Source organism: Dermacentor albipictus, chromosome 5 (genome assembly GCF_038994185.2).
Source record: "Dermacentor albipictus isolate Rhodes 1998 colony chromosome 5, USDA_Dalb.pri_finalv2, whole genome shotgun sequence".
NCBI lineage: Eukaryota > Metazoa > Arthropoda > Arachnida > Ixodida > Ixodidae > Dermacentor > Dermacentor albipictus.
This window is the reverse complement of record NC_091825.1, coordinates 61,760,823-62,049,180: the sequence shown is the minus strand read 5'-3', so window position 1 is coordinate 62,049,180 and position 288,358 is coordinate 61,760,823. Positions and strand designations below refer to the sequence as shown.

Genomic DNA, 288,358 nt, shown 5'->3' with positions numbered 1-288,358 from the left:
TCGTCAAGTCATAACGACAACACTGATTCGCAGAACAAAGCTTTAGCTCACAAAAATCTCAAGCAAATCGCGAAACGAAGTGAAGCGAATTTTACAATGGTAACCGATTTGATTCCTGGCTACTGCAATAGCCCTGAAAATGCTGCACTGCACGAAGCAGCAGGAAAAGCGCATGTGAGCAACGTAACATCGCAACTTCCTCTAACAATAGGCAGATTACATAATATATTAATACATATTTGAGCTCGTGGTTGCAAAGTCAAGTGCTTCGGTCAGAATTAAGATCTTCTGACTTATTTTTCATTGACCCTTCGACTAAATTTTAAATTTCTAGCACACTGAATGCAACCAGATTCTTTGAAACGCTGGGTCATGGTCTACGGCGCTTGCCAAACACTTTTTATAAACTCCAAATTATACCCGCTGATTGTCAACGATGCACTTGGGGACACGTGGAAGAGGAAATTCAACATAATCTACTAGAATGGCCGTGACACTATTCACAAAGGCAACGTTAATTACATGAAATAATGACATTGACCAACGCGTTCCTTAGCCTCAGAAGATCCTATACGTCGACATCCAGCGTTATCATTGCAAGCGCGGGAGTTAAAGGCGCTTCAGAGATTTTTGGAAGTGAGCGATGTGCGTTGATAATATTGAATAGAATATTTATCAGCACTTGTAAGCTCATTGGATGTGTTTTAATTGACCCGACTTCGTTATTATTATTTATTGTGCCTCAAGGGTCCCGCGAGGGTCATTAGATCAGGGGTGGGTTGCATTCTCTGCATGACTTCACGTGGCTTCCCCAACTTATTTCGTGTTTTCTTCTATGCCTTGACTTTCGCTTAGCTATGTGATTAGATTTTAGAAGTTAACGTGTTCTCTCATTTATGAGGCCTAACATTTAGGTTATTGGGGCTTGGCTTATTTATGTGAGCCGACATTAGGTATGAGTGCATTAATATATGATTTCTTTTTCATAACTATGACTTTTATTAGTTTCTCGGTGAATTAAAGAAACCGGTGCCATCTAAAGCCGCCAGCATCAATTTAGACTTCATATATTAAAATGAAAACTTAGGAGTATGTTCTTCATATGACCTATTCTCTAGTTTTCTACATTTTCATATAGGCCACATAACTAGGCGACCATTTTTCGCCTCAGTGCTCCCTTCAGTTGATAGTCGGCGTTCGTGTTGTCCACTTCACTACTCTTGTGTCCTGTCTGCACGCCTCACTTCTATTTTGCATAATAGGCCACATTTTGCACCAGTTCCAATTCCATTGTACGAAGCGCGTTTATGGAATGAGGACACAATCGACGACGTCGCGTCACCGTCTTCATCGTGCAAACTGAAAGCAAGCGTAATGTGTAACTGACAATCACATCACGTCAAAGAAAACAAAAAAAACTTTCATTTAATCAATGCTTCCATCGCACATAACTTGTTGGCCCTCTCAAGCTGCGCAAGTGTTAAGCCCGCGAGGATTGGCCGAGACACAAGCGGGCCTGAAAGAGCCGTTGATGGAAAGTATAGGGCGACGAGGCGAACGGGCTTTCGTCGGCGTTGCGCCCGAAACGGAATTGCAATTAGGTCATCCCATTACGATCCCTAGGCGCGATCAACCGCCGAAGGGTGGAGGGTGGTGGGGCGATAAGCTCCCGCGCAGGCGGCCATAATGTGTTAAACTTGAGATAGCCGATGTACGCACGGCTGCTTACACAAAGCGACCCGAGCCCGGAAGGAACTCGAAGCAACTCCGCGCGCATCGCGAAACCATTTGCTCGAAGCACGGCCCGTCTTTCGCATTCCGCGCATGCCTTGGAACAGAGCACGCGGAGTCCCGCTGCGGATATAGGTATAAGTATACAGCAACGCATGCGAGCTCGGCGCGCTGCGCTGTGCCGAGTGTGCACGAAGCGCCCAGTGTCGTGCCGTCGCGCAGCTCTCCGTATTCGCCGCATCAGACAGGGGTGATCTATGTGTCGAAATGGCGGCACGGGCGAGCGGGCACACACCGCGAATGCCGCCTACGGAAGTGTCCGATCGCGAGTCGCGATAGCCAGGCCTGGGGGACCGGAACAAGTCGCGTATGCGTTAGGCGGCGGCGCCGAAGACCGCACGTGCTCCGCAGGAAACGAGGAGCTCGTTGGATCGTTTTCAGCGCCAGCAGCTTGAAGAACAGCGCGCGCAACACGCCTGTTTTGCAGTTATACGCACGCGCGCGAGCGCTCAGGAGACGCACAACAATGGCTCCTCTTTACGGGTACTCGACGGCCACGATATGGTCTCTCTGGTCTCGTCCCACATCTGGTGTTGCCTCGACGCAACCTCCCTTCCGCCTCCCCTCCCCTCTTTCTCTGCATCGCGCCGCCGCCCTTCTTCTGTAGCGCTGCGGACGTATTGTGAGCGAGCAGCGAGCGAAACGAGCCATGCGGCCGCCGCGGTCACAGACGACGTCAAACGGTGCGACGCTGGGAGCAAACCCGCCTGCGCACAACTTGCCGAATCGTAAGCACCAGGGCGGCGCATAACTGGCAGTCATTAGAAGGACTCGGGTTTCCTATTGTGCGTGCGCCCGCCGCTGGCGACCCTACCGACCGCCCGGTCCAAGAACTGTGGGCCTCTGTCTCACTGATGGCCGTTTATACGACGCCCCCACATATAGACACCGGTCGGGCGTATCGGAGGGTGAGTATGAGTACAGGGGCAGCCATTTCGACGCGCCTCGCGGCGGCTGTTAAAAATAGAACCAAGATTGCGCAGAGCGCCGTCGGGAGAGAATGGGGGGGGGGGGGGGGGGCTCGATACGGATGACGCTGTGCAGCCGGATTGGCTATGTCTGAATGACACGGTCCCGCCAGCTTGAGCGCCAGTTTTGTGATGGAGATCTCTGACCAACGACGAACCCGTGCCAGCGAGACAAACAGTCGCGGAAGGGGCGGGTCTCTCGCGGAGGCGGCGTGTAGCGGGTTCCGAGACGGATGGTTCGGCGGATCCTCTTTGGGTGCGTCGTCGACTGTGAGCTAGGAATGATGCCAGAGCGAAATACCGAGGTATTCCTAGCCGAAAGAAATGTGATAAGAAACTCCGCTCACCAGGCGACATTTGAGTGAGAAAAACGAACACTGCATATAGCTCCAGATTCTCCTGCATTGCAATGAGAAAGGACCCGCGACTTTATATGGCCGGAGCCATAGCCAGCGTAATGAATAATGTCATTCTTGTGACGCTTGGGTAGGACATCTGTTTTCATGTCACAAGCAAAGAGAAGAAAGGCTTGATTGAAGTTCCATCCCTCCTGCTGGTGGAATGTAGCGTATGTGATAGACGGCCTGATGTCGACTAACATAAGCGAAAAGTAACATATGGCGGAGCAAGTTTTCAGCTGCCCACTCCATACAACACACAGCGAGTTGGCAATAGGTATGCTCGAAAAATGTTTCCGCGTTTCGTAAAGGATACGCTCAAGAATAATGTGAAGGGACATTCTATTTTGTGATTTAATGACAGTTCTTATGAAGGAATGCCCCAGGACACATAGTGGGGCGTTTTCGTTTGTGGATGAATGAGAAAAGCAATGTAATTGTTCATTGCGTAGCTACATTACTCGCAAGACCCGATACACTTTGCAGAGGAGTTCAGCTGTATATTTTTCACTCAGATGGTGACAACCATTGCTGCACGAGAGCACACTAATTGTAGCCAAACATTAGGGACTAGGTTTCTGAAGGTGCTCACCTGACCACGCACTAGGAGCCAACCATGCCTAACGCCCCGGCGTCTGGACATACCACAAAAGAACCTGCGAGAGAGGGACGGGCAGAACTTATTTCTGAACATCCGTTATTCTGAGTTTCCTGTCGGAATTAAGGTGGATGACCCTTTTACCGGCGCTGAGTCCATTCGTCTGGACGCATCGATGTGTTTCATGCAGACAACACGCAATGCGAATCTGGCCAGGGTTTCCCGACGAGGAGGCGTCGTTAGAGGAACTCATGGCCTTCGATGAAAATATTGCCGTGATTGAGTCCTTGACGGCATGTTCACCAGCCATACAGTAGGCTGGAACCGCCAGGTCAAGCTCTTGATAAGGATAGAAGTGCAAAAGGTTTTGGACCACACGGAAATAGATTGTTTAGAAAGAACACGGAGGAAGACGCGGAAGGAGATAAAAAGGCCGTTCAATGAAAATGAAGGCTGAAAAGTTTTCCTGCTTTCCTGCTTTCTGATATTGATGAGCAGCATTTGAGCTTAGTGTCCACTTTCATTCCTAAATGTGTTTTATACCGTGCTCAGCGAACTTATTGATATCGCTGCGTGAGAAATTCCTGCGTACGTGGCGAAAGGTCTATATTGCATTTCTATTACCGTGATGAACATGCATGCGCATTCCAGAACAGGTTATTGCTCATGTGAATACAGATTCACTCCTAGAAGATCACGTGATGAATCTCAATTCTGCGAATTTTTCAGTCATTCGTGTAACTGGCTGGAAACCACAACTAGACTTTAGCTTAAGTTACATGAATAAATTTATACGTATCTGCGAAGTCATGACTCGTTTGATAGGGAAAGATATCTGATTGTGTTCATTTGTGTTCGGAGCAACATTGTAGGCACAAAATGCCTGGCGAAATGCATCATTTGGTCATGGACGCAAAATTGTGCTGCTTTGTTGTGACAAGACAGACACATAAAGAAAACACAATCCCGCACCGACGAGGATGCGCACATTTTGCTAAGCACACGCATGCGCGTTACAGTTGACTCGATTCAGCCGAAAAGACGACAATGTGCCCCAAGCAACGAACATCTGCTTGCGCGTCTGCTTAGCTGCTGCGGTTTCACACCTGCTCAAAATTATTTCTCGTAACCGGCTATGAGGTACAAAGTATACCGCGTCTCTCTGCGGCGATAATACTGTCGAAGCGTTGTCGCAGTGCTGCGCTGAACGATACAGCTCTTTATTGTGCGAGTTTATGTCCAGAATGCAAGCCCATTTTGAGTGTCAACATCAAAGAAACGACGAGGATGGTCGACGGTCGTCGATTTGAATTTCAGTGCTCAAGATCATCCACTTGTGTCTCATGTTGGGGGAATGAGACAATTTATTCTTTTTTATGAAATTGCAATGAAATTGCGGATTTCTTGAGGATTGATTTAAAAAGGTAATCCAGTATTTGTGTTCGTACGTTCCAGGCGAGTTAGTGGCACTCGCGTAGCTTTTGGAGCATATAATACATTGTTTTCATCGAGCTTACATTTTTACTACGCATGCATGTGTCTCCTTAACATTGGCAATCAAGAAGTCAACCAACTGTCCCAATTTGCCGCCTTGCTACCAACTCTCATACTTGTACAATGAGAATGTGTTTACTTCAGTTCCCATATATGAGAATTGAAGGAAAATAACTCCAACCCACATACACATTTCTTTCCGAAAGGAACTTCGTAGCCTTCGCAACTTTCAAGGAAAAAAAATATGTCCCTACCTACAAATCAAGGGTCGCAAGAAAACCCGAACGAAAATAAAGTCGATCAGAATAGCGTTGTCATAAAAAGACGCTCCCTGCTCAAAGGAAGCCGCTACGTGTGCGTTTTCGTTTGACGTTCCGCTCTCTGCACATGTGACGCTGCACTTTGTGAGCCCTGCAGCTTGAAGTGATCACCATGAATTCGCCATCGCGGTTCCGGACTGACAAGATATGCCTCCCGTGGCGCTCGTATACTGAGCCATAGAGGTTGAGGTTTGCATGCTTTGTCGTATATAACAGTCTACTGACATGGACATTTCGTTTCCGTCATAATTTATGAAGACCCAACACTTGCAGCGTCTCTATATTCGCTTCGTGTTTTTTTCTTTACATTCACTGTATATTCTAGCATACTGGATGTAAGGAAAACATAAATATTGGAATTTCTTGCATTGCGAGAATAAAGGCGTGCGATTGTAGAAATTATGTCGGCTTATTAACAAGAAAAAGCTGCCCCCAAGGGCGTTATTTTATTTGATCTCCTACTACCGACCGTATAGGCCGTTAGGTATAAACAGCCGATGACACAAGAGAGTGAGACGTCAGACATAAATGTGTAAATTTCGCTTATTCACTCTCGTGTAAGGCGCACAGCGGCGTTGTGAATTTGGGACAAGACCAATGCTTCGCCGATATCTAGGCTTACACTTCGAGTCTCAGACTTGTAACGTTTTGCTCGGCCACTCAAAATGTGCAACATGTCTGACGACGTTTTCGTTCCCCCGCATTGCGTCAAATAGTGCAGAGTGCTCAACTCCTTATTCTATTTTACGATTTAACATTTGTGGTTTCTAAGAGTTTATTATTTCATAGTCACCTACCGATTGGAATTTAAAACTGTTAGCAGCTCTAAACTTTGGTAGCTTCATCGGCCTTCAGCGCACGAAAGCAAAAAGGGTGCTATCGTCAGCGCTGCCAACCTCGGAAGCAAGTTCTTCCCGAACTCGGCTGAAAACTTCCCTAAATTTCCCAGATATCCTGCAAGAAGTTCTTGTTCAGTCGGTTAATATATGGTTTATGCTTATAGTTTTTTGTGTGTGGTAACTTTATAGTTTCTGTGTTTGGTAACTTTATATTTAAAATTGTTTTCTAAACTCGCTTTCAAATATTAAAATAATTAGTTGCTGCACTCAAGTTGAAAGGATGTAGCAGTCTAGCAGTGTGTAGGGGTTAGCCTAACAAGGCAGCCTCGCTGGAATACATATCCACAGAAGGCGACGGCTCGTTTATACTTTGTTTTACATGTAAAAAAAAAAGGTATACATGGGACCATTAAGAAATTGTACGAAAGACGGGCGCCCGACCTTCCTTACAGAATGCACCAGTGTCAAAACAGTGTGTCAGGTACTTCACGACACCAGTGTAAAATATGCAATGGTACATTTTTTTTTCTTGCATGGCCGGGTACTGCTGACGTAATAATACCACGCTTACACGCTTGCACATCATTTGCAGTGAAGCGCGCAGCTACGCGGTCAATATTTTGTGTTTTCCTTCACGTCAAAACTCGCCCAAACATTCCACCTTTGGGACGCTGTTATGGCTCCTTTTCGCGTGCGTGGTTCCCGGCAAATTTTAGCGCGTCCGTATAGTCAGCTTTTCAGCGCCATGACCGCTTGGTCGCGCTCGGCGCTTGGAGCGCATCTGTACGCTTACGGCGACATTTGGCTTGATGTTTAGTTTGGTGTTGCACCCTACGTTTTCTTCGCCAGTTAGCGGCGATTCCGACAGCGCCGTAGCAGCACTTCGTCAGCAGTGCCCAGGGCATCAGTACCCTGTCGCTTACTTGGCGAGATCCATGCACTGCACTGCAGAACGGTCTCATATTTCGCCATATTAATGCCAAAGTCATTTGCGGTTACAGAAGAAAACGCAAGCCTTCTGGGCAGCAGTATCACATCTGGGTCGTCGTGGTGTCGATCGCTGGAGTTGTTCCTCGTGAGGGCTGAATTTCCGTACATTCAGACAAAATTAGCAATTTCCCCGAAACAATAACGCTTACAATTCATAGAACTAGGGAATGTGTTCTACTGTGGGCAGCACAACCTGCCCCCCACCCACAACCTAAAGGTACTGCCAAAACAACCCGCCAAGGAACCTCCTGTACACAAATGCAAGAGCGGTCGCTTGGCGATAAGTTACTCCCCGGCTATACATGCATTGGTCATTTCCAAAGCATGGAACAGTGTGCCAGTGCCGAATGGACTAAAGCATATGCGTGGCAAGTTCTATGCTACAAGGCCAGCAGGCAGGTTTATGGGCATTAGCGGTAGTCGTGTTGTTTTACGCACGCGTGGACATTCACGAGAAATGAATTGAATAACAGAATTTTACGTGGCACAACCACAATATCATTATGAGGCACGCCGCAGCGGGGGACTCCGGAAAATTTTGACCACCAGGGGATCTTTAACATGCCCCCATTACACGGTACACGGGCGTTTTTGCATTTCACCCCCATAGAAAGGCGGCCGCCGCGGCTGGGATTTGATCCCGCGACCTGGCGCTTAGCAGCGCAACACCATGGCCACTAAGCCACCGCGGCGGGTGACAAGCCCGACTTGGATGCAGCTGCGATGTTCTTGGTTAACTCTAACAGAGCCTCCGACTGCACCCCTTCGCGCCGGCGGAGATCGAAGTACGCAAACGCCAGGGAAGACAAGGTGCTGGCTTTTTGGAACGCGAAGCAAGCACGCCGGGAATGCGAAATGCTCGAAACGCGTACAATACACTCTGCATGAAATAGAAAGGCTGCAACGCGTGCGCACAATGGGTGTGTGCGTGTTCCATAGTCTTCGCGGTGTTCCTTCCTGGCAGCCTGCATAGAGGGACTCGGCGCTGGTTTCACTCGGCAGGCACCCGAGTCGTTACAGCGAGCCAGGAATCTTCGCGTGGCATAAATGTTTTTTTGTTCTCGCTTTTTACTCTCAGTTTTGTCGTTCTATACTCAGTCTCCGGGAACGGCCGGGCATTGAGACAGAGCCGTATAGCCACGAAGCACCACCAACAAGAAAACACCGAAACAAACGAAGAAATAGAGTAGAAAGTAGGCGGCAAGGAAAGACGGCAGGCACGAGCGCCACCTAAATTCCTGGCATGCGCCGCGAACCTCCTGTCACCGGTGCTGGAGGCCTTCGCCAGCTGACGCCTTGTCGAAAGAAGAGACACTTTATGCTCGGCGTTCTGGGCGACGTCACGCGCGCCGCCGCTAGTGTTTATGACTCTGTGCGTACCGCGTCTCTAACGGAAGCGATATTCTTTCAAGACTGCGAGTCGTGAGCCGGTAAGGTGAAGGTGAAGAAGTGAAACCCAAAACTCTTCTTCGCACGGTACCCAATGTTCTTTAAGGGCACCTGCTTGTAAAAGGGAAAGTGGGCGCATCTTCTTTTCTTTTCTTTTTTTTAGTGTATTGATAAACTTGCATCGAAACCCCCATTTTAATTTTTTTTAGTCGTCACGTTCTGTTGCTTTAGCCGCAGCTGTTCGAGCAAACACAGGAGAAGGAAGCCTTCAAGGAGCCGTTGTCTAAAGGCAGCTTTAGAGATTGTAATTTAGAGTAATATACTAGCGCAGGACAGCAAGTGGACTGACTGGACATATGCAGCGCAGGATATGGGCTGGCATGGCACTATATACAGTAAAGCCAGGCCAGAATATATCACCGCTGCAGCAGGATTATATCTTAGTACAAGCAGAATTATATCTCAGTAGATTGGTTATGCAGAGGAAACAAGAACAGAGCTAGGCCACTCTTCGTGTTTTCAGCGACGAGCTGCTACTGAGGTGCATAATGTGGCTGCTGTTTGGGAAGGACAAGAGCTTGTTTATAGGCGCGCCAGATCAGGTCGCGTTCACCGCTAGATTGTTCGCTTCCACTAAGACGTTATTAAAGGCCGCACTCCCACTGGCAGCTCGAACCGTGCAACCGCAACAGTGCACGTAAGCCTAGAGCCCCTCAGCGGGACGGTTCTGCGTGGCACATGTTGCGTAAACAGGGACCGCGCTGTTGTCAGCCGTCCCGTCTCGCCTCCTTCTCGTACAAGAGGCGTATAGGGGAGGATGGTGCGGCTGGCGAGCTCCGTCTTGGCTGCCGGAAAGGAACTCATTAGGGCCCGACCGGCGGAACTGAACGTCTCGTTTGGCGCCCGCTGCCTTGTCGCTTCCCTATCGCACCCTCCCTCCCCCCCCCCCCCCCCTCCACCAACTACCGCCACCCCAGCGTCACCTACGCCCGAGTGCTGTCTCCTCTCGTTCCCCAGGAGTGCCAGATTTCTAGTGTCCGTGCCGTTCGAGCACGTGCTCGTCACTGAAGCCTCTGTCGCGCTGGATGGGGGCCATCTATAGCTCGGGGTTACGAGTGCCTCGTGCCCGTCGACAAGGAGCCGCCTTTGATGGGCGCTGTGAGCTGCTCACCCCTCCTGACCTTACACTATACCTCTCCGCACGCTCACGCGGCGGCTCTTTTCAACGTGCTCTTACGTGGAAGGCCGTTTCGAGGAATCATAAAAGAAGGACAAAAACACCTTGTGCCAACGCGGGTAGCTTTACGGCACTTAATCTGCCTGCGACTGCCTTCACGTTGGATATTAGGAACGCCATTTCACTCTCGTGGGTAAGCGGGCACACTGCCCGAAAGATGGTTCTCTAGTGGCCTAGTTCCAAGTGTACGAGTGTTCCATGGCTAAGATGAAATGAAGGGTTCCTGCAGCAAGACAAAGCAAGGACAACTGAAATACTGCGCATGGTCAGAGCAAGAGTTGTGGTTCTGGGTTGTGGACATGTTTTCTTTTCTTTTTTTACTTGCGATTCTCTTCCCTCCGTAATCCGGTTGATTGCTCAGAGGGCACGCACTGCTGGCATGAGTGCCAGTGTGAGAGAAACGTAGAAACGCATCGGACGGAGCCAGTGAATAACAAGCATGCTGACATGGCAGAATAGTCGTTCCTTAGACTTCGTGCGTATCATTGTATGCAAGTAGAGCAGCGGCACCTCTACTCTGCTGTACTGCATTTATGTCAGTGCGGACAAGCATGTGTGATTGTGTGCGTTGCTCTGTTTGCGTGTACTACGTTCCTGCTAATCATTACAATTAAATTGCATACTTGCGTTCTACGCGCCAGAACCGAGACATGATTATGAGGCACACCGACTCCCGATTCTTGTTGACTACTTGGGGTTCTTGGGGCATAATGCAAGGTATACGGCTGCTGTTTTCTTCCTTTTTCTTCTTTTGCTTTTTTTTGCTTTTCTCCCCCCGTCCAAATGCAGCCGCTGCACGTGGTTTTGCTACCGCGCCCACGGGCCTAGCAGCGCAACACCAAAGCAACTACACCACCAGTCGGTGAATACCACCTGAGCCTTACACTGCTGTTGCGGTACATGTGCGCAATAGTACGAAGCCGACGTCACAGCAAAGCGGCAACACCTGCACGTTGACGCGCAATAAAATGCAAAAAATAACATTATGAAAGGTACTAAAACTAACAGGCTGCAGATTCCACGTGACGGACTGGTTGAATGCCGTACATGTCATGAACTGTAATTGTTTATATAAACGACAGAAAGATATTTATAAATATACTTCTTATTTTGAAGGCTATACGTAACTATAAGACAACTTGCCCTAATGTTAAAGACGTATCCGCTTGCACTACCGAGATATAAAACGTTTTCGACACGTATACGCCAACATTGTCCTACTAGAGTGATGCATCTACATGTACTGGGCTGCGTCGCATAATCCGCAATAAAGGAATGGTTACACACGCCACAGGGTGAGGGCGAGGTTTCGCCATAGGTTGAATACGTGCGTAACTACGGAAATCAACAAATAATCTGTTCGTCTCTCTCATACGGCATACGTCAATAATAAAACGTCATATGACCAGAACCACTGAACTGACAAAACTTTCTTGCGGCAAGGTTAAATGAGCTGGATACTCCATATACCGATATGCTTCCTGAAATGTGCATGCTTCGTGCAGCATGTCGATGGCCATGTACAGGCTCCCAAAGGTGGCCATGTGTTTATAGTAGCGATATGGATGACCCCTGAGGATAATTTCTCCTCGCGGAAAATCCCGTAAAGTTGGGTGTTGAGCACCCATTTGGAAGAGGTGCAATGCTGTTTAATGTCCAATTCTACCATGTTGAATTTGCGCTTTATCCTTCCCTGATAGGCTCTAATGTGGCCCATAAGCGATGTCACTGGCTGAAGAAGCAAAGGCATTGGACTTGAACTGCGTCTTACACAGCATTCATCCCCATGTTTCGCATATTTAGTAGAGCGTGGGTACCGGTTGTTGCTGTACATAAGGACACTAAACCGGACGTTATGAAGTACTGAGCTGGAATAGTTATCCCTGGTTTCAAACTACTTAGTTTAGGCGAAGCTTGTGGGTTCGGTTCCCACCTGCAGCAAGTTGTTTTGTCATCCACTTTAATTTCCATTAATTTATTGTTTCTTTATTTCATTTATTAAGCACAAGTAATTTCCCTTATGTTGGCCTTGGTGTCAGTGTTTGTTGGCTTCTTATGACTAATAAAAATGGGGCCCCTTGGTTTACCCCCTTTCTTCTCGTTTATGGTTTAGACAAGGAGTTTTATTTCACGTCCCTTCGTATCTTTACGGTGTAAGCTACTCTGTGGTCTTCAAAGAATGGGAAAAATGTTATCGACGTTGGGCGTTGTAACCCATCTTCGAACAGGCTGCTTACCAAGAAAGCAGTATTACAGTTGCTGTCAGCACCAAAGACCCAAGTGAAGCGTAAAGGTACCGAGCTGAGATCTTCGTCACTCTCATTATCTTAGTCAGTCTTAAACCTATAACTAAGCTTTCGTAGGCTGAACCGAAACGTTTCCTTTAGCGTCCTTTTGCAACAGAAGGGACAGAAGGGCGATTTCTCGCTTGTTCTTGCGTTCGTATATAAGAACTTGACAGAAAGTTCTTCGTTCAAAGTACAATGCCTCCGCTGGATACACTGAATGCAGTGCCAGCAATCATTGAGTACAAGGTAGTTCCGCAACGAACCACCAGCAAACGGAACTATCACTACCTCACCAATGGTCACAACAGAGGATTGCACAAGGTAGGTGCGCAGCGAACCAGCAGCAAACGGAACTATCACTGCCTCACCAATGGTCTAAACAGAGGATTGCACAAAATAGGTCCTCAACGCACCACCAGCAAACGGAACTATCACTATTTCACCAATGGTCAAAACAGAGGATTGCACAAGGTAGATTCGCAACTAACCACCAGAAAATGGTACTTTCACTACCTCACCAATGGTCAAAACAGAGGATTGCACAAGTTAGGTCCGCAACGTACCACCAGAAAACGGAACTATCACTACCTCACCAATGGTAAAAACAGAAGATTGCACAAGGTAGGTCCGCAACGAACCATCAGCAAACAGAACTATCACTACCTCGCCAATGGTCAAAATAAAGGATTGCACAAGATAGGTCCGCCACGAACCACCAGAAAACGGAACTATCACTACCTCACCAATGGTCAAAACAGAGGATTGTACAAGATAGGTCCTCAACGCACCACCAGCAAACGGAACTATCAGTACCTCACCAATGGTCAAAACAGAGGATTTTACTTTGCCATCGAACAGCTGATCCATGTGAACGTCTGAAACCGTTCAGCGTGTTTCCATTCTTCTGCGTGCGCTGTGTTTGCCCTATGAAGGAAAGGTATACCCTTTTCGTATTATGCCTTCATCCCCCGCTTCTCCAATCTGCGAGTGCCTTGTTGCAAGCATAAAATTCATATCTGATTAAAATGCCTGTCTTTCTGTTTGTGTGTATCTTACATGAAAATATAAATTCACTTCTTTAGATTCGGTTGTCTCATTTCGTGCTTCCAAAGTTCCAGTATGTCCGCGACAATTTAAAGGGAAGCTTTCCTTGCCTAACATCTGAAGGTTTGGCCATGGATCGGTCGGTGGTCGGTCTGTCGGTCGGTCTCTGGACGGGTTCTCGCCAAGTAGATTAAACCTCACTAAAAAAATGCACGTCCATCACCAGGATTCGACCTGCCAGACTAACAGCCATTAGGGTACAAACTTTCGTTTTGTATTTTTATGACATGGGATCGGAATATTCAGGAAAACAAAGTGGTACATAAATTTAACTACACCCAGGTAATAGAATTCAAAATAAGGTGCACGATAAAGTGTGACGGGAGCAATGTGTCATAGAGTGCAGCAGAAATTTCTTAACAGGAAGCAGTGAAGATATAATCGGGCCTTCAGAATGTAAAGAAAGATGTAAAGAGCCGTTGGTACATGTATGACAGCTGACGGTACAGGTATTTCTGCGAGGTAATTGAGTTAGCGAAGTTGTACCATCTCTCCTAGAAATGGATTCTTTACATCGTGAAAGAAAAATAACTGAGAGTGAAGTTGCCAAACGTAGAGGAGAACCAGGCTAAGACTTCTCTAACTGGAGAAATCTCATCTTCCAGCTTCTGCTGCATGAACTCTCCTGCCAGTCGCTTCAATCCTACAAATGCAGATGCAGTATATCATGACATGGAACGAATCTAGAGGAAGGCAACTACTGTCGTGTTGCTTTAATGCGAGCAGTGCGTGATAGCATGGACCAATGAACCCGACCAGGCTAGGCCAAGTAGAAAAACTTGAACTGCGTGACAACTTGTTTAGTTATTGCAATTTCCTTCACTGATACGAAGTATGGTGTATCAAAATCACACGTGAAGAATATGCCGTCACATTATTATATACCCCGCACCTAGCAAGCCATCCGGACGTCTAGCTAGACCAAACTGTTCTTGCTTCATTTGTCTCTGGTAATAACGGTTGTACGCGTCTCTTCTCCGTCTTTATTTCCCCGTGATCAACGGATGTCATCATATGATGACAGTTGCTTGAATTTCAATGTAATGTGAAGAATAGCACAAAATGGCATTACTCGTCGTCTAGAATAGTCCAAATTAAGTAGCTTCTAGTTTTGGCTGCCAGAACCGATAGCAAGTCTCTCAGTGTAGGCAGGGCGTACGTCCTTCTGCCGCGGCGGTGCGAATATTAGATCCTCAAAATTTGGCTCCGTGCCCTTTCAACATCTATTTTCGCCGCCTCCCATCGCTTTCGGCTCGGCGCACTTATTCTAGAGCCCCCGCTCTCACGTCCACGTCACATGTGGGAGGAAGTGCGGCCGACAACGGCAACCGCAAAACACGTTTCTTTTCGCCTCTTCCGAGTGCAGGGGGACTGTCACAGCGGAAACGGCTCGACAAGACATCGGGCCCCGCTCGGAGCGTCTCTGGTCGCACTCCGGTGCCGGTTTGGCAGTTAGGGCGGAGGGGATCGCCGTGCTCGCCGAGACCGTCGTGCGAGGCGAGACTCTACTTGACGCGTCCGCTGTCAGCCGCTAGCAGTGAGCAAACGGGAGGAAAACACACGTTGCGGCGGGCGGGCGTGTCGCTTTCCAATCTCGCCGTCTTCGTTCCCTGTCAGACGAGCGCTAGCTCCTGATCTGAACCCTCGCATCGGCTTGTTTCTCTTTCCGACTCCTTGGAACCGCCCCAATGCGTCGGCTATACCTCGCTTCGCGGGGACCTAAGAATGCTATGCATCGCTGGCCTTGAGAAAATGATACCCATGAATCTGCTTCAATGATCCGGATTGCATTCTAATTGCTATCACGCGAACGTTAACTGTTCATATTGCGAGGAAAAAAATTCTGCGTCAGTGTCTATCAGTGTCTAAGATCACTGCCTATGAAACCGAATAGCCCAACGCTTTTAGAAAGACATTCGCCTTATTGAGGTGACTTTTCTAGTCTTCGTACATGTTACCTACTTGCGATTTCGAGCACACCCGTGTACGAGATAAACGCCTCGATTTTTCTGTTGGGTACCTCTAGTGGGCGAACACCACGCCACAATCACGATCGGTGTTCGGGAGCGTCATATCATATAATTGAAATTTTAGAAGATCTCCACAAGATAAATAAAATGGTTTCGTGAACTATCAATTGCGAAAAAAGCCCATAGGCCATTGCTGCGCCCAATCCAAAGCGTCAGCCCCATAGCTGTGGACCTAGAACTTTATCGTATTACCTACAACTTTATCATCCTAATATACCTATCCAATTGAGTAGAGGAACACTGCAGTCCAACCTGTTCCTTCCCAGCTGTACCCGTGTCGTATGCACAGTATCTTGACTTCATCTGTACGACTGACGCCCTGAAGTCCACAGTGCTTCATTTCTTCTAAATTCTTGCATCCATACAATGGCTGAAATGCGCCAATCCCACAAGTGAATATATGAATGTGTTCGCCTAAATGTTGAGCTAGGGCAGTATCCTTGAATAACTACTCTTTCTTTTTAATTTTGAAGGCTTATCAACTTTCTCACTGCATGGAAAATGATATCGTAAATATTTCACTAAATGTTGGCGTACTCGCTGGTACCGTTCTAAACAAACAACTAGGTCAATCAAGCACCAAAAAAGCTACACCATCAAATCGACCGTTTGACTTGGAATAGCAGGTATCCAGGCAATACCGCATATATGCGGTATGAGCACTCGTTCCCGGGATCCACACTTATTAGCACACGTCCGAAACAGGTATTCAGCTAAACAATTGAGGCTTCGAAAGAAAGCCCAGTGCTCGACTATGATAGAGAAGTCTAGTAACAGTGTTGGTGACGATGACAAGAAGTGAGATATTAGACTGATGTGTGCTACACATTTATGAAAGAATGCAGACACCTCTAAATACTCAGTAGAAGTGCCGAAGGAAAGCCTTATACATGTTGAATATGAGAGGGCTTTAACAAAGTGCTATATGCGTGGTGGGTTTAATTAGGATTCACGAACAATCTATTCAGCTCTTCAGCTTTTAAAACTAGCATATTTAAGTTGCCTCGGTTATTTGTGGCAGCGCTTTGATTTTCACAGTCCACGGATTTTACCACATATATATGTACATATATATGTACCTGAGCTATCTTAAAGCTTAAGGCTGCACACTGACTTGAGAGCGTTTAAATAGCCTCTCTTAAGCTTCGCTGCGCGTACAAACTTATACTTATTCAAGCTCTGAATGTGGATCACTTAACGAACCGGTAATCATTAGTTTAGGCATTGTCATATGCCAGAAGAATATTCTCATATAGAAAAGAAGACTAGCACCTTTGGTAGCTGTAATGCAAGAATTGATGTGGGAGACGGAAGCCCGGGTGTGGCGAGGAGTTGGGGGTGTGGGTGCGTCGGGCGCGTTTTACTTTTGCACGCAGGGCTGCATCGCACCGCGCGGTCAATATGCGCGTCGACTTGAAAGTATGCACCTTCACCACGCTACATGACAAACATTCCTACATGACAAACACAAAGAATGCATCCACGTTTACACGGATGGTTCTGACTCCTCTAATAGTTCAGCTGGAGCAGTGGTAATTCCCGCAGAGTCGGTCACATTCAAGTTCAAGACGTCTCACTTTACATCATCGACGGTTGCAGAACTCGCAGCTATCCGTGCTGCTCTAGAGTTTATTTGTCACAAATCGTCACAGTCATGGTCCCTCTTATGTGAATCGAAGGCAGCTCTCCAGTGTCTGATGTCCCCTTTCAACCACGGACCAAATATGCAACTAGTGGCAGACATACGACTACTTCACCATCACGCAATCAACAAGGGGCGCAGCATCATCTACCAATGGATACCGGGTCACTGCGGAATTTCTGGCAATCGCAGTGCGGATGATGCTGCCCGATCGGGACACGATGGTGCCCACGTTATACCAATACCACTGTCATGAACAGACGCAGCCACAAGTCTTCGCTCCCTCGCCCGCGAGCTTACGCAGAATCTGTGGAACACCAATGGGTTCAGGAACGCACGTCTCCACAGATTGGATCCATGTCTGCAACTCCGTCTACCACCAGGGTTACCACGAGCCGAAGCAACACTTCTGTGCCGCCTGTGGCTCGGCGTGGCATTCACGAACTCCTCCTATTCATTCCGCATTGCAATGGCCGACAGCCCTACTTGCGACACCTGTGGCTGCGAGGAGACGATTGAGCACCTCCTGTGTGACTGTCCCAGCTACAAAGTGCCAAGAACAGTGCTCGTGACCACGCTCGAAAAACTTAACAATAGCCCCTTTACAGAGGAAAAAGCTCTAGGACACTGGTCCAGACGGGCTTCGGCACTCAAGGCCTTAAGGGCTTTGCTGAAGTTTTTAAGGACATGCTAATTGTGCGATCGCCTTTCAGTGTTGTATCGCGTACTACCGCGTTACTGCGTGAATTTTCCGATTTACTTTTTTTTTCTCCTCTTCTTCTTTCTCCTTTTATTCCCTTTACCCCATTCCCCAGCACAGAGTAGCAAGCCGGTACTTACACTGGCTAACCTCCCTGTCTTTCCTCCTCTTTGTCTCTCCCCCTTCACCACACTCCCCCCTCTTTCCCTCCTGCCTCTCTCTCTCCACACGCAGGAAGGTTCAAGAACGATGCGTGGAACTTTCTCTCACAACCAGAAAGCATTTAACATTTCCGTAAAATGGGCCTGCGCGTATGAATGTTACAGAAGATCGGCTCTCAGAGGTTTCGCATATTGCTAGATCGCGGCATATACAGTTCGCGAAAGCGCGTAGAAATAAGCAAAAAACGTTATGGCAGTACGTTCAGGACCGTATTGGGAACAAGGACTATACGTTAATAATATTTATCTCCCTCTGTCTCGTGTAGGTATGGATGGCCTAGAGACGGTTGGGATGGGCCAACGTTACTAGACTAGCTTCAGTTTTAAAACTCGGCGCCGTTGCGCGGAACCGCCACCCGCCCGCGCCTTCGTGGCGCTGCAGTCGCGCCCGGCTTCACTTCCTCACTAACCGGCTACGCGGGCGGGCCGGACTAAGCGCGCGGTGCAGCGTATTGTGTGGTTCGTTGTTGAAGGCGAATTTTAGCAAGCATGTAATCCGCGAAACTGTAGCTTTCGCCGAGTTTGTTGAGAATATAAGCAGACGATGCCGTGGTGCTGCGCACCTGGCTGCATAGGCGGCTATCGGAATGATGTCGACAGTTCGGCGCGCTGCTTTTTCTGTGCCGCCAGCAATGCGACGCTTCGCTCGGCGTGGAACAGAGCGATTCTGTTGTTGTTGTTGTTGTTGTCCTGAGTGGCCGTGGCACATACCCACAGTGGGGGATTGGCCAAGAATCGGGCGGTTTAATTAGCTGCCTAAAATAATAATGATAACAAGGGAGTTAACAATTTGGGCGTGTGAGTTTAAAAGTAAACGTTTTGTGTTTGGAGAAAAAAGAAATAATCAGATGAAAACCGGGTATAAGATAACAATAATAATAATAATAATAATAATTAATTAAAGATAAGAAATAAAAGAAAGCTATGGTTGGAAGGGAGAACGATCAATCTAACATGGAAATCGATTGGTTTCAATGAGGTAATTTTGGATCGCCAAGCAAACATTTCTGTTGCTGAACCCAACAATGGAGGCTCCAAAAGATAGGATCACAGGCACTGATAAAGTCAGACCAATAGAGCGAAGCGGGATTTCGAGTAGTCGTTTTCTTATAATAGAAAAACGTCTGCAAGACAACAAGAAATGGTCGATTGTCTCCGCTTCGCCACAGAATGAGCATAGTGGTGAGGGGACCAGACCAGACCTGTGGAGGTAGAAGTTCAATGCAGGTATACGGCAGCGCAGCTTCGTGATGGACACTTCAATTTTCCGTGTTCGGCAAAAATCTCTGTTCCAAGGGTGCAGGAGATGTCCGTACTCCACAGAGTTAGTAATTTCGGAGCCTGATACTGACTGTATAATGATACTCCTGCGAAATCTAGCTGCAATTACATAAGTAGTCAAAGGGCAGCAAGGAAGAATCGGGCCACTTATCGATGCCTTGGCTAGAGAGTCTGCAATTTCATTAATGATTAGTCTTTTATGGCCGGGCACCCAAATCAAACGCACGCTTCTCAAGTAACCAGGTACCAATGATTGAAATGTCCTCATCACGCGAGAATCACTAGAAGCAGTAAGGGATGAGCACAATGATAAAGAATCACTAACTATCATCGCTGACGTAATTGATGGTCCTAATTTGCGTAATGCTAGCACCACGGCCATGAATTCGGCTATTCCTTGTGCCGACCGGCACACGCGCTCGTGCCACTGCTCCTACGTTCATCGTCGTCTTCCACAGCTGGCTGCGTTGCCGTTCATCATTCCAGCGTAGAATTTCACTTCTGTCATCGTAATGGGGAGGCCGCGTTTACGGTGGGAGGGGCCATTGCTTAAGGCAGTATGAGCCACTCATTGTCTTACGTAACGGATAGATTTAATTTCTGAAGAAACTTAATTTTGAGTAATCGCAAATCGGGCGAAAGCAGCTAATCACGCCTCCGAGCAAACTCGAGACATCGAACGCAAGCGACAACGGCGGACTACGGGCATATCGTCAATGACGTCGTTCTCTCAATCGCAGCCGATTGTGTGTGTTACCGCATAATTCAGAAATACTTTAATGAATCCTCTAGATTAACCCAGTGATAAACACGGGCCGCACGTTTCAGCTTCGCTGGTTAACCATCTTCACGGAGTGGAAGAGCAGATGATATTTTTGTGTGTGTGTGTGTGGCTTGTGTGTTCAATGACTGACCTCATCTTTCTTTTTGTTGCGCTTCTTTGGTGTGGCGAGAAGCCTCGGTGGGGATGAAGATCATCCTAATCATACACTTTGGCCAAATGTTCAGGCTTCTGAGCCTAAACTGCGCGAAACGTTAAGACGGCAGGAAAAAACACAGCTTCCGCGCTTCGCTCTATGCGTTTCTTTCTTTCGTGCAGTTTACCCTTATTACAGTATGAACCAACTGGCCCGATAAATCTTATTGCTGTAGGTGGATACCGCTTTCTCATGGTATCACTAATTCGGACAAGGGAGAACGCCAGCGAGCGTGAAACACGCGCAAACTGCCCGTCCGCACGGGCTGAAGGCTGCGGCGAGGCGTCTGCAGTGGAGCCCGATGGAACGGCGCTGCCACCTGGCGGCTGTCACAGAAGTGGCGACACCGGCTGTAAGCGCGCGGGCGGAGAGTTTTACAACTGAAGCTAGTCTAGTAACGTTGGGATGGGCTACGATTCCGCAAAGCTTGAACGGAATTAAGGCGCTGACCGTATACACCGAACGCGCGCTCCCACATGCATAGCAAAAGGTATAGTGCGGGCGCACAAGCTCCAGCAAACGTTTGCGAACTCGGCGTTTTGGCGTTCCTTGTGTCATGTCGAGCCGCGCGGCCCGCAAGAGCGTCGAGAAGCGGTGGCCAGGAGAAAAAAAGAGAACTACCGGGCGGACTGTTCCCGTCGACGGCACGCGACGGCGACGAGTATACGACCGCGTCGGCGGCCCGGCCGTGGAGCCCGCGTAGGCCCTCCCCAAGAAGCTTCTGCGGCCGGCGTGCCTCGCATTCCGGGAGTCGCTGAGGTTTTCGGAGAGCGGCCAAGTTCTCTTCGCGCGCCCTCCCGCCGTCTGCGCTTCGCCCTACCGGTTGCTTGGTGTGCAGCGTTCTCGAAGCCGAAGCAGTTGAAATGCTTGGCCGATAGTTAGGTACAGCTGGCGTTGTCCTGCGCGCGCATCTACTGACGTCTCGAACTCGCAGATTTTTCGTGCAGAGCCAATGGTGAAACGCGAAACTCCTTTCCCCGCAGTTTACTCTAGCACGTCGTCCCTCTTGACGCTTTACGCACCTTCGTCGTTTCTTTTTCTTCGAAACTCACGGGCTCTACTAAAACATACTCATTAGCATAATCTGTGGCATCATGCACGAATGTTGTTGCGTGGCGGTGTCTGTCTGGTGTGCTCGGCATGTCCCCTCGGGTGTGCGGCTTACCAAATGAAACATGATGTTGAAGGCTTCTGCAGACCACAGGTGTAGAAGCATTTCGGTTCTATTCGAACCAAGCCTTTGTGTGAGTGGTCTTATCCTCATCAGTGCAACCCTCGCTGTCGTGAGGACTGACACCGGCAAGTTCCTTTGCGAAAACGTTTGTCCCGCGTCAACAGAGAACCTTGTGTGCTTCTTTTGTTCAATTTGTTGCCAGAAAAGTATACACTCCTCACAAATGTTTCACATATTATCACTCCAGAGCGGAGCAACTGTAACAACGAGTAAAACAATATATCTTCAGGTATAGTCCGCACGTGCCGATACACGAGACACGAAGTGCGGAGACAAAAATGTCACTTGCGTGCTTCAATGCGGAACGGTGCAATATTAGTAGCCCTCGAGGTGCAGTGCACACAACTTTCGAGGCGGCTCTGTTCTGAGCTCTTTACACTTTCTTCACCCTATTTCCCCTCCCCACCCTCCTTCATTCCACTCTCTCGTGTTCTTTGTCGGCTGGAGCACAGTTTCGTCTCTCGTTTCTCGGTTAGACGTGGCTAGCGGCCGTGTGTATGGAGAATGCACATTCCGGCCAGCGCGCACACACATACGCCTTGGCGGCTGCCTGGAGCGCGCCTATGCCGTGGCCGCCGCCAGAGACAAAGATATTCTTTCTTTGGTTCATCAACGAAGGGAGCTTCCACGCTGTGTAATCGCGCTCTTGCGAGTCTGGGATGCTCTTCTTGGAGCACCGAGCGTAAACGTGAGCGTATAATTAGACGGCGCTGTGGGGCCCGCCGTGAAGTCTGAAGCGCAGATCGAAAGTGACAAGGAACACATTTCTGCGCTTGGGCATGCCGAATGCCCGAGTCTTGGAATTCGCTCCCGTTATAAGCGGCCAGGTTGGCACGTAACGCTGCCACTCGGTGAAAAGCTTTGCAGTCTACGCTGTAGCCTTGCGGCGCGCTTGATTTAGTACGTAATTCGACTCGATTCATGGCAGAGTCTCGCAAGAGCCAAGCTCATACAAAACAACAACAACAACATGTAAGGGTGTTGACATTTCAGCGTGGAGCTGCTTTCCGTGTTGCATTGATGAAAAAAACTAGGCCGCCGATGCTAATATTGCAGCTTTTCAAAAGAGAGAGGAGTAGCTAACGCTTTGAAGAAACGGCGGAGACGTGGGCAAGAGGTTGGCTCCTCTAGCTGGCTACTTTGCGCAAGGCGAAAGCATTGCAGCGGGAACAAATGCTTTGAATTTGACATCAAACATCGCCACGAGTTTATCTTTTACGGCCACGGGCGTGGTACAACGGGTCTGATGAGGCGAAGTTTGTACGGTTGGAGCATTCCAAAATGAATATTGCACGTGGATCATTGCACCTATATGCTGCTTGTCCTTCTGTCCTCCGTATAATGATCGAGAAGAAAGAGGGTTAACCAAGTAGCCTGATCTTATTAATAGTAGCATAAAAAGCCAACAAACAAACACACCAAGGACAACACAGGGAAAATTACTCGTACTTACTAACTGAAATAGCGAAATTATAAATCAATGGAATTGAGAATGCATGAAAAAACAACTTGCCGTAGGTAGGGAACGATCCCACGTCTTTCCCAATACGCGTGCGATCCTCTACCAATTGAGCTACAGCGGCGCCGTTTCCCTGTCCGCTATCCTGGGTATTTATGTGTAGCTACTATAACTAACCCTAGGAGTGTTAGCCAGCGCCACCACTCACAAACCTTGGCGGCGAATGTGGAACATCATTTCTGCCGCAAGCGTCACGAGTACGTAATCTTTTGGGTAAAGCCAACTGGTCACTAAGCCCACACGTGCTACCTGAAGGCATCAATGTTGCCGAATTCGAGACCCTGGTTATGTAATGAACGAGAAGAATGGGGTTTAACCAAGGGGCCCGATTTTTATTAATCATATCATAAGAAGGCGACAAACAAATAGACCAAGGACAACACAGGGGAAATTACTTGTGCTTACTAACTGAAATAGAGAAATTATAAATTAATTAAATGGAAAGTGGATGAAAGAAAACAACTTGCCTCAGGTGGAGTACGATCCCACGTCTCGCATTACGGGTGCGACGCTCTACCCCTGCATTGTCCTTGGTGTGTTTGTTTGTTCGCTTCTTATGATATGTAGCCCGCGTAGGGTTTCATACACGTTGTATTATCATCGGAGCGAAGACAGATAAACAAATAATAACAAAGAAAGGCTCTGATCTCCTTCCTTTAATGCCAGGTCGTCAGAGGTGAAGCGTCACCGCTAATGCAAGCGTGAAATATTTAAATCACCCCATAATACCGTTTTTTCCCTGCTATTATTATCGACTTGTGATAGGATAGCAAATAGGTCATTGGCTATCATGATACGGTTGGGAGTATAGTGGTTGTTGTGAAGTGGGAGACGACCAGGAACAACATAGTGCGTTATGATTTGATACAGTGCGTTGGTGATTATGATACCGGAAAGATACTGTATAGCCCCGATAACGCTCCCAGGGTTGTTCTACCAACGAAAATGAAGGGCGGAAAAGGCAGCCTGGTCTTTTTTTAATCTTTTGCTTGTCTGTGTAACCCTCACATTCCTCTATAGGTTTTTTTAGGCCCAGCCCAATATAGATGTGCTGAAGAAGGCTTTGTCGCTTTTCTTTGCTGAATAATATCACTGTAATTTTGTTTCTAAGAACATTTCTCGTCAAAGCTAAGAGCAATTTTTTTAACACATGCATGGAGCGTTCTCATTAAAACACAGAACCAATTGTTCTTATAGGGCTATGTCGATACGCAATGAAGACACAGTGAAGACAAGGAAAGGGCTGCCAAAGTTAGCCCGTCTTTCCCTAATCGACGACTGATTACGGAACCAGGGTAAAGTTTTACTGTAAACTTATCATTATTAGGAAACGAAAAGTGCCTTAAGAGTACAACTGGAAATACAACTGGCCCCCGTGGGGAGCTCTATACGCATATACGCCATGCATAGAGAAGTGTAACCTGCTTCCACAGTTAATTTCTTATTAAATGAAAAAGAAAGGAACTTCCTCTACGCTTTCGCTGCGTTCATTGTCAATTTGATTCATGTAGCTTTTACTAAAAAGAAGCTGTTCAGTTTCCTTCATTTGTGTTGCTTAGAGAACCATTCCTGTGAGTTATACACGAGAGAAATTGGAATACTACACCTCGTGATCTTGGAAGCCGTAGGGAGTGCTCTCAATTTCGCATATAAAACTTTTATGAGCATGTCGTGATAAACGGATTTAGCAGCAGTGTGCGCGATGTGATGTTTCGGCACTGAACGAAATCTGCAGCATAAGGGCCGATACCACATCAGCTGTTCTTGTGCCCAGGAGACATCGACATCGCGTGACCTCTGACGCCGTAAAAACTTTTATTTATGAGTCTAAGCGATCGGCGATCGGAACCCGGATTTGCAGCCGCTGGGTCAGGTCCTCTTGGAAAGTGGCGAGCTCGACTTGAAACCGTATCCTAATTTGCCCCGACATGCAGAGTCGACGACAGGAAAACTTGCGGTAGGCAGGCAACTCTGTGGCACGACGTAGCAACAGAGAAAGCGCAAAATCCGAAGCTAGCGTCACAACTAAAACAGTCAATGCTGTAGCAAGTGTGCTCCTATTTAACGACGCGTTTTAGCACGCTTCGCAGATTCCACTACCGAGGAATCTTTTTTTACGGCCGCATCATGTTCGATACCGTGACGTCTTTGGAAGTAGTAGCCTGTCCAGATTATTTACCGTTTTTTTTCGTATATTTTTCTTTACGTGTACGCTTCGTGTGCGGGTCGCACTAAACGCGCACTTTCCAATACAGCGTGCTGAAATGAGGCCACACTGTAGATAAGCACAAGCAGTGAAGACGCTTTTGTGCTTTCTGAGAACGTCTGGCTTGTGCCAGCGCCTTTGACTCCGTGGTGTTGTCCGTGCACCTCTCTTTAACCCTCCCCCTTTCGCCATCTTTCTATTTCCCTGCTCCCAGCGCAGGATAGCCAACCGTATTTTGGACTGGTTAACATCCCTGCCTTCCTTAGTATATATATATATATATATATATATATATATATATATATATATATATATATATATATATATATATATATAAACGAGAAGAAAGGGGGTTAACCGAGGGACCCGATAATTATTAGTCATATAATGAGAAGCCAACAAACACTGGCACCAAGTACAACATAGGGGAAATTGCATGTGCTTAATAAAGGAAATAAAGTAATGATAAATTATTGGGAATTAAAGTGGATGAAAAAACAATTTGCCGCAGGTGGGAACCGAACCCACAACCTTCGCATGTCGCGTGCGATGCTCTACCAATTGAGCTACCGCGGCGGCGTTTCCCCATCCACTTTTTGGGGTATTTATGTGTACTAGAAGAACCCTGGGAGTGTTAGCCAGCGCCCCCACTCACAGACCTTGGCGGCGGGCGTGGAAGGTCTTTTTTGCCGCAGGCGTCACGAGAACGTGAACTTTTCGGGTGAAGGAAACTGGTAAATAAACCCACATATGCTACCTGAAGGCATCAATGTTGCCGGATTCGAGACCCTCGGAATGTAATAAACGAGAAGAAAGGGGGTTAACCGAGGGACCCGATAATTATTAGTCATATAATGAGAAGCCAACAAACACTGACACCAAGTACAACATAGGGGAAATTGCATGTGCTTAATAAAGGAAATAAAGTAATGATAAATTAATGGGAATTAAAGTGGATGAAAAAACAACTTGCCGCAGGTGGGAACCGAACCCACAACCTTCGCATGTCGCGTGCGATGCTCTACCAATTGAGCTACCGCGGCGGCGTTTCCCCATCCACTTTTTGGGGTATTTATGTGTACTAGTAGAACCCTGGGAGTGTTAGCCAGCGCCCCCACTCACAGACCTTGGCGGCGGACGTGGAACGTCTTTTTTGCCGCAGGCGTCACGAGAACGTGAACTTTTCGGTGAAGGCAACTGGTAAATAAACCCACATATGCTACCTGAAGGCATCAATGTTGCCGGATTCGAGACCCTCGGAATGTAATAAACGAGAAGAAAGGGGGTTAACCGAGGGACCCGATAATTATTAGTCATATAATGAGAAGCCAACAAACACTGACACCAAGTACAACATAGGGGAAATTGCATGTGCTTAATAAATGAAATAAAGTAATGATAAATTAATGGGAATTAAAGTGGATGAAAAAACAACTTGCCGCAGGTGGGAACCGAACCCACAACCTTCGCATGTCGCGTGCGATGCTCTACCAATTGAGCTACCGCGGCGGCGTTTCCCCATCCACTTTTTGGGGTATTTATGTGTACTAGTAGAACCCTGGGAGTGTTAGCCAGCGCCCCCACTCACAGACCTTGGCGGCGGACGTGGAACGTCTTTTTTGCCGCAGGCGTCACGAGAACGTGACGTCACGTTCTCGTGACGTCACGTTCGTGACGTTCGTGACGTTCCCGTCGACCCTTGGCGGGTCGACGGGAACGCTGTCGCGTTCCACTCTTGAAGGCGAAGAAGTAATGCATGAGTTGTTTCTTCGTCTAGCCGAACCAAATATAGCCAAGCAACAGCAGTTCACCAGGCTAAACAGTGGTTCAACAACTAAAATAAAGGCTAGTATGCTTCGCATCCTGGGCTTAACCTTACCTAAGCCACAGCCATTTTTTCTCCAAGAAACTCACTCCAAGCCATGCTAGCTACGGCAATTTCGGTCGAGAGTTGCTTGGAATTTACTTCGCCATCCGTACATTTCGCCATATCGTCGAGGGTCGACCCTTTACCACCTTCACGGATCGCTAGCCCTTGACACATGCGCTTTTCATAGAGTGGTCGACACCTACACCTCGAGAAATTCGCCATCTCTTGTTTATATCGGAATTCTCCACCGACATCCGACACGTCAGCCGCGACCAGAATGTATCTGCTGACACCCTGAGTCGTGTGAACGCCATGACACTACCTGCACATCCTGCGTCACTCGATGTTCAGACACTCGCCGCACACCAGGTAACTGACCCTGAGCTCCTTCCAGTGCGCTAGTCCGAAACAGCACGGCCGTTGGGCGATATCTTCCATCGCACTCGTCGGCGACACTTCTATACGCACACCGACACCATTTGTCCCCAGCACGTCACGCAAGCCGCTTTTCGAAACACTGCACCAGCTCGACCGCCCCGGCGTTCGTGTCACACCACGTTTTAACTCATTGCGCTACGTATGGTCCCGGATGAACGACGGTGTACACAACTGAGCTCGTGCATACGCACCCTGCCGACGTGCAAAAGTTCACAGGTACCCCGTTTCCCCAGCACGCCAGTTTCTTCAATCTGATCATCGTTTTGACGTTGTTCACATTGACATTGTTGGACCGCTACCACTGTGTTTGGGATTTCGCTACCTGCTCACCTCTATCGACAGGTTTATACCGTTGGCCTGGAGCAACTCCCCACTTTAAGACAGCTCTTCTGCAATGGTCACGGCAGCTTTTGTCACAAGATGGGTTGCCCGTTTCGGATGCCCTACCAAAATTGTTACTGACAGAGGGCAGCAATCCGAGTCGGCTCTTTCCAGAGCTCCTGCTTTTGCTTGGTGCGAATCGTCTGCGCACGGCCGCTTACCATCCCCAAACCAACAGCTTCGTGGAACACTTTCAACGATAGCTGATGTCAGCGCTGATTGCTCATGACACGCCGTCGCCATGGGTTCAACGTCTGCCCCTCTTGCTTCTGGTATCCGGTGCTCCTTGAAGTCGAACATCAAGTGCTCGAACTCTGAGCTCGTCTATCGTATTCCGCTACGTCTGCCCAGGGACTTCTTCTCACCACAACCACCTGTGGCTGCTCTGGCTACTCACGAATACGTTCAACTTCTTCGTGACCTATTCCGGGATCTAAAACCTTATCCGACAGGTGGAATTCCAGCACGCACACCTTCCATTTCAACTGACGTTACCAATGCAACCCTTGTCTTCGTATGCTCTGGACCTGTTCAGCCTGCTCTCCATCCACAGTACCTCGGCCCCCTTCCCGTACTGGTGAGATGCAAGTCCACTTGCATCGTGGGCATTGATGGCAAAACTGACACCATCACACTCGACCGGCTGAAGGCAGCTTACTGCTAGGTGACTTCCACAGTCGCATCCCTCAAATCATCCCCGGGCGTCTCCTTTCCGGTGAGTGATTACACTAATTCAGACCGCCGAGTTTCGTGGAGCTGCTGATATCGTTCGCAGACAGAGGAGGAGCTACATAGTGCCAGCAGCATGGACGCGATCGCCCTTAGCAAATAGGGCGAGGCCAGGCGATGCCACGGAGGGCGCAGGGAGCTTGGCTGGTGCCGAAGGAATAAAAGTATATATAAGTCGAGATTGAGCTTCTCTCGTTGTCTCATTGAGCAATATCTCGTTGTCTCTCTCTCTCTCTCTCTCTCTCATGTGCTCTAGAAATCACTGAAATGCTGTACCGTGCCAAAAAAGAGGCGATCATTTGAGCCGCGAGCACAGGGTCGATATCGTGCAGTGCAGTGGCCAGGCCTGGAAATTCCTGTCAAAATGTCTGGCTAAATTATACCGGTACCTGCTACGTACTGAAATCGTCTTTAAAAAGGCGTTGATAGGATTTGTGTTGCTATCGCCAGCTGACAAACTTCTCTGTCAGTAAGCCGACGGTCTATCGTCATCGTGGTTCGCACTTTATGACGAATATCATCATTATTACTTGTTCAAGTTCTGCCATGTAGCTCGGTTCACGTCCAGGGGCCTTTATAGAAGCAGTGGTACGCCACTTTCACCCGCTTCATAACCATCCCAATTGCTTCTCCTTGGCTATCACTCAGCTTTGCACATGCATCTACGAAGTATGTTGGTTAAATTTGCGCCGTAAATAATGCTCGTTCAAAATCGCGCCAAGGTGACACCACACCTCGAAACAACAGCTTCTACGGTACCGCACACACCAATAAAAGACAGGCCAGCTGCAAGCTAAAGACACCACGTATGCTCTGCCCTCATTGCACAGTGGGGGCAGCCTGCACCCTGCAGTTCTCTCTCTAGTAAATAAGCAGTACAATAATAGAAAAGTGGGCGCATTGCAACAAATACATTTCAGTTACTTTTTAGAGAGGCCTTTCAGAATGTTCACTGTCACGATAATCTAGGGCCTTGCTGTTGAGAAGCGCTTCGACGCATGAATTCATTTGTGATTACGTGCATACAGTTGCTGCAAGTCTGCTACTGAGGCTACTAAATAACTTCTCGTGAGACGTGTTTTATTTGGCAGTGTCTCAATCTACGCCGACGACATCTGTATCTGGTTATCAGAGGTGACTCGCCTGCATGTTCGTGCAAGGCTACAGAATGCAGCAACGAAGTCATCTGGCTATCTTTGCACACAAGGTCTAACCATCTTGCCAGAAGAATGTGCGTTAGTCGCTTTTACGCGAGAAGCGACGTCTGGTTATTCAGTATGCATCAATGGCCAGCCTAGCTTCTTTAAGAGAAATCGTCGGTTTTTTTGGTTGTCATTGTAGGCCGGGACCTTTCCTGGAGCCCTCAGGTTGGCCACTTGAAGAAGCTCAGATCTATTGTTCTGCTTTTCAAATACATCGCTGGCGAAAAAAAAAATGAAGACCATCAGTGAGCTCCATGTTACACTTGTATCCAATAATTTTTATAGTATTCCTACGCTATAGCTCTCCGGTGCTTGCCAAAACATGCAAGTCAAACCATCGAGCACTTCAGAGTGTCGAAGCACTAAGCATTTCCTTCGGCCTTCCGCGGAGTGTCTCAACAGCAGGAATAGTTCCGGAATAGTTATGTTCGCCAGGGATATTCGACACGCGCAATCAGACTCTCTTACCTGCTTGCCAGAACGACGACCACAGGCTTCATTCTCGAAGGTGGTCAGCATTCATCGTGCCTGCTTATCATCCGGCACAAGAAAACACAACTGGCACTCATCTCGTGGGCCCAAGACGTCGCCCCCACCTTGGAGCCACACTGAGCCTACCTGGCCTAACGTCCAACCCTGCAGTGGCAAATAAAGTTGTTTCTCTCTCTCTCAACCTTGTAGTGTTTAAAGCAACCTCAAGTGCGCCTTTCCATTCCAGGAATAAGAAACAAAACTGACCTGCCTACCTTGGCCTTGAAGCAAGCAGCTCTGGATTGTTTGCATACTTTCTACTTTGACCGAGTCCACATGAATACGGATGGTTCTTCCACTCAGATCAGCTCCACTGGTGCCGTGGTTATACCATCACGATCGATAAGCATCAGATACCAAATTTCCCACGTCACAACATGGAACGGTTCGGAGCTCTTTGCCCTTCGCGGTGCCGTTTATTATATTAACAACCAACCAGCTAATCGGCGGGAAATATTCTGCGACTCAAAGGGGGGCCCTACAGTGTCTTTTATCAGCTCTTCGTCCTGGGTCCTGTGTACAACTCGTGTCTGAGATACGAAAAATGCACTATCACATGATTGCGAAAGGACACGACGTCGTGTTTCAGTGGCTGCCATGTGATCGCGGTATCTCCGGTAACGGCCTCGCCGACGAAGCTGCTAGGAAAGCACACGAAGGAGCAAGCTTTGTTTTTGTGTTTTTATTGAGGACTGACGCTGCCCAGCACTTAAGCAAACTAGCGCACCGTAAGAAATAATTTTCACATATCGCCGACAGAAGACATCGCAGCTGAAGGCGACAAAGGGACTACTTCGGTTTTTGGAAGAGACGGGCTTGGGCAAGCGGCTGTGGTAGTGATGTCACGTAGGGCGCAAGAGTGACGGACTAACTGACGATGTGTGTGCTATGTTATCTGCTCTCTCTCTCTGTCCTCCCCATCTTTCACCCCCCATCCCGCTCCCACGTGTAGGGTAGCAAACCGGTTAAGCTAAACTAGTTAGCCTCCCTGCCTTTTCTTCATCATTTTTTCCTTCCTTCCTTCCTTGAGAGCTGGCACAGACCTGGGGGAATTCACCCAGCATCGATTGCATTTTCTCGACCCGCCAATGCAACTGCGGCTGTTACCTGGGCTTCCGCGAAGTGAGGAAACAATGCTGTGCCGATTACGTTTGGGTGTAGCATTCACCAATCCACATATGTGCTTGATTGGAATGGTTGATAGCGCCGAGTACTATGTCTGATGTATCGACTATCGAACACCTACTGTGCAACTGTCCATCTTTTGAAAATGAAAGACATCACCTCTGCACAGCTTTAACTAAATCAGTTAGAGAGCAAACCGTTCATTTTGAACGTGATCTTGGGGCCATGGCCTCGCGTATCGCAGCTACAAGAGGTCGCAAAGGTGCTGTTGACATTTTTTTTTTGAAAGCTACTGGATTGCCTTCACACCACCCGCCGTGGTTGCTCAGTGGCTATGGTGTTAGGCTGCTGAGCACCAGGTCGCGGGATCGAATCCCGGCCGCGGCGGCCGCATTTCGATGGGGGCGAAATGCGAAAACACCCGTGTACTTAGATTTAGGTGCACGTTAAAGAACCCCAGGTGGTCGAAATTTCCGGAGTCCCCCACTACGGCGTGCCTCATAATCAAAAAGTGGTTTTGGCACGTAAAACCCCATAATTTAATTTTTTTGCCTTCACACTCTTGCCTTCTCTTCAAGTGTCTCGTTGTTAAGAGGAAGCTTTAGCTCGGGCCCAACTCCAACGTGGCCTATTCAAATACATGTAAAACGCAAAAACGTTTTTCTGAGATAACCCATGGGCCGATTTTAATGAAATTTATTGCATGTCAGAGAGAAAGTAAATTCTAGTGACTGTTGAAAGCAGAATTTCATTTATGTCTTGTATTGTGTTAAAAAGATTTTCAAAAATTCAAAAGCTTGAAAGAAAATAGAAGCACGAAGTTTACAAATTCATAGCTATGCATGAAGAACAGATAGCGCGGTTCTGTAAACGGCACCCATTAGATCATTGAAAGTGGACAAATTCGGTATGTGATTTTATATCTTACGTTAATTTGTAACGTCGTGTACAAGGGTTCTGCAAACGCTGTATTTCCATATTACAGAATTCTTTTAGATTCATGTGTAACATATAAATTTTGTCCGCTGAATAAGTACTATTAGATGCAATTCACAATATTGTATTATCATTTTTCGTTGCTGTGTTACAGAGCTGTAAGCTTGATAGTGTAGCCTTTTGAAAATTTTCGCTTCTTGACAATCTTTAATAAAAACTTGACGACCTAAATAAAAAAATTCGAAACCAGCAGTCGCTAGAATTTAGATTTTTCTTTTAAATGCAGCAAACCTCGTCAAATTTGGTGCAGTGGTTCCCGAGAAAAGCGGATTCTCCTTTTACGTGTATTTAGATAGGAATGCCCGAGCTAAAGCTTCCTCTTAAGTTGCAAGCAGCTTTAGCCGAAAGTATACTTTGTATGCGTACGTGGGTTTCAATGACGTGCCTCCCAGTGCATAGAGGACCTAATGAATAATGAGCCCGACATGAAGGGCGCCATCGGGAGCACGGATGTAGACGTTCCACAAGAAGCGATCCACGAAGCACGAACTCGAGGTTCGGCGCACTGCCATCCTCTTCTCCTTTTCGTTTGCGGTTTCCTTGTACATTTCTGTTTCAGGGTGCAGTCAGTCCCGTCAAGAGGCTCCTTGTCTTTTAGCTGCTGGCACTGGCAGAACAGCGCGCAGGGACCAGAGGCGACGCAAAAGATCCCGGTCCAAGCAGCACGTCTAGTCATCCATCACGCTCTCCCCCGCGTCCTCCTGAAGTCAAACCGCGCAGGAGGAGCCAGGAATCGAGGAACGCTGTGCTTCCTTCTTCCTTCCTTCTTTTTTTTTTTCACTCTTCGTTTTCTGAACGTCGCGAGCTGATGCCAGTGTCACTTACATCGTGCTTTTATTAAATGTTCAAATACCTTCCACTGGGCTACGAAAAGTGGTCGACGTTGTGAAATGTGATCCTGCGTTCTCGTACACCACATCGTACGCCCGGGACATGCTGCTAATATGCAGTATATGCGTGACTCTGTGAAGGTTTTTGATGCGGAACGGGAATTTCTTACATTTGCGACGGCATTGGTGCTATACGCGTAGGCATATTGGTCGACGTTGGGCACGTACAACTGTGCAAAAATTATTTTATTTGCTTAATGTTCTATTTAACTCATAAAAACACGTCTACAGAATGGCTGTGTACTGTGCACCATTCTCAGGCGTTCAGTTTAAATGTAAATGTCCTTAAGCTTTTTATACAAACGTGGCATATAAGATGTGAGCGCGTCTTTAGCTTTCTATAGAATCTTAATGTAAAATTTAAATTCTAAAGGATGTACTAGAAAAGTACGGAATTAACATTCAACCGGCAACTAACCGAACCTTGTAACAATTCCCAGTCAAAAAAACCGTCAAGACGTTTTTGACGGAACGACAGCATCTCTGTGTGCAACGACACGATTCTTGTTTGCAACGATAGAATTCCTGTTTGCTGCTTTCCGTCACCGACAGAAATGCTGTTTGCAACGATAGAATTACTGTATGCAGCCTTCCGACACCGATAGCAATGCTGTTTGCAACGATAGAATTCCTGTTCGCACCCTTCCGACACCGATAGCAATGCTGTTTGCAACGATAGAATTGCTGTTCGCACCCTTCCGACACCGATAGCAATGCTGTTTGCAACGATAGAATTGCTGTTCGCACCCTTCCGACACCGATAGCAATGCTGTTTGCAACGACAGCATTCGTGTTTGCTGCCTTCCGTCACCGACAGCAAGGCTATTTGCAACGATAGAATTCCTCTTTGCATCCTTCCGACACCGTCAGTGCTGCTGTTTGCACGGCCGTCTATAGCTGATGCCACTGACGGAGCGTCAATATGGCGGCCGCGACTAGATGGGCACTGTAACATACGCGTCGCCGAAGCAACGCATGTTAGGTTATGCGCGCGTTTATAAAGGCATGATGTGACACCAAACCCCAAGTATTCGATTAATTGTATCCTCATGAGGGATCGATGCTAGCGGATTTGTGTTGCAAGTCAGCAATTACGAAGGAAAGATGTCGCGATTGGTTGCCGAGGCGTCGTGCTCTTTCACAATTTCACAATTTCCGGCCTTGATTGTAAACGCTTAAAACAGTCGTACACGCGTGTCTTGCTTTATGGCAATAACGAGTCTACGCGTGTATGCACGTATCAGAAAAGTTGCTTCGTCAGTTTGCTTGCATGCGGGTGCACTTCGGAAGATTGAAGCTGTGCGGCAACTAATGCGATCGAGCACCGGTCGAGACTACATCATACGCACGTACAGTCCATGTTATCGGAAGCGTATCAATGTTTCGTTCCGTGGAAATCAATCACCGTAGTGATATTGTATTATGTTTGTCTTTGACTGCGTACGGAGCTGTCGCGCCAAGCCTGCGTGTGCGGCGGCAGCACATCGAAGCTATCTTGCAGATAGCGTTTTGCCTGCGGCCCTTTCCCTTCTTTAAGAAATCAATACAAATTTCACTTCAATTTGTGAAGAAGCATGTTTTATTTTTCTGAGGAAAAACCAAACATTACATATGCGATTCAAATTCAAGAGACCCCACTGAACTGTGTAGTTGTGAATGCTACAAATGCAAAAATGCTGTGAACAAGAACAGCGTACACACAACCTGTCACTTGGAAAATGCTCACATACTACTAATGCCTAAACGAGCTGCCAGAGCAGAAAAACTAGTATATTTAAATTACAACCAGCGTTATATGTAATACACTCAGTGTAACTTTAGGCACAGGGCAACACATGTAACAAACACAGAAACTAGTCAATTTTCAAATGGCCATTTAATATATAGGCTGCACTAATGAACCACATCAGGATGTTAAAAATGATGGGTAATCAGATCCCATGTACAACACTTTGTGCAAAAAATTACATAAAGCTTTGGAGGCTACGGAGAGAACAATACAGAACAGATTGAGCAAAAAGAACTAAGAAGAAATGGAAGTACAGTAATAAAGAGCAGATCAATATCTTATAGCGACCATATAATAATTGATACTTGCAGCCAGAGGAGCACGACAGTTCACATGATACAACATAGGTGCAGCTCACCCGTCCTAAGTAACAGGACAGACAAAATAAGTCCAGCATATACAGAATGGGAGTAACACAAATGCAACCATACAGAAAAGTTTACATTGCACAAAGACAGGGAATTTGTGGGTGCAGACTTAGCTTGGTTTATGTAAAGCATGAGTGAATGGAGACCTCAGAAAAGTCTGCGTCCCATACGCTTTATGATGGTCGAACAATCGCACCTTTGCAATTGAGCAGAGAATCAACTTTCTTCTCATTCAGCTTGCTGTTATGGTCATGTCTTCCTAGGACACTTGTACACCAGTGCTGTCGAATGCTAGCAAAACTAACAGGTCCTACAGAGCATTCAAGGCCAAGCCCTTCGGACATGTCTGGGGCTACCTCGAAATGCTTCAACCATAACAACAATTGCCACCGCGAGAGACCACCCAACAATGACCCATGTAGCCATCGACACACTCCAGGCACATGTTCGCCATATATCTAGAGTCCCTGACCACCATCTCGCTGGCTTCCCTGAGAAAAAACCCAAGACAGTGTTTTCCAGATCAGTTGCAGCTAACCAGCACTCTTTGTCATTGAGGCACTCGCCCGCAACAAGAACGCCATCCCCTCTGTGGTGCTTGAAAAAGCCTCCCGTGTACCTTGCCGTTCCAGAAATAGTGACGAAAGCTGGCATGACCACCACGGCTCTCAAGCAAATCACATTGGAACTTTTGCATTGTTCGTACGCTAACCGAATCCATGTTTACATGGACAGTTCCGTCTCGGAAAATTCGACAGGCGCCATTGTTATACCGTCTCAGTTAGTTGTAACCAAGTTTAAGGCTTCACACGTAATCATATCTACAGGTTCCAAACTGGCCGCTCTTCGCGCTGCTGTTAAAAACATTGAAAAAGAACCACCTAACAAACGGGCAATATTTTGTTAATCGAAAGCAGCTCTCCAGAGCTTGCGAGGTTTACGACGTGGCAATTATGAACACCTGGTGTCTAAAATCAACGAAACTTGCCATTGTGGTTCTGAACGAGGACATGATATCATCTTTCAGTGGCTGCCAGGACATTGTGGCATCGTTGGTAATCACCTCGCCGATGACGCTGCCGGACGTGCGCAGGCTGGCGCACCATCACTCCTTATACCTTTATCGAGAGTAGACGCTGCAAGAGAGCTTGGCTGTATCGCTCGTACCATCATGTTAAGTTACTGGTATACACCACAGAACTTTGAGTGTCATTTATGCAGCCTCGGCCCATCACTGAAACTTAAATTACCAGCAAACCTTTCACGATGTGACGCAACACTGCTGTGTCGGCTGTGGGTAGGAGTAGCATTCACTAACTCCTACAGCTATCACATTGGAATGGCGAACTCACCTATGTGCACTAAGTGCAAGTGTGAAGAGACCATCAGTCATCTTCTGTGCCACTGTTCTTGCTTTGATAAACAGTGTCAGACTCTCCAGTGTGCCTTGAATAGATTGGACAACAGGCCATTTACAGAAGCAAAGATCTTGGGAGCCTGGCCTCACAGTTCATTAGCCCAGAAAGCAGTTCGAGCGCTTCTTCACTACCTGAAGCCAACAGACTTGAATGCCCGATCATAGACATCCTGCACCTAACTTAGTGGGTGTGAAAGTGCAGTGTAGACTCATGTTCTCTCTCACTCCTCATTCCCCACCCCATGTGTAGTAGCAAACTGAACTCAGTCTGGTCAACCTCCCTGCTCTTTTTCCCTTCTCTTTCTCTCTACTATGGTCATGCACATTTCTATAAGTTGTAGAACAGTTGCAGAGTGCAACATTCATGTCACTATGCAAATTATGGTTCACTGCCAATCTGTACACTTGGCAGGTACTGGAGCCAAAGCACTGCAGTGATCTTGCCTATGCAGCAAGCACGCGTATATACACTAGCCACTCTGGACAAGTATTTTCTTAAGACAACCACTACACTGAAACATTGCACCCTTAGCACCTGGTCTACCTTTGTTTCTTGAAAATGTTAAACACTAGCTGTTGACCTGTGTTCATTAACAAAGCTAGCAAAGGTACCAAATTTCTCTGTTGTGCCCGTTGTAAAGCCAGTGTGGAGATTACCGTGACTGGATTTATAAACTGCTGCAAAACCAATGCACTCGACAGCATCAAGGACATCGTTTGGGGTGCCAACGATGCTTGCAAAGCATCTGACTAAGCTGACTAAGGCAACATCTCTGGAAGCTCCACCGGGAATGTTGCTGTGGGTAGACCAGAGAGATTTCGTAGCCGAGCTTAGGTTTAATAAAGGTGTGTGATGTTCAAAAACTTGTTTTCAAAAAGATACGACGAATCAACCTAAATTTGAATTATAATTTTTTATTTCTCGGTGAGTTCAATATACAGGGGTCGAACTATACTTGTGTTCAACATATTTTCAAGTAAATACGGTATATAGAAATATAATATGCACACAAGCTCTGTAACCACTTTTCACACACAGTTTTATTCAGTAAAGGACATCATAAACTCTTTCCCTAACAGTTCTAATAATATGCAACATTTACTACAGCGTCCAGACTCAAATCTGCAGTTGAGGCTAGATGCACTAACAAGTTCAGCTTCGTCAGACACACTAATGTACACATTGGCTAGAACAATGGTACACACAGATAGCAGCTGTAGACTGGAGAAGCAGCTGTAGAAGGCATCAACAACAGTGCGGAAGTGTTCATAGCTGGCACATACAAGCACTGCAGCTAGAACAGCATATGTTTATGCCATACATGTTCCTCATTCATTACAGACGTGAAAAAGTTTTACCACATTGTGCACAAGTCAATGCATACGAAAAAAGTGCTTGTAAAAATGACAATGCCACTGTCTAGTACTGTGCACAATAGCCACCAAGTGAAGCACATTGCTAAGAATCACATAACTTAGTATTGCAACCATACACAGTTGCAGTAAAACTTCCCCTTGCGCTAGTTGTGAAGACATAATTGAAGGTACCATGAAAAAACAAACAAAAGGAAAAATATGAGGTACACAGGTAGCAAACAGCATGTGCAAAACATAGCTATCATAAGTCATTACAAGCTAGTGCACATTAAAAAGGACCACTAAAGTGAAACAATAAATCAGTTTAGACTAATAAAGCATTGTTTGAGAACCCTGAAGGCAGTCATTTCAAAATAATATTTTATTAGATGAGAAAATGAAGGTCGAAGCATCAGTATTTGAATTTCATGCCGAAACCTCGACGCCAATACGTCAGTGTGACATCAGGGATTCCAAAGTATATGTTTTCACATCTAGGCTGCGTTGGCTGAGTAAAGGTTCCCGAAACTTGCCATGTTTAATATTTGGTTCATTTAGAACACAATGTAGTCAATCTGTACTGCTATATAATTAAGTAGGCTCTAGAAGATGCCATCAAAATTTATGTCACAGTGACCAGTTGCGGGAACTCCAAGGAGGCGTTGCCACCCATCTTTCATTCTTGCGCTTTTCTGGCTTACCAGGCGTGTTATCATGGTAAGAGTGGTGTTTTCAGTGTCGTAGAAAGGTAGTTTACTGATGCAGAAGAAATCATTTTTTCTCTTTAGTGTCCCTTTAAAAGTAGACAAATAAAAGTGAATTTGGATCGCTGCTACGAACAATCCACTTTTTTACAGTAAAAATGGCTCCAATAGGAGTCATCCATCTTGGTTTACTGCCAAGCATCTGTATCCTAGCAAGTCGAGGCTCACAAATGTATGCTACAAAAATGCAGCAATACTTAACTTTTCTTTTTTAATATTTATTTTAACACGCTCCCTCATTGTCATTTATACCCCTGTTACACTAGATGTTTTAATGTCACTCAAAGTGAACAGCATTAGCATCGAATGACATTATTTGGCTTCTACACAGCAACACTTAATGCGATTAGAATCAAATTACTTTCGCAATCGAATGAGTTTGAGAAACTCAGTGCCTTTTGCTCGGCATCTCCACCATAAGGGGCAAATTTGGAATTTGGGAGCCTTAGTTTACATTTCCAAGTTACATGGTCGTATTTGGAAGTGTTATGCGCTTGTCTGCATGTGATGCCAGTCTCTGGCCTGTTCCCCTACAGGGTCGGGTTGTGGGCGGCTGTATTGAAGCGAAGCTTTCTCTGACTTTCCCACTGCTGTTGCTGTGGCTACTGCTGTCTGCCACACCATGGCGTTAGGGCGTGGTTCAGAGCGTGTGTATACATGACAGTGGCGAGTCAGAGAGAAGAGGGAAAGAGAAAACTCGTTTGGACCCCACCATGTTGGATGTGCACAATGCCCTCTGGAGCTCTCTGGGCATTGCCACACCAGTCCCTTGACAGCTGTAATTATCCGTGGTCCCCCTCAAAAGCAGTGCAACTAACATGCAAGTCCAGAGGGGACATAGAACTGTAGAGAGCAAGGAGAAGAGGCAGTTCCCATACAAGGGGATGGGGGGAAGGCGACGTGAGAAGGCAAGGAAACCCTACTACTATACGACAGTGGTTGCAGGGAAACTGAATAAGCTTAAGTTCAAGCTATGGTACACGTATCTGCTATTTCTGAAAAATAAACACCGTGGAAATATCTCAAGTGGACAAATTACACAGGGCGTGCCAGAAGCAGAGCTGCTCTAATTAAACTGCACCACAGGGCCCAAGCAACACTATGGAAGTAGTTGACCGTGAAATCGGCACTTCTGTGCCCACCACGGTAGCTTTGCAGTTATGGCATTGCTAGAGGTCGTGGATTTAATTTTGACCGCGGCAGCCGCATTTTGATGGGGGTGAAATAGAAAACGCACATGCGCTTAGATTTTGGGACACATTAAAGAACATCATGGTGTCAAAATTAATCCGGTGTCCGCCACTACAGTGTGCCTAATAATCCCATTGTGGTTTTGGCATGTATAGGCCCATAATCCAATTCAAGTTTAATACTTCTGCCATGATGCAATGTGCCATGTGAGGCAATGACAATGCTCAGCCCTCTCAGAGGTTATGAAATATGGTGCACAACAATGCCTCAAGCAAACACCTCTCCCTGTGTGTTCTGTGTACTACATACATATGCAGACAAACAGCAGTGATGAATGCAAGGTAATGTTTAACATCAACTCACAACTCTCGTGTTAGACTAAGCGTTGAAGAAATTAAGGTTTCGCTGCCAACATCACCAGTAGTTGTCGTCAATCAAAGCAACCAGCAGAGAAAGCTTCACTTATGTCGATTCCCACAGTGCATGGGATCTGCATATTTTTTGTTTCTCTTTGGTTTTTGATGATGTCATGTGGGTTGATTAGGCGTTACTTGAAAGGACCAACTGGTACACAAATGCAAGTCATCGTTCAGCGGTGCCATGTCACTCATATCATTTTTGTTCAATTTATTGGCTCACTGCTAAGCTGGCTAAGCCTTGTCTTGGCTGTGGCGAGATTCTGAAATAGAAGTTTTATGTTCGTGTCATTTCAGTGAAGCGATGCTCCATATTTATCTTAAAATAGATAGACTCTTCAGACGCTCACATACACCTTGTTCTATTCTTGCAAAGTATTTTTGGAATGAGTGCTGCCGATATCACGACTGAATGACACTTAATCTTTCTTGTGTAGCACCACCATGGGTTGAATGGCATTTGTTGCACTGAATGACATTAAAATCTAATGACAATAAAATGACCACTGTGACAAAGGTATTAAGACAGCATCCAGTCATTGCCTATTAAAACTTTCATGCAAGTGGCATTGTATACCGCAACAGCAGCAAAGCTGACAAAGGGCATTTTGAATTTAGTTTCGAGCAGCTGCTTTTGTCTGCTGATGCAGGAAAGATATGCTGGCTTTGCCGAGGCTGAGAGCACGAGTGACATGTGGTTAGAAACCTTCTCCAAAGAGTAGAACACCCAGTGGACATAAAGCAATACCTAAGGCCACTCACACCTGCAATCAAGTGTTGTCTTTTGCTCCTTTCACACCCTTTCGCAGCATTGATTCATAATGGCCATGGTCACTGGACGAGGGAAGTCACCTTCAATCAACCTGCCAGTTTGAGCCCTAAAGCTATTGTGCATTTTGTGAACAGATGCTTCTTAAGCGCAGTCAACATATGTTGCGTACATTAATCGTGATGAAATAAATCTACTTCAGAAATTCCTTCGTAGAAAATGTTTACTGCATAAAAAAAAATAAGGACTGAATAAGCATGAACACACAGTACACGTGGTTGCAGTAATCTTATAAGCCTCCTAGTACACAAATTGACAAACAAAAAAGAAATTTAAAAGTGATTTTAACATTGCAGCAGCCATTCATATATCTTTTTTATACAGTCAATATTAAGGCAAGTTTGAATGTATTAATAATTAATAAAAACATGCAATTTTTAGGGGGAAGTCACCCGATTTCTTAGCAAAGTACATTTGTCTTATTTCTAGCCATACAGTCCCAAACAAAAGCATATGCACTTCAATACACTGTAAATGTTTTGGGAACATCTGATGCTGGGGCTATTGCACAGTCCACTGCCACTATACAGTTATTCACGTTACTGTGTCAGCTACAGATTTGTCTCCAAGCTTCCAGGCATCTAGATAGTTTTCAATTCCATCCAGCAACCTGCCAGTCTTCAGCCAGTATAATAATGTGCCAAGTACAATGAACATGCACCAATGTAACTCCAACGACTGTGTATCGAAGTCGAATTATCAGAACATTTCGAATTATTGAAATTAGATAACATATGTGGCAATTGCTCAAGTCAAACCTGCATTTCTCATTATATGAACACACAAATACACATCAGCACCATATGTCTGCTGTGACGCTTTGAATTTGCTGGCTATCACCATGGTGCACTATAGTAACTTCACATTTCATTTTATTTCCTGCTGCATTCAAAGAGCAGTGGACCTCAGGAAAAAGGCCGTAGCTTGACTAGCTCCCGAGGCCCACAAGGTTCGTTCACAATGACACCATCGAGCATGTGGCACAAAGACGGGTTGCAGGAACATGAAAATTGACTCCAGTAAAAAACAGAGCACTTTTGTATTACTAAACAAAAAAACACCAAGAAAGACAGCAGCATAAGATATACACACAAAACAACAAATAAAATACAAAATTAAGGGTTTGAAGAACGCAACTTTAGAAGAATATATACAGGGATAACAAAACTAATTTCATTGTAGCAAATACTGGCTGTAAGGTTAGGTAAAAAGAAAGAAAGCGATGACAAGGTTTTATATACACAAGTGCAAAAAATGGAGACAATATACAAAAGCATAACAAGATGCTCCCAACTCAGCCTGAGTTGTAAGCACACATGATCAAGTTAGGATGCTTACTTACAACACAGTTTAACTACCTATTTCCGCAAGCTACATATTTCGCTTTTAACCGTGAATTCCGCAAGGATGAGCCAAACCATACAAAAAATGAGAAAAACACTTATTGAAAGAACGCTCGGAGGTCAACATTGCAGCACCTGTTAATATCAAGGGATGCATCATAGGGGCAGTTCAATAATGCTGGAAGATAATATTTAAGCATCTGTTGTCCATAGTTTGTCCGTGGTGTGTTAAGAGTGTAGTGCCTTGGATTCATGGCGTAACGGGTATGCCGCCGATAACAGTTCTAGATTAGCCAATTCTGACAGAGTTGAAACATTGCCCAGAATTTCCTGTCTGTAGTATAAGCACAGACATATATCGAAAAGACTGAATATTCACAGTATATTGCTGTCTTTGAAGAGGTCTGCGGAGGGGTGATCATAAGGTTGGTTGACGGCAATTCTTAAAGCCGTAGTATACGGAGAAGTTCCCCAAACTAGGTTACAGCAATGCAGATGCCACAAGAAAAGGGTTGTGTACAAGTGACACACCACCACTCTTCAGCTGGAGGAAGCACCAGTGCAGCAGAAACCGGAAGCAGTCCCACCGTGAGTCAAGTTCCAAGAATCTTCCGTCGCGCCAGCATCTCGGCCACCGGACAGGGACCAAACAAGGGTCGCGGGTTTGCCCCCTCGAACACATATGGTGCTTGCCTGCGTCTTTTGTAGAAAATAAACCCTGTCTTCTGCCACCAACCGTTGAGCATTCCTTTCACAGACGGGGCTCGACCCCACATGAAACCTGCTGACAAGGCAGGAGTTGAGTTACGAAGCGGAAAAGTTTTTGAAGTTAAGGCCATGGCTATAGGTGGAATTCACTATGCCATCGAGCTTTTCTCTGGCAAAATCATGGGCATCATGGATCCAGCATCTCGACTTTTTCTTCATGGCAAATGACATCAGCAACGAAGCAAAGCAAAGAAATGGGCACTTCTCCTCTGGCTTTGAGGGGCCGACAATTTCGAGACTGTGTACACACAGGTCACAGCGAAGACCCCGGAAGAAGTGAACCAATAACTTAGCCACACTTCGCTGGCTGCACATGGACCTCAGGCCCTCCGAGCTTTACAGCCAATATGTGTTTCAAAGATGTGACCAAAGGCCGGATGAGTCGATCAGCAGCTACATTGCAGCTCTCATAAACTTGACAGCCAACTGCAACACTGGAGTGCTGCCAATGGCTGCAACATTGACGTCACCTGACAGCCAAACGAGCACTTCAGCACCAAACCCAACCATGCTACCACAACATGTGATGCTCTGTGAGATTTGTTTGCGGCATCCGGGACAAACATCTTCAGCAGAGACTGTTCGTGGAAAAAGTGTTGACACTTCAATGCACTCTAGACTTAGCCTCATCAGCGGAAAGTGTGTCGTGGCGAACTCGGGGGAAATTACCAGCATGTCGCAAACCAAGCAAGGAAGCGAGAATTCATCAGACCTAAATTGCCATCGATGCGATGATTCACACTGCCCTGAAACATGCAAATTCAAGACAGCCGAGTGCCGCTTCTGCTACAAGAAAGGTCACATCAAGAATGCCTGCATTTCAAAAGAAAAGAAAAACAAGTGCCAACCCACTACCTGGCAGTGAGTCCTGCTATGAGCTACAATCAGCGAGTGGATGAATACACTCCTCCAAGTTCCTCACGGACTTGAGGATGGAGGCGAAGCTGCTCCAGTTTAAGGTAGATGCAGGTGCAGCTTGCTCCCTGATAACTGACGACAAATACCCCGAAACGCTGAATAAAAATGCTCTCCGGCTTTCAAGCAAGCTGCTGGACTTTCACACATGGTCAGGTGAAAAGATATGCATCCTGGGCTCTGCGCAAATTCAGATCAAGTTCAAATAAAAGAACTATGTGCTGCTGTTGCTGGTTATGAAAGGTACCAAGTGCGACCTTCCAGGAAAAACCTGGTTTTCGGCACTTCATAATCAGGTGAAAGGGATCAGCTACATAGGAGAGCCATGTCGGAGATTACAGAGGTTCTCTGACGGCCCCCAGATGTATCCGAGAAAAACATCTGGAGCTACACAGCTCCCTTGGTTCACCTGGGAACCAAAAATGGCGTGACTGTGAACCTTTGCAAGTGTCCAGTTCTGCCGGCACTGCAAGGGCCAATGGAAAAGGAGCTTGATCATCTACAGCAACACGGCATCCTAAAACTAAAGCAGCATACCAAATTGGCAACCACACTGGTTCATTCAGAACGACGACAGGACACTATGTGTCTGCGGTGACTACAGGAGTATTGTTAAGGGGGTATAGTAGGGCAAATCGACCAAAAAACTGATTTTTTTGATTTCATCAATAAAAAATAATACACACTGTGGGGAGCAAAACAGTGCAGCGGCGAGCGCGTAGGAGCGCTCTAAGCCATTTAAAAATGGCGCCAAAAAGCGCGCCGCCTGGTATTTAAACGTGACAGACGCGAGGGTTTGTTTACATGTTATTTTCCGTCATTTTTTCAGTGTTTACGTAATTATGTTTACTTCATGTTTACGTTTACGTAAACATGAAGAAAGGCTTTGGGGAAGACACCAAAAAAGCCAGAAAATTTCTGTACTCTGCTGGTGCATGCTGAACAGTTGTAGTGAAGGCGCAAACATAAAAATGCGTTTTTCTCAAAATAACATTTTTCAAAATTTTCGGAACTTGATGTACCTTTTCTGAAAAACTACTCAGCCCATTATGCTGAAATTTTCCCAGAATATACTCGCATCCCTTGCAAGTAATCTTAACCTAAATGTGTGAAAAAATCACTGGGTTATGACTAAAAAAAAAGAAAACATTATTAGAAAGACCCTCCACAGTACGAGACGTGTGACGGCAATATTTTTTTTCTTGTGACGTAAATGTAGCAAAGCATTTTTTAAAGGTTCCAGTTAAACCCACTATTATACAGAATTATTGTGCGAAATTTCACGGTCATGCTATTTTTTGTTTCTGAGAAAAGGTACATTTTATTTTCCATCATAGCTTAAAGTTTGGTTCTCAACTACACAAAAAATAAAAAAGGCCTTCAGTAAAAAATTACACCAATTAAGGCCAACACAATTGCTATTGAGCGTGCAGAATTTCACGCTAATATATAAAACAGTTGTTGAGATATGAAGCTGAAACCAAGATAGTTCATGCACCCTACCATACCCCCTTAACGCAGCAGTGAAGAAGGCATCATACCCGCTAGCAACTACGGATGAAGTGTCCACAAACCCACATGGTGAAACCCCCTTCTCAACACTGGATATATATCAAGCATATCAACAACTGAAAGTCGAACAGCAGCACTGCTCACAGTCAACACAATAAAAGGACTGTTCAAAGTGAAATGCCTCCCATTCGGAATTTCCACCACACCAGCTACCTTTCAGCACCTGATGGAAACAATGTTGGCTGGAATTCCAGGGGCGAGTGTTTAGCTTGATGACATCATTGTTAAGGGGAAGGGTGCAATGTGCATGCACAGCGTCTGAATCAGGTTCTGTTGAGGCGAAGTGAGACAGGCCTTCGCCTCAAGAAAGAAAAGTGCCACTTTGGAATCGCGTCAGTTGAGTATCTGTGACATCAAATTGATGCCACTGGTGTTCACACCACTGAGAAAACGCTTGAGGATATGCTTCAAGCACCCAAACCATCTGACAAAACATTGCTAAGAACTTTTCTGGATCTTATTTCATTTTACGAATGACCTCACTTTAGAGGACAGAGCAACAGCTGCTGAATTGTATAGGCTTCTAGAAAATAACACACTCTGGAAGTGAGACAGCAAGCATCAAGCCGCTTTCGAGGCGCTTAAAGAGGTGATCCACACATCTACAGTACTCGTTCACTACAAGATGAAGCCCCCCCTTTTTTTTCGTGGATGCATCGCCATATGGTGTCGGCACTGTCCTCGCTCAGGAAGATTCTCTTGGCTGAGAGGCATCCATTGTATTCTACTGCGAACACGGCGACGCATTGAAAAGTACTCCCAGCTCGATAACGGTTTGGCAGCAACCTATGGCATGTCATTTTCATAAGTACATCGCTAGCCAGCACATGACCATAATAACAGGTCACCAGGCACTGACTGAAATCATAGGTGAAACAAAGCAAGTACCCTGGGTCCTTTCGCAAGGATTAACATCGCAAGGATTATGCGATGGTGCCTGAAACTAGCAACATACCATTACAAGTTGGTGTACAGGCCTGGCTGACAGCACCAAAACACCGACGCTCTCAGCAGACTTCCAATACTGGCACAGGCTGACGAGCTTTGTTGCCCGGGAGGAGTGCTCATGTTAAATACCATGCCCAGCTTGGAGCTTTCACCACATAAACTCTTGCAACTGACCCAAGAGGACTTGGTTTTTGTCCTCGGTGCTGGAGGCCACAAACTGGCAAAGGAAAGGTGTTCATCATACAGGAAACTTGAGACAGAGCTTTCAGTGCAAAAGGGGATGCCTTGTTAAGAGGCTCCAGGGTGGTAATTTCAACAAAGGCGAGAAATGACCTTCTTGAACTTGCGCATGAAAACCACTGTGGAATTGTGGCCCTGTAGCCATGCACATGCAGTCAATTTTGGTGACAAGGCTTTGACACAGACATCTAAAGGCTTGCTAAAAGTTGTGCAACTTGTCAACACTTAAGGGCACCAACTAGGGCACCGGTCTCCGAATGGGAATATGCATTACCGTCTTGGGACACAGTTCACGCAAACTTTGCTGGCCCCGTAAAAGGCTGAATGCTGTTTATTGTCGAAGCATACAGCAAATCGTTCGAAATGTGCTCTATGCCCAACATACAGTCTTCCACATTGATTGAAGAAATCCTGAACTGTCTCGCAATATTTGGGCTCCCAAAAAGCTTGCGAGGATAATAGACCTTCCTTCACTTCAGTAGAAGTTGAGAGTTTCCTAAAGAAGAATGGGGTGACATATGCAACAAGCGCACCGTGTCACCCTCTAATGAATGGTCAAGCAGAAAGTATGGCTTTTGAAACGAAACGAGCACTAGCCAAAAACAAGGACAGAACATTCCTGTGTAGGCTGGCCCAGTTCTTGCTAAAGCAACACACCACTGTCTCCACATCAATGGGCAAACAACCGCTGCAGTTATGCTCGGGCACGAGCTGTATACAGCACCCATGCATTCAGCCCCAAGCAAAAGCGAACAAAACCCATACCAACTGCATATGCAACACAGTTTCGAGAGCACTTGTTGCAGGACAAGCATTTTTCTTTCGAAACTTCGAAGGGAACCCGACCTGGACGAAGGGAGCAGTTTTGGAAAAGCTAAGGCACCATTCAGGGCACGTTAAAAGCCTTAATGGTTTAGTACAACGACAATGGGATCACATAAAGCGCAGTGTTTTGAGACACAGCACAGAAGGTTCGTCAATACAGGATAACAGCTGTACACTATCCGCAATCAGCATGCTGCTCCCACAAGCCTATATATTGGAGAAAGTACACACGGTTAAATTGGAGTAGCCTACTACAGTTCGACAGCGACACAATTTGGAATTGATAAATACAACTACTCGACCTTAATAATGACTCTACAACTATCTTTCCAGAGTTTAAATTAATCAGTCACCTGTACCTGCAATCTTGAATCATGGAATGAACCTTCAAATTTCGATTTAGTTCTTTTCTACCTTATTAGGTAACTCAGATAAATATGAGATGTTACCAACACTTAAGAAGACACACTGCAATGTTATGTCTTCAACGCAATACAAGAAGTGGTTCTCAGTTGGAGGTGGATGACGGCACTGCAAAATGTGTGGCACATCGAATGCACTGGGTGTAGTGAGCAGCTGCTGGCAGTGAAAGTACATAGTGCCTGAAACAACATAAATGGCCAAGATATAACAGTACATGCCATCGGACATTTTGACATAGGAAGAGCAGGTTTTTCTTGGCACAGAGTACTCGGAACTGTGAATGACAATCGGGCCAACCTGGCACCTCAAATACTTGCACAGTTGTGGGAGGGTACCAAATCGTGAAATGAAAAGCCTTTTCAGATTTTCTGGAACATCATCAATTGGTCGTGCCTGCCCAAGAGCACATGTCTGAAAGCATCTCTTATATGTGTGCTCCAGCTCCTTCTTTGCAGACAAAAGATAAGACGAAAGTTCTACTTGTGCTGAAGCAGTCCGGTAGGCCTGGTGCATGATGCACCGTTCAGCAATTTGAACAGGCACATGCTTAGCAGCTGTTACAAGCTGGAGTGCCTTACCAATGCCATCTTCAAATGGAAATGTCGAGGTACCCCAAAGAGGCCCAAACATCCGTGCTGACTTTGAAAGATGCAACAACTGATGCATGTTAAATGTCATTGCACTTTCTCCGTATAGCTTTGCAGTCTGCTGAACAAATGCTAACAGTAACTTTTCAGCAGTACAGATTTCAGCTTCTATGACAATGTCTTTCAACAAAAGAAAGACTGCTTGTGTAAGAAGTGCAAAATGCGTCACATAGGCTCGTGGAAGTATGCTGGACACACATGGCAGACAATAAAACAAAAGCCAAGAGCGCCATTCAGCCGCCTTCCAATATGCCCGGTCTGATAAGGGCCGTCCTGACCTTGAGAAAATTATAGGTGGCCTTAGTGAACGTAGTCTTGCATCTACAAGCTTCAAGTGCCTGCCTATATACCACGAGGAACCAGTACACGACAGCCACAATTCAGTGATCTGCTTGGTAACGCCTTCCAAAACACAATGCATATAGTCAGGTGGAAGCCCCCAAACAAGATCAAGGCCTTGCAACTTGACCAGAGTTGATGGTCCCTTGATACCACAGACAGGTTCCTTACGCTGTGCTGCTTCAACCATTCCTTTGAGCACACCACTGTGAGTCCTGTCAGGGGCGTTCTGGCTGTTGAAAGGGTACTTCATTGTGCCTGCAGGCAAAGCATCATTTGTACTAAGCATCAGAATGATATCTGCATTTAGAATGTTCAGTTGGACACTGCAGTGAACATATGAAAGATTTTAAAACACTTCCGAGTAAAACATTTCACAGATAGCCCTTATGCAAAATTGATGGCATCTCTCAGCAGCACAGAAGAAGTGGTGAAAAGTTGCGACGTTGCAATACTGCACCCACCACTAAGTGGGGGAACCTGCCTAGGACAGTACAAGACTTGTGGTTTGCATGAGTCATGCAAGATAGCTCTAACATTTTCCGGGTTCATTTTTGACTTTGACTAAAGAGGTAATGAAATAGAATTTTTGGGTACCAGCTAGAAACAAAGGATGCAAGTATTCTTTCTTGCACATATATATCGCGAAACAAAAGCAACCAGCATGAGCAGCACTTTATCCAGAACCTATTTTGCGAGATTTTCCATCAGTATGCAGTTACTGTTAAAGTCAGATATGATTGATCCAACTACACTATGCATTTTTATGCACAGAAACAAACGCTTACCATTTTTTGCCGTTTATGATCGTGACAAGTTTCTTTGAAACAACTTACAGTTGCACAACGTCCTGAACTACACATAATTAAGGCATGAATTAACACTGTCAACGACAGTGCACTGTAATGTTTGGAGTGGCCCATGAGCATTGCCGATTAAAATTTAAATTTTGACAATACACAATCACTCCAGTGCAAGTGGTCTTGTTAGGGCTATTTGGCATGGCTCACAATTACTGCAAGTCTTGGATGGTCCTAGGTGGGTTCTTTCAGCTTTGTGATGGGTACATTCCTACAATATGGTGTGCCAATTTTGTGTAAGGTCTATAGCGCCATTGCCCTGCAGTTTCTGTTCGAAGAGAAATTTACAGGTAAGCTTCTGTGGCCTGGACCACAGCTGTGAACAGAAGCATAGCTGTGCAGGCACAAAAAAGAAGCCTGCGCACAGATTTTACAGAAGCAGATGGCAGCAAATCATGTTACTACCCATGCCACAGTGCAAGGAGTGTCAAATACTATTTAGAAAAATGCATGTCTGAATGGCAAAAAAATGCAAAAGCTGTCAAAGGCCAAGAAAAACGGCACTACGCACCGCTGCTGTGTGTAATGCATAATGAATTTGTGCTTGCCTTTTATGCTACTGACCTTGAATGAGAAACAACACTCGCCCTATGGCAACACTAAAGTCAGTGTCTCCTTACTTTTTTTTTTCTTTCCACCATACAGCAGAATTTTTTGCCAGTTTTTCAAAGATAGAAAAAAAATTGCACTGAAAAGTGATGCATGTGAGCTGACTGCCATAATTTAGTCCAAGCTTCAAATAGTTTCGCTGTTTTCTAGATTTATAAGTACAGCAGTCAGCCTAATTGGAAAAGCTTTCTGTACTTCTTTTGCAGTATCCTGCTAAGGACACCTTCTGCACAAACTTGTCATCACATGCAGGCACACCCCTTAGCTGCTGTCTGCCAACGACAAACGCGACATCATTAAGGTATTAAAATTGTCGGATTTGCAACAAAAGTTAAAAATAATTAGTGGGAAAATGACTGAAGGTTAGTGACCGCATAATTGCATTATAGAATAGTATAAAAAGTATGCAGTCAATATAAGGTACATCAGGCATAGTCAGCCAAGGCTGCTAATGCACCAAGCAAAACAAAAAGCAGTATGGTACGGGGTTAGCTTTGTTAATTACTACAAACCTTGCTGTGAATGTTAAATACAGTAAGGAGATTTGACAAGAGCTATTTGGTATTCTTCAAATGTGCAGCACATGCACTAAAACAAAGATCAGATAAACATGCAAACCACAAAGCTTTCTTGGCAGCCTGTTTTCAGTTGTGCACAATACATTCGAAGCATACTAGTATGCATAAGCAAAGAGCACACACTGTTTTTCTCATAGACTTGACAATAGCTGTTTGCTGTTTAAGTGATTTCACTTACCATCTATAGTGATGCCTTGCTCCAAGCACCAGCTGCACCCAAAATACCCATTGTACTGCTTCCTGTTCAGGATAGCGGCTCTTGCTGGGGAGTCCACACAACACACAATAACGTGCACTGCTGACTCAGTAGTTCTTCCAGCGTGTGACCACACCAGCTTTCCGATGCTGTTGACTTCTTCAACAAACTGCTTCATGAAGAGGTGCATAGGTGGGTGAACATGCGAATACCAGACACCTGAAATTAGCACATTTTGCCACCGAGTTAAAACTGGCAGTTCATTAACCATCACTTGGATTGGCCATATAGAGTTTTTACTAGCATCGAACACAGGTGCCCCATCAGTGTTCATGGTCAAAGTGATGTCGCTCCATGTCATGTTCTTCTGCTTTCTAACACTGCGGTAAAGAATGCCATCCGTGATGTCACAATAGACACCCGACACATGAGCAACAGATGCAATCTTCTGCAAATTGGAAAGCAAGGTACTGCCAACCTGTTTCAATAGCACCAGAAGCTGCTGCTTAATGTTAAACATTAGGAAAAAACTTGCAGAATTCATTAAATGTTGCAGCTTCTTCTCACTGCTGCAAGAAGCACAAGTGATGGTGTCTTCATCTTTGACATCGCTGTACTTTCCCAGATATTGATGGCAGTTCTGGCAGTATAGGTGGATTCTTAATGCTTCTTTTCTGTTCTTCCACAGCCTCCTCACAGAATATGTAGAGCATGGCACAACTTGCACCCCAAACAGAGCATTTATTAAAGTAAGAAGCCCTTGTAGTTGTGTCCATGTAAGGCCAGAAGTAACAACATATGCCAGCACAAGGAGAAGAGCCTGTGCTTTTGTTGTTGTCTGGTTTGGAAGGTACTCCTCTGAAAGCTTTGTGAAGTACATGTCAAACTCATCATCTTCAAGGGCTTCATGCTCGCTTCCTTCAGCAGCATTCTCTGGTTGACTATCTGCATCATCATCATTGTTCAACTCGAAGGCAGAACTGCATTCATCCCTACTGCCTGTTTCGCTTGCAGATTCGTTAGTGCCTTCTACGTTGCTGACATAGGCACTTGTGCTTTCACGAGCATAACTTTCAGAAGCAAGATCAGTCTGCCCAAGATGATCTGCTTCATTGTCGTTGGAATCAATGTCAGTGACATCCGCGGAAGGGCTGCTCAGGTTTGCCAGATTCGTCTGAAAGAGCAAACAAATAAATTTTATCTTCTAGGGATAACACTGACAAAACAAGTGTCGCATTCACAAGACACATACATAGGGCATAGTGGTAACAGTGCGATTACCTCTGCTGTGTAAAGCCAGTTCACTGATTAAAATTCAGCGCAAACAAGAACCGTGTTGTTCTACATACATATTTAATTGAATTATGGGTGCGACAGTGTACGTCCCAAGGAGCAGCAAGGTGTAGGGGTCTTTCCATTCGAGAATGTTTCTCTTTACAAATAGCAATGTTTGCAGAATTTTACCTCAGTTTACCAACCCTACCTCAGTTAACGAAACCCTGTGAAAATGTGCTCCCTAGGAGTTCGCCTATTCTGTCATCAGCCACCTCTGGCCAAGTCCTTTTTGCAAGCACCCTGCCTTGTATTTACAAATAGTGTTGGCACGGCATAGCAGGTCAGCTTAGGTCTAAGCACAAGGGTCAGAAGTAATTATGACAGCCAATTATGTGCCGAGAAGTAATGCCAATGTAACCAAGTATTGTGTTTTTGTAGCATCTCCCGTTGCTGTCCAAGTCACTTTGTTTCATGAGCATCATCACACCCTTCCTGCACTTTATAGCAACAAATGTGGACGTCAAGAGGAAATCCGCTAAACATGGCTGGCTATATGTAGCGAGCTATTGTTCCATGTTTAAAAGTTAAACCATCCAGATGCAATATCCATGGATCCAAGTGTTCAACTCTGCACATAGTTTGTCGTACTCACAGTAATGCTCACAGTAATGCCTACCACAACAATGCTCCTTAAAGAACCAATATTTCACTGGGTTATTGAAATAGAAGTGTTGCAATCTGTCTACATGCTCAATCTCACAAAAATCCATTTCAATTAGTATAGATGCCTAATACTACATAGAAAAAAAAAGGAAAGAAGTTATCCTGCCAGCAGTTGCAGAAAACATTCACCACATGCACCACATCGCATTAAAGTATGTCTCCCTCTAAGCCACTGAATTAACAAGTCAGTAAAATTGCATAATTCAATGTCAGTAATAAGTGATACTGAAATTTGGAAACAATACAGTAGCTACACGATTAGGATACCTCGTGAACTTCGTTCTGAGAGAAAACTGATCGCTAAAGTTATGTGCGGCGGCAACCGTGACTCGATCGGGGCACGTTGTAACGTCCTTGGCTTTAAGCGCACTCAGAAGAAACGTGCGCATCCCGATCGAGTACCAGCACGAAACAATTCTCGCTTTCCTCGCGTCGAGACTGATCGATATGCGGGGCAGCACTCAAGACAAGCGTTTTTTGGACAAATGGCTCGGGAAGGAGACCGACGTCTCTGACGCGTTATAGTTTGCCCCTCTTGCAGTAAAACTCATTACTGCTTTTTGTTAATCGTAGATTGGAATATTGAAAGTTACAACGACACGTACCTGACTTGCAGCAGTGGACGACTTGGCTCTTTTCAGCACGTACTCTCGAGTTTGCCGTGGCACTTGAACGTTCGAGTCCGGCTGCAGGTACTGCCTGTAGCGTTTCCGCTGATTTTGGGACATTGCTAAAAGTTCGAAAGCCCAAACTTTCCGCTGTGGCGAACACCGCGATGCAGTCTAATGTGACAATGTAAGCGTAAGCAATGGCGGAACACTGAATTCACACACGATCACACCATAGAGAAAGAAATTATCACACGATGCACGATGTCAACTGTTAGCTTGGCTATAGCTTGGCTTCGTGTGAGTGGTCAGAATCACGTTCTGCTGGCGAAAGCACGTAATGCCAAGCCAATGTCAAATTATATATTGTAAAGTACACTATGTCACTAAATATGCAAAAAAAAGTTTCAATTTATTTGCTGGCCGTAATTACAGCCAAACAACTCGTAAGCAAAAATGTTACTGCTTGAAATGCGACTCGGAGCCTGCACATCGGCCGCTGTGAAAATTTGTAACTGCTTATCCCATAGAGTTTCCTACAATTTTTGTAGGAAACTCTATGGCTTATCCATACCTGAAACGTTGGTTAAAGCTAGAAACACTAGACATGGCTAGAGTGACCTAGTGAAAGCATTGTTCAAGAAAAATGACGAACAATTAGTTGATTGTTTATTGTGAATCACTTTATAAATGAAGGGTTCGGAAAACCGCCTTGAAGGGTTGCGGCATACACATACACGTAAAAAAAAAACATGGAACGCACGCATGCGTATACGAATGATTGACTGATTGAATAAATGTTTTACTGATGGGATAGCGAATGGGTAAACGCCCTTTGTTGTCCTTCTGTTTCTTCTTATAAGGTTGGTTATGCTAGCACAAGATTCGCTCTGACCAAGATAGTGCAAAACGACAAAGGATCCGGAAGAGAGATTCTGAATATCGCAGCCGAGAAGATACTATATCTTAATTTTACTCGTGCTTGCTCGAAAATTATCAAGCACATGCACGTATCTCAGACAAGCAAGTGGCTAGATTAACTTTATTTTGTGCTTTGTCAACTGATCCAAGCATAATCGACGTCCCTGCATATTTTGCGCGCAGTGCTACCACATCTTGGTGTTGCAGTACATTTGTAAAAGCGGCGTGCACAGCCTACCCCTTCAGTAAACCACAGCCAATTAGCCGTCAAAACTCTGATACGTGTTGCAGAAGCTGCAGGCGGCTATATTCTCCTCTCGACGATATATTTCATTGTTTACAAGTAACAGGAAGGCACATGTAACCGGCAAACGGAGGCCTTTATAGAGCACCTGAGATTATGTAAAGCGGGAGGATCGATGCTAGAAGCAGGGCGGCCCGTGGGCCTTGGCGAGCCCCAACCCATGGACCATGTCCGGGTTCTAGCTTCGGTGCCCCATTATCCACTTTGGCGTCATAGAGGCGCTGCCATACGCAATAATGAAACATTACACACACACACACACACACACACATGTACACGCAAATATATATATGTGTATCTATATTAGCCACCAACTTGTGACGCTGAGATGCTGAGTCCTGCGGCGCTGGTTCTGCGCTCACACACCCAGCGACTTCTGCAACCCCAATCAGAACAAGTTATTTTTGTATGATTGTGGTTGTTGAGCATTTATGATCTTTATTTCAGTGCCCGTTTTTTTCTAAGCTTTGGTGCATAGAAGCTGTCTTCAGTTTTCCTCGAGCAGAAATGCCAATGCGTTGTTAATTAAATTGCATGCACGATTACCCGTTTCTGAACAGAATCAAGCTGTTTCAAATTTCCTTGTTTCGGCGGTGTCGTTTTGCAAGATCTGATAAATATATGCCCAAGCTTGGACCATCATATATGTAGCGTCATGGCGATATCAGCATTCCTAATAGTTTGCGGCAGAAATTGCTACATATCGTCTCGAATACAGCCTTTCTGTGGACGCACATGCATGCTTATCTATGTGTTTGATCAGCTGTGTTCGCTATACCTGTGTTGCATTACTGCAACATTAAAAGGAAATGTTTTTTTTCCCCTGAAATCAGCACTGACCGTGCGCTGTTGACCCTACGTATGTCTTTTCCGCAGAATATCGCTCCCAATGCTCTAGATATAACACACCCTTTTGGAGTATCTAATTCATGTGACGTTGTTGATGTCTTGCTGAAATATAACCCATGTTTTTGTAACGCAGTTACACTTATTCTCATATGAGTTACGACGTCATTTTATTAATGCTTACGCCTAATGAAGTTATGAAAATTCCCATTAAGCTTCTGTACAACTTTGAGCCCGCTGCTGTTTTGCAGCATTATTCTTATTTTGGTTCTGCTGTGGTCCTTATTATATTTCGCAGAATATCGCTCCCAATGCTCTAGATATAACTTTAGAGTATCTAATTCATGTGACGCGTTGTTGATTTCTTGCTTAAGTATAACCCATGTTTTTGTAACGCAGTTACAGTTACTCTCATATGAGTTGCGTGGTCATTTTATGAATGCTTACGCCTAATGAAATTATGAAAATTGTTATCATTAAGCTTCTGTACAACTTTGACCTCGCTGCTGTTTTACATCATTACTCTTATTTTCTTATTTTGATTCTGCTATGGTCCTGGCGAAGTCGCATGCGAATCCATAGCCATAGACTGCACAGCTGTCATCTTGAAGGATACGACTGTGTCGGTTCTGTTGCTCGATATCAAGCAAATTGTGCATATCCTCCTTGGTCGGGATGCGCGTATTAGTAGAGTATGAGGTGGACATGACCACTGCGGTTCTGGAGCACACCGCAGTGCAAAACTTTCATCCTGCAAACATTGCGGATTTCGATCCCACCGTCCGCTACGACGTGTGGTGGAATGGGGACGAGACCACGTCGGGAGGATACTATAAGGCCAGAGTGCTGCACATGGCTGGTAAGTACCACTCATTCCTCATTAAGCATACCTTAAGCTTATACGACGCGCCTTTCGAACGATATAATCTTAACCAGCGTGTGCTTTGTCCCACTCATTGTGCAGTAGTTAAGCAAACGGCCGACGGAATCTCGTAACGAGGCTTAGGGGTTTCCATGCGGCTGCACACAGGTCCGCCCGAGACGTATCACTGGGTATGGCTTTGATTAGAGTCTTGGGCTGTCTGCAAAATGCCTGAAAGGGTTGGCATTAAGAAATGGAGAGTGAGTGCAGCACGTCCTGCCTCGGGCGCTCAATGCGGACACCGCTTCGCAGGAGCCATCAGCGCAAATGTGTGCTTTTGTCAGTTACCAGTATACTTTTTGTTTCGACACTAAATTTTGGGCTTAAATAGTGTTCATTGACTCCATATTTAGTGGGATGTGATGACACCTGTCCACTGCTTGAACAGATAACTGTCATGCAGTGGACGTGGGAGCCACACTTGCAAATGCTTTGCAATTATGAAAAAATGAAACGAGAGTAATGCCAGAGGAACTAGTATACTGGCCAGATTTCTCATTACAACCCGTTCATGTTTCTCGCCTAACATTGCTGTCTGTCAGCAGTGTCAGCTTTGTAATACTTTGTTAAATGCAATGCAGAAACTGAAGAAGATATGACAACGCATATGTCCAAAAGGCTCAGAAAGCCTGTAGTATCCTTGGAGAAAGGCAAGAAGAGGGCCAAAGGAAAGGTATGGCAACTTATAGTTAACAGGATTTTAGTTTTATATGTTACTACTGATTTGGGTCATGTGGCTATGTTTTATGAGCGAAAGAATGTTGGTATACTTGCTAGCATTTTCTAAACAAGTTAGGCTTGTTGAAGGCCTTACAAGAACATTGCGCCTTTGTTCTAGGGAAATGACCTCTGCAGAAGACATCATGTAGAGCATATATTACATCCTCCCACGCACTGTTTCTTGTGATTTTCAGCATAGATAACTAAACACCCAACACCTGTTTCCTTGTGCTTTGTTCATTTTCATAAAAATTCCTCAATATGCTGTCATTTAAACATTGTACAGTTGTTATGTCGTGCATATTACTCAGTACGACAGTAATGGAGGCATTACTCATTCTCTACCTTTATTCCATCCTCTTTTTCCTCCCCCTTGGGCGACTCCAACCACGCGCCTTCTCATGACGCTGCGGTAGGCAGCGACACCTTATATAACAACAGTGTTATCTTAATTTATGAATGCTCTTGTTCACTAACAGCACCATTTCCAAAAGCTTTCCTCTGTTGATGAAACTTGCCTCAAGTGACAAATAGGATTGTGTAAGAGTATGGTCTCTATAAATTAAGCTAGTCTGCTGTTTAACACCTCTTTGTTCTTTTTACAGTACACATATTTCTATTTATGCATGCAGCATTAATACGACTTAGTTTGCTAGCCTCAGCACAAGGGAGTGTTGATCAGGCTCTTGGCATGGTTATCCGAAGGGATTCACCCAATGAGAGTCGTAGGTAAGGTCCACCTTCCAGAAGCGCTGGTACTTGGAGTGGACGGGAGCATCAACTGGTTAGCAGTTGAGATAAGCAAAAGACGGTGGAAAAAAGGCAGGAAAGAGATTGATATGAACGGATCCATTACAGGCATAGATAACGGTGCAAGGCAGATGGAGAAGTTTTGAGGAAGGAGAAAAAATATAGCACACCTGATTAACTCAAGCCAGCTAGGCTGTCACCGCCTCGTTTCAGGTGGGATGGCAATAAATCATCATCATCGTGCGAGTGTTGTGGCGCTTATTCGAATAAGACTGGGAACAAGATGACACACAAAAAGGCACATGCGGCAATTCGTGTAGCACTGTGTGTGTAGTGTGTGTGTACTGTGCGTGTTCTTGTGTCCACTGTCCAGTCTTATCCACGCTAAAACACTCCCGCCAAGATGCCATACCAACAAGCCCACATTGCTACTATAGTTGTTGATCCAGCTCACTGACTACACTTCAGTGATATACGGTTGATATGTTTTATTTTGTATTAACTCATGTCATCGGCCATTGAACAGCTGACGATGGTCTGCGCTTTGCAGGTTTCTATCATCCAAATAGAAATCATGATTAGACATTATGCTAAGATATACAAACAATAATCTGACGAATCATAACTGAAACTGACGTCATTCACATGAGGTCACAGCTACTAGATGCCTGCCATCTTCATGAGCACAGGGTCTACTCTGCTCAGGGTACAGCAGTAAACAAAAAGATATATTTTGCGTTTGTGTCCTGTGAGCCAAACTGCTAGGAATGTTGGTGCTGCATTATGCCAGACTGCTAGCTCAGGGCAATAGGTCTCTTGAACACACACTTCTGTCATACTTTATTCACACCGCATGGCTGTGTACGTAATTTGTGTAGTCCAAGAATTTATCTCAAGGAAACCATAATATCAACCGGTAGTGAAAATGTGTCTCTGCTGGTGAGATAAATTTCAATGATGGATGGAAAGATTAGGCGAACAAAAGGTGTGGAATGATGCTACAGGTTCAATACATTGCCACAAAGTTAACAAGCGAGGCCTTGGCAAAACATTCTTTTAATAATGGTTTATACTCTGAGAGCGCGCATACCGCTACGCACTTTGTTGTTCTTGTTCAAAGTGGCCAGCAGGTGCACCCGCCGTGGTTGCTCAGTGGCTTTGGTGTTGGGCTGCTGAGCACGAGGTTGCGGGATCAAATCCTGGCCAAGGCAGCCGTATTTCGATGGGGGCGAAATGCGAAAACACCCGTGTACTTAGATTTAGGTGCACGTTAAAGAACCCCAGGTGGTCAAAATTTCTGGAGTCCTCCACAACGGCATGCCTCATAATCAAAAAGTGGTTTTGGCATGTAAAACCCCATATTTCTTTTTGGCCGGCAGGTTCAGGATCCAGCCTATCTTGTGTGAATAAAGAAAAATATGCACATGCATCTACTCTTGTAGGAACTCTGAAACGGGTAGCAATGAGCATCATTAAATGAACATGGAAATAGGGGAGCTTTATGGCACCCAAAATAAACGAAATGTTATTGATATCGGTCCATTTGGCTGCACCACAAGAATGGATAACATTTTGGTTATTGGTGATGCTATAAGCTCCACTTTCCACTTGGTTGACATCAAGGGGCTCACTGCTGCTCCCTTCAGAGTTTGTGCGAGTGAATGCGTGTGCATTTTTCTTTTCTCGCATTCTTTCATCTCATTACATATTAAACGTGTAGTAGCATACTAAGCCTTTTGTGTGGCTAACCTCTCACCTATCATTAATGTTTCTCTCACCAGTGCACACATATCTTGACTACTGTTTGATATTTTCTTGCAGTACATTATTGGAATACACAAATTATTGAGTGGGCTGGCTGTGCTGTGGGAGTAAAGTACAATGGCAGTACGTGTTCAAGAGACCGTTCCTCTATGCTAGCGGTCCGGCATAGCACAGCACCAACATTCTGAGCAGTTTACCCCATAGAACCCAAATGCAAAATATATCTTTCTGTTCAGTACTGCATATGGTGCATATACGTCTGTGTGCTTAATATTGTTTCCACATGGCAATAAACTTACAGAAAATGATAAAATGCTTAGGAAATTGAATAGTACGATACTTGACTATGCTCACCCGTCGTGGTTGCTCAGTGGCTATGGTGTTGGGCTGCTGAGCACGAGGTCGAGGGATCGAATCCTGGCCACGGCGGCCGCATTTCGGTGGAGGCGAAATGCGAATAACACCCGTGTACTTGGATTTAGGTGCAATTTCTGGAGTCCTCCACTACGGCGTGCCTCATAATCAGAAAGTGGTTTTGACACGTAAAACCCAATAATTTAATTTTTTTCTTGACTATGCTGGATGGTGTTATAAGTCTGCAATTTTTAAAGATGCCTTGAGTGTGAATAGATAAACCACAGTTATATTGTTTCCTATGGGAAACTGTGGTTCAATCCGTGATCAGTTCAGATGCTACCTGAGTTATGGAATTAGACTTATAAACTGAGGTACCACTGTATTCGCTGCATTGCGTTTTCAGGGAAGCTTGGCATGCGGTAAATTTCTTCTAATAAGATTTAAGCATGCTTGAGTTTCAGTAGATCGTTTTATTTGGGATGTATGAAAGTGAATTTCTGTGCTGTCATGCATTCTGTAGATTCAAATAAGGCTTCACAGGCGAAGAAAATTAGTCCTTGCCCAGGGTTAAACAAACAACCACTGCTTTTCCGGGGTGATTGCTCAACCGAGCTAACCAGGTGGCTAGCATGCGGAAGCTCAAGAGCAAATTCAATGACAGCTTGAAGGAAGCCATGCTTTGCTCATGTGTGAATGATCTTAAAACACCCCTCAGTGCAGAAACCGCCGACAGGAACACAGACAGAAGGCTTCATTGTTCTTAAATTATAATTTAAAACGATAATTTGCAGCTGAAGAAAATTGAACAATTGCGATGCTCCCTAAGGTGAAATTTGAGCACAACTCTGTACGTGTTTTCATTTTGGAATATATTGGCTGACACAGACAATCTGTCTCGTGTGACATGTTGCAAATGGGGCAAAGTGTGGCACGACTTCGCCAATCTTCAGATCATGAGAGCCAGCGCGTGGGCGCGATTCACAGCCGCCACCGCCATACCTCCCAGATGACGCATGCTACTGTGGCACCATTTTGTAGCTATCGTCGCCAAACTGCGCTTCTCATGCTTTCACCATACCCCCCTCCGCTTTCTGCCTCATGGTTCTGCTGCACCCTCCTCTCTGCTTTGCTCCTCGCTTCTTTCATGCCCTGCGGCGTTCTGCATTCCCTCTTTCATTCTTTGCTGTGCTTGTTCGCCTGGTTACAAGTGACAGTGCTGACGCTTGCTGCAGGAACAGGCACCTAAGAGCTGTGCCCTAAAGATTTGTCGTGGTTTGGGATTCGAACCTGTGAGCGGGACAAATTTTTGTTCAACTGCAAAATTTTGCCTAAAATTATCATATAAGCATGTTTTGCGCATGTACTGTGTGTTTTACATTTGCGAGATTGCACTGAAGGGATTTTAAGATGAGTTCTGTTGTGTTCTTGCCATGTTCTTAAAGCTGATTTTGTTTACAACAGCAGGTCACACAGGCAACAAAAAGTATGAGAGTGGAAGTTCAGCAAACTGTAGAAAGGGAACTTCTCGCAGAAATCCAAGATGCATGCCCGCAACAGCATGTGCAGTGCACATGCTGTGAGCAAGGATGCGTTGTTCTAGAAGAACTCGCGAAATGCAAAAAAGAAACTGCGGAGCAAAGCCAGCAGCTTGAGGAACGAAGGAAGCAGTTTGAAGACGTCGCTGAGGAGCTAAGAACTCTAAAGGAAAAGATGCTCATCTTGGAGAGCAGAAATGCACATCTGCAAGATGCTTTGGCTTCCAAAGTCTTAGCAAGTGGTGAGTAAGCGTTCGTTTGCTGAAGGTGGAATTAAATATACTCGAGTGCAAGTAGAATTGGCAGAGAATTGATGCATTCAGCAGCAATACTCAATTAGTGATCTGTTGGCGCGATCGCACACTTCTGCATGGAAATCGTGCTCTGCAGGTATACCTTAATGCAACATAACGAAGCACTCTCGCTAAAGCACTGCAACTAAACTAAACTAAACTCTGTCACACAATTTGTTGCCAAGTATCGGTCCTCAACCAGTCTCTGCCATGGATACTCCCTGGCAGCAGCTGCCATTAGCTTAGATAGGGTAGCTTGTCTAAAATGTACATGGAAAGCTGTAACTGAACTGAAGCAATGCTCTGGAAGACAGCCCATGCATTTATACGCTTGGCAAGGCAAGTGCTAACTTGACTCGGGTTGCCACGTTGCAGCATGACAATGTGTGACATGGCCCTCACATGGACATGTGTTTGCTGTAACCCATCTTCTGGGTCCAAGAATGTTCATTAAATGTGTAACGTGGTGCCATTGCAGTAATGCATATTTTGACGATTGTGCTGGCTTCGTTTCCACCTAGCAGAAGTTCGGCCCAAGTGAGCCCGTAAGTTGGCTCGTACTGCTCGCATCAGTGGCCCTTTCGTTTTAGTATCCTAAACATCTTAAATATGTCTGGTTGTTAGTTCATCTAGGCCTGGAATTTTCACTCGTCTACTGATGGGAATTAGTCATATCTTTAAAAGGCCTTGGCAACATTCACATTTACCTGTTTCTCATGCCATTAGTTCGTAATTTTTCAGTCTTGAAATAACTGCTAGGGCATCATAGTATATAAAGTAAAATTTGTGGGCTTGTTTCAGCAGATGATTGAAGTTTATTCTGATTGATTAATGGAAGGAGACGGACCTGTATTGTGCAGTATTAGCCAAAAGCAACAGTGGAGTTTGTATCACATGAAGTATGATTGAGTGCCTATGCAAAAAAACATCAGAGAAGAATAACAAAAACATTTGTGAAGCTGAGGTGGACTTTTTGAACCCCTTTGTTTTTTCTAATATTGCAATACTCGAAATATTTCAGACTCGTGAAAGCTAATGTAGATAGTGGAGAAACCTCAGTCAACGAGCAATTTTATTTGCTTTCTAGTGTGTCTGCAGGTGTACGTTCCATTCCTAAATAAAATTTTGTTCTTGCATACTCATTAGAGTGCTTGTGAAGCTGTATTAGCAAATTGGTAGCTACATGTGCGTGTCTACCATAGGTCACAGCCAACTGTACCAAATTACATTCTATTCTGTGGAAGCAATCCAGTCATCTGTAGCATGATGTATTGCAAAAATTTCAGAGAGCAGGATTATCTACGCCACGTCGTTGGGAGTTTCGGTGGTGGCAGGTCCTCCAGGACCAACAGGAGCACAAGGAGCCAATGGTAAGTTGTAAAGTGTGTAATTGTGTCATTTTTGTTAGCTTAATATTTATATCATTGTACAAAAGTCTTGACTTGGCTTTTGTTTATAAAGTTTTGGAAAAATTATAATTGAAATTATGAGCGTGTTCTGTTTCAATATGCAAGAACGTTTAAAAAATACAAATTTACAGCCCGTCAGCTGGCAAAAAATGTTTTTTATTACGGCTGCTCACTCTTAGGAAACACTCCATAATGTGACTTTCTAGGGTCTGTAAAATGCACCGTGACTGCTGAGAAGTGGAATACATTAAGAGGCTATTTTTAATGACCACAGCCATTTGAAGGATGACGACATATCTTTACGGGTGTCTGTCAATTGGGCTTTCTCCAAAAATCACAACCACATAAGAGCTCTCCGTTTATTCATAATGGCAATTTTTAAATAATGCTAGAAGTCTTCATAAAAACACCCTCTATGCCTTCCCTGTTTTGTGTGCTATTCATGCAAATAGCACATAGAAGGCATGTGGTGTACTGGGGGCGAGGGGAAAAAGAAAGCATAACAGAAAATGATTATCCTGAGTCATGCTTTATCACCATGATATGCGCTCCTGTCTTTGATGGCAACTGGCAGAGGGCATGAACTGCTTGTTTGGCCACAAGTTTGACTTCACATGTTTATTTGATGCAACTAGTACAAAGGGCCACTGTTGTTAGCCATGGGCACTTTTATATATTTTTACAATCTGGTGGATGACTTGTTCTCTCATATCTGTCACCTAAATTTGGATATTTTTGTTTTATCTCTTGGAACCACAGATCCCGTACCTCTGGTTCAGCCGCGCCAGGCAACTTTTTCTGCAAAGCCCAGTAAGGATACATTTTCTTTGTGGTCGTGTTGTTGAACCTTTGAGAATATCACATATGTGAGTGGTCATTAAGTTTTACCTTCAGGAACCACTGCTGCCCCGGCTACCATTGTACAGCCACTATCAGCTGGCTACTTGTCGGAGCCCAGTAAGAATAATTTTTCTCTGTGGCAGTTCAGTGAATCTTTCAGAAGATAATGTGTGTGGTAATTGCACTTTTGTCATCAGGAACCGCTGTTGCCCAAGCTCCAAGCCATCCAAATGCAGCTGACTGCATGTCAGAGCCTAGTAAGGATCATTTTTCTCTGTGGCAGTTCATTACATCTTTCAGGGCATATTTTCTGCAGTCTTGGCAGTTCTGTCACCAAACAAATTTCCTGCTGCAGGTACAAGCTGCACACAAGTGCAGAGCACTGCAAGGGCTTCGACTCCAGAGCCAGGTAATGAGACATTCTTTTGTGGTTGCATCTTCAAGTTGCACTTTCATGTCTGCATTCATTTTATTGTGCAATTTTTAAAGAAATTATAACTGCAGCTTTGCACAATAGCATGGTAAGACTGTATTTCTTTATACAGCACTGTTCAGTTCCAAGTACAAATTTTTTTAGTTGTGCAGTACTTCACACATGTTAAATTCAATGGTAGATCCAAATCAAGTTTTTCTGCTCTGCATGGAGCAATCCTATTCCAATGGCAGAATGAGAGCGTGAGTTGTGTGTTCCAGTGGCAGATTGGGATCAGCCACCGATTCCGGATCAGTCTGTGGAGCAGAAATATTTTCTCCACCAGAATTGGCAGATTTGACCGGAAGTCCATGTGACATATTTCCTTCACCCACCTCTGCTTCCTGTCATGGTCGCTTGTTTTCGGTCGCGGGTGGCTATGGACGTTAAAAATATGGATGCTACGTCGCGCCGTGCGTTTTTGTTCCTGATAGTGACAGCTCAGACTCGGACACTATAAATTCCTAAGTGCAGTGATGATTCTTTTGATGCGGAAGAAAAACAAACGCACGGAATGCCCGGTGGTCATGGTGATGAGGCCTACCCAATCCACCTCTAGGTTAGCGCCCTCTCACTTGATTTCCTTGTACTAAGTACCCCATGGGAACGCACACATTCCATTTGCAAATTTGACTAGAGCTATCTCAGTCCGAACGACTTGCTCCGTTCGTGATCTGGCCAAGCGCTCGCGATCTGCCATTGGAATTCAACATCATTGATATTCACTCTGGCTCAGCAGTGCTTACTCACTGCAACTACCTTACAAATTCATTTGTGCCTACAGGCGCTCGTCATGCATTTGCACTTTTTCACATTTGCTTTTATGATGTCACTAATGCCTACTCGTGCTAACATTATGCCCAGTCATGTCCAAAATTTCACGGAATAGAAGTGGTTTATATATTTTTCTTTTTTTCTTTTCTTGACTAAATTAGTTATGGTGGGCACACAAAACTGAACTCTGCTTTTGACAGAACCTAGCAGTTTACCTGAAAAACACTACCACCGACCACCTGGTAAAAGTTAATTTTCATGCGGAGTGTTTTTTTTCCAAATTGAGAGGTATCTGTGAAGCAGCAGAAACAGAACATGACAAGCAACTGTTATTATATTATTATTATTATTATTATTATTATGTACTGTATATAGTGTAAAGAAAATGGGTTGCATGGTTTGGCATTTTAAGAGAAAGATGGCATGTAAAGTTCGAGAAATGCTAGGTTTTACGATATTGTAAAAGTGATTTCAACATTAATTTTTCAGCGCCAGAAGATGGCTTCATCAGTGAGATGCCAGGCATGGTGCCAAATGACTTCGGTAGGAAAATATTTTGTTTCACACTAATTGTAGTTAGGGGTGTGCGAATATTCACACCTTTCAAATAATGAATAGTGTCCCTTCGATTCGGTCTTCGAACCAAATAGTCACTATTTAAGATGCGAATTTCTTTCTAATACTTTTTGAATAAATTAAAACGCCAACTATGCCCAACTGAACATAGAATTGGAGCCAAGGTATTGTAAATTTTCGCCCCCATATTTCATAGTGGAGCAGGCTGCGTTGCTCAGGTTGCCAAACTTTACAGGCTATACAGTGATCATTTGCTCACTCTGAAGAGCCCTGTGCATGCGAAGACAGTACTTTCTTGCTTCTAATGGTCCACTTGTGCATTTAATAAACACTTCATAATGTACCATGTAATGACGGAAACCTTGTTCTACATCAATTGTGATAACTGTTCATTATTCGCAAACTATTTAAAAACTGTTTGGTTCGATTCAGTTCGCTATGGCAGTATTTGGGTTGTATTTGACTCGGGTGTCAAAAATCAGTATTTGCACGTCCCTAATTTTGGTGTGTGTCCATGTAATGTTTCTCACTACACTGCATGTGATGATGTACACAGAACTGACAGTACAATGCCGCTGTGCTTTCCTGTCACGCTTACAGTCAGGCTATTAATGTTGAGGGTACTTAGCTAGTTGAAACTGTTGAATCTGTGAGTACGATGTGAGCCTAGCAAGAATATTACAGGGTGGTGAGGGTTCAAAGTGGTGAAGAGTCCCTCTGACAGAAGCCGCCCTTTGAGATCTTTGAGCCGTCAACTTCTGCTTTAAGTACATTTGCTTTTGGACATACTAACATTGCAGCTTTGATTGCTCAAAGCATGCTTAATTCCATGGAAATAATTCAGTCATCCATACAAACACTGCCTTGCACATAATGGTTTACGAGCCACATAATCTTTTCTGCTTAGCGGGATCAGGAGCTATGTTTGAATTATTGAATGCTCTTTTGAGAACAATACTTCCGTCACATGCTGAAGCCAGAAAGCTTTCCTTGAGTGTGCAATACATCGAAGTACGTGTGGCCAGTAGCAATACATATACAATGCGAATGACCTTCTCTGCTCCTAAAATTAATGGATTGCCTTACTGAGGGCCCACATGCCATGTTCATAGTTGATAACCACAACAGCTCAGACACTGTGTCGACACTTCTGTGATATTATAGATAATTACATAAATAGGGTTGTGCAAAGCAGAGCCACAGTATTCCTTGATTTCTTTTACATGTTATTCTGCTTTGCTGCCGGTATGGCAGTTTAAACATTGTACAGTTGCTGACCGATGTTCTGGGCCTCGCGGGGACCGAAAAATAGTCCGAAAAATTCGTTCACTCCCCCCAAAATAAAATTTATTACATTTTAGATTTTTGAATAAATTCTTAAATAAGCTTAGGGCAGCTTAAGAAATCTCTAATAATGCCCTGCCTCATACAACGCTTGGAGGCAATCAGATGTGCTTGGATTTGTGCAAGAGTGACATCATCTCCATACACGAGCTGATTAGAGCGTCACTGTATTGGTGATTTCCGTTGCCAGGGTCGCCATGGAGATTGAAGAAATGAGCCATGTTTCTTCGCACCACTTGGCTCTCGCGAAGGCACATGAGGTGGTGCACACAAATGCGAGGCCACACAAATACATACAAAGATGCGACATTGTCTCTGTGACACACCTGCTCTGTAGAGACTGCTTGCAGAAAGCAACCGAAACTTATACTGGTGTCACGTGGCCACTTTCAATTGAGACTGACCGCGATTTGGATTGAAATTCTCGACAGCGATTGGTTTTCTTCCACAGATTGAGCAAAAAAGCCTATCGCGACTGGGAAATTAGATTTGGATTGGGCTTGATTGCAATCAAAAGAGTGCCGCATACAACAGCTGTATTAAATGCGATGACGTCTCCGATACACACCTGCTCTGTAGACACCCCACAGAAAGCCTATATGTGCACACCACATGCACAAATCAACTGAAACTTTAGAACTATCTATCCTGCATTGAGTGATTATAATGATAGTGCTGACTGAAAAAAGAAAGAATAACACTGTCCCTGGGAGCGTTTTGTCGGCCAAGAAATAGTGGGAACCTGTGAGACCAGAGAATTTGACGCGCTTTCTGTCGACAGCATGGGTCCCCCTATTTTGGAGGCTATAGAGCCTACAATACCAGTGTGTGGCATGTCCCACACAGCATTCTTAGCAACTGATATTTTTGGTTTCTATTCCTTGGTAATGTGTAATGGTTACATTGTACTCTTTCCTTAGCATGGAACTCCTCTATATTGCTTTTGAAGTATCAAACCTGGCAGTTCAAGGGAAAAGTTGTACATTTTTCTTTGCAGCTGACAGTGACCTGTTCGCTGAAGAAGAGGTCATGGATGTGGTAATTGGATCTTCAAGAGATGATGGAAAGGTAATTTTTAAGTCACAGAATTGTTCTTTAAGGCTCCGTGTTACACTTAGGTGCTAAAAGTGCTCATACATTTCAGAATGTTGAAGAAGTTTACTGAGTTATGCACCTTTTGTTTTTTCTTTCCGAATGTAAGTAACTGTGTATGATCCATTAACTATATTTATGGCTGAGTACCGTATTTATGCATCTAGACCAGTCCTGCTCCTAAATTAACACCTGAAGGTCTAAAGTCAAAGCAAAAAAACCGCTTTTCTTGAATGTAAGCTGGACAAAAGAAAGGATGACAGACACAAAATGCAAACAGCATTTCTTAACTGCGAACCTGCCCCAGATCATGTGATGTCATCATTGCTGCTAGCTTTGTCGCTTACCGTATCACTGTCAGCACATAGAGCACACCATATTTGGTGTCATCTAGGGCACTTTAGGTGCTGCGCTCCTTGAAGACATGCAATCAAGCTTCGTGGCATGTCGTCTCATGCTGCATTGACCCAGCTCGCCACTTGCTCTAGTGATCTGCATTTGATACAACCTTTGCTGTTAGCTTACACGCTTCATCAGTCAGCCACATCGCAAAGTATTTCCGCAGGCAGTCCTCGAAACACTTGTTGATGCAGACGTCAAGTGACTCAGGCTGGCCCATCATGCCATTTGGAATGATAGCGATGTACGTTCAAGTATGGATCAAGGACAAGGAGACAGTTCTTCAACGGTGTTGCCACTTGATTCTTATCCACTAGCCAAACATGTCACTTTTCAACTGGGTATCAGCATCTCTGGGGAAGGCTTCCTTAGCAGGCAGTGTCTTCCTCTTATAAATTATGTAGATAGGCACCTGTGGAAAAGAGTGGTCGTACAGATATTACATGGAATATATTTGAAATTCGGCTACCCAATGTCTAGGTAGATTTCAGTGATTTCATCAAGCTGTAGCAGTGAATATTCTCGCAGATAATTGTCAGTTTTCCAAGTTTAGAGCTTGCTACTGATGCCTAGGAGATTTTTATGTAGGAGGGTCTAAAAGATGTATAAAAATATTACTGAATAATTTAGTTCCGCTCATGCAGGTATCGGCCCAAATGACACAAATAAATGTGCCAAAATGCCAGCAAACTGCAGAATTGAGAAAATACAGTGTATATCGTCCAGTATAAAACCTGTTAGCTACTAGCTCTGTATGTATGATATATTGCAGATGTATGCTGGATCCGGGAAGTGGATTGATAAGGCAGCCTGGGGGACACTGTTCCGGGCGTCGGGCGACTCCATGTTTTGTCGCATGGCTTCCACTATTTATTGGACGCCCGATGAACTCCGGAACAGAAGTGTCACCGGAACCTTATCCAACAAGTCGCGGTCCATGGGAAGGACGGAGGCCAGACAAGCTGTTACACCAGAGAAGCTGTCATCCTTGAAAAGTATGCACAATTGAACATACTGTTCAAATGAAAAGAATGTAGCAGCAGTATTTTTTGATACAGCCACTGACGGTGGTCCTGTGCTTTGCAAAACAGTGCGCTTAATCTGCATTGATGTGCCATCCTGTAATAAACAAACTGAAATCCTTAATAATTCCTCATAGCAGTGAGCTTGCTATTGAAAATGATATTGATACAGAAAACATACTATCTAGTAACTCATTTCAATTAATATTTCACATAACGGAGACATTAAAAAACGTCTACTATTATTCCACATTCAGTTGTGGTAGTTGTCTGTTTAATTCTGAATAAATTAGAATTTTATGGTGTCTGGATGTAGTGCTGAGGTCAAACATAGCGGCACTATCCAGTGTGCTTGATATCGACAGCTTTATAATATCAGGGAAATTACATCAGCAAAAAACAATGCATATGTATAGGAGTGCTACTTTTGTGTAATTTCGCTACTTTCTGGAAGACGATAAACCAACAAGCCTACGTGATCGCAATTGAGAGCTGCAATGCTGATCAGAATGCTTTAGCCTATCATTAACCTTTAGCCTTACTGACTCTGACGGGTGCCAGCTGTGTGCATTAGCTAATTCTTCTGCTCATCTATAGATGGCAAACGCGAAAGGCCACAGTAACAGCGAAGCTGTTGTGCTGAAGCACCACGTTGTGATAACCTGCTACTCAAATATTTCATGTTGAAGCTCTAAAAAGAATTTGAGGCATGCAAATGAATAGGCAAGAAGTAGCCTGTAATTTTGTTGCCATAATAAACACGTAGCTATGATAAAATATTTCGTTTAACCTTCGGTATATTGTTGGGAACATGCAGTCTCATGCTGGAAATATTTGTTTAGCTGCTTTCATTACTTTATAGCTGTGATTGCTTTTCTTGTGCAGGCCTCCTCCGGATCTTCATGGGCAGCGATGTGACGCCAGAAGACGAGGAAAAAAGAATGAAGAGTGTACGCCGGCACCTGGCGCAAAAACTTGCTGATGCACAAAGGAAGTAGTGCCGCTGATACAGCTACAAAGCCTGTCCCAAAAGTTTGTGCAGTTCATGCCACCACACCCTCTGCTGCATTTTTGCTGACTCACTGCACAAGTGAGTCAGCAAAAATGCAGCAGAGGATGTGGTGGCATGAACTGCACAAACGTTTGGGGCAGTCCTTGTACAGTCATCATCAGCCTATTTTATGTCAACTGCAGGGGACGTATTCTGAAACGTTCGCCTCGGCGAAGTTTCGCACTGGCCACGCCTCCGCCGTTGCGGCGCGCCCTGAATGGCTGCTTTGACAAAACTGGAAAATCGGGTGGCGCAAGTGCATTTCCAGTTTTGTCAAAGCAGCCATTCAGCACGCGCCGCAACGGCGGAGGTGTGGCCAGTGCGAAACTTCGCCGCGGCGAACGTTTCAGAATACGTCCCCAGGACAAAGGCTTCTCTCCATGATCTCTAATTATCCCTGTCCTGGACCAACTGATTCCAACTAGCACCCGCAAATTTCCTCATTTTGTCGCACCACCTAGTCTTTTGCCGTCCTCTACTGCACTTCCCTTTTCTTGGTACCCATTCTGTCACCTTCACGGTTATCTACTCTATGCATTACATGACCTGCCCAGCGCTATTTTTTTCTCTTCATTTCAATTAGAATGTCGTTTATACCCGTTTGCTCTCTGATCCAAACCACTCTCTTTCTGTCTCTTAAAGTTATGCCTAGCATTCTTCGTTCCATTGCTTTTAGCGCAGTTCCTAAATTGTTCTCAAGCTTCTTTGTCAGTTTCCAAGTCTCTTCCCCATATGTCATCGCTGATAAAATGCACTGATTGTATACCTTCTTTTTCAATGATAATGGTATGCCTCGTTAATTCGATGTCATTGGGACCGCAGAAAATCTTCAAATTCGGTTTGCCACATCCTGTCATGTTCAGGCTCCAAGGGCTCCAAGGCTCCAAGGGTCATGTTATTTCTAGTTGACCAACTACATGCAGCATTTGAGAATTTCCACAGTAGCACTCAACAAAACTGCGGATAACATTCAGCGATCCGATAACTTCCCCGAGAGCGGGTGCTCGGAACGGCTCGTTAGCGCCGCCATTGTCGCTGTGATCGCACATTGGCCGCATCAGCGGTAGGTTCACACTCCAAATCTGAGTAGCATGTTTGTTGATCTTTTTCAAAGTTCAGATACAGTTGAGCCCGCTTATAACGAACCCGAGCGTCACGCGGAATTCGTTCGTTCTATCCAGAAGTTCGTGGTATGTGGGCCACACACAAAAATTGACATCAATCAAAACAAAAATTTATTGAGAAAGAAAATCGGTGATCGTTGTCTGCTTCGTCAGAGCACACCCAATGACGGCAGTTTCAAGCTTGTTCAAAGCTGCGATGTGTTCGTCACCCAAGGCCTTAAAATACACAAGATTTCTAAGTGCCTCAATATGGCTCACTGCTGTGGTCGCGCTTACGGGTGCTGTCTCCGACGGATTGCTGTCGTCGTCCGATGCTTCGGCGTCGCTTGATGCCCGCACTTCCCGGACGGCGGTCTCGTCGCAGAACGACTCCGCAACTTCAGCAGCGTCGTCCACATCAACAAAATCTTGCCAATCAAGATCGCAGCCTGCCAGGTTAGCGTCAACAACGCGTCGCCACAAGTCGTCGTCAGGCTGGCTTTGTTCAGTGTCTTCAATGCCTGCTTCAGGTGCGTCAGCGAAGCCGGCCTTGCGAAAACAATTCCGGATGCATTCGGGTGTCACTTCGATCCACGCCGCTTTAATCATTTCTATTGCCGAGTACAGTGAGACCTGCAGAGGCACATTGGCAGCGGGGCGATCAACTGCAATCAGCATCCGCAGCACAACACGGCGCCTGTAGGCCGCTTTAAACGACCGTATTACACCCATGTCCAGCGGTTGCGCTTTTGAAGTGACATTTGGTGGCAGAAAAAGCAACTCAACTGCCGATAAGACAGCTTGGACATGGTGGGCGGTACAGTTGTCGAGAATCAGAAGAACTTTGCACCCTTTCTTCGCCATGCTGCTGTCAAAGTCGATAAGCCATTCCGCGAACAACTCGCATGTCATCCACGACTTCGAGTTATGCCTGTAACGCACTGGTACATATGTGCGGAAGCAACGTGGCCTCTTTGATTTACCGATGACAAATGGCAAGCATCGATCGCTTCCATCCATGTTGGTGCACAAAAGCACAGTTATGCGAACTTTGCTGTGCTTGCCGCCAGCACATTTGTCACCCTTCATAGCGTGCGTTTTGCCAGGCAGCATTTGATAGAACAGCGCCGTTTCATCCGCGTTATACACATCCCTTTCAGCATAACTTGATACACGGGCCAAGTTTTTAGACATCCACATGTTGATGTCTTCGTCGCTTACCGATGCCGATTCGCCGTTGATGGTCTTGAAAATAATTCCGTGGCGGAGCTTGAAGCGATGGAGCCAGCCATTGCCAGGAGAAAAATCTGGGAAGTCCAGGAGGAACGCTAAGTCCTTTGCTTTGGACAACATCAGCGGCCCGCTGATGGGAACATTGCGTGCTCGAGTATCAAGGAACCACTTTAGAAGCGCGTCTTCAACGTCTGCATATGTGGCTTTCCGTAGGCGCTTCCTCGTCGCAGAGTCCGTGGCGGCACTCTTGTAGATTTTGTCCTTCTCTTTTAGTATCGTGGATATTGTCGATTTCGACAAACTATACTTTTTCACCAGTTCGTGGTTTTTCGCGCCTTGGGAAAGGTCTTTCAAGATCAACAGTTTCGTGGCCAAGTTTAAAGCTTTTCGCTTCACTGTCGAAGTAAACGCCGGCGAATCGGCCATCTCGGATAGGCACGGGACCACACCAGTACGAAACAACGCCGACAACGCTAGCACAACCACACAACACCGCACAACCACAAGCAAGACAGTCCCGCAGTCATGTGAGGTGTGACGCGCGGTGTTAAGGGGGGGGAGGAGGGAAAGAGGGGGTACAAAAGCACGTGATCACGTGCTACGTTGTCAATTGGTGGAAAACTTCGCCGCTGCCCCGACGTCGACGATGGCGAGTGCAGTCCCGTGGCCAATGAGCTGTCACTTTCAGGCTTCCCTTCGACTTGCGTGTTCACGTTGTTCATGCGTTGCTCATGCGTGCTGGGCCGGCTTTTTTTTTTTTTTCTCGTTATCGCGGCGATCCCCTCGCCGCTCCTCCGTGCCTCCGGCGAGACGCCGCGGGAAAGCCAATTCTCGGAGCGTGCACAGCACAGGGTCGGCGGTTCTCGCCACGTGGAAAGTGGTCCGCGACACCAAGGCTTTCGCTGTAGCCGATCGGCTAGGCTCGCGGGCGTTCGTTGTAGCTGAGACCGAGCGCCATAGCCTAAACGTATATTTTGACGGTCACGCCGGACTTGTTCGTGATAAGCGAGCGTTCGTCTTAAGTGGGGCCGTTATAAGTGGGCTCGACTGTACTCGGCGAAGCGAACTGCACTGGATTCGCTATCTCTGCGCAGAGTGCACTGATGCGGTCACAATCCTCGGCTCCTTCTTCATCAAGTGCACGTGAATAGTCAGCATCGACGGTGCTTTCCTTCGAGAAGCCATCGTGTTCAAAACACCGCATGACCAAAGTGGGTTCCACTTGCCTCCATGCATACACAATAACACACATGGCCCCGAGGAGGTCGATGGAGTACTCCTTGCCGTTGTCGAAGCAAAGGAGCATGCGCTCGACCAGGTGGTGGCGGTAAATCTTCCTTGTGTGTTGAATGACGCCTTGGTCCATTGGCCGCGAGATCGACGTGGTGTTCGGAGGAAGAAATACCATCCGGATAACTTTCAGGTGTGGGATGACGCCATGCGCTGGGCAATTATCAACAAAGAGTACATTCCTGCCTGTGGCCGCGAACTTGCGGCCAACCTGCCGAACATAATCTTCAAATATTGCGCCTGTGACCCAAGCTTTCTTGCTGTGCCGGTATGATAAGCTCATCTCTTGGCGGCAGCCGTGCATTTTTAAAGCAGCGAGGCTTCCCACTCTTTCCAACTACAAGTAGCGGCAGCTTGTGTTTGCCACACATGTTCGCACCGAACAGAACAATGATTGTTTCCTTTCCCTGCTTTTTACCCTTGACCGCGGTGTCCTTCACTGCAAACGTTTGCAGCATCTTGTAAAAAAAGGACTGCCTTGTCAACGTTGTACACATCGTCTGTACCGTACTCGCTAAGCAATGGAGCCAACATGTGTTCCTTCCAGGCGTCAATGACCCTCTTTTTGCGCTGCCGCTCTCGCCACAGACTGCTACGAAGGTCAAATTATTGCGCTCTTTAAAACTGCTGAACCATCCATTGCTACACTTGAACTCTGCATGCCGAAGTTGTAGAGCCAAGTTGCTGGCCATCTCCCGCAGTATCGTCCCATTGACGGGAAGGTGGGCTGCGTTTGCTTTCTACATCCAGCGAAGTAAAGCTGATTTCACATCTTGGTACGTGGGAGCCCGTACTTGCGACCGCTTCAAAAAGAAAGGGGGGACTTTATATGCAGTTGAATCCCGCTACAATGAAATTTACGGTGCCCGAAAAAAAATTAGTTCTTCGTTATCACAGAAATTTGATACGAAGCGCAGAAATAATTGCTCAAGCAGAAGCAAAAACTTTTAATGCCAAAAATCTGTAAGCTTGGCTTATTTGCGCTTCACGGTGAGCACTGCTGTCACGTGATTTTCACATTCAGTCTGCAGACCCATCGCGACATCGTCTTCACGGACATCAACAAAATTCCTCATTACATCGAAAGCGTCCATCACCTGTGAGGCAGTTGCCTCAGCAGGCACATCCTGTACGTCATCTTCGACATCAGAAGAGTCTTCATCATTGCAGGCGGCTTTGATAATCTGCTCATCATTCACCTCTTCATGAACTATAGCACAATCGTCAGCACCGATGTATTCATCAAGCTCGAGATTGGGCAACACATTTCCCATTTTTTCCAGTGTTTTCCAGGCGGCCGTGATCCCCAGTGCCGCTGACGCCTCTTCGTCTAAGGATAATGAATAAAGGGAAAATGAGACACCCACCTGTTCGTAGCAATTGCTGCAAAGGAAGCCCATGCGGGTTCCTCAAAAGAAAAGCCTCATAGTTAAAGAAAAATTCGTCCTGGTCAGGGACTTTTTCTTCAACTATGAGGCTTTTCTTTCTAGGAACCCGTATGGGTTTCCTTTGTAGCAATTGCTACGAACAGGTGGATGTCTCATTTTCCCTTTATTCATTACTTCTCTCCACCTTGCGGGTTTCCGCAGAACTACTACATCAGAGTCTAAGGATAGATCTTCGGCAAATCCGGGTGCCTAAAACAGTTTGCAATTATTGAGTGACCCAGTGTGTTCCTGGCAGCAGACATAATTTGCAGTGCCACGTACATGTCCACCTTCGTGTCTTGGCTGGTTTTACTGTTGAAGAGCAGCCGCTGAATTAACCTCCCGCGGTAAGCGTGCTTCAGGCTCAGAATCGCACCCTGTTCGAGAGGGTGTAGGACAGATGTGCAATTTGTAGGGGAAAACATCAGCTCCGTGTTAGTGAGCTTGCCTTCTTCGGAGTGATGGGCTGAACAATTGTCCAGAAGCAAGCAAACTTTATGGTCCTGCCGCTTCATGTTGCAGTCGAATGCCACCACCCACTCTGTGAAAATAGCACGGGTCGTCCATGACTTGTTGTTCGCCTTGTACTGCACAGGTAGGCTACGGGATCCCTTGAAACAGTGCGGCTTGGCACTTTTCCAATGAGTAATGGAGGACGCTTGTCAGAGCCATCCATGTTTGTGCAAAGCAGCACCGTCACACATTTTTTGCTGTTTGCCGCTGTGACAGTGCTGCTCCTTAATGTCGAGCATCCTGGCCGGCAACATCTCGTAGAATAGCCCGGTCTCATTGGCATTGTAGATGTCTGCCGGCGTGAAGTTGCTTAAAATGCCGGCCACATTGCTCACCTTCCAAGCTCCGTCAACGTCTGCGGACATCGATTTGCTGCACAACACTTTTCCGATGATGTTATGGAGGACCTTGAAACAGTTCAGCCAGCCAACGCTGGCTTTAAAATCGTCAATGCCGAGTAGGCAGGCGTGGTTCAAGGCTTTTTGCTGGACGATGCTTCCATTGAGGACGTTCTTGCCGTGTACTTCAACAAACCACGCATGCACCGCCTTGTCCAGCTCTTCATGGAGGGGCCGCGTCACCTTTTTGTGCTTGGAAGATGTGCCTGAAGCAAGTGCCTTTTTTACGCTGTCCTTATTTCCTAGAATCGTACACAGCGAACTGGCCGGAATCCCAAAGTCTTCAGCGATTGCCACTTCCTTCCTTCCACTCACAGCTTGGGTGATGATTTCAGCTTTCTGCTTGAGGGAAAGGGTTTTGTGTTGACATCTCGTCCCACGCATGGATGAAAGCTCGTCGTCGAAGAGACACGCTGCGAGTGACGCGACCACGAAAAAAAAAAAACCAGAATGGCGAAACTGCAATCACATGATTTCGTGCTTACTACGGCTTTGGATTTAACTTAAACTTTTACCTATAACACTTTTTCTGGTTTTGATTTTGACTTCGAAAATTTCGTTGAAGCGGAAACGCTCACCAAAAATGGCTCGTGCAGAGATACTTGGGGCTCTAATTTCTATGGGATACTGACGGGGAATGAAGAATTATTCGTTGTCCTGGAAATTTTGTTGTAGCGGTATTCAGTGTGGCGGAATTCAACTGTATTAGATATATATATGAATATGCTAGTTCTATTAAGGCCGGGTGTATTATTACTGTGTAATAAAACTTTGAAATGATCAATCAAAGGTGTATTTTCTATACAGCAACTATCAGCGTAGTCAAGCATGCTTGGTACGCAGACCACTATAGGGATGTATTCTCAGAAGATCACTTTCAGAGGTAGTTTCACTTTTGCGAGGATCAACAATGGACAGCTGCACACAAGCATCGGGTGAATGCAAGAATCTTGACCGCTGAATCGTGAAATCTCGTGAAAGTGAAGCTATCGCTCAATGTGATCGTCGGAGAATGTTGCCTCAGGCGGCGGCAGCCAATAGTACGTACCAGCAGAATTTCAGGCCGCCAGGCTGACAGGCTGACAGGCTGACAGGCTGACAGGCTGACAGGCTGACAGGCTGACAGGCTGACAGACTGACAGGCTGACAGACTGACAGGCTGACAGATTTACAGGCTGACAGACTTACAGGCTGACAGACTTACAAGCCAAAATAACGTATAGCTGACAAGCTGACAGGCCGACAGCCTGTTGGGTTTCTTGACTGGGAAAGCTGTGCGATAGGCATCTATTGAATGAACATTTGCTGAACTTCATTGAAAAAACCGCAGCACTTGCAAATATCACCAAAGAGCACTGTCTATTCCCAGTCAACAATATTAAGCCACATATATGATTGTTTGGGGAACATGCTCTGCAAATACAGGTGTACCACCTTTTTCTGAAATCAGTCAGTGTTCTTCCCCTTAAGCCCTTGCTCATTGAAGCTATCTATACGTAACAAAGTCAACGCAAGCAAATGTGTCGCTTAAGCAGGTACGTGCAACCGTGCCCCCATTTGTCTCTGAGCTGGCGTAAGACGCCCTCCTTCGATGAACGTTGCAGTTCCTTTTGCCTCGTCCATCAGCGCTGCGCTCTCTCCACCTTATCTTTTTCGCTTGCCGGTGAAAGACTCGTTCATCCCCGCCCTTCTGACGCGGCTTCCTCCACGCGCGTTCTCCTTGCCTGCTTTCACCAGGTGCCAACTCTGCATTTCCTAGAAGAGGTGTCTCGCGAGCTTGCGCAGCCAAAGGAATGCGACGACAAGCGTCCGTAAGGATCGCTCAGCGGCGCGTTGCTTGTTCGCGTGACACTCTGCGGAGCTTTTTAGCGCAGTTGCTAAATAGGGCGTCAAGCGATCGACTAAAAGTGAAATATTGACAGAGGTCGTCGCAGCTCATGTCCATGTGCGATTCCATCATGGCTTAACTTGCTTCGCTTTCTCTAAATTCTCTGCAATTTACCATAATTCCAGGCTCCTGCCTTACGTATACTCCAACGTCGTTGGTGCAGTGTGAGACTCCGGCTGCAAAAATAATGAGGTACAGGAAGAACACAAATATCAGTCCATTCATGCACGTGTCTCTCCTTTATGTCATTCCGAGGCTGCCGTAAAAATGTTTACCAGTCACCACCATCCCTGAATTTCGTGTTCACAACCGCTTCAGACTTCTGACCTCGCGGGTGCCATCTTGGATCCCTATTCAAGTGCTCCACAGCATCTCTCAAGAAGAAACGAATGTACGCGCATCAGCAAAGTCGCGGCATTCCACAGGGTTAAAGGCTGCACCGGCGTATCTCTTTGTTATTATGTGGGTGCGACTCATCCAATAGCTCTCAAGTCAGCACACTCTGACATACATGTAACTGATGTCTAACTCGTCGTTTTTTTTGTGTGGGATGGAGTTTAAATTTACCGTTCCTCTCCGGTGTTGTGGCCGGTCACCGTGACTCACTATCAGCATGGCTTCGAGCTTGTGAAGCGCCTGCGATCTGCATTGTAGTGTCTCCGGCGACCTCACGTGCGCCTCTCATTTCGTGTGACTGCCAAGAAGGCTGTCATGTCAGCATGTGTCTTGAAGCGGCTGTCACTTTTTCTCATAAATTAGTCCCTCTTTATTACTGTGCACATATATCCACATGGACGGTTCTATCAGCTCCAACTGTCCTACCTGAGCTTGATTGACCGATTGAGCTGTGGTTTTATACAACATTAGTTTTAGCATGGTACGCCATCCACAGCAGAAGAATCTGCAGTTTTCTATGGTGCCATCTCTATTTTGATTCAACAACCGCCTAATCGATGGACAATATTTTGCGATCCCAAGGTCACCCTACAAACGCTTCAGCTTGTCTTGCATAATGGTTCTCGTGAACAGACGGTATATGAAATTAGACATACTTCGAGAACAGCTACGACATTATATTTGAGTGGCTACCGTGCCACTGCTGAATTGCCGGCAGCGACAGGCCAAATGAAACAGTAGGCTTGGCTCACCAAGATCAGCGTTTACCAATACCACTGTCAGGAACCGATGCAGCGCGGTATCCTTACTCGCTTGCACGTAGCAGTACACTTCGACATTGCCATTCACCCAGTTTTGTAAGCTCGCGATTAAGTTCTCTGAACTCTGACATGCGATTTCGCCTCTCACCCGGGCACTCGTGAAACAACTGTTACTGTGCCGCCCGTGGTCGGGTATCAAATTCACGAAAGATTATTCATTCCTCATCAGAATGGAAAGAAACAGTACCACATGCAACGCCTGTGCACGTGATGAGACTATAGAAGACATTTTGTGCCAACGCACAAACTACGGCTCCCGATGACATGTTCGGCCTTAGCCGCTTACACGACAGACCGTTCCAGGAACCTAAAAACCTATGAGTATGGCGGCAGACATTTATAATATGCACAATGCCAACGAAGCACTAATGAGCTTCTTGAGTACTAGACGTCTAATGAGTACTAGACGAGCGCTTGTGAGTCCTTTTGCTTCCCCGAGAATGCAATGATCTCGAAGCTAGGGCGAGATAAGGTATAGTGCTGTCATTTGATAGCAATATCAATTAAATAAAATATAACGGATGCACTAAGAGTACACATCAGGGTCTCCCGGCAAAGCGTACGTTTGTATCAAAAGCTTCCCACATTTATACAGCATGACTGTCGAATCGAGGCACCAAAGCTTTCTTAAGGAAAGGAAACCGTTCGAGGGAGCATGAGTGTTTAGCAATTCCGTTTTTTTTTTTAGGGAACTAGAAAAAATCAGCCGCAGACAACATGAAGTGCTCACAGAACTCATTATATTTCTTCCTTTGTACAGGCTTCGTAGACACAGTGACCCGGACACGAAATCTGGAGAATAAAATTATGCACAAAAGACAGGCATGCTCAGTGCGCGCTGACGCAGGTAGTCTTTCCTCATTTATTCATAGGTATATCTGTGCGCATACGACGCCGACAGCGCCTCGAGTAGGTCTATAATCTACACAACTCATAAATAACCTCAACACACCGGTCCACAGGGTTCAAGCTCGTAATGCGCACGCCGACTAATTGGCTTCGCAGGGCAGCCGAAACTGTTTATGCACGACGGCGGCGTGTGCAGCTACAAGCGATTACTGGAATAAATTAACGCGAGAAGAAGGAATTAAACACGGGGCTCCATTTTGTCCAGATACCATCCGGTCTGGTTTCACGCACACATGCACACACAGACACACACACACACGCACACATGGGCGATGGAAAGACACAACCACCTGTACATTGCGCCTCATTAAACATGAGCATTCACAAAACCTGGCTCACTCGAATCTCTCGTAAAACTGAAAGTATTCCTCAGACTTGTGTCAAGAAACACGCGCCAAACACAATGCTTATAGCACTTCTGCGTGAAAGCTTTAACGACAACATTGCGCGTGTCCCGTTTATCGTACAGCGCCATGATGTGCCTCAACTGTCATTGAAGAAGAAAAGTTGCATGAACTTTTCTTTAAAATGGCGCGGTATACTCTTGACTCGTAAATAAATGCATTTGACTTGTAGCGCTTACGTCGTCATGAGATGCTACGACTCGACCGTTACGCACAGGAAGATCTCCGCCTCATAGGCGCATCGGATGAGTGCGAACGATGCGCTAAGAGTCACGAAGAAATTCGAACGTTAGTCACTGAGCAGGGCAGGCCGGTAAGGTATACTTGCGGGCTTGAGAACGCTCCAATGTAGAATGACCGACAGCTTTCGAAAGAGGTTAGGTTAACCATGTTGATCGATATACCACGCCCGCAAAATACAAGGTGTCACGCTCACTCACAAGGTGGTACACGTACACACACATGCACAACAAGAAAAAAAATGCGGACACACAAAGTTTGCTCGCGGCGTCCTTCTGGGTCGCAGAATGTTCACTGACTGAAGCGCCCGGTCACGTGGTGAATAACTGTCGGCGCACTCTTCACTCGCTTGCACATGTGCAGTTCGTTACGAATCACACTCCTTCCGAACGTCTGCGGTTTCTTCTTTACTGCGAGTCACTTGGCGTCGCTGAGGGAGGTATATGACGAACAGGGCCGCTTCAAAACCAGTAGAGGTCCTTGCCGGTCTCTTGAACTTGACTATCGAGCCCTGCGTTTGATTGCATAAGATGGCACAAATGAAAAAAAGAGATAATTAGGGGTGACAAAAGCAACGTCCGCTGTTACACGTCGGACTTAGCTGAATAAGGTCTTTCGAGAGCGCGTTCAGTGTATAAATATCAAGTCACGGCGCTGACGGAAAAACGTGCATTTTTCCGCATTGTACGCCGTGGGGATTCGTGTTTGCTATTAGCAACGACTTTCGTAGACCATTTTTCAGACACTAAATATATCTTCCTAATCATTTTTAAATCGAATCAAAACCACAAGTGCTCCTTGTACAGAAAGGCTGTTTTGTCATTGTGTTAATTTTTGCTACTTTAATCGGTCCAGCAAATATGGCTGTCTTCGTAAGTGGATTCTCTCTCACCCTTTCTCTCTCTGCGTGTCTCTCTCTCTCTTTTTTTCGCCCTTTCGCGTTTCTACAAGACCAGCTACACCATGCTTTATGGTTCAACACGTTTTAGTTCTGAATAAATGTTCAGCTTTCTCTGCAACGGTCATCACAGTGGTTCACCGAGGCGTTAGTCTTGGAAATCTGCAGCGCGGCTCTTGTCGTAATGCGCGAGCTACCACTCACATAGATATCAAGACCCAACGTTGATTGTACCGACATTTTCACTCTCTCTCTCGCTTTTCACCACCGCGTTACTCAAACTGTATACCAGCAGCAACAGGAAAGTTACGCTTTACGCGCTGTGTCATATTAATACGATCTATATGTGACAATCCTCGTTAGGCGCAAGATGTGGACGCTATTTGAAACTCAGCCGCAGAGCCCACTTCACATGGAATAGGATCGTCAATAAGAAGTAAGTCAGAAGTAAGTCGACATGGCCATGCTGAGAAGATGCCACTGTTACTAGAGTAGTGAAACTGGCATTCCATAGTGGTACAGGGAGGGCAGCTGATCAAGATGCACTCGAAATGATAATTTCTTTTTCCTTGCTTGCATATAGGTGCATTCAACTTGAATCATGAGTTCGGTGATCTTTGTGGTGGGACCTATAACCTGAAGAACCAGCCACTGAAATTCCCAGTTTCTTTGCCTCCGAAAGTAAGAGTTTGTTTCATCATGCGGATTACACAGAGAATTGCAATGTGCCGCGCTCGGTCACTGATTACACGCTTGAGTTGCGCCAACTACATTCTAAAAATATTCTTAAGACATCAATAATATGATGTCAGTATATTTACAGGGGCTAAGGAATTTCGTTCGCTGGGCAAATAAAAAAGTTTTATAGCGAACTGACATACAGGTAGCGGGCTGGAGTAAAAAACCCTCTTTTCCGGCAAACAGCATTTCATGAGTACACGCAAAAAATAAGTATGTTATCAGATTAGTATTGTTTACAGTACGCAGAATTACAAAGCTTTTCATGCAGTCTTTCGCAGATACTTGAGGACTCGAATGATTTTAACTGGAACACGTGTACTATTAGCTTTTTAATCTCAGTTTTCCAAAAGCCCAGCAGCATTATTCACAAGCTTTCAGAATCTTTCTTAGCAAGAAACCCGAAACCTTTCAAACAGGAACTGCGTTTTTGAAACTGTACGCTCCAGAGGGATACGTCTCGAGTATTTACTTATGCAGACATTCCGGCGCCCTATGCGGGTGCCTTGCACGCTAGCCTGAGCAAGACCTCAGTTCATAACTTTCATTGACGCCTCATACTCCAACTTAATATTGATCACTGAGTAGCTAGTTTACAAGGATATGCGTGAACCATCAAACAAATTTTCGTGCAACTTTTAGCTTTGCCAGTATAGTGCCAGCCTTCCTTAATTCGGAATCCGTCCTATGCAATAGTCATCACAGATTTATGGGAGCATTTTATTCACGGTATTGCATCTTTCGCTGTCATTCGACGCCTTTCGAGATGTGAATTTAGGGCATACGACAAGCACAAATAGAGAAAGAAAAAAATATCACACTAATTTCACATCATTAGGCGCCTTACCAGTCGTTCATAAGAACTCTAGAAACATACTAGTTACCATCCTCTTGACAATATTCTCCCTCCTTTCCCGGAATAACTAAGCGACGGCCTCTGTTTGAGATCTTTTAAATAAAGGCTTAGCGAGAAGCTACAGGCCGAAACTACGGTCTCCAGTGCTGCTCCACCAAGTCACCCGCGAAGCACTCATTCAAAATAGTTTCAGTTTAGGGTACACAAGCGGCTTGCGTACCCTAAACTAAAACTCTCTATCAACGCCAGCTACGCATAGTGCTAGCCGCTCTTGCAGTTTTATGGAGTTTAACGGGTACGTCTGCCGCAACCCCGCCTAAATGCGGCACACTCCGACAACACAGAACCGACACCAAGTCCGCCAAAACAAGAGCTCGGGGGAAACCCCCGCGCGTTTGTGAGTATACGTGTGATTCTGCGGGGAGAAACAAACCCGGGAGACAGTCGGCAAATTGAAAATGGAGGGGACCGCGCCTCGACAAAAAAAGTCATGGTCGCCTCTTCACAGACCTTCGCCTGCGACCGAAAAGTTACGGCGTGAGTCACGCTTTTCCTGGCCTGGTGGGTCTGCCTCGACGGCTCTTTCTCCCTGTCGCGCTTCGCGAGCCGCGTTACCTCAACGCCCGGCTTTCGCTTTCAGCACCCTCGCATAACGCCGACTCCCGTTTTCCCACTATTCCCCTTTTTCCCCTCCCACGCCGCCTCTCTCTCCCGAGAACCCCCTACCCACCCGCTCCAGACCTGGAGAGCCCGCTCGCTTTCCGGCCAATCAGGAACGAGGAATGCGGCAATTCCTCCGGGCCGGCAAAACATTATTTACTTGCGCCAATGGCCGCGCGCGCCGCCATCATTCCAGCGCCGAACTACACCAGCCGAACGCCACTCGCTCTCCGCCTCGATGCTCCACTTGTGTGCGCGCGCCGCAACGAGGCTTCCCTTCCGAGCGCGGGAAGCGGCGGGATGAAACGCCGGCAGGGTGCGCTGCGAGCGCTCGGACCTCGGTGGCGCCGCCAGGCGAGCGCGAGGCGAACTCGTTTTAATTGAGGCCGTCGCGCACCCCAGTTCCCCGCGCTTCTCTGGCGCGATCGTGATTCCGCGGCTCGCAAAATAGACGGGGGTGCGCAGAGTGCTAGGCAGGCTGGACTAACGGTTTCGCTAGCCTTGTTTCGTAGCCATCACTCGGTGAATTAGGGAGTCCGGGTTCTGCAAGGCACCCCGGCACGGCTTTGCGGCTGTGATGAAAGGCTGAGAACGAGGCAGTGATGCCGGACAGTTGCTTTAGCGCTGCCGCTACAGAAGTACTTTATTGGTGAGCGCAAAAAAGAGAAAAATAGAATAACCTTTGTGACACAGGTGTGCGTCATGGTGCTCTCTTTATACAAGAGTGATGCAGGATAGCACCTAACTCATTTACCTGTAATATGTGGGGAAAAAAGGCACTTCGTAATGCTTGCTTATAAGTTAACATCTTTTAGCTTTATAGACTAGAACGCCAATATTGTTCGCAAGACGACCGTACGAACGCTGTCGGTATGTTTACTTCTCACCAAAGAGAAAGAGCCTGGCTATCTTGCTGTTCTTTAAGCCGGTATGTGTTAAGCGTTCAATAAAATTGTTTTACGTTACGCACAAATTAATATTGAAGCCGGCAATGAAGAGTAAATGAGTGATTATAATAGTAAACCTGCTGTGGCTTAGTTCAATTTAAAAAAAGACTACCACTATACAACTTTCGCCACTTGAACCATTCAAGTCACGGTGCTTGTAAGCTGCGTCATCGTAAGATTTTGTACGTAAGTTAAAGAGGGGGAAAAACGAACACACGACAACCTAAACATAACAAGAAACTAAGGGTACCAACAAAGGTAATATTTTAGAGAAAGGAAAAGAGAAGTTGATGTATTTTTAGCACTTCGGGAGAAACAGAATACTATGAGAGAATAAGAGAGAACAGAACGGGGATGATGCTTACATTCAACTTTCTTAAAACAAATTTTTTAAAACTGACTATAGAACAGGAAGCTAGAGATCATGGTATCATGGATCAGGCGCCTACATATTTACCACATTGTTTGTTTTCTGGGGAAAAAAATGGCTGCGCATTGTTTTGATATCGGCCAGTTGTGAAAGTACAGAGTATTTCGTATCACTGATCTTACAAATGCTGTGATTTCCGAGTTTTGTTACAAAACAAACGTTTTACGTTAACAGTTTGATATACCGAAAATCTACCTTAGTGCAATCAAATCTATTACATATTAGCAGGCGCCTAAATATCAGCAATAAAATATCTTCAGCAAGTATATGATGAATAACGCTAAACTTAACGTTCCTGTAAAGGTATGCGATTTTGTAAACGCTAGCATTTGGAAGAATGCAAATATGACACCTGTCACTGTGTTGACAGTCCATTCGAAACAATTAGAAAAAATAGCATCATGCAGCAGTAACGTTTGAGAATTCATAGATCAGTCCACAGTGAGACACGGTCAGAGCATAGAAGGTTTACGTTCAGAAAAGCCCATGTTTACCGAGGGACGAAAGCATAAAAAGTGGTAGGCTTCAAAAATGACACATTTATACAAGTTGCATTGAAAACTCGTAAGTCGTTTCAAGATGCTGTGAAAGGCAATGATGAATAGCTTAGTTCACTAATCTACAAAGTTGGTATAGGACAAACGGGACAAGAATGTTACATATTCCTAAACAAGGTATCTATAGCGTTCAGTCCTTATGTCTTCAATGCAGGTCAAATGACGACTACGAGATTATCACATAGCTTCACTTCTGTACTCATTGAGACTAAGGCTTCACGTAAAAGTTCATTTATTTCCGCTAGGAGGCCTAATCGAACTTCGACTTTCGGACGCACGCCAAACTTTGACTGCACATACATGCAAGGATACCCAACCTTTCATAGCTGCACACATTACTACATTTATACTTGTAAGACTATTGATTTACTATATATGTTCCGGTGCAGACTAGAATATAACCCCAGTGCTCTCTTTCTTGCATAAAAATAAAAGCTTGTTCCACTTGAACGCGATCATTTAAAGTTTTCGCTGTCTTAAGGACATTGTGTAAGTGCATCGCCCAAACGCCTGCTTTTGGCGACATATTACTTAAATCACAGACATTAGAAGCACTTGGTGTACGCAGTAAATGGTTGTCGAAACGATAAGTTGCTCGACACTGAAGCGCCTGGTGGAATATCAACAGTGCCAGTCATGCGAGAAATGTGGGGTTTGAGGGAGATAAAATAGCCCTATTTAATCCACCTTTTGTTTTAGCGTCTGTTGGTTTTATTAAAACCTCTTTTTTTCCATTTTTCTTCTTTCACTGCAAGGTGTTCGCACACGTGGACACATTACCCGCATTCTCTCTCTCTCTCTCTCCATTCTTTCAATTCCTCTTTTCTCTTCCCAAATGTATGGTTAGCCAACTAAACGCATTTCTGCTTAACACGCCTGCCTTCTTTCTTCCTTCTCTGTGTGTCTTTTTCTCATAGCAGTGAGTTCACTATAAAACCATCTACGCCGACACGCATCGTCAACTGAAGCCTGCAAAACAATTGATAGATACAAAATCCTGCGACCGAGGTTTTCCAGCTTTCTAAATATTCTGCGTAATTTCTACACAATTACTGGACTAATGTTTGTGAATTCAGTTTTCATTCTGCGTTCTTCAGGCATAACATTATAAAGATATTGTTGGAAAATTCATAATATTAAGAACATATTTTTTTTCGAACAACACACTGCATGCTACAACACAAACTGTCATTAAATTACGTGCCGGCCAGCCATTGCAACAATGAAACGATAATAAACTGCTCTTAAAGGGAACGTGCGGCGTTTTCCAACCTGGCTTTGTATAAGAGTAGGCTGCGAAGTGAACTAGACAGGCAAAAGCTGCACAATAGGAAAGCGACATTCCATGCGCAAATAATGACAACAATCTTACGCGTTCCTTTGTCAATTCCCGCTCGAGTACAACCCCGTGACGTTGTGCGGGCCTTATTTTGAGTGTTTGCTGCGCCACGCCAGGTTTTCTTTTTCGCGCCGTCACATTCGTGTGGCCTCATTAGTTCAATGCTTTCGGGGCATATTTTTTTAGGTATAGCCGCCGAAAAGCCCGTGTGGAGCCTGGAGCCACATGCGACGTCACATTATTCGGTATTTCCTAATGCGTGGCCGCCATTGCAACCAAGATAAATGAAACTTTCTATTTTAATATAATGGCCGGTAATTGGCGTATAACAGAGCCGATAATAATTCAGGAAACGGAATGCAACCTCCTTGAGATCGCAGAATGATTAATTGTGCGGTTGGATGACCGCTCTAGAACATAAATATTCATTCCTCTTGAGGCACACTATATGTGTGATAAAATGTTCGTCATCGCGACTATCATGACAACATTCCCAATACTTCTTACGATAGCATGGACTAACATTCGAAGCCTTTACCATCGTTCTATCAAGAAACTCGCTCAAATAAATGTACACATATCTTTCTGCGAAATGAAGAGTATGGCGCAATCCCGCACCAGAAAAGAAGACAGCACATCGACCACAAAAGGTCCTATTTGTGAAAAAGGTTCCCCCGTGGGAGACGCAACGTTAACTCGATTGAACATTTTATGGTCGGCGTTCTGCGTTCATTTTGTCATGTACGTAGTTTGCCTATGCCATAGCTTAGTAGCGGAGAGAAAACTTTGAAAAAAAGAACCAGCCACCAGAGGACGAAGGGTTAGAGTAAGGGGGATGCGAAACATCACACCGCAACCAAACCCACCACCACCGTTACGGCAAGCAAACGAAGCCCAGGTTAATGCACGCCCGCGTCGGAGAGTTGGTTAAGCTAAAGGCACCAGCGTGCACAGAAACAAGTGTTTGTTTTTATTTAGTTTCAAGGGATGCCAAGCGAGGAGCGCAGAGCTTCCAGGGAAGTCCAGCAGAAGCGGTGAAAAAAAAAAACGTACTCTTGTTTTGTCGTCTTCACGTCACCCGCTGTAGACCCCCACCGGTGGTGGTTGGTTCGGTTTTTTTTTTCTTTCGTTTTCGTTTTTTTCACCGGTACGCGTGCATCGCCTGGAACTTGTACAACTCCAGCATGTAGCCGCCGCTGTTGGGATCTGGAGACAGTGGTGCAGAGTACGATGCAGACAACCGCCAGTTCACTATTCCTGGTAAGCAAATAACTTTCCGGTTTCGCAAGCATGGTTCAGAGATTTATAGTCTAGGCACTGTGCACCGCAGACACCGGGCTTCTATAACGGCATTGTGCGCCCTGTACGTTTTGTTAAGGTCGAACTCATCCTACTAGCAGATTTCGTGATAGTTCTCGTGGTCGAATGGCAAACTTATTAAAGCATCGCTTTTTAGGCTAATGAATTTGGGAAACGTGAATTGCATACAGCTTGTTTGTTCGCTCAAAATGTCTCACTACACGCTACTCTTGTGCTGCACACATGGCAACAGGCCTCGGTGCAACGCTCGGTGAGCAAGTGATTAATTCTTACACAACCGCGGTGGTCACATGTGCGTAGAGCCCGTAAATGAACACGTTAAACGATAACGGTGGCAATGACGCGGAATTATAAGCAATGCAGGTGCTATTTGGCGCACCCGAATAAGATGCAAGTAAGTGTTGCTCACAGCAAGAGCTGTGAGACGATGAGATTGCCTGACTCCTCCAAAGCTACGTACAATGGAGTATTTTAACTTATAAATATGATGCGAGGTCAAAACATGTCTAGATGCATGCAGCTAACGACCATTGCTGGCCGAGCACACGGTATACGCACTATCACACGTTGGTTGGTTCAGCGGATGCTGCTAGTCTGATAAAGCTGGCTGCGGATGCAGGTATACTAAAACATGGCGGTGATCAGGGGACCCACTCGTTCGAAGTACGATCTGTAGTTTCGGTTTCTCACCGGCCCCCCAGAGCGCCCGTAGGTCAGTCCGCCTATATATTTATTAGTACTGAAGCCTTTTCTGACTGAAGCATCAGCACGTAGCGCTGTTTTTCTTTGAATTTGCTTACATATCTTGCTGGGGTAAGCGGGCAAATAGCAATTGCTGTACAAGCCTACGGCGATGCCATAGCGCTCTTTATGAATAGTGGCCGGGTTAAATGAGCACGTCAGTGTGCGTCGATGAATAAACACTTGCGCAAAATGTCAGAGTCTTTTAGATGACAGTATATGAATATTTTTTTTATTTATTTACTATTATTTGTTGTCAACCATGCCATGAAGATCCGTTGCAAGCAAGGATTCCTTAAAGAAAATCTGGCACTTCTGTTTATTGGAGTCGTCAACGCTGCCATTAAGCAAGACATAATTGACTTCCGTCTTTGTGTCCTCTCAATAATTGGGTCTACAAATACCTCTAGAAATCATACCCCAAAACAATAGCAACTTCGTTTACTGTCACGTTCTACCCTTCGCCTTGGGAAGCAAAGTAAAACATTCTAAACATTACAAATAAATGTATTCACAGTAGATGTTAATGTAGAAATGCCACTCACAATTGCAACCAAGCATAAACAATGGGATTGAAATTCATTCTATATTGCTAAAACCCTGATCAACAGGGAACATTCAGTGGAGTTCAAGATTTAGCTACACTCGCGTGACGAAAAAGTGAGCATCGAATTGATAACTTAAATCGAAGTTACGCGTGGCGTTTGGCACGCAAGTTCCGACTAGCTAGGGCTTCTAATTGGAATGTCTATACGTGCCAATCGAAGAACAGAGTACAAAATCTTCCTTCGACACACGGAATGCAAACTTCTCAAAATATGGGTTTTATGCTTCTCTTGACGTTCGTTCAATTAGCTGCGCTACAAACTCAATGTGCCTATGAAAGATCACAAGCCAAAGCTGCGATCCCCTTCTAGCTTGCTGTAATTAGAAGGCCCAATTCATTTAAATCCCCCCTCCATCAATATTACTACTTTTACTTCCGTCATTTCGTTGCAGTTATTCGGCTAATAATACGGAGCTTTAATTCATCTGGCTGCCAGATTTCCCTGTAGTACGCTTGACTTAAGAAACGTGGACGTCCATATTTCAGTATCCTTGAATTCTGAAATAGCTATCTTATGTTTATACTTTTATTTTATGGAGGATCTACTGCACTCTGAGGACCGAGCAGGTCGGCGTACAAGGAAATACAAAAAGAAAAATAACATGGCGCATTGAAAAAGAAACGGCAACGTAGTTCATTCACGGAGGGAAAGGTATTCTGCCCACCGGTCATGGCGGCCGCAGCGGCCGCGGCTCCCATGGACCCGTAGTGGTGGTGCGCTGCCGCCTGGTAGCCGGACGCGTCCACCACGTGGTGCCCGGTCAGCTGGTCGTGGTGGTAGCGGGCGGCGGGGGAAGCCCACGCGTCGCCCTTGTCCAGCGCGGTGCAGGTGGCCGGCGCCAGTCGCGAGGAGCGCGGCTGCAGCAGCAGGGAGCCGTACTGCTGGGCGCCGAAGCGGTGCGCCGCGCCGCCCGCGGAGTAGGCCAGCTCGTGCATCGCCGAGGACCTGCGAGGAAACGCGGGGGCGCTGCAAGCGGAGGGTGACGATGACGACGACGATCGGTTGTTTTCACGTGACAGCTGCAGTGTGATATGGGGTGGCCACAGACAGCCTTGCTTGAGCTAACCAGTTCCCATTTCAGTTTCAGCTTATTTCTTTAATAAGTGGATATACGTGCTTACATAAGTATACAGAAGGAGGTCCCAGAGCATGGGGCTGAAAGGCGAGACTTTGTTCATGCTTATACTGCAGTAACTCTCCCCCCAAATGGTGGTGGTGTGGGTGGGGGGGGGGGAGGGGGCTATGCATGCCCCATTGAGCAAACCAGTGCGTCACCTTAGGAAAACAATCATTTGCGAGGTAATAAAACTAGAGAATTTTTTTTAATAAGTACATTTTGATACGCCCAATATGACCGGATAAGGGCAGCCACAAGCAGAAAGAGCATCACTTGAAAGCTGAGTTTTTCTTTTTTTTTGGTGGTGAACTGTGACCCAAACATCTACGGCTTTGTTAATATATACAAGCAGTTTAACATTCCAGATGTCCATAGCCTTGTTCCTAGTGGATTTTCAGGCATGGCACAATCTTCAACGCAGTCTTCGCCTTTGCAGTTTTGAATCGATAGTTTTCCTAAATGTGCGAGTTGTGTAAAAAAAGTGCGAACTGGGACAAATCAATTCAAAAATTTCAAAACACGCCATAACACGTGCCATTGCACCGTAAAGAAAAAATCAATCGCTTCTCTTCTACCCGGGAGCTAATAATCCAATTCGACGAGGAGCTTCCTTATACATTAGAATTCTAAAACGAACAAAATGAGTTGAAGCTTTTGGCGCGCAGCAAGCCGAGAACGAGAAGCAGAGACAAAACACATGGGCGCTGTCTTTCTCGCGCATGTGTTTCGTGTCTATTTTTCGTCCTCGTCCTATCGTGCGCTAACAACATCCATCATGTCATATCGACATGCCCAAACAGCCATATTAGTGAACAAAACTAGAAAATGCGTATTTAAGACAAAAATCATGATTTTATCCCCTGGTTCCCACCTTAATCAGCGTTAAACCAGAACTACTCTGAATGGCGAATATTTCCTACGAATATGGTCCGGTCATTATCTTGGCAGTCAATTACGATGTGCTCAGTCATACCCTATTTTTTTTCCGGTAGCAGACACGTACCTAAGCCTCAGCAAACACAAATGACCGAGACTAAATGCGCAGACGCATTTCCAGCGGCTAATATTGATATTGCCACATTGTCCCGGGTAGATGGTTTCCTAATTGTGCTCAGCAGGAAGAAGTACTATGTTAAAGAGTCATGTGGTTACGGGAAAGCGATAACCCAGGACTATAAGAACAATGAACCGGTGTTAGGTGGAAGGATAAAGCTCACAGAAGCCGAGAGTCAGATCAAGTCATGAGACTGCGAAATTTCCGTATAGATTGCCTTCTGCCACGCTTCTAAGGACGGCCGACCTACCGCTATAGCACTCTTGAACCAGAGAAGCACATTCTGAAGCCTTAAATAACGCGAGAAACTCAGGGTGCAAGAAAGTGACTTCTGTCGCACTCTGACACTTCGCAGGTGACTCTAGCCTGCCATCTGCCATCTTGGTTAATTCAGACACGATATGCGGGGAAGTGCACTTTAGAATTTGCCATATCCTCCGTCAACGCCCACAGCTGTGCTTCAAAGTGCTAGCTGCGTAGAGTTCGGTCCCACTGTGATTTTGTGGTCCTGGCCCCCTTTCCGGTCCTCGGCTGTCCATCAGGCCCGCGACGCGGCGTAGGGGCATGGCCTCTCTGTCCCGACGTGGGAGCGGCCCGCGCGCGTTCCGAGAGACCTCACCAATAAAGTTGTTCATCCACCCATCCATCCATTCATCAACGTGCCGTGGTGTGAACATCCATACCTGTACGGCCCAGCCTGGGGCGCCGTGAGCGCGTAGTGCCACGGGTCACTCTGCAAACTGGCGTGAAGGGCAGCGGCGTTGGCTGCCGACGCGGCGTGGTGGTGCGCGTGGTGGTACGGGTGCGCCTCGCTGCCCGCGTACAGGTCCACGGGGCTCGACATCGCGGTGCCCGCCGCGGACATGCCGTGGTTGGGCGAGCCACCCGACTGGTGGCAGTCCCAGAACGAGGCCGGGAAGTTGCGCTGCGACATGGGCGGTGCGTCTGCAAACACGCGGAGAGGAAGATAACACACGGAGTCAGGTTGTCGTACTTACTGCGGGCGATGTCACGCAATACATTCTGCAAGTTTAGTCGCCTAGGAGACCGAGGATACGCTGGAGATCAAGAAACATATACGAAACTCTGAAGGTGGTGCATGTAGGGGGGAAGATGCATTACGCTGCCATGCAGACAAGAAGAGAAAGGGCGCTTTGTAACAAATAACTGCAGTGTTTGATGACAGAAGCAGACTTGGGGCAGACTTGTGTAGCAGTAATAAAATGGAGAGAAGTCAAGGGACTCTGTGCGGGGCACTTGTCCTCCATTGAAGATAAACTGTTTAAGTTTGCGACAGAAAATAATGCGTTAATATTTGGCATCCACCGTGGTTTACCTATTGGTTGTTGTTTTGTTTAAACTAATGATGATGGTGTAAATTTGAGAAAACTGCATGCTAAAATACGTTACTTATAGCTACAAAGTTACTTCGGCGGCAGAAACCAGGCATTTGAAACGCCTTCAAATTTCGCTGTTTTAGCGACAGTCGCAGGGACAGAAAGGATCTCAAACACGAAGACATGCGCGTCTCTTTTTAGTCACTGAAACATTTTGACAAGAGTGGCTTCGTAAGACAGGACAGCAATAGAGCATGCAACGGAATATCTAAAGCAAAATCGTAATGTAACTTATAGCATGTGGCAGTCTAATGTTCTATCCAGCTCCCTTTCTTAGAAAAGTCTGTTTACTGTTTGTTTGTTTTTTTGTTTTTTGCATTTATTCTGACGCCAAGAGGCGGCGCTCTAAATTTTGGTTTAACTCACGTGGAACCATGATGCCACATCGCGGACCAAGACGACAAAGGAAAAACGAACTTTACAGCAAGAGAAGTTTGTTGTTCTAAGGAGTAGCTCTACCTGCTTCAGAAAACTCCGAGGAAGCGCAATAACATTTCTCAAGGTTGGCCCACAGCTTTGCCTACATTTGCTTTCTGCTCTTCTTTTGAGCAGCTTGGCTTGGTCGCAAGATTGGAGAGCCAGCCATCAGGCGACAAGTATACACGGCGCTAACTTGCTTCTAGTGAGCCGCCTGGCCATCAGTGTTTAGGCACCGCGAGCTCGACGTGGCGGAAGCCCCCAAGGCTAGCCCGCCGTCGGTGGTCCGGGTGCGAGTAACAAGCGACGTAGTACGCGAAGAGCTTTTTCTTAGAGAGCGCTCGTAAAGCCCTGGGCATGTGGAAGCAGGCCCGTGCTCATCCTCGCAGTGTGGTCGAGAAAGGCGTGCCATAAATCAGGAGCCGAGAGCGGTTCGTGAAGGGGAAGGCTCACACCCGGAAGGTGGGGAAGGGAGGTGCCTTGGCTTCAAGCCCAAATGTGTCGTTAGAAGCGAGGCGCTTACGACTCGGAACGGTGGACGCATGGAGGCCACCTCTCTCAGCGGCGAGCCTTCGCGAAAGTGCAAGTTCTGGGAGGGTTCCTTTCATGGTGAAGAGTCCATTTTATTTACCTAACCCACATAAAGGTATCGTTTATTCAAAACCATAATCGACTGCAATGAAAAAATTTATGGTTTCACCATGTGTCTACTGAGACTTTCTTCCAAGGGTGTGAGCCGGATGATCGGCTTCAATTCGACTATATGAATTTCTACGGAGTGAACCTATGAACCACAGGTTCATGAAATTAGTTCAGTTGCGTTGGCCTTGCATCCAAAGTTTCTTGCGCTTGAACGTTCATTCCTCTTACTTGTTGCTCCGCTATAGTTAGTTCTTACGTCTTACGGTTGAAACACTGCGCAGTGCATGTAATGAAATGACTGGACAGTTACGAGTGGCGCCGTTCCCTGTCCGGTCGCTTCTTCACAGTGTTTTGTAGAATTTTTGCCGTAAGATGTTCGTTCCCAACAAGCTGTCAGCGAGATGCAGGAAGGTAAACCGTTCCCGCTGTAATCACACTCTTATTTTGACGCTTCGTGTGTCCTGTGTAGTGCGTTGTTTGTGAGAAAAACGTGCTAATCGTTCTGGTGTCACAGGAGTTAGTGCTTTAATGAATAGATATTATTTTTGTTTAGTTGACGAACTATTCTCTCAACATATACGCTAAAGTTATCAAGAACAGTGTCACGATTACGATTGTTCGACCTCATGTAACGAAGGCTGCGCAGGAACGTTTTCATTTATAAATACTGTATGGTAACACCTTCTCCTCCGCATAATTAAAGGCTACATATATACCCAGTTCATACCGACAGTGCTACAGCCGTAGATTGGTGGTACAGCACCTTGAAAAAAGAAACGAGGAAGCAGAAACAAAAGCTAATAATTTCTTACGACTCGTTTCTCCACAGACGCCTCTGTCAAAATGTATAGAGCTGTACCATAAATAACTGCGCCGTGGTTTAGAGTTTCCAGTCCACAGCTAGATTGAAATTATTACAATCGTAAAATGGCATTCCGTTCCGTTTGCAGTTTCCATGCATATGCAAGGTCCTTCATAGTTAAAGTTCCCGTAATTTTAATCAAAACGCCATATATGCTAGCTAAATAAAATGTGGTTGCACAGGAAGTTTATGTATACTGTGGCAGACAGAATTTTGGAGGTAAATTAGAGCCACCAAACCTATTATTAACAATATACTTGCTTACTAATTTTCTCACTATCGCGGCTGCGATATATATATATATATATATATATATATATATATATATATATATATATATATATATGTATATATATATATATATATATATATATATATATATATATATATATATATATATATATATATATATATATATATATATATATATATATATACACACACATTATATATACAAAAGTTTATATCCGAATCTTGACGACAAACTTATTTTAGGACAACCTCACTTTCGTCGATTCTCCTCGAGTGCTTCTGTTCCGAGATATTAATCGTCAACTTTGAAATTCCTTCCGTTTATTTTGCATTCATAGACGAGAACCTCGGCACAACGTCAAGGGCCCCTATTCTGACGTATATAGCTCATGGCATATGGTATATCATGCGCAAGCTCGACGAAGCTGTTCACAGCCGCGCTCTTGCTTTCGTCTTGCGAAAACTAGCAATGACCGATTTTTTTCTATAAGACACGATGGTGTTCCCCTGTGGCTTGACATTTGGTGGAAATTTATGCCCCTGAATGCGAAATTAACTGAATGAGTGTAACTGTCGATTATAAATATCTACAAACAGATGCGCTCAATAGGAATCATAGAAAGGGAAGTTGCCTCCAAATGCGATTATGTCGGCGTTTCAAATATAAGAATATAGCACATTAGTGACAGAAAAAAAAAGTTAATTAGGAAGTTTATTTTCATTACACTTTTGATGACTCTCACTTCATCGCCTTCAACCAAACGTTAGCTAACATTGTATGTATATTTGTACGACCCACTGTATATTGCTTACTACTTTGTTCCTTACTTTGTCATTTGCCGATTATATTTTTATATGTTTTCATAGCATATATTTTTCGTGATGATTACTTAGATAGCATTGTATTAGCAGCCAAGCCTTTTTGTGTAGCTTAACATACTACGCATTTTATTGTTTCTTATTGACTGGAAGCCACTTCCCTCTGTAATGCCTTCGGCTCTGGGGTTATTATAAATAAAAATATAAGTAAGTAAAATTGGTAAAGGAATCAGTTCTTCACGAACATTGTGTCTGCCAAAGCGCACAAAACACCTGCGCAAGCATATTTTGCACAGCTAGCATCCCATATTTATTGAAGCTAGTGTTGGTGTAGCTTCGAAGGCGCTTACACATTGGTCCAAGAAGTCGCGCATTGAAATTCAGATATTGCGGTTTATATACATATCTCTTTTTTTTTATTATACCTGTGAAAAGACATAGCGGAACATTCGACAGCGCAATCAAAAGTAAAATATTTAATGACCATTGTAACGTGGTTCACCTTTTTTCACTGGCAGGTGAAATGCTCACTATTGATCTGAAAAAGAAAACCTTCACACCACCTCTCTCGCTTCGCATTCTTACAGTGCATAACACTATTGCTTCACTGAGTGGCACATAAGCTTCGCTTATTGCAGGCAATTTCTAAATGATTGGCGTGAAGGTGGGACACCTGTGCTCAGCGCGAACTGAATTGCACAAAAAGTTATCTTCAGGCAGCGATGCGCTCCTAAACGCCGCAGACACCGATGGCCAATCCTGGGGCGCTGCATTGTACTCGCTACACTGCGCGCACACATAACTGCACTGATGAAGACGAACATATATCAGTACTCAAACCCCTTCACTCGTCGTGACTAACTACAGTTTGGAACTTTAGAGGTTTGCTTCCAAGAACATTGCGCTGTGCGTGCTTCTTAAATTCACCGAAGTTCTTGTTCACGCATGCTTAGGAATAACGAGCGTGCGAGTATAGGAAATTTCAGTTACGAAAATCGATTCTGAACTTCAGTATTCGAACTTGTGGGATATTCGCTGTCGTTCGAATGTGCTGGATGACAACCGTTATAGAAGTCTCGGGGAAGAGATACCGGTGCAAATCGAGACTTTTGAAGATTCTGCTGCAGTTGGAAGACGGTTGTTGCTCAGAGGCGCCACTCAATCAGAATGCCTTGCTTTGCCCAGCTACGAATCTCTTGACTCAAATTAGGCAAGTACTTTCTTTCTTTATTATTTTTTATTTTGGCGGTCTTACAAGATGCCATCCTCTCAAAACAATATGTGGCGATACAGCATGACACTTCGCTGTTTTAAGGAGCACAAAGAACACCCTACGTATATCCGTTGACGTGACATTCTCTTCATCGCTGCCATTGTAGTGGTGCACCAGATAAAGCAAGTATCATTTACTCCGTTTGACCAGACGTGCAGTTGATAACTCCACTACATGCGTGCATCGAATAACGCAAATGAACATCTTGTTTAAATGGCCTCTATGCAATCTTCCATGGTTTCGTTTTGTTTAAAAGGGCGAAACTATTAGGGATTTAATTCCATATTGCAAGACCGTCCTTATAAAATATCCATGCTCGATTGGATTCGGCAATTTCTCTATTGGCACCCGGACCATCTTTCTGCGCACGCCATTCATCGGGTTCAAGCTCTGCTCTTGTGAACTCATCGGCATTTCGACGCCGTTTAGTGCTCTCCGATAGAGACAAATGTGATATGGCCTCCTGGAAAGAAGCAAGCAAGATGAGGGAAGAAGCCATTTTATCTGGCCTAATCTGTCGGCAGCTTAACGGGACATTTCCGCGTTTTAAGGCATTAAGCTTGCACTGTTTTTTCTTCTTCTTTCTCTTACAAACTATTTCGTGGGCGACCGAACGGTGAGGAATGACATCAGAGACGCTGGGAAGCACCACAGACGGGAAAGAGAGGAGAGTGTGAGAAAGCGAGAGGGGCGCTTGATGACGCAATATCTCGTCTCCCGCCAACAACGCGCGGCGCGCGTGCCTCAGACGTTTACTGCTCTCTCTCTCTCTTTTTTTTTTCGTTCTCTCGTTTACCGCCGCTCTGGAATGCTCGTTTCACGTTCTCCATGAGTAAGCCGCCGGCATTCCCGTCAGGCGTGCGGCGGTCCGCACTTTCACCGACAGGAACGCTGAAACGACAGCGCAGAAGTGAGAGAGAGAGAGAAAAACGAAAACGTCATTGAAAGAAGAACCTTGAGCGTAAACGGATTACCGTCTGCTAGTAACTAGGTGAAAAGAAGAGTGCGCGCACGAGCAGACGTCGCTTCGGCACGCGCGGTAGTCGATGGTGCTGTCACCACTTTCTTAAGTACCCAAGCGTCACTGTGAAGAAATTATCCCCGTTACGGCCCTGTTTTTCACGCGACTATGAAACGGCTGGTGCGGTCACCCACAACTGCAGCAAATAGGCAGTTCTGTCCGACTAGAAACCTTCTCTAACCGGAATGGTCTCGGAACCGCAGCGCTCTCTATAGCACCAACTTTCAAGGCATTCAACGTGCTTGCATCGGCGTTTGGTAGCACTCCCGGTGACGTGTCGATATTGCCGATGTGCCACATATTTCACAGGATACAATTCTAGCTATACAAAGCACGCGGTGTCATTGATTCACGAGCTTTATTTGAATAAAAACACTTTGGGATTAGGCCAGCAGATGTGCTGTAGTGACGCCATTGTCACAAGAAATGGACCAATAAGCGCGAGAAATGTGGCAGAGAAAACCTATCGTTACGGGGCGCTTGTAGCATGAACGCTATCTGTATGGTGCAGCAGCGCCTTGTGTGTGAAGACGAGGTCGTGCTTTTGTTTTAGGATAGTAATTATGCGGCGCTGACTGTGCATGGAATCGCACCTCTGCTGTCGAGCCCAGCAGCCTGATGCTCTAACCATAAGGTCCCGATCGGCCTTTTATTTCTTTATTTCACTTCACACCGAAACACATTATAGGTACACACCAGCCCAGCAAGGGCTCAGGAGAGCAACAGTCAAAACTCTGCCATCAGCTCTCCTAACCTAGGAAGCCAGACTGGTTCCGGTTCTTGCAGTTCATACACTGGAACCATTATGCGTGAGGATCCGCTAAAGTATCCCCTTATTAACCTCACGCCCCCATCCGCATGACGATAGCCCATTCTTGACAACCAAACAGCATGTACACCTAGACGCATTACTACGTCAAATGGGATGCATTCGTCGTTATCCAACAATAGAATATCTAATGCCGTAGCTACATAGAGGTAAGCCATTTTTTTATGTTCTTTGAAGAATATCACAAAAAAGTAACCGCCCCGACAGTCTAGAAGTGCGTGTTCAGTTGTTTCAGATTACATACAAATAAAACAGTGGCTATCCCATGGTACGAACGAACGTACACATACTTCTCTCGTTCCAAAGCCAGACAGGTAATTGAAATGATGTAAGTGCACGCACACCACACCGCTTGTTCTTCTTCGTTTCTTCTAACAGTTGGCCGCTCAGAGGCGCTGTGTTAGACTGAAATATCTCAAGCACCGGCCCTATTTGCTCGCTCCTTCCCTCGTAGCACGCCACGTAAAAATTGTGCGATGTTCTAGCGACTTAACAATTGCCCAACATAGTCATGCTTTAACATTTCTTCGTTGAACTATAAATGCCTCCGTCGTTATGTGGTGTGGTGTGTTACACCAGACGACATAGCCATAGATACGTAGGATTGCATAACACACAGTCACTAATATCATGTCACCATCTCTGTTTCTCTCGTTTACGCTCGTCCACTACCTGTGCAGAGAAAAACGATTGTCACGACGCAAGCTAGCGAAGAATGGCCGCCGTAGAAATCATATCGTTGCCACCGTACAATCGTCTTGCTGCCTGCGTCACAGACACGTGTACGCTCGCAACATCCCCCCCCCCCCCACACACACACAAATACTCAATTTACACAAGCAGATTGGTCTACATGGTGTCGCTTTGAAGAACCCCAAGGAATGCTACATAGCCATGGGCCTGAAAAATGCTTCGCATAACACCAATCCCAACAGTGCATGTAACCTCCAGATATTTCTTTAATCCATCGGCCGTGCCCTTGTAAACGTCGTGTATATGCACTGTTCCTTCCTTTGTCACTGATATTTGGAGGACGCTTAAGCTTCGCCTTTAAGAGTGCAACGCGATAGCATTCAAAGATCCCTGACTGCTTCTCACGCTTCCCGGCAACTGCAGCGTACGTAACCGTATTGTTTACCGGGAAACGCCCGCGGCGACCGCTATGCACGAAGACGGGCTTTCCGGTAGAAACGCGGCCTCTTGTGTGGGCCGCGATGCGGCGAAAGTGAGGGCCATCTGGAAGTGTTTCAAGGAAGCAGGCACGCCGTTCCGTGGACTCCGAGATATTCACGCGCCGGCGCGTGCAAATGGCGCACGCCGGCGCCAGTCTACGATTGGTAGAAACGCTGGAAAAGGGGTTTGTATGAGTTTTAGCGCAACAGCAGCCATGGAGGCATTACGGAATTAGGGTACTGCTGAAATTATTAGGGTAATGCTGAAAGATATCTATAGCGGCTCCACAGCAACCGTAGTCCTCCATAAGGAGGAGGAGGAGAAACATTTATTTTAAAAAATAAAAGAAAGGACAAGCAGATGTCTTTCTGCTTGTGCGGGAGGCGCCCTTAGTCCAGGGCTCCTGCGGCTCTTGCTGTCTCCCGGGCCCGCCGCACCAGTTGCTGCTGGTTACGAGGGTCCGAACTAGTCAGCACGGCCTCCCACTGCTAGGGTGTGGGGTTGGGTATTTGCGGGGCCGCCTTCACGTTGGGGCACGCCCATGTGGTGTGATATAGGGAGGCGTAATCATTACAAAAAGGACATTTGTATGAGTATGGTGTAGGGTGGATTGCGTGTAGTCTGCTTAAATGTTGGTATGTATTGGTTTGTAGTTGTCTCCATGTTACGGCGTCTTCACGTGAGAGGGTCTTGTGTGGAGGTGGGTATTGTAGTCTGTTCAATCTGTGGTGTTGTAGTATGGCGTTGTATTGTAAAGGTACGGGCTCCATGGATGCGTCCGTATCCCTCTCTTGTGGCGCCCGGGTGGCATGAGCTCGGGCTACAGCGTGCGCACGCTGATTTCCACGGAGGGACTCGTGTCCTGGAGTCCACACTATTTCAACGTCCGGGAATGCGGAGGCCTGTTTGAGGAGTCGGTGGGCGATTGAAGATATTCGACCTCTCGCGTAGCTACGGCAAGCTGCCTGGGAGTCGGTAATAATTGTGATGTACTCGTTGGTCAGACTAGAGGTGATGGCCAAGGCGATGGCTGTCTCCTCCGCTACGAGGGCGCTGGCAGTGCGGACAGTCATCGACACCACCTCTTGTAGGTTATAGTCGACAACGCTGGCCGTCGTGGCTGCTTTTTGGGGGTACTGCGCGGCATCTGTGTATAGTGTGGTGGGGAGACTGCCATATCTTGTCTGTAGAGCTTTTGCGCGAGCTTGGCGACGATCGGCATGATGTTCCGGGTGCATGCTTCTGGGGATAGGGGCTACCTTGATGTGCTCTCGCAAGTTGGGGGCCAGATGGATTGCTTGTTCGTGGCCTTTGCTGTGTGTGGGGTAGCCTAGGCGCGCTAGGACTGTTCTTCCTGTTGGTGTGAGGGCTAGTCGTTCTCGTTGGCTTGTGAGGTGGGCGTCTATAATTTCTCTTATAGTATTATGCACTCCTAAGGCTTCAAGCTTGAGTGTCGCTGTTCCCGGGGGTAGGCCGAGCGCTTGCTTGTAGGCTTTCCGAAGAAGTACGTCTAATTGATCTATCTCCTTGGGAGTGAGGGGCAAGTACGGGGCAGCGTAGGCAATGCGGCTGATTATCAGGGCCTGGACGAGCTGTATTATGTCGTCTTCTTTCAGTCCGTATTGTTTGGTGGTGATACGGCTGACCATTCGCATGATCTGGAAGGTGGTCTGCTTGAGACGTTGGATGGTGTATGCGCCTCTGCCGTCCTGTTGTATGTGGAGTCCGAGAATGCGGACGCGGTTTACTGTGGGTATTTCTTTGTCGTCGAGGATGAGTGTGATGTTTGGTAGTTCATTGACTTTTCTTCGGGATTTCTGTCGAACGACTAATAGTTCTGACTTCTCGGGGGAGCATCGGAGACCACTTGATTTTGCATATTGCTGGACGACGTCGGTCGCTTGTTGAAGGGCGTCTTGTTTCTCTCCTTCGGAACCAGCGGTGGTCCAGATAGTGATGTCATCGGCGTATATTGCATGCCTGATTCCTGGTATTGCGTTGAGTTTGTCAGGTAATTTCATCATAGCAATATTGAAAAGGGTGGGTGATAGAACAGCACCTTGTGGGGTTCCTGTATTGCGGGTAGGTAACGTCGGGGTTCTGAGTGAGCCAATGCCTATTGTGGCTGTGCGGTTGCTTAGAAAGGCGCGTATATAATTGTAAGTATTACGACCACAGTTCGTGAGGCTTAGGTTTGTAAGGATGGTATGGTGAGCCACATTGTCAAAAGCGCCTTTGAGATCGAGTGCTAAAATCGCTCCGGTGTTGTGCGGTGAGACGTGTTCAAGGACTTGTTCCTTCAGCTGAAGAAGTATGTCGTGGGTAGAAAGGTGGGGCCGGAATCCGAACATTGTTTCGGGAAAGAGGTCGCTGGATTCTAGGTAAGGTTGAAGCCGATTGAGAATGACATGTTCCAGAAGCTTGCCTAGGCATGAAGTCAGTGAAATTGGTCTCATATTTTCTAAGCTGGAGAGTTTGCCTGGCTTCGGGATGAGTATGATGTCCGCGTGCTTCCAGTCTGCTGGTAGTGTACCCGCTTCCCAGTGATGATTAAAGAGGTCTGTAAGAGATTGAATGGTGCCATCATCCAGATTGCGCAGGAGCTTGTTATTTATTTTATCCTTTCCTGGGGTGGTGTTTCGTGTGAGTGCATGGAGTGCTTGTTGCACCTCAGTGATAGTGATCGGCTTGTCGAGGTCGTAATTGTCGCTCCCGCTGTAGGTTGGAGGTAGTCCTTGTATGGGTTCGAAATCGCCTATGTACCGCGCCCGCAACTCCTCCAGGATTTCGTCATCAGAACCCGGATGGTTGTGGAGGATACGTTGGATTGTTTGCTGGCTAATTGCCTTGCTTTGTGTGGGGTCAAGAAGATGGCGTAGCAGCGACCATGTTTTGGCCGTGCTAAGATTACCCTGCAACTTGTTGCATAGTTGTCGCCAGTTGTGACGGGTGAGCTCCCCAGCATAAAATTCCGCGGTTGCCGTGAGTTTCGCTATACGTAGTTTCAATTTACGATTATGTTTTTGGCGCTTCCATCTCCTAACAAGGCCTCGACGTGCTTCCCAGAGGTGAAGAAGGTGTGGGTCTACGGCCGGTATGTCTGTGGTCAGTGTGATCTGTTTTGAATGTCTGGCTACGTCTTGATGGAGCTCTCGTACCCACTGCTCGAGATCCGTAATACCCGTTGAGGAGTCATCCGCTCGCTCTTTGCGAAAAGCTGTCCAATCTGTGAGTGTTGTCTTTTTTATCGGGTGGCGTGCATGCGTAAAGTTCAATGTGGTGGCAAGTATGCAGTGGTCACTGCCCAGAGTTTCCTCCGTGTTGTGCCAGGCTGCTTGCTGTATCCCTTTAGTGAGGGTGAGGTCAGGGCATGTATCTCTGGAGACGCTGTTTCCTAGACGTGTGGGGTATGCGGGGTCTGTGAGGATGGTGAGACGATGCTGCTGTATCGTGCACTGGAGTGCAGTGCCTTTTGATGTGGCTGTCGTGTAGCCCCATGCCTGGTGAGCAGCGTTGAAGTCGCCTACAATCAGCAGACTATTATTTTTGGCTATGCCAATCGCTTTAGTGATCAAGTAGTCGAACTTGGCCTGCTTCTGCTTGGGTGGGCTGTATATATTCAGTATGAAAAGGCTCTTTCGGCCTCGTTGGAGCGGCAGGATCTCAATTAGGTTATGGTCGACGTCACTGCCGTCTATTGTGTGTTGTGTGGTTGTGAGCGTTTTAGCTGTAAGTGTGGCCACGCGGCTTTCAGGCGTGGTGGTATGTGTGTTGTAGCCAGATTGAGTTGGGTGTGTGCCTGTTTCCTGTAGTGCGATTACGCTTGGTGTCGTTTTGGCGTTACAGATGTACTGTCTTAGTGACCCTTGCTTGCGTTTGTAGCTGCGGCAATTCCATTGCCAGATTATGAGTGGGTTTTCGTTCCTGTGGTTGGTTTTGCTATTCGTCCTGGCTGACGGGTGGATCGGCAGGGTGTCCCTGCTCTGCTTCCTGTTGTACTAGTGTTCTGACTTTCTTGCGTCGCTGATCTTTTGCGAGCCGCGTTTCTTCAACAACACTTGCCAGTTGCTGGATGCTTTGTTGCATTGCTAGAAGCTGCCGTTGCAGTTCATCAACTTTCTCCTCGACTTGTGCGATTTCTGTCGATTTTGCTGATTCCGCGAGAATCATGGGTTCAGAATGCTCCGAAGATGATGGCATTGAGGGTGCGGTTACTGGTGTGGAATGCTGATTGTCAGTACGAGTCGCGTATAGTTCTGCAATCTGCGTGCGAAGTTTGTTATTTTCTTCATGAAGGCGTTGTTTTCTTCTCTGATTGCCTTTAGTTCAGCTAGAATTTGCAGTTGAACATCAGTATTGTGTATGGATGAAGAATTATGTGGTGCTGTGTGTAGACGTGATGAGAGGGTGTTGTCTTGGTGGACTGTGTGAGAGGGGAAAAGCCGTGCTGACCAGCTCACCGCTTGTGATCCCGGTACAACAGGTCCGCTGAGGTTCCGGGTCGCTTCTTGTTGGTTCCGCGAGCAGGAGCGAGACCTGGAGCGGGAACGCTTCCGTTGCTGGTCTGTGCGTGACCGAGACTTCGACCGAGAGTAGTCCCGGCGGCTGGTCCTTTGCGATGCCGAAGATGCCTTCTTCAGTCGATCAGGGCACTCCTTGGAAGCCGTAGGATGAGACCCCTGGCATAAGGCGCACCGGGGGTGACAGGGATGGTCCTGAGTGGGGTTCCGTGTACCACACTGGGGGCATAGGTTTGCTTCTGGAGTTGGGCATACATCGGTCCGGTGGCCGACTTGGTGGCAGATGCGGCAGAAATGCGTGGTTGTTCGGTATGGTTTGCATCGTACTTCACCGCTGTAGTATCGCACGTAGAAGGGTACAGCCTTGCCAGTGAATGTGATCACTGCCACAGTGGTTTGTCCGAGCATGCGGGCATGTAAGATTTCTCGGCCAGGTGCATAGAGCCCGTTAAGGAGGACTTCTGTGGGAGTTCCTGCGGGAATGCTGTGAATGACCCCTTTGACGGAGCTGTCGGGTGCCGCCACGTATGCCGTTACTGCAAATTCTCGACCGCCCAGGTGAATTGTAGTGATGTGACGGATGCTCATAGCTAGCTCTTCGTTTGGTGTGCTAGCAATAGCGATGTTTTGTACTGGGTCAATTCTTACAGTAAGGGTCCGTACGTGCTCAGTAGTGGGGTGCTGACATGCCAGCTTGATGCCTTCAGCGACCTGTGGCGTGGTCCAGGTGGCAAGATTGAGTCCCTCTCGGGGACGGATGATTACCTTGAGGTCGTTTCGAGGCAGCGGTGGGAGTCGGGGTTATCGGTGAAACGATGGGTGTCGGGGTTGGAGGGGTGGATTGGTGGGAGTCGATGTTTTCTTCCGACCGTACTTAACAGTGAGCCAGTCTCCGCCGGCAGGTTCATCAGGAAGTGGGATTTGCGCGTGCTCGAGATGCATCTCGGTGCCATCACTGGTGGCCATTGGTGCACCGAACTGGGTGAAGGTCTTCGGCTAGACCGTGCCCGTCGTTAGGCTTAGCTGGGCGGGCGCCTCTTGCAATGTTCAGAGTCCGGTAATTCGTGGAGCAAGCGACTCACAGTATAGCCTTGGGTGTCCACGTGTTCCGCTCGACGTAAGGAGTCGATTAAGGCTGGTTGTGGCGGCGCTGACGTCAATTATCCAGGGTTTAGCGATGTAAAGGCGGAACCCATGTGCGGTGCAACCGTGCGCAACCTCTTCTTCCTAGTCCTCCATAAAGAAAGCAACAAAATCCCAATAAAGAAAGGCTTCAGGCAGGGAGATACCACCTCTCCAATGCTAGTCACAGCGTGTTTACAGGAGCTATTCAGAGACTTGAATTGGGAAGAATTGGGGATAAGTGTTAATGGAGAATACCTTAGTAACTTGCGATTCGCTGATGATATTGCCTTGCTTAGTAACTCAGGGGGACCAATTGCCATGCATGCTCACTGACCTGGAGAGGCAAAGCAGAAGGGTGGGTCTAAAAATTATTCTGCAGAAAACTAAAGTAAGGTTTAACAGTCTCGGAAGAGAACAGCAGTTTACGATAGGTAGCGAGGCACTGGAAGTGGTAAGGGAATACATCTACTTAGGACAGGTAGTGACCGCGGATCCGGATTATGCGTTTGAAATAATCAGTCGAATAAGGATGGCTGGGGTGCGTTTGGCAGGCATTCTCAGATCATGAACAGCAGGTTGCCATTATCCCTCAAGAGAAAAGTATATAATAGCTGTGTCTTACCAGTACTCACATACAGGGCAGAAACCTGGAGGCTTACGAAAAAGGTTCTACTCAAATTGTGGACGACGCAACGAGCTATGGAAAGAAGAATGATAGGTGTAACATTACGGGATAAGAAAAGTGCACATTGGGTGAGGGAACAAACGCTAGTTAATGATATCTTAGTTGAAATCAAGAAACAGAAATGGGCATGGACAGGACATGTAATGAGGATGTAAGATAACCGATGGTCATTAAGAGTTACGGACTGGATTCCAGGGGAAGGGAAGCGTAGCAGGGGGCGGCAGAAAGTTAGGTGGGCGGGTGAGATTAAGACGTTTGCAGTTACAACATGGCCACAATTAAAACATGACCGGGGTAGTTAGAGAAGTATCGGGGAGACCTTTGCCCTGCAGTGGGGGTAACCAGGCTGATGATGATGTAACAGAATTACGTTTTCTCGTATATTCAAATTACAATACGAGAGTTTTCATGTGTGTAGGTTAAACTTTTTTTAAAAACAGGGTTGAAGTGCCTCAGACAGGCTGGCCAACGTTTCGATAGGTGGACCTATCTTCGTCAAAGGCGGCCTCGTCATCCTCGGCGTGTTAGTTTTAAAGGGTTAGTGCAGTGACGTCACGTGCGGGTGTTGTCGCTGGCGGCTGGTTTTAAAGAGAGAGATTACAAGAGGGAACAGGCGTTGTCGTCCGACGTCTGTGAGCCTCATTCTCAAGACGAAGGGACAAGAGCGTGAGAGTGGGCACGCGGGGAGGAAAGAAAAGAAATAGAAGCAGAAAAAAGGGGGGAAAAAGGAAAAAAAAGCAGGGGGGAGCCAGGGCCGTACCAAGACACAACAAAGGGGGGGGGTGAAAGAAAAAGAAAGAGAAAAATGAAATCTTTTAAGAAATACGGGGGCTTGGGAGCGTGTTGGGGATGTGAAAGGTTAGGAGGTATTCAGGGGAGTCGTTGGCGGCATGTTTTTGAGGCATTAGAACGGTCGGTCAAGCAATAGGTCGAGTAATTTTGAAATTGTTAAGGTGGCGGCGAGGAGTCTGCGGTGCAATGTGTGGGGTGACTGAAAGGCAGCGGCATGGTCTTTCAAGGGGCACTGCCCCACGCGCTGAACGTATGTGTCGTTACGGCGGCATCCAGAAGGCGATACTCCGGGTTGAGGCGCCGAAAAAGGCATATTGACTTCGGAATGTGTTGTCGAGGGGGTTTCAAAAAAAAAGGGACTAAAAAAGGGGGCAGGGGGAAGGGGGGGGCGAAATCGGTATAGCAAACAGGAGGGTGACGCGTGCAGAAGCGGGCGCGGGCAAGTGTACATGGAAGAAGGGGATCGTACACTTGGTGTAGACGTAAAATCCTGAAAGAGTACATTAAATTGAGTAGTAAGCAGGAAATTTTTTTCCCTTTCTCCCCCTCTCCCTTTCGTTTCCCCCTTTCCTCCGAAATGAAAGAGTAGGTGAGGTTAAGAATTAAAGTTGGCTGGTGGCCTAATGTGTTTTGTGTATTGGTTGATGATATGAGAGTTTCAGATTTAAGTTACAGCTTTTAAAGATTCTAAGTTGCCGCGTGCCAAATTAATTCCTGTCGGGTGTAGGCAATTAAACTTGTGTATGAGGTATGATTCCGTGTACTTCCTTTCGCGAGGGGAACGGAAATTTGTTTGTAGTATATAGAGCCTTGCTTTGTCAAACACATGTCCATGTTCATTAAAGTGGCTGGCTACTGCTTTGGGTAAATTGTGTTTTGTGTCCGCGCGGTGACCATTCAGTCTTGTATTGATTTGTTGTCCGGTCTCACCTATGTATTGTTTGCTACAAGCGGCGCATTCTAGACAGTAGACTACATTGCTTGATGTGCAGGTAAAAGCCGAAGTTACCTTGTGTGTGTAATTCGACGCTGTACTTTTTACTGTAGTAGTGGATTGAATGTGTTTGCATGTAGAGCACCTGGGGCGACCACAGGGATTGGTTCCCAACTTCTTCTTTTTCTGTAGTTTGGCGTGCACAAGAACATCTTTAAAATTAGTGTTGCGTCTGTAGGCTACTCTGGGAGGGTCGGGAAAAATCTTCTTAAGTTTCCGGTTGCTGGTGAGAATCGGGTAGTATTTACTTAGGATGTTATTCACGTTTGGGAGTGCGTTTGAGAATTTAGTAGTAAGAAGAGGCGTTGTTGTTCTTGTGATCTTAGGGCGGGGCTTGAGGACCTCGGCTCGATCAAATTTGGTTGCAGCGATGTAAGCTGTTTGAAGGTCACTGTTTGGGTGGTTCCTGTTTGATAGCGTTTCTTTAAGGTGATCGAGTCTATCTATGTAGTCTTGGTTTTCAACGCAAATGCGACGTAGTCGTGTGGCTTGGCCTTTAAAGATGCCTTGTTTGCAATGTCTGGGATGGTGGCTGGTATATTCTAGGTACTGTTGTTTGTCGAAAGGTTTCCTATACAGCGTTGTCTTTAGTTCACCATTGTCAATGTATATTGTTGTGTCCAGAAAGTTTATGCGCTCAGTTGAGGATTCTGATGTGAATTTTATTGTTGGGTGAACAGAATTTATAAAGGATACATATTTATCTAGACTGTCTTGGCCATGTCCCCAGATTATGAGTATGTCGTCTATGTATCGTAGGTATGTGTGGGGCTTGGTAGTGCAGCGCGATAGGAAATCTGTTTCTAGAATCCCCATAAATATGTTCGCGTAGGTTGGTGCAAAAGGCGTACCCATGCTTGTACCATGTATCTGTAGGTAGTAACTCTCTTCAAATTCGAAGTAGTTATGTGTGAGAACTAATTCAAGGAGAGACAGGTAAACTTCAGTAGAGTGTTGTGCACTGTGTTTAGACAGCGTTTGTTTTATCGAAGATAAACCATCAGGGATTGGAATGTTGGTGTACAGCGCCGTGACGTCTAGTGTTGCGAGAATTGTGTTGTGGGGTAGTGTGCCTTTAGTATTAATGTCTTCTATAATTCTCAGCAGGTGGGGCGTATCTTGTACAAATGACGGAAGTGTTTTCGGCAAGTTACCAAGGTAGTGGTTAAGGAATGTGGAGATGCTCTCTGTCGGGGTGTTGTTGTTTGATACTATCGGACGGCCTGGGATAATAGCAGTGGATAGTTCAGCGGATGGAATTTTATGAATTTTCGGAAGGAGGTAAAAACGTCCGGCAGTTTTGTTGCTTGGTTTAAGAAATTTGTATTCTGATGGTGTTATCAATTCATCAGCCAAAAGTGATTTCAGCCTGTTGGTAATTGTCACTGTATAGGACAATGTCGGATCGTTATCTAGTTTGCGGTAATGTTCTGGGTTGTTTAGTTGTCTGTAAGCCTCGTGCTTGTATTTTTCTATTGGCCAAATAACTATACTTCCACCCTTATCTGCTTCCTTAATAACAATGTCATTCCGGCAGCTCAGATTTGAAATGATATGACTCTCCGACGCAGTTAGGTTTTTAGGTCGCTTAGATGTCTTGGATTGGCTTATAATTTCTTTAGTGATAGTTTTAAGGTATATGTCAAGTTCTATGGCTTGTTCTGGTTCGGGCGGGAGTCCAAGTGGATTGGGCTCTAAGTGGTGTCGTCCCGGTGTCTGGTGTGTCTGCAAAAAAGTGTCGGATACGCATTCGTCGGGAGAATTCTGAGAGGTCCTTGTGAAGCTCGAACTCGTTTATTGTGTTGTTCGTGGGGCAAAAGTTTAAGCCCTTGCTGAGTACGGCTATTTCTTTTTGACTTAATGTTTTAGAAATGTCTATAACATTGGAGCGGTTTAGTTCTGTGGAAATTTCCTTACTGTCTGGTCCTTCTAAGCTCGAGGTCCCTCTTGTCTGGGTGTGGTGGCTGTTTGGCTGGAAGGTTGTTTTTTGATTAAAATTTGCTTTTTTCCTTTGTTTTTGAACCAATTTTCTGGATTGTTTTTCGCCGTAATGTTCTAAATCTCTCTTCTCATCTGGTGTCAGGGTTATGTTCCTAAGTCTGTGGTTAAAAGTTTCGATTTGCTCTTCGCAGTGTTCTTTGAGGATATTCAAAAGTGAAAGTGAGGCATTAAGTAATGTTGTTTGCCAGTTTGCGCGATGGTGTGGTGGGAGTGTTCCTAGAGCTGGTACAGCCTTGAGTGTTAGGCCTTTAGGAATTATATTTTTCTCGGTGCAGCTTGTGTAGGTTTTCAGATGGGAAGTGTAGCTCACATGTTTTTTGGTAAGTTTTCTTACTTACTTACCAAAAAAACATGTGAGCTACACTTCCCATCTGAAAACCTACACAAGCTGCACCGAGAAAAATATAATTCCTAAAGGCCTAACACTCAAGGCTGTACCAGCTCTAGGAACACTCCCACCACACCATCGCGCAAACTGGCAAACAACATTACATAATGCCTCACTTTCACTTTTGAATATCCTCAAAGAACACTGCGAAGAGCAAATCGAAACTTTTAACCACAGACTTAGGAACATAACCCTGACACCAGATGAGAAGAGAGATTTAGAACATTACGGCGAAAAACAATCCAGAAAATTGGTTCAAAAACAAAGGAAAAAAGCAAATTTTAATCAAAAAACAGCCTTCCAGCCAAACAGCCACCACACCCAGACAAGAGGGACCTCGAGCTTAGAAGGACCAGACAGTAAGGAAATTTCCACAGAACTAAACCGCTCCAATGTTATAGACATTTCTAAAACATTAAGTCAAAAAGAAATAGCCGTACTCAGCAAGGGCTTAAACTTTTGCCCCACGAACAACACAATAAACGAGTTCGAGCTTCACAAGGACCTCTCAGAATTCTCCCGACGAATGCGTATCCGACACTTTTTTGCAGACACACCAGACACCGGGACGACACCACTTAGAGCCCAATCCACTTGGACTCCCGAACCAGAACAAGCCATAGAACTTGACATATACCTTAAAACTATCACTAAAGAAATTATAAGCCAATCCAAGACATCTAAGCGACCTAAAAACATAACTGCGTCAGAGAGTCATATCATTTCAAATCTGAGCTGCCGGAATGACATTGTTATTAAGGAAGCAGATAAGGGTGGAAGTATAGTTATTTGGCCAATAGAAAAATACAAGCACGAGGCTTACAGACAACTAAACAACCCAGAACATTACCGCAAACTAGATAACGATCCGACATTGTCCTATACAGTGACAATTACCAACAGGCTGAAATCACTTTTGGCTGATGAATTGATAACACCATCAGAATACAAATTTCTTAAACCAAGCAACAAAACTGCCGGACGTTTTTACCTCCTTCCGAAAATTCATAAAATTCCATCCGCTGAACTATACACTGCTATTATCCCAGGCCGTCCGATAGTATCAAACAACAACACCCCGACAGAGAGCATCTCCACGTTCCTTAACCACTACCTTGGTAACTTGCCGAAAACACTTCCGTCATTTGTACAAGATACGCCCCACCTGCTGAGAATTATAGAAGACATTAATACTAAAGGCACACTACCCCACAACACAATTCTCGCAACACTAGACGTCACGGCGCTGTACACTAACATTCCAATCCCTGATGGTTTATCTTCGATAAAACAAACGCTGTCTAAACACAGTGCACAACACTCTACTGAAGTTTACCTGTCTCTCCTTGAATTAGTTCTCACACATAACTACTTCGAATTTGAAGAGAGTTACTACCTACAGATACATGGTACAAGCATGGGTACGCCTTTTGCACCAACCTACGCGAACATATTTATGGGGATTCTAGAAACAGATTTCCTATCGCGCTGCACTACCAAGCCCCACACATACCTACGATACATAGACGACATACTCATAATCTGGGGACATGGCCAAGACAGTCTAGATAAATATGTATCCTTTCTAAATTCTGTTCACCCAACAATAAAATTCACATCAGAATCCTCAACTGAGCGCATAAACTTTCTGGACACAACAATATACATTGACAATGGTGAACTAAAGACAACGCTGTATAGGAAACCTTTCGACAAACAACAGTACCTAGAATATACCAGCCACCATCCCAGACATTGCAAACAAGGCATCTTTAAAGGCCAAGCCACACGACTACGTCGCATTTGCGTTGAAAACCAAGACTACATAGATAGACTCGATCACCTTAAAGAAACGCTATCAAACAGGAACCACCCAAACAGTGACCTTCAAACAGCTTACATCGCTGCAACCAAATTTGATCGAGCCAAAGGTCCTCAAGCCCCGCCCGAAGATCACAAGAACAACAACGCCTCTTCTTACTACTAAATTCTCAAACGCACTCCCAAACGTGAATAACATCCTAAGTAAATACTACCCGATTCTCACCAGCAACCAGAAACTTAAGAAGATTTTTCCCGACCCTCCCAGAGTAGCCTACAGACGCAACACTAATTTTAAAGATGTTCTTGTGCACGCCAAACTACAGAAAAAGAAGAAGTTGGGAACCAATCCCTGTGGTCGCCCCAGGTGCTCTACATGCAAACACATTCAATCCACTACTACAGTAAAAAGTACAGCGTCGAATTACACACACAAGGTAACTTCGGCTTTTACCTGCACATCAAGCAATGTAGTCTACTGTCTAGAATGCGCCGCTTGTAGCAAACAATACATAGGTGAGACCGGACAACAAATCAATACAAGACTGAATGGTCACCGCGCGGACACAAAACACAATTTACCCAAAGCAGTAGCCAGCCACTTTAATGAACATGGATATGTGTTTGACAAAGCAAGGCTCTATATACTACAAACAAATTTCCGTTCCCCTCGCGAAAGGAAGTACACGGAATCATACCTCATACACAAGTTTATTTGCCTACACCCGACAGGAATTAATTTGGCACGCGGCAACTTAGAATCTTTAAAAGCTGTAACTTAAATCTGAAACTCTCATATCATCAACCAATACACAAAACACATTAGGCCACCAGCCAACTTTAATTCTTAACCTCACCTACTCTTTCATTTCGGAGGAAAGGGGGAAACGAAAGGGAGAGGGGGAGAAAGGGAAAAAAAATTTCCTGCTTACTACTCAATTTAATGTACTCTTTCAGGATTTTACGTCTACACCAAGTGTACGATCCCCTTCTTCCATGTACACTTGCCCGCGCCCGCTTCTGCACGCGTCACCCTCCTGTTTGCTATACCGATTTCGCCCCCCCCTTCCCCCTGCCCCCTTTTTTAGTCCCTTTTTTTTTGAAACCCCCTCGACAACACATTCCGAAGTCAATATGCCTTTTTCGGCGCCTCAACCCGGAGTATCGCCTTCTGGATGCCGCCGTAACGACACCTACGTTAAGCGCGTGGGGCAGTGCCCCTTGAAAGACCATGCCGCTGCCTTTCAGTCACCCCACACATTGCACCGCAGACTCCTCGCCGCCACCTTAACTATTTCAAAATTACTCGACCTATTGCTTGACCGACCGTTCTAATGCCTCAAAAACATGCCGCCAACGACTCCCCTGAATACCTCCTAACCTTTCACATCCCCAACACGCTCCCAAGCCCCCGTATTTCTTAAAAGATTTCATTTTTCTCTTTCTTTTTCTTTCACCCCCCCCCCCTTTGTTGTGTCTTGGTATGGCCCTGGCTCCCCCCTGCTTTTTTTTCCTTTTTTTTCCCCCTTTTTTCTGCTTCTATTTCTTTTCTTTCCTCCCCGCGTGCCCACTCTCACGCTCTTGTCCCTTCGTCTTGAGAATGAGGCTCACAGACGTCGGACGACAACGCCTGTTCCCTCTTGTAATCTCTCTCTTTAAAACCAGCCGCCAGCGACAACACCCGCACGTGACGTCACTGCACTAACCCTTTAAAACTAACACGCCGAGGATGACGAGGCCGCCTTTGACGAAGATAGGTCCCCCTATCGAAACGTTGGCCAGCCTGTCTGAGGCACTTCAACCCTGTTTTAAAAAAAGTTTATACCACAGTGTGCCATTCCATCTGCCAGCCCCTTTCTTGTTTTTGGACATGTGTGTAGGTTGTGTGAAAGTTGTGCTTTACGATTTTTTAACGTATTTTTGCTTGAGAAATACATGTAGTTCAGTAACTTCCTTGCGCAACATGCCGGACGCTGGACGCCGACGCCGGATCTACTCTGACACGGAACCCCTAAAACTATCGCGTTAAAATGCCTAGCTTACCACCGAAGTACCTTGCGGGGAGAACTCAGGTTGAGACGCTGAAGTTGAAGATGTGCATAATAATGTGACGGTTGCGACAGTGGGTGGCACGGCCTTATTTGGAGCGGCCAGAACGCCAACACGCAGAAAAGCAATGTTGTCACAACCATGAATGACAAAGTAACCCAAGAGGCGGATTCTTTTTGCAACCACACACAAACGTAGTCCAGCGTTACAGCTCGAATATCATAAAGACGAGAAAGCTCAAGATTAAATACGCTGGTCGCGCGGTCTATCAGAGCAGAATGAGTCGACAAAAGCTCCGAATAAACAATAACGTCGTCGCGGCATTCCTCGAGAACGGCGACTATAACAGAAGTGTCGCCGGCGATGGTGATCACAAGAATGCCGGACTTATTCCCTGAGTGACACGAATAAAACTAAAAGTAGCCGGTATCAATGCCTTATTTAGATGGCTACGAAGGAAAACACTCCTTACGCAAATGTATGTACTAATCTCGACGAGGGCAGATATATGCAGATAAGCTACCAGCGTCAATCAAGCTTCGTCTTATCGGCAGTACAAAGAGAGGAACTGAAGAGGAATTCGATGACCCAGCAAAATTTAAGGGAAACAGACGTTAAAAGTATGGGCCAAATTAGAAGCAGGCTATGAATTCACCTTAGGATAAAATCTCAGCTCCTTTCCTGCTTGTCTTGTGGATGAAAGAAAGTTTGACATTTACCTCGAAGGTAAATCTGAAGGTCTAAATAAATGTTGCTGCAGAGTGTACGTATCAGTGAGACGGAAACAGCGCCAACATTGATTAATGACGGTAAAAGGGCTAACCTGTAGCATTTACATGCAAGGTTGTGTATACCATGACGCAATTCATCCTGGAAGCATTACATCGTTACGATGCCGAGGACGACGCTCACCTGTTGCTGGACTTCCTCATTTGTATGCAGCAAACAGCAGGTGTGCTACAAACCGAGGTCATGCATTGTGCCTTTTTCGTTTGGCACGATAACTCGCCCTCGGCGACCGTCAAATAAAAACGTTCACCGCTGTGAAACGTTATGAAGGACCAGTTCCGGTTGCTGTGCAAGAATGCGTTGTGCATTGCTTTGGGAGGTGGTATGAGGTGGTATGAGGCACTATGTGTTACGGGCGCTTCTCCCCTTACCAAGGTGCCTGATCCGTAAGCGAGAGACAACCCGTACTTCGAGTGGCACTTTCTCTAGGACCATGTTCAGGACCCTGTGCGCGGCCGCAGACGTTGAAACCAAAGGAGCAGTGCCTCAAATCATCTCACCTGCGTTTTAGACCAGGGGCGCAGTGTCTACAGAGCGGCCTCTCAAAACACTAGCTGACACAGGAAAGAATGAGAAAACGCTCCCCATACAAGCGGCGATACCAGCGTGTTGTTCTTTCACAAATTTAATAGACTAGCCTGTTTTCGGAATCGTACGACGTAACCGGCTAGACATAAAACATAGCGGTTAGCTCCTGAAGAAACTTAAATGTTTAAAAAACTGCTGTTTAAACGTATGTTTAAGGTGGCGTATAACTGTAGATATGTTATGTTACTGTCAATATATCTTATTGATTCGTTTTTTTTTTCTTCGATAGCTTTTTTTTATTCTCAATACTTCAGCACGCAAAAGCGTTCACGAGTGATAAAGTGTCCTATTTGTCGACGTTGCTGCAGTTTTCATAAATAGCGAAATTTCCCACTGCCAAAATGATACAATTGGAAGCACACCACTTCTCACTTCTCTGGGCTCGGACTGACGCTACCTGCGTTGGCTTAATTCATGAATTTTAATCCAACGAGTCCAAAGGCTACGAATGGATGGCATTCTATCTTTTTGGTGTTCTTTTTTGCGTGAGACCTTCAAGTCACTGGGACTTCAATCTCTGTGATCATGTAAAGCTGGTTTCAGTATATCGAAAACTCTCTCTCTCTCTCTTTTTCGTGATCTATTTGTGATATGCTAAATCGTTTTACTGCAGGCAGGTAATAATAATAATTCATAACTTGGGCAAAATATTGAGTTTCTAATCACATCACCTAAAACCACGTGAAATAAAAGTGAAGTTGGTGTTGAAGATAGAATAGGACGAGGGCCGCGTCGCACACACGCGTGTGTAATCATCATTAGAATCAGGTGGCAATAAAGGAACAAGATCGGGGTGGCCTTGGCATCGCCCTCTGTTATTTGTTCACATGGGGATTCGAGATATCCCGAGGAAAAGCCATCAACTTCTCTTGGACAGGCGGCAGAAAATTGGCCGGCTTAAAAAAAAAAGAATGCTTGCTTCTAGAATGAAAATGTAAACCATGGAAACTGTAGGCAGACGAACACATTACTTGATAGAAATAGACGAAATAGAGACTGATGATGACTTCGAACTATAAATCTGCCTCACAGTAGCCAAGCACCAAGTCGCGATTGAAGAATTATAAAACGAGCCAGAGAACAACCCTAAAGTTTCAGCAACCGACTGAGCCCGCGGTAGTCCTGAATCACAATGCGTGGGAATCAAGTTGAGTGTACAAGTACAGAGATAAGTACAGAGACAAGTCATCATAAAAAAAAAATGGAGTGCTCGGGCTAGGTCTCGTGTCTTTATTACGCGACATTTCTTTGTTGCTGCATATATTTGGATACATCTGCGAGCAAAAGAAACGCGTTATACATGGCAGAAAATGAAATATCTCCAGAGAAATCTTTAAGGATGCAGCGCGTAACTGCTGGATGAGTATGAAAATTGGGCCTTGCGTTGTGCCTATCCAGTTAATTTCTGTTGATACTGCGGCCTTCATTCCCATAGGTTCAAAATCTAGCGTTCATGGTCTCCAAATGCTTCCAGAACTGTAACCCTACAGTATTTTCGTTGAAAACAAAACCTGTGTAGAAGTGATAATGATACACAGATGCGATCAGACATGGTCTGGATGTACAAGTTATTCACCACATAGATGAAAAACTTCCAATGACAAGCGCCCTACACAGGATCGCTGCTGCTGATGAAACCACTCTATCAAGCGAGAGATTCGGGACGAGATCGTAATATTGTTTCCCTTCGCTCGTGACCGCCACATCCTCAGAGGAATAGCATGAGTGCAGTTTTCAGTAGCTCAGAAAAAACGTTTACCAGGTGCTTATCTTAGCAACGATACACTGAACGACCTTAGTTTGAGTTTTAAACATCGGAAAGAATGATTGCATGGCTGCCACTATCATTCGTAGGGCCGTATTTATGGTGCGTCCATTTCCCCGGGTAAATGCCTTCATGAATCCTGTTATAGGGAAAGAGAATGTGTGAAAAGAAATGAAAGAATGAAGTACCCCACAACATTTTTCCTCTTCTATTGTTGCGTAGTGTATAAGTTTACGTGAAAACAGTGGCCACCTTATTCCAGAAGACGACAGGGAAAGGATAAATAAGGGATAAGAACGTGAAATGGTATCAAATCACAATATGTCTGTCATCTGTTCACCTCACGTGTTCAGCTGCTTTCTTTTGAAGGCTGTAACAAGATACAAGATTGTCAAAAGAGTATGTTGTGTTAGTACCAAGTGCTGAATAAAGAGAGAAACATAAACCAAGGACAAATGCGCCAAGCACGAAAGCAATATTTATTTGTCTATATTAACCGCGGCACCTTTCCAAAGCGCCTTCCGTCATAGACAAAGTGTTGATACTGCGGACGTTGAATGCAATCAGTCATTATTACTGGCGCCGTATGCAGAACGCCTAATAAACACATGGTGGCTGCAAAATTTCTGCTGCTTTTCCATACCTCTGCTCTGCAGAATCATGCCGCGCTGCACGTCTAAGGAATGAATAAGCCACCGTCGCAGTGCTTTTAGCCGCTATGCGTACTTCGCCCTTGGCATCTGCAGGTAATCCCCAGATCATATCGCTCGCCGAAAGGGCGTTGCATGGTTGACCAGCACGGGCAGTTCGTGGTTCGCGCAACACACTTTGTTCCACAGAAGAACGCGTGCAAACGGCTCTGCGGGCTTCGGGATTCGATACGTCGAATAAGATCGCGATCATGCAGACTGCGACAATATTATAACGCGCGGCAAGAGACTCCCAACAAAGCGAGAGGGGAAGCCCCCGTAGGAATAGTCGCAACGACAGAAAAGTCCTGGCGTGACAAACGGTGTCCGCCCCGACTGGAAAGAAACGGATTAGGTAATACCTCCAGCCTCCGAAAAAAAAAAGAAAGGAGGCGCCGGCTTTGCCTGCCAGTGCACGCTCCCACTGGTGCTTGCTTGCTTTTCGGCAGATGGCCATCTGCAAAGGACGAATTAACGAGTCGGAGAGGGAGAGATCGAGTAAGAAGAACCACGCGAAGTCTTGCCACCGAAGCCGCGGCGTGCGGCATGTCTTTGCATCGGCGCTACCAGACTTTTCGCGTACACTACACCCTCGCCCCCTGGCGGTCGCTCTGCTGCGCCGCACGACAAGGGCGCCTGCTCTTGGCTCTTTTTTTTTTTTTCGCGTCGAGGCTTCACGACGCCATGCCCGCTACGTGTCACCACCATCGTTTCTTTGCATTCTTTCATTTTCTTCGATTTCAGGGTGCGCACTCTTCACGGGCTATGAGCAAAGTCGCCTTACCTTGTTTTCTTTCTTTTTGACCGCTTCTTCCGAACTCCTCTCCTTCCTGAAGATCTTCGCGGTCGATTTCTACTCAAGACCGGTGGACCCTTGTTTTCTGAGGTGTATGTAGTGGGATCGCGCGGCTGGCGATGACGATGTCTTAGCAAGCGCTCGGCGTTCGCCTAACCGTGCCTCGCCCGAGAGCGCGCTAAAGATAGAGAAACAAATGTGTTCTCTCGTGAGCAACAAATACAAAATTAAATTAAAAGGAGCGAAGTTTCTTTCTGGCTAGCATGTTTTCAACTCTGTCGCGCTCTCTATACGTCCACTATATTTTTTCTTATATTGCGCAGATTGCCTTTCTTTCTTTTTTTTTCTTTTTGCTGAACCTTCTACTAGCTCGGCCATCACATTCTGGCGTTCAAAAAGAAAGAAGGCTGCGTAAGTCGGCTTTTCAGTCGAGAGACAAGTGCTTCGTTCTCTTGAAAGCATTGGTTCTGTGGAGCTCCTACGAAATGGGTCACGAACGCAGCGCCACGTCGGGGGAAGGAAGAACGCTAACAGCTTTCCTGGTTCCAGGAAAGAATGAAAGAAACCGCCAGAGTGCTTATTTTCCGTCTTACGTGCACTTCTTCCAGTGAACACCAAAATGCGCCAAAAGCAAATCTGTTTTCGTTGCGCCTTTTGTATCTTGTATCCTGCATCTATATGTTGTATCTCTTGAACGAGCAAAATATTCGACATGATATTTCGGTAACCCCTAGCCGGCTTGTGAAATTTAAAGGTTTACTGAGTGCAAAGCATTGCTTCGCGGTGGTTCATCGTCTAGCGGTAACCAGGTACTTCTTTGTTCCAAAAGTGACAACGACGTGGACGCTCACAAATCGGATTACTCCTTCACGCTGATCCATTCTTGTTGTTGCCATCCTGATTGCTGCCATAGACAGGCGAAACAATTGCACCAGACAACAATGCTACATTTACCCCTTGCAATGACGGGGAGCACCTGGTTCACTGTTTTGTCGACTGCACTAAGAAAGTTCATCCTGTTACCTTCGACGGTTCCATTTGTTGGTCTTGTTTTTGGCTGTAGACTGCGTAATGACGTATAGACGTGAGTAACGAGGTGCGTGGCATGATCTTGAAGACAAGCCATTCTGTTTCCCTGCACGAGGTGAGTGCTCGCGGCATGCGCACTGCAGCAGGTTCGGTTACTTTTCGTCAGAGAGAATTTATTCATTTTCTGGTAATCTCAAGACCAGTGGCATTACAGAGGGAAGTGGATAAAAACGTGCTATAGAAATGCTGTCAGAAGTTATATTTCGTGGTGTTTAAGTAAACTTACACAAAGTTTCGTTGAGTCTTGCCTAGAGATCAGAATGCTTCCTTTCCTTTTTTTTTTGCGAACAGTCCGTGTGACGTCGACACCTGCGCAAACGCCCCGCTTGCCGGAAGAGTTTTAGTATGTTCATGAAATGATGTTTTCAGGTCCTAAGCGTGAACAATTAGATCACGTTGCTCGTTGTCAGAAAGCAACATATTTTGCATATATACCTACAAACTTATGTTCTCGTAGACTTCGCATACTATCGTTCGTTTGTGACCCGTAATAGAAGACAACACGGTGCCCAATGTTGTGGCAACGACGGCCTGTCACTTGCAAGGATAGCACCACGGATACGAACAAGCGCGCACACTCGATCACTCGAAGCTTGGAGATTGTCCAGCGGAACTTTCTAAGGTTTACTTGCCGTTTTACTTTGGTGTAGGCGCCTCAAGGCGTTCTCAGCATGAGTAAGGGTTCCTTTCACTGAGAAAGATATAGAAAGGGCAATATGTGCCCGCCAACAATTTTGTTTTGTTGTCTCTACGCTCGTATTTCCGTGACTTCAGCTCATGCTCCGCGCAGCAAAAGCGCAGAGTTGCAAACGTCCGGAGAGCGCATTTCTAAAAAAGACATGTGTTAGACCACCAGACGCCAGGTCACCTGACAACCCTGACCGGGTGGGTTGGGATGACAGAGAAGGGGCAATTAAGCAACTCTCGTCGCGCAAACGCCGTCAGTGCGCTCCAATCAATAACGTGACGATGGAGCACGCCAAGGGCGAAAACAGACGGGTCCTACCCCTGCCTTCCCCACCTATTGCACGCCTCCCGACCCCCCCCCCCCCCCCCACTTCTGGTCTCCTGCCACCACTCAACGACAGGAGCAGTTGTCTCGTCGCCAGCTACACAAACAGCGCAGCTCTGGCGCGACAGTCAGGCGACTTCGGGTGGCAGAAAAAGGCGGGGGAGGGGGAGAATTCACACACGCGGAGGCATGCGTTAGCGACACTCTGCCGACCGCGCACATATAGCATCTCGAGGAACGCGCCATCATGTTCGCGTGTAGCGCGCCGCACCACGTGCTAAAAGTAGAGCACGTGGTGCGCACTGCCGAAACGAAACGGAGAGCTGGCCGCAAGCATCCCGTAGCCGCGCGCTCCGGAAGACAGGCGAGCACTTCGCCCCGGCATCCACGTAGAGTAGCCTGCTGGCGCCGCACGACGCACGTGTCCAAACTCTGAGCCAACGCATCGCTGGTAAAAGCCATCAACAGTTCCATTCAGCACCTCCGACGAGGAGACGCTGGAATGAAATTTGCGGTGGCGCGTGCCGTACGTCTCGAAGGAATTCAGCTCGGCAACCAGAAGCCCGGGATACGCTCGCTGCACCATTTCTTCTGCCACGGTTGTCACTTTAGGAAGCACGCAGGTGTGCCGTGTTGCTTTTTGGGGCTAATTCTTTCCCCAAGTGGACTCTAAGAAGTCAAAAAAGAAGCACTAAAAAAAAAGGGGGGGGGGGAGGGGACTGCGGGTCATTCATTCCTGGATCAAAATGGGACAACGCCGACTCCGAGCGTCCTACTTTGGCTCTTGACTCGATTACAGAGCAGTCGACTCCACGCAGGTTTTGCGAGGCTCGCAGATGTGTGCCGCTTACGATGCCAAATGCATTACGCACGCGCACATGTGCTTGCCCGAGGAGCCGCACTCTCTCCGTCCCTACTCATTCCGTGACGTCCTCGGAAGCCGGGTGAAGAAGCTCGCGGCGTCTCCGACCGCGGTGCCCCGGTCCAAGACGCAGCCGTCGCACGCGCAGAAGCTCTCGGAAAGACACGGCAACAGCAAGTAAGCAAAGCGCGCATCAAGCAGCCCCCGTTCCGCTCGGCTGTGCGAGAAAGTCCCGGGGCGGGCCCAGACACAGCGGGACGCGGCGTTCCATCATCGTCATCAGGTGCGCCGCGGCTCGAGTCCGGGGCGAGCCGCCAAGGGTCCGAAGTAAAAGCTCAAAGCTCGGCCTCAGTCGCGGCTCGAAACCTGGCTCGACGCGGCACTTGCTGCCACGGCGCCCGCGCCCGTTGACAAATGGACCGAGAGCAGGAGCGAGAGAGCGGCTGCTTGGCCCCGGCGAGCGGCCATCTTTCTTCCACGCCGTGGCAGCGTGGCACAGAGCGAGCGCCGAGCCGAGCCCGAGGCGTCGCGCACGCGCACGCGCGCGCGCGAGGGTGCAGCTGACGCGTGGCGCTGGGACATCGCTGGGATTGCAGCGAGCTCCCGCCTTGCCGATAGAGCTGACTTGCGTGCGTCTTCGCCAGCAATAGTGGCCACTAAATCTAGGCAACGGGGATTGTCTCTACGAGTCGAGACATAGATTCACTTATGTTCTCTTTGTTGGATGTCTTTTGAGAGGCATGGCTACCTAAGATCCACTTGAAAGTCCTGCGAGAAAGTCAGCGCTGGATGGTGTTTTAATACCATTGCTTCTGGTAATAACATATGTAATAATTGTCTCAAATAAGATCGGCGGCACTGAGTTAAGAGCGCTTTAAATTAGTTCACTTGGAGGTCACTTTGGTTGAAGGTAATTTTTAAAGTTTTGCAATGCTCTACTTAAAAGAGGAGTTCAAAATAACTTTTCTTTAATAAGAAATTTATTATCTACAAATGTACAATCAAGGTCTAATTAACCAATGCCTATAACAGCAGTGCCACAACGCATTTCTTTCATCACCATCACGAACCTCAACGCGTCTTTGACATTTTATGCCTATACTCAATGTAAAGTATGAAGTGGTGCATCAGATTTTATTTACGATTGCTGGATAAAGATGCACATTCCCGCCTGTAGCATGGTTCAGGCTAAGTTTACACGGCTTGGTCTGTCACTAATGACACTCTACTCTTCAATGTTGGCGCCATTGTTAACCTACACTTTTATACCGGTTTTGGCAGCTGGTCAGTTCCAAAGAACGCCTTGGTTACCTGTTCTAAGCACGGTGTATCTGTGCACATTGGCGTGGACGCACACATATCAAAGCACTTCTTCAATTGTTGTAAACTATTAGAAAGCGTTGACGCACTTGATGATTGCCTTTGACCTTGCCGTTAGCGCTACTAATGTATTAATCCGTGATAGGTTCTTTTAAACGGATGAGTAATTCTGCATTTGAAATTCAAAGTGACACATTTTTTTTATTTTTTAACCGAAGGGCGAAGCACTAATGCTGAGGTAAAGAGTATGCTGAGGTAAAGTAAAATATTTTCCACATAATTAGTCGGAACCTAAAACAAAAAGTAGGCATCAAATACCAAGTGTGCGCATTAGCGTCTCTTTCGAGACGGTTCTAATAATAAAGCAAAATTGACAGACGGTGACAGCCCACTGTCTAATGAACTAGGACAGGTGACAATGCTTTGTCCTGAACACTAACCATGGGAACTAATCCCAAGATTTCTCCTACCTTGGAAATACGATAGCGTGGCTACGCCATGGAACGTTCATATCGGCAATTCCTGGCCAGTCAACTCAAAAGGAATCGGAGTCAGTGAGAGCAGTTTGAAGAGGCGGAGAAAAGGAAAGACCTGTTGGACTTTGATGATTCCAGACGGTAGCTTTATGATGAACTTGGGTTAAGTATTCAGTTTTTGAACTCGTATAACACGCTTTAATTCGCGGAACCTCACAGCATTTGTGCGTTATTCGTCCTCCGCCGTGCGTGATTCACCGCAATGGGAACAATGCAGCACAGGAGAAGCAAATACACAGAACCCAGAATGGCTGCACACCTGACGTTCGTAGCCTTGTGTTCCCCAACCCCTCTTCCCTTCTGCGTGACGTAAACTTCACCAATGTTCATACGAAAGCAGCCCATACCATCGGTTCATTACCGAACCGCGATGTTTTACTGCAGCCTATAGCACTCTCTGGTTTTGTAAGGGTCAACGAGACAATTGATACAAGTGATGAACGTGGTTAGACAATGTTGCCCCGCCCCTTCTCTGCGAGCAGTGACCACTCCCGCACAACTCTCGCAAATAAAGCAGTGCTTCTGGAGGCTCCCAAAGGTCGACATCCTCGTTTACTACGGCAGCGCAAAATAGTGACAGCGAATGACGCTGCGCCCGGTAGAGAATCCTAACTACCCACAGCCATTCAATAAAAATAACGGTATACGGTGCAAAACAAAACGAAAGTGCAGCTATAGCTTCTCCCTCAGCTTCAGCGGCTCAACAGGATAGATATTGCTCAAGAGGAGAACATCACGAAGGAGAACAGCAGTGAGCCTGGTCGTTACGCAAGGGAGACGAAGCGAGTTGGGGAGAAGATGGAGGAGGGAGTAAAACGCGGGATGCTGACGGTGGCTGGAAAGGGCGGCGCTTCAGCGTACAGGAAGAAATAGGGAGCGAGGAAGGGCGAGACGACCGCCGCTCACGTCGAAGCCAGATCGATGGGGACGTTCTAGACGGCGAGCGCAGGAGAAAGAGGAGAAGTCCAAGGAGGGATCCGCCACCAGGGGATATCAGACCGCCACCCACACAACGCGAGGAAGTCCGGGGGACACGTCTCTTACTCTCTGCTCGCCGGCGTGCTACTGGCCTCCGCCTCCGTTTCATTTTTCGATTCTCTATTCTGTGTTTTGCGTTTCCTTCGTTCCCTTAACCGCTTCCCCTTCTTTCTCTGACGGCTGCAGGGAGAAAGCAGCAAGAGCGCCGGAGCGTCATTGAAGTACACACGTTCGTCTCGCTCTCCCCGCCTCCTTTTATCCATGGCAGGAGGGAAAGGAGAGAACCACGCCAGACTAGCCTTATACATATACGTATATGGCAGTATACGCCGCACTGCTGTGCCGCTTGGGCTGTTTTCGCGGCCGGCGCTATTGATTTCTCATCGATCCAGCCCGAGCTTTCTTCCTTTCCTCTTTCCCTCAGAGCTTCGCTCGGAGTATGGTCGGTTCTCTGCGCTGCTCGCCGTATGGGTCCGCCCTGTTTTATACGTATTTGCGCGCTTCCGAACCTCTCTGTACCATCCTCTTGTCACCTAACTCCCTTCTGTATTTGACAAGTCTCTGTCTCTCTCACTCTTTTTCGGTACTTTGTTATTGTTCGTCGCGAGAAGAGCTCCAGCGTTCACGACTTTTTCTTGCGGTGGAACCTTGCTGCCGAATAGCACATGTGGGCGCCTCCTTGTGTGTATCTGTTAGGAAAGAGCTTGAGGCGCCTGCCGAACGGGGCGTCGCGTGTTCTCTGCTGACGCTGCCCGTTCCGACTGCCCTTCGCTGCGACCGAGCGGGCGCTCGATGCCAAGCTGACGGAACCGGGGCGCGGAGGGAGGACGTTGTGCGGGACACCGGTCAACGGAGGATGCAGACCGGCCACGCGGCATTGGGATCGCCGAGTGATCGATACGGAGCCGCTAGAACTACTGACTCTGCTGACGTCTGTGCGAGCGAGCGATGGTCGCGCCCAGAGGCCGTTATGGGCGTTAGTGATCGGTAATGGATGCTGGTAACATTTGTTGCATTAACTGCTGGTACTGGGCACAAGGTGTGGGCTCCTTCAGGGAACACGTGGTATCTTAATGTGTCCATAGAACAAACTGCACTTCTTGTCCACCCCGCCCTGTGGCAGTTGCCTTCCCCAATACCACAGTGCGTTGGGCTGTGGTACCTGAAGTAAAAGCCATCAATAGTGCCAATTATATGGTTCAGTAATGAAGCGCGAGCATTATGAGTAACGCTTGTTCGCCCACTGACAAACACGCTGCGGAGCTTTGCGCTTCAAAGTGCATTTGTTGGACTTTACCCAAATGTTTCTGACTATTGAAAACATCGAATATAGAACAAAACTAAACGTGTAGTCTTACACTTTCTGGTTGGGAACGGGCGTTCCCGGCAAGGCCTATAGATCTTAGACATGTTCATTATTCGAGACGTACGAGCAACATCCACGTCAACTGCTCCTACGTATCTTGTTTCTACAGAAAGCACTCCACAACGTCTCATGGCTATTACGTTTTGCCTCTGAGTATGAGGTCAGAGGTTCAGTTGCAGGCTAGGGTAGTCGCATTTCAGTAGTGCAAGAATGACAAATTACGCATAGGGTACACGTTACAGATCTTACGGTGGTCAAAATGGAATCGCATTAACCTACTGAGGCGCCTCCTACACCCACGAGGTTGATTTGGTACACGCATCTACGACTATTACGCAGTCATATTTTCCCGCTTTCTTACCTCCGATAGGAAACGGGCAGGAACTTGGCAAGAAACGTGCAGTGCAGGTGGTGAGTAGCAAAGGCAGCATTGCTTACACCGTAGCGGTAAACGTTACCGACAGATGGTCAAGTGGCGACGGGTTGAAGAAGATTTCAGTAGAAATCAATTCCGGCTATGACCAAAGTCAGTGAGAGCATTGTGAAAATTCCCTGCGTTGCCGTGATAACATAAAGTGTCATCGTATCTCACCAGTATTCCGTACATATCCAGCTTTTCTGGACACGTACCAACTAGCGCCCCAAGCGGGCCCGGCACGAAGCTAGCGCGTTTTCAATGGAACGAGCGGGTTTTTCGCGAATAACAAAAGCTGCAGGCCGATTATTGAAAAACGCAGGTGACAAACGTGTTCTGGAAGACAGTCCACACGAGCCAAATGCAGTGATCACTCTATGGCACGTAAAAATTTTGTTCCCACAGCAGTTAAAGTTTTAGCAATGGAAGCCTATGGAAACGACGAAAATTTGTGCTCGATTATTGAGGCAAGAATGATGACTGTAATAAAACTATCCAGTCTATCGTAATACGCAGTGGAGCGTAAGTAGTCCGGAGACTCAGCTTTCGATTGATGCCTCTCTCGACTCTCCACATATGGCGTAAGACTGTTCCCGAAAGCGATTTTTGTAACACTGTCATGAAAATTGCCTTGGTATCTATAACAACATGAGCGTACCCCTCAGCGAAGCCTCGGTAGCCGTGGCCGAGTGGTAGAATACCGAGCACCTTTCGTCCCGCATCACGGCGGCCGCGGTTCGATTCCCCCTTCACAGCGGTTTTCCTTTTTTTTTTTAAGCAGCATACGACCTAGTTTTGTAGTCTCTCACTAGATGGCAGAATCACACAACCCAAGATTTGCTTTCGGTTTCGGTTTTGGTTTCTCAGCAGCGCATTTTTTGAAAGCCGCATAGGGATTATAGTCTCCTACCAAATGGCATAAACACAAATCTCAAGAATTGCTTTCGGTTCTGGTTTTCCAGTGGTGCTCTTGAAATATTATGCTTTCTGTTTTCCCTTCATAAAACGTAGCAGTATCGTGTTCATTTGTTAAGTCATCGCTTTTATGAAGGTTTTATTCATTGGACAACATAACTAGAAGCTTGCGCATGGCTTTGTGTTACGAAAAAAAAAACTTTCGTGCTCTGTAGCGTGGAACCTGCAAGAACAAGATGGCTATTCTTATTGCGTTCTTCTGGAAGGTCCGTTTTCTTCGACTTTCGGCTGTCCTTAATGGCACACACTCCGAGCGAATGACGTCCAGCTGTGCCACAATGTTACCCGGTCGCCAGTGCCATTCCTATGCAACATTCCTGTGGAACAAAGGGTCTGCTAGGCTGAGTCGCTGCCCGAACGTTAATTATTTCTAAATATTCATCCAAATAAGAAATGTTCCAACTAGGAGATGTGCAGCGTCTGGATTAGTAGCTACTGTTAATGTGTTCCCTACAGCCAAGTGGTATCAATCCGTAGGTGTGACCGTAAAAAACCATTTGAGTAAATATCCTTCGTTCGGTGCATTTGCTTTTAATGGGCAGCATTCTTCGTCGAGTACCCCTGCAATTTGGTAGCAAAATCGTGCAATATCGTGCCTGTAACGCCAAAAGCTTGACGCATTTCCCATATAAATATATAGGTTGTCATAAAAAGTATTGGGGTGACCAACTTGAAATTGGAAGTGGCATCAGCATAAATTTGGGCCAAGGTGAATTTAGCAGTGATATGGGAGTGGCCCTACCTAAATTTGGGGTGAAATGGTAGTAAGCGAAGCTGAATTTGAGGCTGATATGGGGGTGGCCCAACCTAAGTTTGAGGTGATATAGGGGTGGGTAAGCCTAAGTTTGGGGGAATATGGAGGTGGGTCAGCCTGGATTTGGGAATGATATGGGGGTGGGAGAACCTAAATTTGGGGGTGATATGGGGGGTGGGCCACCGTAACCATGGGCGTGATACCGGGCTGGGCCAAGCTGAATGGAGGGGGGGGGGTAAGGGGGCTAAACTAAATTTGGGAGTGATTTGCGGTGGGCCATCCTAAATTTGAGGTGATAGACGGGTGGGCCAGGCTAAGTTTGGGGCTGATAGGGGGGTGAGCCAACCTGGATTTGAGGATGATATGGGGGTTGGGGAACCTAAATTTAAAGGTAACATGGGGACGCGCTAACCTAACCATGGGGGTGCTGTTTGGCTGGGCCAAGCTGAATTGGGGGGGGGGGGGGGTAGGTGATGGGTGGACTAACTTATATTGGGGTATGATTTGCGGTGGGCCATCCTAAATTTGAGGTGATCGAGGGGTGGGCCAGCATTAGTTTGGGGCTCATATGGGGGTGGGTCAACCTCGATTTGCAGGTGGTATTGGAGTGGGCCAATATAAATTTGGCGGTGTTGTGGAGGCGGGCCAATCTGTATTTGGGGGTGATATGGGGTTGGTCCTACCTAAATCTGGGGGCAATCTCGGGGTCGGTCAATCTGAACTTGGGGGCGATATGGGGGTGGGCCAACCTAAATTTTGGGGTGCGTCGACTGGAATTTTGGGGAACGATTTATGAAAATTCGTGGATGGACCAACTTGAAAATTAGGGGTGGCCCAGTTGAAATTGGGATGGGCCAACTCCAAGTTTAAGGCTGGGCGAAAAAAAATCGGGCGTGGCCGACTTAAAATCGGGGGGTGGGCCAATTTTAATTCGAGGGTGTGCCAACTTGAAATTTGGGGGTGGGCCTATCTAATGTTTGGGGGTGGGCCAATTGAAATTTGGGGGCCTGTTTATGAATAGTTAGACAACACCAGTGGTGTTTCTGCATCTTTTTCATCATCGCAAAGTATGTATATTAATAATTGTTACCTAATACTCCTCAAGGTGAGCTACCATCGAGCCTTCCCAGCCCACTGGGCTGATAATGTCACAGAAGTACTCTCATCGTGACAACTGCGACGTTCAATGCGGAGATCACATGAACAAATCGCAGACTGAGCTGACCATTTTCGCACCAATGTCATTGCTAACACTACTCGCTCGTGCTAGAGGCAAGTATGTACACTTGTCGATTATTCGACAAGTGTACATACTTTTATATGAGTGTCTATATATAGGTGTGTATCTATGTGTGCGTGTGTGTATACATTTATTACTGTGTAGCCACGTTTCATTATTTTTCTCAATTTATGTTGATAGATTATCAGTCGTTTGTAAATTAATTTTGTTGCACTGTTGGATTGCCCACTTTTGTTCATAATCATTATACTTCTATTCAATTACTGTGATGATAGTACCTTCAAGTGTATTTCAATATGGAATTATTCTCGCTAATTTTTGTATAATCTTCAACTACCCGATGTTTCAGTAATTACTTCTAATATGTTGATTGTATTTTCACGCTGTTCTGACCCTCGTTGCTAATCCTATATTACATATTTTGTGCATGTTGTAACAGGAGGTCCCCCTGACAGTTTTTACTTTGGGACCTCCTTCTGTATTACATTTTCTTTGTAATTGTATTGTGTAATAATAATAAATTCATTGATTGATAAAAAAATATTCTTTGAAAAACAAAAAAACAAGCTGACAACTATCATAACTCAACTTTCACTCGCACGCTAGTCGACACGCTCTCAGCGCACTATTTCGCCAATCATTGGATAGAGCCTTGCTGGATGTTTTACTGTCATGTTGCGTCGTTTTTCGCGAAGGCCGTCTCCCGAAAAGAGAATAGATTTTTGAGATTGACGAGGCAAGCTAGAATATAACTCAAACGAAGCAAATGTATAAACGGTTATAGTGATTTTTCAAAAATGAATATAAGTAAATAAGATTTCAGATGGTATTGTTTCGACCGGGCATGACAACGAGTTTCTCGCGCCTGTCACAGTGCTTTGACCGAAAACCTAATCATTTAGCTCAAACGTGTTGCCCAATACTACATGTGCTAAATGCAGAAAAGTGCGGTGCGTGGTCACAGCTTCAAAGCCAGTCTATTTTGTGTACGGTTGTTGATATTGTAGTAATGTGGAGTTTTCTTCTTTATAAGAGCACAAAAAGAAAAATATAACAGATGGGTGCTAAGCGCAAAGTAAATTGGAAGATCTGAAACCAGCAATTATTTTTATATTGTGGATTGGTCTTCTCCGCCGGTAGATCGCTGTCGCATTACTTCAAAGAATTTCGTTTGTGTGCAACTGCAGCAAAAACGAAAATACTACCATTTCATTGCCAGGACCTTTATGCCCTCCACACACACAAGAAGGACACCAGATAATTGGCAATATCAGTTTATAAACTGACATTGTTTTGCTAATTTCAGTGTAGCGTGGTGCCTGCGGACGGAGTATTTTCTTAGTATCAGTCCAGTGTTAGCAGTGAGAAGCAGTTCGGTCTACCATTCCCATGAGGGCATACTAGCCATTGTAGCGCTTTACTGTAGGACAAATTAAGTGCTAAAAACTTGGTGTGCCTTGTCCTTTCCGCAGGTAGTCCATCCATTCTGTTATGGTGACGATCAACGTTGTGTCCGTCAGGCCTCCTCCTCATTTTTAGCTTCACCATCACGAGAGTGGACAGAGAAAGGAAGCTTTCTTCACAATCAGCCCCAGCGGGATTCCACCACTCGTAACTGCTGCAATTAGCATTCAGTGACTGGGCATGCTAAGCACATCCTTAGTTTCACAATGACTAGAGTGCGCAGAAAAAGTAGAGCTTTGGTCGCTATCACTACCACGAACCCATGTCAATGCAGATATAAGTACGTGCAGGGGCTGAGTATGCTAACCTCTCCGTTACCACCTGCTTCCACCACCTTAGATTTTCCAGGCATATCTGCTTCTTGTTTTCATCGCAGACGCATGCAGGATAAACGCGGATAACTAAAAAATCTCAGTGCCCTTCCACTCTGTGAAGAAACATGACCTGCAAAGCTGTGTATGTGGGTCCCTTAATGATGAACTGCACCTCCACCGTATGTCGGCCCCGCATTGCACTGTCTTCGAGATCGGCCCACATATGGGGAGTGCTTAACGCCTGCTTCATCTCCGCCGCGGGTCTCCCCGGCATGGCATTACATTCGGGATCAGCCCACATATGGGGAGCGCTGAACGCATGCTTCACCACCGCTGCGGGTCGGGCCGGTATTACGCTACCTTCAGGGTTTGGCTCTACACGCGGACGCGATAGTGGAGAAAGTAGCCCTTAACAGGAAGCTTTAGCTCTGGTGGTCCTATCTAAATAAATGTAAAAGGACAATTCGTTTTTCTCGACAGCCACTGCATCTAATTTGACAAGGTTTGTTGCATTTAAAACAAGAACTCAAAATCTAGTGTCTGTTGGTTTCGAATTCTTCAATTAGGTCATCATTTGTTTATTCAAAATTGTTCAAAATTGCAAATTTTAAAAAAACGAAACCATCAAGTTTACAACTCTCTTTCGGCAAAGAAAACTGATATCAAAATTATGTACGTTGCATCTAACAGCACATCTAAAGCAGACAAAATTGATATATTACGCATGAATCTTAAAAAATTTAGTAATACGGAAATACAGCTTTTCTACAACCCTTGTTCACAACGTAACGACTTCACGTAAGATATAAATCGGCATATTGGAATTGTCTAATGGATGCTGTTTACAGAACCGCGATATCAGTTCTTGATCTGGAGTTATTAATTTGTAAACTTCGTGCTTGTGTACTTTTCGCACTTTCGAATTGTTTAATATCTTTTACCAAAATTCAGGCCCTAAATAGACATTCCGCTTCCAATAGTCACTAGAATTTACCTTTCTCTCCCGAATCCAACAAATTTCGTTAAAATCGGTCCAGGGGTTATCTAAGAAAAGCGGTTCGGCGTTTTACATCTATTTGAATAGGCCGAGTCGGAGTAGGGCCCGTGTTAAAGCTTCCTCTTAACGACTTCGCTGTAAAAAAAAAAGAAAAAAAGAAGAATTAAAGAAAACAAAAACTCTGCATCTATCAATATCGCCGGCTCAGATTTCGTCAGGATGGCACCGTCCCCATCGGCACGGCTCTATGAGCAGCTACCAAGCTGTTCACTTTCGTTATCTTCCTTCCCTTGGCGGCCGCGCATTGTCTTGATGCCAGCGGCGCGCTAAATCTGCACCATCATTTCATCATGCATCGCTTCTGCGACCAAGCAAGCTTTCGGCGGCACATGTACACTGCCGCGTTGACACCAAAACTTTAAACTGCTTGCTTTCGAGAAAACAGCATGAATAAAAATGGAAGGCGACTATAAGGCCACGGGGAATATGTTCGCGGGGCCATACTATTGATGACAGCATACCGAAAGGCTAAATGTGGTCAGGTTGACTTTACAGGTTTGGAAGGAACGACTGACGGTCTAGCTGCTTCATTATCACATAAACAGCGCTTGAAGTTGTTAGCGCAGTTTGTGTGTTGTTCCTCCTTTGTGTCCCGTCGTGAACTGCTGTTCTTTCTGTGGCTTTACAGACGTTCCTTTTCTGCGTCAGTTACGCCTTCCAAGAGTGTTTACTTGGAAAATGTTTGTTTGCATGGCTCTTACAGAAGTATGTTTAGTCGAAAGTTTTTCGATTGGCTGCATAATCTCGAGGACGGGCTCCAAACTGCTCATTTTCTTTAGCCACGTAAGAACCATTATTGAAAATTCAATTAACGTAGCTTTGTTGATTACGCAAACAACTTCTCAACTTACTCCGCATCTAGAGATTACCAATCTGAACACTCGAATGATAAAATGATGTTAACATTGTTTGTATCATTTCAATAGTTTTGTTTCGTGCAGTTAAAAGCAGCCGGCATATTGATGGTGTTGTAGACTTCTTATAAAGTAAGTGTGAAAGCTTGGACAGGTTATCTTGGCGCAAATCAACTTCATGAGCTTAAGCACATGTGCCCAAACTTGCACGACTGCCTTTACAACCGATTCTGATATATTATACAAGAAGCACCTCAGCGCTACGGTACATCCCACAAGGTGTGCGAGAACATTGTGTGCGCTCCCGATTAAGTGTCTGAGCGTTGGTGGCATCAGGCTCGGTTTCCTGGCATCATAAGGAATAAAAACTGCTGCCTGGAGGAAAGCATTGGGTACATTTTCAGTACTTTGTAACATATGGATCATCACGGATGTGCACGTTAGAACGAAAAGTACTGAAATATTAAGATGAGGCTTTCACTGGATGTATTTTAGCTGTCTAATGATAAGATCTAAAGAATAAATACTGTGATTTTGTGACAAATAATGCTGACATGAAATACGAGCTCCGACACAGTAGCCGTGGTGGAATTGGCCCCTGGACTATTGGGATACATTGAACCACGATACGCTGGTTTGATAGTTCGCGCTTGAATTTCCTGTATGTCGGCGCCGCTGTGCAGTGTTGGAGGCCCTTTTTAAACGACAAGCACTATTTTTCAGCTAATATTGAAAGCAACTGTATTCCTTTTTTAGGGGGGGGGGTGCTTTTTTTTTAGCGTCTAACCACAGTTCCAAAGTTATCAGTTAGCTCAAGATGCGCCTGCATGTGTTTCTAATATCCAGTATGTTGTCACGGATTCAATAGCGAAAGAGCGTTATCTTATCAGATTGCGCGCGTGAAGCGAATACTGGCCTACATTCGCCGTCACATTTGAGGACCCGAGATTGCGCTGCAATGTACGACCATTTCAGTATGACGAACTAACGCCTTGATCCGTAGATCGGAATCAGAGGAAGCACTTTGCACGCAGCCATCGTTGCGCTTTGAGCGTTTTCTTTTCCAGAGCAAGCTCACTTTATAATGAGTTATATTCATGACTCACTCTTTGGAAGTGTTTTGTTCTTGACATTCCTACAATGTGAGAGTATAGAGGCGCTCCATCTTCATTGAGTGAACACTTGCAAACGGACTAGGCCTTTTCTTGCGTCTGCGTTTACACACTTACGGCATCAATTTATTTTTTATAACCTAATTTAGGAGGCTGTAAAGCACAGCAACCTTTTATTAACAGGACGTTTTAATAACACAGAAAATACAAATGCTTGTTAGTCGGCTTTCACCTCATGGTAAGGAATTTCAATAAAGATATCTTTATGATAATTAAAAGCCTATCCTCTTGGCAACGTTTAATCTGAGTTCCTCTTTGCAAGCTGATACAGACTTGCAGGTGGTTCGTATCGGGGGCCCTCAACATATGTCTAACCGTCCAAAAAAGAGTTATTCCGAATGTTTAATTTCAGGAAGCCGTGTTACCCTCCTGTCTTTCATTCCCGTTCGCAAACACGCATAAGACGAAAGTGCTGCATGAAGAGCATCGTTAGTCAAAACCAACGTGCTAGCGTTGCTCACCTCGCTTATATCGCTGTCATTTAGGCTTATATACGAAATATATATATTTTATATCGACGCATCACGAATCCAAAAAGACCTGTCCGTGACCAGCCCAGCTAGGTTTCTTTCATTTCGTACTTCGTAGTAGCGGCTAATAGTAGCTCACGAAGCAGAGCACTGAGTGGGGATATTGCAGAGAAGGTGTTCTATATACTGTCTCGTCACCCACCAAAAATTGCCCGCCGTGCTACTGGCCATTCCTAGAAAATTGTATATGTGATGCCCAGTCATTTGCAACACCGCAACTTTGTTCTGCGATTGGAGAGTCCAGGTGAGAGACAGGGTGGTTATGTAGATAAAGACACGCTATTTTCTGCAGTAACATAGGAAAACATGAATGAATGCCTTCATTTATTGAGAAAAAAGAAGACCAAGCATCAGTGGAAGCACGTCTCAGCAGATTGGGAAAGAAGCGGGGGACAAAGAGGAAAAGCTGGAGGCCTGGTGGCAGGCGAGGGCGCAGTTTAAGGGCGAGAGAATATAAGCAAGAGTTGGTGAAACCAGTTGAATTCAAGTGTAGATCTGTGATGTGGCGAGTAAATGATTGGAGTCACCGCCAAGCATCCGTCATTTTCGGTAGTATGAGCACCCGCCGTTATTGGTAACAAACGTTTACTGAAAACCAATCTTCGCAATTAATTATTCATCAGCTATACCTGGGCACGTATTTCTTAGTGGCAGGGTCAGTGGATTTCAACTACGCTGTCGCGACAAGTTACGACTATAACGTGGCGCTTGCGGTTACGGTTGCCATACTCGTGACTCTTACTATTGCGCGAATACTATAAACATGGGCTTACTGCACAAGTTAGTGAACAGACATTTTAGAACCGCGTTTCTCACCTTACATACGCGCAACGCAATCACCATTGCAGCATGTTACGGTGCGCGTCCTTTCAAGACAGAGACGAAAACAAAAGAACGCGTTAGAAGATACGGTACCGACTTGGGCCTCGTGCCAAACATATCCAAGCCAACAATATTTATTTTATTTCAATACCCTAAAGGCCCAATGCGCGCCTTACGTAGGGGGGGATTCATCAAAGAAAACTTAACAATATACAACACAGAATATAAACGGCTGAAGACAGGAATAAACAAGTTAATAAGCCAGGTACAAGTTGACAGGGGAAGAAATGCTAGGAACAGGTACTAAAAAAATGCACATGTAGCAAATCCCACAAAACAAAAATCGCACTTTCAGAAGTTACAAAACATGTCATCTAACATTCCACAGAACGTTACGGCCCACACGCACACACTGAAAAAAAACGAAAAAAAAACGCACATCATTCTAGTGGAATTTTCTAAGTATGGGGGGGGGGGACCAAAGAGCTGTTTGAAATGATGATGTTCCAGCGATAGCCGCAATGCTAGAAGGAAGCGAATCCCACTCTTCAATAGCCAGGACCAGAGGTGAGTATTTGTATCGTTCTGTCCGAGCGAAAATGGGTTTAGTCTTCTTCATGTGATCTACACGAGCCGGTGTGTGCGGCACCGGGAGAAGATGTGAACTTGCGAATGGTGTGTTGCTGTGGTAGAGAGTATGGAAAAAAGATAAACGGCTGAGTTTTCTGCGCATGACCAGAGGCGGGAGACGGAGCGATATTTTCAGTACTGTTACACATTGATACCGAGAGTAACGGAAAAGGATGAATAGAGCAGCCTTGTTTTGGATACATTCCAACATGTTAACAAGATAGGTATAATGAGGGTTTCAGATCACGGGTGCGTATTCTATCACAGGCTTGATTAGCGTGTTGAATGCGTGTAGTTTTGTATCCTGGTTGGCTTGGCATAGTCGGCGTTTAAGAAGACTAAGTTTTTTTAAGTCTTTGGTAGTAATCAGTTCAATATGAGTGCTCCAGGATAAAGAAGAGCTAAAATTTACACCGAGGTATTTTACCGACGCTGAAGTTTGAATGATAGCATTATTAACTGTGTGGGCATTAGGAATCGTCTTAGCAGCGGAAGTAAACTTGAGATGTATAGTTGCGTCTACGTTAATTACCATTTGCCCTACCGCACCAATGAGTTAGCTCATCAAGATCAGTCTGGAGAGCAACGATGTTAACAATCATGCCGTCGTTTCTATGCAAAGAGGTTATGTATTTAAACTTCTCGAGTGACAGTCCAATCCGCCACCTACGGGAGCGCTTGAAGCCGCCGGCGGCCATATTGTTAGAGGAAAAGGAGCACGGCTACAGTATGTGGCTGCAAGCACGCGCGACGCAACTGTGCTTGCGGTTCTGCGATGAAAAATCAAATGAGACCCCTTTAGGAAGTATATCAGTCCGGCATTGTGTGTCGCTGTTGTAAAAAAATGTCTGTGGCTTAGCTAAGGTTAAGCCCAGGATGGGAAGCATACCAGCCTTTATTTTAACGCGACAGCGTTAAGGAGCTCGTGTCGCAGAAAAGCCGGTGTCGTCGGCGTCGGCTCAGGCGTGCGGCGCTTGCTCAGGCGCACATTTCGTTGTCGCGCCGAACGCTGCGTTGCTCGACGCTCACCGCGTCCGATGCGGGGGGAGACGCCGCGAGCGACGGCGCGAGTTGGAGCCCCGTTTCTCCTCTGTCGTGACGTCACGGTGTCACGTGGTATTGAAGGCGACACCGCCGCGCCTGAGGAGCTGGGTTGAGCTCTCGTAATATGCTTCGCATAAAAAAAAAGAATGTCATGGTGGTGGGTGCCTTGTGTTCTGTGTACAATATGTTGCGAGAACTGAAAAACAGTCGTTTCCTGTTTTCTTCATTCAGTAACCTGCCGCGTGCATCGGCACTGTGATGCCCTTTCGTCGATACGTGGTGCCGAGCCGTATTGACAAAACATCACCTTGAAATATAGTATCCTTATGCCATTTCTTAAAAAAAATCACTATTAGTGTTAATAAGCATTTTTGCTTTAAACCTATAAAACAAGAAAAATATTCAACGGTAGGTCTCATTTTTGTCGTTTCAGTTCTAGCTGAAAAGAGTTGGTGAAAGCAAATTTACAATAAAGCTAAGGCGACCCACCCTCTGCACGAAGCCGCAAGCCTACATGCGCTCCAATGAGGGTAACCTGCCAAAGTTAAAGTCATGCGTCACTGGCGGCTCAAGCAACCTTTACTTTTTTTTTCGTTTCTGCATCCGTTCTTCCTGCGTCTGCGGCAAAAACGAGAAGTGGGAAGGCAGATAAACGGAAATTGGTGGAGGCAGGTGGTAGCGTAATGGTTAGAGTGCCCATCTCCCAAATGCAAGATGCTGCATTTGGGAGATGGGCTCGAATCCCGGTGGTTTGTTTGGGAAGACAGCTTTCTGTGCACTCTGGTGACTGCGACGCTCAGAATTAGGCGGCAGCCTGACGACAACGGTCGCCGTCAACGTCACAGAATAAGCGGGCGTGCAAGGTCCCACTTAAAGCCGAAAGTACATTCAGAGGAGATACGCTATACTCTTGTCGGCAAAAAAAAAAAGAAAAACTGATGAGTAACGAGCGGTGCTGTTGAGCGAAGCTGTAGACCGATAATGTCACCATAGACACGACCACCCTCCAATCCCGGTGCTCAGCGGAAATATACGTCGACAGCATGTCAACTAGCGTGTTTTATAGATACTTCATTAAGGTCGTTGCGTGTTTGTGTTGTGTCTAGCAGGAGCGAGTAGTATAGGAGATTTCATTGGAGAGAAGGCGGTGAGCGAAGTCCGCGAAAAGTAATTGAGGATAGCCATATTGAACGTCGAAGCCGTGTTGAAGAAAGCCTGCAACTTCAGTTGCTCAGCCGACAGAAGGCTTGAGTAGTAGCATACCGCTGGGCGTATTTGGTAACCACAGCGATAGACACACACTTTGCGGAAGTAAACAGAGGAAAGGGACGTAGTGAGTTGGCCGCCCTTTTCAAGCTCTGCTTGAAAAATGCATGTGGCGAAGTATGACGCGCCAAATAGTATATGCCAACCCAAATGAATCAGCGCGGTCATACTTGCGCGACATGCCATGGTGGCCTGCCACCAGGACATCATGAAGTTGCAGCGATTACAGTTTGCATTGGGTACTTGAGAATTAGAACGAGCACATCAGAGACGCCCGAGGGATGTTTCTACGGTATAAGAAGACATCGCTCTCGCCCTCCACCCCCCCCCCCCCCCCGAATAACTAAATCATGAATATAAGCTTACGAATAGGGGCATCATAAGATCGAGCACTAGGGCGCTTGTTGATCTTGTTCAGGATGACGTCAGCGTTTCGTTCAGCGTTTATTTCTGAGAAAATGACTTGGAGTTACGTTTATTTGTATCACAATGGTGGGCGTAATCCGGCAAACATTGACAGCATTTCATTAGAGGGTGCCTGACTACTCCGTGGAGATTACGTTTAACAATGACAACAAACACAGAAAGCTTTGCTTACATCGATTCGCACATACGTGGGATCCGCATAATTTTGTGACTATCAATTTAGATGCTTCAGAATGGCGCTCATTAGCGCAACATTTCCATCCACAGTGCGCATAAGCGGCTGTCGTATCCACAGTAGAATTGATTTAAATGGCTTTAATCCCATGGACATATCGTCGCCAACTTCCGTGGGAATGCAGTTGTCAAAATGGAATACAGGTGACAGGGAAATCAGGAGGTTGATGAACGGCAAGAAGGTGGAAACTTGCGCATGACCTCAGGGATATAAAATGACTTTTTGAGCAGCTTGGTCAGGGGGCCATGCAATGGTTTCCACGTGTATTAAAAATCCTCCAAAATATTAACAGAGGCCGACAAAAATGCGGGCATTTTGGGAAAAGTGAAACCGCTGGAAATTTCACGACAGCCTTAGCCTAAATATAAAAGATGACTTAAAAATAAGAAACCATAACGTTGACAGGGTGGCCAAATTCTGGCACAAATAAATCGGCTGTTGAATCAGTTCAGCTGAAACGCAATGATGCGAAGTAAGGCGAGAATGTCGGCAAGTATTGAACAAAGGTCAAGTAGGTCCTGTGGCCGACGCCAGCGCTCGGCAGCTGTCAAACGACTGCACGTATTAGCGAGATGCCTGGTCGTCAGTAATTACAGTATGATTCGGGTCTGAAATATTGGACGCGGACTCCATCACATTGAATACAGTGCATTCTTGGACAGATGGTACCCATTCTCTCGCAATGAGGATGGGAACAAATAGTCTCACGTGCCAGCTGTCACCTTCCTCCTACTGCCAACATTCCTTTCCCGCCGTAGTTGCTTAGCTTTTATTGAGTTCGGCTGCTAATCACGAGGTCTCAGGATCGAATCCCAACCACGGCAGCCGTATTTCAATGGGTGTGAAATGCGAAAACCCGCATACCTAGGGTTAGGCGCACGTTAAAAATCCCAAGTGGTCTAAATTATTCCCGAATCGTCCACTACGGCGTGCCTCATAATGAAATCGTGGTTTTGGCAAGTAAATCCTCATAATGCGTTATGTAACATTCGTTAAGGATGTCCTGGGCAGTCGCACAACTCTTGAATACAATTAAGTGTCAAGAGTTGCGCGTGAGGTCTTTGAATATGTCACCACCACCACCACCACCACCACCACCACCACCACCATCATCATCATCATCATCATCATCATCATCATCATCAGCCTGGTTACGCCCACTGCAGGGCAAAGACCTCTCCCATACTCCTCCAACAACCCCGGTCATCTACTAATTGTGGCCCTGTCGTCCCTGCAAACTTCTTAATCTCATCCACCCACCTAACTTTCTGCCGCCCCCTGCTACGCTTCCCTTCCCTTGGAATCCAGTCCGTGTATAATAGCTGTGTCTTACCAGTACTCACCTACGGGGCAGAAACTTGGAGGCTTACGAAAAAGATTCTACTTAAATTATGGACGAGGCAACGAGCTATTGGAAGAAGAATGATGGGTGTAACGTTAAGGGATAAGAAAAGAGCAGATTGGGTGAGGGAACAAACGCGAGTTAATCACATCTTAGTTGAAATCAAGAAAAAGAAATTGGCATGGGCAGGACATGTAATGAGGAGGGAAGATAACCGATGGTCATTAAGGGTTGAATATGTGGATAGCCTTTATGGCGTTCGATAGCTGCTAGTCTACATTGCGGCTATATAATAAAGGCGGAACGGCAACATGGTAGAGAATGTGAAGAACATACAAATCCCGCCTATATTACTGCACAATAATTTTAAATAGCGTTCTTGCTTCACGCACGTGGATAGCCGCCAAAGGAGACTACTTTGGAAACTAACTGCAAGTACTGTATATGTCGTACCCAAGGGTGTACCTGGCCTGGTGGCCAGTAAATGTGACGTAATATTGCGAGCAGCTTCGGCCATAGCATGCTAACGGATGACGACACAGACTGAAGTGACTAGCGCAAGAATGGACAAGAGAGAGACGCTAGAAGGACAAGCGCCCAGTTGGAAGTTTGCGCTTATCCTTGTCGCCTCTTTAGTGTCTTGCGCTAGTCACTTTAGCATGGAATACCAACTAGCCCCCTCTCACACCCTGCGACGACACAGGGACAGTTTGCTCAACTCTTGTTTCGTGACTTTTGGGTCAAGATGAAAAACCGACATATCCATGTATATGTCTTAATACTTAAGCACATCTAGATTTGCAGCTGCGGCGATAGCCCATGAGTGCGCATTGCAAAGTCGCTAGTGAAATAATTGTGTGCACCTTAACAAATTCGATAAGGGAAAATCAAAATCCATCCACGACGGCGTCTCTAGTAGGTGCGGTGCGATGTTCGGACGTTAACAATGTATGCCGATTGATGAAAGGCTGCCCCGAAGTGCTTCTGACGGTTAGGCTAGCTTCTTTACTCCGTAGAATGAAAAAAAAAGAAAAAGAAAAGGAAAAGAGAAGAAAAAAAAAGGAACCGAATCAAAAGCCCAGAATCAACAATTGCTCGTCGCGAGTAAACGCTGGATGACGAGCATTTTCCAGGCGACGAGCGAATACGCTTGATCAAGAACACTGATAACGCTGGCGGGACAAGCATTGTGGCGAAGTTCAATGCACAGGGATAGCTTTAACTTTTTTTATTTTTGTTTGGTTGACGTCATCACGCGTCACCGCGGGAAGTTTGAAAAGTTTAAGGTCAGTACGCCACGTGGTGGCATTCACGCGAACTAAACCCTTGTGTCCAGAAAAGCTGGATACGGAGCTATCGCTGAGTCTAATAGTTATTGGGCAATATTTTTATCGATACATTTTTATTATTATTTCCAGCTTGCTTTTATTGCAAACTGTCACATTGTTTCATCAGTGGATGCAGCTGATTTTAGTTTCAACAAATGCCTCTGACCTGCTGGCGTAAGAATCGCTGCCTATGCTGTGCAAAAAGAAGCCCGACTCAGTGCATGAAGACGCATCAACGAGCCATATACCTCTGTACGTACGCCCAGAAGCGAACGCCGCTGCTCGATGAGCGGGACTGTCCCAAAATAGCGTCTGAGGGTTTGCTTGTCAGGCTCCATGTCACGTTCCACAGGGACATCGTCTTCGAAGTTCCAAGTAGAGGCCTGGTTAAAGAATATGCGGGGCGAGGAACTGCTGGTTTCCTGTCCGACTGTACATGCGTGTGGTACGACGTCTGATACTTTGTTTACTTCATTTAGTTCTTGCTGTTTGTTTGTTAAGAGACGTTGGCATCTCGGAGAGTGCGACAGAGGAAGTTGCTCAGGAGGGTTCATGTGATGCCATAATAAACTTTTTTATACTGAGTTATGGCGTACACGTAGCTGTCGCATTGGAATGCAAGATCACCCAGCGTGGCAGAAGAAAAAATAGCATAGAAGTTCATTACACATAGTGAAGCAGCGTTGTTGAGTCCACAGAGAAAGTGTGAGGCTGATAATTTGATTCAAAATTGTTTTTAAGAAAACAGAGGGACCGTGAGATTGTGAAGCGACTTCAGGGGAAAAATAAGAAAGGAAGAAAGAAAACGCTACTGCATGTTAATTATCATTTATGGAGAGGCACGGCGTGGGGTATTATTCAAGGCTATATTACAGAAAAAATAAAGCAATTTATTGTCTCATTTTGAAGTATATAAAGGTGACCAGAAGAAAATGTTCAGGCCATGGGATTCTAGGGGAAGCTAACACACCTTAGCTTAAATATGGGTAGAAAATACTGCCGAGAACTGCATGGAAGATGAGGACACTGCAAGTAATACCTGATGGCACTCAATGTTCAAAGGATTATCTTTAACCTCAAAGTGCTTAACTATCGGTAACAATCCAGCTCCCTATATGAAACTAACCTGCAAACATTTCACCAGCAGCAGAACCCCGTTTTCAATGAGCAAGAGTGTCCGATGACGCCGAAATCAGCATATAAGTAACAGGAGTTACATTGCTGAACTAAGGATCCCAAAAAGAACTTAATCTTCATTTTGTGCTGAGTAAACAATGAGAAGCAGTAGAAGTACACAGTAAAATATCCAGTGGCAACTTCGAAACTTCGAAGAAAAACTCAATATGTATGCTGTGACAGTAAAGTAAGGCAACGCCATCAGCAATTTTGTCGATATACACCCCATATATCGACCAAATTGCTGATGGCGTTCCCTTACTTTACTTTCACAGCATACATCTTGAGTTTTTCTTCGAAGTTAGTTGGGGTGTCCCAGCTAAATTTAGCCATAGGTTAAAAATATGAGAATAATGCCACGTAGCTGGACAGAGCCAAGGTAATATTGTTTGCAGTCGCTTGGAGATACTCAGATAATTCTTTTCATTCTGCCTCATTACATAATTAGCCCGAAATAATTATACAACTTATCAAATATTATAATTAGATGAAACGTGTCAACCAGAAAATTGTACAGCAACATGAAAAGCTCCCGATACAGCAATTTGTTGCACAATACGTGCTACATAAAAGTGCTTTTCCGAGCGTGAAAGAAGCCCATCGAGAGGCCCGTCGCGCGGCAATTTTACGTGCAGTTCTATACTCCATTGTGAAAGATTTATGAATTGCACTGTATTATTTCAGACACCACGATGCTGTACTTCCTTTATTTACAGTGGGCCTTTATTGGAGCAAAATCATATTTGGGTCCTCAAAGGTATGTTATAGATTGGGGCTTCTGCAAACAAAATTGCATACAGGGAATGGTCAACTGAAACTATAAATGCCTGCTTAGATTTGTGATGGCAAAACTAGCATTTCAGTGTCAATTATTCTTTGTTTGCGAGGTGTTCTTATTATTCAAGTGTGTAACACATAAGACTGGCGGATAATGGGACAGGACCTTGCCAGGCGCACGCAGTGCTAATACAATAATTGATATACACGTATACATTACATTTGACGGTTTATGTAGGCGTACAAGAATAAGGCTTTCAGCATTTGGTTCAAGGTTGCTTGAAACACTCAAGAGAATGGTGGGCTTTCTTGCGATGACAGTAAATTTCTTCCAATGATGATAATCATCTTGCATAGTTTGCTTGGCGGCATTTTTGTCAGAAGCTTGTGACCTGTTATAATATGATGCCCGGCTTCGGCTCCCGAATGCGGTTGGCCTTATTCTTATGCCATAGCTCATTTCGTTTACAATAGGAATATACAATGTATTTGTGTTGTCTGTTTTCTACCCGTTACCTTGCAATCTATATAAAACAGCACAAAAATAACTGTTATTAGTGAAAAGAACTTCGTAAAATATCTAAGCAATGGTTTTATATGTCTAAACTTACTGCAGCAATGGTCGCTCTTTATTGAAAGTTAAGACAAGAGCGTTGTCGTTTTTGTGGGCGGCAAGACATGAATAAACAGAGAGAAAACATTGCAATTACAGTGCAATACGAGTAATAAAACCGAGAAATAACGCGCAGTGCGAACGCACAATGCGCAGTATCGGCGCTACGCAAAGGCCACGCACGCCGAACCCGACAACCCAGAGGCCCACGTGGGCGAGGTTATTGCTATTCTTTAGTTATATCTGCAAATGTGTATAAAAACTTTGTACGCAGCAAAAATATTTTGCGAAAATACAGGTCCATCATATGAGTTTTGAAAGCAAGCAGACACATCTAGCCTACAAATACGCCCAGTCCACTTCCTAAGGTACACCTGCATGCACTTTCTTGTGACACTATAAAAAGAAATTCTGTGTGCTATGGTCATGCGTCGTCTTTTACGGCATTCCTTTTTCAAACTTACACAAAAAATTGAGCTTCGAGAAGCGAATAGTAAGCATGATAAAAAAGAAATTGCACGCACAACAGTACTTACTACTCTCAGCATCTCTTCAACTTTCGGGATAAGTAGATCAAAGACATGGAACTGGGAAAAACTGCAATGCGGTCTTCTTGGCAAGTCTCTCCCTTACAAAATAGCACACTGAGGAGAACAGTATGCTTCTTCTTAATTTATTTAAAAATTAAAATGGTGCTTTACTTTCAACATTAGACTTGGCACTAATGGGTTCCTTGCAATGAAAAATTATAATGCAAACGTACACGAATACTGTCAGACTGTACTGCTAAGTTTTCCTCGCTTGTAAGGTTAGCATAGTGGAATCTACGATTTTCTATGGAATCGTTATATACCTACGAAAAGCAGAATATCAGACACTTAAAAACTTTGATTTGAAGTAAAAAAAACTGCCCTTTCTTACGTGTTAACGAACGTGTGAATGCGACAAGAAATACGGTTACCACAGATAGGATTCCAAAATATCGTATAACTACGGTAACTTGGTGCTTTAGGCTGAAGAGACGATGCAGCAGGCGAGTGTGAGCAGATTTCAAATGCGCGCGGTTAAGCCAACTCCTGAAGCTCAAACCAACGCAAAGACGGACGTAAAATTCCGTTTCCGAGTCGTTTTTCTGTACGGAGAATTGTTGCAACTCACAGGACCGGTGACTAAGTTAAACCACAATGTACCTAGCTTTGTTTATGTATGTTACTCTGTAGCGGGCATGCCTTGCTTTCACCGTTACTGAGTGAAAAATATGGGTCAGCGATCCCGTTCAAGATCGAGCTTTAATTGGTTTCTAATGCCATCGGCTCGTGTCCGCTGGACACCTATTATTTCGTACAGAACACCTGCACAATATATGCCTGGTCGCTGCATTCATAAAAAAAAAAACACTTCTACTTTGTCCACCATTGATATTGGATGACATCTGTCATGACGATAACTTAACGGCGATGCTGAAACACCACAGAGTAAAAACGCAATACCAGTAACAAAACAGATAAACAACCCGCAGTGGGAAAACGCAATCCGCAGTGCCGGCCTCACACAAAAGCTCTTGGCCCGAACTCGGCAGCGCTGAGCCCCATGTGTATACGAGGCACTGCTTTCCGCCGTCACAACCATCGCGAATGGGTGACAACCGCCAGAGAAAGCGTGGCACACATTGGGCGAGGGAGAAAACGATGCCGCAGCAAGCATCCGCCGCACGTGTTTTTCTGGCCGCCTTAATGACGGCGCACTCCGCCGGAGCGGCCCTCTTATCTCAAAGAGAACCTGGAGATCCGAGTTTCGCTCCCGTTTGACGATCCCTCTTCCTCCCCCTCCCCTCTGCGCTGACGACTCTAAGCAGGCTTCAGGGCTCCTCTGTTCCCTCTCCAGCTGGGGCACAACGCGGGGGCTTCTAGATCGCGCCGACCGCGGGGGCTCAAAATAAAAGGCCCTCGAGGCCAGAGCGTAGTTGGTCGCTTCGTTGGCCGCGGCCGTCCGCTGCAGGGCCCGTGTTCCGCGGGCACGGTTCGTCAGCGAGAAAACGGCGCGCGGCGCTACAGCTTCGCGGCGGTGTGGGAGGAACAGTGTGCGCGCTGCAGCCGCGGCTGACAAATGACATGGCGACGCGCGACCGTTTTGCGGCGGTGCGCCCTTTGATTTGCGTCGGGGCGCCTGGGAAGCAGAAGCAGCGGCGCTCGCCGCCGACCGGCTAATAGGGACTGTCGTTATACGGCCGCACTTCGTTAAGGGCGCCGGCTCGGAGTGCGCATGTGTCACCGCTTGAGCTCGCTCGGGCGGCGGCATTCGTCCTCGACGCCGTGCATCGCTTCGTGGCACGGCACATTTCGCGGCGGCGAAGTAGTACGTTATGCCAGTAATGTGCCGTGCCGTATCGTCACACCGCTAATCTATACTTTGCACGACGCTATGCGCTTCAGACCTTAGAACGTCTAACTGTATAGGCATCACGAGACTCATCCATGTGCAGTTTTTCACGCGCGTAATCACAGAAAAGGGTAGTATAACTCTATTAATTATAGTAATTTTACATAGCGAATAATAGCACTCTGTTCCCGTCATTGTCTTACAAATATAGAATATATAGCCCGTGCATACAGAAATTTAGGTATTCAAATAAGCATTCAACTGAAGATGCGTCGCAGAGGCACCATGCATGGCGCCGAAAAGAACTGTCAATAGGTCACCTCCTCTGCAGGCATAAAATGGAAACGGGCATGCATATACACATCACACAAAATAACTAATGAACAAGTGGACGGCAGCCCACCGCAGGCTCTCTTGTAGATTATTGTCGCAAGTGCTGCCGAACATGTGACTGTTAAAAGCAACCACCTTCTTTCGCAGTCCAACCTAACCACCATCTCCTAGTGTTATTTTGGGCGTTTAAACTGCCTCCTCATGTTTTACTAAAAGGCAAGCCACGTTTCACTAAAATCTTTTTCTGCATGACAACGAAAGCGCTCACATGGAATGAAATCCGCATCGCGATTCAAAGCGGCCCTCTCGCACAACCATGTCGCACAAAAACAGGTGATCGGATCCTGGTGCAACCGGAGAGCGAGCGAGTGCTCTCGTGTCTAATAAGTGCCTCCTCACAACCGACTCGACTGCACAGCCACACGACGATGCTCGAAGCAGGTTTCTGTCGCATCTCGCCTCTAAACGAGGCATCGCCGTATGCCGGGCGACGGAGGCGCTGCCCGAGAAGCGGCGATGCTAATCACAAGAGAAGCGGGGCTCCCGGCTCCGCGTCGGAGAACACGTGCGCACTGTCGTGTCTGCTGAAACGAACTGTCAAGCGCTGCCGCGAGCTTCGTCAGCGTGCGGACAGACGGAGACGTGGATTCTCCCGCGAACCAGGTTCGGCCTCGTTAGGCCTAGCTAGGTCTCGTCGGCAAATGATTGTGGGCAGCAGACGCTTATCTTAAGCGGCGCACTAATCCGTAGGGGGGGGGGGGGGGGGGGGAAACACTCGCCTACTGCAGCTATACAGGTAATATATAGGGCGCTGTCGTGAGCGATAAAGTGTATAGTTGCTTTTTCGGTGACTCCCGGAATAGACGGACGGTCGGGGCAGGATAGAAAAACGATTACTGTTGGGAGAAGCACAATGTTGTGCGGTGCTGTTGTGCGCTTGCTCTAAAATCAGAGTACTCCTAATGCACCTAATGCTTTGAAAATTAGAACATTCAGACCACAAAGAAAAAATGAAAGTCTTGCCCGTCCATTTTGCATTCGGAGTAGGCTTCAATAGTTATTAGAGCCTAATACAACAGGAAAGGCTCCTGTGGTAAAAAAAAAGCAAAGTTTTCTAATAATCTAAGGAAATCTATTTTATGCGTAAATGCGCAGATTGCGCAAATGTCAAATTATTTCATCGATATGATGTCTGAATAAAAACAAACGTTTCATATTAAACTCAATGTGCATACGACAAGCCCAGACAACACCTAATGACAAGCCGGAATAAAGTATTACGAACGCATCTCTCAACAAGCAAAATGGGTCAACAAAGCATGCAACAATAATGACACAAGAAAAAACGAGGAGAGGCGTGTGCCTCCAAAGACGCGAGGGAAATGGCTCAGAAACCTGCGCCTGCCACCCGTTAACCTTACTGCACGAACTGTGTTGTATGCGCAGGCCATACGCAAAACCCATTATCGCGCTTCCTTGTCGTTTCACCCAGCGGGGTTGACCGCACCGTTTTTTGCCCAAGCAGCCTCGGACTGGTTTGCGGTCGACAGTAAAAAAAGGGGCCACCAGACGCCACACAGAAAGATTTAATGCCTTCTAAGTGTACCGGCCAGAGGCGCGCACCATAAATCACGAGAACATTCGCCTCTTGCCTCCAGCAAAGTCGTACTAGGACAAGACAACCAAGCTTCTCGATGCGCTTGCGGTATTTAAAAGGCAGCAAGAAAAAGCAAGTGGCACAAGGAGGGATGTGAAATAGAATGAAGGACAAGCGTATATAAAACGAAGTGTGTGCGAGGAACGAATTAAGACTGTGCCACGCATTTCTGGCCCGGCCTTGCCTTGGGGGAGTGATGAGATGGTTAACTGCACGATGTGAATTTAGCACCGAGAGGGCGAACTCTGCAACTTTTTGGTATGAATAGTTTTTTTTTCTTTGTTTCTTGATGTACCCCCCCCCCCGTCCCTGACGCCACTCTGGTGTCCTTTGCGTATAGGAACACGCACGTCAAAGCTATAGTTTATACACAAAAGACGAAATGTGCTACGGACGCAAATATACGGTGTTCCTTTGAACAAGAAACTTCAGGGTGTGAAAAAAAGAAGAAAAGAAAGCACTTAAATGAGCGAAGTGCCTTAGGCGCCGACTCTAGCTTTCTTTCTCTCACTCTCCCTCTTAGGAGAGAAGGCATAGAGATTAACGAGCTGGCAAGGAATGTCGACCACTCCAGCGACGCCACAAAAGAAGCTGGGGTCCCCTGTAGAGGACACCATTACCGCTTACTTCGCAAGAGCGAGTATACGAGCTGAAGAAATTACAAAGGGTGCCAAGAAATAAAATCGCACACAGGATTGCCCCCTCAGCATGCCTCGAAGTCCTTCGACAAAAAAAAGAAACTTCACTTTGTTCGCTTAGGCTTTGTTTTGCACTTTTATGACAATGCAGTTGACAGCAGGTGTTTCACTCTTGTGTTGAACTTCGCTCTTAGTCTATCCTAAGGCTTCAGCGTCTGTAAGATGCAGTGCTAGACCTGCGCATCTCGCACACGTACTTGAAGGTGTGAGGTTTCGGCACAGGGTGTTGCAAGGCTGTAACGTTGCCCTTCCTATACTACCCAACGATAGCTTATGATGCAAGAAATAAACACGGCACAAGTGCTACGCGGATGCCGTAAGCCATGCCTGATTGAATGGTGCTTAGAGTCGCGTTTCATTCTCTTGGCCACAATCTGTAACAAGTTATCTGGCCTCTTCATGGGCCACCTGGAATATGTATATAGCGCCAATAGTGTGGTCTGCCCTACTGCAACGTGTTCTGCTGGTCTAAACTGGAATATTATTGATTCGAGTTTTACTCGTTCGTAAAACACATTGCGGTGTGTAGACGACACACCCGCAATGTTTGATTGGATCCTTTATTCCTGTCTCAATAGGTCCATTCAAATCTTTTTTTACATTTGCTCACCATGCAGTTGACGGAGGATGATAACTATGCAGAGTGGTTTCTCCCAGAAATTCGTTGCAATAGGGTCCGTCAAATCGACAATTACACTGCTCCCCTTAGCATAACATAATAATGTTTTAAACATTATTTGTCTGAAGTAAAACTCTGCAGCAATGTTTCAGTGAAAACGACAACCACGAACTTCTGGCTCACTCCATCACTCGTATGTGCACTGCTCGCCCATCGAGGTTTAAAGCGTCACATTTTTCGAGAGACCTTCTGTCATCGCAGTGCAAGCTTAAAGTTGACGAAGGACTACAGGCAGCGCCAAGAGAAATGGTTCTCGCAATTTCTCACCACCGCGAGAGTTAGACAGGAGCTACTCAGCCACGTGAACGGCGGAGACAATATGCGCCGTGACAAAAGTCGCCGGTTAGCCGGAGTGGAGGTGTTGCTTGACTAATGAACTGTCCGGCTATACTCGAACAGACTGCGGGCGTGCTTGCGTCTAGCGCCAGTCAGTTATTGCGGGAGAGCTATTTTCTCCTCTCGTTCACTTCGACGCAACGTGTGCTTGCGTATACGTCTTTCGCAAGTGCTCCGCGGGACTGTCGCACGTGCGAGCGTTATGAACCTGTTTACTTGCACCGCGCTCTCCGGAAGCGAGTTGACCTGACCCTGCTCGAAGGAGAAAGCGCCGTCTCCCCCCATCCCCTTCGACCGCCCGCTACTCGGAAACACGTGGATCACGGAACCGCTTCGTTCGCTCTTGTTTCGTATCCACCTCCTCGCCCTGCTCGCCGTTCCAATAGTTCCGCGCAGCATGCAGTATAGGGGAACTGTGCCGGCTTGTTGGCGTTTGTGAAGCTAGCAATTCCTATACGGAACGGCATCCAAAACTGAACTGCCCACAGCGTAAACTTGTGGGTGCCGCCGTAGGAAGTCACGCTGAAGCAAGGAGTCTAGAGCGGTGAGACATAACGAGCAAACGCCACACAGGAGGAAATACGTTTGCGTGGGCTTACCTGCAGATACTTCGCGCCTGTATGCATTTGCTTTAAAAAAAATACCTTAGTGTACGCTCGAAAAGAGAAATATGATTGCTTTGAGAAAACAGTGAGTGACTTAGTGTAAAAAGCAAATGAATTTCAAAGACGTTATGCAACACACTGAATTGAAAAATGTGTTCATTAGACTGCAGGTCCCTTCGCACGTACATTCTCAAGGGCAACTAACTGTAACCCTCCAAAACAGGATCGTCCCAGCATCATAAGTGCTTGTTGTGTGCCAACAAAAAGTTGTCAGATGACGTCACTGCAATGGAGCGGGTGCAGTAAGGATCGCGTGGGCGCCCTCGCCCTCTTTGTCGGCATTCAGGCCCGGCACATGCTCAGCATCCGCGCAGTCTCTCACTCTTTACGAAGCTTTGCACTTATGCGCCTAGACTCCTTTACATAGTGCAGCAGTCGCAACGCCCCCCTTCCCCCCCCCCCCTCTGCAGCGTCCCTCTAAGCCTATCACTCTAAATACTTTGTACACCTTTCGCGGTGCGGGTTCCTCACATGCACGACTGATACCTTCAATGCTGTATAATTTTGTACTGTACATGACAGCAAGCTGCGCTATATGTGTAAAAAGAGAAGCCGTAGTTGAAGACTGTAATAATTCTGGCCATCAGGCGTACGTCGAATAAACATGACTGCAACAGTTATTAAAGTTTATTTCACGCAGTGTTCGCGTGGTCTGTCGCAGCCCCATCATATTTATTTATTGACCCGAAGGAGTCGCCTAAAGAAGTCTTCATTTCTCCCCATCAGTCGTTGGGTGATGGTGTTAGCTACAGGACAGACAAAGCACCCTTTATGCATCCATATAATGATGTTCTGATGTCCGTGTTCAATGCGCAGTTTTCAGGAGGTTAAAACCAAGGCTTCAGTTCTTTATACACATTATTTGGGACACAGGCGCTATTGTTCGCGATCTGTCCCTTTACCAAAGTGGTCTGCTATACTTCCCAGAGGAAAAGTCACAGCTTGAGATTCCTCGTCTCCTTCTTTGTATAGCTTCGCACCCCCCGCCCCTCCTCCACTTCCCACCACTGATTTCCTCCACGCGTGTTCTCTTGTTTCCTTTAGTTTCGGAGATCGAGCGAGAGAAGCGATCACGGAAAACAACTGCTTTCCTTGCGTACATCCGTCCCGTTCGCCCAGGCGCCAGCAGGTCCCAACTGTGCTCCTGATTGGCCTCGAGATCGAACAGAGTCGGCTCCTAGCGGCGGGGTGACGAAGCTCCCAAGTGTGGATGCCGGTGGCCCGTCGCCGCTCCAGCCGCAGTGTGCAGCGATCGTAGTTCGCGAAATCACGATGGATGTTGACGAGGACGGTTTGTTCGATGGTTAGTAACCTCTCAACCTGTTATTCTTTCATTTTTGTAACGGAAATTCGTAAAGTAAATCGCTGTACGTTTTTAGTGTACTGATGCGAAAAGCATTTGCTTAACGCGACCACACCATGTGCGCTCGTCTCCTTTCAACGTGTTGTGAGGTTAACATGCGTTCTTTTCCCGTTTCACAGCACCCTTGCCTCTAAGCACAATTCTCAACCATGTTAGGGACGGTGTCTGGTGTCTCGTCGAAGGCGACCAAGTCGTTGCGGCGGGCCACATCATTGAGTGTAGTGCCGTCGCTTCCGCCTGCTGCTCTGATGGTCCTGTGCACGTTATCGCATTCGTGCTGCAGTCGTCCGCGCTTAGTAAAGACCCACACCGAGGCGACCTGAGTTTGACCGACGAGACAAAAATAGCAGAATTGAACTGCACATGCCCTGCAGGGTAAAGTATTGCCTCAAGTTGTTCGGATGTAGTTGGTCGCGGCGCGTATCGCGATTTGTTTACATTACATCGCACTAAGCTGACTCGCTGATTTGCGATGTGTTTACGTTATGCGATAAATTTAGAGAACTTATGTTGCTTTGTCGATTTTTGTTTTTAGCCAGACCTACGAAATCGTGAGTTGGTTTCAGAGTGTTACTACCATTGTAAAATGTTTTCGAGTCGCTTTATAACCAGTTGCAACCGTTACACGAAGCTCAAATAAAGCATGCAACGTATAATTTATGTTGTATCATAATCATTAGATCCCTTTAATTACTTTCGCATGCAGGCACTTGAATTTGCAGTGGTGCTTGAATGCAGTGCATCGGGCTTCAATTTTTTACGCCCCCCTATAAAAGACAGAAAAAATATATCAATATGAGCAGTAGCAATAAATTCGCTCGCGCATGTTCGTTCATCGCTTAATGGACCATCCGCTGTTGGCTCGCGAAACGACACTGTTTAATCTGTACGAGATCATGCGTACACACTTGCCGTGTTTCGGTGCTCGTATTTACACTTCTGAACACAGAGAACAGTTCCAGTGGCTGAGGAAAGACAACGAAAAACGTGACAACTAGTCACGCTCGGTGACGGTCGTTTAAACGGACTCGCAGCTGAGCGCGACCCTTGAATTCACTGCGCAGGCGGCGTATGAAGTTTATAAAATAAATTGCATGCGTGGACACACGGTTAATTTACTTGCGGAAGTATATAAAAGCACAGGCAACTCATTATTGGCATCCCAGGCCACGCCGACACGAACTTTCGCGGACTGCAACGATCTTCACACGCACAGCAACCACACAGCAACTACGCATGCAGCAAACATTAATGCCCAGATTGCCGATTAGGATTCCCAAACGTGATATCATATTGGACTACTCGCCATCCTTTTTCGTCAGCGAACGCTTGAACGCACCATCGTCGAAGTGCTTACTGCACACCATCGCATACTTGGAAGGCGCCTTGCCGTTCCGAAGCCTGACGAGCCCTTCTCGGCGACGTGCCGCGTCAACGAGATAGCAGTGAAAGCTTATCCCTGGCTCTGTGCAATATGTGCTACATTGCGGAACCGAACAAAATCTCACGATGGTAAATGAAGCGTTTTCTGCGGGCACAGAGCACAGAATCGCGAAATGAAAACAGTAGCTCCCTACACTTCCACACACCGCACGGGCGACGCATCCACACTAACGGGGCGGCGGTGCTGCCACCTATAGGTCGATCTCGCGGCCAGAAGTGAGTTGCCGTTTTGCGGAAGCAGCTCCTCCTATGCGGAGTGCTTGCTACACGCACATGTCTGTGGTTGCGTGACGCTCAGTCTACGCGGAGGGGGCTCGCTGTGACAGCGAGATCCGTTGGGTACCGCAGACAATGGGGTAACTTTCTTTGAAAAGGCTGCTCGCGCGTCTATACCTACAGCTTGCCGTCCGGCCTTACAGCGTGTGTGTATATATATATATATATATATATATATATATATATATATTAATAGAAGTGCAGGCGCTTGTTGCAGACAGGGTCCAGCCTTCATCAAGAGTGACTCTAGATGAAGGGCGGACCCCAGGTGGGAAGTAGAATTTAAATGTTTCTTTACCTTTCTTTTGCGTTCGGCTGCACTTCTTTCGATTTAGTAAGCACCAGATACGAAGAACTACTTCATTCACACACACACACACACACACACACACACACACACACACACACACACACACACACACACACACACACACATATATATATATATATATATATATATATATATATATATATATATCCATACACGGTGTTTCACCGAAGACTTTTACAATTTTTTGAAGGTTGCCTGTGGCCTATAGCTCAATTCTAGTTTACGAGGCGCTCTAGTCGAAGCAGCGGACACTACTCGCACAATAAATTGGAATGCAAATCGACTAATTAATAGGAATTCACTAAATAACCTTGTAGTTAGTTATCTTATGACCCATATTGCAATTTACAAATTCTAGCAGTGAACTTCGCAAGTGTTGTGGCATTACCACAAGCCCGGATTCCGAATCTGCAAGATGCAGAATCTATCCTGCGAGCTCCCTCCCTTCTCCCACAATTCTCCCTTCACAAGTCAAGATGCTGAGCCGTCAGGCAGCGGTGTCCTGCGGGAGAAGCATCGGCAGGCGACGTGTTTAGACGTGTCCGCGTGTGCCAGACAGCCCGGCGCCGCACCTCCTTTTGCATGGAGGTCTCCGCGCGCGCGAACTTTGAACCGGGCGGCCAACGCGGTCGCTGGTTGGACCCCTCGGACGACCGTCGTGTGCTGACTTTGTATTGGGCCGTTTGAGTGACAATGGTTCCTCGGGGATTATAAAAGCAGCGACGCGCTGCCTGAAAAACAGGATCCGCCGACCCACCGGGAGACAGTGTCGCTCCCGACTGGGGTGAGATGTGTCACGCGTTTTCGCCGGACGTCGTCGTGCGGGAACAGTCGCGTTTGTGTGAGCTCTCGGCCCCAGTGCCGATCCGATCTTGTCCTGTACAATGACCTGTATATAATGTATAAAATCCCTTTCGTTATTCTCATCGACGCCTGGCTCGGAGTCTTCGCTACCAACGCTCTGTCACGAAACGGGTGACGAGCGCTACGGGACCACAAAGTCGTAATAGTGGTGCAGCGGTGCAAAGTTCGTAACACTGGATGGCAGCTACAGGATTGACCGGCATCAGCTACCTCGGCGCGGTGAGTGCCTGAAGTTTACCTCAAACACCAGACTTTCTCTGACACAGGTTATAGTAGCTTAGGGAAGGATTTGGTGTTGCGTTGTGATAACCTTGTGTGTTTCAAGCCTAGTAAGAGTGTTTTGAAAACCAGGGTATGCTGAGGGGGTAAAACAGGGCAGTGTGTGAAATACTTGCATATGTCTTACTAGTAGTGTTATAGTAGCGTACGGCAGGTATATTCAAAAAGGGTAAACAGCAGGAGGACAGTGTGAACGATGGAGAAGTACAAGGTGAAGGAACTTCTCGAAATTTGTGAGGAGTTGGGCATTGAGTTGGGCTCAACCAAAAGAAAGAATGCGATCCTTGAGGTCATGAGGACTGGGGACGTAACGGCTGAGGAAGCCGCTGAGGCCTGGGCGGATATCAATGAACGTCGGGAAAGGGAGGAGAAGGAACGTTGTGAGCAGGAAAGGAAAGAAAATGAACGTCGGGAAAGGGAGGAAAGGAGAGAAAAGGAACTTCGCGAGGAGGAAAAGGAGGAAAGGAGAGAGAGGGAGCGACGTGAGCACGAGCTTAAAATGAAAGAGTTGGAGATGCGAAATAACTCGCCGGCGCCTAGTCTTACTTCTAATGTTCCAAGAATACGAGATCAGCTTCCACCCTTTGTCGTCGGAGAGGATATGGCCAAATACCTCGTGAAATTTGAGCACGTGTGTGAACGGAATAGCATTGAGCGATCCCTTTGGGCACAGAATCTGTTAGCCTTGCTTCCTGGGGAGGCATCAGACGTAATAACTTGCTTATCGAAAGAGGCGTTTGAGAGCTACAGTGATGTGAAGGAAGCGCTACTGCGGAAGTACAAATTGTCGCCCGAAGCTTTCCGGCAGAGGTTCCGGTATGCAAAAAAGGGTAAGGAGTCGAATGTTGACTTCGCGTTTCGTCTAAAAGCCGACTTGGTGGAATGGCTGAAGGGCGAAGAGGTTTACGACGACCGCGACAAAATTGTCGAATGCATCGCGTTGGAGCAGTTCTACCGTTGCATTGATGAGGATGTCCGGCTCTGGCTGCAAGATAAACTAAAGGATGTTAAGCTAAACAAGGCAGCAGAGTTAGCGGAAGAGTATTACACACGCCGCAGCTTGCACAGCAAGGCAGTGCGCGTAGAAAAAGCAGATAGGATAGATGGGTTTTCCGGGAGGTCCGACGAACGGAAGCAAATCACGCGTCGCGAGTTTCGGGACGACGAATCCCTTACCAAAGAAACTGTAAGGGAAGGACAGAATGCATCTCAGAATGATGACGATGGTCCGAAACAGCGAAACGAAATGACGCGTTCTTTTGAAAAACGGAAACCGTTAACCTGCTACAATTGCAAAAAGCAAGGGCACATCGCTGCAAGCTGCCCAGAGAGAATTGCTTTTGCAACGATACAGGAAACTCACAAAAACATACGTCTATTGGAGCCCTATGTGCAGGAAATTAAGGTAAACGGCAAGAAGTGCCGAGCACTGCGGGACTCTGCAGCAACTATGGACGTTGTTCACCCGTCTTTCGTCTCCTCGAGTGATTTTACGGGAGAGTGCGTTAGGATACGGCAAGTGGCCGAGAAGGAGAGTGTCTGTTTACCGATCGCAACGGTTATCATTGAAGGAGAATTTGGGAAACTTAACACCGAAGCCGCTGTGTCAGCCGCCCTCCCGGAGCAATTTTCCTACCTCTTCTCAAATAGCTCGGAGCAGCTGCTGAGGGATCACGGCAAATCATTCTTTGCCGACGTGGCGTACATGGCCCCCACGCGATCCAAAGCGCGCCCGCTGTCGAGGGAACTTGACTTAGCGTCGGTGAGCGAACAGCGGTGCGGTACAGGGACCGATCAGGGTAACTTGAGTGGCGAGCAGTCACGGGAGAGGCAGAGCTCGGAGGCTGGCCTAGGCGAGCGGGTCCTGGAGGTGAGTGGGAGTGACGCGTGCAGTGCTAGCCGCGATAGAGACGCGACGCCGCAATTAGGCGACGCGGGCTCCACACTCGCTACGGTTTCCGCCAGCTGGCAGGAGCAGGCTGCAGTTGAAAGGGAAACTCGGATTCGCGAGCAACAGGAAGATTGTTCACTAGCCGATCTGAGGAAGAGCGTCAAACGGGGAGTGAAAAAAAGGAGGGTTTCATTTGGCAAGGAATCTGGCTTATTGTACCGCCGCTACACGGATAAGCAGGGTCGCAAATATAAGCAGCTTCGGATTCCGCGAAAATATCGCCGGGAAAAATGAATGACCTCATTTGCTTCCTCAGAAGTATGTTTTCGGTCCAAGTGATTTCAAGGGGACCATTCTATTTGTAATTATTATTGCTGATTAATAATTGTTTCTATTTTGTTGCGTTGTTAATTTGAAAACTGGTTGTTTGAGCCTTGTGTACTAGATCGTACACCTGCCTCCTGTTGCAGCGGGAGCAAAAGGGGGATAGCTATTTAGTTAGGTTGATTTGGATTATGGCCTTGTCTGGTGTTTGACGGGAGACAGAGGGCACTTGTTCGTGTTGGGTGTTGCCTTTTGCCGGTCGGTTTTGCAAGCTGCAGAACGACCAAGCGGGACCAGTGGCGAGAAGCAAGGTCTTAGGAACGACCCGAGCGGAGCTGGTCAAGGTGCCTTGGCGACGACGCGGTGAGCAGAGCTCCTGTCCTGGCGAGTCGGACCTGGGCACGTGAAGTTACCTGGCGTCCCGACACTGGACGTGAACTTGGACGAGCCTGACGAACGTGCGCGCCCGGCATCCGAGCCACGTGGAGGCAGCTCGTCTTCCCGGCGCCTTATCTGAGCGCGGGGATGCTGTTGTGCCATTACCACAAGCCCGGATTCCGAATCTGCAAGATGCAGAATCTATCCTGCGAGCGCCCTCCCTTCTCCCACAATTCTCCCTTCACAAGTCAAGATGCTGAGCCGTCAGGCAGCGGTGCCCTGCGGGAGAAGCATCGGCAGGCGACGTGTTTAGACGTGTCCGCGTGTGCCAGACAGCCCGGCGCCGCACCTCCTTTTGCATGGAGGTCTCCGCGCGCGCGAACTTTGAACCGGGTGGCCAACGCGGTCGCTGGTTGGACCCCTCGGACGACCGTCGTGTGCTGACTTTGTATTGGGCCGTTTGAGTGACAATGGTTCCTCGGGGATTATAAAAGCAGCGACGCGCTGCCTGAAAAACAGGATCCGCCGACCCACCGGGAGACAGTGTCGCTCCCGACTGGGGTGAGATGTGTCACGCGTTTTCGCCGGACGTCGTCGTGCGGGAACAGTCGCGTTTGTGTGAGCTCTCGGCCCCAGTGCCGATCCGATCTTCTCCTGTACAATGACCTGTATATAATGTATAAAATCCCTTTCGTTATTCTCATCGACGCCTGGCTCGGAGTCTTCGCTACCAACGCTCTGTCACGAAACGGGTGACGAGCGCTACGGGACCACAAAGTCGTAATAGTGGTGCAGCGGTGCAAAGTTCGTAACACAAGGCAAATCCACTTGGAACGACTTCTCAGGACGACACCACTTTCGAGATATAAATTCCCGAACTTCGCGGAGAAATGCATTGGCGTTCATGCTGTCATTTTGGCGTATCCGGGAGACTTCCGAAGAACGTGCCAGGCTGCTTGCGACAATGCGCATGTATTAGGCAAGATGCAGTAGCTCAGAAACTCGACAGCGTGAAGCCCGTTTGGAAGCCCAGCGCAGTCTCTTGCGCGAAGACCGGAAGCGCAACACAGAGCAGGATGTATCGAATGCGATACCAGAATTGTATAGACAGCTATACCAAGTAAGGATAGCAGATTTAATGGCCGCATAAGCTTCCAAACATTCGCTTACTAACAAACTTAACAAGCACGGTGCCAGCGCGCCCAGGCAAATATGAACACACAACACTCGACGACCGCGGACACTCGCTGTCAAAAGGCTGCCGTGTGGCAAGCGCAGCCATGAGCCGTCGGCGCCGTCGGCACATTTTCGCCCTGCAGATTGCTTTCAAGACATTGCGCTCGCGGCCGCAGAATACGCCTTTGCTGGCGGAGTACAACGCCGCCCCACCCCCTCCCTCCCCTTCACCCATGCACGCGGCGGAAGACAGCGCGCTGGCACCCCGCATTCCCCCTTTGCGCCCGCGAGATTCAGCCGCGATCGTCGGCTCACCGTCACAGCTTTCCTCGCACATGCAGCATATAGGCCGCGCGGGGACGATGTTATCGCCCTAGAACTTTGTACAGAATATCGTGGCGACGACGACGGCAAAAATGTGCCTGCAACATATTTGCTATCGGAAATATATAGCAATGCCACCTACACCCTTGCGGGTAACCCACGTTCACGAAGTGAAACGTCATTGTAATATTTTCCTTCGTCCCGTCTGATCACTGTGTGTACCTTCTTCTGTCTTCGTGCTTTACGCGAGTCATGCCAGATAATGATGACGACGTCGTTGCCACTGTGATCGTAATCATGTTGGTGTGCTCCGTTCTGTTACGGTGTCGCCGCATTCAAAAGACGAGGAGAATGAGGTATACAAGATGCCACCTCCACATCCTTGTATTCAGGGACCGTCGTGTCGAGCAGAAGCGGGTATGGGGCACTGTCTCGAAAAATATTTCGATCAACGCGTCTTGATGCTGACTCATCATTGTAATATGAATCGCAAACCACTACCACCAAAACAAGCCTGAATGAAAGCTGGTGCGAGCCGGTGATAACGCAGTTATCGAACCAAATAAAGCTTAATTTCACCTTAAAGAAAGACCTTAACGGCATGTTTTAATGTGCCGTCATCCTAAAGATCAAATAGGCCAAATGTATCAAGTGAAAAGTGTTGTGAGACTAATCATGCAAGGTCGCGTTTTCATGAAAGCTGACTCTGGCATTTCAATCCAATGGCGCATTCATCTTGATATGGCAATATATCCTGCACTATATCGTGACAAAACTTCCCTAAATATCGTTCATATTGTCAGTGAGATGTCCAGTGGCATCATATAAACTAATCATAAATATATAACGACGTGCACAAAATGAAGCAATAACTGAGCTTAAGAATAAATAAAAGCTTACAGAATGCCACTGTGTTGACCCCTGCTATCCTCCTACACTGTCCCTGAATCGACTATCATCCATAATCTCTCTTTTGTTCATCTTTTCGTTTTCACAGTGCAAAGCAACAGGTCACGGCGCACGAGCTCGTGTCGATCTGTGTCTTTCTCCGAATAAGTTTACTTTTCTTTCTCACAGTACGCCCTTGGGAACCATCCGAGCCGAAAACACCGCACTCCTGGGCTCTTCGGGTCACCAGCGCCTGGTGCACACCGCCATAGTGCGTCTAATTCTAATCGAAGCTAAGTCGCTGGCACGAACTTTCCTACACGGATATTCCTGTTGGTCCTAGATCGTCATGCTCTGTGTCCTGCAGTGCGAGGCGTACGCAATGAATCTGCTACCTTACTCCTCGTTGGTGTTCGGTCCTGCACGAATGGCTTCGAGCTTCCCCAGGTTTATGCGTGGACGTCGCCCTCTAGCTGATTCACCGTCTCTTTTTTTCTACGTGTCCTTGCCTCCTTGAATTGTCATGGTGCACTAGAACTCAACAAAGTCTGGCTAACCTCCTCACCCGGAAGCTGACTAACACGACGCATGTGTGCTTACCGGTCAGTTCCCCGATTACGTAATAGCCGTTACTCTGCAACGCATTCGTGCTCCTTTGTAATAATAAGCAATTAAATAGATTTGCGACGCCTTGTTTGCCCCTGTCACGATGTTTTTCTTTTTTTCTCGATGTGGCCGGCTGAGTCTGTGCCTCGATAAAAGAAATAATATGCACATTCCAGCTGCCGCGTTCACCCCACTTGTCGAGGAATTTTTTTGTTTTACACTTAGTATTGTTTGTAACTGTGGTTACCTGAAAATACTTGGACAGCTTACGCACGACAATAAGCAATCCTACATGAGAAAATTTTGCTGACAAATTACTTCCAAGAAGTCTAAGAAACCACGAGCTCATTGATGTTCTTAAAACAGAATTTCACACGGATATGCTACTCAATATCACAACCGTTGCGGCGCACACAAATAAGAATGTCAAATACAACCCTTGTAATCAATACTGGCCGGAAAGTGGTTGATGTGTATTGCCACGTGTGCAATCTTGTTCATCGCGATTTCGTTTTTCGCGTGCCGTCAGCGTTATCAAGTTGCCGTTGCTTTCTCAAAGCATTGTTGCAGCAGGAATGCTGTAGCCCGCTTTCATATGAGCATGCCTGTCTTGCCAGATTGTTCGCGATGCATGACTTCAGTACCATGGTTATCTTCAAGACCACTGGTGAAGATTAAATTTTGGTGGCCCACTCTGAATGCAGGCTGGCATATAGGCGTGTCGTCCCGATTGATGACCCACGACCCTTCCAGCCAAAATTGCCTCCAATAGCGTGATTGCTTTTTTAGGGGACAAAAGTTCGCAAACAATTTCCGTTTTCAAATAGTCATCTTCAGGAAGACGTGGCGTCTGGCCACGTCTGGCTTGAGGATATTTTCGTAAATGAGCCAGGGGCGCTCTCAACAGTACGTGTCTCACAATGATCACAGCTCTTGAGATCTACCTCTATAGAGATTAGGCTGTAGCTGTTAAGGTTTCTTCCAGCTATCGTCACGTGTGCACGCATATTAACAGCTATAGCGTTATGGAACAGGCTTTATAGCACAACATCGTCACAGTTCATTAGGATTGCATGGCTCTCGCCTAGGTGTTTTCTTGACACCCGTAATATCCATACGCGCAGTAGCCATGAACTTTTGTAATTCTATTTATTTTAACGCAATAATACCATTACCCTAAAGGTCTTTACCCAAGAGACTATTATTGTTCAAATAATGTAGGTGGTATAAGCACATAGTCATTAAGGTGATTCGAAAAGGGGGGTCGAGAGGCAACTTTAAGGCGGCAGGACGCAAAGCGGATATTGAAGGTAGCTAACATACGCGTTCGTGCAAGAAACAATGCAGGTGCACTTAAATGAAGTGAAAAGACCGACTAGCTGCCCAGCGTATGCCATGGTGTGAGACCGGGATAGTAGGTGTTCCACGATGATAAAACGAGCGCGAGAGCAGGCACGGAACACGAAAAGAAGCGCCAAGGACAAGTGCTGAACGCAAGAAGTCACAAGGACAAGCGACAATACCATGGACTTGTCAAAGCAGTTTCGGAAAAAGGTAATTATTAAGGGCCATTGACACCAAGAAGCCGTTACGGTAGGAACAAGGTAATCATAGTGGCAGCTCATACAACAGAGACGCTGATAGACTATGGAAGCGTTAGTTTAGTTGATCGCTTGGCAGGCTACTCAAGTATTTGGAAATAAACTTGATATAACTCACATTTAGTATATCGGCAAGAAGCCATTATAGTGACCCATTGCAAAATCAAAGTTGGAGAAAGGCCATTGCTTTTAAGCATCACGTCGATATTCTGTCACCGTTTCTCACAAGCTACTTTCTTTTGAATATCTTTTCTTTTTCTTTTTTAGTAAGTGTTCCTAATGTCCACATAGTAGTCATCCACTCTTGCAGAAAGCAACAAGTACATCCCTTTCCCACGTGTTCTGTGCCGACGTAGACCAACAATATAATGATTTTGTTGGATACGGTGCTTTTTCGGAGGTCAGTGTCCTGGGTTACTGAGTATTTCTCGTGACAGTCCTTATCTGTGATGAAACAGGTGCCGTCACAGATTACGAAATGCTTGCTATAACGGCGACGAACGTACATGCAGTGTTCATTCCACAAGCTACGTGGTTTCGACATAAACCCGATTGCTCAACAATAATGATCTTAAAAGTCCAAACAGAGAGCGGATTAACGCTGTGACGCCTAGAAGCCAAATTGTTTGGTTTGTTAAAGTTTATGAGCGTAATGGGGCGATATTGAAAGACGGACAGCATTGGTGACCACAATGAAGTTCTTACTGAAGTGGCCGGAACGCGTGACTGCTGACACATCGCTAATAAATCGTAACGACGATTACTTCCTCTGAAAACAGTGACTAAATAAACCATGGATTCACTTCATTTTCGCAACTTTTGGCCCGCCGCGTTTACTCGTGCACCATCCACGTAGACATCCGAAACATGTGAATTGATTGAGATACTATGGCCAAAGGGCATAAAGCACACTCTCATGGAGTTATTCACCCTGTATTCAGTGATAATGATTGCCACAATTACGCAGGACCATTCGTGCACCGTAGCTACTGCTGGATGATAATTGTGCACTCATGCGTCGCTTAACTATACCCAGAGATAAGAAAAAGGGGTGGAGGGAAAAAAGTTAACCAGGTGAGCGTTCCTTTGGCTATACCCTGCCGCGGAGAGGCGGTAAGATAAAGCGAAGGTGTGAGGGAAAACAGACAATTCACGTGCACTATACAAACTGGTGAGCGAAATTTGTGAGAGGCATTACGAGACACATATCGGCAAACATGCTGTGTAACTTAGTGAACCATTATGGCGCCACGAATAGAAAGAAACAGGAAGGACACGCAATGGTCCGAACGAGCACCGACCTTTGAGTTGGGACGCGCCGGACTTGCAGGAGGATCCCGCGGTGCCGTCGTACGCGCCCGACTCGCTCAGGGCTCGCGAGAAGTGCTCGTCCACCACGGACGAGATGTCGCCGCTATAGTACGTGAACACCACACAGTTGGCCGACACGTAATGCGCGTCGCCGGGCACAGCCGACGTCCCACCGCTCACCGCCGCCGAAGAAGGGGACGAGCCGCCTCCTCCCGTCGCCTGAGCCGCTGCGGTGTGTCCTCCGGGCAGCGACGAAGACGACGCCGCCTTGCTCGCCTGGATGGAGGACTCCTCCCGGTCGGGGCTCCTGGCCGCCAGGGGCGTCGAGGGCGATGACGACGCGGCCACGGCGCATGCCGACGAGGAAGATGAAGAACGACCACTGGAACCGTGGTGGCCGGAGGAGTTGTTGCCGCTGCCCACGCTGTTGTTGGCGGCGGTGCCGCCGCTGCCGCTGTGGTGGTTGTGGTGGTGGTTCCGCGAGTGGTGCGACGAAGAGGAAGAGCCCGCGGACGACGTCGAACGCGGCGGACCTAGGGACTGCAGCGACGAAGGCGGCGTCGCGGGAGAGGACGCGGCCATGGCGGCGCTGCCGGCCAACAGGTCGTGCATCTTGGGGCTCACGAACCGCTGCGCAGAAAAAACAGAATCGAGAGAGATACGACATGATGCACAAGGGTAAGGGGCGGATCAGCATTGCCACATGGAAAAAGTATGCACACAACGAATGAACGATCAAAATTTCAACATGTGGCTAATATGTGCAGGGAGGCATTATACGTCGAGCATTTCTGGAACAGCCACATGCGGAGGAACACAAGAATAGATAGATGTTTTTTTTTCTGTCCTAATTGGCCGATCTACCACTGTGCCGGCATTCAGCGGGAACGCTAATCTATAATTCCTAGATTCTAGACAAAATTATCCGCCTTGACTGCAGGCGGAAGTCCGCTTTTGGGGCATGGTAATTAAAGACTTCGCTGATACTAGCGTGGTCCACTCATAAAGGAACCCAGGAAGTTCCTATAGCATTGTGGACAACGAAGGCTGCGAAGGATGGTCATTTGCTTGCTCACACCAAGGTGTAAGCTGCAGTGGTTATCCGACACTGGGCGTCTCGAACTGTCGTTTTAACACACGTGACCCATCGTTAAAGCGTCAAATGGCACTGAGTATTTCTCCGGTTCGATGCAATTTTACTGTCCAGCCATATGGCTATAGAAGTGGCTTTTACGAAATCTTACTTGTATGCTTTTTCAATGGCCGACGGCCCCATGTGTGACTTATGCATATCTGAAGACACACTGAGCACGAGTTGAGTTTCTATCGTCGATATGACATTAACCGTTACGCTCCTCGGCATTGTAGGGCCTCTTTAAGTGAGCTCTACAGTATATAAAAAAGTTCATTACAGCGTTATGATCGCGAGCAGAAGATATGCGAAGAGGAAGATCGGCACTGAGCTTGTGTAAACACGCTTGCAAGGAGCAAAATTTAATGAAAAAGCAGTTCCAGCCTGATTGGTCTCCGTGGTGTGGAGACCAATCAGGCTGACCAATCGAGTGGAGTCACCGCCTGGGGGACACTGGCTGAACCATGCGTAGAACGGACGGAGCACCGCGTCATCTCCTTCTTATTCAATAATATATAATCTTCCTCTTCCTCCCCCTCCTCCGTGTTTATTTGTGCGCATATGGTTTGCATATTTCTCTAAATACTTTTCGTTCCCTGGTTGTAGCGCACTCACAAGTGCTAGTATGCACTTGGCCTTCCACTGTAGTTGCGCTGTGATAAGATAGGTAACTGCATGGGTCGAGCGCACAGTATGTGATCGTCACCCTCTACGTTTGCCAAAATCATTTCAATTTTGTCTCCGCTTTGCGTTTCACGTACACCACAAAAGGCATTTTGCGTCCTTCCAAGCGAAGGAAACGGTCGCAGTAAGGCGTGAGTGCTGTGGTTTAGCGACTTTCTGTTGTTCTGTGCTGGCTATTCTGGAATCTTTGTGATACCACGAAACGTGAACTAAGTGGCGTGAAGATTACCCAGGAAATAGAAAAATAAAAGGTGTCCTAATATATGTAAATACTCAAGTTTTATCTCTGGGTGCATTTCATCTTAGGCGAATAATTACGTGACTGTCACTTCTATAAAGTGGTTTCATCAACAACCTTATTGCATCTAAGGCCCCTTTTTATTAGGTGGTTCTGAACACACTACAAAGAAGTCATTTTGCCTTGCAAGTGAACTGTGGCACTTTGCTAGTTCTATTTTCTATTGCAGAAGGAAAGCGAAATTAGAGTAATACGTTAGGATCATTTGTGACATGCCGCCGCTAGACGAACGATTCTATAACACTGATTTGTCAGCGGCTGTTACTGTACGCCTTTTAGTGAGGCGTCGTTAGATTGACGGAATGGAGCGGCAATTTGTTTACCTAAATAAAGGAAACAAAATTGTACCTTGGTCCTAAAAATACTTCGAACTTAGTCCTATACCACTGCCATGTACGTGACCATCGCCAGACAGCTTCGTGCTTAAATGCAATGTTTTGACGGTTACTGCGACAGAACTAAGAGCGTGTGAAGCAATGCGGCGATCGTACTAATGCCCTGCCAGACACAGTGACATCGATTATTTGCTGATCATAGTACCGATTTAGGACTTCATAAGAAAAAAGAAAGGAAAAAGAAACGATCTGCTCAAACGATGAAGTAAAGTGTGCAGTAAAGCTTTACACGTTATCGGGCTTTTTCAAATAAGAGAAATGGAAAATTAACAGGAAGCCCTGCATCAGTGCAGTTGCGCAGTAGGAATATCAGAATCGTAGGTTTAACGGAAGCAGAAAACTCAAAGAAAAGCACCACAGAAGTGGGGTATCAGACTGCGTGCCCAAGAGTCCGCCCTCCGTCGAATGGCAGTTTGCGCTTCTTTCACGCGTAAATAAGAATACTCTGCGCGTGTCGTGGAAAAAAAATGAAATAAAAGATTTTAAAAAAACGTGGAACTGAAGGGCAATCTACATCTAGCTCATTACATCCAGCGCGTTTTGTTAGCCCACGCTCAGCTGAAGTCGCCCCCAACAGCGAAGTACCACAGCGAGTTTTCGAACGTGCCCACTGCATATCCGCACTAACGCGGCTAGGTGCTGCCACCTATACAGCTCGATATCGCGGCGAATAGCTTATTTTAAGCAATAAAGATAACTGCATCACGGTCTCAAGCATCGCAAGCTCACAAAGCGGGGACATTGTCAGTGTCAGAAATGACCTGCTCTCAGTGGCCGTTTGTGAGAGTTCTAGGCAGCCCCAGATGCTCACATTCACTTGGTATCTCATGTCGCGAAAGTAAGTGGCCAGCCGGGGTGCAAGAGCACAGAGATTCGAGTCGTAGAAACAGGGCACCGCAGTCCTTGTATACGCTACAGTAAATCGAGCAACCGCGACCGCAGTGTGCTCTGACCAGCCTTTCCGGTGCAAATTTATTGAGCATTGCCTCGCGGCTGTTGGGAAAGATGGGTTATTGTAGCGCTGCTGTGGGGAACGTTTTGCCAGTCACGACGTAAATGCTACGAGCACTTACGGTGGCATTCGGGAGGGAAGCCAACCGGGAAGTGGGCTTGAGTTTTCAAGCCTATTAGGACCATAGGTTAGGCAGAATGGAGAATGTATTTCACACAAACACCGGCACGAGAAGGTCAACTAGTTTTGTAGGTCTCACCCAACGGCTGAAAGTGGCGGTGTCAAGCGCTGCCTTGATAGTTATCAGTGGCTTCCTGGCATTTCAGCGTTTTCTTATACGTGTTGAACATGATTTTAGCCATGCATGATTCGAGAGACAAGAAGCAAAAGGCAAGATGGAATTAGAGGGGCCTGGCGGTCCACTTCACGCCGATGTGCGCATAGATTCGCAAAGGCTGCGGAGCACCGAGCGATACCGGATTTGCGAGGCACGGTACCCTGGCCACGTACTCGCTGGCGCGTGAAGCGTCGCCGAAGCTCAACCTCGGCTTGTCGGTCTTGACCTTCAAGCGATGCGCGGCGCGTTGCAAGGTCACGGCATTGTTCGCCGCGGCGGTCGCGGGTAAAAACGCGCGGCTTCTTCTTCTTCTTCTTCAAAGGCTACGCCGCGCCTCTCCACGCCGCCAGATGACCGGTCGCGATAGACTGCGAGCGGTGGCGCCGGGGGCTCGGCGCGGCGTACATCATCGCGCGCTAACTGATCGAGCGGGTCGGATCATCGAAGCAACTTCTGTGCGCATGTATAGCTGTGGCGTTTCTTGCTTCTTTGCTTCAGCTGTGGCAGGTTTGTGGCGTGCAAAGTATTAGAAAGTATAAGTTGCCGGCCTCTCCCTGCGTAGCAGGCATTTGATGATTACGATCGCCTCGCCACTGCACTGCGGCCTGTGTTACGCGGCGGTTGAGCGGTATGCGTGGCACGGGCATTAAGACGCCAGCGCATGCAGTTTGCAAAGTGTTGCGATGCCGGACTTGTTTGCAAAACAAAGTCCGCGTGAAGGCTATACTGAAGGCGGGAGCAATCTGTTTGTGTGTCACTGTGTGTCCGTGCACGTATGCGCCGAATGAGATTCCTGGCATGAATGTAATCGTATGTGGCTGCCATAAAGTACTGCGGGCCTTTGCTCTGGCTGAAAGCCTTTCAGCACTGGTATACCTAAATATTCACGTTAACATAGTCTATGCGTCAGTGGTAAATAAACAGCAGAACATTGTGATTAACATCTTTGCCATTGTAATGGTTAGTCGGTAGAGGCACAAATACGATGTAAATGTATCCGTTATAAAAAACCAACATTGTGCGAATTTTCATTATCACTGCGCGAGAAACGCTATACGTGCGGCTTCGACAATCCCTGGAGTATTTGCAGTGACTTTATGTAATACGGAGCGAAAGACCGCTTTCAGAGGTATGTTTTATTAAGAGCGATTAGTGTCGACTGCTCTTTTTTTCCCCTCTTTTATAGTTATAACCATTCTATTGCACATTAGTTTGTTTTAAGGGTTCTGTACTGCGAGACGTCAGGAAGACGAATGCGCATGTTAATTTCGCGCATGAATACAGATACGCAATCACACGTATGAATAAAGATTCCTAGAAATTCATTTTTCATTGGGAAAATCTCCGGGCTAATGTTTACGTTTCACATTTGAAAATATGAAAAAGTAAACTCTATTAGGTAGAAGTTAGAATGTTGGCAGATACTGAGCTTGATTCGATACATTACGGAGAAGTAGGTTCTTGAGTACTTAGTGAATGAACTTTTTCTGGAGAAATATAGTAAACATATTTGTTAACCTGCGTGCGTTCCACACTGAGCACAGCCCTCCCTGTCATCTGACTACCATCGTGAGCTCTCAATAATGACGTAAATATAAGACGGTGGAATGATTAAAATAGTTGATTTCTAATGCTGCCAAAGCTTTGGATAAGGTTACCTATAAAAGAAGGTATCACGGAAAGTAACGTGTTATACATAAGCATTGCAGGCCGGAAGGCCGCATTGTCTGTTGCACAAAGCACTGATTGAAGAAAAGAGCTTGGCAAAGAAGACCAAATTTAAACAGTTCTTCGTTCGTAAGTTTTCTTTGCTAGTGGCCTGTCACTCTCGCTGCTGATGTGCCCAGAATCACAATTGGTGCAGCTTGTTTTTACGAACAATTCGAGCAAAATATCTTTCGTAAGCGCAGACCAAAGGGCGGAATTCACGAGCCCGTTGTTCTTAAGGGCTGCTTGTTATTCACCGGCTGTCTTCTCTATTCGCATGTCTAAAATCAATATTTGCTCGTATCTTTTCTTACGAACTGTTGCAACGTTTCTTTCTTAATTTTTTTTTTGAATAAGGGCCCTATATTTTAACATGGACATTGAGTGACATCTTTAGGTGACGCCTTCCCTTAGAGAAGCCTCGCTGGTGTTTTATACGAGTACTTACATATATATTCAGCTGTTGTTCCAGCTATTGTGTTTCAGCATTTTCGGTATTTTGGGTGCACTTATATATATAGTGGGGCAATTATGCTGATGTCGTGATGCTTATGAAGCTGCCATATAGTGCAGACTATGCAGAGAAAACTGAGGATTAAAAAAAACAGCCACGCATTGTTTTAAAGGTACCCCGAAATGCTTGCATAGAAGACATTTAAATCTAGCATTAGCGGAAAGACACATGAATAGTTCGTACGGATGTTCAGGAACGTTCACTTGACTTAACGCCAGAAATAAAAAAAAATGATTTGATTCCCGTCCTTATCACTGCTGCCATTTAACTATAGCCTATCATACATGATAGAAGTCAACGACTGTGTAATATTACTGTACTCATTAATTTGTCAGAATATTGTTCAGCAAGATAGCTGTCTGATACCTGCTTTATTTATTTAACATCCCTGCCTCTTTCTATTCCCCTTTCTCCCACCCCCAGTGTAGGGTGGCAAACCGGATGCTGTTCTGGTTGACCTCCCTGCCTGCCCTACCCTTGCTTTCTCTCTCTCTCTCTCTCTCCCCCTGCCTGCACGAGCCCATTCTTGCTCTTCTACAAATCACTTCAATATACGTGAGCCTTCACATAGAAACAAATTTTAGAAGTTATATACATCTGCATGAATGTTATTTCGTTTTATTTTTTACTTCAACGCGAAACGCTCCATAGATGCATGCTGCTCATGCGGCGTCCCACATGACTGTTGAAGGCTCAACGACTGGCGAGTACTACAGATGGTCACCGCAAGAAAACTTACAGGGCGATAGGCGATGTAACGATAGAACTTCTTTTTTATTCTCTTTCTCTCTATCGTCGTCTCTTCACGACAACCATATCCCCGTAACACGTTTTCTCGTCGCTCTTTATGTGCCCGGAAAAAAAGAAAAGGAAGAACAGGTAACCGCGTGACCGGCACTGTACTATCCGGCGCCTCCTCCGCCTACCGCGACGCACGCTTTCTTAGGGTCTTTTCATCAGCGCGCTTTATACCGAACGGCTCGCAATAAACCTCGCAATAAAGTTTCCGCGGATGCGCGCAAAGGACGGCACCGTCTCTTCTCCCCGTCCGCGTCTCTGTCCTTTCCGTTTCGCTCCTAGAGAAGCCGTCTGTCGTGGTAAGAGGGGGGGGGGGGGATGTTCGCCAGCTCTTCCTCTCATGACTCCGCGCACGGCCGCCTGAAAGCCCACGCATCGCGCGGAGCAACGGATCGGGTCAGTGCCGCTTATTGCGAGCGTTGGCGGCGGGATCGAGGCAGAGGATTGGTCGGAGTGGCGTTAGGCCGGCCACCCTGTCGGCCGTGCTGGCCGTGCGCCCGCGTGCTATTACTTTCGCGGGAGCCGCGCAGCCTCTCCGGGTCTCTCTGCATGGACGGTACACAACGAACTGGACCGAGGCTGCACGCTCACGTATATTGGTCTGTCTCTCTGAATGCGACGTATATAAGTGAGCGCGCGTCTCTGCCTGTTATGAGCGTCGCGGCTGCCACGTATGAAGAGAATCCGGGGTGAAAGGTAGTATATCGTTTCTCGTCACGGTCGCTGCGGCGCCGGAAGAATATATGAGCTTGAACCCCCTCCCCCCAACCCCTCTCCCCTGCCCGCCTATCAGCAATGTACTCTACAGAAATTGCGTATAGCGATTTGTCCTGGATCTCTCGCGTTTATGGACTCGCGTCCATTGTATAGCCGCAAGATTGCTGGGGGTCTCTTTATGGGAGTCGCGAGGGAATTCTGACTATCATAACTCGCTATTGTGATACGACTACGCGCGTCCTCCACAGCGCGGTGTTGTTCTTCAAGCACCTTCTGCACTAAGAAGGTATAAATGTTCTTCGCTTTGAAATTACACATTTGGCTGCTGTGTATATCCCTTCCTTATAGCTTTGACCTTGTGTTGCCGGCACTTTGAGTAGTTATCGTAGACTGGCCAAATCTTTGCGATTCTAAATCGCATTCCCTTTTCTAACCAAAGGTCCATTATATAGTAAACCAATCCCTTGCAAAGAATGTTCGGCTATATTTGAAACGAGAGTGATTACATTTTGGCGATGCAAGAAAAACACTCAATGCTGCGCTATACGATAAGCGCCGCAGCGTACCAAAGTTGAAGCGACTATTTTAACTTGCATTTCACATCGTGCAAACATTTGCTAGAGCAACGCGACATTCGGACTAAGATACTGAGTCACATATTGAACCGCCTTCCTGCGTGCACATAGGACGAATAACTGGCATTTGTCAAGCGAAATGGAATTGGTCCTTTTCTTGCTTCACAAGGGAAAAAGGTTCCTGTCAGAAATTTAGAGTAAAGTCTTGAGTCCCCGCTGACACGTTCATTAATCACTCAAACGCTTGCAGGCGTAATTATAACACTTGGAAGTCTATTGTGGCAGGTACAATCATTGTTGATGCATTCTTAAGCGCTATTCACAAATTTTGTATTCTTCTCCTTAAAACCAAAAGCGGGTCGAAAGAACCGGCGCATTTGTGCTGTGTAGTTTCTCAGTCTTAGTGTAGTGCGTCTCCAGTGCGCATCCGCATATTGGACAACGTGTATATAGTATCTCATTGTACCATATCATAATCATGCGCCACCTACCTTTCCCTGTATTTCCCACTTCCCCATTCCCCAGTGAGGAGTAGCAGGCTAGAGACACGCTCTCCAGGCCGACCTCTCCTCCTTTCTCTTCATTAAAATCGACTCCTTCTCCTCAGTCTTTGTTTACAGTACCTAATAAGACGTTGTTTCAGTTCGCTAAGGAAATCAGTGAGGTTCATCTCAGTGGTTATCAATAGATATCGATGAAATTCACATCGGAGGTTTAGGAAACTATCGGACGCGTTTCTACAAACCCAACTCATGTCATCGGTATAGCCACCCACAAATATATATCCTTGGCTCGCTTGTGCACCGTAGGCGTACACGTTAGCACTCGGATCAGCCAGTCGTGAGCAGTGGATGACAATAAAGGGATATAATCAAACTAAAGGAATCCCTAAATCATACCGATTAATGTACAATAACTAGGACTAGGTACACTAAACCATCCGGTCAGTACAAAGAAACGTCATCTCAGCCTCCAGAAACGGTGTCGTGGAGGGATTCATAACACCCACTGCCAACGTTCGGCCCCTCGTAAAAAAATAGCAGCCATCATCAAGGAAGGAAGAAAAACAGGTAATCGAGCGCTAGCATGATGAGATCTAAGTAAGGCAGACATTCATAGGAAGGGAGACCTGAAGAGATCAATAGTGTATGGCGGAACAAGGGTACATCCCCAGAAGCATCAGAAAAGGTGTTGTCGAGCAAACACCAACAAGACATTCTCTGGAAATTTGCTCTTCCAGCTGACGCTGTCGGTGTAAAGCTACCAAGAAACACCCTGAGAGTATTATAAAATACGTGTGGTTCCAGCGCTTTTTTCGGCCCGGAGCTCATTTTCTGCAAAAGCAACATTCTCCCTCAGTGAGGACGGCATCCATGCTTTTACTTTACTGCTTTCTCCTCATATATTTGCGCTCAACCTCTACGGGGTAATTGACAACAGTACAGCGGCTTCAGAATTGTTGGTTGGGTTGGAGGGGGGGGGGGGGGGGGTGCGGAGGGCTGGGTGGCTGTGCGGTTAGAGAATAATTTATTATGGCACCAATGTTGAAAATAACAATGACGATTGCAACCTAGCTAATATTAGAAAAAAATTGGTGTTGTTGGGATAAATATAAGCTCACGACTTATGTTCTGGCTGATGTACGCAATTTTTATTCCTTTGTATGTTATCTTTGTGAAGTGGTCAGTGTAATAAGTTTCGAGAAGTTGGGTGCAACTTTGATGTTTTCTTTTTCCATGCATCAGGAGGACAGCGTCTAAGCATCTACCTGTTTGAAATGTAGGAAGCCTGACACTGGAAATGGCATTTATATATTAGTTTTCTTACACATTTTTGAAATTCACTGTTTCTGTAAATCAACGTTTAAGCTGCCGAGTGTTGAAGGCTCCTTGCTTTCCCGGCTTGATGGGCCGTTGTGAAGGTCGCGTCTAGGGATTAATCGACCCTAAGGCGAAAACTGCTACAACTGATGTTGTGAGCGAAATGACGCTCCTGACATCAGACGCATTTTCCTCAAACAGTCACACGCATTTTTGCTGTGCATGTTCAGTGCCGACATATTCGACACTTGGTGACTGTGGATGTTGTGAGCAACTCTTTAAGAAAAAAACTACGCGGCTCTTTCTTGACTTTAGCGCAACTCAAAATGAGTGGAGGAAGGAATGTCTCACATGAAGAAATGGGAGACAGTGAAGCGCTTACCTTCCGATTGTTTATTTGTGGCACGTGTGAAATGCTTTTATACGTGGTGAACACACCCAAAAATAACACAAAGATTACGTGACAGGTGCCGACAGTCGACCCAAAAAATGCCCAATAATTTTACGTTAAAAAAACATACGGGCAAAATCATACGCTCCTCTACAAATAACGGTATGGCTTCTGCTTCTGAAATTGATGGGACCGAGTCGTCCACATTTTGTGCATGAGTGCTTCGAAGAATTCTGTGAACTGACAACAGTGCTATGTGCGTAAAATAGCCGAGAACTCGATATTTCGAGGATCGTTTGATCTTCGAAATATCTCGTTCACGGATAGCTTTGAGTTTTAGCTACTATACCAATATTCTAACTATTGAGTTCTCACTATAAACTATCGGAAGCTTTCAACCGAAACAATCGACTGACATGTTCAATTTCTGTTACATCTTGCACACTAGCACACCACGGCATTACGGCGGCTACAACGCATGCCGGTGTTACAGCGCATGCGCAGCATTTAAGCACACAATATTAGGGTAACGACGAGAAGTGTTTGTAATAAATGAGAGGATGAGCCGATGATTACGGAATTAAGGCCTAGGCAAGGGGCCGTTAAAAGTCCAGGCCAACATCGCACGCTTCTGTTAACCGTCGCCCCGTGTAACGCATAACAACTTCATCGATGCAGACGACGGCCCATCGGGCAAGTCAGTCGGAATTCGGAGGGTGGGAACGTTTCATACGGGCGACGTGAATGACGTCAGCCTTACAAGAGCTGAGACCAGTCGATGTGAGGCGGAATATGACGTAAGTGGCGTCACTGCGGCGTGCCACAACGACGACGGTGCGAACAGAGCGGGCCGGAAATCCGCGCCATATCTCCCTTGATGTGTGAGGGACATGCCGCTTACCGTAGCGAGCCCAATTGAGCGTCCTTGTGATGCAAAGCTACAGCTTTGCATGCATCTCGCCTTGTAGAGTCAGCGTAACAGCGTGTCTCGGAAAACGGAAACAGTGTCAAGAGCACTTACGGGGTCGGTGTGGGTAAAGAAAGAGGCTGAAACCGCTGGTCTCAGTGTGGCAGTCGGGGCACATTCGGTGCTGTGTGTGACTTGGATTAATATATACGTGTTCTAATTAGGTTTCTTAAAAATATATTAGATGTTGCTTTTATATGTTCGACCAACTTATAAGCATGCGTGGACGCTTTCCGATTCAATCAGGCTTTATTTCGTCTCCCCATATATCTCTCTCTTTAGAAATAGAGAGTTATAAAAGCTTCAATGAAATGCTAACTAATGTTGTGTTAGCAGTGAGCGTTGTTTCCCAAAGAATTGCTCTGTCGTTATATCTATGAATTTTTTCACTATTCACTGTTGAACATTTGAATTGCGGTAATTTAGCTGCAACTCATTAGTAAGTGATTTGTGTATTGTGTTCTGCGTTTTATATACATTATTTGCCCTCTAATGTTTATGTGCTGCTTCCTTCCTCCACTGCCTCTTGAACAGCCATTTACTGCGTGAATAAATAAATACATAACTTGGCTACTGGCGTGTCTGCAAAAATATCCAGGGAGTATAGCAATATGAGCATTATTTTTTCATTATCTGTTTTACAGCTTCTTGAAGGTGCAGCCCACTCGTTGAAAGTGCGGGCACTATTATGCGGGGTGCATTTTAAGACCATATATACAACCTTTATAAATTTCATGTGGCAGACAGCGTAATAACAGTCGTTGAGCTGCAGTATACCCTACGCGGTGGACGTTAGTGCAACCATAAATTGAAATGCACATTCGAGTAATTAACAAATCTTACCTAAATATTTCTTACTTAATTGCTTCACGGCACATATTTCAATGTACAAGTAGCAACAGGTACGTTTGCAAGGCATATCCACTTGGAGCGAAAACTGATGACAGCACCCGTTTCGTGATATATATGCACCGTCAAACTTTCGGTAAGCATGCACTGCAGTTCCACTGACTTTGTATTCAAAACGTAATTTTAGGCATACGAGCACAAAAGCAACTGGGACACCGATAAAGTTAGTTGCCGGTTTCGGGAATTTGTACCTCGAAACTGGTGTCAGCCTGAAAATTCGATCAAAGTTGACAATTCGGTCTTGCGAACTCCTCGGCTTCAATTTGTAAGTTGCAATATGTGTCGTACAATAAATAATTGAAAAGTTAATTGGCGAAGTTCAACAAAATTAGTGACATTAGTGAAATTCATACACGGTTAGGAATTACTATTGCAAGGAATTACTACTCGAATATTCAACAAAGAGACAGCATACAAGAGGGTACGCAATATATTAGAATATAATATAATTTATTGATAGGAACGACAGAGAGGTCGACCTGAGCTAGTGCGCTCTAGTCTGCTACTCTGCACTGGGGAAGAGGGAAGGGGAGGCGAGTGTAGTGGAATTGGTCATGATGATAAAAGAAGTGGTGAGTGCTTATGTATATGAGACAGTTGCCTTCTAGGGCCGCTCCTCAAGCTTGGTGTCCTGCATAAACTTCGACAACACTTTCGTTGCACGCGTTGAAATTGCAGTGTCAGGCCAATTGGCCGAGGATAGCTTCCTATAACAGTGGTTGCCTGCCAACGCTGGCTAGGAAACTTTCTAATGCCCTTCGCTCTAGAATACATGCTGGGCAATCGCACGATATGTGGTCCAGTGTTTCAGGCATATGGCAGTGTTCACAAGAGGTACACAAAGATAGGGCATATAGCTACTTGAAATGTTTCAGTGTGTCCTCTTGCGTGCAGTATGCTTCTCTGGATTCGCTCAGTAATTCCTCGTACTCTAGTCATGAATTAATTAGCTAACCGGCACCTCAGCCGCTGCTCTGAACTACGTGGAGGAGTAAAATGTCTTGTTTTCCGTTGTGGAAGCGATACTCGCAATGCACATCTGGTGAAACTTGGGGTTTGATTTTGCCGCCTCTTTGCTCGAAATTATTTCCTGGGGCCATGAGAGTAACCAGTGCCGGGATAATGAAACGACTGAATTCCAATGTCATTTCTTGTAGGGCTTTGTCAGTAGTCAGAGTGGCATTCCACGCGCCTGTGTCGTGAAGGTGATCAGCCGTGCGTGAGCGGCGCATGCCAAGAGTGGCACATATAATCCAGCGGAAGGAATTGCTACAATGTACAAGCCGTGAATTTTCTTTTTACATCGGTCGACACGGCCAAATAATTTGTACACTCACCAAAAGAGAGGCAAGTTATAGCTTGTCAGTGTTTCGTGACTCAGGTCGAACGTGAAGAAGGCGATAGGGCTTTGTGCGTCTAAGCTCCCGTTCTTTGGCATGGTCTTCTTCACGCTGTGCCTGTATAGTAGGCTCGTGAAAATAAAAGAAACAAAACAAAAGATGTAAAGTGAGGGTCAAGTAGAGCTTGAGGAATTTCCCTACAAGTCAACACAAGGTGTGTGATGTTTGCCAGGTCGAAAAAGCGCCATTGTTGCACACATTTTCACATCTCATAACGGATCCTTATGCATGCACTTTGGGCAGCTGCTTATGCATACACGTGCTCTCCATGTTCTGATCTTCATGACTGCGTAGTCACGTTTTATTCTTGTCTGATAACTACGTCGAATATGAATTACGAACTTGTGCGTGCTCATCAGGGTCACATGCCTCATTTTTTATTCGCTTATATGAACAACCATACGAATTTCTCTGACTGGTCTTTGCCGCCAGAAGTAAGCGCACTTCGACGAAGAACTTTCAAAAATGCCCTCCGTCTATCGATTGAATATTGAAAAGCAAAAGACAGAATGTCATCCCATATACGTATGCCAAGTTATGAGCCGTGTCTCACACTTTAGGGATACATCGCATTCAGTATGCAACTAATTTGCTCTGTAATCTCTGCTATTAGCGGTAATAAGCGTTCGAAGCTTATTTCTTCAGCTGCTCTCCCTAACCATCTTCCTAACTGTAAAGTGCTTGGGATTACCTCGTCGATGCGCGTACGTCGCTTAAGCGAACAAGAAAGTTACACACGCTGAGTATAGTGCCATGCACAGCGCCACCAGGAAATCTCACCTGCAGTGTGACGCGTGAAAGCAGACGTCGATAATGCACGCCTGTGCGACCGGCAGAGCGCTGTCCGAATGCAGCATGTCCGAATAATTTCTTTGCCTAAAGATGCACGTAATGATACCTCAACCATTTCAATGGGACCCGCAGAGAAACATAATATCTCTTTAGGCAGGTATACTGAATTCTTTCAAAAGACCACTGTTGCTAATTTCTCCTAAGAGCTTGAATATCGTAAAAGAAAAGTGAAGGTCCAAGTGCGATGCTTTTAAACCTGCAGTGCCAGTACGTCCGTTTGATGTCATAGCTATAAAATATATTTCTGTACTCGGGCCGTTGAGGGGCTTAGAAAAACTTCTTGTATTCAGCTGAGTTGGATTTTTGCTGTTTTAGGATAGTATGTAATCTATCTTTACCGATACAAATTTAACTAAGCCAGAACGGGTGTCGCCAAAATTCACGACAACACTGAGAGACGGTGTGGGAACTTGAATGCGGCGTTGCAATCTATTCAATTTGTTTTATTTCTTACACTTGCTTATTTTCTTCCCTTACCTATGTTTAGCTTTTGCGTTTCTTTTCTGGCTTACCATACTTCTTCTTATAGTGAGAGTGTCCTTCTTGAATACCAAAATAGCGATTTACCAGTACAATTCTAATGATCTTTCTCTTTATTGCCACTTCTGGAATGTTGAATTATTTCAACCCTATTGATGTGCTTCGGCATATCTTTCCATTTCTGCCGTCGCCTTACTTTTTACCTTCTTCAACACGATGACTCGAGAGACGTTTCTTTAAAGCCTGAAAGTAACGTCAGGTACACGTGATTGCGTATGGAGCATGTGCGTCACAACGTGTACACGTGACTTCTGCAACATAACGAACCGACAAGCACGAAACTTGTGAGCGCTCAAGTTATGCACGCCTGTCGGCAGAATATATAACAGCAGCGGCTGCGGATCCCGACGTCCGCTTGGAATTACACTGGCGTCCCAAGAAAACTTTCAAAGATAAGCAACCTCGGCTGTGTATAACTGACATTCGCCATTAGAGCGAAGGTCATTATGCTTCCGTTCTCACCAGGATCAACCACTTGGCGTGACGAATGCTACGATTAAAAAATAAATGAAACAGTGCCAGTACATACAGTGAGTTATTACGACAATTTTTCTTTCGCGAGAACGCGCTGTCAGCCACTTCGTCATTTTGGATGTAATACTAGTGATAGTGGCCGGCCAGTAGCAAAACGGTACTGCACGATCGACAAGCGTTGCGAATTTGGCCCCCGATTTACAAAATATCCAGGCTATACGCCGTTACCTCGAACTGAATAGTTTGATCGAGAAAGCAAGAAGTGCAGACTTCGAGGAATCCTTCTGCTCGGAACTCAATGCGACAACAGCATTCTCTTATTGCGAAAATCACCACATGATTTCGTTTGTTGGGTGCACTTAAAATATTTTGGCTCAACCGCTACGCATACGAACAGCTAAACAGCCAGCAGTTATAGGGATGTTGTGGAAGCCGGGTTTCGTTCAAGGTACCAAAATAAAAGAAAATATTTGCGAAAAATAAAATGTTTGAAATATTTGTAAAGGTATATCAAACAAAGAAAACTGTTCTTTAGAGAAATCATGCTGCGAATTATTCCGTATGGTGCACACAAATTAATTTGTGGGAGACACACATTACGTAGGAATGAACTATGCATATGAGAATATAATATGTGGTAACACCCATAATTGTGATGCATCATAATAATCTGTATGATGTACTTTTCAACTACGACGAGTCGTTTCGATTGCCCCGGTTGGGAATTATGTGCCGCGGAGGCAAAAATATTTAGAATAGCTGTCCCGAGCGTAAGAATGCCGTGCCACTTACGAGAAAAAAAAAATCCAATGCATTTCCTGCGCTCAATTGAAGGACACTTTCCTCCGTGAATCGTGGGGGCTACTCTGCAAAGAACTTTGTGCTGCTGTCATTGTGAAGTTGTTGTTGGCACTGACGCCTTTGATCTTTCGACACTGCTGTCCACGAACCTACTGATCTGGGTATGCGTCATAACACGGGTATTTGTCATAATTCTGTATATGAGTTACGCTTGAGGCTGATCATCCATTTCCACTGCAATGTGCACCTCTTTGTGCAACCAGGCTGATTTCACTACAGCGAGTTATACTCGCCAATACGCTGATATATTTCTAAGGACAACTGCTACGCAGTGTGCTCAATGTCATCCTCGTCCTCGGACTGTTGTGTTCTCCGAAATGCACGTACCGACTGCGACTCTTTGAGATTCCATGGGAACCGGGAAACATTGCCGAAATACGGAGAAGATAGTTCTGTCACGCGAGTTCTCTGCATGTTTAGCGCGTCCGATTACCAAGTGCCCACCGATGCAATGACGTGAGTTCGATTCCCAGTCTGTGTGTTGTGAGCATCGAGCAAGCAGACCGACTCCCCGTCTGCTTGCATGAGTTCGAATCCCAGAAATGGCGGTGGTATACGTCAATGTTTTCTTCTAAGCGTTTCTTCGGCTATATATACCATACACCGCGTTTTGCCTGAATGTGCACGTAAAATCTGACGCAGTGCAATAACTTGGAGGTGCTTCATCACTGCTGTGCAATCATTGATTGGGTCCGTCTGCTTCAGTGACACCCATTATTAGCCTAATGCGCACGTATAATGCAGGTATTGTGTCGGGGTAAGAGTTGCACGCAGAATCAACTCGAGGACACCGCTACGAATTCGCGGTCTACTCATCGTCCGCGTAACGGGATGGATGAAGGCTGACGGAGCAAACCCATTACAGAGCTATATATTGGCTGCTTTAGCCGTAAAAATAAAGATTTCGTCTGAACAATATACATGCCTGCACCGCACGCACGAATTGCTCCGTTTTTCCACACTGCCCGCCTGCGGAAACCAACCGGTTCCGTGATGCGACCGCAATCTCTGGTGCAACTTACTTGGCACAAAACGCACCGGACGGGGTACGAAGAGGACAAAACGACGCGTTATCTGGCTGTAAGGAATTCAAGATCAGCGTCTGTCCGTGCCCTCTATCTTTGGTCTCGCGCGTTCCACACTAAATTTACCAGTACAGGTATAGTTCAGCGGCTATAGCGTTGCGTATACTGCAGCCCAAGGTCACTGGTTCGAATCGGCGGTGGGGGCGGAATGCACAAATGCTCGCGTACTTAGGTTTAGACATCCATTGAGGAAACCCAGGCATGTGGTCAAAATTAATCCGGAGACGCCCGCTAAATCAAGTCGTGGATATGGGGCACGAAACACGTAGAGATTATTTTAATTTCCGCATTGAGTCGCCACATGCAAGCTTATACCAGTCAGCGCCGCTTTCAATTCTTATTCACAAAGGAAGCCTATATGCCGATTCGTTCGTAATGCACGAATGTACGTCGCAGCACATGAGAACTTGAAGCGAACAATTAAAACTTATGACGTTTACTATAAAGGCACAAGCAAACTTGCACTCTATAGGAGAAAACATGGATGACGGAAGAAAATAAGATAAAGTAACTACACATTCCAAGAAAACGATACTCTAAGCACTTTAATGTTAAAAGATTACTTATTGGTTTTTTAGATTTTGTCATCTCATTCATCACCAATTTGCAAGATTAAGTCATAACTGGCTCAAAGTTGAATGCTGAACTACTAAAGTCACAAAAAGTACATTTTTCAGATCCACTGGCAGTCTCAGAAGCGTTACACTGGAATACTGAGTAATGCGCTCAATTCTATCGAACAACCTGCTGTTTACTTCGCCTCCCATTATGAAAGAGGCGTTCGGACACATTTCAAAAAAGTACATTCGTCTTGCCTATGGCTACTGCACTACTTCATTTCTAATGATCACTTTAACTCAATGGAACCCAAATTTTCTCGTCATTGTAATAAATGCCAGGGAACGGACAGAGGCTCGCGTCAATCGAATCCTTCCCTCGGTGCTATAGCCACCAGAGAACCGAGCAATTAATGCGAACTCCTTTCAACTTGATTACGTACCTTGTTTAAACAACCTGTATACGAACATCGAACAAAGCGTTAAGATATATGTAATCATATATCAAGGCTACCGGCCTGCTAGCACATCGTTCTGAAGTTCCATCTTGCCCGCTTTACAATCCAATCTCCCCATCAAGTACACTCAGTGCCTACACCTGTATGTGTATATACATGCCGTTCTGCCAGGGCGCTCGCTCACCTTGTAGTCGAGGCAGGCGGCCTGGGCAGCCGCGATGCCGGACGCGGCTCCAGCGCCGGGGCACGAGGCGGCGGCGGCGGCCGCCCGCTGGTGGTAGGGAAAGTAGGGCGAGTAAGGCTGGTACATGACCTCGGTGCAGCTCATCCTGGCTGCCGCCGCCGCCGTCGCATCAGACTCCCACCAACCCACGCTGCCGCTGGGACCCGTGGGGTACGACGACAGTGACGACCACGACCACGGGAGGCTGCAGCGAGGCTGCGGTCAGCCTCCCTCGCGGTCCTGCGGGGCGCGGTCGTCGGCGAAGTGCGCGACACGACGCCGGCCTTATCGGCAGTTCGCCGCACGCGGTCGGTCGCGTACGTCGATTCTCCTACGTTCGAGCCGGCTGATGCCTAGGAGATAGATGTTCGGTTCGTCTTCTTATCAGACTCGGATGCTGGTCAAACAGGTCCCGATGACGCGCTTCAAATGTTGTCCTGCAAGTGTCCTGCGGCCCTGTTTACTCAAGACCGAGCTTCGAGTTTTTAGCGAGTCAGGCACCGGCTTGGCGCTGACTACAGTTGGCTCTGCTTCATCTGCTGCGAGGGCAAGAGAAGCCGCGATTGTTTTGCATACCGCGCCGTCACTGGTAACACTGGAGGCAACAAAACCAAGGTCGAAGGTCAACTTCCATTCAGCTCCTGCACTGCACTAGACGGAAGGCCAGAGAGGCGCAAGTGCTGCTTCCTCAAACCTGCGAAAATGCGAGGCTTCTCGGACGACACAGGACTAAATGAGAGCGAGCACTCGGCGGCTGTCCAGGGCACGACACACCAACACACACTCACAAATCCACGTTCAGGTCTCGTTCGGACCACAAACTTGCATCGTCCACGCTACGACCGAACAGCGTGCTCCCTTTGCTACAAGCGACCTCTCGCCATTTGCACCCCGCCGGCAGCCGGCCAGGTTTTGTCGTCTGCTCCGAGCCTGTTCGACGGGTCCGCGAGCGAAACGCCTCCGCCACGGGACGGCGCGATTCGGTGAGAGATCGGGAGGAAAGGGCGGAGCGAGTGGAGGCGGGGACTGGCTAATCTGCGTTGACGTCAAGCTTTCGCCTATCCAATGGGACGCCGCTGCTAGCAGGAGAGAGAAAGAGGGCTAGAGAACAAACAGGATCCCGGAGGCGGAAGATGCTGGGGCGTTCATCTTCTCCATTGCCTCCGTGGACAGAGCGCCGGGAACCCGTCGCTTGAGGGCGGTGCGCGCGGTAAGGCAGGGGCGCGCACGCACTCAGGAGAAACACGCTTTACAGTGCGCGTGGTTACAGAGAAAAAGAGCAGTACTGACAGGGCGCTGAGAATGTCTCCGAGTCATGGCATTCAAACAACGGTCATCGTGGGGCCACCTCTGGCTTCTTATGCAGAATTAAAAGGTAAAAGTTAACTCTGTATGAGGACCACTGTGTCTGAAGCGTATAACTACAGAACTACACCAGTTATCTGAACTACGACTGCTTCTTAAGAATGCTATAAAAAAGTGATGAATATTATAAAGTTTACGTTTAAAAGATTTTGTTGTTGCGTCGCCAGCAAAATTTTGGCGTCACTTGTCGCCAAAGAAGCAATCAGTTTGGAACCTTTTGATAAATGGCACTGCCGTAACGGATCGGAAAGACGTAGCGGATGCCTTAAAAACTTTATTTCTGTTCCGTGTTCACCAGGGATATGATGTAACTTCACAATTCAATGCTTTTGACGAAATTCCTCCAATAAATAATCTATCTATTAGTGAAGATAGTGCACTGTCACTCCTGCTCAATTTAGATATCAGAAAGTCGCCAGGAAGTGACGGCATTCCTGCTTCCTTTCTCTTCCGTTACGCCGTATGGTGCGCCAAGTACTTATGTTTGATATTCGATAAAACATTGTCGAGTGCAGAACTTCCGAACGATTGGAGACATGCTGAAATCAGACTGATACCGAAAACCGGTGACCGATCTCTTGCCTCTTCCTAGAGGACTATCTCCTTATCATCTACATGTGAGAAGACACCCGAGCACATTATATTCGCACATATTTCCACTTTTGCTGAGGAAAACTGCATTATTGATAGCCGACAGCATGGTTTCCGTCGCATACATTTCACGGTAACGCAACTATTAGAAATTGTCCATGACCTCGCTGCAGCATTAGATAGGTGTAATCAAATAGACATTATATTTCTGGATTACGTGAAAGCTTTTGATAGAGTGTGCCACCAAAAACTGCTTTTGAAACTTGAACCTATCCTTAAAACCGATGCATTGCTCGCATGGCTAGCGGCATACCTATCATTCAGGCATCAAACAGTACATATTAAATGAATCGGTTCTGACTCTGCCCCTGTAGAGTCCGGTGTTCCTCAGGGCTCCGTCCTGGGACCATTGCTTTACTTGGTTTTTATAAATGATATTGCTGCCAATATATCAAGTAAATTACTCCTGTTTACCGATGATTGTATACTTTACCATGAGACTTTGAGCCACGACAATCAGGAATTACTAAATATGCCTCTATGTAAAATTCAGGCCTGCTGCTTAAGATGGCAAATGAGCATCAATTATAAAAAAAAACAGTATCTATGACTGTGCCACGCAAAGTCAATCTTTGAAGTTCTACTACACATTAAAAAACAACACCTTATCTCAGGTTACAAAATACAAATACTTAGGAGTTATAATTACGTCAGCTCTGAAATGGAATGACCACATTGCGTGCACTGTAAATAAGGCAATGAAGCCAATTGGATATTTAAGAAGAACCGTTAGTAAATCCCCAACATAAATTAGACTACTCACATACAAAACATTCATCAGATCAGTTATAGAATATGCAGCAGTTGGCTGGGACCCACACACAAACAGCAAGATTACCAAACTTGAGAATGTCCAACGCAAATGTGTCAGGTTCATATATAATTATTATAGTTGGAAAATATCCCCATCAGCCCTTTTGCAAACAGCCAATTTAGTGACCCTACAGGTAAGACGACACCAAGAAAGAATAAAACTGTTCTACTTAGTTTACCATAACCAACTTGTAATAAACAAAAATGCATATTTTCTTCCAATTAGCCAGTGACAAACCCGTTCTTTGAATTGAAAGAAGGTGAGCGACTTCTTGTGCAGAACAAATGTGTTCAAAGCCTCATTTTTCCCGAGCGAAATTCGCACATGGAACAACCTACCTACAAATGTGGTTGAGTGTTCGATGGTGTGCGATGCTTCACATTTTCGTAGCATTGTGTTTGTACTTCGGTTTGTACGTCTTGTGTAAGTTCTTCTATTGCCGTATTTGTTCGACCAAACGTACATCGTATTCTTAGATACTTTGTTGCTATGTACCCCCACTCCTGCCTAAAGCCTGACATCCAGGCTGGCAGTATGCAATAAATAAATTATAAATATATAATAAATAAATATATAAATATCTGCAGACGTGTGTAACTCACAGCTAGTAAAAGCATAGAGAACTTACTTAGATGTCCAGTGCACCTCTGCTCATGGAGCCCTATTACGTGCTGTACTCATTGCATACAACACCTCTGCAGAATAATTACGAAATATGTTACACTGACTATTCTGCACACGTCAGGTGTTAGGTGTTGCTCACTGTTTTTCTAAATTCGACTGAGTGATTAATAAGGGGCTCCAAGTGTTTCATCTTCCGGAAGAAATACGAATGCTACGGATCAAAATCAGATGAAACATGAATGAGGCTTTGAAGTACTTCGGTAGAAATAAATGCATTGAAAAAAGTTTACTCTTTTTTTTTTGAGAGACAGAGAGAGCGCTTGTGTGCATGTGGATGTGCGTATCCACGGCAAAAGCATTTCGGTGCGTCAAACTAGTTCTTTTTTTGGAGGGGGGGGGAGGGGGGGGGGTAAGGAGAGGAATAAATATGAAACTAAAAATCTCAACATAAAAACAATAGATATCGTATTGAACTCTTCCTGATACTATGACATCTAAACTTGCGCCTTGTGTCGTTATTCTTATCTCGCTTTGATGACTTCCGCTATAAATACATTTCCTCGCCTCGCACAATACCCGCACCTGCGTGACCGCTCACTGCTTTAAGCTGTTAGTAATACATGGCTTTCACGTGACGTCACGCTCACCGGCGCGCGCTGTGGCGGCCATGCTGGTGCAGTCCAAGCGGAGTCAGCGCAGTGCACCAGCCGGGGCGCGCGCGTTCCTTCACAGTCGCTGACGGTGTGTTTTTTACGTGTGATATGCCGCCGCTTCTCAGTCAGCAGCCTTTGGACGCGAACTACCACCTGGATCTCACGGGGTGTGAGCGCGTGCGGTATGCGGAAAAAGTACGCATGTGTGACAACATCGACCCCTTCACGCTGCGACCGGGAACGGACACGGCTAGTGATGTCGGCATATTCCCAGAGATTTGTTATGGTGACATCGTCAATTACCTTGTTTTCTCTGCAAACTTTCTGACCCTTGAGGAGATGAAGGCGTTTAAGTCGACCGAAGCGCATAATTATTTTACTAGCGGCTGGGTGAAGGGTCTGTCTGCAAAGCAGCTGCAAGGTGAAAAGGCGCTTCTGCTTGGAGAGGTAAGTAGCAAAGTTTCGTAAGCTGTTTTTTAACGAGAGAAAAGGATAAATAACGTTCATTCATTCTGCAAGTCTTTAAGTGTGAGGATTCACGTAAACAAAAGAATTATTTACAAACTCAAGCTAGACTCGGTTTCTTCACATGTACCTTGGCGATTTCAGATGACGCCTCGTTTCTTTTTTGTTTTTTTTTACGCGCATATGATAGGAACTTTTGATGCTTTGTTCAGATTGGAAGCCAAACGAGTTAATGAACGAATAATAAAGTCACGCGGGAAGAAATTGATATGGATCGCCCCCATCCAATCTAAGTACCGGCTACTGCGTCACGCGATTTTTTATGGCCTGCCTTAACTGATTCGGCTTGTTGCTGTTGCCGGTGCTTAGTGCGCGACAAGTTCAACAGTGACGCAAGTTCATGCAGAGATGTGCCCAACGTTAATTTGTACCCTGATATTTCCTTCCCAGGTGAACCATTCACAAAGGATGCGAGACCAGCCGCTACATGTATGGATATTATGCAAAAAAAGTGGGGTTGTGCTCACAGCCCACTGCACCTGTATGGCCGGATTAGGAGAGGCATGCTCTCATGTCGGAGCCTGCTTGTATGCCACTGAGACTGGCGTGAGAATGAAGAATGCTATCAGCTGCACCTCAAACAACAACATCTGGCTTCCTGCATACGTGGAGAAAGTACAGTTCAGGAGGCTCAAAGATATAGATTTCACTTCGTCCAGAATGAAAAAGCGAAAGCTGGATGATGAAAACAGCAGCACAACAGAGGTTGAACCGAAGAAACGCTTGGACATCCCACCGCCCACAGAAGAGGAACTTGGAGGCCTTTATAGAGCTTTCAAAACCACCAACGTTGTACCCGCGCTATTTTCAGTGCTGCCAGAATATTGCGAGAGCTTCCAGGAGCCCGTACGATCCCAGCCTGCTCACTTAAGAAAGTTGTACAGCGAGCAGAACTTGGCTGATGATCTTGACATGCTTCTGAAGAAGGCGAAGAACTTTCTGTCTGAATTTTCAGTCGGAGAGGGCACGATAAAGTCAGTTGAGGCTGCCACAAGACAGCAGAGCAACTCATCGGACTGGTTTCTTTATCGGGCTGGCAGAGTAACAGCTTCGGTAATGAAGAGGGTTTGTCACACAAATATCGAAAGCCCCAGCATATCACTGTTGAAGTCGGTATGCTACCCTGAAAAAAATTCCGTCAGAGTCCCTGCCGTCATGTGGGGTTTGGACCATGAACAAGATGCTTTGCGAGCTTACACAGATAAGGAAGCCACCAAACATCATGACTTCCAGTGCCGCGGGTCTGGTTTGCACCTCAGCACTGCTTACCCTTTTATCGGTGCGTCACCAGATGCCATCGTCTCGTGCAGCTGCTGTGGGAAAGGTGTCGTGGAGTTAAAGTGCCCTTTTTTGCTGAAAGGTGCCGAGGAGATCACCACTCAGAATTCATGCTTGCGTGATACTGGTGGAACATTTAAGCTGAAGACAGATCACGCTTACTATTATCAAATCCAGACCCAGATGACTGTGTGCCAGGTTCAATTCTGCGACTTTGTGGTGTGGGGACCAAATGTGTTACACATTGAAAGAGTAAGACGTGACGAACAGTTTTGCATCAAGATATTTGCTCAGGCAAAGCAGTTTTTCGAGAGGGTAATTTTACCCGAGCTATTTAGTCGCTACTACACGAGGCAGCAAAGCAATCTTGAAGACAAGCTGTCCGACGATGTCGAATACTGTTTCTGCCGTGGACCAGACACTGGAAAAATGGTTGCTTGTGACAGTGCATCATGCCAGTACAAGTGGTTCCACTTCTCCTGTCTTGGACTCAAGCAAAAGCCAAGAGCAAAGAAGTGGTTTTGTCCTCAATGTAAAGACAAGACGGATTAGTGTGTTTTCTTTTTTTTTAAAGCACACTTCAGGCTTCAACCCACGTTGCCAATCTGAGCCTGCCAGTGTGAAGAAAGTTGGTGCAAGGACCATGGAACATATGTCATGTCAGGAATAAGCAGAGCTTTCAGGATTTCTAAAAAGATACACTTTATTCTTCAACCCTTCTAGGTCATGGTGTTTCGTATGTAAACACTCCACACATTACCAGCATCAGTGAGAGCCATAAACACATGCAACTGGTAATCACCAGAATACAAATACGTATTCAAGATTCAACTTGTAAAAACATTTTAATTGGTTTTCATCCACAACACTCACTAAATTGAAATGTTCGCATCTTAAAATTTTGCATTATACACAGTGATGCAGATTAGTACCTGCAGAAGGTGTATAACCAATACAGGGCACAAAGCATGGTACATGTAAGGCACAGAGAGACAAAATATTTAAAAAAGGAACAATGTGAATCTTGCAACTTTACTGTCTCGGGTTAACCATTTCATCTTTGCCATGCGAAGAGTGCAATTTTACAGAGGAACAATGCAATTTTAAGAACAACCACAGTGAAACAATGTTCTGCATAACTTTGGAGCTATTTTAATGGCTAGCACAACACACTTATTCGAATCCACTCTTTAAGGCAACATATTCAAGTAAAGAAAAGTTTCTCAGAGGGATTCGGACCCATAACTTTCATCATCTTTGCGCAACCGAGAGACAGACCTAGTCACCATTACACTCTCTTAGTGATGCAACTATTGAAGGGCATAGATTGGAAAGGGCGCAACAAACCGTAACAATCTTGTCAAGAGGTGTCAAATTGTCTCCAGGTCTGCCAACAACATAGTCAATGGGCAGCGTGGCCTTCAGGATAACATACTTATTTCTGATTAGCCCGATCACCCTCTCAACGTGTATCCTTACATTTGCTAGTTTCCTAGTGCTCAGAACGTCTGCTGCGGAAAGTTGCTTCTTCCCCTTAGTGTACGCTGGTACATGAAGTTTAGCGCAGTAAAACCCAACACTTTCAGACACATTGAACCCTCGGTCTGCAAGCACTACGTCACCTGGAAGTAAGTTGTCTAAAAGACCACAGTGCTCAGTTATGTGCCTGTCGCTAGTGCGTCCTCCCCAGCCTTCAGAAATGAAGTTGACAATACCTTGTGGTGCAATGCCAATTAAATATTTTGCCGTGTTACTACCTTTGTACTGGGACCATGTTTCACTTCTGGGCAGAAACGAAGATGGTCTCTCTATCTTTATCTCAAAACAGTCAACTATGACTGCAACATTTTCTCCAAAAGAATCGTAAAATGCTTGTGGCATTGTGCGTTGCAGAGCACTGCGTTGTGGCCACACAATTTGAGACTTTAGACGGCAGTACGCAGCATGCAGCCATTTGTCAAATATGCGTGACACTGTGGCATCTGACACATTAAACCTGAAAGCGAGGTCAGTAATCTGCAAATTTAGCTTCAACTTCATGATGAAGAGCAGGAATTCCTGGAACTTTGGCAAACTGTTTTTCGCATTGTGTGACACAAATCTCTCGATGACACCAAACAGTGCATAAAGGATTGTGAAATTTGCCATGCCAGTGTAATATGCAACCTTTCTGTCGCTACATTTGAGGGCGTCTTCTCTCAGTTCCAGAAGCTTGTTTTCATTCCTTGCAGCGTAGAGACGCTCATTGAGTGACACACACTCCTTCTCCAATGCTTCGAGGTCGCCCATTGTCATGTCCGTCTGGACTACAATCCCTGCAACATACAAAATTCATTTTATTATGCAGTTCATCATGTGCTGCAAACAAAAATGAACATGGAGTGTGAATGGGGGAGGGGGGAGTTGCAGGAGGGCACACGATATGGGCTGGCAAAAAAAAAAACACACAGGAGAGTAACATCTGGGCTACCCCACTTTACTGAAAAAAAAGCGTCAAAAGCGTCAGCCCCCCCTCCCCCCTCTCTATCATTTTTTGTCTCTGCTCCAAACGCGCAACAAAGACGCTCACCTTTTTCACCGTCTTCTACGCCGACTTCGTCGTCCGTACGCGGCGCGGGCAACTGAGAAGCGGTAAGGTCGTCCGGGTTCGTCGCCTCCGCTGCCTCGGCTGCATGCCGTGCTTGGGCTGCACGCGCCTGGTTCCTCCGTTTTGCCGCGCGAGCGTGGCGTCTGGGATCTCCACGTTTTGCGCTGTAGCCGAGCAAAAGCGTAGGGGCCCAGTCCGGGTCCGCCTCCTGCCACAGTTTTGATGGTCTGCCTACGACAACAACAAAAATTTTCGTTAAAAAATCAGCCATTCCTCTGTGCTTGTATGTACACCCTGCAGCTAAAGTAGCATTGTGCATATGCGGCGGGCTTACCTTTTACGAAGTGCGCGCCACAAACACGTATGCCGGTCCTTTCAGTGTTGAGGTCGGCGCGTTTTATCCGAGCCAGCCACAGACCCCGTCGCTTCGCGGATAACTCTCTCGTACGGTCACCTTGATGTCCGATGATCTTTGGAAGACGAAAAAAGTTTGTATTCGTTGATTTCGCCCAACAAGTGCGGTTGGAGCATCCAACAACTGCGCAGATAACCATTGCGACGCATCGACGAACTACCGCACACGCATCAACCGCATCAACTGCGCTGCGACTGCACCAGCATGGCGGAATAGTATCCCAGGGTTCCTAGCCGTGACGTCAATGCAAGCCATGTATAACTTGCACTACAATAGGCTAGTTTTTAAACAGTACTTAAGAGAGGCAACGGAAAGATGAAGCGGGACATTTTTTTTGCGGATATTTTCTTTGTTACGAGACATCGAAAATATGAGGGACCTAGGAAAAGAAATAATAAGATATGAATTGGAAGCGTGGTAACCAGCATAAAAAATAGGTTCGTCAGCTTACGTTGGTGAAGGGGAGCAGGAAAGTATGAATATGAACTGAGCAAAAAAAAAGGGGGGGGGGACTTCTTCGATACGTCCACGGTACAGAACAGTGCCCGACACTGAAAAGCGCTCGCACGCGCCATTTTGGTGACTGTTCCCAGAATTAGACTGAGTGGCTTGTAGGCCGAAAAGGGGCGAGGTAAGTGGCAGTATTTGCTATACTAACTGTCGCTATGCGTTTGATGAACTTCCCCTGTGAAGGTCTGGGAACTGCGGTTCGGTGAATGGTCGGCGACAGTTACACCAGAAGCATAGCACCGGAAGGACGATCGACAGACTATTATTTCAAATATACATCCTTAGGAACACAATTCCTTTAATAGAGAAGTCTTGTTATGCCTACTTTCTTAGGCTGAGTGGTTTGGCTCATTAGCTTGATCAGTGTTTAGCCGAGTAACGTGCAGTTTATTGAAGCACTATTTCCACGATCCGCCCGCTTCATTCGCACCGGTCCGCTGACCCGGAATACAGTGTCATTATAGAGGGACCAAGTACCAAAGGGATTAGGATGCGCATTCCCGTGTGTTACGTGGTGGCAGTCTCTGCGTCTGCCCTCTTCACTGGGAGGCAGATAATCGCTGTGACGGTAAACGCTGTGCGGAATATAATCAGTTTCATTTCATTGCTTTAACCGCTACTCGGAGGCTTCGCCTCTCAGATTCCAGCATGGTAGTTTTACCTCCATATATTTTTTTCCCCTCTTCAACTGTAGATTTTCTGAGAAACCAGTGTAGACTTCTTTCGTAGCTTTGTGCTCTCGGACGGATAACAATTTCACCCTTTCATGAAACTGCTCCCCCAATTCCAGACATCCTCATTACTCTTTTGCCACTAAAGAAGTTGTCCCAGCAAACTTTAGCGAAGGTTTACAGATATACCCCAGCATTCTAGGAGGACGCAAGGAAATGCATGTTGTTGGGTATGCATGAACAAATTGTCTCTTTCTTTTGTATGCTGCCTAATTGCATAAGTAGTCAAGATTTAGGAACTTCGCAGCTGTCACTTTAGCCCGCAACTTCAATGAGAAAGTTATAAAGCCTTCTAGGAAACGCCTAATTCAGTAGCTTCTAAGTTCCTGGTTATTAGTAATTCATATCCAGGAATTTCGGATATCTCCACTTCAGTCATTGGTTGAACTTCACCGCAATGCACAAGCGTAACTCGATGGGCACAATTAAAAAAAAGAAAAGATATTTGTAGAGGTCGACCCCGAATCTCCACAACTTTCGGTTAGCAACGTCGCGAGGGTGCTTAATTCTAAGAACATAGGCATCGATGGCACAATCCCGAAATTTGGGTGCTGCGTTATAACAACGTTTTAGTCCCAATTAAAATGGTTGTATAACGCAGCGAGGAAGTTACGATGAAATGTTATAAAAAGGGACTACCTTCTCAGTGTTCCTAACTAACACTTCTTGAATTTAAGCCGACGTTTAGAAATATCCTCTTTTTTTTTTTTCAAGAATGCTGCCGATTTATTTACATGGATGCCTTGCGGTGAAGTTGGACAGATGGCTGAAGGGGCAACGTCGAAAATTTCTGGATACACATTTTTTTTTTCAGCCTTCTAAAGAAAGCTCGCAAAATATATGCATAAAGAGCACGCCACGTGCCCGCTTAAGCTTCGCGATTGCAGTGCCTCTCAAGTGCGTCACGTATGCACGAACGGCGCATTTAGCCTCACGCACTGCCGCTTAGAACATGACAGCGCAACGGCGTAGGTTCAGGGAATCGATAAGCAGAGCATGGTGGCACGCGAAAGTGAATGCACGGATCGTTTGCACGTGGAACGCATGAAAGCTGTGCAATCGCGGCGCGCAACTGGCCATGTCACAAGCTTCTTTTATGCGTTGCATATTGCAATCACTCAGTTCAGCCCTTGGGCGCGGCCGGGCAGCCACCATTGAGGGTATGAGCCATTGTTCATTGCTGCGCGTCTCATATGTGGGTCTATTCTCTTTTGAGTTTGCTATGTTTGTTATTAAGTTGCTTGTATTTTTATGCGTTGCATATTGCAATCACTCAGTTCAGCCCATGGGCGCGGCCGGGCAGCCACCATTGACCTTTACCGCAACCACGTGACGTGACGTCACGACAGCCGGAGGAAAAGCTGGGCCCCAACTCGCGCAATATGCAACGCATTCTTGTCTTAACCAAGCTAAGCCTGGCCATTTTTTCGCAGGATTCTTTTTATTTTTTTTCATATTTCGCGGACATCGTTTAGGATACAGAAAAAATAATTGCGTTAGAAGTTGCCAAATTAGATCTTTGCTTGAAAGTTCTATACAACTTTTGCATTACAAGCTCTGCCCTAAAGTTGGTACTTGAGAAGTTGGTTATTAATTCTTCACTATTATGGTGCAATTGCGCAGGATGTAGAAAAATGATGTCGCTCGTTCCATACAATAGTCCACAGCAAGTATTTGGTTGCGTCCTCCAAAAGTGCTTCCGCGTAATTTTAAACCTTGGTGAATGTCTCCTGGATCATCCTACATATACTAGTTATCTAGTAACCGATCATCATCATCATCATCATCATCATCATCATCATCATCCCTTTCCATGCCTTTCGCATAATACTATCGATAACATTTCTATTATTCTAAGATAAGAAGCAACGCGATAGGGTTCCGAATTCCGGACTAAACAGTCCTAAACACACGTGCACGAACATATAGAGATAAAAGGCGAGGACACGTTGAACTACACTGCAAGGTTCCAGACACATACGTGAGGCCGCTATGCAGTCTGAGATGAGCAGGTGCACATACAAGGTGCACATACAAGGTGCATATTTGAAATAATGCACCCACAGAAATACGACAGTCAAAATGAAGCTTCACAGAATACGAAAAAAAATATAGAGATCGTGTGACACGCATAATATGTAGAGCACTTAAACAGGAATAACGCAAGTAATTTGCGGTTAACCTGTGGTTACTGTAAAGTGCGGTACCTGCAGTACACGTTTCTTGTATACGGAGTGATCCTTTTTAAGCTTTCCGTAATTAAAAAAAAAATCGCCAGTTGCAGTTAACATAATTTTAGTCCTCCAGCTCTGCATCTGAATTGTTCAGATAGGTAGACATTGCCTTCACGAGAAATAGAAACACATAATAAACTAAATAAAGAATAATCACCAATTTACTGTTAAGTTAGTTACTTCACGGCACATATTAAAATCTAAGAATTGTTGTCGGTGAGTTTGGAAGCCGTATCCACTTGGATTGACCTTCCAGAATAACACCAGTTTGGAAATATTCTCCATCAAACCCTCCGTAAAAATGCACAGTTGTTCCACTTACCATTTAAATAAAATGCTCTTTTATCCATTGAAGCACAATAGTAATCGCAACTACTATGTATTCTGTCCCACACTTTGGGAAATAATATTTTGATACTGGTCTCATCCTGGAGATTCATTTCAAGCGGACACGTCTTGTAAGCTCCCCTGCTGCAATTTGTAAATTGCAATATGTGCCATAAGATAATGAACTGAGATAACAAACAAGGCTTCACGTTAACTACTTGAATATGTGTTTATATTTCTTGTGATAGTAATGTCCGCCTCTTCGAACTATCCAGCTCAAGGAAAACAATTATGCTATCTGCGGCTTGCTGATTTAAAAATTCTGGAAAGTTTAAAAACGATCACCTTGTTAGAAATTTTCGGGAGTGTTCGATATGCTTTAGGCTATGTTGTTTAGGATTGCCTAGGGCCAAACAATTTTGGGAGTGAGAATGGTCGGTGAGCATCAATCGAGTGTAGGTCTTCTTCTATAGCTTCCGCCTGTGGATAGCACGTCTTGAGCAGTCGTTCGCACGAACCCGACACGGGCTCATCAAGTGAGTTTATCTCTATGTATCTTGGGTCATTTGCCTATTTTTGAGCTCCTGCCATATGATCGACTTTCATGCGTTGATATTTGTTATCGCCTTTTTTTTTGCTCATTCTAAGGTGCAATTACTTTCATTTTGACTCCACTAGGCTTTCACTGAGAACTTGGGTTCCTTCTTTTTCTTTTTTTCCCCTTTGCTATAATGAATTGCACCACTGTACCGCATGTTGGCTATTACTTCGTTGCTCACCACACCTGCCTTGGCTGCCAGAGGGCAGCTGGTAGTACTGAACAAATAAATAAATCGGGCTCACAGAGCCCGACGTGTGCCGCGTTTCCATGAAATCTGACGGTTCTCGACAGTGGCGGCACGCAGCTTCGAGACGATGTGTCAACGCGTTCAAACAGGACTTCGAGTTCCCACAGCCATCAGCCACATCTCTACTTCGCGACTCTTATCGCCACATGAAAGAGGTTGCACCACACAGTGCCCCCTTTGCTTTGTCCATGACACCATTCCTGCTGGCAGCAAGAAAGAAGGATCACGTCCAACTGCTCTCAGGCAAGTCTCTTTGCTGGTCCGACACGTCCGTGTTTGCACAGGCTTTTCAGGTGGGTCGAGTTGGGCCAATCTATTCGATGCAGTCGGGCTCTCTCAGCCCGACTCGACAAGCGCCCAAAGCTACAGGATGGTGTTCACACGAAATCGAGAGGCCGATTCCAGCCCGAGAGGCCAACTCGACCAGCTTTTGTCGCGTTCATGTTATAAACGCCCAGCCTGTCGTGTTCGTAATGTTTTGTTTTCGTTGCTATTCACCTCAACGGGAAAGAACGCCGTGAAAGAAAACACATCACACCACTGTGACGTTGGCTTTACTGCCGAGACACCGAGGCGCAACTGGATTGAAGGTGAGTCAGCGCGCAGGTGAAGCGGTGTTTCCTTAAGGATATATAACACGGCACTCGGCAGCTGGAGCAACGCATGTAACTAAGACCATACGTTGCTTACTTATTTCTTCATCATATATATACAGTACATTATGACCACATGTTTAAAATGACACTTCAGCATCCAAAACATTGTTCGCATTACTAATATCATACATTTACCACGATAACAAAGTAATCACAGGTAATTACAAGGTTCCATTGTGTGGGATCTTATCGTGCGTATAGGAATTTGCCGATCGCATGGATGCTGCAGCAGCTATGTTCCCACTGTTAGAAGAAAATGAAGATATATATCGGAAAAAGGAACGCCATATGCAATATTTATATATATACATATATAACACTTGTTCAAGTCCCCTCCACCTAATGTAATCACCACTGCCGACCAAGAACGCTTCACAAAAAAGAGAGAGAAAGATAGAGAGAAAAGCTTTGACTGCCAGCACTGTCGCGTCGCCTTTGTTTCTAAGCGACCGCTGCATGCTGTTCGTTTGGAGCTTCGATTCGTACCACCGAGCTACGAGGTAAAAACAAACCAAAGCGTGGTATTCACAGAGAGCAATGTAAGCGGATACATCGCTGCTACTTTTCCCGCGCTTATTTTATCCCGGTCTCAGTTATGACGATGGCTCGACGGCCGCGTGTCGCCACTGTCATCTTTCGCGCGCCGGGCCGCGTCGTTCGCGCCAGAAGAATCTCGCGCGCGCAAAAAAGGTGTACGTGCAGGAGCTATACAGCGGACAGCATATAGCAGGGCTGCGGCCTCATCTAGCGTAATAGAGTCCGTGCGGCGCGTGTACTGCGGCTCGGAAGAGCGGCAGTTATCTTTTTTCTCTTTTCTATCTCTCTCTTTCTGCTTTGGTTTCTGCGGATTAATATGCGGAGGCTGGGTGTACGGAACGACTCTTGAGAGGTGGCGGGACACCGCGCAATATGGAAAGGAAGAGACCAGAGCTTCGCCGCTGCTCGCGCTAATGATAATTACCGCCGCAGGCGTTCCATTCTTTCTACGCGCGCGAGCCGCACGAGACGCGTTAATAACCGCACCGATGTCGGGTATGTGCTTTTCACTGTGCGCGTTACGCTGTTACGGAGCCAGAGTCTGGGAACGACGTGGAATGTTAGGATCGCCGGAGGGAATTCTGAAAGCGCCCCGCTTGGTGTCTGTGAAACGTTTGTCGCGTGTTCTTTCTCTTGTGTGTACATATATATATATATATATATATATATATATATATATAACGAGCAGCGAAAACAATTACCAGCTACATGCCGAAACCTTCCGGTGGCCCCCGATGAAACCGAAATTTTCACTTATCTGGGCTGCCTTGCCCGATGTCTCTCGATAATGAATATAGTAACTTCAGAACGACGGTGCCCTTTGTGATAATCACCTTGACATCGTTGACTACTAACCTCTCAATGTGCTGAATAATATGCACGGGTGAAAAGCTGTATACTTATTAAGCTGCTGACTTTGACTACAGATCTAAACGAAATTTAGATCTGTAGTCAAATGGGCACTTGCATGGGATAGGCTAAGGTGGAACAGATCGTCACAGGCGACAAGAGAACACTGCGTGCCATCTTGCGTAGGCACGGTAGCAGGGGTATTCAGAATGTCCCCCGTACAGGGTGGCAAACAAAAATACATCTAGTTAAACTCCCTGCGTTTCTATTCATCCTTTCTCTCTCTCTCTTTCTTGCGTAGGCACAACTTCAAATCAATTTAGGGCGTATACAGGTATGCTTCTTCGTTTAATATTGCTTTGGCTACGTAAAACCATGTTCATTAGAATTTCGCTTCCACTGCACTCACTGAATAGGGTACAGTCCACATATTTCGTGAATGCAGGACCATTTAGCTTTCATAAAGGATGTGCAGTTCTGGAGCACCATCTTTCAAGTAGAAATCAAGCCACTTTGCAGCCTTGGTACCGTTTCTCCAGGTCTAACAGCGTAAAAACCAACAAGTGAACTCTTTAATAGCGACAAATCCGCGCTGATATTGCTTACATGTCATCCTGGAAAATGGCACATTTTATAATTTGTTTCTTGATGTTACGACGGAATGCAAGTAACATAGTTGAATCAGGATCGAAACTGGCATCCTTGCCAATGCCATGTTATTTACGTAGTCACGGCAGTCTACGGGAGCCCCGATAAGCCTGCACATGCGTAGCCCTGGACACGAGTATGGGGAACGGTAATGGTAACACGGTAACGCTATGCTATATTTGTCTAGTGATTAAGTGGATATATCAAGGCCGCCGAGAAAGCTCACCAAATAGGTCGCTCACATAAAGCGCTCCGAATGGAAATCGTGGTGGATGCTGTCCCCTGGTCTAACTACACCTTTCCCTATTGGTGAACGAGTGAAAGGGCAATACAAACGAAGGGTGAATATTGTTACGGGGATGTTGGGAGTATAAGATTCTATTTACAATGTATATACAAGCAGAGCCAATGGGGTTAAAAATGGCTGACTAGTAACAACGCGCTGAAGCCAGTGTCTCGCGAACTTCTTACTCTCTCCTTTCTTTAAACCTTCCGTAACAGGGCCCCCGGGTGGGGAAGCGCCGTCTCGGCGCATGGAAGGCGAAGTAGTGCGAGCAAAGTATGGCTTCAGCCGCGAAACGTGCACGACGCCAACAGGCGGCGGACATGAGTATGGATGAAACTGTAACGGCGCAATCTCGTAATTGACGTCGTCAACTTGACGTAGTACTTCATAAGGCCCTGTGTAGCGAGAGAGAAGCTTCTGGGAGAAGGCCGACCCGACGACATGGGGACCAAAGCAGCACCCAAGCACCTGGGGTGAACTGAACATCGCGATGGCACCGGTCGTAACGCTCTTTTTGCAGATGCTGCGAGGCTAATAAGCGAGATCGGGCGACTTGACGCGCCACGTGAGCGCGATCGACGACTTCACGAGCGTACTCAGAGGCAAGGCTGCGCACAGAAGGTAGGATGGTGTCAAAGGGGAAAGTGGGATCGCCACCACAGAAAAGTTAAAGGGTGAATGTCCTGCGGTGTCATGTCGGGGCGAGTTATAAGCGAATGTCACGTACGCCAGCGTGGCGTCCCAGTAGCGGTGATCGTTGGAAACGTACATCGGCAGCATCTCTGTGAGTGTTCGGTCGAGACGTTCCGTAAGACCGTTCGTTTGTCGGTGGTAGGCGGCGGCCAGCTTGTTCTTAGTGGCACAAGAGCGGAGGAGTTCGCCCACAAATCGAGACAAGAACGAGTGGCCGCGGTCTGTAAGTAACTGTTGAGGGGCACCGTGCTCCATCCCCGCACCTCCATCAATATGTTACGCGGATGTTGGGAGTATAAAACTGTATTTAAGATGTAAATACGAGCAGGGGTTAAAATGGCCGACTAGTAACAACACGCAGCAGCCAGTGTCTCGCGATCTTCTTCCTCTCTCTCTTCTTTCATCCTTCCGTAACAATATCACTAGCGATGGAGCTTACTTATAGAAGAAAACTTGACGTGTAAAGTGTTATTCAAAAGAATATCGAAGAACGGTCCCCTTCACTAGCGTGCGAGCAAACCGCACATTTGATTCGAGGATTCAGCAAAAAAAAAAAGAACAATGAAGGTAAAAATACGCCGCCCCTTGAAAAACACGAATGTGCCTTTAAAAACCTGTACGTGCGAGTCAACCGTGTGTTCTGAGCGAGCCCATTCTTGATTTAAATACGCTCCTGGCTTTAACGCTGTATTGATTTTTTTGTGTCAGGGATCGATGCTGATTTGCGAGATCATTATCCCTGACTACCGCTGCCTTGCTAACGATCGCAGAGTAGCCATGAAATTTTCCCCCAACTGGACTCCTCTCACGGAAGCCGCCAAAATCGAACTAACGACTTTCTTATTCACGTTTTGTTTCTGTCCGGATCACTTGATCTAAAAGTACCAACAGCACTCATTACTGCATTCCCTAGTTCGCGATCGATAATTGTGAAAGCAGTAAAATCAATACCTTAAATAGAAAGTTGGAAGAAGGTGCCCCAGTTTAAATCTCACCATCGAACCTTTGCAGAAAGAGAGAAAACAAGATTTATAGGTAGAAAAACGTGGAGGACGCTTAAGCTTCGCCTTTAAGAGTGGAACCCGATGTCATCCAAGGATCCCTGACTGATTCTTACGCTTTCCGGAAACTGCACTTTGTGTAACCGTAATGCTTACCGGAAAACGTTGGCGGCGAGCGCTATGCAGAAGACGAGCTTTCTGGTGGAAACGCGGCCTCTTGCGTGCGCTGATGCCAGGGGTAGCGCACAGCCGCGCTAAAAAATTACATCGTATCGAGGTTTCCGTTATTTTTTCGCACTTTTAATATATAAACGTCAGAAGATTTAACATAAAAAGCATGCGCCCTCGGTGTTTCGTTTCACGAAATTTGTTTGTGGGCTGTCATCCTGAAAACTCCAATGAATAACTTTGTTAAGAATGTAAGACAACGTGAGCAACCTTAGTGATAGAATGGCGTGGTAACATAACCTGCATATATCGCATGTCATATAGCAAGGCGCGGCGTGTGCATATATCTAAATATATACCGAAATTTTCGCTCACAGACAACTCCACCCACACCGGCGCCGACACCGACACCGAATTTTCTGCGACAGGGGACACTCAAAGGGCCACTCCGGCGTTTTTTTAGCCATATTAGGGCATTGTCATATTCAAATGGCATTGACAGACCTATCACCGGTAGCGTGATTCAATTTCCTTAGAAATTCATGAATGCATGACCATGATGGTGTAACGACGTCCTCATGATGAGAATCGGATGACAAACCTGGAATGACAAGAACGCAGCAGCTACGATGGCATCACGATCATGATCACATATCGAGGGGCCCAAACTCTTAGACAAGTTGGGTGACTGTGTCGGCGCAGATCACGTGACGACTATTGCACGTGGAGAATCACAAGATGAAGCTTTAATGACGACAATGAAACGAGCACGACGTCCTCGCGACGAAGGTGCGACGAAGAATGCATGACGACGTAGGCCGACGATGGCGGGACGAGAGTTGGAAGACAAACCTGGAATGACGACAACGCAATGACCACGACACCATCCCGGCCACAAGTGCATAACCCATGGCGGCCCAAGGTATTAGAAAACTTGCACCAATGGATCGGCGTAGAAAGCGCGACCACGACTGCATGACTACACTTAGGTGACTAAGGTTAAATGGCGATAATGGAACGACCACGACTGCATCACGGCCACAGAACAATACTTTGTGGGACTAGCTAGTAGACAACTCCCTGCCTTTCCTACCCTTGTTTCTCTCTCTCTCTCTCTCGGTACACGTGAGATTACAGACAGACAGACAGATGGATAGACAGACATATAGATAGATAGATAGATAGATAGACAGACATATAGATAGATAGATAGATAGATAGATAGATAGATAGATAGATAGATAGATAGATAGATAGATAGATGGATAGATAGATAGATAGATAGATAGATAGATAGATAGATAGATAGATAGATAGATAGATAGATAGATAGATAGATAGATAGATGGATGGATGGTTGGATGGATGGATGAATGGATGGATGGATGGATGGATGGATGGATGGATAGATAGATAGATAGATAGATGGATAGATAGATAGATAGATAGATAGATAGATAGATAGATAGATAGATAGATAGATAGATAGATAGATAGATAGATAGATAGATAGATAGATAGATAGATAGATAGATAGATAGATAGATAGATAGATAGATAGATAGATAGATAGACGGACGGACGGACGGACGGACGGACGGATGGACGGACGGATGGATGGATGGATGGATGGATGGATAAAAGGTTGTTCGAACTGGCAACGCGGCACGGTACGCTTCCGCGCATTTGCATAAGACTGGGCAGGTACAGTATACATCCAGACAAGATTTGGTTCTTAAAATTTTATGGAAGAAATGTAAACACCAGAAGAAGGGAATGGGAAGTAGGCTATCAACTGCCTGCTGCAACGGTATTGGTAAGGCCTCCTACATCTTGAACAGAGGCAAGAAGCCAAGCTGAAAGCTCAACTCAAGACACAAAGACAAAGGAGAAGCTCTACAAACCATAGTTGAGTACCCAAGCTCAATATTCTAGCGCGCAACTCTGTTTATAAAAAATGCGTACGTTAGAATGCGCATGCGCATTACAATCGCAACTATTTCTACTGAAAATAACAAACAAAACCAATACTTATTAACAAAAAGCTGATAACAAAGTGGCTGGCTACACTGCCATCGAACGGACGCTCTTGTTTTACGCAATCGCCATTTGGCAGTTCGCTGTGGGCCTGTCATCGTGCTTCTGCTCAACCGCCTTTTGTGGCGGTAGTGAAATGGCAGGATGGGGAAAAAAAGACGTTATGATTAGGAGGCGTCCTTCAAGCGTAAGGTGGTCCTTCTGGCAAAAGAACAGGTCAGCTGGGCTGGGCAGCGGGTGTTACGGATTCCCGAGATTTGCGTCCGTAACTTCCGGAGATGAAGGACTTGGTTTTTCCTGGAACTGGACAGCTCGCAGTCGTCCACAAACGTGAGGCTGCAAAGAAAGCACTGGCTTGCTGCGAGTGGGTTACAAGAAAAGAACTGTGCTCCTTTATGCATCATAGCGAGGATTTTACACTTCCTTACAGCTGCGATGATAAAAATAGGCTCATTGGTAATATTTCACTGCGATAGCAATTATCGTAGAGTATAGCAATTATAGGCGAATTCCAGCCACCACTGCCGTTGCTATCGTGCCACTCAACGGTCACTGGCGAAGCCGCGGATCGCAGGCATGCGTCATCGCGAGTTAGAGGGTTTTCGAGACGCGCACTGAGTTCGGCTGCAAAAATTATCTAGCGAAGTGGACACACCTTCAACGCACTGCGGGGTTAGCTCGGTGTGAAAAAAAACTTTATTTTTATTTTCAGGGTATATCTAAAATTGTCGCTGGTTTCTCAACACAATTGAATACACCGTTTCTTTTTCTGTGACGTTTTTATGCTTCAAGTCAGGAATTTTCCAAACAAGTTTGTTGCTTGACACGCCCACTTTTTTCAGTGACTATACTGATATTATTCCACAGCGATGAAAAAAGAAGATTATGAAGAAGACACAATCTTGGACAAGCCCTTGTGCGAGAATGTTTAGTAGGTATTCACTATTGTTTTGATAAATCTGTTAACGCCCTGTGGTGCCCCTGGGAATAGAGTAAGGTGGATTTACTCATTTCTAGGTGAAAGAGGATTCTATTGCTGTAAAAGCGGCTTGTATTCTTCTGGACATAAGCAAACGAGAAGAGTTACACAAGCGTCAGTCCTTTCCCCGGTGCTTTTTAATGTTCTTATATGAGCCAAACTTTCTGTGTTGAAGAAGCCACTACTTATGTTTATGCATATGATATTGCGTTTGTCGCATCTGCGAACGACATCCACAGGCTATATCAACGATTACAAACTTATCTTTGGTGCCCTGGAGATATGGTTGGATATTGCCTAGTTTTTTACTCGATGCCAGGAACGCAGTCGTAACTGACTCACTCACGATCATCACTGTTCACTACTGCACCTTCCACAATCCCGCTCGTGCAACGACATCGGTCTCTGAACAAGGCTGTATTACTGTCAAGATTGCGGAATCTGCAGTAACGAATGATGATAATTATGACTTCGCCAGCTCACCGTTTCCTTTCTTATCTGCAAAAGAAATAAGCTTTCTTGGGGGCAGCTGGTAACAAGCGTTTCGTAACACACGCACATGTTGGCAAGATCACGTCATTAGCCATGTGCTTACTTTTCTTTTTGTATTTTTTGCCGTCACTGATACTACGCAAACTACATTCGTCCAATAATTACGTGGCCCTTTGAACATGCGTACCTGCGATGTACTTCCGATTCCCGACAGCTCTGTTATTATTCATATTTATTTATATTTATTTCGTACTTCATATCATATCATATAAATTCATTTTTATATTTATATTTTTATTATAATAATATTAATAATAATATTTATTATTAATATTTTTATATTTATATTTATATTTATGAATATAAATATGATTTATATCATATTTATATTCATACGGCAAGCGGTGGCGTAGAGGTAGAACACCCGCCTAGCGTGCAAGAGGTCCGTGGTTCGAATCCTGGTGCCGGCAATTTCCCACCGGATTAAAAAAATAATAAAAAATCCGCGTGTTGATAAAATTGCACAAATAGGCCTGGAGTGTGGCCTGATCCCGGAACCGGTAACGCACTCCCTCACCAGAGCAGGATTGGCCACCCTGGTGCAGTACTTGGCCACAACCTCCTATATGAACACAACAATCATATTTATTGCGATAACATTTTTCCTAATAATACCAAATTGCTTAAGTTCCACATCGTATTCTAAACAGCATATTACAAGGTCGTCTGTAGAGCCTTGAAAAAGAAAACATAGTTATTGCGAGAGATGCTTTGCAGTGCCAAGAAAAGTCAGGTGTAGGTATATTTTTGTCCAGTTCTTGACTGCACGTTTCCTGTTCGGCTGCCGGATTTTATGAATGAATTCTTGGGTTCTACGTGCCGAAACCATGATATGATTATTTGAGGCACTGCCATAGTGGGGGACCGCAGATTAACTTTGACCGACTGGGGAATTTTAGAGTGGCCCTAATGCACGGGACATGAGCGTTTTTGCGTTTAGCCCCAATCGGGATTTGATCCCGCTGCCGTCTGCTTTGCAGCGCGACACCATAGCCGCTGAACCATTATAATGGGTTGCCAGATGTTATACGCATCTTTTGGCCGAATCCATGGTAATGGCGCTGACTCTACACAAATTAAGTCCATCAATTATATCAACCGTGATTGTCAGTGATACGTTATCGTTGCGCTCATCCCTTACTCCTGCTGCGGATCTCGTGTACTGACGAGATTTCATTCATTGGTACCAATATACTTGATGAGCGGGCGTTTAATTTGGGTGCCTAGCCACAAACCGCTATATATAAATGAAGCTGCACATTATTTATATTCAAGGCATCAATAAGTGGCCCTATGCTCCCGCATTGTTCTTTGACTGCTTATCTCACTGCTGTTGATTTCGGAAGAGCGTCAGTATGCAGGCAGTGTCCGGCTCCACAATAACTAACTCTGCGAATTACCGATACCTTCTATGCATACACCTGGGAAACAGATGTTTGTCAAACGGGAAAACTTGAAGTGTCTATCCCGAAGTTGTGCTTACCGTATACCTACGTTAAACTTCTATTTGCACAAGCCCGGACTTGTCACCTCGCCATTATGCTCAATCTTTTACGAATTGGAGACAACTGACCATTATTTGTAGTGTTGTAGCCGTTTTACTTCAACAAGATAACGGATTGCTGGAAAGTCTGATTCGTAATATTGTCCTAGATTTATCGGCGCCTATGATCCTATCTCTGAGATTAGGGTTGAGCCCGAGAAATGTTTGCTTAACAGTCCAAAATTACCTCACTGAATCGAATTGATTACCAGGCTGGATTGGTCGTCTCACCTCACCGCCATAGTTTTTCTTTGATTGATTCATTTATTATCTACATATTTTTCGTTTTCAGAGTACTGTAAATAAAGCGGCGTGCATTTGGTTTTAGGAGCGCCCAATGAAGCATTAGATAATTTTCGAGCACGATACGCGCTCGACAGTCATCTAACATCTCGCTGGGCGGTGGCTCAAGCCAGTGGAACCATCGACATGCGACGACTTCAAATCCACTGGCAGCGCTCCTCGTATACACAGAGCCAACGTTCTGAGACGCCTGCCAGGGCACTGTTCCTTCGGCCCAACAGGAGTTGGCTTGCATGCCGCGTCAGGCCAATGTGTCGCATCTGTGTTTAGATTACTTATTTATTTATTTATTTTACAAATTTTTTTAGTTACAAAAACACCGTCCGAAGAGTCCAAATTAAAAATTAAATTATGGGGTTTTACGTGCCAAAATCACTTTCTAATTATGAGGGACGCCGTAGTGGAGGACTACGGAAATTTAGACCACCTGGGGTTCTTTAACGTGCACCTAAATCTAAGTAAACGGGTGTTTTCGCATTCCGCCCCCATCGAAATGCGGCCGCCATGGCCGGGATTCGATCCCGCGACCTCGTGCTTAGCAGCCCAACACCATAGCCACTGAGCAACCACGGCCGGTCGAAGAGTCCAAGCGCATTGCTAAAACTTACCATCGCTTTCTAACGCTTGGCCCTTCGACTGAATGAGTGAGTGAGAAAACTTTATTTCGAATCAGAGCGATTCACGTCCGGCGAGTTAGTGGGCTGGGGCACCCGCCGAAGTTACGGCCAAGAGTTCTTGCCTCTCAGCGGCTTCTGTGGCCCGCTGGACTGCCCAGAGTTGGTCTTCCAGGTTCGAGCTGAGCAGCGCGGCTTGCAATCGCGCGCGTGGCTGTCGATGGAGGCTTAGCTCACATTGTCCTGTATTAGTTCATCGCATTTCCATAGCATGTGTTCTAGCGCGGCTCTGATGCCACACACTTTGCATCTATCTGTTGGGTATATTGGATTAATAGAGTGCACTGGTTTCGGGTTCTTGTACGATTTGGTTTGTAATTGTCGCCACTGGACAGCTTGAGAACTAGTGAGTTTTGGTGGGGTGGTGGATAAGTGGATCTTTGCATCTTGTAATGGCTGGTGATATCCTTGAACCTGGTCATTCTGTCTTCCCATTCGCATATCTCGGAAGGCCCTGTCGTGGGGTCCACGTTCGTCGCAGCTCGGACAGTCAGTCCTCGAGCTACGTTGTGTGCCGCCGCGTTAGGGTTGTCCTCTCCCGTTGAGTCGGTGGTGTGGGCTGGGATTGCCAAATGTTTTTCGGCGTGCTCATTGCGTAGAAAGTAATTCGGAGAACAAACGCACACCAAAAAGGAAATGGTAATCTGCAGTGCTGAAAGATAGAGAACAACCATGTGGATTTTAAGTAGTTCTTCCAACCTGATTGAACTTCTGAGGCGTAAATTTTCGACACTCAAGCATGACAGTGCACTAATACTTTCTTTTTCAATTATTTGCATTGTTACGATGGCATTAACATAGATGAAACATTGATTTGGTGACTTTGCTCTTGAATCCTGCTTCGTTAATGTTTGTGCATGCTGTAATTCCTGTGCACTGACAACAAGCACTACTAAGCTCAATCGATGAGAGCGTCACGTTGAATCTTTCACAATACGCCTTGCATTCACTTAACTAACAATGTTCGTTTGATTAACTTTAGGCTCAATAACATCTCTATGTTAGCATATCTGATAGCTTTTTGATAAGCTTCTTTCGTCTACATTGCCGGCAATGCAAGCCGTAGACTTGGGAATTTGCGGAGCAACTTCTTAATACCGCTATTTTGAACCTGTTGTCAACAAACCATTACTAACATATATTTCTTTGTGTATGTTTCTGTAGTTTTCACGTAACGATGCTTCTTTATTCTTAACACATCTTAAAATGTCCGCACCTGAACATAATGCTTCTTCTCGGAGACTATGCATAAATAAAAAGCTCAACAAATAAATTTACATATTAATAAGAACTGCCTCCTCTGAACCTATACTTGTTTAGAATCCATCCATTTCCCATGCGAGAACGGGAAATGCGTACCTCTACTAACTATTACGCTAGCAAGGTACTAAGTGCGCTAAAGTCTACTTGCAAAGCGATACTCACAAATGCAGCGCAAGTCTGTTGTTTTTGACAGCTTTCCCTCCTCGTCATAACTGAGGTGCTTGAACTCATGCTTTTCGGGAAACACGCAGAAGCACTAAAACCTCTGTGCCGGAAATATCTGCCAGCAGATCGGAAAGAGTTTGCGACCCTCTTTTCTCATGCTGGGTTCGTTCCCCCGGCTCCTCGCAATACGTCATCAGCGGTTTTCGCGGACTCCCACGTTCAAGACAGCGAATTTCTCATCCGTTTGGGCTCGTAACCGGATGCTCCAAAACGGCATTCAGCTAGAGAGTACACTGCTCATCTACGGCACACATACATTATTATAGTCTATAAAGCGCAACGAATCAAGTCATCCACACGCACCCCATGTGAGAACGGTTGCGCGGCGAGTCCCCCGATGCGGTCGTAAAGGGGGACTCGAAAGAGCCGTCTTGCGACAGCTTTTACGACGAAGATCAGAATCCCGACCCAACTGCGGCTCGAGCAAAAGAGCCCAGCGGACATTGCGGGGGGCAACGCACGGAAGTGCGGGAGCTCTCTCTGATTGCGCCTAGCGCTTCAGAATAATTTCGTGTGTGCGAAATTCACATCAAGGGACGGGTGACGGATGGGAGACACGTGCCTGTCATCAGGCATTGAACTACACACGTAGGTACGAAACCACTGAGCTTAAGTATTACTACAGATGCACTGAGTTTACTGCTCAAGCGAAGATTTCTGCTCCTCAAGGAAGTTTTCGCCATAGCTGACAAGGAAAGAACAAATGGAAACAAGGGCAGCGCTGTTGTATCTACTAGCTTACGAAATCGACGCAGTCTGCGAGACTCTGTTGACTGCTAGAATTAGGCGTCTCGTTTTTTTTCTTAATTATTGCGTCTTTCCCCGTTATTACTATTCCCAGTGCCATCCGTTAAGACGCCAAGGAAGGAAGGAAGGAAGGAAAGCAAGAGGTGAATGGCAGAGAGGTTAACCAGATTAAGTGTCCGGTTGGCTACTCTGCACAGGGGGTTGGAGTAAGGGGCAGAAAAGATAATAAAACAAGAGAAGATCAAAAGAAAATAAAAGCATCGATTTGCGCACTCTATAGGTTTTCAATGAGTCCAGTTTCCTTTAAAAAGCACACTAGTGCTTTTAAAGCAGTTCGTGCCGACGTCGGCTGGGATGAGGGTCCAAGAATCCTGCCTTGCGTAAGGGGACGCTTGTCAATCCTGTCGAGCGTGGTGCCGAGGACTTGTCTTTGTGCACTGAAACGACGACAGTCACGCAGAAGGTGCACCTATCGTCTCCCTGAACCCGCAAACTTCACAATGTGGGCTTGTGGCCATTCCGGTGCAGTAAGAGTGTGACGCAAAGCATTGCCAGAGAAGACAGCGACACGAATGTTAAGTCCAGTCGAGTAACTCTGCTTCACTCAGGTGCTTCGCAGCTACTCGAGTGGTGATGGAAACAAATTAGAAGAGATCTCCTCTTCCTACAGACACCTTTCAATCGGCGCAGGAACATTTCCGTTCATGCAATTTGTATTTCCCGCCAAGAGGGAAAAGAACGCAAGATGCACACTGCAATACTCGTACGTGGGACCACTTCAAATATTTTCTTCTCGCTTAAAGCGCACCAGTTTCCGTAAGTGTTTCCTAATTTAGAAAACAAAACAAAGCGTTATCCCAGGCGCTATTCAGCATACTTTGCTCGGGCCATCTCAACATTCAGTTGTGGGCTGAACACAAAACAAAAGCTAAGTTTTTTCGTTCCCTTTTCTTAAAATTAATTGTCGTCTGCGTGCACTGTTGCGGGCTATATTACTCTGAAGTATTTTTTTTAGTCCACTACTGCACCCGCGAACTTAGATGATATAATGTTCACGCCCCATTTGCCACTTTTTATTCAAGTCATTTTTGCATGAAAGAGAATATTCGAACTTTTTTATTCGGCTTATGAACATATAGAACTCTAAAACAATAAATTAATGCTATCTTAAGATAAAGGGCTCCGTTCATCCTATTGAGAGAAAAATGAAGCTTCCCTTCACTACAAGAGAAAGAGCTTTTGAGAAGCGCCTTTCATGATGCTTACAGTTCCGCGCCTTACGACAAAGTCCAGGTAGTACTTGTGCGTACTATTTCTTTTTTCTCGTAATCTTGAAAACATTTTCTGTGCTTCACTGAAAAGAAATAATTTCAACCAAAGTAGCAAACGCTGGAGAGCCGAGCTTAGAACCGTTGGCATGGAATAATTTATATTCAACCTTACTTCGGAGCACCCTAAAATGCGAATATTAGACAGCGGCTAGCGAAGAAGAGTCGTCTAACTAACATAATATTATAGTAAAATTAGGTCATATATAAGACGTAGAAACTTAGATGACCTCGAAACAAAAGAAAGAAAGCATGGTTCCGCAAGCATTCAATACCAAGGATCAGCAGCGATAACAAAACGGCATATGAGAGTTCAATAGAGAATGAAAAGTGACGGAATAGATAGAGGGTGTCCGCGCTGTAGGTGCGCAGCAGAAATGATGGCCTTAAAATTTGAGGTTTACTTACGGCAGTGGCAGAGCGACCACTACAGAAGATGCTGGAAATGTTCACCACCGGCTTAAAGACATGTGCGCACACGACACTGCCTATTGTTAAACAATCGGTGAAGGGCTACTGGAGTTACACGTGCAGTGTGCTGGGTAATGGCTGTCCAGAGCTCCTGAACTGTGTCACGATTGTTTTCTGACACCCGTCCTATGATTGCCCCCAAAGATACTATCAGACAAAATATATCTTTTGCGCTATCATATCGCACCTGAAACAGCGATGTCATTTATAATTATTATCACATTTTTGTGTCTTTTCTCCCTGCACAGTTACTTTTCGGATAGCCTGTGTCGAAGTACGAGTTCATCCGCTAACCAAAGACAACTCAAAAAACGCTATGTGGGATCACTTTGCTAAAGCTATTTTTACGTCCCGAACGGACGATTAAGTCTTCCTCTAGCAATGATGTTAATAATGCCTCTATCCCAGTCGACAGGCAACCCTGTGGTCTATGACAAACACTATTGAATGAATACTGCTTAACGTAGCTGATTGTACTGTTCACAATACCAGTGCGGAGCAAGTTGGGGGTTGAAACGTTAAAAACATCTGGAGGCAGCACCTGTAAGAATGTCAGAAGCAGTTTGAGCTATTGTCAGAAAAAGTTTACTTAGAAGTCCTCAGTGTTTTAGAACGCCGGCTTCTTATACCGACTATCTTAGGAGTTAACAAAGAACTACAGAATCTATTTAATATAAAAACGGCGTAAGCACGTTCAACCCGTAGCGCCTCAGTAACTCTAAGGGGTTGACCACTATAAGAGCATAAAAGTCTTATAGATGCAAGTTCCAGGTTAACTAGCTGTATTTATCACTAACTGTTAGTTATAGTCTGGGGCCAACTTCACGAAGCTCTCAATTCCTACGGGCTATTGGCCATTGTGTGGCCGCCTTGGCTAACGAAATGTCCAGCATTCAGGTAAGCTGAAATTTGATCTTGCGAACAGTTCAAGCGTAGGTCTTCGTTTTTTTTTGTAAATACGGGCCGTGGTTACTTAATACGAGGAAATTACACAAAATGCGCCGAACAGCCAGAATGCGATGCCCCTATGACGCAACTGCGGCGTGGTTCATCTCTGGTGCTTTCTTTGTGCGGAAGGAAATGGAATTGGGTCGAACACGACAATAATGAAATGGTGAGCGCACCCTTTTGAATGGGCAAACGCGGGCAATGAGTGACACACTTTAAGCGAATAAAGATATGTCAAGCAACTACCCACCGTGACTGCTTAGTGGCTATGGTGTTGGGCTGCTAAGTACGAGGTCGCAGGATCGAATCCCGGCCACGGCCGCCGCATTTAGATAGGGGCGAAATGCGAAAACACCCGTGTTCTTAGATTTAGGTGTACCTTAAAGAACCCCAGGTGGTCCGAAGTCCCACACTACAGCGTGCCTCATAATCAGATCGTGGTTTTGCCACCTAAAGCCTCATAATTTAATTAGTTTTTAAATGTCAACCAACCAAGAACAGAATCATGGGTTTTTTGTTGCTTATTGGCCGAGGATGCTATTATCCTATTTGTTTTAACGCCGTTAGCGTGCAACTCAATTATTTACAAGCGCCCCGGTAAAATGCCCAATTTTACAAACGCTTTACTGTCACTGCAAAACGTGTTAAGAATAAGTACTCGCTTATATATATATGCATTCGTGCGGTCCCCTCGCACTCCATCCGCAACCGTCTATAGATTGGTTCGATAATTTTACAGACCGTATCAGTGTCCGTTCCCCCTGCCAAGCTCGTTAAAACCTACCCTGGACGAGCGCGCGCGAAGTCCGAGGTCGGAAATAGCGACCAAGTGTATAGCCTTCCGCTCCGTAGCCGCATCCAGAGTACACAAACACAGGCATATGTAGAAAAAAAAATAGAGAACTTGCACGACAAACGGTGACGCAGACAGATCGCCACCACATCACTCGTTGCACGCATTTGCAGGCACAAGCGGGCTGTCGCGAGTATTGCGTTTGGACAGCTCGGCGGGGTAAGGGAGCTAGAAACGTTCTGTCTTGTAAGGCCTAATGCTTTACGGCACTCAGCAGCAAATCACATTTTCACGCTCGGTCTCTTCATCATCGTCACGTTGACGCTCCCAGTTTGTATCCCAGAACGTTCGCACCCTCTCAAAGCGAGGCAGCAGAAAGAGCAGAACAGGCCATGCAAGCCAAACAGAATGCTTTAGCTCCTGCTGGTTTCGTTTAACACGCAAGGAATGGGCACTATGGTAGAGTTACATGACATTTGTTCCGGAGCACACAAGTGGCAATGCTGAGTGTCAGATACTTAGTATTATTAACTCGTTGAAACGTATAGAGTGATCGTGTGTGAACGACTACGATTGAGGATATTTCCCGCCCGCGTGGGCAACGTCCTCGCCTCGTCCTACATTGCCTATACTTGCATCGATTTGTTTCGCTCGTAGTTACGTTGAGCATTACTTGACCAACGTCACCAGCCAAGCGATGTTGTAGGACTGCTTTATTAGCGCCGGGTCGGACAAGGTGCAGTGGATACACCTGCTTCATCTAGCCGCTTTGACTATCCCCTTTGATTGCGCTAGCGACGTCCAAGCACGTGCTGCCCGACCGCGACGAACCAAGGGGAAAGCGGCAGCGAAAAACCATCAAAATGAAACAGTAATAGATATAATAACATAACGGATATAACGAAGCAGTGTCCGTTTCCCTTTCAACTTCATTGTGACTAGGTTCAAGTGTATTTCCTCTAATTATCTCCTCTAAAGGATAGCAAATGTTCTTGGACCTTTGCCTAACAATTCATCTGACAATAACTCCATACAAGGTTTTCTACAGTACCTGAAAGTGACAGATTTAGTTGTCGGCTGTAGACACGTTGTGCCTTGTAATCGCAAGTCATGTCTTTCCCTCTCTTTCACTCTACTCTCACAGGGTAGTAGATTGAACAGCCTAGCTAACACTTATGTATTTCCCCTATAAAAACAAAACGCTGCTATGTCCGCAATTTTCTTGCCAATAGCCCGATGGGAACAGTATCTGCTTTCTCTCACATAATTCTGACACATGCTCAATACTAACACGTTATTTTAATGAGATTTGCATTCTTAGAACACTTCACCCGCCTAACTTTGTCTGTCTAGATCTGAACCTAATCTCTTTTACGCGAACGTGGGTCCCTTGGAAATAGGAGGCGTATGTGTCCTCGTTGACCGTGGGTGAAGGACTCGATTCCTAGCACGCATCCTAGCACTGGGCATGGGCCCCTGGCTGTGTGCCCGTCTTAAATGAGCCTCTTTGACTCCAACTTGGGGTACTGGGCCTGGGGCGCTAGAAATGTGCCTCTCTTCATTTAACTTCGTGAACGCTAAACTGGGTTTTCGGGTATGTTAAGGTATGTATGTAAGGTAAACTGGGTCTTCGGGTATGTATGTTATGTTGGGCTCGTTAACTAACCTCTTCGAAGCCAACTTTGGTGAGTTGGAACTCGGACGCGTGCGACTTCTCGTTGCCTGGGGTGAAGGGCTCACTTTCTAGCAATGGGTGTGTGGCACTGGGGTATGTGCCAGTGGGTATATGTCACTCAAATATAAACCATAGCATCCCTAATCACTTTCCCATCACTATATGGACTGATAATAGAATTAACGTCGCCAATCATCTCCAAGGGAGGGATGCGCCGCCACGTTCAATATTTCCTTGAATGAATATATATAAAAGTCCAAGGCGTGGCGGGATACCAGGTAACTATAACTCATAACACGCTATAAACTATAACTCATAACACAGTACACCACCATCTTCGCATTCTGTTTACATAAAACTGAGTCATAAAAATTATATCATTGTTATTCTCTCATCGGAATGCCGACGTTATCATACCATCGTCATCAGGTCACCGTGACCAGGCTGTCGTGATTCCATCATCATCATGCGATTGTCGTCATGCCATCGTTGCCATCGTCGTCATGCAGCGATGCCGTCATGGTTGCCCCATCGTCATTCTACCTCAGTCGTGGCGGCGTCATCGTCATTCCAGCGCCGTCAATGCATCGTCGTCATACGGTCATCATCATTCAAGCATGGTCATTGAATTGCTGTCATGCTGTATTCGTCATTTCATTCTTATTATCTCACCACCATTTCGTCATCCTCATGCAGTAGTCGTCATGCTGTTGCGAGTACGCTGCCGTCGTCATGCCTTCAGGGTAGTTCGACTTTTGTCCTTCTGTCATCGCAAATTTTCCAGCAGTCTTATTTGGGGTTCGGATTAGCATAGCTTGCGAGCGGTGTACACAATGCATAAATAAAAACAATTTCACTGTATTAACTCTTGAAATGTCAGGATTTTTTTTGAAGCGATACGCCCCAATTGGTGGGGTTTTTTCCCTCGGATATCATAGAACGTATACAACGGTTTATTTTTTTAGTGTCCAGAAATTAATAACAAACACGGATAATTTAAAATGGTGTCTCGCTGTGGTCCTCAGATTTCTATCTCACAAAAGGAATGTGAAAATGGATATAGCGCTAAAGAAACGCTGAAACATAGGGGTACATCTCTGACGCGGATACGATTAAACCTGTGAGTACACTGTGAATAAACATATATGTCGCATGGAGATCACACATTGCAAGGAATGAATTATACGCATTGTCATTAGTTGCATAGAAGTTAACTAACTGCTTCACAAAATTTTCAACTGTCAGGGTGTCAGAATTATCACACACCACATTTAAAGATAACATAAATGCCAGGTAGCTGAACAGAACCAAGGTAATGTTGTTTACCGGCCCTTGGAGATACTCAAATTATTTTTTGCATTCCACCAAATTTTATAAGTAGTCTTAATTAATGAAAAGTGTCAATGATAAAATTGTAGAGCAACATGAAAAAGTCCAGATACAGCTTTCAGTTGCTCGATACGTGCTGCATAAGAGTATTTTTCCGAGCATGAAAAAAGTCCACGAATGCACGCGAAATTGCCGCACCACTGACCGCTCGAGGCACTTTGTGTGCATTTGCAGGCTACTTTCACGCTCGAAAAAAAAAGAACGCTTTTGGTGCATTAAAAATCTTCGTGCGTGATAGCTGGGGCACCCAGCACATTCGAGCATCTGCGTAGGCTCTTCGTAATTTTTCTTATGTAAAGCGTGTAAATATTTGAACAGCCTTATCCACGCACGTAACGAGTCGTAGACGGTATGTAAAGCACATTGGCCGCAGTATGCAACAGAACGCTGAAGTTACCTCGGATATGAAAGAAAAGTCTTAATAACTACCTACAGTCTACAGACAGAACGAAAATTTTTTACAAATACTAACGTATAGATATATACCAGTGGTCTCAAACTTATATTTGACACCAGGCCGCATCCAGTCAACATAGGTCTTCGAGGGCCACACCAGTAGGCCTACTACGCTCTGTCTTCGTCCTTTTTTTATAACCTAACCGATCCGGTAACCAAAACTGGTCTTAATATGGGCACAATGCTAAAAAAAAATAGAGAAGATTGCTGCACAGGAAAATTAACGCCCTCGTCCAAAGCGGACGATCCTTCGTTTATACGGACGTTTATACGTGACGTGAACAGAACTATTAACAAGAAAAAATGAGTGGTTGGAAAAGCTTTAAATGTTAAATGCCGATTTGGACTGGGAAAATTACAAAAGGCTGTCAAAATTCCCAGAAACCTGAATCACTTAACCTAATAATAAACACTTTGAGTGTACTCTACCCAACATGATGATAACCGGCCCTGGAAAATTATGGCGGGTAATAAACGCCTATGAAAAGCTGACTCAAAAGTCACATTGACCTACGGTGAGAAGAATCCGCTGAAAATTTTGATAAGTATTTTGCTTCGGTTTTCTTGGACGAGTTGCCCCTGCAAACAACGATGCTTCAATGCAAGCAACTTCGCGCGAGTTTGCAGCTATATCAATAACGGAAAAAGGAGTAGCACGAGCAATAGAGAGACTACTATCTTCCAAGACTTGCTCAGAACCGCATGGTGTCAGCGAAAAGTTTTGAAGCTAAGGTGAGGTAATTAATCTTACCTTTTATCATTATTATTCTAACAGTCTCTGGACAGTGGGTTTCTTTCAGGTGACTGGAAGATTTCGCATGTAATTTCTTGCTTTAAATCTGGAGACAAGCACTTCGCTAAAAATAAACGTCCCATTTCTCTTACGTCTATTTAGTGCAAAACTACGCGAACACATCAGACACAGTGACATAATGTCTCACAGTGAAAAGAATTAAAAACTGTTTTTAAAACCAACACGGCTTTCAGAAAAAACGATCCTCTAACACGCAGTTGTTTCAGCTAGTAATCCGTTTACACAAGAACACGTCCCGAAGGAACGTCTACTAACGAAACGACGTAGCCTATGGCTAGGTGAAGAAACATTATTGTGGAATAAGGGCATCTTATGCGATGGACTCATACTGCTAAAACTGACCACTACGCATCTCGCCACGCGCGACTGAAGTCGGTAGTTGCACAGGGACCAGTTTTGGGGCCGATGTTTTTTCACAGCCAGGCTGTTAGTCTCTAGTTGGTCGAGGGCTTTCATGTCCATCAGCAAAAAAAAAAAAAGAAACGAAAGAAGAAAAAATAAAAGGAAAGAAAGAAAAAAATTGAACCGAAAAAAAAGTGCATGTCTCTTTTGGAATCAGGCATACTACACACAGCTCAGTAATAGTTTCAATAAAGAAAAGCACAAAAGAAGCGTCAAAACCGCATGATGGACGATAAGGCACCGTGAACAATGCGAGGCACGTTCGTTTTCTCCGCGTTTGTTTTCCGGTAAAGATTACGGTAGCATAAGCTGCTCCGGTGGGAAAGGGGGACAGCAGCATGCGAATAAGTGAGTGGCGTCATCAAACTTCATATATAAAAGTGAGACTTGCCTAGCAACTCATTCAGTTCCTTGCAAGACCGCTATGGGTAGACCACGCAAAGTAAAGTCTCCCGATGAGCAACGTGAATACGATGAGCGCCGAGGACTGCAAAATCGTGATGCTCAACGACGGTGAACTGCTAAGGCTAGGCAGAATAATGAAACATTTCATATCCCCGTCGACGGCATTCGAGTGGTTTTCCAACAGCTTCGCTGGAAATCCACTTCCGGAGGGTGGGGATGGCGAGTAAATTTTTAAATTCTATATAAAAGTTATAATAATTGAGATGGAGTCTTCCATGCGTCTTTCTGCATATGATTAAGTAATACATAACGAAATAACAAACTAGAACCACGCCTTGACCTTGCAATCCGACTTGGAGAGAGTTTCAGAATGGTGCCGCAAATGGCAGATGAAACTTACCATAGAGAAAAGTGAACACCTTAAATTTCTCCTGGTCTCAATTTATTGTCTAACAAATAGATAATTACCGATTCTACTGTTGAAATAGTTTCGTCGCTTAATACATCAGCGTTCGACTCAATTTCAATTTAAAACGCAATGAACATGTAGAATTAACCACTAGCGAGGCATTTCGAAAGCTTGGCGTTCTAAAACATTGCATACGCCTTGCTAATTGAGAAACTAACCTTTTGGCATTTACCTCACTAAATAAATCCTCATTAGAGCACGCTTATAACATATCGCATCCCCATCAAGCTTACCGTACTGGCATGCTGGAATCAATTCAAAGTAAAGCCGCTAGATTAATCTCGTCCTCATATTCTCGTTATCACAGTATGCCATGTATAAAAAGAACGCTTCGCATTTTAGCTCTCGCATTACGTAGCAAATATTCGTGATTAGCATTTTTCCACAGTATTTTTTTCATCGACAGACCCTTTTCACGCAAAGTCATGCATCCAGCTCCACACATCTCCGTATCGACCACTAACACAAGATATACCCACTATTCGCTCGGAATATAAGATACTTCCACTCACATTTAGCCTCATCGATAAATGAGTGGAATGCCCTGGCGCATTTTAGTGCCAACGTCAAGGATTTTTCTTCTTTCCAATTGGCTCTATGAACCTACCTTATTGAACAAACCGGAACATAGCGGCTAACGTTTTCAAGAAACATTTGCCTGTTTTTTCTTTCACTTAGTTATCCAGTGTGCGCCTTACTACCTTTGAAGTCCGTCATGTATTTGCTGTATTACAGCAATTGCCTTGTAGCCACCAATCTTGCATTATTACATTAAATAATCATTACTTCATGGTACAATTATATGCATTCTATCTCCTCAAATTTGAAAAACTGTCTTATTTTTTTGTGTATTGCTTTTCATGCTTATAATTACTTTTGAAGATCTCTGTTGTTTAAACAAATGTACTGTTGTTATTCCGCCTATGTAATTTCTGATTCCGAGCCCTTAGCGTAAGAAACAATTGAAGGGACACTTAGTTATCCCTGCGTGGATGAATGCGAAAGCATTGCGACCACTGCGTGATAACTATGCTCTTTCAGTCGTCTTAATGTAACTTCGGCGTAATTAACACGAAAAGTCGTTAGTTCGACTCCTACCAAAGTCCGTGGGCTCAACTCCCACCAAAGGTCGGGGGTTCATAGCCCTTTTGGACCATTGTATACGGCCGTATAATGCTTTCGCCCATCTCTGTGATTTTCTGGACTTCTCATAGCACTTGTGGGTTCTAGCGCCCTCTACATCGCGGTGACGGATGAACGACACCTCGAGGACCCTCCCGGTTTCCGTTCACCCGCGGACATCGATTCGAGGAAGCGAGGAAATACGTCGAGTGATAGCGAGGACACAGAGCTGTGCTCCGCATCAGGTGACGAGTCCTCAGAAGACAGCTTCGATTTGTCCAGCACCGCAAGGCCAAACGAAGAATTCTGAACCCATCTTCGGCGTCCAGCTCCAACACCGTGAAAACAGCGCCTCAACGATGGCCTCACTCCATCCTGTTTGTGCCACAGAACTCTACTGACAACCTGCGTGTCTTCAACCGGCAAGTACCCTTCGTGTATCCTTCGTGTACCCTTCGGTAAGTACCCTTCGTGTACCCTTCGTGCCGAACAAAATCAAGGATGTCAGGATAAACAGTAGGCAAAACAGCCTGGCAATCGATGTGATGAATCCGAGTGCGCGGAACATAACACAACATGTAACGCAGCTGGATAACGTCAAGGTCCGCTCCATCGTGCGATCGAATGGTGCCACAATAGCAGGAGTCATCTATGACATTGACAATGAAATACCTAACGCAGACCTCCCAGTTCTCATAAAACCAGCAAGTGAACACAACGTCATTGTGTATGTTGGTCGCCTCGGCAACGCACTTTGTGTGAGGGTAACGTTCAAATGTGACTCACTTCCGTCCTCCGTATAGGTTGGCCGCTTTCGCCACCAGGTTCCACCATTTATTATGCGAAGCATATTAACGTAGGTTTGGGGCCTTCGGGCGACGCCGGGCGGTGGCCACCATTGACCCTGAAGTGGGGTCACGTGACATGACGTCACGTGATTACGTCACACAGGCTGCAGATGGGGCCTCATATCGTGCCGTCGGTCGCCTCCCGGCGGTGGCCACCATTGACCTTCAAGTGACCTTCAAGTAGGTCACGTGACATGACGTCACGTGATGACGTCACACCGGCTGCAGATGGGGCCTCATATTGCGCCGTCGGTCGCCTCCCGGTGGTGGCCACCATTGACCCTGAAGTGAGATCACATGATGTGACGTCACGTGATGACGTCACACCGGCTGCAGATGGGGCCTCATATCGCGCCGTCGGACGTCGCCCGGCGGAGGCCTCCACGCTTCGGTTCGCGCCGTCGCGCGCGACGCGGCGGCGGCGCCACCATCGCTGCATCACGTGATATGTGACGTCACGCCAGGGATGAAGCGGCGCGCGCGCGCCGTCGCGTCAGTCTCTGTGCCCGCAACCGCGCCAGCGTCTTTGCGCCGGGCGTGTATGCGGTCAAGATGCCTCCAAACGCTAAGGATACGCTAAGGTTAAGCCCAGTGGATGCTTCGCATCCACTGGGCCTAACCTTGATAAGTTTCCAATTTTTCCAAGACCAATGCAATGCTTCAATTGTGAGAAGATTGGCCATGTGAAGGGTGATTGCAGAAATTCCGCCATGTGCCCTCGATTCGCCGAACCCCACTCAGAAGGCAACTGCAGTGCGGTCTCTTTGAAGTGTCCTAATTGTAAGCGTGACCACTGCGCCTCTTCCAAAGACTGTCCCTAGATCAAGAAAGAGATCACCATTCTTAAACAAATGGTGAGAGACAACTCTACCCACAAAGAGGCCACTGTGAAAGTGTGGCGAACACGACGTCCCTATCGAAGGACTTCATCACAGAAAATATCAACTTTTCAAGAAAAGTCAACTCATCAAGCAACAGCATCAGCGGAAGCTTCCAGCACTCCAAACACTGATGTAGGAAGGGAGAAAACTGCCAGATCTCTCTCTACAAAGGAATGGCCGTGACTTCCGCGTACACGACCGGTAGAAGAGCCGCAGAAGAAGGCTCCCGTAGTACAACAAGGTGCTGTATCCGAAGAGTCGCGGAAAACAGATGAGCAAATGAGAGCTCTTATTAGGCCTTCAATGAATGCTATTCGCGTGTTGCTAAACAACATGCACACACCGTCTGCCAGAAGTGCGCTTCAGTTACTAGACGCTCTGAGCCAGTGCTGGCAACCCTTGAGTAGATCATGGCTCCCCAGCCACTGTCTTTTAGGGATGAGGTTCGACAAGCAGCTATATTTCAGTGGAATGCAGGCGGACTGAGTGCGTATCTCGGATTTCAGTTGCTTCGTGTATGCCAATATGTTTCCCATTATCGACACTTGCGAGCCGAACTTATCGAACACGATCAGGCTCTCTGGATATTAATCGTTTATGTCGTCAACTTTTGGTGAAAACAGTAAGGTTTTGGTGTTTATTCGTCGTGACCTCACTTACATTCACCAGTCTGTCCCACCTAATGACGATAATCAATATATATGCCTAAATGTAAGGAAAAAGAATTTGACCTTTACTTTTGTGGGCGCTTACCTATCTCCGTCAAGTCGACGTGATGACAAAGGATTACGAGACATCCTTTCCTCAACTCCCAATCCGTGGGTCATCTTTGGAGATTTAAAACGTCCATAATACACTCTGTGGAAGTTCGAATATCAACGCGAGAGGCAGAGCTCTGGTATCTTTCGCCTCCAGTAATGAACTTTGGCTGCTGAAAGATGGAAGCCCTACGTTTCAACGTGGCTTCACATATAACTGCTGTCTTGTCTTGGCTTTCGTCTCGCGAATACTTGTCAGGTGTGCTGGGTGGTTTGCGGGCATAGAGACGCACGGAAGCGACCATATCCCCACGTACGTCAAGATCAGAGGATTGTCCCCTTCCAAAATACTGGATACGATCCAACGAGAGAACTGGTCTAAATTGCAGTCTATCATGGAAGAACACTGTGATGTCAATCCATCTTTCGACTTGGAAGAGGCAATCAAGAGCGCGGTGCAAGACAGTATGCGTACTCCCACATGCTCTTCAAAACTGACGGAATTTAATGTGGAACTAGAACGACTTCGAGCCGTCCGACGACGTGCTGCACGAAGATGCCGACGTACGAAGACAACCGACGAGTTACGGACCACCAGACGCGCGCCAAAGAAGATCCAGCGCCGGTTAGACAAGCTCAAATCGCAACATTGGACTGCCTTCTGTGAGTCGCTAGATCCACGCAAGCCTTTATCGCAACTATGGAGAGTGGTGCGCGGTCTCCGGACACTCCCCGTACAGCGATTCCCATTCAAGGCGCTTGCCCTCTTTCAAAAGAGATCGGAGATTGACGTGGCAGAGGATTTCTGCTCCAGATTATCCGACGAACTCACAGCTACCAACATTCCATCGCCTTCGAGTAGTTGTCCGTCACCACGTGATCACCGCATGGATCTACAATTCTGAATCCACGAACTTAAGGCAGCATTAACTTTGTCTGGCCGTACATCAGCGCCAGGATCTGATGGAATTTCCTACCTAGCTCTGTGTCACCTGGTGGAGCGAGCGAGAGGTGTTCTCCTTGAGTTGTACAATGAATCTTGGAGAGATGGCACGCTACCAACAAGCTGGAAGACAAGTCGCCTTGTTCCATTGCTGAAGCCTGGCAAGTCGACGTTGGAACTCTCATAATATCGCCCGATCGCTTTGGGAAGCTGTGTGGGCAAAGTAATGGAGAGGATGGCCCTAGGACGCTTGGAGTGGTACTTGGAGTACCACAATGCTAACCCGGATGCCATGGCAGGCTTTCGACGTGGTCGATCATAGATTGATAACGTCGTCAACCTGGTCACCTACATTCATCATGAGAAATGCCTTGAGCGTCTCTGCGCTTCTTTATTCCTCGACGTCAAAGGGGCGTATGACAAGGTTACGCATGAAGCCATCCTCTCTGCTCTCGCAGAGGTATGACTGGGTGGTCGGATGTTTCAATGGATACGGAGCTATCTGCCCATGCGATCCTTTTTTTTGTAAGCACCGAGGAAGGCCATACCTCTCTACAATATAGCTACCGCGGCGTCCTCCAGGGCGGTGTACTTAGCCCTGTGTTATTTAATGTAACCCTAATTGCTCTCCTTGAGCACGTGCCGACGACAGTCAGGCTATCAATGTACGCGGATGACATCTGCATATGGACGTCTGCAGTAACACGCCTAGAGTAGCGAGCGAGAACTCAGAGAGCCGCCAAACTACTATCTACCTCCTTAATCGAGGCCTGGAAATTTCCTACGAGAAATGCGCACTAGTGCCATTTACGAGCAAACCCATGGCAAACTACAGCGTAATGATAAATGGCCAAATAATACCACGGGTTCGATCGTACACGTTTCTAGGGGTCTTAATCGACAGGGACTTGTCGTGGAGCCCTCACGTATCATATGCGAAAAAAAAAAATGGTTGACAGGCATCTGCCACCTGTTTTTCACTGGGAAGATATGGGGAATGTCGACTAGTGCCATGTTACAACTTTACAGGGTGCTTTTTCTAGGCTTTCTGCGATACAGCTTGCCAGAAATTACCAACACAGGTAAAACGAATCTACGCTCAATACAAATTCTTCAGGCTCAAGCACTCCGGATCTGTCAAGGCCTACCTCAAAGTGCTTCAACAGTGGCTACGATAGCAATCGCTAGAGACCATCTTGTCAAGACCAACATTGAAATTGAAGTGCTCAGGACCAATATAAGGCATCTAGCCAGTACTCCTCGCCACTACTTTGCCTCTCTACCAGTGGACAGACCACGCACATCTTTCAGCCGAAGGATAACTGCATATGATGAATCATCGCCAGCTTGTTTCTTTCCGGCTGCGAGACTTCCGCGTCCTGCATGGTCCCTTCCTCAGCCCAAAATCAACCTCACAATCCCTGGCATCGCGAAAAAAGCTGATCTATCATCACCAGCCCTTAAACAGCTCACGCTACTATTTTTGTACGAGAACTACCGCGACTCTACGCATATCTACACTGATGGATCCGCCCTGCCAAACAGCTCCGCGGCGGCATCGTGATACCAACGAAAGTTACAACAATCAAATTTAAGATGACTGATGCGACAACATCGAGTGCAACAGAGCTCGCAGTGCTCTTTACCGCCCTTCATTACATTGGTGATGAACCGCCACACAAGTGGAGGGTATTCAGCGATTCGAAGGCGGCACTGCAGTCTCTAATGTCACCTTTACGACGCGCACCGCACGATCAGCTAATATTTCACATTACAGAGACGTTACACCATATACGTGATGCAGGCCAGGAAATAACCTTGCAGTGGCACCCAAGTAATCGGCAATGAACGGGCCGATCAAGCTGCCTGCTTAGCCCATACTGAGGAGCACCACGTACCAATTTCACTTTCTAGAACTGACTCAGCACGGAAGCTCCACCTGCTTGCTCTGCAGTGCACCTCGTCACAATGGAATGCACCACATTTAAGAAATACGTGACTGTACTCCCTTGATCCCGCATTAAGTATCCGAACGCCATCACATCTTCGCCGTGGACACGCCCCGCTTTTGTATCGACTGTGGTTGGGCGTTGCCTTTGCCAAAACCTATGCATTCCGCATAAGGATGACCGACACCGCAACCTGTGACCATTGCGGCCACGAAGAATCGACTGACCACATTTTGTGCGCCTGCCCGCAGAACAGTGCACAGAGGGAATGCCTTCGCCACGAACTTGACCAGCTGGACGATCAACAGCTATTGAAAACAAGAACTTTGCACCATCGAAAGGACCTAACCTAACAGAAGACCCTGCAAGCACTATTGCGCTTTTTGCGATCTGCCGGCCTTTTTGAACGTCTTTAACTGGAACGCCTTTTGTGTGTGTGTGTCTCCGTGTGTGGGTATTTTTTTCTAACGCTTTCTTCTCTGTCCTCTTTCTAGCCCCTATCTACCAACCCCAGTGTAGGGTAGCACGCCGGGGACTCATATCTGGTTAACCTCCCTGACATTCGTCTTCATCTCTCTCTCTCTCTCTCACACACACACACACACACACACACACACACACACACACACACACACACACACACACACACACACACACACACACACACACGCACACGCACACGCACACACAAACACACACACATATTTATAAATGAAATGACATGGAATGAAAAAATAACGCTGCATGTAGGAGTGGAAGGCACGGTTGATATTACATGATCATAGGTCGGTGCATGTGTAATGCGATTCTAAGAAACTGCGGTTTGCAAAACTTGCTGATATGTAAGGGACGGGAAGGTTGCGCCTTCCGCGCAAGCTTTCTTTGGCATCTGCCTCTCCCACTCATTTCATTATACGTTGTAGGGACAAAGTCATGTAACTCCCGCACCTACTTTCAAGCGGAAGGATGCCGATGCTCACGTTTAGTGAGGCGCAGTATTGCTTGCGTGTTCTTATCGCTTTGAAAGGTCTGTCTTCGTTGGCTGCTCAATCGGCGATTATTGTATTTTTTTCTGGCGCGACAACTGCTACGTTCACGGAAAGGAGCATTGAGCGTTGAGCCAAACAGGAAACGGGGAACAGCACACTGGCACCAAATGGCGGGGGTGCATTATTCAATTGAGCAACGCGGGGCGCACCCGAAAATTCCGCGTGTTTGAAACCCCTGATCTATGCCATCAGGAATGCACCTTTTAACCCCGTGTCCCCTGGAGGGCCTCGCTATCCTACTCGCCCTCCCCTATGTACGGAGCCACGGGCGAGGAGGACAGTGAGGCACCCTGCTTGTCCCCCCTTTTCCTTAGTCATAATTTATAGTGGCTGGCAGATTGGATCAAACGAATAACAAAACGTTTATTTCTTCAGTGGCCAGTAAATAGGCATTGCAAGCAACCGTTTAAGCAAAGCTATACAAGCGCTCTCTTTCCCTTCGATAGAAGCATAACACCACCTGTGACGTCATGAGGGGCCTCAGGTATTGAGAGAAAGTGAAACGCATGAAGAAGCGAGAAGGAAGGTTGCGGATCTCATTACGTAGAGATTTATTTGAATTCTTGCATTGCCCGGAGGTAGCTGCAGTAGACTTCTTCGCAGTTGCAGTTCCTTTACTAAAGAAAAAGTCATTCCTTATCAAAATATTTGAAGTCAACGCACGCATAACAGTGTTCTACGTCATTAGTCACGTGCGCCATGATTTTCCCGCGGAAGCTTGCAGAGTTTCCATATGCACGTATATCTCCTACAAGTGACCGCACCACGAAAAACAAAATATGTGACATCTTTTTTTGAGCGCACCCACGCGCTGCTCTGATCCCTATTTTGCAGGGATACGCTATCTCTGGGGACAGAGCTATCGAGGTGACCTATCTAGAGCTCCGTGCTGGCTACGTTTATCCGCATTCCGCGCACTGCCCGGCAGGTTCGGTTGCGAATTTCGTTTTCGGCAATACCGAGAACAAGAGTCGGCCCACCGTTTTCGGTTCACCGTATCAGTGCGCCATATCACCCCGGGAGACGTCTCAATATATACTGACGTCGTAATCGCGGGCCACATGCCGGCTTCCTTCTGCAGGAAGGCTTTGTACTACATACACAAAAAGCCGCTGCGGCGCCGTGCCGTCTGCTTGACAGCGCTACAACTACCAGCGACACGAGTCGATATATCGAGGTGTAGAAGCAGCGATAGCGGCGGCTTACCGGCGGCTTGCAGCAATTGCAGCAATGCCGGTATTTTGAGCACGTCGAGAGGCGTCGGCGCTGCGTCGCCGTTTGATATTAGGAAACGCGCGGAGGGATAAAAGTATGTCCTATATGCCACGCCACGCGAATTCAGAAATAAAGAGCACCCACTTCGAGAAAACATAGTGGGTTGTGCGTTTTCGACTTGATGTTTGGATGCGGGGTTGTAAATGTTATCACTTATTTCTTCTTTTTTTGGTTCTGGTTCATTATCAGGCTGAGCCCACCTTCAAGACCTCCAAGTGCTTTGTTCTTAAACAGAGGCTGTGGATAGCACATTCTTTAAAATATGCGAGCTTTTCAATGATAATTTGACGTTGCTTACCGTCGTTTTCAATGGTTGAATCAAAGAAAGACAGCTGAACGCGGATAAATGTAAGGGAGCTCATAACCACCACTCATCTCGGCAATAATAGCTAAAGAAAAAAACGCATGTTTATGTCCATCGAGGCCGAGCCGTATCGTTGCCTGAAGTTTAGTTCAGCGACATGTAATCCAATTGCACTATTTTAACAGACAATCCCGCGGTAACCGCTCCACTTTTTTTCGCTCCATTTCCTCAGAAAGACACGTTTTTTGCCCACCCTGTTTCACAAAAGACTTGCCGCTACATCAAAAAATGAGAACCATCGTTGAAAGCGCACCTGACCATACGTAAAGCGAGGTGGTCCGGCAACATGTACCGATTTCGCCACCTTTGGACATCTCAATGTCTGGACTAATCAGTCAATCTATGGCAATGGGTTGCTTTAATTATTGAGGCCAAAAAAAGCATTCGGTTTTGCGACAACTGCAAAAAAAAAAACCTGCAGTCGTAAATCTAACACTTCGTTTAACATTGTTGGAATAAAAGCGCTGTGCCCTTATTTTCTTATCGGCGTAATGGCACCCGGTAACTGAACCCGTGTCATGATGACTCTCAACGGTAATGAGACGAGCATTGAAGCAAAGTAGTCATACACGCTAATTGCTTCAGTCGCGTTTATTCGGAATTATGTAGTGGTCATTCTGAGACTTCCGTTGCCTAGGTTGCATGCGCATACACTGTCTCTGGTGTCAGCCCCCTTTGCTGTGGCACTAGCTTGCGAAAGTCGCCCATGCATATGACGGCACGACGGCGACTGTATGACGACGATGCAGTGCCGATGTTGAAATGACCAAGAAAGAGTTATGTCGAGGGAATGATAAAGCCAGTATGACGAACACAGCATGGTGACAGTCGGAAGACTATTCTGAAATGATGATGATGTGAAACAACAACGACAGCATGAGGAAGACGGCATGCGTACAATGAATGGGATGACAAGTGTACGACGATGATAGCGCGATGACCACGGTATGGCGACAACTGGGTGAAGTAGCTGGAATGATGACCACAGCACGACGACGACCGCATGACGAGAGTGGTGTCGCAAGAAATGCATGACAGCTAGGGACTGTCTGAGGAGGACAAGCTGACAACGGTGGTATAATCAAGATTCAATGACCACAGCCTTGGTTACGATAGATTGACGAAGAAGCAGTGACGTTAATGAAACGACGAAGGTGGTATGGAGACGTTGGCATGAGGTCAATGAGTTGGCATTACTAAATTGATGACGATAGTAAAACGACATCGCCACAACGATGGGATGACAGCAGTACGGCGACGACCTTGTGACGACAATGGCATGACAAGAGTTGGATGATGTAGTTAGAAGGATGAAGATGCAACAACCACCATGGCCTCCCAACGACAGTACGACAACGAATGTATGAAGACGACAGTATGATGACGACGAATTGATGGCAATCGCATCACAGAGGTATGAGGACAGTGGGTTGACACCGACTGTATGACAGTAAGATGACGAGTTGAGCTGGTTGGTGACGTTCATATTTCAGTTAAACTGGAGCCCACAGAAGACGCGTCGACACAGAAAGCAAGTAGACAGGACAGCGCTTGGCTCTAAGCTGATTTCTTATTGGATAGAGAGACATTTATAAAGTAGGTACAGTCTTTTTCGCGCATGTGCAGCAAAGCAAGATGCGACACTCATGATAGGAGCGCCAAGACTTGAACTCTCTAGAGTCTATCGCAAATTGCTGCCTGTCTAGATAAGCATCTTCCCTATCATGCAGCGTAATGGTTATTGACTGACGCACTCACTCCTCCTTTTTCTAACATGATACGCTTCGGCTATTTCACGGTTTACTTGGTCTCTGTGTCGAAAAGTAATCTGCGCGTCGCTAAAATCTGGCTTACACCCACCGTTTCAGCAGTTTCGGCACTGCATGGCTAGATGAGTACAGCTTGTAGATTTTAACGATGCGTTGTGTTTCCTAAGTCGATCGTCTGCACATCTGCCGGATTGCCCCACATATACTTTGGCGCAGGGGAAGGGGATCAAGCAAACCCCTTCCTGTTTACATTTAACAAACTTGTTTTGATGACTGACAAAACAATGGCTTGTTTCCATTGCGTTGTTAACGCGCGGGCAGATACACCGCCGCTTGTTTCTTGCAGCGAGTTTCACGTTAATGTTATATCTACACGCAATATTTCTTAAAATCTTGCGCCAACATGTTAACTTAAAAGGCTAAATGCCATCCTTCCCGTCTTATTTGGTGGTTGCTTCTTTTTTCCCTCTATTTCCATGGCTACTTTGTTGCTTACCGGTATGATTCCTGCTTGGGGTTGCCCGCAATTAGGAATTTTTCAAACTGGCTTATTAAACTCTCGCTCATCGAATACACACACGATTTTTGCAAAGCGAACGTAATAATGGCTGTGACTATGCCCCTCCTGATTGGCCTGGAGGGCTCGTACGTGAAACTCGGAACACGTTTCACATTCCTTGGTCGATAGCCCCAACATATATAATCTTTAGTAAAGACCAGTAGTTAATTTAAAAATTGTAATTCATTATGCTTACGAACTTCCGTAGAGAATGTGAGGCTTATGCTATTTTCTTTGAAAACCTTCAAAATCTTTTACACTTCACAAGATGCTTCCCGTGTTCTGTGTGAGGATTAAAAAATCATCGACGTACTGGAAGCTGTGATCAAGAATGATGAAAAGTTGCCGTTCAAGTTCCCTGTCAAAGTGGCTCCAAAATATTTCGTTAAGTGTAGGTGCCGCAGGGCACGCTATGCCTACACCCTTACGCTGGATGTACAAATTGTTTTCCCAAGCCAAGAAAGTCAACCGTAAAAATAAGAGTAGCTGCATAAAGGCCGAAAAATTGACGCCGGCGTTTTCGCAGAATTTAATTTCATAATTTTTATTCCTTATGCAATCTTTTACCGAGGTCATAAATTTTTAATGTGGGATTGAATAATACAATTCCTGAATATCACTGCTGAACATGTAGTCAGTACCAGGACTGCCATCAGTAAGAAACCTTGCAAGTGTTCCGAGTTTTTGACGTGAAGAGGATCCCTGAGTATGAGGCCTTCCAAGTTTCTCTGTAAATACCTGGATACAAAATTTTGCAAGGCGTTCCTCTTCGAAACTATTGCCCTAAACGGCATATCAGGTTAACGTGTTTTAATTGAAAATAATACCTCTGGCAAAACCTTCCAAGTTTATATCAGTTAGAAGGAACCATGTTGTTTTCAAGACATTCTTGCGTTTCTACGAAGTTGGTACAAAATATTTCTGTATTGAAGCTGACCCTTTCACCCCATAAGCTCCTTCGTCCACAATTGTAAAAATGCCTTCATTGTCTCAAAAATTTAATTGAAACCCCTAACAGACTCTTATATTAATCGAAAAGAGTCAAGGGTGCGTGTTCCGAGTACATCTTGCATTTGTCGTGCTGGCAAGTTTGTCACAACAGGAGATTTTCATTTGCTCACATCCTGCAGACTACGGTGGCACGAAGAACGGCAATCAAGACAGCTTTAAAACATCAGTGTTTTAAACGAAGCATTGTCGGCTAACCCTCCAGGACTTTGTTGACTGCTTTCTTACGGAATCGCCCGCAAAAAGGACAGCACTCACACAACGAATCACTTAATTGCAGCCGAATCTGTACTGCCACTACAAATGTGCCGCGTGCCATCCCTGCTCTGTACGGAATTAGGTGATAAAACAACGGTACCGCAATATCATCATTACTACAACATTCCGCGCTTATGCCACTACGTCCGCTGCTGCGGGGATCGAAACAGCGACCTCGTTCTCTGTGGAGCAAGGTGATAGCCACTGTGCTTCCGTGGTGGGCCGACTATTTTTCTCATTAGTTGAGACGCCCAAGCTGGTATCTCGGTCAACTAAGATCTTTGCCAAACGTCTCCTGATTATTATGCGCACTTAGAGCATTCCCCTTATACTGTGCTCTAAACTTTAATACCTTTAAGTGCTGTACTTTTACCATAGCTATTGAGCAGTATTGCTGTAACATATGGAGAGTTTTGCTCCCTGTGCATTTCCACTTTTGAAATCTTCAAGGGGTCCTCCGAACACTTTCACGGAGCGAAAAACCTATTTATTTGTTTATTTTTATTTACCAAAATAACCACCGCACCCGCAGGCATTATAGTGGGGGCCGGGGGGAAGCAAACTATGAACCAATGAATAACGCAGGTAAAACAAAACATACACCCGGGACACTTTCATACTTGTACATGCATACACATTCGTACACATCCTATTATTACACGAACGATATTTCATAGGCATTTTTATCATTCTCATGGAAATATCGCACTTATATTTTGTTTACTGCTTGAGTCGTGTCTTTTCAAATCCGTGAAAATGTAGTAGGTTTAGGTAGAACATAATAATTTCACACAGAACTTTTGAGACGTCGAATTCACTGTTACCAGCTGACGTTATAAAAATTTGATGTTATAAAAGCTGGCGACAGTTTTTGGTTAGAACGAAGTTTTACAGAGTCAGCCGACATGCAGAACTTCGCAAATCATGCTAAGACTGCACGTAGAGCTATATATATATATATATATATATATATATATATAAACGAGAAGAAAGGGGGTTAACCGAGGGACCCGATATTTATTTGTCATATAATGAGAAGCCAACAAACACTGACACCAAGTACAACATAGGGGAAATTGCATGTGCTTAACAAATGAAATAAAGTAATGATAAATTAATGGAAATTAAAGTGGATGAAAAAACAACTTGCCGCAGGTGGGAACCGAACCCACAACCTTCGCATGTCGCGTGCGATGCTCTACCAATTGAGCTACCGCGGCGGCGTTTCCCCATCCACTTTCTTGGGTATTTATGTGTACTAGTAGAACCCTGGGAGTGTTAGCCAGCGCCCCCACTCACAGACCTTGGCGGCGGACGTGGAACGTCTTTTTTGCCGCAGGCGTCACGAGAACGTGATCTTTTCGGGTGAAGGCAACTGGTCAATAAACCCACATATGCTACCTGAAGGCATCAATGTTGCCGCATTCGAGACCCTCGTTATGTAATAAACGAGAAGAAAGGGGGTTAACCGAGGGACCCGATATTTATTAGTGATATAATGAGAAGCCAACAAACACTGACACCAAGTACAACATAGGGGAAATTGCATGTGCATAACAAATGAAATAAAGTAATGATAAATTAATGGAAATTAAAGTGGATGAAAAAACAACTTGCCGCAGGTGGGAACCGAACCCACAACCTTCGCATGTCGCGGCAAGTTGTTTTTTCATCCAGTTTAATTTCCATTAATTTATCATTACTTTATTTCATTTGTTAAGCACATGCAATTTCCCCTATGTTGTACTTGGTGTCAGTGTTTGTTGGCTTCTCATTATATGACTAATAAATATCGGGTCCCTCGGTTAACCCCCTTTCTTCTCGTTTATTACATAACGAGGGTCTCGAATCCGGCAACATTGATGCCTTCAGGTAGCATATGTGGGTTTATTGACCAGTTGCCTTCACCCGAAAAGATCACGTTCTCGTGACGCCTGCGGCAAAAAAGACGTTCCACACCGCCGCCAAGGTTTGTGAGTGGGGGCGCTGGCTAACACTCCCAGGGTTCTACTAGTACACATAAATACCCAAGAAAGTGGATGCGGAAACGCCGCAGCGGTAGCTCAATTGGTAGAGCATCGCACGCGACATGCGAAGGTTGTGGGTTCGGTTCCCACCTGCGGCAAGTTGTTTTTTCATCCACTTTAATTTCCATTAATTTATCATTACTTTATTTCATTTGTTAAGCACATGCAATTTCCCCTATGTTGTACTTGGTGTCAGTGTTTGTTGGCTTCTCATTATATGACTATATATATATATATATATATATATATATATATATATATATATATATATATATATAATTTCCGGGAAGCGGAAAGTTTTGACATTATTGTGCATCTGAGTCATCTATAGCATTCTTGCATATACGTCCAAGGCGCATGAGGAGGGTAAGTGATGGAACGTATTTATTTACCACGAATTGAAAACTGAAGTTACATGGCATCAGGGCCTAGGTTAAATGTATCAAGGTTGTTGCTCTTTTAAAAAAAAAAAACGGATCGCGTAGGCGGGCTTGCTGTTGCATGTGCGCCACTCTTTGTATACATTGTCGGCCGCACCACTCAGAGACATTCCCTGAAGAGACTGCTGCCTCTGGGTGGCCAAGGATCGGCCCTTCTTGCGGAAGCGCGGTGCCATTTGGCCAGATATGGGGCATTTATCGCCTGTTCTTTCTCTTGTGACGAATCAGATGCAGCCCCGCTCGGTATTTGCTGCCATCGACAGGCCACAGCAGGGGTTATTTATGCACAAGCTTTTACTCTTGTAAGTGCGACGGAATCCTGTCGTTCGTGTGATGCCTGAAGCTAGCGGGGCTTGCCAGAGTGGAATGCACCATTTTTTTGTCTGTCTGTGCCTTATTTCTTTAGCTTCCTTTAGTTCGAGCCAGTAGCTCCGTTCAGTCGACAGTTGATGGTGCGCCTATTCCCTTTCCTCTGGACTTTGTAAGGTTGTGGCAGGGGTGCCTGCTTGTTAATTCCGTGAAAAGCTAAGGTGCGTGGGAGCCCAGAACGTCCGCCCAGAGCTGGTGAAGCGAGCGGAGGCGCCTCCGCTCGCTTCACCAGCTGCGTCTCATGCCTGATAACATATCGGAGAATTGAAAAGGAGAGCTCGCGTGCGCGACATCGGAACGAGATGAAGAGGAAACCAATCGCCCAGGAAACAGACGAACAGCGCCCCCAAGGACTGGCTAAACGCTGCAACTTATAGCTAGAACCCATGACTAACCTGGACTTGCAATCAAGATTAACCAAGGCTAGCCATGCTATGCCTTAGCTTTCACTACGTATATCCTAGATTAGCCGAGCTGAGCCACTGCCAATTTTTTCTTCTTTGAATCTCCAACTTTTCGAGATAATTTACCGCATGAATTTTAGATGCATGCCTCGTACATCGTTGCACGTAACGTAAAAGCATAAATGCACTATCCTTCGCTTAAAGTATTCGTTAGTTAGGCAGCAAAAAGTGCTTAATCAAACATTTATTTCCCCTTAATTGCAGACCGCGGGGAAACCGTATGATCCCGTTCAAACAATTACATTTCAATTCAACAGCATTTCATTCCCCATTAGGCGAAAATTCGCCGTAGTCGGTGGCTTGATCGAATCATGGTACCAAATATAGAAGACTGCGGAATAAGTAAAAGCGGGTCCGAAATTGTCCTGAATGACGTCGAATTTCTCAAGGAGGTTGCTGTAAACAAAGGGAATTAACGGCATTGAAAATGAAATTCCGTTAATTTTGGTCTGCTTGGGAATTCAACCCGGGCCTCCTGGGTGGGAGACAAGCACGCTTGACAACGCCACGGCAGCTCCGTGGTTTTCTTTCACTAAATTTGTACGTAGTGCGTGGGACATTAGGCACGTGATGCCAATGGAGAGGAAGTGGTGTCGCATCATGAGTTTATATATTGAGTGTGTAAAAGAAAATGCATTCATGTCTAGTTGAACGCTGCTGACCGGTGTTTCAAGTAACCAACTCCTCACGGGCAAGCGAACGCGTTTAGACGCTTGGCGCGTTTGGTTTGGCCTTATCGAGGCGCAGCTACCACGTACATAGAGTTTCCTACAAAATTACTAGAGGGAACTCTGGCGCTGCAGTCGTTGTCCTACCATGGGAATGATGGGAAGTACATGGATTTGTCTGATCTTCGTGCTTATGGATTCAGACGTTCTTGTGGCTTTGTATATTACGCTATATAAATGTTATTGTCGTATATTTCAGCGCAATCTATATTCTTCGAAGTGCAGAAGACGCCGGGAACGCGTACAATTGCTATTAATTGCAACGATTGAGCTTGTCTATGTGCCCAAATCGAAATGCACCAAGCGTTTCAAAGCACTGGCATGCCCGCGATAAGTTCATAAGTGCGTTTCATTCGCTTGTCGATACATGCACCCGTGGCTTAATGGCTTCAATATCAGGCTTCTGTACTAGAGTCCCTGTGTTCGAATCCTGCCGTCGGGCAATTTTAATGATGTTTATTTAATTATTTATTACGCAATAAACTGTTCAAAATGACGAGTTTACAAAGTCGCAAAGCCGTTTGAAGCCAAAAAGACGAAGTTTAGGCAAATCCATGTACTTCCCATAATTCCCATGCTGGGACAAGCGCTCCCATTGTAGCTCACGTAGGCACTAGCGCCAGAGTTCCCTCTAGTAATTTTGTAGGAAACTCTATGACCACGTAGACAACAGCTTGCACGGGCAAGAGACCTGCGGATGAAGGCATTTCAACGAAGGGACTTTAATGCTTTCGGATTCCCACACGCGAAAAGTCAGCTCTTAGAAATTTTTATGCGAAGCATATTACTGGAGCTCAACCCAGCTCCTCAGGCGCGGTGGTGTCGCCTTCAATACCACGTGACACCGTGACGTCACGACAGAGGAGAAACGGGGCTCCAACTCGCGCCGTCGCTCGCGGCGTCGCCTTCAAGGCTGACCACGTGACACCGTGACGTCACGACAGAGGAGAAATGGGGCTCCAACTCGCGCCGTCGCTCGCGGCGGTATATAAGCAGCTGCGCTTGCCTCTGCTAGACGCTCACGAGGTGAGATGCCTCCTGGAGACAGAGCTGCTCGTTGGAATGAGAAGCGAAGGTTGCGGCGTGCTACAGAGACTGTTTCTAGGTGGCTTTGCTGCGGCGCAGCGACTACGCGCCCCGCATCGGACGCGGTGAGCGTCGAGCAACGCAGCGTTCGGCGCGACAACGAAATGTGCGCCTGAGCAATTGGCCTGAGCAAGCGCCACACGCCTGAGCCGACGCCGACGATACCGGCTTTTCTGCGACACGAGCTCCTTAACGCTGTCGCGTCAAAATAAAGGCTAGTATACTTCGCATCCTGGGCTTAACCTTAGCTAAGCCACAGCCATTGTTTTATATAGAAAGTCTATAGACAATTTATGGACGTTTATAGACGGTCTATAGGCTTTCTATAAAAAATTCGTAAGGGTTAAGCGTGAAGAGCCCCGTGTCACGATATATCTGGCATCGACGTCAGCGGCGACGTCAGCGGCGACGTCCGCGGCCGAGATCATGCCGAGCCACGGCAAATCCTAAACTTGGGCGTTTGCAGAGATCGGGGGTCGGCGCGACGCTCGTCGTGAGAAGGAGTTTAGCAAAGATTCAGGCGTAGTAACCGTCGCCTAACCGCGTTGAGGACGTCTCTTTGTAAGCAGAGGGAAAAAGGGAAGCGTACTGTAGGCTGTAGAGCCGTTCACTCCCGGCAGCAATGAAATGAAACTGCATCGCACCTAAGGGAGCAGTGTGCGTGCCGGTCTATAAATGTGCCCTTCTCTGAATACTAGGAGGCTGCTGTCCTTAAGTTGCAGCTACGAGGTGCGTCAGGCAAATTAGCGGCTTTTTTCTTCTTCCCGACCACACCTTGCGAAAACACCGGAATGCGCGACCCTGTCGAGCTCGCCTGAAAGGATGCGTCTCAGGTCCAAGTATAAACAAATAAAAAAGACGCGTTGGAAATGGTTTTGTTCATTTATGTTCATATTGTAGAAGATAGTTATGCGCCCAAGATTTGAAAAGCGTAAGGAACCTCACAAAATTTTGTTAGGTTGTTAGCATTATCGGCTCAGGTTAGATCAACAATTTCAAGTGGCAAGTTTACGTAACGAGACATGTGGCTATGTAAGGCAAACAGGGTCAGTATTGCAAATAATTTGGAAGGTCACACGCAAGTAGCACAAGTCGATAAGTTATGCTTTAGCAGGAGTTCGTAATTAGTCATGTTTTATTTTTCAGGAGTGCTTTTTGGAGGCACGTTTCGTTGATTGAGTTCCCGAGCTTTCATTTCTTCGACAATATTAAATTTTGAAGGTTTAAAGTTCTAGGAGCTTTTGTTAGGCAGAGTGTCTGGTTGGCCTTTTCTGCTCATAGTGGTGGTGGTGGTAACAACTTTATTAACGATCCGGCAAGTTCATGGCCTGGGCCTAGGCCACCCCCGAGTGGCAGATTTCTTTTTAGTTTGTTTGATGTTTACTTTCATGAAAACGCGACAGCTGAACGCTCGAGAAAGGAAAGCGCCAGTGTCTTCGTTTTCTTAAAAGGAGATGAAGGCTGACGATAAAAAGCCTTTGTGTAATTCTAATTGCAACTTCGTTTGGACAATTCGCATGATTTTTCGGGGTTTTTTTATTATCGGTCGGATTGTGTGATTTATTCTAATCAGGCTACATCGTAGTATGTAAGGGTATGTCAGATAAATACGGCCACGTATTCTGATGAAGCGTAGCTTGAAACTAGCACTTCATAGAAGTGCGGTAGAAGAAAGGCGGAATAAGTCAGGCGTTATGGGACAATTTAGGAACGTGATAAGGCCCGTAAGTGGTTTTTCTTCTTGTCTATTTAGGAATTTGCCATTATGCAATGATCATGTAGCTATCTCGTGCTAAGTGTTATAGTTATGAATTAATCAACGCTAGTGCTACCTTCGACTTTTTAACCTGTAGAAGCTCTACTTCATAATTGCTTAGATTCTTTACATAGACCCCATTTGTGTCTATTTGTGAAAACACACAATGATAAGGTTCTTAGGACTTGTGCAGATCAGCGTGAACTTTGTGCTTCAGGGTTTTCCATTGGAAAGGGTATTGTCGAATTATTTGAATTGCTACAGTCTGGCGAAGAGAGTGGTTTCCATATGGCACTTGAGGCATTGTGTGTGGCTGACAATGGTCGCTCGTTGGAGCTTGTCATCTTGCATTTATGCAGTCCAATCACAGCCAACCTACGAAGACGCCTTTGGCTAGAACATCGTCATTCTCGGAGGCTGCGGCACCATGGCTTTGAGCAATGCAGGCATCAAGTTGGCCGAGCTGCATCGAAGAACTGGACCTCCCGATGCCCAGTCTGGCGGTGGGGTGCGCTGTTGTGTCTGATGATCCATCAGAACAAAGGATGCTTCACCGGCAGACATGACTCTGTCGCGGGTGCCTCATCGTTCACTCAAGGTAGCTCAATCAGCGTCAACTAAGTTTTACGGACAGGCAGTCATGTTCCAGATCTTCGGCTTTTCTAGCGTACAGTAATGACAGCCCGCTTTACGACAGCAATGTTGCCCCTCCTGACCGTCACGATGACAGGGACATTGTCAAGAACACCCGGAGAGAGTGTCGATGGCAGGTTCGCAGTTTCCCACGTGGTTGCCGCATATTCTGCCACGTTGGAGACACGTGGGATTTGGGCAAGGAGAGTTAGTGAACGACTCGCCGTTTGCGATTGGACAGTGATTTCCCTCCATGAGGGAAAGAGGGAAATACGTGGCAGAATCAGAGGATCCAGATGGCTATGAAGGAAACGCTCGGACGTGCATGTAGCATGACATCTAGTTCGCTCCGAGAGTTCGAGCCGTGTGTGTAAAACTTAAATCATGTGCCTTTTTGAACATAATCCTTTTTCTGTTCTCTTAACCGTCGCTCGGAACCCTTCCGTCTGCCGGCATCTGGCGTGGCACCACCCATGGAAGCTTCATGGCCACATAGACCACTGACTTAACAACTATACATTTGACCCCCTCGGGTTGGTCACATTTCATTATTTTCCTGGTTTGCTTTTATCAGCTGAAAACTGCATTCGCTGTCAAATTCTTGCCCGAAGCAACAATTCATCAAGCACCCAACCACAGTCTAAAGAGTATAGGGGTGGCTTTGAATTTTTTGAAAGAAACAAAATAATCTTGTTGTATTGCCTTCCATGGCCGTTCTGTCGAGATCTAACACGATTTAATAGGAGCGCCGTTCACGACCACAGTGAAACATGAGAATGCTTCTTCTGTCACCTCAATGTGGACGCTCATCGTGAGGCATCCAGTCTACCATACTGTGACCTAAATTACATCGCTAGATTTAACGCACCCGTACGGGATGTGACCAAGCAACTGCCCATGCCTAACGTGGAGACCACGGGCACACACTAAAAACTAGGGAGGGTATCGCAGGAGTTAAGCAGGCGATTTACTCTTCAAAACATTATTTTACTCTCGCAAAATGACGAGCGCAGTGAAATGCATTGTTCCCTCCGTCAGCTAGGATAGAGTGCAATGTGCTTTTCACTTTACCCTTCTGTGCTTTTCACTTTACCCTTCTGCAGCAATAGAGAACCGAACGTAGCGTAAGCTTCTGCTTCAACTGGAGGAAGCTCGCACCAAACAAGGGGATGCATCACTCACGCACGCTGAGCAAAGAACACACCGTATTGCTTCTAAAAGGGCAGGCGCAGCCACAGTTTTAACCTTTTACTTGCCAATGTTCCAAAAATGGAACATACGGAACCTGATTTTTTTATTTTCTTCCCAATCTATCGAACATTTTTCTTTTTCTTTTCGCATACACACTGATACTTGTAGAAAACATAGCAATGATAATTTTGATTGTCAACCTTTTTAAAAGCTTCTGATAAATGCTCACAAACAGGCATATTTTGCGTTCCTTCAGCGCCATATGGTTGTTGAATTATTTCGCAAGAAAAATGTAATGTTCCAACGAGCAAAGTAGAACTAAAATATCGACATATAGTTAGGTATTACTGGGCAAGAAAATAAAAAATAATAATGACACTCTAGTTTTCAGTTTTTAGAGTTTTAGGCGAATGTTCCATTTTTGGAACATTGGCGTTTTATGTTGTCAAAAGCAGCGTACACTCGCGCATGCATTTCGCCGTGTTTTTCTTCTTTTTCGGCATGTTGATGGCGCCCTCTACGTGTCGTTTGGCACAAACTTGAACGCTATCTTTCCTTGGCATTGTTTTGACATAAGGCGTTCTGGCTTGGCACGTGGAAGGAGCAGCGTTCAACTGCAGCGCATAGCCGCATAGCCTTGTGAATGTAAGTAGAAAACGACTTCACGGCTAGTTTTATATTGCAGTTCTATGCTTCTCAATGCAATCACTCTCGTTGTAGGTCATGGCACAACGCTTCCTCACACTGGAGGCTGCAATTGACCTATTCTTCAGCCTTCCCGATGACGAACGCGAAAGTGCGTCTATATGCCAATTGCCGCCTGATGAAGACGGCAACATTACTGACGAGGAGCACGTGAACGAAAATGACTTTTCTGAAGTTGTTTCCGATGACGTTTGCGGGCAGGTTGAAGTTATGCAGTGCTGCGATGAAGACGTTGATTCGCCTACTGCATGTTCGAGTCCTGAGCCACGACGAAAGAAACCAGTGCGGAGGCAGTCGACTGCTGGAAAAGGGTGCAAGTCTTCAAACAAGGCTGGAAAAACAAAAACCCCGAAGCACTCCCTTAGCGCAGCATGGTGTGACCATGCTACGTTCGACAAAGCACTTCCCAGAGGGAACCCTCCGTTGTTGCTAGAGGCATTTCCTGAGCTAGCAGACATGTGCCCATTTATGCTGTTCAGCAAAATTATTTCTCCAGAATATCTTGGTTCACTGGCTGAACTGACTGCAAGGTACGCACTCCAAAAGGGGGAGGAGCTGGACGTCACTGGAGCGGATATAGGTCAGTTTTTCGGCCTCTTACTGTTGAGTGGATATCACTCCGTTCCATCTGAGGACTCGTATTGGAGCACCGCAGAAGACCTTCGTGTGCCTTTAGTCGCGACAGTGATGGCCCGCAATAGGTTCCGGCAGTTAAAAAGGTTTTTTCATGTAGTGGACAACACTCAGTTGAAAGAAGGCGAGAAGATGGGCAAGATTCAGCCGTTTTACGACGAAATCTCCAAATGTTTCGGCCAGTTTGGAGCTTTCCACGAAAGCCTCAGCATCGACGAGTCAATGGTGCCCTATTATGGCCACCACTCGTGCAAAATGTTCATTCGCGGTAAACCTATCCGATTTGGATATAAGATATGGATGATGTGCTCTTCGAATGGGCACCCCTATGCAATGGAAATATATTGCGGGAGAAACGAGAAGGACGAGAAGGCACCTCTCGGGCTGAGGGTTGTTAGCAATATGACATCTGTCCTGCCCGCCCCTGAACAGCATGAAGTCTACTTTGACAACTTTTTCACTTCGCACGGTCTCCTGACGAAACTGGCTAACCAGGGGATTCGAGCGACAGGGACTGTACGAGATGCCAGAACCGGTGGTTGTCCACTGAAGAGCTCGAAAGACGTCGGAAGAGAGGAAGGAGGTTCTTTCCACTACAAATGTGACGGGGTGGTCTACACATGCAGGTGGAACGACAATGCAGTCGTCACAGTTTCTTCAAACCACCTCGGCCATGAGCCTCTTGGAACTGCAAAACGCTTCTCACGGCGGGCAAACAAAAAGGTAGACATTCCTCAACCACATTTGATAAAAAAATGCAATGAGGGCATGGGGGGAGTAGATGTTCTCGATCGCCTCCTCGGAAGTTATCGGCCAAGACTTCGAAGCAAAAAATGGTGGTGGAACCTTTTCAGCAATGGTCTGAACATGGCTGTCGTCGCAGGATGGCTCCTTCATTGCGAGCTTCACAAAGGAACTGATGCCGCCATGACACACATAGCATTTCGGCGGGACGTCGTCATGTCCTTGCTGCACCTCAAGCAGAGAATCACTGTGCGGCCTGGACCTCGGGTTCATCCGAGACGCGAGGATAGGAAAACTGATGGCCACTACATCATCTCAGCAACTCAGGGGAGGTGTGCTGAGTGCAAGAAAAACACGATGAACCAGTGTCAGCAGTGCAAAAAGCGCCTACACACGAAGTGCTTTGCAGCATACCATGGCTTGTGAAGTGTTCACAGACGTGTTGTGAAGCAAGTAGGATGAAAAAATAAATTTTCGCAAGCATTGTTATAAACATTTATACTTTTGAAAGGCCTTGTATGACGTTAATAATTATTCTTCTGTTAACATGAGAAAGCAATCCCCCTTTAACAGTCAATAAAGGTTGTTCCAGACAAAGTTTGTATTTTTCATATGGGAAATGCCAATGTTCCAAAAATGGAACATGCGAAAAAACCTAATAAATCTTTGTGAATGCGGCTGTATTTTTTATCATAGGTAATTTAGAAGACCAATGCAAATTATCAACACCAATTTCAGTTTTTTGGCTAGTGATTCATAGTGCGGCGCCTAAAAGGTTAAGGAACACGGAGCGAGCGCTCTACTGTTTTACTCGGGGTTGCTCGCGGAACAGCACAGCACCGGAGGAAGGTGATCCGTCCAGCGAGCAGCAACGAAGGCCGTGCAAGGGGATCCTGTCTCAGCCATCTGGCGTCGCGGCGAAAACACTACATCATTCGTCATCCGTTGGATGTAAAAAATCGTCCACGGTAAGCGAAGGCTAACTTAGGTGCACAATTTGCGCATATGACATGGCATCGCCGGGAAATCGGGATGTTCAGACGACGCGACTGACAATGGAGTAGGCAAGCGAGCTATATTTCTCGATGCCTATCGAAAAAGCCAGTCATCACGATAACGGCATGTGATTTTATCACTTGCCGCTATCCGTAAGAGCTTTGAAAATCGCAAGCGATGCCAGAACCTTGGTATATTCAATAACACGTGAGGCGAGAGGGCGCTTAAAATGATTTGTTCACAAGCCCATGATTCCAAGCCTATGCGGAGAGGGCTTAGCTTGCGTTTTGTGTGCTTGAATTTATTCACTTTAGTAGTCAACTGTTACGGAACGGTGTTGAAATAAGGAGTCACATAACAGAAGACGTCTTTTTCTGGCGGCATGCTTTCGTTACAAATAGGCCGCGCGCTTGACGGTGTCTTGCTCATAGGTAATCTGCGACCACTGAAATTACGTGCAGCGCTAGTGCTAGTTAGAAACTTTGCCGCAGGCATTCAGCTGCAAGCTGCAAGAGGTCAGTCGGGTGCATTATGTGGAACTTACTGAAAACGCATGAGGAATTCATGTTTTGTGCTGAATAAAGTATGAACCCCATACAAGCGATCTTGCGTGCGACAGCTACAAGCGATGTGATTGAGATGTCTGTCGCGTTCGCTTGTCGCCTACAAGTCGTACCCCATGCAAATACGCCTCGAAACAAGCATGACGCCTGCTTTGGTGATTTAAGTTGCTGATTTTACTGTAAAAAGATGCATAACATATGTCTGAAAGTCTTGCAGTAGGTTCTTATCCTTGCACGCATAAATTTCAATCGTTTGCTCGATCCGCGCCACGAACACTCAGGTAGCACTCATTTTCTTACGCACTTGTCAAGGCTAACACTAAATACAAGCAGTTTCAGTACACGTCACAGAGAAACTTGGCATATTCCGCACTCAAGAACTAACTACGGGAATCAAATGCTGCGCCATGAACTACCATCTCTACTTAACTCTTTTCATTAATTACCCTACTTATTATCATTTCAATTGGGTGGCCACACTTGCCATTCATATTGGCATTCACATGAATGCTTAGTGTTTTTCTTTGTGTTTTGTTATGATGTATACGTATTCTAAGCTGTAATTGCACAGTGACCTATTTAGTTTTTGTATTTCTGTGAATGTTACCCGTGAACGAGAAGGGATTCATGATGTCTGCATTTTGTTGTTTTCCTGTTCGTGTTTTTCGTAACCTGTATGACAATATTATTTCTGCACTCATGTCAATTTTTTCGCCGCAGTGCGAAATAACTTTGTATAAGTAGTCGCATTTATCCCCATATTGTTTATATTTTTTATTGTTCATCTTGTATTTGTGCACGCATTGCTACGTGATGCCAAAGAAACCAATAAGGGACACAGACCTAGTCAAGCCGATTTTATGGCTTTTTGTCTGTGCCCCTGCTATCTGTACGTTGTATAGATGCAAATAAAGTTCAAAGTTCAAGTTCAAGTTCAACAGTAGTATTTGAGCGATGTACATACATCTAGTTCTGGCTTCGCGCTATTGGCTAGTTGCTCATAGCACTTCGTGGCGACCAGCAACGAATTCTAGGTTTCCAGAACCGAGCGATCTGTTCAAGCGACGGCCCGTTTTGTCGCTCGAAGCCGTCGCTCACCGCCGTCGCTCACCAAATCGCTCTCATGGTGTTTTGCCCTAAGACTAAGCTGTTTTTGTTCATGTATTGAAATGCTGTGATTATGTGTGATTTTATGTCTCCTGTTGCGGTTTTCCAGCATGGCGCGAATCTGAAAGGGTGCTTATGTCTATGAACTAGGTGAATTTCCAAGCAGCGAGTTATGTATGCATCGGCATCTAATATAACGGCTGGTGTGTGAAATTTCAATCGCAGGGGCGCTTTGCCTAAGCCTATTGTTTCGGACATGCCTATGCATTTGCTAATATGAGTTGGCGTTTCAGAGTTATTTCATATGAACAGCTAAATCACCCTTCAGGCGGGGCTTACAAGCGTAATGTGTGCATCTTGCTACTGCATGGCAGAAGAAAATGTGTTTATTGCCTTAACATTTTTAGTAGAGAAATAAAGTGTCCAAATGAAACCTTGCTTTAATTCCGTGTCGCTTTATTAAACAAGGAACTGCGGTCTAACTGCAACTTTTACATACCTTAAAGAACGTAAAATGCTTGATTTCAAATTGCAGCAGTAGTCGAGTCTGCCAAAAATGAACTCCATTGCGCACCTCATAAATGAAAATAAGTTAACGACTTTTAGTAAGCTTAGATACATGCCACAGTGAACTTTCTTGTTAGTATTGAAATACGGGTAGGCTTGCCATAACAAGCCTGGTTGATCTTTATTATAGAGAAATCCAGTCATATCCATTGAACTGCAGGACCTTATTTTCATCCCTACTAAGCATCATGTTTGCAGACATGATCCCCAAATTATGGCTTGAGCAGTGGCACAACCAGAGAGTATGTGGGAGCGCACACTGTGCACGTGCTTAGGATGTGTCACACGTGGGGTTTGCGACACACCAGACTCATGACAGACCTAAGACATCTGACAATGACCAATATTCTATTTATTAGCAGGAGTATTTTAACATTGGTGCCGAACGAGGACAAACTATCGGTTATTTCTTTTTTGTTTAAATCTAAAAATTGAAGATAGTTTAGCAGTTGACTGTTGCAGTCATTTGGATGTTTCGTCTGCATTTTAGTAGGAAGACTAAGCGCTAAGACTTTCTTTTAGTGCCATGACCTTGACTGTCTTGATATTGTTTTGCAGCATGTCCTCGCGTTGACTTTTGCACAGGATATTTTTCAGGCACCCGCTTTATATAATGTAACGACACAAGGATGTCAGTGTCAGCGCAGCGCGACTGCAAGTAGTGCAGAGCAGCGCATGCCAAAGAATCAAAATACATACATTTTCATGCAATTTGAACGAGAAAACTAGAATGTACCTTTGTCTAAATGTCAACAAAACTTTCAAAATACAGTATGTCACACCAAGATGAAAAATCTGACGTGCTTTAGGCAGTCATCTTAACATGGTATGTTTATGTAATGTCTCTGATGAGAAAGTCAAAATCAAGTATGGTCTTTGGAGACAAACACATAGGAGCAAGTGTCATTGAAAAGTTAGAAATGTGCTTTAAAAAAGCTGATTAGTTTTGTGAGAAGTGACTGCTGTTTTTCTTGCATCTCAACAGATATATCCATGTGATAAAGAAATAGTAGTGGAATAAAATTGCATATTTGCTTAGTGACATAATACTTACTTGCAGTGAGCATGATGCCTGCGTTAACTATATAAACAACAGCTCATGCTTTGTTAGGTGCTTACATACATTTCACAGCTGCAATAGCGTGCATTTAACAGCACGTGAATGCAGGGATGCAAATACGAACTACTGTCATTCTGTATTTTAAATACTGACATGAAACAGAGACATTTTCATGTCTTCCCTTTTATCTATTTTACACCTAATTTTAGAAGTACGGCTTCCTTTTAGGTTCAATAAAGGGGAGGCATTGCGGACAGATTATCCCATGCTTAAGAAGTCATTATCGTTTACGTGCACGCTAACGAAACCAGCTCATTAGAACGGCTTGTGCCTCCAGAAGCGAAAGCAAGGAGCAATTGAGGCCTTTAACTGCGTACACCGTGGTCCACAGCTTACGTCTTAGAAGCCGAAGAGTTACTTGGAATTGAACATTATTTTTAATTTGTAAAATTGCGGTTTCTCCTTCTGTGAAATAGTCCTATGGTAGCTTCTCGCAGGTATTTGATAGTTTTATTTGGGTGACTCAATCTACTTGCCAACCAAATATGCTAGTGGAGGTAGATATGCGTTCAATGCAAGGAACTGAGAGCATCTGAGTAGAACACTTGTTCATCAATTGGTGGATCTGAACATCAAGTGTTAAGCAAAAGCCCCTTAGTTTTATGGTTTCTGTAGATATAATTTTTGTAAGGCAAAATAAAATAAAGCATATTAAAAACACACGTTTACTTCTTTTGAGACCAAGATTCTGTGAAGTGCATAACTTAATATAGCGAATCTTAACCACTCCAGTAGGAAAAAACTTTGGTTTCAGGTAGTTGGTTCATTGTGCAAGTACATGCAGAGTAGCATGCAAAATTCACCTGCATGGAAGGGATATGTGAAACAGAATAATGCCATTCTGAATTTAAGTTTTGCTTCTTTGTTTGTCTTTTTCGTACACTTCCCTGCCTGCAATTATGCTTATGTCGCCTTTGATGCAACATATTCATCACGTCTGATTATTGGTTCACATCTGAAGCCATGCTATACTTGAGTTAGATTGTATATTCAATGAGTCACAATAATTGATTATCTAATTGTGGAAGCTGCTCCTCAGAAGTATAGCATTCTTACTGTAATAGGAATGAAAAGATACCATATATGACAAGAAATTTGATGCGCAATATTTTAATGTCAGTGCTCCTTGCAGTTTCATGCTCATTTGCTACACACTAGATAATATTGTAAATTTAACTTTATTTATTTGTGAGAAAGTGTAACGGATCAGTCCCAACAGCACCAGGAAGCTACTTTCGCAAGCAGGCCAACCGAATAGGAAATATTATACGCCTCTGTACCGCTTTGAGACGGGGCAGGATATTGCTGCGGAACCCCGACACGACACACTTAAAAACAATGGCGTGCAGCCCATATACGAATAGCCTTATGTGAAATGTAAGTAAAGCTAGCAAGACCTGCTGCCTCACGCGAGAATATACAACACATTTCTCAATGAACTGTACTCTGTCCGGAACATCCATACGTTGTGCAGGATGTTATCAAACGAGCTGCTGTCTTAGAATACCCAGGGAAAGCACGGGGAATGCGGTAGATGGAAATTCAAGACGATGAGCAAAACGTGAAAAAGGTGAATGCAGGGGCCAACGTTTCGACAATTGGACTTGTCTTCTTCAAGGCGACGTACGCTTTCCTCGCCACAGTATATATGGGTGGGGTTCTAAAGGAGAGAGGGTGTGAGGCGGGAAGGTGCGGAAACGAGGGAAAGTGTGTTAGCGTGTGGAACTGAGAGTAAAAGAACGCTGTGCACATGGCCAAAGCCAGGGCCGCTGCCCGCCCCCCCCCCCCCCCTCCCCGGTCTGTCAACGCACGCGTGTTAGCCGGCGTGTCAAGGGCGTCTGACACGCCGGCTGAAAAAAAAAAAAAGAGGAATGGAAAGGGGGAAACAAAAGGGGGGGGGATACGCCGAGAAATCAAACTAAGTGCTGTTGCCTATAGTTTGAAGTTTAGCGTAGCGGATAGATTCTAAAGCTCCCTTTGAAACGGTAATGCCCACTGGTTGCAATGTTTTGAACTTATGGACAAGGTATGATTCTCTGTATTTTCTTTCTCGTTCAGAACGAAAATTCGACTGTAAGATGTACAGTTTAAGTTAATCAAAATTATGACCTGGTTGGTTGAAATACTCGGCGACGGCTTTTGGAAGCTTTTTAGCTGTGTCCGCGCGATGTCCGTTTAATCTGACGTTCATTGATTGTCCTGTTTCACCGATAAATTTTTCCTTACAGAAGGAACATTCAAGCATATAAATTACATCCGAACTTGTACAAGTGAAGTTAGATTTTACTTCATGTGTATAAATATTTGTGGTGCTTTTAATTTTAATGTCACATTGAAGGTGCCTGCAGGTTTTGCACTTAGGGCGACAACATGCTTTTATTACGGGGGAATGCTGTTGGCTGGCTTTTGCGTGCACTAACATGTCTTTAAAGTTCCTGTTTCGGCGATAGGTAACCCTAGGTACATCCGGGAACGCTTTTCGCAGACGCTCGTTACTTGATAATGTTGGGTGGTATTTTCTTAGGATGTTGTTTATGTTCGGGAGTGCATTGGAATGTTTTGTTATAAAGCCCGGTGGTCTGTCAGATTCTAGTGTGGGTGGTCTCTTCGCCAAATCCGACTGTCTCTCCAATCTTCACGCGGCATCATAAGCTCTATTGAGAGCAACTCGGGGATATTTCCTTTCAGCTAGCGTTGTTTTAAAGTCCTTAAAGTGTATACATAGGGAAAATTACTCGTACTTATATTGGAATTAAATAAGTTCAAATAATGGAAATGAAAGTGGATGAAAGACATTGCTTCTTATGTTACACACACACACACACACACACACACACACACGTACATACACATACATACATACATACATACATACATACATACATACATACATACATACATACATACATACATACATACATACATACATACATACATACATACATACATACATACATAGCGCGCTTTAAAACATGGCCGCGCTTCGAAGTTTCAACCCATTCAAATAACGGAACTGGCATAGCTGCGTGGTTAAAACGCCATTGGTGGCTGTACAGCACAGAGCTCCCTACACGGGCATGTGTCGCTGCGAAATCTTATCATATTACAGTCCTCCACTGGCCGATTAGCATCGGGAGCCTACAGGTGAAACTCATATGAATCAGTTTTGTGTTTTCAACGCACTCGGCAATGTCAGAAAGAGGGGGTGGGGAGTGCTTTGACTACAAATCACAGTGCGCCGGCGCGCCTTGGATCCCAGTGTAATAATATTTTTTTCTGCGTAGTATTAGCGACACTAAAAATAGAGTTAAACGCTTAATAGCAAAAGCTCTTGAATCTCTAAAAAGCAGGTTGCGCAGGTCACGTCGTCGCAAAGATCGAGCGTCGTTCGACTGAAGAAAAAGTAATCTAGGTAGGTTCAATACAAGAAACCCTCCATTTAACGTGCATTCAAAAGTGGCTCGGCGAACTAAGACGCTGTTTTTGGTGAGCACTCGGTATGGCAGAATGTGCGGGGCTGCACATTCCTCGTTGCACCGAGGTTTCCCGGACTGCACCACGCTGGAACACGTGAGCGAAACCACATGAAGGCGCAGATCGTCGAACGCAGTTTCGGCCTTACTTGCAGTCAAAGCTCTTCATAACTTGTTGCCTTCGTTGACATACGCGCACTTTAAACCCCAGAAGGCTTTGAAGACGTCGTCGGTCGTCAGTTACGACTGCGTCGTCAGGCGGTCATCAACTGCAACATATTCCTTGGCCGCCGTTCCCGATGCTGTGTTGCAGCAAGCCGCAGGTACAAGTTGGGTAATTATCTGAAAACAGCACAGCAGGACAGCAACCCTCGCTGATATTAGCACGCTGGTCAAGTACGTCGCTAGTGCTGCCTCTGCCTCTTAGCTAAATGGTACCTGCAGAGGGCATGCGAAAACATGGAGTTTGTTCTGAAGCAGCCAATCAACAGTACGGGTTCCTAACTTCCTTGTTTGGGCAGGGAAAAGTGTAGTAGTGGTCTTCGTTGCGCAGGCGTTCGTTACACGGGCCGATTTGTTGCAGAAAACTGTCGCAAATATTTATCAATGTAATTTTTAAAAATTTCCTAACCTTTCAGGTACTACATCAAACTGGTCACTTTAATATAGTACTCGTTGAATGAAATATACTGGTTCCACCTCAACGCGATGAATAAAGAACGCAGGACAACGTGCACCATGCTGCGTTGGAAAAAGTGAAAAGCACACCTTGCAAGACATGCTCATTCGTCAATGCACTGAGGAGTCGTAAATAAAAAGAAGTGCGATAGCTCGGATTTCTAAGGACTGTAATATTCTATTATTATTGTTAGCTAACCAAGTCAGCTAGTGTTTTGCTTCGACGGGAAGCATTGTTTCAATTGATGGACACGTCTGCCGTTGCTATGTGATTCTTCGATTTTGCCCGACGTACTGAGGAGGAGCTACGTCTCACGATGTTTAATTTTAAACGTTACAAGTCGCTGAACATAGGCAGCATGTCTATCAATGAATTGCGTAGGAACTACATTCTTATATTACGGCATACATATATGTACAGGATATATGCGGACAGAAGCGCTACATCACGCAAATCACCTACATTTTAAAGCCTATAGGATGCTTTAAATCCGCTTGTGCAAATTTTGCTTCCTCTTAACGCCCTTTCTTCGAGTAACCGATCGCTAGGATGTGCCTCTGCTATTGCTATGAGCAAATACTTAAATGGAATAACAATATGCGATGTTTTGACAAGGCGTGGCTGTCGAAACCATGAAGAGATTCATGCTCCACTGTTAATGGAGCCAATTTCCCGCACTTGTGGCTGCATGTTGTATCAAAGAAAACAAAACCTAGGACTACATTTCTGAAGTATGCTTTTCAATATATCTTTCAGAATGCTTCGCTACCTAGACAAAAGACAAAATTCTTGAACACATTTCATCCCCAGAGTAAATCTTTTTAGAGCGCAGCTCTTTGGCGTCCGTTCCTGGGTTTCGCGTCGTCGTCGGCGTCGGCGTCGTCGTCGGCGTCGGCGTTGTCGGCGTTGTCGGCGTTGTCGTCGGCCTCGTAACCAGCTCGCCTCCGCCGCCGCGCTCCGCCGCCGCGCATGCGCGCTGTCGGCTCTCCGGGCGAGGGAGGATGATGGAAGGGAGGAGGAGAGACTGTGGAGGAGGGCTGGCTACACAAATGGCTCTTTGGCGTCCGTTCCTGGGTTTCGCGTTGTCGTCGGCCTCGTAACCAGCTCCGCCCCCCTTTCATCCCCCCAGCGCTAGCAGCGACCGACTGATACCGCTTTCGTGAGTCCGCTACCGCACTCACGAAAGACGTCGTGCACTTCCTGCAACTCGCATTAACCGTCCATCGATCCACACCGATGTTAGTAGTGGGGGACTTTAATGTTGACATAAAGACAAACAGCAATTTCCTAACACTTATGCGGGAGAACATCCCGTTCCTCTCGCTCGTAACGCGTCCCACGGCTGTGACAACCTCGCGAGGCACTTGTATAGATCTCGTCTTTGAGAATCAAGCATTGGTGTACCAAGTCGAACATATATCAGTCTATTTCTCCGACCACAAAGCTTCCTTCATGACTGTCAAGAACTGTTAATGGAGTCTTCGTTAAAGGAATACGTGTGAAAAATAAAAAAAAAATTCTGTGATAGCGCATACATGTGTTGCTCGATTTCTTTGCCTCAATCTATCGAAAAGGTGAAACAGCTTATTTGCTGCGCTCAAATTTCGCATTAGGAAGTAACGTAATCGTCGGTAATTTTTTCTTTTTATTTCTTAATTATAATGACACTTATAAACTTTTCTGGAGAAGGTTGCAAATGTCGTCAAAATCATGACTTGTTCGGTACGGCGCGCAGACAACAATGTGCTTGTTTGCTTCCTTGGCTTCTTATGTTTTCGGATCTTGCTTCGGCTGCGAAGCATATCTTTTTTCTTATTTTAGCCTCTATATTTTCGAGATAATTCTCCATAATTACGAGCCGCAGTGAACCGGTATGAAGCTGTTTAAACCGATTTGGACCGTTAAGTTAAGAGGTGGTGCCGCGTCAAAATCATGCCGAACCGTGCCGAACCATGGCAAATCCGAAACTTGGGATTTTGCTGAGATCGGGGATCGGCGGGACGCTCGTCGCAAAAATGAGAGTTTCGCGAAGATTCCGGCGTAGTAACTGTCACCTAACCACATTGATGACGTCTTGTTGTAAGCAGACGGATGCAGGGAACCGTACTGCAGGCTGCTACTAGAGCCGTTCCCTCGCGGGATCAAAGAAAGGAAACTTGCTAGCACATAAGGGAGCAGTGTGAGCGTGGGTCTGTGGATGTAGCCTTGTCTCAATACTTAGAGGCTGCTCTCCTAAAGTTGCAGCTACGAGGTGCGTCACGCAAATCAGCGGCTTTTGCGTTCTTCAATACCGTGCCTTGCGAAAACACTGGAATGCGCGACCCTCTAGAGCTCGTCTGAAAGCATAAAACTGAGGCCCAAGAATAAAGAAATCAGAAAGACGCGTTGCAAATAGTTATTTTTTTGTGTTCATTTTGTAGGCGATAATTGAGCGCTGAACATATAAGAAGCATAAGGAACACTAGACATTTTTGTTACGTTAATAGCATTTTCGGCGGAGGTTAGATCAACAATTTCAATTGCAAAGTTTACGTGACGATATATGTGGGGCTATGTAACGCAAACAGCGTCAGTGCTGCATACAATTTGGAAGGGCACGCGGAAGTAAACAAGTGGATAAGTTGTGCTTTATCGGAAGTTTACAGCAAATCGTGTTTTAATTGGCAGGAGTGCTTTCTGGAGGCACGTTTTGTAGATTGCGTTCCACAGATTTCATTTCTTTGACGATATTAAATTATGAACGACTAAACTTTTTAGGACTTTTTGTTAGGCAGAGGGCCTAACTGGTCTTTCCTGCTCATTGTATGGCAGCTTTCTTTTGTTTAGTTTGATCTTTACTTTGATGAAAACGTGACACCTGAACGCTCGAGAAATGAAAGCGTCAGTGCTTTCGTTCTATTGCAAGGAAATGAAGGCTAAAGATAAAAAACCTGAGTGTAATTTTAATTGCGACTTGCGTTGGACAGTTAGCACGACTTGTCGGAAGTTGTTTTATTACTGGTCGGATTTGATGAGTGATGCAGCGTGATTAGAATATAATCATGCGACATCGTATTATGTAAGGGCATGTCACAAAAATACGGCTGCGTGATCGGATGGAGCGTAGCTTTGAAGTAGCATGCTGCTTTGCCTAGCCGTAAACAGTAAATGCTTTTTCCTAATTGCAATGAACACTGATAAAGTTTTCTGGCAAAGCTTGGATTTGTCGTCAAAATCATGACGTGTTTCGCTTACAGCACGCAGGCCACAGTGTGCTTGTTAGTTTCTTTGGTTTCTTACGTTTTCAGCTCTTGCTTTTACTGCCATCGCCGACCATTTTTTTTTTCTTATATGAGTCTCCCACTTTTCGAGATGGTTCTCCTTAATTGGGAACCGCACTGAACCTGTATGGAGCCCTTCAAACCAAATCGAACCATTACATTTGAATGCGACATCGTTATGTGCCCGAATACGCGAAAGTCCATCGTAGTCGGCAGCGTGACCGAATGATGGTACAAAAAATGGCCGATGGCGCGAAGCGTAAAACGACGTCCAAAATTGCTCCCAGTGACGTCGAATTTCTCAAGGAGGTTCCTGTAAACAAAGGAAATAAATGGCATTTAAAGTAATGCTTCGCAAATTTCGGTCTGGTTGGGAATTCAACCCGGGCCACCGGGGCGCGAGGCGAGCACACTTCTCCGAGGCCACGGCAGCTCCCTGGTTTTGTTTGACTAAATGTGTGCACCTAGTGCGTGCGCAAATGGACACGTGATGACGCTGGCAATGGGGAGGAAGTGGTGCCACGTCATGAGTTTATATAGACGGTTTCACTCGCGTAATAGCAGCAGCGAGAGAACGGCCCCAAAGAAATTCCGGTCATGGGCCTCATCAGTCTGGTGCGGTGGAACAAAAGGCGCGTTGTGAAGTTCTTCCACTGTGCAGAGTCTTCCTTTAAGTTCTCAGATAAAAAAAGTACGTGTGCATTACGCCCTAATTTATTGCATAATATTTCGCGTATAACTTGCGGTAGTGTTGACTTGTAAAATTGTCGTTATGTACAGAGAAAAAAGCGTTAAAAATTGGGTGGCTTAGATTTTAAGGCACGGCTCCTCCTCCATATAGCGACCAACGATTCTCTTGCTCGCTAAATTTAGCGGGCTACGTCGGTGAGCAAAACCGGCAGTCGTCCATGGCCTATGTTTGTAAACAGTGCAAGGGTGTGCAAAAAGAAATGCACGAATGTCCAGCTGCACGCCGCTGAGCGTTCTTTCTAGTTACGAGCTCCTCGCGGCCAAGCGAGCGCGTTGAAACGCTTGGTGGGTTTTGGTTTGGCCTTATCGAGGTGTAGGTAGAACGCTGAAGAGAGCTTGCGCGGGAAAGAACCACGCGGAAGAAAGCATTTCACCCAAGGGACCCTAGTGCTTTCGCATTCCCAAGCAAGCAGTCTTAGGTGTGTCTGCCGAGTTTTAACGCGACAGCGTAAAGGGCCCCGTGTCGGAGAAAACCTGGCGTCAGAAGAGGCGTCCGCGGCTAGAAAATCATGCCGAACCCCGCATTCGGAATTATGCAGGCCCTCCTCGTGGCGCATAGGTGTTACTGAACCAATTAAATTCCAACAAGCAAAATTCATCAGAAAATTCGTAAATTCAAGACAGCGCTGGATTGTAACTTGAATATAGGAGAGAACACAAACCTGTTATGCGGAAACTCATACAGAGAGCCATTTTCAGGCTGAGCGTTGAGGTCTGTCTTAGTGGGAGTGGAGCGGGCCGCTCGGTTCCTTGCAACGCCATAAAAAATATTGGCAGTGGCTTAGCTCGGCTATGCCGGGATATACGTAGCGAAACCTAAGGCATGGTTAGCCTTGGTTAATCTTGATTGCAAGTCCAGGTTAGCGTGGTTGTCTAGCTATGTTGCGGCGTTTAGGCAGTCGTTCGGCGCGCTGTTCGTCTGTTTCCTGGGCGATTCGTTTCCTCTTCATCTCGTTCCGATGTCGATTCCAGGCTTCCTCCTGCTTAACAGAATTGTCGCCGTCCACACTGCCGCCTCAACTGTGGTTGCGGCGCACGCAAGCTCCCCTTTTCAATCCTCCGACATGTTATCAGGCATGCGACGCAGCTGGTGAAGCAAGCGGAGGCGAGCGCAACATGGAGAAGGAAACCGAGGAGAGGCCCTACCCCCTCCGAGCACTAGGAGAAAGGTGTTGAGGAAATGACGTAGTAGGTTCTCCTTTTTTGCTGATTTTTTATTTCTTTGTTGTAGCGACCACGCCTTTCGGGCCACAATGGCGGCTTTGTTATGGTTCTGTGCGCTCACACGTGTTGCTCCGTAGGTTTCGTACCGTGGCAAAGGCACCGTGCGTGGAAGTTTGGGTTGGTCTCCGAGTTTTGTTGCGCTGCGGTATCTAGACTGTGCTCAACCGGATGTTGCTGTGGCCAGGTGGGACAGGAGGAACTAAAGTTGGTGCAACGAACGTGCATGCAACGCTGTACGCAATGTACCGCGTCACGGCAATGGGAACGGACGAAGGAATACCCGCGGGAAATTTTGACTTCTTACGCGGAATCATGCTAACGTGCCATCGAAGGCCGAAACCAATGCGTTTCAGAATCTGTAAAATGAACGCCTAGCAGGTCAGTGATTCCTGCTACATAGGGTGCATTTGCGACACGTAGAACGTACGTTATAAATTCATAGTTCATGTTCAATAACAACATGCTTTTGTGTATATTAAAACACATGTTGCTTAACTGTTGCTTGTTCCTCGCAGTATTCGCGACAGCACGAAGTCTTTTAAGCAGAGCGCTTTCGAGGTTCATGCACACCTGCACAGATGTATCTGAATACACGTGCTGACAGAGCGTTACGCCGAATATGTGCATTTTGCTGCCCCCGGCACCGTGCGCCGGCCAGCCAACGCTTCATCCTGGAAGATAGGAAACAAGCGGCTGCTTTGACTTAAGGAACGAGTCCTCCCTACCGTAGGCGTATCTTAATTGTGCGTGCGAGAAGCGCCGGGAAGTCAAGATTAGCGGATGTGCTGCAGGAGTCCGCAAGGCTCCACAGAACGTACGCCTGCGAACAAATCCAACGGCTGTTCCATGGTCGCATGTAGGCCGGTTCTGCACGCGTACTGTTCTGCACCATGCGCAGGCTATCGCAAAACTTTGGTTCCGTGATGCTTCCCATAGTGTGGTAAGAAGGCACCTCAGGCCCCAGTCAGTGAATCTAAACACGGAGTCATAACATTCTGCGTCCTTGCCGGCGCGCTGCGTAGTGATGCGCAGCCACCCGAAGTTTGTTCAATAAAGCACAACGATTCCTCATGCGAGAATGTGTTTGTGCTCGTCAACTCCAAATGAATCACAAATGGGTCGGTGTGTCGAACATGTCTCCAGTGCGCAGTGCAGTGAGAATGCGCTCATTTTGTTTTCGTATCGCCAGACGTCTATCTCGCAAAACTGACTGAAAGCACGATGAAGCCCAGGTAGAGAAAAGTAAGTTTAAGGCAGCGATAAAGGTTACATTTAAAAAAAAAAACACGCAGCGCAGCCTGGTAAACAAGACAGGAGAGCTGGCCCGATTGGCGGAGCAATGTCATAAGCAACGCCAGCTTCCGGCTTCACTTTAGCTTCACAAAGAGTGACCTCAGGACCTCTCCTCAGTTTCCTTCCTCCACGCGAGTGCAACGACGAGACACGCGGGGTGACGTCAAACGAAACGGCGGCCTGAAAAGGCGCGGCGTTGCGTTGCGGCGGAACATTTGTGGCTCGGTGCTGCTAGTGGCGCATGCGCAGTAGTGACTAGGGAGCGAGAGAGAGAGAGAGAGAGAAATATGCGCGGCGAGGCGCGCGTTGTAACGTCATGTGCCTCCTCGGAGCACTGTCACGGCGAAATCGCAAGTTAGCGGCCTGTCAAGCTTTCGCTTTAATATCCGCGATGAGGCGCGCGTTGTGACGTCATGTGCCTCCTCGATGCACCGCCACGGCCAAGTCGCAAGTTCGCGGCCAGTAAAGCTTTCGCTTTAAAATAAAGAAAGCAGAACGCTCGCCTTCGTGCATAGCGTTCGCCGCCAGCGTTTCCAGGAAAACATTACGGTTACATAAGCTGCGATTGCCGGGAAGCGTAAGGCGCATTCATTGACGTTTGAGTACTATCGCGTTCCACACTTAAAGGCGAAGCTTAAGCATCTTCTCAAACTTTTAAATCCGAAGCATTTCTTGGTGAACATTTGCAAGTTTGATAGTACCTATCTAGCCGAATATATCTTGGTGCTCTCATGGTCGTTTCGTTTACTTGGTAGGTGCCGAAATTGGCATAATATGACAAGAAAGTATGGCAAACATATACGATTGGTCATGAAATGAATATCATGACATTTGTGTCACGCAGATCATGAAACAGCCGCATACGTTTTGGTGTTCTCATGGACATTCCGTTAACTTATTTGGTACCAAAATAATCACATAATAACAAGAGTGTATGACAAGAATAAATGTTCAGTGAGACAAGGGTGTCATGTAGGTCATGAAACAGCCGCCTATATCTGGGTGCTCTCATGGCCCTTTCGTTAAGTTGGCAGGCTCCCCACACACGGCTTCGCATAACATCGATTCCCACAGGGCGTGGTATCTAACGTCTTTTTTTATCCGAAGTTGAAATGAACCGGGAAAGTAAATATGCAGAAGCCTGAACACGAACCTTAAGTGAACCCGAAAGCTTTTCGGTTCGACACCCTGGTTTAAACATTAAGGGGGAAGGTTTCGTCGCCCCTTTCTCAATCAAACAGCTTTCCTTCTTCACCAAAGGAGAACACATGGAGCTACAATATAATAAAATACAAGTGAAGCCTCGCTTGTTGCACCATCTCTGCGTTCAGAAGCATGCGGAATATTGTGCTGATTGAGCGCGACAGTTCTCAGACTTCAAATGCGGCGGCTTGGAAAGGCCGAACGAATAACAGATTGTTAAAGGGAAAAGAAGCCCATTGTTAACCGTGGTTTCTGCAGACTGCGGCTGCATAGATGCCCGCCTGTGTGTCTTCGCGTTCGCATACATTGCTTGCCATTACGATGGGCCGCCTACTCCCTTCTGTCAAACTCCAACACGTCTACTGGATGAAGCAGAATGACCTGTAAGCACTTGCAGAATAAAATAGCCCTTCCTTAAGTTCTTTGATATGCAAATTAAACCATGAATCCTAGGGGATGACTTCTCAATACCAACCACTTGTTTAGATTGATTTGAGTTTGACACGCCCACGGAATGGCAGATGGGAATGGAAGCAGCAGGTGAAACAAGGCCCAGCATCAGCAAAATCTGTGGGGTCAAGAAAAGTTGCGCATGAGGCATCGTGCAATGAGTGCTGCTCGCATGCCTCTGAAGCAGTAGTTAATCAGCAAGCTGCTTTTGAAGGGGCTGGGAAAGGGCGGTAAATTGGCCGGTGGCATAGTCCCAGAAAGGATGCGGTGTCTGTCTAGCGGTACATCCACGAAGGGCGGAAGGTTATGGAAACCACACGTGCGGGTGACGGGTTTTTGACGATCTTGGGCAGCATCGACGTATACGCCCACAGTAGGGCAGATGGGGATGGGAGCAGAAGCTGAAACAAGGCCCAGCAGCAGCAAAATCTGTGGGGTCAAAAAAAGTTGCGCATAAGGCATAGTGCAACGAGTGGTGTTCGCATGTCCACTAAAGGAGCAGTTATACAGCAAGCTGCTATTGAAGGGGCTGGGAAAGGTGGTAAATCAGCCGGTGACGTCGTCCCAGAAAGGATGCGGCGTCCGTCTAACGGTACATCCAGGAAGGATGGAAGATTATGGAGACCACACGTGCGGTTGACGGGCTCTTCACGATCTTTCACAACATCGACGCATACGCCCACGGTAGGGCAGATATGGATGGGAGCAGAAGGTGAAATAAGGGCCAGCATCAGCAGCATCTGTGGAGCGAAGAAAAGTTGCGCATTATGCATAGTGCAACGAATGCTGCTCGCATGCCCACTTTTAGCACCGGCATTCTTCCCAGTTCACTCGAAGCAGGGTATGTAAAGATCAACGTTAGGCCATACACGCCGAAACCGAGAAGATGCTTCAAGTGCCAAAGGTTCGGGCATGCGTCACAATCATGTAGAGGTAGAGCAACGTGCGCAATATGTAGTGCCAGTGATCACCCTTCGGACAACTGTAATGCTCCTCCACATTTCTCAAACTGCAAAGGCGATTATGCTGCTTATTCGCGAACTTGTCCCTCCTGGAGGAAACATAAAGAAATAATTGCACCCAGATTGTAGAGAAAATCTTTCTATGAGGCAAGGAAGAAACTATCTTACCTAGCTCAAACGAGCTATACTATTGTGGTGCGGCAGGGGGCAGCACCACATTGGTTACAGGAATCTATAGGGGTCACAGCCAGTGGCTTCTTAGTAACACCATCCGCCCCCTTGGTGGCAGCAGCCACTGTTGCTCCATCATCATCTAAGGCGGAATCCACAGACTGCTGTGTCGCAGGGCCCAAGGCTTGCTCGAACTTTGAGGCCCGAGATGAGCGTCTCAAGGCCTACTGCTAGGTCCTCCAGTGCGTCGTAGAACGCTATGGGTGTCGACCTTATAACAACGTCGTCATCGACGCCAAGGGCTAGCGCTCTCTGGAGTGCACTAAAAAGGACGAAATTCTTGTAAGTGTGCCAAGAAGGCGCCAGGTAACCAAGAAACTAAGAAAGGGCCAAGAAAGAAACCAAGAAAAGGGCAGGTAACCTGAACGGTTATGCCCTCCTTTAGACTAGCTATCTTATCACTACATGTCACTTATCACGTTCTAGCACACACACATATAAGTAAAAAGTTCTAACTTTTTGAAAATGGCTTTTATCATCCATCGGAGCTGTAGAGGACTGACACATAATTTAGGTGACATAAAAAACATAGTAAATAGGTTCTTTCGAATGGCATTCTGCCTTCAAGAAACAAACCTAGGACCCAAGAACAGTGAAATCCTTAAAGGTTTTACCGTTGTCCGAAGGAACTGCAAAAACTCTAGTCGTTTGTCAGGAGGAGTCGCCATAGTTGTTCACGGTGGCACCTGTACACAAATATTCAGTCGAATAATTCTTTTCAGGCTGTCCGCGTCGCTATCCTATCGCTAGAACCATTAGCGTCTGTTTACTGTACAACCCACTTCATGCATATTTTACTACTAGACAACTGAAAAATGTAATATACCAGTTGTCGCAGCCTTTTGTTTTAGTAGGAGAATTTATTACCCATTGTACCTTCAGGGCAGCGATAAAACAGACCAAGGAGGTCAACTAATCGAAGATTTCATTTTTTCTGCCAGCATATGTCTTTTAAACGCGGAATCACGAGCCTATTTTTCACCAAGCTCACGCAAATTTAGCTTTCTGGATCTAGCCTTCTGCTCGCTGTCTGTTTTTAGTGATCTTAAGTGGGAAGTCCCCGACATTTCATATATCAAACTGCCACCCACATTACCTACCACAAGCTCTAAGCGACATCGCTGGAAGTTACAGCATACAGACTGGCCTTTGTTTATGGAAAACGCTAAACTTAAACGAGTCCTTTCACCAGAACTCAACATAGACGAAGTGAATGAAAAACTCACCGCAGTCCTAATAGCAGCAGCAGAAGAAGCAACACCTCAGTCATGAAACATATTTGCGAAATAAGCTAAACCTCTGGTGGACACTGGAGAGTACACAAGCCAAACAAAAACAGCAAAATAATGCTTGGGGTAAACTGCGAAGGTAACCCACTTACAGGCAACCTCATAAACGTAAAACAGGCTAAAGCGAAAGCGCAATATGTCCGGAGGTACGCAGGAAGTCAACATGGCAAGAACATGTATTCTCATTTATTAGTTCAATCACGACCAAAAAGTTGTGGGATAAGCTAAGAAAGTTCCGGGGAGACTATTCATCATATACAATACTTTTGCTCACAGCCCCAAGCATACAGACTACTTTACAAAAACAAGCTGATACAGTAGGTGAAGATGTTTTTAATATTTTAATGAAACAGAGATTGCCCATTACCGGGTTATCAAATGAACCATACAATGCACCCCTAACACTTCAATAATTGAACAGGGTACATTCTGCTGGCAACAAAACGGCAGTTGGCCATGACAATATTTATAATTTATTGCTTTCCCACTTTTCACTCGAATCTGTAAAAGCTCTGGTAGAATTTTATAATGTAATTTGAGATACAGGGGTAATACCAAGTCATGGAGAAATGCGATCATAGTAACTTTGCCGAAAGCCGGAAGCCACCTACATGTCCCAGCCGCTACCGGCCGACAGCCCTCACTAGCTGTTTGGCAAAACCCTACGAAAGCATCGCAAATACACGGCTGACATTCATAATTCAAACACAAAGTGTTCTGGACCTCCACCAATGTGGCTATTAAGAAAAACAGCTCCACAAGTGACTACCTTGTGCGATTGGAACATGAAATACGGAATGCTTTTCTTCATCAATCACACTGCCTCACAGTTTCGTTTGACCTAGAAAAGGCGTAAGACACTACATGAAGATTTGGCATATTAAGAAATCTGGCGTACCTAGGGATCCGTGGAAAAATGCTCAAATGTGTGGCCGACTTTATGTCTGATCGAATATTTCAAGTCTGTCTAGGAACATTATTTTCACGCGTATTCGTCCAGGAAAGTGGTTTGCCACAGTGATGTACACTGAGCACAACTCTGTTCCTTGTGAAAATGAACTCGTAATATACCCCATTTTTTTCCTCTCATGCATTCATCATACGCTGATGATCTCCAAATTGCGTGCAAAGGTCGAACATAGTAATCCGCGAACGACAAGTTCAAATCAAATTATTAACTTCACACAACTGGCAACAGAAAACAGCTTTCATTTCTTCATTGAAAAAAAAAAACTGTTGCTGCAGTCTTTTACCAGAAAAGGGGCTTATATGCAGACCCTGTCCTGAAGATGCACCAATGTGTCATACCAGTTAAAAACGAACCCAAGTTTCTTGGCATTATGCTTGATAATCAGCTAAAGTTTCTATCACGCATAAACCATCTCAAAATTAAAACGAGCAATGCATTGAATGTATTTAAAGGCTTGTCACGGATACACTGGGGCTCTGACCGGAAGTGCCTTTTGCATATATACTGATAATTGGTACGCAGCAGAATAGACTACGGTTGTGTAGACTACGGGTCAGCGAGACAGTCCTGCCTAAGGAGACTAGATCCAGTAGATAATCTAGCGTTACGCCGCAGCAATTGGTGCCTACAGAACTTCCCCTGTTCTTGTCCGACGGCACGCTGAAAGGAAATACAGAAGGACAAAATCAACGTACGATCTCGCCTTTTGTCGCTGAGCTCAATGACAAATAAAGTGCCATCTCGAGAAATTAGTAAGGAAGCGCTAGAGAAAGTTCTGCTCATTACTGGATCCACACAAGCCGCTATCAAGTATTTGGCATGTAGTCAGGAGCCCACGTTTTCCCCCAGAAGAAAGGTACGTATTCAGTGCTCTGGCCCTTTACCAACGCCGCACTGATGTAGAGGTAGCGGACGACTTCTGCAAAATAATTGTGGGCACAACTCATCCAGCCTCAATCCAATTCGAAGTTTTTGCGCTACCTTCTCCAAGTGACCACTACGACTTGCTCTTTACGATGCCTGAATTAGAGGATGCTCTTGCGTCGTGTCGGCATTCATCTGCCCCTGGCCCTGATGGGATCTCGTATTCGTCTCTCTGTCACCTTGGCAGGGCTGGTCGCACTGCGCTGCTCAATTATTACAGTGACAGATGGGTCTGTGGTATTGTTCCGGAGCAGTGGAAGATCAGCCGCCTGGATGCTCTCTTGTAACCTGGAAAGACTCCTTATGAGCTTACCTCTTACCGGCCAGATGCATTAGCCAGCTGTATTGGAAAAGTTATGGAATGAATGGGGGGGGGGAGGGGGGGGGTGTCCTGACGAGGCTCGAATGGCTTCTGGAGAGAAATGATCTTTATCCGAATATGATGACCGGTTTTCAGCGGGGTCGCTCTTCGATTGACAGCGTCAGTGACCTCATTACGACAGTGGAACATGAAAAACATCGACGCCAACTCGTCGTCGCTGTCTTTTCAGACATCAAAGGGGCCTTCGACAACATCCTTCATAAAGGCATTCTCGATGCCTTAGATGACTTGGGTATTGGCGGCCGGCTCTACCTGTGGATTGTGAGGTACCTCAGCGGCCTTATCGTTTACATGTCCACGCCTGACGGAGTTACTAATTATTATCAGGTATGCAGTAGAATTCCTCAGGGAGGAATTCTCATCCCAAGATTATTTAATCTGGCACTGATTGGCCTGGTGAGCGTACTTCCAGCTCACATTCAGATGAGTGCATATGCAGATGACATTTGCATCTGGGCTTCTGGTACAAGACGCCCACAACTACGTGCGAAATTACAACGTGCTGTGTCGTCTACTTCACGATGCATACGGCATCAGGGATTGCTCTTAGCTGCTGAAAAATGTGCTGTGGCTGCATTCACGCACAAATCCGTCTACGCTACACGATTTCCATTAACGGTGCTATAATACCTTTTGGCTACCACCACAGATTCTTGGGCATTATCATTGACCGCGGTTTCTTATGGTCGAGGCATGTTAATATGTTGAAGAAAAGACTTAGACTGTTTTGTCATGTTCTTCGCTTCGTAGCAGGCATGAAATGGGGCCCCACGGAAGGCTCATTACTACAACTTTATCAGTCTATTTGTAGGCTACATTTGATACAGCCTCCCGATATTCTCAAACTTTAGCATTCCCTGCTTACGGACATTAGAGAGCGTTCAAGCGCAGGCACTCAAAATATGTCTCGGCTTGCCACGGCGTGCCTCCAACAAAGGCACAATTGAGAAAAACCGGGTATGCACATTATTGGTTACCTGTCCCACGAACCACTTCGTGTATATTTACGCTTACTGACACGCCACCATTGCATTCCATTGACTTCGGTTCTACATGAGTAGCCGGACAGCGATTTCACATATGCACTCCGCTGCCATATACCGCATAAACATCAGGCAATGCCCTTCCGTATCACCCCGTCAATCCAGAGTGGGTGATGGTCCAACCTTCCGTATGCGTGCATGTCCCCGGTCTTCTGAAGAAATCAATGGTTACCGTCAGTGGACTACAACAACTTGCTCTGGCATACGTCTGTTCAGAATACCAGACATATGTTCATCTTTACACAGACCGTTCCGCGTCACCAAAGGCATCGTCAGCAGCTGTGGTGATACCAGGCCAACAGATGACTCGAGGTTTCATTCTAGATCATGATTCTACATCAACTGCTGCAGAGCTTGTAGCTATTCAGGAAGCGATTCCCCACATCTGTGGGGAAAGACCTCTAGAGTGGTACATTTGCATGGACTCAAAACCCGAGCTGCAAATTTTGGGACGTTTTCTCAGCCACACCGCATATCAGGTTCTGGCATTACAGATCACCGAGCTATATACTTTCATGCGCTCAAGAAAAACACCACCACATGGCATTCCAATGGATTCCGGGACACTGTCGGGACCTCCTGTCAGAATTAATGAGGAGTGCGACGAGAAGATACTGGGCCAAGCCAGACGCTCCTCACGTTCGCCTTAAAAGGCTGCATCCCGAGATACAATTTCCTGTTCTGCGTGGTATTCCACGCCCTCGTACATGCCTGATACACTGACTGCGATTAGGCGTAGCCTTCACGCGCAAATACTTGCACATCATTGGACGGACAGACTCCCCGGACTGTTCAGCGTGTGACGTTGCAAAGACTACAGACCATGTGCGCGTGGTGTGCCCTGAGAATACGCATGAAAGACTGACAATTGCAGCTACCTTGAGACATTAATTCAATAGACCACTGTCGAAGGACTTTTTGCTAGGCTCAAGGCCACACAGTTCGCAGACGATAGAGACAATGCGTGCTCTTTCACGTTTATTAGGCGACGACATGGGCCTGAACTCATGCTTGTGATAACATTTATGCAATGTGTCCTTCACCTCGTTCCTTCCATTATCATACCCGATTATGACCTTCTTTCTTCCCCTCTTCCCCTTGCTATACGTAGAGTAGCAGGCCAGATACTCCATTTAGCCGGCCGACCTCTCTACATTTTCCAATCATTAAATTACTTCTCTTCTTTCTCCTGTTCTTAGACTATACGCAGAAACTAACGAGCCATCTCTGGAACAAAGAAGAACACAGCTCATGCTTACTTACGTTCTCAGAGTTTGACCATCACCAGGACACATAAGTTACGATATTGCCACATACTGTAACACACAAATGCACTACGCAAATAAACCACATGCCGTCAAACCTCTCACATTTCGGTATGAAGAAAAGCATCAGGAGTGCTATATCCCAAAAGAGGCCTTTCATGTTACAGGTAAGCCATCCAGATTAGCGCCCTAGTGCGACTTTACACGGTTTATAGATTTCTCACTGACACACCTTAGGAAGCAGGATACCCCACAGGAGCACATGATACAAGAGTTCTGCAAAGTACAGGAAACACACAACATGTACAGAGGGTTTTACACAGCCGGTTCGATAGCACAGGATTATGTAGGAAGCAGTGTCAAATCGGGAACCTGGGAAAGTACTGTTAGACTCCCGCCATTTGTTTCTGTTTTCCCAGCATAAACTTATGCACTATGGATGGCGGTTCAAGAATTTGTAACTAGCAAACACAGCAGAAGCTGTAATTTTCGCTTACTCCCCAAGTGCTCTTAAAACTCTCAGTTTATAATCCGAGCAAGAACCCGTCGGTGACATCCTACACACACTGTCATGCATAAATGAAAACCAGTCAATTCGATAATGCCGGGTTCCATGTCACGCTGGGATCCCGGGAAATGAACATCCGGATATGTGTGCTGCTAATGCAAAACACAAGTCTGTATCTAAAATAAAGGTAATCTTGAGGGATGGATTGAATCTATTTGCAGAGCACTATACAACAAATGGCAGTGTCAGTTGAACCTGAAAGATAATTAACTGCGCCTCATCAAACCGGTGCTGAGGTATGGAAGACCTTTATTCACCAAGAACGCTTCACTGAGGTAAAGCCAGCCAGACTTACAATAGGGCACACACACCTCACACACAACTATCTACTCAGAAAGGAAGCACAGCCGATGTCAAGAACCACATACAATACTACATATTCAAATTACATGCCCACATATCGTAAGGCAAGGACAAAAGCACTGCCCAGATCTATACGCATTGCACGTGCCACTACACCACACTCTCATTTTGGGAGACGATTCAGATGTTCCTTTTACAGATGTAGTAAATTTTTTGAAGGAAGTAGGCTTGCTGAACAGACTTTAAATACCCGCTTAACTATCTGTGCCATTGATTTTCTAATCCCCTGTGTCTGGCGCAGCAAAGCCTAAGTTGCTTTTGTGCCTAATTTAACTAACCTAACAAACTCATTATATCGTCTCGTCGTTCCAGTCAAGGCAGAGTGCATGGTTTCCTAAAACAAGCAGCCTGAGCTTTTCAGCTGTTGAAGGTTCGGTTTTCCATGGAATGGCTAAATCGGGTACCACTAAAGCACTTATATAGGTCCTGACAGGCACACTGTTGCCGGTACCGTTGCATCAATCGGTGTTCCGCATTGGACCAGAAAAGACCGTTCTAAAAATAATGAAGGTAATGCTACTACGCCCGCCGCACAATTGCTTTTTTGTCATTTCCATATCAATACGTTACCTGGACTTACCAATTACGCTATACGAGATTGGTTTCTTGCCTTCTCCAAATGAAGACACTGTACCGTACGATATGTTCGCGCTGTTATCCGTGCATACTTAATATTAAACTAGAATAGGCGCGAGTCTTGCTGAAATAAACACCCGGAATCTTAGAGGATACTTCATCGAAAGCATTTCTTATAACAAGGAAATGTATAACTTGCAAAAAGAAAAGCCAACATGGCACTGTCTGATGACTAAGCTTGCGATATTTAAGCGTTTTTGGGCCCCTTGCCAGCCAACCAACGAGAGAGACTTATGTTGTGACTGTCATGCATAGTAAAAATGTGTTGTTTTCTATGTCGCCATGTGGTAATAAAGAAAAACAAAGAAAGCGAACATGGTGTTGGGGAAGCGTGCTTGTCTCGCAATTGGCCCGGGTTCGATTCCCATCATCATCATCGTCAACCTGGTTACACCCACTGCAGGGCAAAGGCCTCTCCCATACTTCTCCGAACAACCCCTGTCATGTACTAACTGTGGCCATGTCGTCCCTGCGTACTTCTTAATCTCTTCCGCCCACTTAACTTTCTGCTGCCGTCTGCTACGCTTCCCTTCGTTAAAAATCCAGTCCGTAAACCTTAATGAAAATCGGTTATCTTCCCTCCTCTTTACATGTCCTGCCCATTTCTTTTTCTTGATTTCAACTAAGATGTCATTAACTCGCGTTTGTTCCCTCACCCAATCTGCTCTTTTCTTATCGCTTAACGTTAGACCCATCATTCCATAGCTCGTTGCCTCGTCCTCCGTTAGATTCCCGCCGAGACAGAAATTCTAACGCAGTTTCGTTTCGAAGACATTCATTCACTTTGTTTAGAGAAACGTGGTGCACAAATTTGACGGGAATCCGATCATTTTTTTAGAGGTTTTAACTGTTCGCGCCGCCGGCCATTTTTGGTACCATGGTCCGGTCCCGCCGCCGAAGACAACTACAGATTTTCGCGTAATCAGGCATATAAGGCTTTCACATTTAAAAAGAAAGGAAAAAATCCCCAGGCTCCAACAGAAATTCCACCCGCACGGAGTAAAACTTGCGCTCCAATCGCACGTAGCATAACACACTACTAACCAGGGGGCCAGAACCGTTGTACTGCCATGTGAGATTTATTTCTGTTTGTTATGTATAGAATGTGTTGTACACAGCCTAGGGCACTGTCACGTAAAACAATTGCAATATGTTTTTAGTCTATTTTCCTGACGTGAAATCTGCGTAACCGCCAATGCAAGCATCGGGTGGTGACCCGCAGGGTTGTCTGAAGAGACCAATCAAATGCCCTCATTTATAGGAGGGCACTTTTGTTTGCTTGAAAAACAAAAAACATTGCCTACACTAAGCGGCTTGTCTTATCTAACTGGCTGACAAGAGGCGAGGAGCACGCTCAAGAGGAGAGGGATTCGATGGGCCAAGCCAGTGCAATGAAAATGAATAACAGCACGAAGATGATTGTGTCGCCGTCTGCGATTGGTCCGCTTACCTTTACATAGATTGAGGAGGCTGGTCGAAAATAGCAGCGGCATGTAACGAAAGGTTAAGAATGCCGCTAAAACGGACCCTCAGCAAAGAATAGTCGCCAGAGTGAGGTCATAAACGTGCCAAATGTGCTCGATAACGTTAGACGGCTACGTACAAAGGTTTATTGCACGCAAATATACCCATGCACTCCGGGAGGTGCGAGTAGCCTGTGCCCGAGGAATTGGCGGCAGCCATCTTTTATTCCTTTCGGAACGGGGCAGCCTGAGGCTATTCAGAAAAAATTCAGTTTTGCTCAGCATATTAACGCATCTGTAACGCGTACACGTCCCTTTGACGCGGTGAGTTTTTCAGATTTTGTGAGGTCGCGTGACAGGTAGGCGAAGTGGGTGCAACCCAAAACATCTCGCCAATAGCCGAGAGGTAATGGCGAAAAGGCTTCGAATCAAAAACAACTAGTTTTCTTTTGTTCGGTTCAATCATGCATAATCAGCGCGTACGCGTCATATCAGCTTGGGGAGCCATCGCGGTTTTCGTGACGTCGCGTGACAGACATATGCAGTCGGGGTGGTTAAAAACGTTTTTGACCAATCGAGGAGGGCTGATTCCTGAATTGGAATATAAAAGTTTGGAATAGTTTTTCGTTATAGCGCCCCTAGTGCCACATTCTCAGTGACACAAGTTGGCCAGATGTTCGTTGAAAAGTGGCGCGTACTCACAGTATTTGTGGTGCAGCCTGTTGAAGCGTCTGGTTGCTGTGTTTGAGGAACCCTTGTGACAAGGGCTCAGTTGCGCTCCAGTGAGCCAGGTATGGCGGATAACGGTTGGATACAAACAAAGATAGATACGAGCAACCTAAATAGGTAAGCCCACAAAAGTGCTTCAGATACGTTAGGAATATTAAAGGATGTAACTATTATGTGTGCTAAGTGTGGGAAGAGAGGGGATGCGAAAGTTTGGAAAAGCGGATATGTTTGCATCTACTGGGTGTGCCATTTTTAAGTATTCCAGAATTTATAATTGTGGCCAATGCCAGGTAGGAAAATTTATGTCTTTGAGCTGGATTAGTCGATGACACCGCCATTGCTAGCACGAGAAACTAAAACAAATATTCAACTAAATGTCTAAATGTCACTAATAATATTAGTCTAATTACGTTGTCGCGCAAATTCAAATTTACGAATTGTAGCCGGTGGGATTTCAAGACGCATCTACTTGAAATAAATCTCTAGGATGAATATGTTTTCAATGTATTATTTCCGAATGTGTGGGATGGAGTACATGGGCACTCCGGTTAAGTTCGTGTTCAGTGCATAAAAGCGCATTCGCTCAAAAATTTACGTGGAACAACCTACATTTTTCACTTCAACCTACTTCACTGCTAGTGCATATACCCACCGGCTACAATTAGTAAATTGCGATACGGGCCGTAATTACGACGTTATTAAGTGCGTTCTTGTAATCAGTTGATTATGGTTTCTAATCCTTAGGCTAATAATGCGCGCTTCTTTGAATAATCTCGCTAAAGACTAGGATTACAGAATTACGTGGTCTGAAGCAGGCTGTCCTTAAATATTGCGGAACATCCAGAAATGATCATCTCTCTCTCTCTCTCTCTCTCTCTCTCTCTCTCTCTATATATATATATATATATATATATATATATATATATATATATATATATATATATATATATATATATATATATATATATATATATATATATATATATATATATAATGAATTTTAGACTATAATTATAATGCATGCAGTTAACCGCAACTATACACTTTTTTTAGAATCATGAGAAGCCCGCAGACACCAAGGTAAACATACGGAAAGGTACTCGTCCTTATATCCGAATTACATAAATTAATGGAAATGAAAGTGGATGAAAGTGCTTCTTATGATTACATACATACATACATGCAAAAATACATGCTTACATACATACATACATACATACATACATACATACATACATACATACATACATACATACATACATACATACATACATACATACATACATACAAACAAGCATAGCGCGCTTTAAAGAATGCCAACGCTTCTAAGTTTAAACCTAATAAAATTACGGAACTGGCATGGGTGCATGGTTAAAACGTCATTGGTGGTTGCACAGCACAGAACTGCGTTAACGAGAGCAACTAGAGCTACACGGGCCTGTGTCGCTGCGAAATCTTATTATAGTCCTTCACTGGTCGATTAGCATCAGGAGCTTACAGGTGAAACTTATTCGAATCAGTTTTGTGTATTTAACGCACTGGGCACTGTCAGGAAGAGGGGGTGGGGAGCGGTTGGAAAACAAATCAGTGCTCCGGCGCGCCTTGGTTCCCAGTGCAATAACATTTTTTTCCGCGTAATATTAGCCAAACTAAAGATACAGTCAAACGCCTTAATAGCAAAAGCTCTTGAATCTCTAAAAAGCAGGTTGCGCAGGTCAACTCGTTGTAAAGATCGTGCGTCGTTCGGCCGAAGAAAAAGTAATCTAGGTAGGTTCAATACAAGAAACCCTCCATTTAACGTACATTCAAAAGTGGCTTAGCGAACTAAGACGCTGTTTTTGGTAAGCACTCGGTATGGCAGAATGTGCGGGGCTGCACATTCCTCGTTGCACCGAGGTTTCCCGGACTGCACCACGCTGGAACACGTGAGCGAAACCACATGAAGCCGCAGATCGTCGAACGCAGTTTCGGCCTTACTTGCCATCAAAGCTCTTCATAACTTGTTGCCTTCGTTGACATTCGCGCACTTTCAACCCCAGAAGGCTTTGAGGACGTCGTCGGTCGTCAGTTACGACTGCGTCGTCCGGCGGTCATCAACTGCAACGTATTCGTTGGCCGCCGTTCTCGATGCTGTGTTGCTGCAAGCCGCGGGTACAAGTTGGGTAATTATCTGAAAACAGCACAGCAGGACAGCAACCCTCGCTGATATTGGCACGCTGGTCAAGTACGTCGCTAGTGCTGCCTCTGCCCCTTCACAGCAGATCGCAGCTAAGTGGTACCTGCGGAGGGCATGCAAAAACATGGAATTTGTTCTGAAGCAGCCAATCAACAGCAGGGGTTCCTAACTTCCTTGTTTAGGAAGGGAAAATTGTAGTAGTGGTCTTCGTTGCACAGGTCTTCGTTACACGAGCGAATTTGTTGCAGAAAACTGTCGCATAAATTTATCAATGTAATTTAAGAGTTATTTCGTAACCTTTCAGATACTATATCAAACTGGCCACTTTAATATAGTACTCGTTAAATGAAATATACTGGTCCCACCTCAACGCGATGAATAAAGAACGCAGCACAACGTGCACCGCGCTGCGTTGTAAAAAGCGAAAAGCACACCTTGCAAGACGTGCTCATTCGTCAATGCATTGAGGAGGCGTAAATAAAAAAAAAGTGCGATAGGTCGGATTTCTAAGGACTGTAATATTCTATTATTATTGTTAGCTAACCAAGTCAGCTAGTGCTTTGCTTCGACGGGAATCATTGTTTCAATTGATGGACACGTCTGCCGTTGCTATGTGATTCTTCGATTTTGCCCGACGTACTGAGGAGGAGCTACGTCTTACGATGTTTAATTTTAAACGTCTCAAGTCGCTGAACATAGGCAGCATGTCTATCAATGATTTGCGTAGGAACTACGTTTTTATATTATGGCATACCTATATGTACAGGATATATGCAGACAGAACCGCTACATCACGCAAATCACCTACATTTTAAAGCCTATAGGATGCTTTAAATCCGCTTGTGCAAATTTTCCTTCCTCTTAACGCCCTTTCTTCGAGTAACCGATCGCTAGGATGTGCCTCTGCTATTGCTATGAGCAAATACTTAAATGGAATAACAATATGCAATGTTTTGACAAGGCGTGGCTGTCGAAACCATGAAGAGATTTATGCGCTACTGTCAATGGAGCCAATTTCCCGCACCTGTGGCTGCATGTTGTATCAAAGAAACCAAAACCTAGGACTACATTTCTGAAGTATGCTTTTCAATATATCTTTCAGAATGCTTCGCTGCCTAGAAAAAAGAGAAAATTCTTGAACACATTTCATCCACAGAGTAAATCTTTTTTCTTAATTATTATGAATACTTATAAACTTTTCAGGGGGAGGTTGCAAATGTCGTCAAAATCATGACTTGTTCGGTACGGCGCGCAGACAACAATGTGCTTGTTTGCTTCCTTGGCTTCTTACGTTTTCGGATCTTGCTTCGGCTGCGAAGCATATCTTTTTTCTTATTTTAGCCTCTATATTTTCGACATAGTTCTCCATAAGTACGAGCCGCAGTGAACCGGTATGAAGCTGTTTAAACCGATTTGGACCGTTAAGTTTGAATGCGACGTGATGCGACGTGATGGCGCTGCCAACTGGGAGGAGGTGGTGCCGCGTCAAAATCATGCCGAACCGTGTCGAACCATGGCAAATCCGAAACTTGGGATTTTGCTGAGATCGGGGATCGGCGGGACGCTCATTTTTGTTACGTTAATAGCATTTTCGGCGGAGGTTGGATCAACAATTTCAATTGGAAAGTTTACGTGACGATATGTGTGGGGCTATGTAACGCAAACAGCGTCAGTGCTGCATACAATTTGGAAGGGAACGCGGAAGTAAACAAGTGGATAAGTTGTGCTTTATCGGAAGTTCACAGCAAATCGTATTTTAATTGGCAGGAGTGCTTTCTGGAGGCACGTTTTGTAAATTGCGTTCCTGAGATTTCATTTCTTTGACGATAATAAATTATGAACGACTAAACTTTTTAGGACGTTTTGTTAGGCAGAGGGCCTAGCTGGTCTTTTCTGCTCATTGTATGGCAGATTTCTTTTGTTTAGTTTGATCTTTGATGAAAACGTGACACCTGAACGCTCGAGAAATGAAAGCGTCAGTGCTTTCGTTCTATTGCAAGAAAATGAAGGCTAAAGATAAAAAACCTGAGTGTAATTTTAATTGCGACTTGCGTTGGACAGTTAGCACGACTTGTCGGAAGTTGTTTTATTACTGGTCGGATTTGGTGAGTGATGCAGCGTGATTAGAACATAATCATGCGACATCGTATTATGTAAAGGCATGTCACAAAAATACGGCTGCGTGATCGGATGGAGCGTAGCTTTGAAGTAGCATGCTGCTCTGCCTAGCCAATACAGAAAACGCGTGAAAGCATTTGATGCAAACAGTAAATGCTTTTTCCTAAATGCAATGAACACTGATAAAGTTTTCTGGCAAAGCTTGAATTTGTCGTCAAAATCATGACGTGTTTCACTTACAGCACGCAGGCCACAATGTGCTCGTTAGTTTCTTTGGTTTCTTACGTTTTCAGCTCTTGCTTCCACTGGCCATCACCGACCATTTTTTTTCTTATTTTAGTCTCCCACTTTTCGAGATGGTTCTCCTTAATTGGGAACCGCACTGAACCTGTATGGAGCCCTTCAAACCAAATCGAACCATTACATTTGAATGCGACATCGTTATGTGCCCGAATACGCGAAAATCCATCGTAGTCGGCAGCGTGACCGAATGATGGTACAAAAAATGGCCGATGGCGCGAAGCGTAAAACGACGTCCAAAAATGATCCCAGTGACGTCGAATTTCTCAAGGAGGTTCCTGTAAACAAAGGAAATAAATGGCATTTAAAGTAATGCTTCGCAAATTTCGGTCTGGTTGGGAATTCAACCCGGGCCACCGGGGCGCGAGGCGAGCACACTTCTCCGAGGCCACGGCAGCTCCCTGGTTTTGTTTGACTAAATGTGTGCACCTAGTGCATGCGCAAATGGACACGTGATGACGCTGCCAATGGGGAGGAAGTGGTGCCACGTCATGAGTTTATATAGACTGTTTCACTCGCGTAATAGCAGCAGCGAGAGAACGGCCCCAAAGAAATTCCGGTCACGGGCCTCATCAGTCTGGTGCGGTGGAACAAAAGGCGCGTTTTGAAGTTCTTTCACTGTGCAGAGTCTTCCTTTCAGTTCTCAGATAAAAAAAAATACTTGCGCATTACGCCCTAATATTATTGCATAATATTTCGCATATAACTTGCGGTAGTGTTGACTTGTAAAATTGTCGTTATGTACAGAGAAAAAAGCGTTAAAAATTGGGTGGCTTAGATATTAAGGCACTGCTCCTCCTCGATATAGCGACCAACGATTCTCTTGCTCGCTAAATTTAGTGGGCTACGTCGGTGAGCAAAACCCCCAGTCGTCCATGGCCTAAGTTTGTAAACAGTGCAAGGGTGTGCAAAAAGAAATGCGCGAATGTCCAGCTGCACGCCGCTGAGCGTTCTTTCTAGTTACGAGCTACTCGCGGCCAAGCGAGCGCGTTGAAACGCTTGGCGGGTTTTGGTTTGGCCTTATCGAGGTGTAGGTAGAAGGCTGAATAGAGCTTGCGCGGGCAAGAACCACGCAGAAGAAAGCATTTCACCCAAGGGACCCTAGTGCTTTCGCATTCCCACGCAAGCAGTCTTAGGTGTGTCGGCCGAGTATTAACGCGACAGCGTAAAGGGCCCCGTGTCGGAGAAAACCTGGCGTCAGAAGAGGCGTCCGCGGCTAGAAAATCATGCCGAACCCCGCATTCGGAATTATGCAGGCCCTCCTCGTCGAGCATAGGTGTTACTGAACCAATTAAATTTCAACTAGCGAAATTCATCAAAACATTAGTAAATTCAAGACAGCGCTGGATTGTAATTTGAATATAGGAGAAAACACAACCCTGTTATGCGGAAACTCATACACAGAGCCATTTTCAGGCTGAGCGTTGAGGTCTGTCTTAGTGGGAGTGGAGCGGGCCGCTCGGTTCCTTGCAACGCCATAAAAATATTGGCAGTGGCTTAGCTCGGTTATGCCAGGATATACGTAGCGAAACCTAAGGCATGGTTAGCCTTGGTTAATCTTGATTGCAAGTCCAGGTTAGTCTTGTTGTCTAGCTATGTTGCGGCGTTTAGCCAGTCGTTCGGCGCGCTGTTCGTCTGTTTCCTGGGCGATTCGTTTCCTCTTCATCTCGTTCCGACGTCGATTCCAGGCTTCCTCCTGCTTATCAGGATTGTCGCCGTCCATACTGCCGCCTCAACTGTGGTTGCGGTGCACGCAAGCTCCCCTTTTCAATCCTCCGAAATGTTTTCAGGCATGCGACGCAGCTGGCGAAGCGAGCGGAGGCGAGCGAAACATGGAGCAAGGAAACTGAGGAGAAGCCCTTCCCCCTCCGAGCACTAGGAGAAAGGTGTTGAGGAAATGACGTAGCAGGTTCTCCTTTTCTTGCTGATTTTTTGTTTTTTGTTGTAGCGGCCACGCCTTTCGGGCCACCATGGCGGCTTTGTTATGGTTCTGTGCGCTCACACGTGTTGCTCCGTAGGTTTCGTACCGTGGCAAAGGCACCGTGCGGGCAAGTTTGGGTTGGTCTCCGAGTTTTGTTGCGCTGCGTTATCTAGACTGTGCTCAACCGGATGTTGCTGTGGCCAGGTGGGACAGGAGGAACTAAAGTTGGTGCAACGAACGCGCATGCAACGCTGTACGCAATGTACCGCGTCACGGCAATGGTAACGGACGAAGGAATACCCGCGGGAAATTTTGACCTCTTACGCGGAATCATGCTAACGTGCCATCGAAGGCCGAAACGGATGCGTTTCAGAATCTGTAAAATGAACGCCTCGCAGGTCAGTGATTCCTGCTTTTGACAGCACATAGGGTGCATTTGCGACACGTGGAACGTACGTTACAAATTCATAGTTCGTGTTCAATAACAACATGCTTTTGTGCATATTAAAACACACGTTGCTTAACTGTTGCTTGTTCCTCGCAGTATTCGCGACAGCACGAAGTCTTTTAAGCAGAGCGCTTTCGAGGTTCACGCACACCTGCACAGATGTATCTGAATACACGTGCTGACAGAGTGTTACGCCGAATATGTGCATTTTGCTACCCCCGGCACCGTGCGCCGGCCAGCCAACGCTTCATCCTGGAAGGTAGGAAACAAGCGGCTGCTTTGACTTAAGGTACGAGTCCTCCCTACCGTAGGCGTATAATAATTGTGCGTGCGAGAAGCGCCGGGAAGTCAAGATTAGCGGATGCGCTGCCGGAGTCCGCAAGGCTCCACAGAACGTACGCCCGCGAACAAATCCAACGGCTGTTCCATGGTCACATGTAGGCCGGTTCTGCACGCGTACTGTTCTGCACCATGCGCAGGCTATCGCAAAACTTTGGTTCCGTGATGCTTCCCATAGTGTGGTAAGAAGGCACCTCAGGCCCCAGTCAGTGAATCTAAACACGGAGTCATAACATTCTGCGTCCTTGCCGGCGCGCTGCGTAGTGATGCGCGGCCACCCGAAGTTTGTTCAATAAAGCACAACGATTCCTCATGCGAGAATGTGTTTGTGCTCGTCAACTCCAAATGAATCACAAATGGGTCGGTGTGTCGAACATGTCTCCAGTGCGCAGTGCAGTGAGAATGCGTTCATTTTGTTTTCGTATCGCCAGACGTCTATCTCGCAAAACTGACTGAAAGCTCGATGAAGCCCAGGTAGAGAAAAGTAAGTTTAAGGCAGCGATAAAGGTGACATGAAAAAAAAACACGCAGCGCAGCCTGGTTGCGCGCCACGTGGCATGGTTTCGCGATAAAGGTAAACAAGACAGGAGAGCTGGCCCGATTGGCGGAGCAACGCCATAAGCAACGCCAACTTCCGGCTTCACGTTAGCTTCACAAAGAGTGACCTCAGGACCGCTCCTCAGTTTCCTTCCTCCACGCGAGTCCAACGACGAGGCGCGCGGGGTGACGTCAAACGAAACGGCGGCCTGAAAAGGCACGGCGTTGCGTTGCGGCGGAACATTTGTGGCTCGGTGCTGCTAGTGGCGCATGCGCAGTAGTGACTAGGGAGCGAGAGAGAGAGAGAGAGAGAAATATGCGCGGCGAGGCGCGCGTTGTAACGTCATGTGCCTCCTCGGAGCACTGTCACGGCGAAATCGCAAGTTAGCGGCCTGTCAAGCTTTCGCTTTAATATCCGCGATGAGGCGCGCGTTGTGACGTCATGTGCCTCCTCGATGCACCGCCACGGCGAAGTCGCAAGTTCGCGGCCAGTAAAGCTTTCGCTTTAAAATAAAGAAAGCAGAACGCTCGCCTTTGTGCATAGCGTTCGCCGCCAGCGTTTCCAGGAAAACATTACGGTTACATAAGCTGCGATTGCCGGGAAGCGTAAGGCGCATTCATTGACGTTTGAGTACTATCGCGTTCCACACTTAAAGGCGAAGCTTAAGCATCTTCTCAAACTTTTAAATCCGAAGAATTTCTTGGTGAACATTTGCAACTTTGATAGTACCTATCTAGCCGAATATATCTTGGTGCTCTCATGGTCGTTTCGTTTACTTGGTAGGTGCCGAAATTGGCATAATATGACAAGAAAGTATGAAAAACATATACGATTGGTCATGAAATGAATATCATGACATTTGTGTCACGTAGATCATGAAACAGCCGCATACGTTTTGGTGTTCTCATGGACATTCCGTTAACTTATTTGGTACCAAAATAATCACATAATAACAAGAGTGTATGACAAGAATAAATGTTCAGTGAGACATGTGTGTCATGTAGGTCATGAAACAGCCGCCTATATCTGGGTGCTCTCATGGTCCTTTCGTTAAGTTGGCAGGCTCCCCACACATGGCTTCGCATAACATCGATTCCCACAGGGCGCGGTATCTAACGTCGTTTTTATGCGAAGCATATTACGAGAGCTCAACCCAGCTCCTCAGGCGCGGCGGTGTCACCATGAAATCACGTGACACCGTGACGTCACGACAGAGGAGAAGTGGCTTTGGCTCAACTCTTGCAAGACGGGCTGGGTGGGAATCGAACCAGGGTCTCCGGAGTGTGGGACGGAGACGCTACCACTGAGCCAAGAGTACGATGCTTCAAAGCGGTACAAAAGCGCCTCTAGTGAATGCGGTGTTGCCTTAGAAACGAGCTGTTTCTAAGGCGTGCGTCTCTTGCTCAGGCGCACATTTCGTTGCCGCGCCGAACGCTGCTTTGCTCGACGCTCACCGCGTCCAATGCGGGGCGCGTGGTCGACGGGAACGCTGTCGCGTTCCACTCTTGAAGGCGAAGAAGTAATGCATGAGTTGTTTCTTCGTCTAGCCGAACCAAATATAGCCAAGCAACAGCAGTTCACCAGGCTAAACAGTGGTTCAACAACTAAAATAAAGGCTAGTATGCTTCGCATCCTGGGCTTAACCTTACCTAAGCCACAGCCATTTTTTTATCCGAAGTTGAAATGAACCGGCAAAGAAAATATGCAGAAGCCTGAACCCGAACTTTAAGTGAACCTGAAAGCTTTTCGGTTCGACACCCTGGTTTAAACATGAAGGGGGAATGTTTCGTCTCCCCTTTCTCAATTAAACAGCTTTCCTTCTTCACCAAAGGAGAACACATGGAGCTACAATATCATAAAATGCAAGTGAAGCTTCATTTGTTGCACCCTCTCTGTGTTCAAAAGCATGCGGAATTTTGTGCTGATTGAGCGCGACAGTTCTCAGACTTGAAATGCGGCGGCTTGGAAAAGCCGAACGTATAACAGATTGTTAAAGGGAGAAGAAGCCCATTGTTAATTGTGGTTTCAGCAGACTGCGGCTGCATAGATGCCCGCCTGTGTGTCTTCGCGTTGGCATACATTGCTTCCCATTACGATGGGTCGCCTACTCCCTTCTGTCAAACTCCAACACGTGTACTGGATGAAGCAGAATTACCTGTAAAAACTTACAGAATAACATAGCCCAATTTCTTTGATATGAAAATTAAACCATGAATCCTTAGGGATGACTTCTCAATACCAACCGCTTGATTATATTGATTTGAGTTTGATACTCCCACGGAATGGCAGATGGGGATGGAAGCAGCAGGTGAAACAAAGCCCAGCATCAGCAAAATTTGTGGAGAGCAGAAAAGTTGACCATGAGGCATAGTGAAACGAGGGCTGCCCGCATGCCCACTGAAGGAGAAATTAATCTGCAAGTTGCTTTTGAAGGGGCTGGGGAAGGGCGGTAAATCAGCCGGTGACCTCGTCCCAGAAACGACGCGGTGTCCATCTAGCGGTACATCTAGGAAGGACGGAATATTATGGAAATGACACGTGCGGGTGACACGTGCGGGTGACGGGCTCTTGACGATCTTGGACAGCATCGACGCCTACGCCCACGGTAGGGCAGATATGGATGGGAGCATAAGGTGAAACCAGGGCCAGCATCAGCAAAATCTGTGGAGCGAAGAAAAGTTGCGCATTATGCATAGGGCAACGAATGCTGCTCGCATGCCCACTTTTGACACCGGCATTCTTCCCAGGTCAGTCGAAGCAGGGTACGTAAAGATCAATGTTAGGCCATAAACGCTGAACCCGAGAAGATGCTTCAACTGCCAAAGGTTCGGGCACGCGTCACAATCATATAGAGGTAAAGTAACGTGCGCAAAATGTAGTGCCAGTGATCACCCTTCGGACTACTGTAATGCTCCTCCACATTTCTGAAACTGCAAAGGCGATTATGCTGCTTATTCGCGAACTTGTCCCTCCTGGAGGAAACAGAAAGAAATAATTGCACCCAGAGTGTAAGAGAAAATCTTTCTATGAAGCAAGGAAGAAACTATCTTACCTAGCTCAAACGACCTATACTATTGTGGCGCGGCAGGGGGCAGCACCGTATCGGTTACAGGAATCTATATTGGTCCCAGGCAGTGGCCCCTTAGTAACTCCATCCGCCCCCTTGGTGGCAGCAGCCACTGCTGCTCCATCATCATCTAAGGCGGAACCCACAGACTGCTGTGTCGCAGGGCCCAAGGCTTGCTCGAACTTTGAGGCCCGAGATGAGCGTCTCACGGCCTAGTGCTGAGTCCTCCAGTGCGTCGCAGAAGGCTATGGTTGTCGATCCTATAACAATGGCGTAGTGGACGCCAAGGGCCAGCGCTCCCTGGTGCGCTCTAAGGACAAAATTCCTGTAACTGTGCCAAGAAGGGGTCAGGTAACAAAGGAACCAAGAAAGGGCCAAGAAAGAAACCAAGAAAAGGCCAGGTAACCTGAACGGTTACCGCCCCCCTTTAGACTAGCTATCTTATCATTACATGTCACTTATCACCTTCTAGCACACACACATATAAGTAAACAGTTCTAACTTTTTGAAAATGGCTTTTATCATCCATCGGAGCTGTAGAGGACTGACACATAATTTAGGTGACATAAAAAACATAGTAAATAGGTTCTTTCGAATGGCATTCTGCCTTCAAGAAACAAACCTAGGACCCAAGAACAGTGAAATCCTTAAAGGTTTTACCGTTGTCCGAAGGAACTGCAAAAACTCTAGTCGTTTGTCAGGAGGAGTCGCCATAGTTGTTCACGGTGGCACCTGTACACAAATATTCAGTCGAATAATTCTTTTCAGGCTGTCCGCGTCGCTATCCTATCGCTAGAACCATTAGCGTCTGTTTACTGTACAACCCACTTCATGCACATTTTACTACTAGACAACTGAAAAATGTAATATACCAGCTGTCGCAGCCTTTTGTTTTAGCAGGAGATTTTAATGCCCATTGTACCTTCAGGGGCAGCGATAGAACAGACCAAGGAGGTCAACTAATCGAAGATTTCATTTTGTCCACCAGCATATGTCTTTTAAACGCGGAATCACGAGCCTATTTTTCACCAAGCTCACGCAAATTTAGCTTTCTGGATCTAGCCTTCTGCTCGCTGTCTGTTTTTAGTGATCTTAAGTGGGAAGTCCCCGACATTTCATATATCAAACTGCCACCCACATTACCTACCACAAGCTCTAAGCGACATCGCTGGAAGTTACAGCATACAGACTGGCCTTTGTTTATGGAAAACGCTAAACTTAAACGAGTCCTTTCACCAGAACTCAACATAGACGAAGTGAATGAAAAACTCACCGCAGTCCTAATAGCAGCAGCAGAAGAAGCAACACCTCAGTCATGAAACATATTTGCGAAATAAGCTAAACCTCTGGTGGACACTGGAGAGTACACAAGCCAAACAAAAACAGCAAAATAATGCTTGGGGTAAACTGCGAAGGTAACCCACTTACAGGCAACCTCATAAACGTAAAACAGGCTAAAGCGAAAGCGCAATATGTCCGGAGGTACGCAGGAAGTCAACATGGCAAGAACATGTATTCTCATTTATTAGTTCAATCACATCCAAGAAGTTGTGGGATCAGCTAAGGAAGTTCCGGGGAGAGTATTCATCATATACAATACCTTCACTCACAGCCCCAGGCATGCACATAATTTTACAAGAACAAGATGACATACTAGGTCAAGACATATTTAATATTCCTAGCTCAGCCAACTACTCTCACGCATTTTTAATGCACAAACAGTATGTAGAGAAACAGAGATTGCCAATTACCGGGACCTCATATGAACCATACAATCTCGTCTAACACTTCAAGAATTAAACAGGGTACATTCTGCTGGCAAGAGAACAGCAGTTGGCCATGAGCGCGTTCAGAATTTGGAGCTTTCCCACCTTTCACGTGAATCTGTAAAGGTTCTGGTAGAATTTTCCAACATAATGTGGAATACAGGAATAATACCAAAATTATGGAAAAACGAGATCATAGTGGCTTTCCTGAATGCCGGAAGCCGGCTACATCTCCCAGCAGCTACCGGCCGATAGCCCTCACTAGCTGTTTGGCAAAATGCTACGAAAGCATCGCAAACACAAGGCTGACATTCACCCTTCAAGCACAAAGTGTTGTTCACCTCCACCAATGTGGGTATTAAGAAAAACAGCTCCACAAGTGCGATTGGAACGTGAAATACGGAATGCTTTTCTTCATCAACCACACTGCCTCACAGTTTCGTTTGACCTAGAAAAGGCGTAAGACACTTCATGGAGATTTGGCATATTAAGAGATCTGGCGTATCTAGGGATCCGTGGAAAAATGCTCAAATCTGTAGCCGACTTTATGTCTGATCGAACATTTCGAGTCTGTCTAGGAACAGTATTTTCACGCGTATTCGTCCAGGAAAGTGGTGTGCCACAGGGATGCATACTGAGCAGAACTCTGTTAGTTGTGAAAATGAACTCGTAATATATTTCATTTTTTCTCTCACGCATTCATTATACGCTGATGATCTCCAAATTGCCTGCCAAGGATCGAAGATAGTATTCCGTGAACGACAAGTTCAAATCAAATTAATAACCTCACACAACGGGCAACAGAAAACAGCTTTCGTTTCTCCACTGAAAAAAAAACTGTTGCTGCATTCTTTTACCAGAAAAAGGGCTTATATGCAGACCCTGTCCTGAAGATGCACCAATGTGTCATACCAGTTAAAAACGAACCCAAGTTTCTTGGCATTATGCTTGATAATCAGCTAAAGTTTCTATCACGCATAAACCATCTCAAAATTAAAACGAACAATGCTCTGAATGCACACAGTCTTGTCACGGAAACATTGGGGCTCTGACCGGAAGTGCCTTCTGCATATATACTGATCATTGGTACGCAGCAGAATCGACTACAGTTGTGTAGACTACGAGTCAGCGAGACAGTCCTACCTAAGGAGATTAGATCCAGTACATAATATAGCGTTACGCTTAGCAATTGGCGCCTACAGAACTTCCCCTGTTCTTGTCCGACAGCACGCTGAAAGGAAATACAGAAGGACAAAATCAACGTACTAGCTCGCCCTTTGTCGCCCAGCTCAACGACAAATAAAACGCCATTTCGAAAAATTAGGAACGAAGCACTGGAGAAAGTTCTGCTCATTACTGGATCCTCGCAAGCCACTATCAAGTATTTTGCATGTAGTTTCGAGCCCACGTTTTCCCCAACAAGAAAGGTACGGTTTCAGTGCTCTGGCCCTTTACCCATGCCGCACTGATGTAGAGGCAGCGGACGACTTCTGCAAAACAATTGTGGGCACAACTCAACCAGCCTCAATCCAATTCGAAGTTTTTGGGCCACCTTTTTCGAGTGACCACTACGACTTTCTCTTTACTGTGCCTGAATTAGAGGCTGCTCTTGCGTCGTGTCGGCATTCGTCTGCCCCTGGCCCTAACGGGATCTCGTACTCGTCTCTCTCTCACCTTGGCAGAACTGGTCGCTGTGAGCTCCTCAATTATTACAATGACACATGGCTCTGCGGTATCGTTCCTGAGAAGTGGAAGATCAGCCGCCTGGATGCTCTCTTGAAGCCTGGAAAGACTCCTCATGAGCTTACCTCTTACCGGCCAGATGCATTAGCCAGCTGTGTTGGAAACGTTATGAAACGAATGGTCCTGGCGAGGCTCGAATGGCTTCTGGAGAAAAATGATCTTTATCCGAATATGATGACCGGTTTTCAGCGGGGTCGCTCTTCGATTGACAGCGTCAGTGACCTCGTTACGACAGTGGAACATGAAAAACATCGACGCCAACTCGTCGTCGCTGTCTTTTCAGACATCAAAGGGGCCTTCGACAACATCCTTCATGAAGCCATTCTCGATGCCTTAGACGACTTGGGTATTAGCGGCCGGCTCTGCCTGTGGATTGTGAGCTACCTCAGCGGTCTTATCGTTTACATGTCCGCGCCTGACGGAGATACTAATTGTCATCAGGTATGCCGTAGACTTCCTCAGGGAGGAGTTCTCATCCCAAGAATATTTAATCTGGCACTGACTGGCCTGGTGAACGAAATTCCAGCTCACATTCACATGAGTGCATATGCAGATGAAATTTGCATCTGGGCGTCTGGTACAACACCCCCACAACTACGTGCTAAATTACAACGTGCTGTGTCATCTACTTCACGATACATACGGCGTCAGGGATTCCTCTTAACTGCTGAAAAATGGGCTGTAGTTGCATTCACGCGCAAGTCCGTCTACGCTACACGATCTCTATTAACGGTGTTATAACACCTTATGTCTCCCACCACAGATTCTTGGGCATTATCATTGACCGCGGTTTCTCATGGTCAAGGCTTGCTAATATGTTGAAGAAAAAACTTAGTCTGTTTTGTCATGTTCTTCGCTTCGTAGCAGGCTTGAAACGGGGCCCCACGGAAGGCTCATTACTACAACTTTATCAGCCTATTTGTAGGATACATTCGATACAGCCTCCCGATATTCTCAAACTTTAGCATTCCCTCCTTACGGACATTAGGGAGCGTTCAAGCGCAGGCACTCAAAATATGTCTCGGCTTGCCACGGCGTGCCTCCAACATTGGCACAATTGAGGAAACCCGGCTATGCCCATTATTGGTATACGTGTCCCATGAACCACTTTGTGTATATTTACGCTTACCGACTCACCATCATTGCCATCCATTGACGTCGGTTCTACATGAGCAGCCGCACAGCAGTTTCACATGTGCACTCCGCTGCCATCTACCGCACATAACATCAGGCAATGCCCTTCTGTATCACCCCGTCAATCCTGAGTGGGTGATGGTCCAACTTTCCGTATGCGTGCATGTCCCCGGCACACTAAAGAAATCATTGGTTCCCGTTAGTGGACTGCAAGAACTTGCTCTGGCTTACGTCTGGTCAGAATACCAGACATATGTTCATGTTTACACAGACGGTTACGCATCACCAAAGGCGTCGACAGCAGCTGTGGTGATACCAGCCCAACAGATGACTCGAGGTTTCATTCTAGATCATGATTCTACATCAACCGCTGCAGAGCTTGCGGCTATTCGGGAAGCGATTTACCACATCTGTGGGGAAAGACCGCTAGAGTGGTACATTTGCATGGACCCAAAACCCGAGCTGCAAA

At 46.0% G+C, this 288,358-nt stretch overlaps 5 protein-coding genes and 1 long non-coding RNA gene across 10 annotated transcripts; 2 read left to right on the top strand and 4 right to left on the bottom strand.

The window, feature by feature from the left end:
* Window positions 1–47,555: 47,555 nt before the first annotated feature.
* LOC139060458 (uncharacterized) lies at window positions 47,556–54,658 on the bottom strand. The gene is made up of 3 exons (XR_011514832.1): window positions 54,385–54,658; window positions 51,764–52,955; window positions 47,556–49,796 (listed from the first exon to the last, which is right to left on the bottom strand). It is a non-coding gene; the product is annotated as an uncharacterized lncRNA (long non-coding RNA).
* Window positions 54,659–57,069: 2,411 nt separating this feature from the next.
* Window positions 57,070–71,725, top strand: LOC139060292 (BEN domain-containing protein 5-like). Its single transcript, XM_070539392.1, has 12 exons — window positions 57,070–57,317; window positions 57,962–58,053; window positions 62,433–62,748; window positions 64,086–64,169; window positions 64,968–65,018; window positions 65,103–65,165; window positions 65,246–65,305; window positions 65,404–65,457; window positions 66,784–66,837; window positions 69,212–69,282; window positions 70,478–70,700; window positions 71,613–71,725. Exons 1-12 carry the CDS (start codon window positions 57,134–57,136, stop codon window positions 71,723–71,725), a joined length of 1,365 nt encoding a protein of 454 aa, XP_070395493.1. The 5' UTR covers window positions 57,070–57,133.
* Window positions 71,726–72,029: 304 nt separating this feature from the next.
* On the bottom strand, window positions 72,030–76,795 carry LOC139059887 (tigger transposable element-derived protein 6-like). The gene has a single exon (XM_070538419.1). It carries the CDS (start codon window positions 74,538–74,540, stop codon window positions 73,014–73,016), a length of 1,527 nt encoding a protein of 508 aa, XP_070394520.1. The 5' UTR covers window positions 74,541–76,795; the 3' UTR covers window positions 72,030–73,013.
* Window positions 76,796–81,570: 4,775 nt separating this feature from the next.
* On the bottom strand, window positions 81,571–186,353 carry LOC139059886 (sericin-2-like). Of its 5 annotated transcripts, XM_070538418.1 has the most exons (7): window positions 185,359–185,452; window positions 180,285–180,416; window positions 166,742–167,381; window positions 94,349–94,610; window positions 92,159–92,460; window positions 89,879–90,031; window positions 81,571–82,911 (listed from the first exon to the last, which is right to left on the bottom strand). In XM_070538418.1, exons 3-6 carry the CDS (start codon window positions 167,361–167,363, stop codon window positions 89,967–89,969), a joined length of 1,251 nt encoding a protein of 416 aa, XP_070394519.1. In that variant the 5' UTR covers window positions 167,364–167,381; window positions 180,285–180,416; window positions 185,359–185,452; the 3' UTR covers window positions 81,571–82,911; window positions 89,879–89,966. The 5 variants fall into 5 exon arrangements, with proteins under 5 accessions (XP_070394519.1, XP_070394515.1, XP_070394517.1 ...); XM_070538414.1 differs by lacking the exon at window positions 180,285–180,416 and having other exon boundaries at window positions 185,359–186,353; XM_070538416.1 differs by lacking the exon at window positions 180,285–180,416 and having other exon boundaries at window positions 92,159–92,439; window positions 185,359–186,353.
* Window positions 186,354–190,521: 4,168 nt separating this feature from the next.
* LOC139060457 (uncharacterized) lies at window positions 190,522–192,180 on the top strand. Its single transcript, XM_070539593.1, has one exon. It carries the CDS (start codon window positions 190,582–190,584, stop codon window positions 191,857–191,859), a length of 1,278 nt encoding a protein of 425 aa, XP_070395694.1. The 5' UTR covers window positions 190,522–190,581; the 3' UTR covers window positions 191,860–192,180.
* Window positions 192,181–192,437: 257 nt separating this feature from the next.
* On the bottom strand, window positions 192,438–194,470 carry LOC135909102 (uncharacterized). Its single transcript, XM_065440937.2, has 3 exons — window positions 194,229–194,470; window positions 193,877–194,125; window positions 192,438–193,622 (listed from the first exon to the last, which is right to left on the bottom strand). The coding sequence occupies exons 1-3, from the start codon at window positions 194,446–194,448 to the stop codon at window positions 192,586–192,588; spliced, it is 1,506 nt and encodes a 501-aa protein (XP_065297009.2). The 5' UTR covers window positions 194,449–194,470; the 3' UTR covers window positions 192,438–192,585.
* Window positions 194,471–288,358: the final 93,888 nt, after the last annotated feature.

Coding starts and splice junctions, on each gene's coding strand:
- LOC139060292 (XM_070539392.1), top strand. CDS start 57,134: ATGCGCGTATTAGTAGAGTATGAGGTGGACATGACCACTGCGGTTCTG. Junction 65,019..65,102: donor AACTTTTTCTGCAAAGCCCA/GTAAGGATACAT, acceptor TTTTACCTTCAG/GAACCACTGCTGCCCCGGCT. Junction 70,701..71,612: donor GAAGCTGTCATCCTTGAAAA/GTATGCACAATT, acceptor TTTCTTGTGCAG/GCCTCCTCCGGATCTTCATG.
- LOC139059887 (XM_070538419.1), bottom strand. CDS start 74,540: ATGGCCGATTCGCCGGCGTTTACTTCGACAGTGAAGCGAAAAGCTTTA.
- LOC139059886 (XM_070538414.1), bottom strand. CDS start 185,502: ATGAGCTGCACCGAGGTCATGTACCAGCCTTACTCGCCCTACTTTCCC. Junction 167,382..185,358: donor CCGCCTGCCTCGACTACAAG/GTGAGCGAGCGC, acceptor TTTTCTGCGCAG/CGGTTCGTGAGCCCCAAGAT. Junction 92,461..94,348: donor CCCCAGGCTGGGCCGTACAG/GTATGGATGTTC, acceptor CTCCGCTTGCAG/CGCCCCCGCGTTTCCTCGCA.
- LOC139060457 (XM_070539593.1), top strand. CDS start 190,582: ATGAAGAATGCTATCAGCTGCACCTCAAACAACAACATCTGGCTTCCT.
- LOC135909102 (XM_065440937.2), bottom strand. CDS start 194,448: ATGGTTATCTGCGCAGTTGTTGGATGCTCCAACCGCACTTGTTGGGCG. Junction 194,126..194,228: donor TGGCGCGCACTTCGTAAAAG/GTAAGCCCGCCG, acceptor TTGTTGTCGTAG/GCAGACCATCAAAACTGTGG. Junction 193,623..193,876: donor CGTAGAAGACGGTGAAAAAG/GTGAGCGTCTTT, acceptor TGTATGTTGCAG/GGATTGTAGTCCAGACGGAC.